The sequence below is a fragment of the Accipiter gentilis genome, chromosome 8, assembly GCF_929443795.1.
Source record: "Accipiter gentilis chromosome 8, bAccGen1.1, whole genome shotgun sequence".
NCBI lineage: Eukaryota > Metazoa > Chordata > Aves > Accipitriformes > Accipitridae > Astur > Astur gentilis.
Window position 1 is genome coordinate 38,963,263 of NC_064887.1, and position 251,416 is coordinate 39,214,678.

General features: G+C 53.8%; 5 protein-coding genes across 31 annotated transcripts; all 5 read right to left on the bottom strand.

Annotated features, from left to right (window-relative positions):
• Positions 1-31,307: 31,307 nt before the first annotated feature.
• Positions 31,308-47,598, bottom strand: LOC126041940 (unconventional myosin-Vb-like). The gene is made up of 37 exons (XM_049808373.1): positions 47,572-47,598; positions 44,842-44,952; positions 44,229-44,391; positions 43,959-44,103; positions 43,690-43,846; positions 43,348-43,488; positions 43,030-43,111; positions 42,738-42,845; positions 42,383-42,495; positions 42,004-42,269; positions 41,736-41,817; positions 41,295-41,435; positions 41,090-41,212; positions 40,605-40,688; positions 39,870-40,019; positions 39,624-39,721; positions 39,398-39,484; positions 39,206-39,317; positions 38,781-38,992; positions 38,449-38,605; positions 38,104-38,343; positions 37,029-37,322; positions 36,895-36,988; positions 36,608-36,753; positions 36,011-36,364; positions 35,832-35,939; positions 35,652-35,662; positions 34,826-35,012; positions 34,530-34,623; positions 34,188-34,343; positions 33,850-34,016; positions 33,460-33,549; positions 33,099-33,249; positions 32,385-32,655; positions 32,127-32,301; positions 31,887-31,967; positions 31,308-31,786 (listed from the first exon to the last, which is right to left on the bottom strand). The coding sequence occupies exons 1-37, from the start codon at positions 47,596-47,598 to the stop codon at positions 31,628-31,630; spliced, it is 5,337 nt and encodes a 1,778-aa protein (XP_049664330.1). The 3' UTR covers positions 31,308-31,627.
• A 2,735-nt stretch (positions 47,599-50,333) lies between these two features.
• MEX3D (mex-3 RNA binding family member D) lies at positions 50,334-61,791 on the bottom strand. The gene is given in 4 exon segments (XM_049808493.1): positions 50,334-51,823; positions 61,204-61,363; positions 61,366-61,446; positions 61,448-61,791. Coding segments are annotated over 4 exon segments (1,842 nt in total). The 5' UTR covers positions 61,784-61,791; the 3' UTR covers positions 50,334-50,558.
• An 8,703-nt stretch (positions 61,792-70,494) lies between these two features.
• MBD3 (methyl-CpG binding domain protein 3) lies at positions 70,495-89,863 on the bottom strand. Of its 4 annotated transcripts, none has more exons than XM_049808498.1 (8): positions 88,037-88,161; positions 83,581-83,637; positions 80,727-80,886; positions 78,826-78,963; positions 76,038-76,128; positions 75,371-75,548; positions 74,023-74,220; positions 70,495-72,403 (listed from the first exon to the last, which is right to left on the bottom strand). In XM_049808498.1, exons 1-7 carry the CDS (start codon positions 88,048-88,050, stop codon positions 74,028-74,030), a joined length of 831 nt encoding a protein of 276 aa, XP_049664455.1. In that variant the 5' UTR covers positions 88,051-88,161; the 3' UTR covers positions 70,495-72,403; positions 74,023-74,027. The 4 variants fall into 4 exon arrangements, with proteins under 4 accessions (XP_049664455.1, XP_049664457.1, XP_049664458.1 ...); XM_049808500.1 differs by lacking the exon at positions 88,037-88,161 and adding an exon at positions 83,311-83,375; XM_049808501.1 differs by lacking the exons at positions 83,581-83,637; positions 88,037-88,161 and adding an exon at positions 89,693-89,863.
• A 4,492-nt stretch (positions 89,864-94,355) lies between these two features.
• On the bottom strand, positions 94,356-96,742 carry LOC126041999 (cytochrome b-c1 complex subunit 10). Its single transcript, XM_049808505.1, has 3 exons — positions 96,629-96,742; positions 95,704-95,838; positions 94,356-94,624 (listed from the first exon to the last, which is right to left on the bottom strand). The coding sequence occupies exons 1-2, from the start codon at positions 96,676-96,678 to the stop codon at positions 95,718-95,720; spliced, it is 171 nt and encodes a 56-aa protein (XP_049664462.1). The 5' UTR covers positions 96,679-96,742; the 3' UTR covers positions 94,356-94,624; positions 95,704-95,717.
• Positions 96,743-100,868: 4,126 nt separating this feature from the next.
• Positions 100,869-183,000, bottom strand: TCF3 (transcription factor 3). 24 transcript variants are annotated; one of them, XM_049808471.1, is made up of 20 exons: positions 182,978-183,000; positions 179,597-179,698; positions 172,284-172,356; positions 140,574-140,647; positions 139,377-139,473; positions 130,778-130,845; positions 127,503-127,632; positions 125,817-125,866; positions 121,030-121,132; positions 120,661-120,800; positions 120,340-120,466; positions 119,375-119,436; positions 118,487-118,565; positions 117,485-117,558; positions 116,784-116,987; positions 115,313-115,436; positions 114,659-114,824; positions 113,378-113,616; positions 109,345-109,489; positions 100,869-108,462 (listed from the first exon to the last, which is right to left on the bottom strand). In XM_049808471.1, the coding sequence occupies exons 2-19, from the start codon at positions 179,669-179,671 to the stop codon at positions 109,347-109,349; spliced, it is 2,028 nt and encodes a 675-aa protein (XP_049664428.1). In that variant the 5' UTR covers positions 179,672-179,698; positions 182,978-183,000; the 3' UTR covers positions 100,869-108,462; positions 109,345-109,346. The 24 variants fall into 24 exon arrangements, with proteins under 24 accessions (XP_049664428.1, XP_049664447.1, XP_049664449.1 ...); XM_049808490.1 differs by lacking the exon at positions 182,978-183,000 and adding an exon at positions 182,604-182,738 and having other exon boundaries at positions 114,659-114,821; positions 119,375-119,433; positions 139,377-139,470; XM_049808492.1 differs by lacking the exons at positions 113,378-113,616; positions 182,978-183,000 and adding exons at positions 110,059-110,285; positions 182,604-182,738 and having other exon boundaries at positions 114,674-114,824; positions 119,375-119,433; positions 139,377-139,470.
• Positions 183,001-251,416: the final 68,416 nt, after the last annotated feature.

The following is a 251,416-nucleotide window of genomic DNA, read 5'->3' on the forward strand; positions in this document are numbered from 1 at the left end:
CGCGGGAGCACCCTTGCCCTCGCCTGGGTGACGCGTGCCCACTCCAGCCAATCTGCGGAGAACTTCCCAAATATCTGGGGCCACCTCTCCCATTTCACCTCCTAGAAGGGAGTCCCCTCCCCGACGTGCAACCGCGTCCCACCGGCGCAGCAGCTGCCCACGCGCCTGGCGCAGAGCTGGGGCATGTCGGCCGTGGGGGATGGCTTGGTGGGTGCCCCCAGAGAGTCCCCCCGGCCCAGCACGGCTCCCTCTCACCCTCACAGGTCTGCAGATGGCTCCGTGGGGCTGCCCCTTCGACCCCCGCCTCTACCACATCCAGTGGACAGCCACCAACCTGCCTCCACCGGCCAGCGCCACGCTCGGCCAAGGCGCTGCTTCTCTGCCAGGGGCTGCCCTGGGGGGGCCCTGGGGCTGCAGGGCCCCCCTGGCCTGGGCAGCCCCGGGGACCCCCCAGGGCCAGACACAGTACCTTGCCCCCTACCAATATCAGGCAAGAGTGGTGGCCCCAGCCACTACGGCGCTGCCCATGTCCATCCCCAACTACCAGCACATCCAGGGGCAGTTGCTGAACTTCGACACCTCCGGCACGGCCACCCCTGCAGGGGCACCCCCAGGCAGTGACATCCCCCCGGGCAGCGATGTCCCCCCCAGCCCATCCGCTGACCACCAGAGTCAAGCCCTGGGGGACACTGCAGGTGATCTTGCCGCGTACGAGGACATGCTTCTTGAAGAGGCCCTCAGATTATTTGAGTGCTCCACGGATGCGGCGGGGGACAGCCAGGGCTGTCCTAGCAGCAGCCCCGTGCCTGGCCACCCTGGGGGCACCAGCGGAGAGGGGACAGGGGTGGCTCCAGCCTGCCCAGTGATGCCGATATCCATCCCCGGCTACCAGTACATCGACGGGCAGCTGGTAGAGATTGACACCTCCGGCACGGCCACCCCTGCGGGGGCACCCCCGGGCAGCGACATCTCACCAGGCAGCAACGTCCCCCCCAGCCCCTGCGCTGCCCCTCACACACAAGCCCCGGGGGACATCGCAGAGCTCCTTGCAGTGCCTGACCAGGAGCTTCTTGAAGAGGCCCTCAGGCTCCTTGGGTGCTCCCTGGACACGGTGGGGGCCAGCCAGGATGGTCCCAGCAGCAGCCCCGTGCCTGGGGACACCGAGGGCACCGGCGCAGCCACCCCCGACTGGGACTTCAGCCCCTTGTCGCTGCCGGACGAGCTGCTCACCCTCGACTCCTCCATCCCCGAGCTCAGCGACACCACGCTGAGCCTCGACATATTTAACATCGTCGGGATGGAGCCCCAGGAGCCGTGGAAAGATGCGGGGATGGACCTGCCACCATCCCCGTCTGCCACGGCAGAGCAGCCGAGGAAGAGGCAGGCGCAGAGCTCCTTGCCAATGCCACCCAGCAAGCGCAGGGCTCTGGCAGACGACATGGGGGTGTGAGGGGGGATCAGACGGGGCTGAGATGGAGATGGGGGGAGTGGGGGGTGGGAGGGGGATCAGACGGGGGTGAGATGGAGATGGGGGAGTGGGGGGTGGGAGGGGGATCACACAGGGGTGAGATGGAGATGGGGGGAGTGGGAGGTGGGAGGGGGGGATCAGGCAGGGGTGATATGGAGATGGGGGGGGGGAGTGGGGTGGATTGGTTGGGGGGGGTGAGGGGGTGGGTGGGAGGCGGGTGGGGGGTAGGGTGGGTTTAGAGCAGCTTTGGTGGGACCTTTTCTTTTGTCTTTCCCATTAAAAGCTCTTTCTCCAGAACCGCTCCGTGCCTGTGTGGGACGGGGAGGGAGCGCGGGGGGCACTGGGAAACAGCCCCCAAGAGGTGCAAAAGCCCCGCTGAGCCCCAGATCCGAGCCAGCAAGCCCCGAGGTGTACCCAGCCACCCCCAGGCCTGAGTCACCACCAGCGGGGCAGGCGATGGTGGGGGGGGGACGGGAATGGGAACAACTCCCCTGTCCCCTTCCCCAGGGGAAGCAGCCCTTTGGTGGGGAAGCCAGGACAGACAGATCCCTGCAGGACTCACAGACACGGCCCCACGCAGAAAGCAGCACGCAGCCCCTGGGACAAGGACAGACCTTGGGGGCCGGGTTGGGGGAACAGAAGAAAAAAAATGAATGTATAAAATCTCAGCACCAGCCAGCAAGTGCCTGGAAAGCTCACCTCTCCTTATTGCCCATTTCCCATCCCAGCTCCACAACCCAGGAGCAAGGCAGCCCACGGCACCTTCGAGAAGCAGCCTCACCTGCAGGGTGAGGTCCCCCAGCACCAGGGGGTTGGGGGGGCTGAGCCCCTTCCTTCGGGCAGTCCCAGGGGTGCTGCTGGGGCAGCAGGAGCCGCTCCGGACCCCGGGCAGGCGCAGTCCCGTCGGCGTCAGTACGGCGCAGCTCCCGGTGCCGCTGCTGCTCAGCGTGTCGCCCCACACGCCGACTCGCCCCAAGCACTGGCCCTGCCCCAAAACTGGCCCCTGGAGCCGCTGCAACACCACCGCCCACAGCTCTCGCGGGCAACCGAGAGTCCTTCTGCTCGAGAGGAGGAGGAAAAAGGAGAGAAAACAAAAGGAAAAGCCCCAAACCCAAACATCAAGGAGACTCAGCGCCGGAGGACGAGCTCTCCTCTCCCAAAGCAGCCTGGGGAACCGTGGGCAGAAGAGCTGAAGCCAGCCCTGGGCTGGCTGTGAGGCAACCAACTGTTCACCGCTTCCCCAGCCACCCTCCCTGGTTGGAGAACTGCCGCAGCCCATGGAAGGCAGAGAGCAGGGCCCAGCTCTGCACCACCAGCGAGTGCTTTGCTTTGCAGGGACACACACAGCCTGAGCAGAGCCTGGACCTCCCCGTCCACCTCACCGCAGACAGCCAGAGCACACCCAGACACCGGTCACCACCCAGACTGGACAGACCAGGGAGTCGTGTTTAAGGTGAAATTCCCTCGGGCTAAATTCGGGTTAACCGACACCAAAGGACCGACCGGTTAAAGATTGTAGTTAGGACAGAAGCGAACAGAACTGGGGAGGCGTGGAAGTAGGCGGCAGGGTTCCTCCCCACAGGAATTGGCATAAGACTACTTCTGTAAACGCTGTAACCACAGACATCAATTCAGCGAATCAGTGATAGCATATTCCCATACGTTCTGTACGGCATGTCTAAATATTTTGATGGTTTTACTGTGTTGGACCAGCCGTGGAAACTGGTTTGCTGCTAGGTGACTGTAAAAGTGAGATTTGGTAAAGAATTGTTAGATTTCTTATCCTAAGGCTATGATTGAAGACAAAAGTATAGCCAAGCCATTAACTAGTAGAGGTAGTTACTCAGAAGTTTTGCAGTTCTTTGCTCTTAGGACTAGATGTTCCGGTACGCTCGATGAGAACAATGTTGAAAGTGGCCACGTGTGATTGAAGCTGCTGCGTTAAGCTTCAAGAGCAAAGGGCAAGAATCAAGACCTCAAGGACAGCCAGCAAGAACTTCAAATGGGTCGGTGGTCGCAAAAGCAGCCCTTCGACTCACATGGATCCTTCCTTGTGCGTGATCAGGTGTAGGCAGTACTAAGATAATCAGTTACAATCATTTTTATGTATGTGTATACCAATCTGATTCATATGCAATTTGTTATTCTAACTAACCTGTTAGTGCTGAAGCTGTGGCATGCACGCGAGGTGGAACTATCCCCCGTGCATCCAGCGCTGCAATAAAGAATGCCTGCTTTCTAAAACTCCAAAAGGAGTCTTAGAGAGTTTCTTCGACCGGCTTTTCGGTATCATAAGGAGATCCCTCCCGCTGAGGGAGGGAGCAGGTTCCGAGCAGACCCCCTGGCTTTCTAGACTCCTCCTCAGAGAAGGGCCCAGGGGCGGCTGGATCCACTCTTAAGTCTCAGACTTGGTCAACCGTTTACATCTTGAAACGGAGGAGGTCTAGGGACTGTGGAAAAGGAAAGAGAGAAGAAGACAGAGAGAGAGAAAGGAAAAGAGAAGGATTTCACCAGTCCTGGTCCAGCGTTGGTTCAGTCAGCCAAGGTGTCCAGTCAGCCCAGGGGTCCAGTCCCGGTGTTCTCGCACGCCCGGGGCTTCAGTTTGTGTCCTTTTATCATCCTTGCCCCTCCTTCGGGCGGGCACCCAAACTCCTCAGGTTAATGAGCAGCTTGTGAGCCTTTGGGCTTGGGGGTCATTAGGGGAGTAACTTCTCCTTGCCTGCAGACATGGCCATTGTTTATCTTTGTACCAGAACAGCTGATCAGAACAGGGAGCTGGGCAGCCTCCAGCACGCCCTCCCCCTCCTGTTGCTGATGTCTGAGCTGATGGGCTTTTCCCCTTGGTTCCTTGCTGTGCAGGCTTTGTCTTCGAGCAGAACTTGCCCCACCACAACGTTTGAGACAGTAACTCTTTCAGTCTCTCACAACACCCAGGCATCCTCCACGTGAAGGCCACTTCCCACCCCGGCTGGCCGACGCAACGCGCTGCCTACCTTCTTGAAGGACGGCAGCAGTTTGATGCTGACGAAGCCCATCTTGTTCTTCGGGATGTGTTTCAGGAGGAAAGCATCCTTGGCCAGGTTCTCGTCAGAATTCCACCTGGGACACAATCCTCCTGACCAGCTGCGGGTCGGAGACGCATTTCTCGCAGTCCAACACATCAGCCCCCAAAACATCGCTCGCAGCGCAGAAGCTCCTGGCAAAGCAGCAGGGACACGGGTGTGAGCTGCTGGCCTTTGGGATGAGCAGCACTGCCCAGTCCCAGCCACAGCGGTCGGTGCAGATGGCGGAGTGTTGAGGAGCGGGGTTGCTCAGCTGCGCTCTGAAATGAAATCCAGTTTTATGTTCTCACGAGCGCGGTTGCCTTCACGCCCCCGGCATCGGTCCCTGCCACGAGTTACAAACTGGAAGCCAGAGGTGCCTCGCCAACAGAGAGCAATCTCTTTCATTAACAGGATCCAGGCCGAGAGAGATCTTGGGCCTCCGGTTCACGGCGCTTCTCCCGACTCCCCCAGGCCACACGCCGTTCCCACAGCGGGAGCGAGAGGCCTGCGTTCCTACCGAGGGTGTCCTTGGGAGCGCCAAATCCTCCAAGGACCAGGAGGGGATGCACTAACCCCATCCCTGCGGAGCACAAACAGCCCCAGCCTCTCCTCATCGGACGTTGTGCAGAACCCAGGCCTTTTCTGGGAGCACGCGGCGGCGGGTGCTGTCTCCTCCTGGGTGTCACGCACCCAGGGCAAGCGCGGCCCCCTCCGAGGGGGATCCAGAGCTGCTGCTTTTCCGACCGGGCGACTAAAAGCCCTGACAGCACTCCTCGAGCCAGGGCTGGGGGAAAGCACGCCACCGAGTGACACCGCGGGACATTCCTTCGCACCCTCGAAGCCCTCTCTCCTATTTCTGCGTCACTCCAGCCAAGGCAGCGAACAGAAGCACGGCCAAGAGTCACAAATGCGTTGGCCACCTGCCACAAGGAGGCTGTGGCCTCAGCTCGGTCCCCTCTCGGCTCGGCCGAATCAACTTGTTCTTTTTCCCCCACCGGAAAAACACTGTTGAAAGCCAAGAGTATTGGCACCCACAGCCCCTGAGAGCCGCCTCTAGGCCCCAGGAGCCCCCCAGCCTCCCTTAACCCTTTCCCTCCCCAGGAGGAGCTGGGGACGCTCTTGGGGGGAGGGGGGGGGAGGGGGGCGGAACACAGGGAGCCCCCGCGTTCCTTCCTGGGAGACGCCAAAGAGTCCTTAGTAGCCAACAGCCAGAAGGGACCATGGCTTGCCCACCATGGCAGCTCCCACCGCGTGGGCCTGGGGGCCCCCCGGCGTCCCAGCGTTTTCAGACTTTTGTGCTCCCCGAAACCTTCTACCCTGGAGGTAGGGACCGGTCTCAAGCCCCACAGCCCAGGGACGCTCGTGGGGGCAAGAGCGGAGCTCACCGCCGGCCACGGCTCCTCTCTCTCTCTCGTAGGCTCAGCCAACCTGTACCATCTGCCCGGGCAGGAGCAGCCCTTCCCTGCAGCCTGGGCACCCCTGCCAGGGGTGGCACCCCAGGCCCCCCAGGCACCACCAGCAGGTAGGGCACCCCAGTCTGTTCTGGCACCTTTGGCATCCCCGTCACACCCGTCCCCCCGGCAGCTTTCGCACGGGCGTTCAGCAAGCCCGCGGGAGCACCCTTGCCCTCGCCTGGGTGACGCGTGCCCACTCCAGCCAATCTGCGGAGAACTTCCCAAATATCTGGGGCCACCTCTCCCATTTCACCTCCTAGAAGGGAGTCCCCTCCCCGACGTGCAACCGCGTCCCACCGGCGCAGCAGCTGCCCACGCGCCTGGCGCAGAGCTGGGGCATGTCGGCCGTGGGGGATGGCTTGGTGGGTGCCCCCAGAGAGTCCCCCCGGCCCAGCACGGCTCCCTCTCACCCACACAGGTCTGCAGATGGCTCCGTGGGGCTGCCCCTTCGACCCCCGCCTCTACCACATCCAGTGGACAGCCACCAACCTGCCTCCACCGGCCAGCGCCACGCTCGGCCAAGGCGCTGCTTCTCTGCCAGGGGCTGCCCTGGGGGGGCCCTGGGGCTGCAGGGCCCCCCTAGCCTGGGCAGCCCCGGGGACCCCCCAGGGCCAGACACAGTACCTTGCCCCCTACCAATATCAGGCAAGAGTGGTGGCCCCAGCCACTACGGCGCTGCCCATGTCCATCCCCAACTACCAGCACATCCAGGGGCAGTTGCTGAACTTCGACACCTCCGGCACGGCCACCCCTGCAGGGGCACCCCCAGGCAGTGACATCCCCCCGGGCAGCGATGTCCCCCCCAGCCCATCCACTGACCACCAGAGTCAAGCCCTGGGGGACACTGCAGGTGATCTTGCCGTGTACGAGGACATGCTTCTTGAAGAGGCCCTCAGATTATTTGAGTGCTCCACGGATGCGGCGGGGGACAGCCAGGGCTGTCCTAGCAGCAGCCCCGTGCCTGGCCACCCTGGGGGCACCAGCGGAGAGGGGACAGGGGTGGCTCCAGCCTGCCCAGTGATGCCGATATCCATCCCCGGCTACCAGTACATCGACGGGCAGCTGGTAGAGATTGACACCTCCGGCACGGCCACCCCTGCGGGGGCACCCCCGGGCAGCGACATCTCACCGGGCAGCAACGTCCCCCCCAGCCCCTGCGCTGCCCCTCACACACAAGCCCCGGGGGACATCGCAGAGCTCCTTGCAGTGCCTGACCAGGAGCTTCTTGAAGAGGCCCTCAGGCTCCTTGGGTGCTCCCTGGACACGGTGGGGGCCAGCCAGGATGGTCCCAGCAGCAGCCCCGTGCCTGGGGACACCGAGGGCACCGGCGCAGCCACCCCCGACTGGGACTTCAGCCCCTTGTCGCTGCCGGACGAGCTGCTCACCCTCGACTCCTCCATCCCCGAGCTCAGCGACACCACGCTGAGCCTCGACATATTTAACATCGTCGGGATGGAGCCCCAGGAGCCGTGGAAAGATGCGGGGATGGACCTGCCACCATCCCCGTCTGCCACGGCAGAGCAGCCGAGGAAGAGGCAGGCGCAGAGCTCCTTGCCAATGCCACCCAGCAAGCGCAGGGCTCTGGCAGACGACATGGGGGTGTGAGGGGGGATCAGACGGGGCTGAGATGGAGATGGGGGGAGTGGGGGGTGGGAGGGGGATCAGACGGGGGTGAGATGGAGATGGGGGAGTGGGGGGTGGGAGGGGGATCACACAGGGGTGAGATGGAGATGGGGGGAGTGGGAGGTGGGAGGGGGGGGATCAGGCAGGGGTGAGATGGAGATGGGGGGGGGGGGGAGTGGGGTGGATTGGTTGGGGGGGGTGAGGGGGTGGGTGGGAGGCGGGTGGGGGGTAGGGTGGGTTTAGAGCAGCTTTGGTGGGACCTTTTCTTTTGTCTTTCCCATTAAAAGCTCTTTCTCCAGAACCGCTCCGTGCCTGTGTGGGACGGGGAGGGAGCGCGGGGGGCACTGGGAAACAGCCCCCAAGAGGTGCAAAAGCCCCGCTGAGCCCCAGATCCGAGCCAGCAAGCCCCGAGGTGTACCCAGCCACCCCCAGGCCTGAGTCACCACCAGCGGGGCAGGCGATGGTGGGGGGGGGACGGGAATGGGAACAACTCCCCTGTCCCCTTCCCCAGGGGAAGCAGCCCTTTGGTGGGGAAGCCAGGACAGACAGATCCCTGCAGGACTCACAGACACGGCCCCACGCAGAAAGCAGCACGCAGCCCCTGGGACAAGGACAGACCTTGGGGGCCGGGTTGGGGGAACAGAAGAAAAAAAATGAATGTATAAAATCTCAGCACCAGCCAGCAAGTGCCTGGAAAGCTCACCTCTCCTTATTGCCCATTTCCCATCCCAGCTCCACAACCCAGGAGCAAGGCAGCCCACGGCTCCTTCGAGAAGCAGCCTCAGCCTGCTGTAGCTGACCCTGATTGTGCTGCCAAGGTGGGCTGCATTATCTCCAGAGGTCCCTTTCAGCATCGATTCTGTCCCTTTACCCCACTTCCTCCCTTTACCCCACCTTCCTCCTCCCACACATCTCCCAGTCGATCAAAATATCTTTCCTATCAGCATTAAATTGCTGATGGCCAGTTAAGAAGAGGAAGAGAAATAAATGAAGAGGAGCAGGAACTTGAGGAACTAGAGAGGAACAGAAAAAGGAGGAGGAGGAAGAACAGGAGCAACGGGAGGAATTTTAAGAAGAGTAATGCGTGGAGAAGGACAAAGAAATTTAACATGAGGAGGAACAAGAGGAAAAGGTGGGGGAAGAGCAGGGAGTATAGGAGGAACAGGAAGAATAGGCAGAACATCACGAAAAGGAGGAGGAGGAAGAACAAGAAAACAGGAGGAGGATGAGGAGAAGGGAATGAGGAGGAGGAAGAAGAGGAAGAAAAAGCAAACAAGGTTGAGAAAAAAAGAGGGGGAAGAAATGGACGAGGAAGAGTAGGAAAATGAGGAGGAAAAGCAATGGGATGAGGAAGACCAGCAGGAGGAAGATAAATAGAAAGAACAGGAAGAGGAAGAAGAGTATCAGGAGGATAAGAACGAGAAGAGGAACATGAACCAAAGGAGGAAGACTAACAGGATGAAGAAAAAGAGGAGGTAGAGGTGGAGGAAGAGTGGGAAGAAGGGAGGAAGAAGACACTAGAAGAGGAGGAGGAGGAAGAGGAGCAGAAGAAGGATGCAAAGGAGGAACAGCAGGAAGAGAAGGAGAAAACAGGAGGAAGAGGAAGAAAAGGAGGAGGAAAAAAGAGGAAGAAGAGTAACATGAGGAGGAGGAACAGGAGGACAAGAAGAACAGAAAGAGTAGAAGTTGGAGGAAAGGAAGGAGGAGGAAAAACAATCATAGAACCATTTAGGTTGGTAAAGACCTTCAAGATCATTGAGTCCAACCATCATCCATGCCCACTAAACCATGCTATGTAGTACCCCATCTACGTGCTTTTTGAATACCTCAAAGGATGGTGACTCAACCACTTCCCTGGGCAGTCTATTCCAATGTCTGAAGAAGAGGAGGAGAAGTAGAAGGAAAATCAGGAGGAATAGGAGGTGGAGAAGGAGGAAGAACAGGAGGAGGAAGAGAAGGAAGAGGAGAAAGAAGAACAGGAGGAACACTAGTTGGAGGAGAAGGAGGAAAAAAAAGAAGAGGAACAATGAAAAGGAAGAGGAGGAAGAGGAGAAAGAACAAGAACAGAAGGAGGAAACAAAAAAAAACAGGAGTAGGAGGAGGCAGAACAGGAAGAATGAGGAGGAACAGGAAGAAGAGGAGACAAGTAATAACATGAGAAAGAACAGGAGGAGGAGGATAGGAAAGAGGAGAGGGAGGAGGAGGAGCAGCAGGGGGAATATTAGTGGGAGGAAGAATAGGAAGAACAGGAGGAGGACAGGAATATATAGCACTGAGAAGAACTAGGAGGAAGAACAGGAAGAACAACAGGAAGAGAAACAGTAGGAGCAGGAAGAAACAGGAGGAGGAACTAGATGAACATGAGGAGGAGGAGAAGGAGGGAAATGAACAAAAGGAAAAAGAGGAAGATGAGGAGGAAAAGAAAAAAGAAGTGGAGGAGGAGTAATAACAGGAGGAGGAAGAGGAGGAACAGAAAGAACAGAGGAGGAGGAGTAAGAAGAGGAGAAGAAGGAGGGGAGGAAAAGGTTGAGGAGGAGCAGAAATGAAGAAGAAGAGGAAAAAGATGAAGAACTTGGAACAGGAGGAATAAGAACAGGAAGAGGAGCAGGAGTAAGAACAGGAGGAGGAAAAAGAGGAGGAGAAAGAAAAGGAAGTAAAAAAAAAGGAGAAGGGAGAGAAGAAGGAAGAGGGTGAAGAGGACAAAGATAAGGGGGAAGAAGAACAGGAGGAGAAATAACAGAAGAAGGAGGAAGAACTAGAGGATGATGATAGGAAATAGAACAAGGAGGACTAACAAGAAAAGGAAGAGGACAAACATAATGAGGAAAATAATAAAAGGAAGAAACGTAGGCAAAGGGGGAAGAAGAGGAGGAAGAGTAGAAAAAGGAGGATCAAGAGGAACAGGAGGATTAGGAAAAGGCAGAACAAGAAAAGGATGAATAAATGAAAAGCAGCAGGAACTTGAGGAACTGGAGGAGAAAGGAAAAAGGAGGAGAAGGAACAAGAGGAAGGTGAACATGAGGCATGAGAGGAACAGGAGGAGGAAGAAAGCAAGGAGAAACAGGAGGAGCAGGCAGAACAGGAGGAAGAGGAGGATGGTTGTCCCTTCTTTCCTCTCTCTCTTACTCAGTATTTTTTCTTTCTCCATCTCTCCATCCTGCTGCCCATCACAGTTGGTTTTTTCCTCCAGTGCTGTCCTGCTCCCTGTCCCTTTTTCTCTCTCTGTCACTCTGTTCTGATCCCTGTGTCTATTCTTTAACTCCTCCCTCTTGGTCCTCCATCTCCGTCGTGGTTTCAGCCCAGCCGGTAACAAAGCACCCACGCAGCCGCTGGCTCAGCACCCCCCCACCCCCGGCCACGGTGGGGTGAGGAGAAAATACAAAGGCAGGCTCGTGGGTCGAGATAAGGACTGGGAGGGATCACTCCACGGTCACGGGCACAAGACAGGCGCAACACGGGGAAGAAACAAAACCAGCTTAATTGGCTACCAATTGAATCAAAACAAGGATAATGGGAAGTAAACCCACACCTGAGAACACCCTCCCCACAGCCCTCCCTCCTCCCCGCCTCAACTCCGCCCCCGGTTCTCTCCCCCTCCTCCCCCCGGCGGCGCAGGGGAACAGGGGCCGGGCCGGGGTCGGTTCCTCATACCTTGTCTCTCCCGCTCATTCCTCTCAGGAGGAGGACTCCTCCCTCCTCCGCTGCTCCGCCGTGGGGTCCCTCCCACGGGGGACAGTCCTTCACGAACGTCTCCAACGCCAGTCCTTTCGGCGGGCTGCCGTTCCTCACAAAGTTCCCTGGCCTGCGTCCCTCCCGCAGGCCGATCTTCAGTCACACACTGCTCCAGCGCGGGCTTCCTCATGGGGTGGCGGCCATCTTGGGGGGCCTCTGCTCCCCTCCACGGGCTGGGGGGGCACCGCCTGCCGCCTCACGGCGGGCTGCGGGGGCATCCCCTCCTCCCTGCCTTCCTCACTGACCTCGGTATCCGCAGGTGCTCCTTTCACATTCCAATCCCCCGACTCACTGGGGGTTCCCCTTCTTAGCTGGGGGAGCTTCAAGCAGCTTCTCACCGGAGCACGCCCCCTCTCCCACTACCACCCCCCCCCGCCCCCAAACCCAAAGCACCCCTGTGGCCGGCTGGTGTCAGGTGGCCCGTGCTGTAGTGGTTCCTGTTGCTTTGTTGAGCTTCCAAATATGAGTGACGTTACCAAACTCCAGGATTCCAAGTGTGATTTTATTTGGCCAAAACCACAAGGGATAAATCTAGAGGAAAGCAAAGGAAGAAAGGACTCGCCTCTTCAGGGTTCCAGCATGGGGCTGGGCAGAGCTTTTGGTCTCTGCTTCTCTCACACTGTTTTCTACTGAGGGCCAGGGCTATGGCTCTGCACGAGGAAAGATCATGGTTCAGCCAAAAACAGAACAGTGTTTTCTGATACTGCAGCACTGTTAAAATACGATGTAGCACATAATGGCTGCCTCCCACATTTTGAAACTAAGCACAAGTCTCATGTCAAGCAGATAAAGAAACTGAGAAGAAAAGACCCCAAACGTTGAGCAGAAACAGTGGGACTTGTATTCTACTGTCCTGAGCTCTGTGCTGTAATATCCAAAATTACATGATGCTGAGAAATGCTATATCCTGCTTTGTCAACTTCTGAATCCACTGTGCTTGGGTGTCCGGGATTGTGGCACAAAGCCCAGGCTTGCAGCCAGCCATGATACCTGTCATTGTCTCTGGCTTGCTTGCAGCTTGTGCAGAGCACCACATTGATGGTAAGGCCAAAATGTTGTTCACTGCTCCATCTAGAACACTGAACATATGCGGCATCCACTTGAACTAAGATTTGGCTCAGGATCAAGAGGGAGGCTCTATCAGGTGTGTGATATTAATGCAGAAGTGTCCTGCTAAAACAGGAGGCCACTTAGTCTTTACTGGAGTAACTTAACTCTGTTTTTCCAAATGCGAGTCAAACATTGGTTGTAAAATAAGGACACAGCAACTACACACCTAGTCACAAGGAATGGATGCTTATACTAGCTGTGCATCTTCAGTCTTTCACAGTGAAACAACGCAAAGAAAAAAATCTGCATAAACAGAAAAATGTTATCAAGGGGTAACAAAACTGGGCATAGAATTGCTGTGCTCAATAATTCAACTCCTCCTCTACAAACACTCTTCTCTCCCTCAGCAGTAGGAAACAGACTCATCAACGGTGTGAAGTGAGGTCCTGCATAGACACTGCACAAACACAAAACCTAGCAAATCAATGCTTTTAAAAATGGCTCAAATTAACTGCATTATCCTTGAATTTCTGGAGATTTATTTGTTCCTTATTAATCACTACCTTTTACACACTGCCACTGGCATGCAATTAGTCTCATTAGAAAAAAGAGCAGGCTGGCTGCCTAGAAGCACTTTTCAGCACTGTTGCTGAACACTGCACATGCAAAATCTCTGGAAAACCTTGTCTCCGCATTTTGGAGTAAAAGTTGTTTGCTTAAGGTGCTAACAGCTTCCCTGAACAGTTATTAGATTACCAGCTGTAAATCGGCGTTGAGGGTTCATACAAGCTGATGAATACCATGCAGAGGAAGCAGGCGCTGAGACCCAAGCCTGCTCTGCCTGGTCAGTCTTCATGCTGTTCAGGCAGGTCCTCTGATCAGTTATCCCAAATGATTCAGGCATGGAACAGGATTTCTTTTTTCTTTTTTTTTTTTTTCCTTTTTTTTTTTTTTACTTTGCAGAAAAAAAAGCTGTGGAAACTACTTCATTATGTAGGTGTTAAAAGATGTTTTACTTAAAAACAGTGTGGGATATATTTATGACTGTGATTATTTGGTGTCACTGCCTGTGGTCTCTTCTAACCATACAGCCTATACTCCATATGTGCATGTGCTTAGGGACTATTCTAGACCAATCATCCTTCCAGAAGGGTCTTTTGGAAGTTTTCTTTTCAAGAACCCGTTTCTTAATTTAATTAACAGGTATCAAAAGCAATTTTATAAACAGACCACCTACCTAAGGAATGTTGTAACTTCTATTACATAGAGGCATAAAACACAGAATGGTTGCACATTTTGCTCTCTCGTGTAACAGCTGATTTCTACCGTTCTTTTGCACAGCCACCACACCAGCCTGTATGTCAGTTGTTCTTTTTCATCATCTCTGGGAAATTCCTTTGGCATCACTGGCTACAGGAACATTCAAAGATGTACTAAGACAAATGAAAAAGGTATGTTTCCACCATAAGACAAGGGCCAGGGGTAAGTGTGCTTGCTACCTATTTTCCAACAAGACACACAGTTACCACAAAAGCTACCTGTAAGCTTTGATTAGTTTCAGTGAAATTTAGCAGCACCTTGGCAATGCTGCAACCAGCAGACTGCTGGATGGCAGAGGAATATAGCCATCACTGGGAATTTGGGGTTTTAGCTCTGATTGCTCTTAAGAAATATTTCAATTATATCTTATGATTTGTTTAATGTCAAAGGGGTTAACAGTGACATTGGACCAGCAGGTCCTGTTCTAAGAACAATGACACAGTATTTCAATGATATCTGTAACTATACTGAAATTGAGAAAACATTTACCCTAAGCTCTGCACTAGGTTTTGGTTCTTACATTAAGCAGTTCCTTGAAGTGGGCCTGATCTTTCTTTTTCAAAGGTAAGTCATTCGATACAAGCTCCTCTGAAGAGGAAGATGTAATCAAGTTCTGTTGTTGAAGAAGAACCTTATTGCAGCTTCTTATCAATCCACATCAGGAACTGAAAGGTCTGAAATTTTCCAGACACATTAAAAGGAAAGATAATGTTTCTGCCAGCTATCAGGGCAGCTTGCCAACAAGTTTTTTATTGAAAAACTATTGCAAGTATCCTGACTGATTTCTTAATTTTGTTTGATCCCTGTTTTCTCTCTTTTTCCTGCTGGTTTGTCATGATTATGGCATAAAATCTCACTATAACAGAAACAAGCCAGTTGCAGTTAATGAAGATGGTGTAATTAGCCAAAGTTACAATTACTTTGTTGTTGAGGTTTTGAGTTTAGCCATGAATTATGGGACCAATCCTACTTTTATGAACATCATTGGGAAATCAAGGCCTGAAATTCTTCCTAAGGGATGTTTATACATGTTGGATGTACGCTCTGACTCAGTTTTCAGTTAAATCTTGTTCCAAGCATAACCCTAAGAGGATGATGCTTGTACTGATTTCAACATCACAGATTCATCATCTCAGTTGCTGGGATGGTCTCATCACAACAGTTTATCAACTCTCTGGAAGACAGACAGAGAAAATCTGAGGACTAAACTGTACCACTCGCCACGCTAGGTAAGGCAAGATGCAGTCAGTGAGATGATGCTCATCTCAAGCCCACTTCTTCATCAGTGAGTTCTCTCACTTCACAGCTTACATGGGAAAGTTGACACTAGGGCATTTTATTCAGTAATCACCAAAGAACTGTCATGTGCAAAATCTGCTGAAGTCGAAACTAAATGGATTAATTGTGAAGGGGCATAAATTGATACACCACTACCTGGCAAGACTGGGCTAAACTCCTTCTGTAGAGGCTTTCAGAGTCAGTGTGAGATGCAAGAAATAATTTAACTTTGGGGGGGTTGGTGTGTGGGGGGTTTTCCATGAATGTTTTTGAATTTCTGAGGGTGCCACTCTGCAAATATCTCCTAGTACTAACAAATGCAGAACGACTGACAGCAGCAACCAGAACTTCTATTCTTTGCACCACACAATCTCTTTTAGCCTCATGCTTTCCTTTGGCAGAAGGTTATCCCTGTGCTCCTGGAATAGTCTCTACCTTCTTTTGCTTACAGGAGAATGCTTCACATCAGTTAAACTGACTATTCCGTTTGATACAAGATCTCAGGTTACTACAGTGCTACTGTCCAAACTGAGTCAAGTCAGTTCCCAGTTTTTAATTAAATACTACAACCTGCCTATAGGACCTAACAGAAAGCTGTTTTCAGATACTTGTGATTATTGACCAACAACAAAGTCTCTGTGCAAAATGAATTTCAGAAAGATACATTTCAAAATAAAGTATTTGAAAAGGGTGTCCTCTTCTGTCTTTCCTCTGGTTCTGAGTTCAAGTATTTGTTCCCTGCAGATCAAAAGTTTTCCTTTCTTTTAATGCACAATGCATGGCTCACATACTGTTGCAACTTTCTTAAGAAAAGACCTAATCTTTCTGACTAAACCAGGAGTCTATTAAAAATAGCTCCAATTTAAGACATTAGATATATTCCTTTATCCCCTATCAAAACTTCCTGTCATGACTTCTCCACATCTTCCGCACTGCTATCACCGTGGAAATTTCTGCATTACCTACATTTGGGGGGAAAAAAAAACCAACCCAAACCAAACAATGTGAAATAAAACTATATTATTTTTCTTGTTAATAATTCTGATTATTATCCTGTTAATAATCCTGCAGCCCAGAAAGCCAATTGTATTCTGGGCTGCATCAAAAGAAGCATGGCCAGCAGGTCAAGGGAGGTGATTCCCCCATCTACTTTGCTCTGGTGAGAACCCACCAGGAGCACTGCATCCAGCTCTGGGGCCCCCAGTACAAGAAAGACATGGACCTGTAGAGTGGGTCCAGAGGAGGCCACGGAAATTATTCAAGGACTGGAACATGTCTCCTATGGAGAAAGACTGAGAGGGTTGGGGTTGTTCAGCCTGGAGAAGAGAAGGCACCAGGGAGACCTTATTGCAGCCTTTCAATATATAAAGGGGGCCTACAAGGAAGACTGAGAGAAACTTTTTATCAGGGCCTGCAGTGACAGGATAAGGGGCAATGGTTTTGCACTGAAAGAAGGTAGGTTTAGACTGGACACAAGGAAGAACTTTTTTACGGTACGGGTGGTGAGGCACTGGAACAGGTTGCCCAGAGAAGCTGTAGATACCCCATCCCTGGAGGTGTTCAAGGTCAGGTTGGATGGGGCTTTGAGCAACCTGGTCTAGTGGAAGGTGTTTGTGCTCACAGCAGAGGGGTTGGAACTAGATGGTCCCTTCCAACTCAAACCATTCTGTGATACTATAAGTTTCTTGCTTGTGACATTTTTTTAATAGGTGTACACAGACACAGCCCAAAGACAGAGTAAGAGGCACACAACAGAAAGCAATTCCCTGCTTTCCTGCTCTAGGGAGACAAACGATGGTATTCCTCCAGCACTATATGAGAGCACTGGCCTTGGGTAAATCAAACTGCTACAGCTTAGTAGAAATGTTCTGCAAACAGACTTTAGGGGTAATAACCCCTAAACTTGCTGTCTTTCCTCCTCCTAATGTAGCCCAGGATGCAGTTTGTCTTACTTGGAATGAGAGTGTCTCCTGGTTGACACAAAACCCAGTGCCCTGAAAACCTTCATCTATATGCAGTCTTCTCACAGATCAAATCCTCTTCTAGTGCAATTTGGGAACTATTTGGATTCAAATTCACTGACATTGGTTTTCAATTCCCAAATATCTAAAAATCACAGTCAAGTCCAAAATCAGACAATTATTGTACGTAAATTCTGTTTTTCAACTTTCTGCTTTACTATCCCTCAAAGCAGTTCAAGTTTCCACATTTTCCTAACTATACAGGCAAGAAACACTTTGCAATAGCAGCTGTGAGTCCTTCAGAATCATAAAACTCCACGAATCTGATTTTTATGGAAAAGGGTCTCAAACATTATAGAACTAAAAGAGAAACCGACATCCCTGCTTGCAGGCATGTCCAGGGAAAAGTTCTGCTAAGGTACAGAGGTCCTTAAAATCAGGCTCCAAGTTATGGGTGCAAGACGTATCTCCTACTCACAAGCGCAATTTGGAAACATCAAAGGAAGGGGAGAGGTTCCCAGCTTCTGGGTCCTCTCTTTTGTCAGGACATCACTACCTACCTCCCCCAGCACCTGCTTCAGTATTGTGGCAAAGACTAGGAGCACTGCAGCGATAACAAGCTTTCTGCTCTCCAGCACTGAACGCCCCATTTTCCCACCTTCCCCAGAGCAAACTGCCTCACTGCAGAGTTGCTTCACCGAAGTGTGAGCTGTTTCTTCTCCCCCAGGGCTGCACCCACAACCTCCTCAGCTCTCCCAGGCCCCACCCAGCTACTGCATGTCCTCTTCCCACAGCCACCACCTAATCCACAGAATAACTGGTTGTTAAAAGGATGTCGCTGTCTCAGTTTTGCCCAGTTCAGCCAGCAGCTTCCAAGGAGAGGAAAATCTGTGCTCGAGGAAGCGGGGTCTTTCCCAGGTTTAATCTCCAAACCAAGAAGACGGAACCATTGGCCAAGCACGGTGGCTGACGTAGTTGCTGAACGAGGGATTGCAGAAAATCCTCTGGGCTTCTCCTGCCACTTAGTATTTTCCTGGAGTTCTGACACAGATAAATGACACAAAGATATTACAGCATTTCTGAAATCCCAGAGCAGGCACCACCAGGAGCACAGAGCGTATCTAGAGGAAAAAATGCTTTGCGCCTGACGCACAGTTGCAAGTAATAGGTGAGGGTAGAATAAATTGCCAGAGGCCAAGCTAAACCCACCAAAACCAAACTTGTACACTAGTTACACACACTCATTTTGACCCACAGACCAGATGTACAATGCTACAAAGTCAAGGTCATCTACACGGAGAATGGCAAATAACACACGTATCCTTCCAGTCTGCGATTCTCAAACTTTGTGCAAATTATTTTCAACAGGGCTAGTGCCACTGTACACAGAGGGTAATGGAGAAACAGAGGACTTGATTCATACCTCCCATTCACTAGGGGAAGCTTTCTTCTCCAGGATGAACCAAGTGTGAAAGAGTAATGATTGAGAACAAGAAAATGTCATGCAGAAATAAATGACTGCAGCGAGTTAGGACAAACAATAACACAGCTCAGGACACTGCCTTGTAATTGGCACAGGTAAGATAGAGGTATGATTATAGGTTTCCTGGACCTGTAAAATGGGCTTGTGATATTATCTTTTTTAAGGCTGTGACAAGAAGCTTTTATTTAATGAAGTTTTTGAATCAAAACAGCTTTAAAATTAATGAGTAGGACCAGGCCTGTGGAGACTCTCCCAGCTGAGGCAGTGTTTGGATGGGAAAGCAAAAAGTCTTTTTACCTGGCCATCCGCATCTTAAAGCGGATGGAAAAGATACTTAAATTGACTAGGAGCTGCGTGGCAGGAGGAATGGAGATAAAGGGACAGAGTCACAGCAGCACAGAATCAATCCTGAAAGGGACCTCTGGAGATCATCCAGCCCACCTCAGCTGCTGAAGCAGGGTTAGCTACAGCAGGCTGTGGAAGGCTGTGTCCAGCTGGGTTTCGAGTATCTCCACAGATGGAGACTCCATTCCCCCTTGGGGGAACCTGTTTGACCACCCTCACAGTAAAAAAAAATTTTCTTACATTCAGATGGAGTATCATGTGTTTCCCTTTGTGCCCATTGCCTCTTGTCCTGTCACTGGGCACCACTGAGAAGAGTTCGGCTCCTTCTTCTTCCTGTTCATGTCTTGTACTGGGGAGCCTAGAATTGGACAGTTCTAGTCAATGCAGGACACAGGGGCTAATCTCCACCTTCACCTTGCAAATGTGTCCAAGTCACTGACTGACAGTGCCTGCCCGAAGGAGTACTGTATCCAGCCATGTCTTGCAGATCAGCAAGGAAGAAATGCGACTCACTTGTGTTTTAATAGTTACCTACCGCACACTAACTATTGACTAAACTGCATAAAGCAACAGCAGCAGCTCAGGGCGTTTATGAAACTCAGAGTCAATGAACCCTGCAGGATTTCTAGCTATGCTCTTGTCATAACCTCCAAATTTTCTGTGCTGAAGCATAATGTGGAAAACACTCAAATGGCTCTGATCAGAAAGATCTGAGAGCCAGAGTAACTTCTTGTGCCGACCCTGGAAGACGATATTGCAGAGTCTGCAAAAAGCAGCAACAAAAGCAGGTTTGGTAGCAGGAGGAGAAGAGGAGGAGAAATTCTGGCGGCCCAGCACTGGAAGGGTCTATAGCAGGCTTCAACCCAGAGGAAGCAGCTACAAATGTCTCTACATGGCGCTCCCAAGGAAATGACACTCCTGAACCCTGAGCAGTGGTCAGTGACATGCACATGTTCGTGTGGCTACGTGGTGCTGAGTCTGAGGTCAGATGACTCAGCCCCATCTAATGCATCTTATTCAGGCTTATCTGTCAGGTGCGATACCCCAGATGCCCATTACCCAAGATAAAGGAGACGTAACTGTATTTGCGTAGTCTAAACATGATTTCTGCTGCACTTGACCCAGAAACAGCAAGTAATGTGCAACAGAACACAAAACTGCACGTCTGCCTTCTAAAACACAATTATAAACCTCATCTAGGGCCTACCTGTATTAAGTGTAGGAAGCCACATTGCTTACAATTAGACCTTAAGGGTAGGGTTTATGTCCTATAGTCAACACACTTCTTTAGCCAGTCCACAGGGCTGGAAAGAAAGAGCTGGAAAATGTACCTCAGCAGACTTTTTATGACCTGGAGTATCTGTGGACCTCTGCAGTTATACATGAGCACAGACAATAAAGCCAGCTTTTGGACCCAAACTGCCAGCATTATCCCTAAAAAACCCCAAACACTACTAAATAACTTACCTTTCAAAGGCACATCGAATGACAACCAAGAGTAAAGCAAAAGGGATACTGAGCAGGAGATCACGAGGCTGAGGGTAATGGACATCTTCAGACTCTTGCATGTCCTGCCAGGTGATTCCTGGGGGCAGCCAGAACTCATGCTGCCACAGCCACTCATTCAGAGAGCGCGCCATTCTGGAAGGAAGAGAGACAAGAAAAACTGAGGACAGCCTCGTACACGGCAAACCTGTCAGCACAAGCCAGTGAAGCAGAGGAAGGATTACACCCTCACCAGGGTTGCATCTGGCTGTGAAAGCAGAAGAGGTGGGGAACGCATCAGTGCCCAAGGAACTGGTAATCTGCTGGCAGATTTTTATCAGGTACTAGGTGACTGCTGCCTCCTGGCACAGAACCAAAAAAGGGCTAAAATGGAGATAAGTGCCTCAGAATTCAACAGAACATTAGTGTCATTCTCAGCAAGATGTATCGGAAAGTTTCAAGTTTAATACTGCAGCTTCTCAGGTTCATAGGTTCCTTTCTACACGACTGACAGCTTGGTATCACAAGGATGCAGCAAGTCTGCTCCAGGGCTGGCTGCCAGCTGTTCTTTTATATGTGCATATCCTTATTTTTTAGTCTTTGATCTTTTGTATTTATTTGTTTCTATTTACACATTGCAATTCCACTGTATGCATGTGTGCATATGCATGCATTATAATGAATATTATTCTGAGACTTTGCCTTTAAAAAAGAAAAATCTCTGCTTTAAATGATTAAGAAAAGTACTTCCAGGTAAGAATTTTTGTGCTAAGTGGTAAGCTGGATTCTTAATGTAATTTTAAAGACCATGCCTGAGGGTGGGATTTACATACATGATCAGAGAATTTAGCAGCATAAAAAACAGTGGAATGGGTGTACGGGTAGCATTGGAATGGGTAATGAAGCATTCAACACAAAAATACTGTTGCTGGATAATTCTACCTTACACACAAATATGTGGAGGAAAGAAAATGGACAGAGAACTGTATTACAATATGTAGGTGACATCTTAATTGCAGCAGAAACACGAGAACAATGTTTTTCTTTGACCATAAGCCTCTTGAATTTTGGGGGACTTAGTGGATACCGAGTATCAAAGGAAAAGGCACAAATCGTCCAGCAAACCGTCATTTATCTGGGCTTCGAAATTCTAAAAGGGCAGAGACGAATGGGAACTGAATGGAAAGAAGCTATTTGCTGCCTCCCAGAGCCGGGAACTACGAGCATCTCTAGGCATGACCGGGTGGTGTCGCCTGTGGATTGTAAATTATGGACTGTTGGTAAAACCTCTATAAGAATTACTAAAAGACTGCCAAAAAGGGACTCTTGAATGGACAAATGACAGCAGACCTGCGTTTAAACAACTGTAACAAACTCTGATGAAAGCCCCTGCCCTGGATTGCCAGACCTGACAAAATTTTTTGAACTTTTCCCTTGTGAGCAACGAGGAGCAGCACTGGGGCTCCTGGCACAGTTTTTAGGAGGGGAACGGAAAGCCATAGCATATTTTTCCAAACAATTGAACAATGTGAGCCAGGGATGGCCCATCTGCCTCAAAGCAGTAGCAGCCACAGTGTTATTAATTCAAGAGGCTCGTAAACTTACTTTAGGGCAAAAGATCACTGTGTATGTACCACATATGGTAGCCACAGTTTTAGAACAAAAAGGGGGGCATTGGTTGTCCCCCAGCCGTATGCTGAAATACCAAGTAGTACTACTGGAACTGATGACATAGATCTCAAGACTACTTCAATTGTCAATCCTGCAGTGTTTCTCTCCACTGATTGAGTGGAGAGTCTACCAGAACATGATTGCTTACCAACAGTGGAAGAAACATATGCTAGACTTCCAGATCTTAAAGATGTTCTGTTGGAAAATCCAGACTGGGAGTTATATACTGATGGCAGTAGTTTTGTTCGTGATGGGAAGAGATTGTCAGGATACGCTGTGACAACCTTAGATGGTATAGTAGAGGCACAAGACTTATCTCCCAAAACATCAGCCCAAAAGGCAGAACTAACAGTCTTAACTCAAGCGTTAGAACTGAGTGAAGGGAGAAAGGTTAACATCTGGACAGACTTTAAGTACACTTTTGGAGTTGTACATGCCCACGGAGCCATCTGGAAAGAGAGAGGACTACTATCAGCACAAGGAACTGAAATCAAGCATGCTGCACAAATACAAGAACTATTAGAGAGCATCCAAAAACCAACAGCGGTTGCAATCATGCATTACAAAGCCCATCAAACAGGAAAGACCCCACCAGAAATAGGTAATCAATTGGCAGACAAACTACCAAAGAGGCTGCAGAAACAGGCATCATGGCATTAGTACCAGAAAAAGAAATAACTTTACCAGAAACACCACCTAAATAGGATAATAAAGATGCCAAATTAATAAAGGCCTTACAGGCACAAGAACAAACAGAAGGGTGGGCTGTTACGCCCACAGAGCAAGTAGTAATCCCACCCTCATTAACGAGAGAAATTGCTAAGCGAGAACATAACAAAGTACATTGGGGAACTGAAAATTTAGTAAAACATCTTTGAAAAATAGTTATAAGCTGGGCAATGACAGAAATTATCCAATCCATTATGGGAAGATGTGAAATTTGTTGTAAAAATAACCCAAATACCAGCAATAAGTTAATTTTGTGGGTTACAAAAGGAGGCAATTCCCCAGAAGACTATTGGCAAATTGATTTTATGGAACTACCTAGAAAAGAGGGGATATAGATACATACTTGTTCTAGTTGACACTTTTACTAGATGGCCAGAGGCTTTTCCCTATCTCACCAACAGAGCTAGGGAAGTGGTTAAAATCTTGTTAAAAGAAATTATCCTGAGATTCGGTGTTCCTTTAGGAATGTCCTCAGACAGAGGACCACATTTTGTTGCTGAAATTATAAAAAAATTGAGCAAAAACTTAGCCATAGCATGGGATGTCCGTACCCCTTATAGGCCACAATCAAGTGGAAAAGTAGAAGGAATGAACTATACACTTAAATTGCAAATTGAAAAAATATGTCAGGAAACATCAGTGACTTGGATGCAAGCACTACCTTTAGCGCTGTTAAGAATTAGAATAAAATCTCATGGTAAAAACAGCTTGAGCCCTTATAAGTTACTTTATGGAAGGCCTTACCAGGCCCCACATATGCATTTAAATAATTACTTAATGTCTTTGGGAAAGACTTTACAGGAATTGCAAAAGTAGGTGACAACAAGCAGGCCCTTGGAACTGGATCCACTGGCCCATTCATTTCAACCTGGAGACTGGGTCTACATCAAGTCGTGGAATTCAGAGCTGCTAACTGAAAAGTGTAAAAGACCATTCCAAGTACTCTTGACAACTTACGCGGCCGTCAAGGTTCGAAGGAACGGGCCATGGATCCATTACGCCAGAATTAAAAAGTCTCCCCTCACGCTGAAATTGAGAAAGTCATGATTGAATTTTATGTTTTGTTTGTAGCAATTATGGTAGCGATGAGCCAAGTTTGGCAAATACCATATTGGAACCAAAACCTGCACCTAATTCTAGCACAAAATATCTCTTGGATACTGCATAAGAATGATTGCGGGGTTTGTACTCAAATGCCAGGACATTCAGAAAGTGGCATACCTTTAGTTGGCATTCCCCTTCCTTCCTGGATGAATTGGACCAAACCTGGGTAAATTTCCAGAGTTAAATGTAACCACATTAATAATAGCCAATAAGTCCTTCCTATGAGTACAAGATGAAAATAGAGGTTCTTTCATGGGAATATACCCAAAATGTAATGAAACCACTAGTCTTAATCTTACTTCAATAGTAAAAACCTTTACAGAAATTAATTACACTGGTTTACCAGTCCTAATGGGACAGGATGGTACTTGTTGTGCGGGAACTGAGCCTGGAAAGTGTTACCATTAGCTTGGAAAGGAGCATGTAGCTTGGGAGATCTTGTCCCTAATATGACAGTAATTGACAAACTACATAAACAAAGCGGATGGGTGAGGACCTTTCTCAAACAAACCAGGAGGGATCCCATTGCAGATCACCCTTCAGAATTCCATAGTTTTGTCAGATGGTTTCTCCCTTGGATTGGAGTTAGTGAATTGGAGAAAGCAACTGCAAATTTATCAGGTGCAATGGAAGACATTGAAAACAGAACCATTGATGCTATACAGGCACTACAAATTCAAGACTCTAGTTTATCCCAGGTAGTGTCGCAAAATCAAATAGCTCTTGACTTACTATTGGCTTCACATCCCTGTGGTTGCACAATTATTCATACAGACAGCTGTATGTATGTGGATAAAAGCGGCAGAATTTCTACCACTTTAGCAGAAATTTGGGAACAAACAAGAGCCCTGCATCAAGTTACAAAGGACGATATGTCCCAGGGATTCAAGAAGTTATGGCATAAACTTACCTCATGGCTACCAAGTTGACTTGGTTGAAAAATCTGTTCATTATTATAATAATTGTAATTTGTGTTTGTATCCTAGCCTGTATAATGATTCAATGCTGTAGTTGTTGTAGTCAATTGTACATGAAAGTTAAGTTTAAATATTGAGGCTTTGGATTTGTAGGTCCAGAGTCTCAATAAAAGGGGGGAGTTGATGCCTTGAATAAAGACTAAAGATGGAAGACTCCACTGTATCTCTGTAGTGCTTCATTTATGCTTGCTTGAGTAACTTCGAAACTTTGGTGTGTACTAATAAGATAAGGAAACCTTGAGCTTTGTTAATAGTATGCACAAATAGATAAGAAGCCTTAGGCCCTGCTGAGCTTTGTGATTAAAACCAGGAAGTACCAGTTTAGGACCAGCTAATTGGGAAGAAGAGATGAACTGTCTGGGATGACTGGCACTGCGCATGCCTTAAGGGAAAGTTCAATTAGCAGACACCAAGAAAACGACCACCAGGGGGTCTTGAAGACCTCAAAAGACGACCCACCCATTTAATAATGCAGGCCCAAAACAGCAGACACTATGTAAATAATTTCTGGGAAATAATATGAATATGTACAACAGTTCTGGGAAATGTAATGAATATGTATATATTAGAACAATATAAGCTTTGCTTGCTTTAGGTAGTGGTATGCATGCTAGGAGGAACTATACCCCGTGCATCCAGTGCTGCAATAAAGAACGCCTGCTTTCTAAAGCTCCAAACTGAGTCTCAAGAGAGTTTCTTTGACCAGCTTTTTCTCGGTAACAGGCGAGTCCTTTGCACAAGCTGACATCCTTCACGAACTTCTCCAGCATGGGTCCTTTCCACAGGCTGCAGTCCTTCAGGCCCAGCCTGCTCCAGCGCGGGCTTTCCCATGGAGCCACGGCCATTTTGGGGCGCATCCCCCTGCTCCGGCGTGGGCTTCTCCACAGCCTGCAAGTGGGCATCTGCTTCCCTGCTCCCCTCCTTGGGCTGGGAGGGACAGCCTGCCGTCTCACCAGGGGCTGCAGGGGCATCAACCTCCTCCAGTGTACCTCCTCCCCTCCTTCTTCACTGACCTTGGTATCCACAGAGGTGTTCCTCTCGCATTCCACTCCCCTCTCCACTGCAGGTTTCCCCTCTTAAATCTGTTCTCCCAGAGTCACTACTGCCGTTGCTGATGGGCTCAGCCTTGGCGAGCGGCAGGTCTGACTTGGAGCTGGGAAAGCTTCTGGCAGCTTCTCCCAGGAGCCGGCCCTGCAGCCCCTCGCCCGCTACCAGAAACCTCACCATACAAACCCAAACCAGTGCTGAACACTGCCCCTCACTCCCACTGTAGAGAGCGCTCTCTTGAAGCCGTAAAAGGTACCGGTCTTTTGGGGATGCGTACCTCGAGACATCTAAAGGGGTCTGAAACACAAAGATGGCCACACAGTCTCTAAATATCAGGCTTCTTCAAGTTGTTTCATGGAATAATTAGGATCTGAGGTACTTAACAATCACTTATCATTTTAGAACGTAGGCTGCTGAACCCCTGATGGGTTAGTATTTATATTACAATATATTTATGAATAAGAAAAACAGGTTTTTAGAAATGTAATCGTTTATCCACCGGCTGCCCACCGTGAGCGGGACGATACTGTGTTGACATCTGAACAAGGCCTCCGGTTACAGTCTGTGGAAGAGTCACCCTCTGAAATCCTGTTCAGCAAGTCCAAAGACAGCTCTGGCCGGGCCCGCTGCTCCGTTTGCCTGGGCTGTCTCTGGTGCAGCGCCGAGTTACGATGTGCTCTCCCGAGAACCTGCAGTGTGGCCTTTGCCCATGTGGACAGCACCCTCGTGTGGAAAGCCAGGGTCCCTGCGCGCCCAGCCGGGCTTCGTGTACCCGGACTCGAAGGAGCAAGGCCCGCTGGTGAGGGGCAGCTGCGGGCTGTGCGCCGGGGGTGGCAGCCGGGTGGGTGCTCCTGCGTGAAGCGGCACACGGTGCTGGGCAGAGCTGTTGGGGACTGCGGTTCACTAGTCCGTCCTCCCACCGACACATCTCGCCTCGGCGACGGCGTGGAAAAGAGGTGGGTTCTGACGAGTCGTGACACCGCGTCCTACCATCTTCCCCATGCACCTCTCAGTCCTACGGATCCCAAAGCCATTATAATTCAAGACGAGGATACAGCACATCCGTGGGATTAGTTCGTCCGCTCCTGAAATGTAGCCTGTTTGTGAAGAAAGGAGGAGGCTGCCTTCAGCAGGTATTGCGGTTCCTCAGATCTTAAGAGAGGATGCTGTGAGGAGGCAGTGTCTGGCTGGAACTGCATGCATAGTTCAGGGAAGAGCACGCCATTATTTACACCTGCAATCTGACGAGGTGCTGTTGCTAACATGACTGTCCTTTTGAACCGGCCTTTCTGATTATCACTCTGTGTCTCTTTGTCAAAGCAGGGTGGAATTTGGAAGGAGTCATCCGTAGCAGACAAACTCAAAAATCTACATTCCTGTAGATTACGTTTAGGCATGTGGTTATGGTCAGGTAATGAGGGTGACAGTGGACAGATACTATGGCTAGCACTTCATTTTTGCTTCTCAAGAGGAGGCCCAGCCGTTATTAACTGCACCAAACCTCCCTTTCTTCTAGAAATGCTCTTTTTCTAAATTGGTGACATTACTCATGCCAACACTCCTAACCCTAACAGGCTAAGGAGTCTTAAATTCTTTATGTCATCAGCTAAGCTAGGTCATTCAAAACAAATCCTCACACGTCTTCACAGAAAGCAGGTAACTCTGTTCCAAGTCTGCTGGCCACCCCTTCTTTAGAGACTATGAATTCTAGCTCCACTTGGGCACCTCCACATCTGCCTGCTTGCTCCACCTGACTTGGCACAGTTTCAGCATTGGCCAGGGTCAATAGGGTAATGGGCATTTACATGATTAAGTCGTACCAGGAGTCCAGCTCCAGTTGCAGTTCGACAAAATATAATGCAATAATATAATGCACTGCACATGTGAATGTCTCCTGTCCTGTTCTTCTGAAGGCCGTCAGAGCCTGCACATTACAACAGCAAGAGCCTCGTTTTACTGACAGCAGCTTTACAAATGACAACACACAGGTTGTTCTGACAGTGCAGTTGGTTTCACCAGCTACTGGATGTTCACCATACTGTCTTACACTGGAAGCACTAACTTATATATAGCACGTGTTGTGGTTACATTGAAAAATCTTTGATTCAGCAACTTATACCTTGACTTATTTTTATATTCTCACAAAGTGTAATAAGCAACATGAATGCACCAAGAAAAACACTTTCATATACCCTCCTAGGCGTAATGCACTCAGAGTGCTTTGAGCAGGTCTCTGCCATCTTACTTACCCTGAAATGCAGAATAGCTAGTGGGATGTGAAGAATGTCTTGATTAGGAAGAGATTATATACGTTTGCAAACCTTCTAGGTCCCTGTCTCTCTCCATCCACCAATGGCTATCCTTGTAAAAGCAGTGTCTTCTATGAATTTCCTGGAATAACATCTCCCTTTCGAGGGTCAACACCATCCCAAAAGACTCCGATACTATTGATCACACTATTCCCTAGGAAGATAATGTGCAGCTCCCTGTTACCACCATTGCAGGGATATTTTTGTTAAGCTGTTTTCCTTTTTCCCACTTAGGTCATCCTCAACTCTTGGTGCTGTTCAGTTTCTTCACTTGTTTCAAGAATTTTTTATTCAGGGACACTGGGTCCCTCCCCCTTATCTGTCTCTCAGCAGCTATCTGCTGCCTGGACTCTGCCCAAAATCCTGCAGGTGACAGATGATGGCCCATTGATACAGCTCCGCTTCCTCTCTTTCCCACTGCCATCCCCACTCCAACCCTCTGACATAGGTGTCTGCCCTTATAGTCCCACTTGGTTTCTCAACTCTAATGAGGGGCCTCAGACACACCGTGCAGAGACAGCGTGTCCCAGTGCTTACTGCAGTCCACTTACCCACTTCTGCTGCCAGCAGCCACTGCACTGCCTCATTCACACATTTATCTTGCCGTCTATCAGCCCAACTTGGTTGTCCTTGGGTATCCTTCTAACCTCGAGTATCCAGAGAAGGTGGCTTATTGCCTGGTGCCAAAGTTCAGTAGCTTGAGCCAAAGTTACGGCTTTGTGAGTGTAATAGAAAAAAAGAGAGATGCAGATACCATGAGCACTCTTGGATGCCATGCATCCCCCCTCCCCCCAATCCCAGGCTCTGTGGGGAGGCACATGGGAGCAGCTTTGTTCCTATTTTAAGTACAGACCAAAGTAGCCAAGAGCCATTTTGTCTCCCCTGTGCAGCCTGGCAGGATTTGTGTTACAGACCTCAAAGGACTGCTACTGAGTGTGCTGCTCCAGGGGATTACAGACAGGAAAGGTGTCCCTGGATCTCTGTCCTTCTTGAAAGGACTCTGAAGTATACGACCTGTGGCTAATATTAGACACTGCAACTTCAGCAAGCAATCCAATGCCCTTTCTGTACTTCTTGGCTATGCCCACTCCTGCTGCACCATTTTTAGGGTGAACGTCAGGACCCCAGGACTCATGTCACTGGGCACTTGGTCCCTTGTTGAGGTCCCTGCTCCTTCAGCTTCCTGCTCCGCACACCTTCAAGAGAGGGAATTGTCCTGAGAAAGCCCAGAAGAGTGTCAGAGCACCGCCCCATCCCCTAGCACAGCCTGTGCAGCAAACCTCAGGGTAATATACCAAATAGATTATTTTATTTTAAACAAAACTGATTTCATTCACTGGTTCTTTGATACTCACATACAAGTACTGCGATGGATGCGTGCAAGTGGTTCGGCCAGGGTCACTTGCAATAACACCGAGTATAGGCAACACATGTCCCAGTTTTTTTATGGCCATGTGCTGTATTTTGCATACACTGTTCACACCCTTGACAAGGGTCTTCCTCCAGAGAGCACTAGAGCTTTCAGAGGGCTTTGCCATGGTCCAGGTGGGACCCTGCTGTCCTCCAGAGAGCCCCTGGGTTTTTGCTGGGCTTTGCCAAGGCCTGGAGCATGCCCTGCTACCTCCCAGAGACCCTTTGGACTTCTACCAGGCTTTGCCAAAGCCCTGGCAGGGCCGTTGCTGGGGATTGCCAGGGCTGTCAAAGGACCATGCTGCCCTCCAGAGTGTCCCAGGCAACATTATAGAAAGATAGCTAACTGGTTAAACAGGACTTGCCCTTTGTGAACCCAAGTTGACTGTGCCTGATGATTGCATTGTTCTTTAAGTGCCTTTCAGTAGCACTCAGTATGATCTTCTTCCAGGAACTGAGGTTAGACTAACAGAGCTGTAGTCACCTGGGTCCTCCCTCATGCCCTTCTTGTAAATTAGAATAACATGGGATAGCTTCTGCTGGCCTAGCCCTCCAGCCCATTTTTTACCCAGGGAAGAATATGCCTGTCCAAGCCATGAGCAGCCAGTGGGAAACTGTGTCAAAGGCTTCTGAGCATTCAGCTGATACAGCTGGTCCGTGACAACTTCAGTGTCCGTAAATGGAAAGTCACTGTTCTGCACTCATGGTCCTCCCACTCAGGGGACCAGGCAGCCTACTGGTCTATCAGTATTATTAAAGACCAAGGCAAAAAAAAGTATTGAACACCTCCACTTTTTCTCCATCCCTATCAGTCAGGTGACCATCTTCAATAAGTAACCCTCCAGTATTTTCCCTTAGACCTCTTGCTACGAACATACTTTAAAAAGCCCTAGCTGGTATCTGACACAACAACTAGCCCATTTCAACTCTAATTGAGCTTTGGCTTTTCATATCTTCTCCCTGCACATTCAAACCACAGCTTTGTTATCTAGCCTAACCTCACTTCCAGAGATCATGCTTTTTCTTCTTGAGCTCTGCAAGGAGTTCCCTGTTCAGCCAAGCTGGTCTTCTGCCCCACTTGCTTGGCTTCTGACACAGGAGAGTTGCCCGCTCCTGTGCTTTTTAAAGACTGACCAGTACTCATGGACTCTTTAGCCCTCAAAAGCAGATTCCCAGGGGACTCCGAGTACCTCCCTGAATAGCATAAAATTTGTTCTCTTGAAGTCCAGGGCAGCACAACTCTGCTCTCCTTTTTTTCTCCTTACACTGACAGTTTTAAACTCAACCATTTTGTGATCACTGTGACAAGTACAGCCACCTACCATCACACATCCCACAAGTCCTTCTCCATTCACAACTAGCAAGTCTAGGAGGGCATCTTTCCTAGTTGGCTCATAGCAGCTGATGTCTGGGAAGTTGAAGTCTCCAATAAGGACAAGAGTTACTGATCCAGAGATTTTTCCTAACTGCCTGTAGAATAACTCATCAGTGCTTTGCCAGAGCCCATGCAGGACCCTGCTACCCTCCAAAAGAGCCCCAGGGCCCTCTATGAGCCCAGCTGCCCTTCTGGGACAAACAGAGAGAGTAGATTTAGGTTGGACTTAAGGAAGAAATGTCATTCAATGAAGGCATTGAGACTCTGGAACAGGTTGCCCAGAGAATTTGTGGAACCCTGTCAATAGAAGCATTCAAAGTCAGATGGGTGAGGCTTTGAACAGTATCTAGTGAAAAATGTCCCTTCCCATTGCAGGGGGTTGGAACTAAATGATCTTTAAAGGTTCTCTCCAATGCAAACCATTCCATAATTCATTAAAAGCCCCAGTGATGGTCCTCAAGCTCCCTCCCACCACCTGCCAAAGAGCACACCCACCGCAGACAGCCTCAGACTCCAAAGTTATCTGCAAAGACTTTTATTAACTCCAAAGGATTAAAAAGTGACCAAAAGCCCCAGCACAGGACTGCTGTGGGCCCTGGCTGTGCCGCAAACGAGGCACCTGAGTTTCAATAAATAAACAACTTCCCAGAAGAACAGTACACAAAGTGCTGTCCCCCCCAGCCTTCATGGCCTTCCCACACCTCAGGGGCTTCAGACACCCCTCAACAGGGCGCTGGCAGTGACCCAGGGCCAGAGCTGGGCTCAGAGACGGACAAGGAAGGCCAGGTTGAGGGCATCAGGGATGCGGAGCTCATCCAGGTGCAGGGGGGAGGTGGTGAAGGGCAGATGCACAGGGAAGAGGTGGCTGGTATCCACCAGGAGCTGGCTAGGTCCCCCTCCATGCTGGTCCTGCAGCTTTTTCTGTGGGGACACAGTGCTCACATCCAGGGCTGGCCCAGTGAGGGGGGCTATGTGCAACAGCCTCCCCCCACCCCATCTCTGGAGCCCAGGTCCCACTTACCTCCACGCTGCTGATGAAGCTGGGGCTGATGCGCTCCTCCAGCCCAGCAGCTGGGGTGTAAGCCCGGAGGATCTTCACAACCTGGAGACAACGGCAGAGACCATGAACAGGGGAGGGCTGGGCACATCCAGACACTCCTGGGTATGGCATGGTCCCCACCCCAGTGCATCCCTGGCGCACCCAGGGAGGCCAAGGAGTCCCAGGATGAGTGCCCAGCAAGCAGCGAGCCCCAACCAGCACCTGCTGGGTCGACAGCACCGTGCACAGACTGCAGAGAGCTCCAGCATCCTCCTCCGTCACCTTCTTCACCTGCAGCAGCTGGGCAGCTTGGACCAGGGGCTCCAACACCTCACAGGCCCTGCTCTGCTGCAGCCCCTCTGCCCGCAGCCACTGCTCCAACTGGCTGATGTTGTACCTGCCGGGGAGACCGGGTCAGGGTGAGGCACAGGCCATGTGTCCCAGATCTCCCAGCTACACCTCTCCCGGACAGCGACTGACCTGAGCTGGATGCCACAGCTCCAGGAGCACGTGTCCTTTCTCAGCAGCAAGTAGTTGAGGGTGGTGCCGCTGATGAGGAAGAAGAGCTGGCGCAGAACCTGGTGCCCCACACTGGGGGCCAGCCCATGGTGGTCCAGCGCTGCACGGAAGGAGCCCAGCTGCTGCAGCAGCTCAGGCAGGGTGTGGGCAGGGGCTGCCGAGGACCGGCGGTGGCCAGGAGGGCAGGAGGAAGACAAGCCCTGAATGGGCTCACTCTCCAGCATGGCAGCAACTAAAGGGTAGAAAAGGCTTATCGTAATGAGGCAGAGACCCTGCGTCGTGCCTCAAGCGGCCAGTACACTGCTCCTTGGCTCTGTGTCCCGGTTGGGGATGCAGGGGACGATGACACCTCCAGGATAGCTGGCCTAGGCTAGCCCAGGTGCTGGTCCTGCTCCACAAGACTGCGAAGTAGGGCATGGGGGAAATAGAGCTCCCCGGGGATGCAGCCCAAGGTCCCTGGGGTGCTGAACCCACTTGAGCTCCCCAGCCACCTCCTCCAAGCCAGCATGCTTAAGGAGCAACTGGTGCCTCATAAAAGGGGGCCCCCAATTCAGAGCCTACCTTCCCCCTCTGGGTACAACCTCTGTAACAGAGCAAGCCGTTCACACAGCTGACCACAGCACTCCCTCCCGGAACCAGTATCCCATGAGCGAGCCCCCCAAGCCCAGGCCATACCGATCATGGGTTTGAGGCGCTTCTCAGCAGCGCGGATGAGCTGCTGATAGAGCTGGACAGCCAGGGCACCCAGACTGCAGCAGGATCTCTGAGGGTCCACGTTCTGCAGGCGATGCTCATTCTGCCGCACCGTATTCCCCTGCCAGTAGGTCTGCAGGCACAGGCTGGGTCAGAGCCAGTGGTACCAGGGGACACAGTTACAGGGTCCCCAACCAAGCATGAAGCAGTGTCAGCCCAGCACATCCCTGCCTACCTGAGTTGGGGGCAAAGAGGATGCAGCCCCAGGTGGGGACAAACCCTGTCCCCGCTAAGCTCCCACCCTTCCCCAGGAGGTGGCAGAGCCCCTCCAGCCCAGCCCTACCTCATCCTGGCTATACTGGCGTAGGCAGTTCAGGAGGCGGCAGGTATTGGCAAGCCAGAGTGCCACCACGTCAAAGTCATCACTGTGCTTCTGCAGGAGGGAAACGGAGAGCACTGGGGTCAGCAGGGCTCTAGCAGTGACAGCAGCAAGCCCTCATGCCCCACAGTACATCCGTAAGCCAAGCTGCAGCCTGGGAGGGCTTGTAGGGGTACAGAGCCATCAGACCCACTCACAGGAGCCATGCAGCACCCAGGGGCATCCCTCACCCCTAGAGATGCTCCGGCTGGACGCCGCAGTCAGGCACACACTGGGCCCTGGGGGTCAGGCTGCTGCCCCAGGGCCACCCCCACCTTGGCCACTGAAGCTCTTGCTCCTCAGCCCAACCCACACCTCCAAGTCCAGCACCTTCATGACCCTTTTGATGGCATTGATGGCCGCATCCAGGAGCGAGCGGGCCCGTGGCTCGTCACAGCAGTGGTCCGCGTGTCGGAAGCACAGGAAGAGGATATAGGCTGGCAGGTCTGGGAGCGCTCCGGGGCTGCTCTGCGGTTTGTAGTCTGCAGGGGAAAGCAGGACAGTTGAGATCTAGGCAGCTATAGAAAGCTGGTCCTGAGCCAGGCAGGATGCTGCTCCAGCAACAGTGAAAGGATGAGCTCACACAGAGGTTGGCAAGAAATCCTAGCAGGGACCAAGCTGAGGTAAGGAGTCCCCATCTCTCCAAATCCTACCTGTAATGACAGCCTTGATAATGCGCCCTTCATCCTCCATCCTCCACGCTAGCATAGCCTGGGACAGCCCAGCCAGGGATGGGATCACTGGGGACTGGGACACGACCACAGCAGGCACTGCCAACTTCTGCACTGGCCCAGTAGCCTCTCTCTTCACTGGGGGAGAGGAACGCAGGTCACATCCTGCTGTGTCCTGGGCTGTGGGACCCACATCAGGTGCCCCCAGCTCAGGCCAAGCAGATGGTCTCCAGCATCTCTGTTTCAGGGGGGACTCCGCTCCCCATGTTGAGACTAGTGACCCTCCAGCTAGCCCCACACCTCCCTCCTGTGCGGGCAACTTGCCTGTGAACTCCTGGATCTGCTTTGTGTAGGCTCTCAGCTGCTTCTGGAGCTTCAGTGTAGTCCTCTCCTGCTTTTCCAGCTTCTGGGCCAGCTCCTGGGCAGGGACAGCCCCAGTAGGGCTCAGGCAGCCTCTCTCAGCTGGACACCCCCACCAGCACCCAACGAGTGGAGCAGAGCTGGGGGGGATGCAGCAGGGGCCCCCGCATTGCTCCCAAAGCAGCTGCTGCAGCTCACCACAGGGCAAGGGGATGGAAGCCAGCCCCAAGCCCAGTCCTGCCCACCCACTCCCACCTTACCCAGTTTTCTTCCTTGAGCTGCAGGACATGGTGCTGCAGCCCCTCCTGCCCCTGGTGCCGCTGCAGGTCCTGGATGAGGGCTGCCTGCTGCTGGCTGAGCTGCTTGAGCGAGCAGATATCGAGGTGCAGCCCTTCTACCTCCTCCTCGTGCTGCTGCTTCTCCTCCCGCAACTGACTCGCCAGCAGCCTGCACACATGCATTCAGGGAAACTGAGGCACCAACCTCCTTCAGCTCCCACACACCATCTCTTGATGAGGCTGCCGAGGAGGTATTTCTCCCCTGAAGCCCAAGAGCTGGTCCAGGGCACCCTGGGGGCAGCATGGACCCAGCTGTGCTAACAGAGCATCTCCCCTCCAGCTGCACTGAGCCTTGAGCACACATGGCACAGCCCAGGAACAGGCTGCACCAGCCCTGCCCTCTTAGGAGGCTCCTGTTGAGCCCAGGGCATCCAGTCTGCTCATGCAGTGGGCTTGCTTGTGCTCAGGTCAAGGTGGGGATGGTCCAGCCCCCCAGGAAAACACAGCTGGGTCCACTGGAGAGAAGGGAAAGAGAGCCAGGGCTACCCCAGACCCAGTTGGGCAGTAAGAGGCAGGCTGCCCTTGCTTTCCCTGTCCAGCTAGAGCTACAGTGCCTATAACATGTGAGGGGACAGCTGGTTCAATAAAAGGATTTGCAGCTGCCCAGCACCACAGAGGCCAGGCAGCTGCAACCCAAGCCACAGCTAGCTAAAATACCAGGGAAAGCCTCAGCAGCAGCATGGATCCAACAGTCCATTATGGGGAAACCAGCCTCAGCTGGGGACCGTCTCTCTGGGACCACACTCACCTGTTGGCAACCTGCACCGCATCATATGCATGCTTTAGGTCATCATCCACTACCACCTTCCCTGGGCTCCTGCCCAGCCCCAGCATCTCAGCTATGTTCTGCAGGCAGAGGAGAGCAGGGTGAGGCCAGCCCTGCCAGCCTGCATCTGGCCCTGCTTACAGCAGCAGAGCAAGGGCTCACCCTGCGCTTGAAGAAATCCAAGGGTTTCCTCTCCTCCAGCTCCACAGGGGCCTTGGACCTCCGCAGCTCCTCCCGGGTCCGCGCCAGCTCCTCATTAACAGCATTGAACTGCCCCAGGAGGAGCAGATACGCCTTCTCGAAGGGATCCTGGCCCACACTGCTCTTCAGCGGTGCCTCACCACCAGGCTGTGGCTGCAGCCCCTCTGGCACCGGCTGCCAGCCCTCCTCCAGCCCCTGGGTGTAGAGACAGGGTTTGGCACAGAAGACAGTGCTGGGCACCAGAACACCCGCAGACACCCCTTCCCGATGGGACCAGGTCCCAGCCAGGAGCCCCAGGGCACAGCTGTCCCCATAGCCAGGGGAAGGGACAGTCCACTTGACACCCCCACCACACTGTCCCCACCAGTGTCACCACTAGCCTCAGCTTGCTTGTCGGAGCCGTCTCGTGAGGGAGCTGTAGACACAGAGGACAAGTAGCTGCTCTCGGAGCCCAAGAAGCTCTCTGACGAAAGGGACCGTCTCAAGGTGCTTTGCTGAGAGGTGAGAGAAGGACAAGGTTGTTCCCCCGCACCCCAAGCACCTGCTGGTTCATCAGCTAGGGCAGAACAGCGGTAGCCTCAGGAGGATACCTTGGCTTGGAGATCCCCCAGCACATGAGCTGGGGAGCCCACTTCTCCCAGAGAGGATGTCCTGGACCACCCAGCACTGTCTACTCCCCATAAGGAGCTGACAGAGGGGTTGCCCTGAGCCTCCCTACGTCCCTGCCAGCCCCTCACCCTGTGGAGGGCCACTTCATCCCGCAGGTTCTCGTAGCCCTGCTCCAGGCGGGCGTACTCCTGCACCAGGCTCTGGTAGCGCGCCCGCTCCTCCTCCAGCTCCTGCAGCAGCCCCTGGCTCTCCCGCGCCGCACGCTGGTGCTGCTCTGTGGGGATGGACACAGCAGGGAGTGGGGACAGGGAAATTCAGGACCCCTCTGTGAGGGGACATTCAGGAACACACTGAGCCTAGAGGACCAATCCATATCCAGGGGAATGGGATGAGGGGATCAGAAGACCCCTTTTACCTTCCAGATCCTGCGACTGCTCCAACATGCGCTGGATCAGGGCATCCCTCTCTTCCCCCAGCTGCAGCTTCACGGCTTCCACCTCTGCCAAGCGCTGTGGGAAAGCAGAGGGGCAGGTACAGCCAGAGCCTTGCCTGGGGCCAGTTCTGGCTGCCAGGGACCACCCGGAGAGACCCCTGGAGCCCCAGCAGAGCAAGAGCATCCCCAGACAGACAGACCTGCCTGAGCTCCTCAACCTCCTGGCCCAGGCAGCTCTTCACGCTGTTCTTCTCCAGCTCAGCCAGCCGTTCCTGCAGCTGCTGGACCTGGGCATCACGGGCTGCATCCTCTCTCAGCTGCTGCATCTCGGCCCGCAGGCGCTGCACCTCCTCGGCATGGGCAGCGTTCAGCCCCGAGAGCTGTTCCGCCAGCCGCTGCTTCTCTTGGGCCTTGGGTCGATGGGCAGAGCACATCAGGCAGGTGGCCAGAAACAAGGGCATATCCCCACGTCTCCCATCAGCGAGAGCCTATGCATACTCAGGCTGCACTTCTGCAACGAACCTCGATATCCCATTTCCCACCCATCTGCTTGGAGCCCTCAGCCTCTGGTATCACCTCAAAGAGAGCTCAGGCCTAGGAGAGCAGCTCTCCATGACATGCCATCCCACATGGAGCCATGCATAAGCTTTGCCATGGCTTTATAGCCCACCCACCTCCTGGCCAGCCCCGGCAGCAGTATTCTCCAGCCCTGCTTCCCCCAACCACCAAAACCAGGATGACACCCCAGGAGCCCTCCCTCCCGCTCCACAGACACCCCAGAAACAGAGCAGTGACAGCTGAAGCAAAGACACTCGCCCAGATGGCAACAGCAGATGCTGCCGGCAGGAATGTGATGGGAGAACACGGTATGCCGGAACAGTTCCCAGCACATGACGCTGTGCTGCAAGGCTGCACCCAACCAAGCACCCAGGAGGGTGCACAGCCCATCCCCAGGGCCACCAGCCCCACGTCTATCGGGAGCATTGAAAACCCAGGACTGAAACCCAGATGCACAACTCCTGCCTGGGGATACGTGTCAGGCAGGGTCAGCTCCCAACCCCAGGGCCAGGAGAGGACTGAAGACAAGGGCAGGCATGGTTTCAGCTGCACAGGGACTGATAAGAAGTGGTCAGCAAAAAGCAGTTGCCCCCGCACCCTGGGACCCACAAAGGGCTGAAAACCAGCACCCACCTGCTCATCCAGCCTGCACTGCAGCTGTATCACCTTGATCTCCATACCCTTATGCAGCTGCTTGTAGTGCTCGACCGAGCGTGCCTCGATACGCAGCAACCGCAGCTCCCGGCGTGCCTGCACCCGGCGGTAGCAGCACTGCAGGTAGATGACAGTCCTACGCAGGCGGGTGTAGTGGGTCCGGGCCAGCCAGCCCCTGACAGCGGCCTGTATCACCACAGCTTTCTGGTGCCACACCATCTGTGAAGGGAGAGATGGGGCAGTGGCACCACCAGCAGCACAGGCACACACACACACACCCCCCGAGGTGGGATCAGGGCACCCATTGCCCTGCCAGGCTCCTACCTGTTGGTAAAGACGCCGGGCAAACATGCCCCGGGCAAAGGCTTGGATGGTGATGACAGCCCGGTGCATGCGTAGGTAGGAATGCCGGGCCAGAACCATCCTCAGGGTCTTCTGCAGCGTCACGGCAGCCCTGGTCCTTCGCAGCATCCTGGTGAACCTGCAGAGAGGGCATAGAGCTGGGCAGGCGGTGGCAAAGCCTGCAGCCCAGTCCATACCACAGGGCCACCCGGGTCAAAGCCCAGCCCAGAGCCAGTACAACTGCCAGGTCACACCAAGGCCGAGGTCTGTCTCAGCCCATCGCAGTTCCCCCCCCAGCCCCAGACTCCACTCACCTCCGGGCCAACATGCCCCGCGCATGGCGCTGCAGGCAGACTGCCGCGACACGTGCCCGTCGAAAGCGCGTCCGTGCCAGCCAGCCCCGCAGGTGCCTCTGCAGCAGGACGCAGGCTGACCTCAGCCGGCGGTACCGCAGCTCTTCCAGGTAAGCCACTTGGCCAGCCCGGAAAAACACCTTGCTCTTCCCACACTGGTACTTGCTGGGGTCCTACATGCAAGGCTGGAGTCAGTCCCAGGGACAACGCATACCCCAGCCAGGCTCCCCAAGCTCCTCCTTCCACTGATCTCTCCACCCAACCTCCCTGGCTCCCAGCTTACCCATTTCTGTACCCCACTGGGCACCCACCCATGGGGAGAAGCACCTGCAAGGAATATGCTGGTACCACAGCTGCACCCCCCGCCCCCCAAGCAGGACCCTTACTTGAAGCAGTCTCTCAAGGGCAAGGCTGCAGATCTGCTTCTCATCAGTGCCCATCAGTTCCTCTCTGCTCACCAGAGCCCTGTACCTCTCTAAGAACTCCTGATATGTCCACCTGTGGAGGACAGAGGGGTCAGAGGTGCTGTGGCTGGAGATGGGGGGAGCATCCAGGGGACTGCTGAAGCAGGGGGGTACCTGGAGGGGTAGCCTGAGGCACTGATCCGGATGGTCTCCAGGACCCCACAGGCTCGTAACTGCTCCACTGCTCGCCTAGAGTCAAACCTGGGGCAAAGAGGGGCTGGTCTAGGATGTGTCCCAGCCAGCTTGGCACATTCCAAGCTACACAAGGCCAGAGCAACAGGGACACAGATTGGAGGGACAGCAGTGCCCCACAGCGGCGCCAGCCCCTCCAGGCACTCACACAAAGGGCTGCTTGCCATCGTTGGGTTTGATGCAGCGGATGTAGTGCGATGTGGTGCTGCCCAGCATCTCCATCAGCCGTTTCAGGGAGGCTTTGAACTGCCGAGGACACAGCAAGCATGGTCAGGGCAAGCAGGAACATCCTGGGGCTTGTGGGGTTCCCCAGGCCAGGACACACACAGGTCCTCCTTGGGGCTGTCCTAGCCCCGGTTGTCCGGGGCCAGCATGCATTTCCCCCCCCCCATACCTGGCTGGATATGGACTTCTTGCTCTTTTGGCTGTTGGGCAGCGATCTGCGGCTAGGGTGACCAGCCATCCTGGGCCCACCGGACCTGCGGGACTGCAGGGACATGGGGCCATCCCCTTCCTCCAGGAAGAGCTCAGCAAGCAGGGCAGACTGCACAGAGCAGAGCTGTGAGAGCCAGGCAGACCTCACGGCGAGCATCACCCCATACCCAGAGAGCCATCATCACCAGGAGACAGAGCCCCAGCAGACCACAGAGGCCATCCCAGTGCACGGTCCTCTGCCCTGCTACAGCTCAGATGTGCCAGATCCAGCTGTGCCCCTGCCCACTGCTCCCCCAGGAAAAACTAAGTGCAAGCCACAGGCACCTTCCTAGGTGTGTTCAAGAGCCCTCCAAGATGTCCCTTACCTTCTGCAGGGGCCAAGCAGGGTAGAAAGGAGAAGGGACAGTGTTACAGACCTGGAAGCAGCAGGACCCTCCAGCCCTCTCAGCAGGGACATGGCCAAGGTGTCCCCCAAGATGGGGAGTCCCAAGGCAGGGGAACAGGGTGGGCAGCACCCACATCTCAGGGCACCCTGACCATAACCAGCATGACCAGCTGTGCCAGCAGACAGACAGGGATTTGTTCTGCACCACTTATGCCTCCTATACCATCAGTCCTTCCCAGCCCCAGGCTCCCAAGGCCACAAGCCAGCCAGGCTCTGCCCTAAATAGCCCCTGCTCAGGGTGGCTCTCACCTTGCTGGCTCGCAGCAACCCCACCAGCTCCTCGGGCACAGCATCCCTGTTCTTCTCCACAAACCCATCACACTGGTATTCCACCTGGCAGACAAGGCAAGCACAAGCATTAGCCTGCAGCTCCCAGACCAGTGCAGGGCCCTGCTTGGACACACTCCAAGGCTTTTGGAAGAGGTCCTTGCAGGAGTCAGAGCTGGTGGTGGCCACACTGCCTAGCTCCTGCCCTGCTGCAAGGTTACTGATAAGAACCATCACAGCCAGAGTTTCCATATTTTTTCCCTCAGTTAAAGAGTTGCAGCCCAGCGCTTAGCAGCAGCAGAGCCAGCAGAATCCATTTCCCAACCTGGGAGGGAGCAGACAGCTGCCACAGCACTCAGGACCACTAGCCACCACCAGCTCTAGACAGGGCAGACTGGGCGCCCATTAGTGCAGAGCCACTGCCAAGCCCTCCCCAACCAGGGCTGCACTGCCACAGCTTTCCCTACCTTGCCAGCAAAGTGGCAGACAACAAAAGCATCCGTGGGCCTCTTGGGCTTCTGGAAGTGGGAGCTGCTGAGGTGGGTCTGATAAAGCTTCTGGGCCCAGCTCCCATCACTGCCTTGGGGCATCTGAAAGGCAAAGGGGTCAGAAGGGGCAGCAGGGGGGGCTCTGGGTAGCCACGGCAGCCTGCTCCTGGCATCCCTCACCCACCTTGCATTCCTCATTCAGCAGGTCCAGGATGCCAAGCCGGCCTTCGATGAGCTCAATGCATGGCTGGTTGTCACAGAAGTCAACAAAGACCCAAGGGATCTCCTCAGTCACATACTCCTCCTGCTCCAGCTTGAAGACGTGCTGGAGGGCAGGGAGAACAGAGCAGGACTGAGCCAGGAGTGGACAAAGGTGACCAGCCACCAGGCAGTGGCTTGGTTTCCATAAGACAGCTGAGCAGCCCTTCTCCTGGAGCAGAAGCACTTTGGGAGAAAGGAAGGGACCATGCCCAGCTCCAGCAGCCTCCCAGAGGTCCACGTTTGCAGAGACTGAGGCACCAGCCACATTCAAGGCAGAGAGCACCAAAAGCAACAGCGCAGCAGGGCTGTGCAGGGCCCACCCTCGCTGACTCCCAGTAAGGACACACATCTGGGCGATACCCACCAGGTTGAAGAGCTGCTGCAGCTTCTCATTGGCATAGTTGATGCAGAACTGCTCAAAGCTGTTGAGCTCAAACATCTCAAACCTGCAGGAAGCAAAGACTTGCTTGAGGCAGCTGCCAGGCAGAGCCAACCCAGCCAGGCACAGGCACCCAGCTGGCCCCAGTGCAGGCACAGGTACTGCCCCGTGTCCCAGCTGGAGGCAGCCACAGCTAATGCCGGAGCAGGACCGTGGTCTTCCAGGCAGCCCAGGAGTGGGGAGCTCCTCTTACCCATAGATGTCCAGGATGCCAATGGAGGTATGGTGGCCCTCTGGTGACCGCAGGGCACGGTTGACCCTGCTCACCATCCACCTGAAGACCTGCCCATACATATGCTTGGCCAGGGCATCTCGGGAATCGAGCGCCTGCTGCCTGGAGAGGGGCTTCAGGTAGGTCTCACCAGCAGTGACCAGCTTGCGGTGGCAGAGCCAGCGCATCACCTGCGATGCCTCCACGCCCAGCAGTGTGCAGAACAGCCCTAGGGCCTTATCAGCAGGCTGCAAAGGGACAGACCCTGTCACCTCACTGTTGCCAAGATGTGGCTCCTGCAGCCAGCACAGCTCAGGGACCAGTTTGGGATGCAGGGTACAGGCAGCAAGCTCTCACCCACCTCCACAAAGCAGCCATCCCCACGGCGGTCCCTCCCTCTGAACACGATGTTGCCTAGGTGCAGGATGGCAGCCAGGATGCTGAATAGCTCCAGCTGGTTGGCCTCAGGGACACCTGCAGGCACAGCACTGGCATGAGGGACTCCCCAGGCTCCCCCCACCCCATGCTGGTCTGACCTCCCCCCCTGCATCACACAAACCGGAGGGATGGGAATGGCCAGTAGATAAGCCGGGCTCCCCAGCAATGGGAGGTCTGGCACCAGCACTCCTACACCAGAACTGGTGTGAGGGCAGTGGGACAACCAGCCCTGGGGACCAGCTCTGCCTGCCCCCTCCCCACTCATGCCCGACCAGTACCCAGGAGCGAGAAGGCATGCCGTGTGCTGTCCAAGTCAGCCACGTCGTTGGTGTTCTGGGCAGCAGTGCACTGGCCCTGGCAAGTGTAGTGGAAGGACTCTGCCCCACCTGTGGATGAGATGCGTCAGGCTGTGAACCAGCACAACCTGCCCTGCAGGGCTCCCAGCCACCCTTATCCCACCCCGGCGGGTCTTCTCCAGCATCCAGCCGGGGAGGGCAGGAAGGCCTGGCACTGCCCAGTACGGGACAGGCTGGCAACAAGCTGTGTCACAGGGCTCGTGGGGGCACTCACGGAGACCCAGGCCCTGGAGCTCAGGCAGGGTGGCCGAGGCACAGAGCTGGTAGAAGATGTGGTAGTTCCTCTCTGCTTTTGCCTGTAGATGAGCAAGAAAAAAAAATCACTGAGAAGCCAGGTCATCTTGGGCCACCCTGCTCCCCTGCAGCAGTGCTGCAGCCCCAGATTTGGGGACAAGGGACATCTTCCCCTCTCCCAGCTCAACTCAGCAGCACTGGGGTTGCTTCCCTGGGGGATACCCAAGAGGAGCACCCTCCCGCTCTGAGGATTGGGGGTCCCACTCAGCCCTGTCCCCATGCCACCCTAGAGACCCACATGGAAGGTGACACGGGACTTCTCCAGCAGGTAGGTTTTGATGGTGGCCCCTGTGACACGTGCTTGGCTGAAGCAGATTTCGATATACTTCCCAAAGCGACTACTGTTGTCGTTCCTGCTTGTCCTTGCATTCCCAAAGGCCTGGAGGAGAAGGAAGGCAGGAGGTTTAACTGGCCCCAGATCTCCAGGCGCTCTGGAGAAGCTCAGTCTCTGCCACCAATTTTACAGGGGTGGACAGACACAGCAACACATCAGGTATACAGGCCATGGGGAGCACAGGCAGAACCTGCAGGGACACCCCAGCTCTCCCCATGCAGAGCCTGGGCACCCAGGGGGACCCACCTCCATGACGGGACTGGAGGCCAGCACCTTCTCCTCCATGCTGGAGTCGCACAGGCAGCCCCCAACAGTGGTGAAGTATCTCATGGCATACTTGGCCGATGCAGTTTTCCCTGCACCTGACTCACCGCTGATGATGAGGGACTGGTTCTTCCCAAACCTGCCAGACAGGGACGTGAGCTGGGGACATGCCAACAGGACCAGTCTCCACAGACAGACCAGAGTCCTGTCCCCACTGCCACCCCAGGGACGCTCCCACGTGACACTCTCACCTCACCATCTGCTTGTATGCCTCCTCTGCCAAAGCAAAGATGTGGGGATCCATGTCCCCAATTTCGTGGCCGCTGTAGGCGTAAATCACCTCCTCCTCATAGATAGGCAATGGCTTGTAGGGGTTGATAGCGACGAGGATGACACCTGGAGGAAGAGTGCTGTGCAAAGGGCAGGAGCGGGGGGGGGGGGGGGGGGGGGGGGGCACCTGTCCCAGGGTGCTGCAGGGAAGGGACATAGGATGGGGAGCAGAGGGGGTGCACGGGGCTCACCACAGTAGGTGTAGATGGCATTAGCCTCCAAAAAGCGCCGGCGGAGCGAGTGCAGCACAGCTGGCTCATGCAGGTAGCTCAGGGCCACCAGGTCATCGGCACCTGAGAGGCAGTCTGGGTTGCAGAGAGGCGGCAGCTGGGACTCGATGGGGTAGGCCAGTGCCTGCAGGGATGGAGACAGAGCAGGAGAAGTGCTGAGTGGGGTCAGCCAGCCCCGCAAAGCCAGGGTGGGTCTGTGGGAAGTGGCACAGCAGGAGGGATGCTGTCTGCAGGCTGTGCTTGGGCTGTTAGTCACCAGGAATTGCAGACCAGCCAGGGCGGTGAGCTGAGCTGGAGGCCATTTGGGAAGTCAGGCAGGAGCAGGCAGTGAGGACCAGCTCACCGGGCAGTCAGGGGACACAGGGCATGGTGTGCCAGACACAGCCAAAGACATCCGGGCTCCTGCTCAGACACCAGATGGGACACATCCAGGCAATGTTTGAGCCTCTCTGCACCCTGCTGAGGAGCCCAGGCTGGTTTGGGGGTGCAGAGGTGAACTGTCTCCCATCTGAGGATGCCCAGCCACGTGGCAAGCACAGGAGGGACCTGCTGGGCTGCACAGCTCCAGCCTTACCGAGCCATCTTCCAGGCGGAGATGGAGAATGGCATCTCCTTCCTTGTAGCCTCTGGTTACTTCTGCCACCCTCCAGACTTCGACACAGTCAGGGATCCACACCCGGGCACCCTGCAGGGACACAGGAGGGAGGGGATCCCTGCAGAAAGCCACGGCCAAGAGACAGGGAAAGCGTCTGGCCACCAGCCTCCCCATGGTTCTCACTTAGGACAGTCAACCCAACGCTCAGCATCACCGTAGTGGGGTGAACCATAGGACCCAGCACCCTGCTAGGTGCCCCACAGCCCCTTGGCTCCTTCAGGCAGGGGTCCTACCCAGCTGCTCTCCAGATGTGCAGGAAGGTGCCTTTGCTGGAACCCCACTTCTCTCCAGCTCTGCTGCCCACCCCAGGAAGGTCAGCACCTCTCCTGCCCTTGGTACGGGGGCTGCCTCTGCCCCACCCCAAGGATGTGATCACTCCCGCTGCTGCAGGAAAGGTTTCTGGAAACACAGATGATGCCGAGCATGGGCATTTCTGAACACCCAGTGTGCTGGAGATGCAGCCGCATGGTTTGGCTGGGCAGAGATAGCAAGCTTGAAAGCAGATATTTGCAGTACAGATCCCTTGCTAACTACTGAGTGGATCCAGACACTGTCACCAGCTCTGCAGACCCAGCTACAAGCCAGAGCATAAGGACAGCAGTAAGGAGGAGAAAAAAAAAAATTAAAAAAAAATCAACCCATACTCTTTTCACCCCCAAAATTTGCAGCCCCCTGGGGCCAGCCACAGTGGGCAGCCTTGTGTGAGGGACCAGCTGGCACCCATGGGACCAGTGCTCCCTGCCTGCTACAGGCAGCAGCCTCAGTTTCCCCTCTGCAGACAGCAGGTGCTGATGAAGTGGGAGTTCTGCAGCATGGCGAGCCCCAACTTCCCTCTGCACCCAGACCCGAGCATTAACACCTCCCTCACACCTGGAAAAAGCCTCTTTGGAGCCACCCCTCAGGGAACAGGGGATCCCACCCTCAGCATGAGCAAAGCGGCGCAACACCACAGGGGTAGAGAGGTAAAAACTAAGCCAAAAAAAACCTCAAAACCCTGCTACGGGCAACCCATCAAGTGGCAAGAGGTTGAATACCCAACCCCAAACTGGCACAGGGTGACCTGTGCTCCCAGGGGAGGGAACCACAGCTCCTGCTGGCCCTGCAGCCCTGCTCTGAGCTGTCGGGCACCTTCCCAGCACCTTCTGCTGGACTGGGAAACAAGGACTGCTTCCAGGGGGTCAGTACCTCCTGCTGCTCTGAGCAGGCAGAGATGAGGCCATGCTGCAAGCATAAAAAGGTGGGGAAGGGGAAGGAATCTCACGGTTGCAGCTTTGCTCTCAGGCTGAGATGGGAGCACGCATCCCTTTCCACAAACTCCGGGAGCTACTGAGCACTAGACAGGGCTCTAACATATCACACTCCTACCCCAGTGGGCTGGGGCCAGCCTCTTGCTAGAAACCAGGGCCTGAAAAACCATCCTGGTTTCGCTGATTTTGCGATCCAGGGAACTTGGCTCGCAGCAAACATTTCCAGGTCTGCGGCGTGCAAAGCACATGTGTTAATGCATCATTAAAGTTGATCAAACACGCACTGAACAGGCTGGAAGTCTGGGAAGGGGGAAGGAAGGGGCTGAACTTTGGGTTCACATCCAAGGAGTCATCAGAATTTGCAGCTGACAAAGAGGCTCAGCAGAGGAGCGGTAACAAGAAGCCATTATCATTTATGAGCAATAGCCACTGGGGGGAGCGAAAATCGCACTATGTACAGCTTCCCGGCAAGGCACTAACGGATTTTAGTCTGAAATCAGAGCTGGACAAAAGAGCATCCCTTGCCAGCACTCCCAGCTCGTCCCTCGGCCGCTCCCCAAGGGAACACCAGGGAGCTGGCAAAAGGTGCGAGAGCTGGCAGTTAACCTCAGGGCTCCACAGACACTTGGCTAAGTCAGTCATGCAGCCACTTCGGTCCCAGCCTGGCCGGTGATTTGGGACAAGGCAACCCACAATGCCTTAAGCATAGAAACCCTCCTTGCTTTGCCCAGGTTGGCACCTCAACCACACCACAACGATGGATGCTGCGCTCTGACCTCTGCAGAAATACCAGTACCCTCCAGCACCACAGGCTAACCCACGTCCAGGGAGAAAGGACCATGTTTAGGGTCTGCCCTACAGCTGTAGTAATCATTTTTGATACGCAGCAGCAAAAGTGAGAAGCGAGAGCCCACCCTGCTGCCTGCTCGCAGCAGAAACATCCTCGACAGGCAGAGCTGCTCCAAGGCAGAAGGAGGAGGATGTGGGCCAGGATCCAGGGCGTGAAAGCAGCCAGGCCAGTTGGGCAAGAAGCAGGACAGATGGGTGCCCAGACAGCACCAAACCCTTCTCACCTGTGGTGAGTACCACTGCGAGGTGCTGCGCTTGCCAGGCCGCGGGTCCCGGCGTGTCAGGGAGCCTTACGAACAGCCTAACTAGGGTGCAGCGGCCACTGCAGCACCCACACAGGGTGGGCACCCCACGGCTGGACCCACAGCTGATACACGCCCCCCAAGGTGCCACCGAGCCAGGCACCAGTGGGGAGGTCACCTAGGGGGACACCCAAGCCACAGCACCTGTAGTCAGCCGGGGTGCTGAGCCCCCAGATCTGCAACAACCAGCCCAGACCCACAGGCACCAGCACCCCAGGGTGGGACAAACCCCCCCCCCCGGACCCTCTCACCTGCACATACAAGTCCCCCGCAGCCATAGCAGCCCCCCCACCGCAGCCAGCACTCCCACCCCCTCACCCGCAGCCTCTTTATGGCCACTAATTGCTGCTAATTGGAGCGGGGTGGGGGTGGGGGTGGGTGTTATACGTACCCGCCCCAGTCCACCTCCCATTCTGCCCCACAGCCCCTCTCCAGGCCAGAGGAACGCCTGGAGGGTGCTGGGACTAGTCCCAGCCCCCCCGCCCCCCCCGTGACACCCCAAGATCCCTCCCAGCTCGGGCACCCCAAGTGCCCCCTGTGCAGGGCACCTCAAGACCCCTCCCATTCAGGACAACCTGAGAATCCCCATAAAGGGCACCCCAAGACCCCACTTGGGACATCCTGAGAAGCCTTATGTGGGACCCCCCTGCCCACCCAGGACACCCCAAGCTCCCCTCCCTACCTGGGACACCCCAGGAGCCCATCGAGGGCACCCAAAGACCCCTCCTATCTAGGACGCCCCAAAACTGCCCTCATTCAGGGCACCCTGGGCTCTGATCTTGTGCACCCCAAGTCACCCATCCAGGGCACTCCACGCACCCACACGCCACCACAGCCCCACGGCACGGGCCCCTGCTGCCCTCGTTACAGAGAAACTCCAGTAACGATGAAAACCTGTGGCCACAGCACTGGCAGAGTACTGACAGCTGCCTGTGGGTCCCCATAGCCCACGGGTGCCACTGTCTGTGGGTGCCACCGCTCCCGGGTCCCGCTGCCTGTGGGTCCCCGCTGCCTGTGGGTGCTGCTGCCTGCAGGTCCCTGCTGTCCCCGCACCCCTGCGGTGGCCCAGCCAGCCCCACAGAGCCAGGACGAAGCCTGGGCGACTGGCTACCACGCGGAGGTGGCTGATGGTGGGGACAGAGAGACAAGGGGATGCCCAAGCAGGGCGAGAGGTGGGCGACGGTGACCAGCACCGCCTTGCCGGGAGCAGGAGCACCCGTGGGGACAAGGCGGCCAGACCCACCGCAGGGTCACGCAGCACGGACAGGGACAAATCCACCTGTCGGGAGGAGGCAGATGTCCCCGTCGGTTCCCGCTCCCTCCCTGAGCACCCAAGCTGGCACCCGCTTTTTTCCCGGCTGGCTTCACCAAGCTAGCACAGCTCCAGGGATGCTACAGCCATCCCAGAGGGTGCCAGCTCCGGTAACCCAGCGCTCTCTAGTAGATTAGCCCAACATGGCAAGTGGGGCAATGAAAACGTTGCCCGCCCCCCCCCCCCCCCCCCCAAAAAAAGTGACCACATTCTGCAACAGGGAACACACAAAGATATTTTCTGATGAAAAAAAGTAATGAATCCCTTATTGCCCGAGGGCTGTCAGCGGCATGTGGCTCATTAACAAATCACGTAGGCGGGTTCGCGCCATGTGCAGCCTGTAGACACAGACTGGAACTCCATTAATAGCCGAGCTTTCAGCCAGGGAGAAAACAGACGCCCCGGCAGCCTTTCGGTAGTTACCGCTCCCCAAAGGGGTCGATGGCACTTTCCGACAGCTGCCTCGAAAACCCCAGCGCGGCCGGGGAGAGCTGCGGCAGCGGGGCGTGCAGCAGCCCCGGCACAGCCAGACACGGCGGCAAACCGTGCCGCGGCGACCAGATGCCGGACGACGGCACCCAGGGAAGCGGCGAGACCAGCGGGTGCTCGAGGGGTGCGTTTCCCCCATCGCCCCGTCCCACGTTGCGCCCCGGCTGCCCCAGGGAGTCACGGCTCAGCCGCAGGGTTTGCAGGAGGGTCCGTGCCCCCGGCACGCAGGAACCGGAGGGTAAATCCTGCCGAAAAGCAAACCGCCGACAGACGTACGGACCGGCAGACGTACAACTCGAAACCAGAGCAGGGTGGCCAGTCCCGAGGACGCTGGAACGGGCACCGAGAGGCTGCAGGCAGTGAGACACCGTAGGTAGCACATGAATTCATATATAGTAAAAAGTCTTTATTAAGAAGGCTTTGAAGTCAAAAAATAAAACTCTTGATACAATTTTCATAACCGTCAAGTCAGCTCAGCAAATATATAATCAGTACTTTAGCCATGTAAGGTTAAAGGTCCGTTATTTTCTTTTTAAAATAAAATATATTTTAGTTTTTAAAATTTATTCAATAAAGTACATATTTTCCTATAAATTCCCTACATATACATAAAGAGGTAAAAAATAAAAAAATAAAACTAAAAAAAAAAAAAAAAAATAAAACAAAACCAACCACAAAATAAAAAGGTGATAGAAATCTGTCTGGGTTTTGCAACATGGTGTGTTAACTGTGCCCCCTCCATCCCGTGAGCTCCCCTGCCCGTCCCGGCCCCTCCAGCCAGGACCCCCAACCTCTCGTCACACGTTTTTGGGCAGTTTTCACATTGGCAAAATAGAAGATAGACCTGCGTTACAAAAAAAAAAATATATATATATTTATAGAACCGTCAAGAATCATCCAAAAAAATAACTACATACAAAAAGAACGACAACAAAAAAATTATAATAATAATAATAGAATGATTTTAAAAAAATAAAAGACAACCCTTGTGTGTCCTAAAATAAAAAGTGCAACCGGACCTTTTCTTTCTGTTTATTTAACTTTGCAAACTGAATACTGTTATTTGGGAAGGACTGTTGAAGAACAGCTGGGCTTCCTCCTCCCAGCCGCCACAGCTGGGTGAAGAGTTAAAGCTATTCTGTAAACATTGGAGTTTCTTCCTCTCTGCAGTCTCACACCCCTCTTCCTCGTTGTCTTCGTCAGCCCCTTCTTCCCCACCCCTCCCGACCCCCTGTATTTCGGCCACCCTCCCGCCCCGCCGTCCTGCCCCTCTCCGCCTCTCCAGCCAGCAAGCAGCAGCCTCTCCTTCCCCCCCCCACCCCGTGCGCCCATCGGATCCGTTATTAAATAAAAAGGTCGATTTAAACAGTTTCAAGTCCTTAAAAAGTTGTGTCGGGGTGGAGAGGAGGGCTGGCCGCCCCGGCGAGCTGGACCCGGCTAGGAGAAGATGTGGATGGCTTGCGTGGCGGGAGTGTGGCAAGCGGGACACTCGGGCTCGGCTTTGCCGCAGATGCGCATGGCACACTCCATGCAGAAGAGGTTGTGGCCGCAGGGCACCAAGGCGGCGATCACCTCGCTCTCGAAACACACCATGCACTCGCGGGAGCTCTTGCGGTGCCCGTCGGAGCTGCTGGAGTCGGTGGGCGAGCCCGAGGCGGCGGAGATGCTGCCGGGCAGGGAGGAGGAGGAGGAGTAGCCGGTGCTGTTGGAGAAGGAGGACAGCGAGCCTTGGGTGGGCAGCCAGGACAAGGTGCTGACGGGGTCGCTCTGGATGCGGCGCGCTAAGGGGTGGTCCAGGGCCACGCCGCCGCTCTCGGGGAGGGTGGGCGAGTGGCGCGGCGTGGCCGTGCCGCTGTTGCGTCTCTGCGAGCTGTTGATGGAGGAGCAGCTGCTGAAGGCTTGCAAGGGGTTGCCCGAGCGCTCGAAGGGCGACCAGATGGTGGTGGGTGTGGTGAGGTCGAGGGCCAAGAAGTCGAAGCCGAAGTCGCACTCCTCCGAGCCCAGCGGGGCCGGCGGCTCGCCGAAGGTGAAGCCGCTGCTGGTGCTGTAGGGGCTGGTGGGGCTGGCGTCCGCCACCCGCCCGCTGTAGTAGGACTCGGTGGAGGTGCTGCCCAGGGAGCTGAGGCTGTCGTTGCGGAGGGCGGCCGAGGGGCGGCGGGCAGGGTGGGGGGCCTTGGCCCACAGGCTGGCCGTGCTGCCCTGCAGGTCAAGGCAGACGTCGGTGCCGTTGGAGTGGAAGTCGTTGTCGGCATTGACGTCGATGAAGGAGCCTGTCCGCATGGTGATGTGCGCCTCGATCTCCTCCCTAGCCCGGTCCACGTTCTCGGGCATGCCCGTCACCTCGAAGACAGGCTCCTTGTCCCGGCTGGGTGTCACGATGTAGGTGTGCGTCTGCTGCTGGATCCGCTTGATGGTGGCTCCCTTGGGCCCCACCACCAGCCCCACCACACGGTACGGGACCCTCACCTGGATGGTGGTCTGTCCCGGCAGGTTGGGGGGCCCCTGCATCGCTCCCGTCAGCCCGTTCACTTTGTTGCGCGTTGCCCGGATCATGGAGAAGTGCTCGGCGGCCGAGAGGATCTCCCTTTTCGCCATCTCCACGTCCTCCTTCCTCCCAGTCACGATGAAAACGGGCTCTTCGCCCCTGACCGGCGTCTTGATGTACGTGTTGGTCTTGGCGCGTAGGGCTTTGATTTTGCAGCCTGCAAAGCGAGAAGGGGGAAAAAAAACCAAAATGACACGTCAAAGCTGAGACCTCGTGGAGAGCCCTTGCCCACCCAGGATGGGGAGATGCAGGACCAGCAGGTCCCTTTGGTTCTGCACCTGCAGCACAGACACCCTCGGAGAGAGGGGTCCCTCTCGCCTCAAAGGCAGCCAAGGGCTCGCAGCTTGGTGCTGGGGGGCCGCACCGGCTCGTCCGAGACACGCCAGGCCCCTGGCACTGGCCTGACCCTCTGCCATCACCTCCTCCGCGCCACAGCGGGGATCGGGGACCCGTGGGACGCAGCCTACCGGCTGCCCGGCTCCCGAAGGCTGGGACAACACGTGGACTGATTGGGGCTGGGGCAGGCAGCCGTGGGGGCAATTTCTGGGCTGTTGAGGGGATGGGAAGCCGGTTTTACACGAAAGGTCTTTAAGGAGGTGCAAGGAAAAGGCTTGTTTGGATCCTGCAGGTTTGTCGACACCTCTCAGCCAGCAGCTAAGCCCAAGAAACAGCCCCGGCCGCACCCCAGCGGCAGCAGCGATGGCCACGGAGGGATGGGGGAGCTGGGGCTCCCCACGGCTGGGCGGCACAGGCACCCCCGCCTCCCTCTCCCTGCCCTCAGGGAAGAAAAACCAGGGCAGAGAGGCTGCGCTCTCGCCGGCTGGGGCAAGGGTGCTCACGGGGCACCGGCTCTCCCTGTTCTGGAAAGACCTGCTTCCCCTGCACGAGGAACATGATTCAGCAGGCAAAGCCCAAGCTGGGACGAAGGAGATCGGGGCTTTGCTGCTGGCTCTGCCTTCGCCTCGCACAGCTCCGGGCAAGTCCCTGCCCCTTTACTCCCATGGGCGAGCTGGGATGCGGCTGCGAGTCCCTGCCAGTGCCCGTCCAGCGAAAGGCTCCCGGCTCTCCTCCGGGACCGGTCATTGCTGCTCTCGCCGAGAAGCCGCCTCCGGCTGCAAACGCAGCACCGCTCCCTGCAACCCCAGCCCTGCTAATTGCATCCGCTCTGCCTGCGCTCCAGTGCACGCACTTAATTAAATTCACATGAGCCAGGCACACCGCACCGGGAGCTCAGCCTGGCTGGCCGCCCTCTGCTCCCGGCACACGAGGGCGAGTGACCCCGTCTCCCACCTCCCACGCACTCCCTGAGCTTTGCAGGGCACCCAAAGCAAAGCCAGGAGCCCGCAGGGATGGAAGCTGCCCGATCAGAGCCCAAAGACCGTCCCCGTCCCCTGCAAACGCTGCTGCTGCAGATCCACATCGATAAATAGCCGCACACCGGCGGGGACGGCTCGACTCCTCGCAGACACAGCCAAGGCAGCCGCAAGCGCCCAGCTGGCTCCTCCGCAAACGGCTCGCTCGGAGCACTCCTCCTCCTCTTCCCAGAAGCTCCCTGAGGAAGGGCAGGGCTGCTCTTCCAGCTGCCAGGCTGGAGAAGGGAGAGCCCTGGAAGGTTGGACTCAGCCAGGGTTGGGGCGGCGCACGATGTTCGCACAGGTCTGTCCCAAGCAGGCAAATCAACCCGCGCTCGTTAGCAGCTGGAGAGCAGAGCCCTAACAGGAGCCATGCTATTCCCGGAGACCCGAGCACGGTGCATTTATCAGGGCATTAAGCATCATGAATAACAAGTAGTAAAAAAACTGTCAAAATAAGTGAGCAGCAGCTGTCCTGGGTGTCACAGCCCGGCATTTTGGCAGCACTAACCCCTCCGACAGCCACATTCAGGGAGGTGACGGGTGATGACACTGACCTCTCCAGACACTTCCTCCAAAAAAAAACCTCGAAAGCAGCTTGCACCAGCCAGCACGGCCCCTGCCCAGCCCCAGGCTGCCCTGGGGTGCTGGCAGCTCTATGTGTGCCCTACCTGGGACTTGGGTCCCAGCACGGCGACAGGCAGGTTGGAGGGGAATCTGGGAGGGGAGCAGGCAGATAAGCAGCCAGATAGAACTGGGGAGGCAGGAGACCTGCTGAGATCTCCCTCCTAAAGGGGGGAAAACCCTCTGGATTTCATACAAGCCAGGCTGAAAGCATTTGAAGGCCACCTCCAAGCACTTGCTGCAATCAAACAAATGTTCCTCCCACCTTGCATTGCCCCAGGGATTCACTCCCAGCTGGGGGGGGGAGCAGGACAAGCCCAAATTCAACCCTTCCTACCACCGGCCGGGCTCAGCCAGGCAGAGGCAGCGCTGGGAATGGCACAGAGCTGCCCCGTTCTCCGGAGCCGGGGAAGGAATTGAGCGGCTGCGAGGACACGCAGAGGGGGAATGTGGGTGGAGAAGGGTTTGACCGGGCTTTTCCTAATTTAGGATAACAACTGGAAGGTGTATTTCTGGCTGGGGGCATATGGTGGGGAAAGCAACGGCTCAGTCATTGGGGCAGGGCAGAACCAGCAACCATCAAAGGTGAAATTTTTTTAAGTACGTGCCAGCTTCTGCGAGGCCGTCCAGAATGAGACAGTGTCCTGCAACTCCCACGTTTCCCTCCCTGATTTATTCCGGTACTATAGCTCTCCCCCTGCTCCACTGCTTGGCAAAACCGGGACGAGCACAGTGGCAGCGGGCAAGGGCAGCCGGGCTGGGAGCCACCACGGGGCTCTGCCGGCACCTCCCGGGGACACCAACCTCACACCCAAGATCCAAAATTCGTCTTTCAGAGCAGGAAGCAGCAATTTCAAGATCCAAAGGTATCGGCAGCTGCCAGGAGCTGTGAACGGGAACTGCTTGAGAGCCATGTCCCACAGGGGGAACGGCACAGCGAGGCTCCTCCTCGCCCTGCTCCACCACGCCGGCTGCACCGGTGGGACCGAACTGATGCTACGGCAGCACAAGATGGAGGAAGAGTTTATCCGGCTGCTCCTTGCGAGCCCTTCCTAGGGGCAAAACCAAGAACCTGGATTAAAAATTAAAGGGGTGTCTGGCTTGGCCAGCTCCACCCTCCTCAAACAAGCAGGGCAGGAAAAACGCACGGGACCCGTGGCTGCCGGACGCTGCCGGGGCCACCGTGCCCACGCCGTGCTGGGGCTGCCCGCGGCACAGCAAAACGCACCACGGGTCAGAGCAGGTTTTTCCGATCCTGGCGTAAAACGAGGACGGCGGCAGGTCTGGGGCAGCGGGGGTGCTGGCTTGCCTCCCTGCCGGCCCGCAGAGCCGCGTGGGAAAACATTGCAGAAAAGGAGGTATCGGCCAAGGAACCGCTTGTCTGAGGCCACGTGCTGGCATCTGCACCGGGAACCGGAGCCTCTGTTGTATGACGCACCGGTGAGTGCTCCCAGATGGGCACACTGGGGACGTGGTGGGAGCAAAGCTGGGACGGCACCGCGGCCCCATCCAGGGCCCAACGTGTCCTGCCGCTGCCCCCAATCCCAAATTCCACCTTTGTCCCCCCCCCTCAGCTATGGGGAATCCCAGGGAGCAGGTCCTAAAAGTCCCAATGGGGAAGGATGGGCAGCCTCCCCGAGCTGGGATTCAGTAAAGCGTTTAAACCCACACGGCGGAGCGAGCTGTGGGTCTGCAACACCAGGGACTGGTGAAGAGACACAACCTCACAGCAGTACAACCCGTCCTCCATCACATCTGCGCCCCGGAGAGGCGGCTGAGCCGAGGCTGCTCCTGCCCACGCTCAGGGAGATGCTGACACCCTACGGCCAAGCCCCCCCAAAAGCCAGACATACTCAAACCGCACAACACAGGTGGTTTAACCAGCAACCTGCAACTGGGGCAATGAGTCACACCAGTATGAGATATTTCAGATGAGCCTCCGCAAGCCCCCACCCCAGCACATTATGAAAACACCATCCCGGAGTGCTGCATCCCTCTGAAGTCGGTGCAGCACAACCCTACCGTGCCAGATGGGGCTCTGGAGAGGACCAGGGGCCACCCGGCATTGCCGGCGAGCCCCACCGCAGGCACCCCCTCGCCCTGGCATTGCCAGATCAAGCGCCTTACCTCAACCAAGTGGCAGCAGTTGGCATTCCCATGTTTTACCTTGAGAAGGGCCGCTGAGCAGCGTTAGTGACGAGAGAGGAGGAAAACAAGGTGCCAGACTTTGCTACCAGTCTATAAATAAGGTGGCTTTAAAAGCAGCTTTCAGACCCAAAAGGAAACACCACCAAAACCTGGGAAGGGGAGCAAACCCAGGGGTGCTACAGCCCCAACAGATCCCTTCTCAAGACCAGAGCCTGGGAGTGGCTCGGTCACCACGTTACAGCTCTTGTTACAGAGCTCCGAGTCCCCATGGGCCCCAACTCATCACGTCAACCCGTGGCCATGCTCAACTGCAAGCAAACACCCTCGTTCCGGGGGTCTCAAGCACGTGCAACCCCCAGCGAGTCACAGCCCTCGCACCACCGCCCAGCTCTGCCTGCAAAGACGGCACCAACGGAGGGGTGCGAGCTGGACGCTCCTCTCAAACCCTCCCATCTCCAGACTCCGCACCGCTTCTCTTCCTCCCACTGTCACCAGCTCCGAGACGCTCTCTGCCCACCCGGCACGGCTCCTGGCACACTCCACTCTGCAAAGCTGCCCCGCGGCGCCCTGGCTGGACCCGTCCCACGTGCCCTCGGGCTGAGAAATCACTGGTTTTGGAAAAGAAACAGAATCTCAGGGAATTCTTCCCAGGATGATGCGGTGATGGAGGCAGCACCCCAGGCAAGGCTGATGCTCTCCCTAAACGTCCTCTCTTGGCACCACCAAAGAGGACTTTGCCCTCTGCCAGGAGCTCCAGTCGGATCAGGGCTGCGACTATCACAAGACCCCGTGAAAACCAGTAGCGCGCAGGCTGGGAAGTGCCTCTCCATCCTCTGCGCTCCCACCGTTGCCCAGACAAGAGGCAAGAGACCCGACGCAGCTCATCCGCTCGCTGATCCCCAGCATGGCCCGGCCAGCACCTGCTTTGACACAGGGTGGCCTCCTCCACATGAGGGGGACAAAGCCAGCCGTGATCCCCTTGGCCAAACCACACCTGCCTTGACCCAAGGAGCTTTGCACTTGCAGTGCCCAGCTCCAAGCTATGAAAACCCAAGAAAGAGCCAACAGCACTTTTCTGGAGGAGCCTTTGATGGCATCGACCAGGAGGACCGTGTTCATCGCAGCCTCGGAGCCAGCTGATGCTGCCTTACACTCAGCCAGCCCTCTGGAACACGCTACCCGCTGCAGAAAGAAGTTGCCCTTCCTCTTCCCCAGCTCTGCAGCATCTTCTGGCCTCAGATCCGGCGTTACGGCACTCCCGGTCCCCTTTTTCCCCCGTTACAGGCAAATAGCACAGGATGTGCCAGGACTGGGGCCAGACGTGGAAGAGAACAGGTTGCACCTCCATCGCATCTCATCTTCCCTCTTGCTGAGTGTTTCCTCCCATTTCTCTGGAAACAGTAATTAATTCATCCTTGCAACCACGCTGCAGGAGGCAGGCACATCACACCTTTGTTTCTTCTCCAGACACCGGGAAAAGCGAGGCAGGGAGGCTGGGCTCCTCGCCTCGGGCCGGAGAGGAGGAAACCAGTGCCAAAGCCAAGACGCGCAGGCAGATACTTAAGCGATCAGATCAATCTGTGCGACCGACTTCAGGAGCGTCTGGCTCTGCTACGACCCAGAGAGCTGGGAGGAGGCAGCCAGGCCAGCCTCAAAGGACATGGCATGATGGGCAAAGGACAGCAGAGAGCAGCAGCTCAGGGCTCAGAAATATGAGAGGATTCAGCGCAGCCCCAGCAATCCACCGCAAGTTTACAGATGCTCGGGCTGGGCCAGAAACCAAGGCCTGTGGTCTCCCTGCACATCCTCCAAGCACCAAAACGCCCGCTGCGCTCTGGCAGGGAGGAGAGGTGCCGTATTTCATCCTTCCCTGGATCTCACCTTCGAACATCCCAGCGTCTTCTATAAACGGCAACTTTCCCAAATCCTTCGCAAAGCTGCGAACGCTCCCTGCATGTTGCAGATGGGGAAGCGGAGCCCAGGAAAGGAGCCATGACTGGCTCCGTCCCACGAGAGGCACGTGGCGTAGAAGGGGAGATTAGAGCCCGGGGCTCGTTGGGGCAGAAGCTGCTGGAAACACACGTCCAAAGCCGGGACGCCAGGGAGCAACGCTGCCATGGTGCCGGCATGCAAGAACCAGGGCGGCTCTAACACCCGGCCCGCCCCATGCTCCCCAATTCCCTTTTCCCCAGTGATTTCTGTTATCACCACCGCTCTTTTTGCTGGTGAGCGAGGTCAGCTCATACCGCTGCAGTCAATGCCCACAGCACTTTTTGGAGACAGTCCCTCCCACGGTAGGAGTCATGAACGGGCTTGCACGCAAAGGCACGGCCACGTAATCCCGCTAGGCCAATGCTGCTTTTTGGTAGCTGTGTGGGCAGGGAGGAGAAAACAGCAGATTCCGGCTGGCAGACACCACTCCGCACCATCACCGATGCCGATCCGGGCGAGGGGTCGTGGCAACCACCTCTCCAGCTCAGTCAAGAAAATACAGATGATTTGCTCTACACAATGAAGATTTACCTGCTGCTGCTCCCTTCCGGAAAGGGTTAAATTAGTGGATCTGGAGGAGAGAAAATTAAAGAAAAAGAAGTAGGAGAAATCAAGTCCGACAGCCTCTGGCCCACCTCAGCCCGCATAGGACAGCCGTGCATTGGTCTGATGGGCAAAGCCATGTCCCTACTCACCCTAATGGCAGCAAGGGGCTGCCGGGCTCTGGGGACAGCAGGACCGGTCCCAAAGCGCCCCGAGAGCTGCTCCTCAGCACAGGGTGTATGGGGAGAGAAACCCAGTCTTGCCCCAACTCAAGACTCTTCCAGGGCACCCAACATCCATGCCTTCATCCCTTCCTACGTTCCAAGCGCGGCGGCAGCACCACAAGCGCCCGCTCCCCCGGGTCATGGCCGGGCTGGGCAGCGCAGGAAAGACAAGAGCGATGGGGACACCGTCTGAGGGAGTCCGACCAAGCGCCGCAGTGTCACCAGTGGCACATCTTGCCACCGGAACGATGCCAGGCCCCACAAAGCACCCCAAGGTTCGGTTCCAGGCCGCTGCATAGCCAGAGCCCCGCTGCCGCAGGAGGTGGCCAAGGGAGACCGGCACGCAGGGACCTGGGGACCAGAAGGACCCAGGAGCCAGCACAGGTGCAGGAGGATGAGGCGAGCAAGAAGGGCTCTGCTCATTTTCAAGCTTGATGTGAGACCTGGAGAGGCAGGCAGCTGCGAACGACCTCGGTATCGCCCCTCCTCAGGCTGTACCGGCCTCACGCATCCCCAATTTAAAAGAGCTGCTGGTGGTACCGAAGAGAAGCCAGAGCACAAAGACACTCCGCTGACAGCCCTGTCCCCTCAGATGCCGCCCAACCGCACCCCCCACCAGCGAGAACCAGGGCTGCCAAGTGCCGAGCCCCCTTCACGCCAAAAAGCCAGCACAACAGGGCCACGGCATGGCGTCCGAACAGGCCGGGAGCTGTAGAAAAGCTGAGACCAGGAGAAGGGCAGGAAACACACGGGGAAAAACCCCTGGGAAGAGCTGTTCCTGCCCGCGGGCTAGGGTGGCAGCGGGTAGCTCTACACCATTGCCGGCCCCAGGTCCCCTCCGAGCCCACCGGTGGGACATGGTGTCCCCCCAGCACCCCTCCTCAAGCTGGTATAATTTTTTTTTTTTTTTTTTTTTTTTAAAGCTCTTTTCCAGGAGCCCCACGAGCCTGTGCAGCTTAGCGAGCATCCAAGCTCCGCACAAGGTGTTTGGGGCAGATAGCCGGGCGCACGTTTAACTCATCGGGGTGCCGGCGGCGCAGCACCGGGGTCTCACCACAGCTGGAACGCCCGACCCCAGCTGCTGCGAGAAAGGGTGCCAACCCGACAGCTCGCCGGGCCGAAAGCAGCCGTTCCTCCAACCTCCTTGAACTCACAGAGCCGTCGCGTTTCCCCAACGGAGGCCGGACCCCATTACAGGTTTGCTTTCGAGTTGCCGGACCCCGGGGTTCTGCAGAGCCCATCAGCGAGGCCACCAAATCCAGGTCCTCCATCCAGCCCGGGGAGAAGCAGGATCCTCCCGAGCAGGGCGCGGCACCGCGCTTCCTCTCTTCTGGCAACGGAGCAGGCTTTGCCATGCCGCTCGGCTGCTCCGGCTGGGTTCGGCAGTCCGGTGGGGACCCCACGGCCGGGGCGGTGGGACCAGAGAGGGGTGCACGGAAAGTTGGGAGGCCGGGAAGCGGGGCCGGCTGGGAGGCAGCGCAGGCCAATGGGAAGCGCAGAGCATGATGTCACCGCGCTCATCACAGCATGGCTCTGGCTAACAAAGAGAACAATGAGGCTGCCCAGCTCCCCGCTTCCCCCCAGGAAAAAAATGCTCCCCCGGCCCCGCAGCCCCCTTGGCCAGGGAGGGATGGGAGCCGTGGGAGCGAGGGCAAGGCCGGGATGCCAGAGCCCTGCGTGGCAAAAACCTCCCGGAGGTCAGGCTCCCTGCGAACCGAACTGCCCGTCGCCGCCGGGATTCCTGCGGGCGGCAGCTCCCTTCTTTATTTCTTCTTTTTTTTTTCTTCTTAAATTCTCCTCCTTAGAGGTCTTGTCTTTTTTTTTTTTTTTGTCTTTTTTTTTTTTTTTTAAAAAAAAAAAAAGGTGAAACTTTGGTTAAGGGCTGTTTCAGATTTCCTCAAGACAAAGCCCACACCAGGCACACCCACCCAAGGAGAGGGCTGGGGCTGAGGCGTGCCCGGGTGTCCTTTTGTGACAGCTGAGCGGGAGCGGGGGGCTTCGCGCCCCTCCGCTTGCCTGCAGAGCTTCGTTCACCGAATAAACCAGCGGATTCATTATCATTTATATACGAGGTCTGAGATATCGAGCATCGCTTACACGCCGAGTCCGAGATACCGAGCTGGAGCTGGGGGGGTGGGGTGGGGGGGGGGCTGTAGAGGCGCTCAACTACAATAAAACCAAAGCTTTCGCCTGCACTTCGTGTCCTGGCAGCTCCCACGGACTCGCGTGGCGCCCGGGAACTTTCCGTGTGCCCAAGGTGTTTATCATCATCCCCCCCCCCCCCCCCCCCGTGCCGTTTTTGCTGGCCTATATAGTTTTAATTAATATTTACAGACGGCGCGCTGGGGGAAGGCACAAAGAAGAGCAGCTCGCTCCCAAAACCCAGGGCGAAGGCGCGTCCGCGGGAGGAGCTCCAGGGCCGCGGGATTTGTCGCCGTTAAGTTTCCGCCTCCGCGTTACCGGGCACGGAGACAAAAGCCCCCAAACTGACCCAAATAAAGCGGGGCCGGGTCGGGCCCGCTGCATCCCGCGGGAGGCGGCGCCGCAACCCCGGGGCGATCCGGGAACGGGGTGTAAGGACCGGGGCTGGGGGGGGGGGGGGCGGACAAAGAAGGGGGGGGGGGGGTCCTCCCCACGCGGGGCGGGGGTGTTACCTTGCCGGCCCACGATCTCGGCGACGTGCTCGGAGCTGGGCACGGGCACGCACTCGGTCATGTTCACGCTCTTCTTCCTGCTCCCCAGCGCGCCCAGCGGCTCGGCCAGCAGCGCGGCGGGCGGCGCCAGGTGCGGGGCGAAGTTACCGAAGGCGGCCGGGGAGGAGGAGGAGGAGGAGGAGGAGGCGGCGGCGGCGGTAGCGGCCGGGGGGGAACCTCCGCCGCCGCCGCCGCCGCGCTCCCGCGCCTGCAGGCCGCCCGGCCCCGCGCCTCCCGCCGCCGCCGCCGCCGCCGCCTCCGGCTCCTCGCCGCCCGCCTCCGCCGCCCGCAGCCCGCGCTCGCCCGCCTCCTCCAGCCCCAGCAGCGAGAGCTGGTCCAGGGCGAACCTCAGGGCGGCGGCTTCGTCCTGCGCTGCCGCCGGCGGCGGCGGTGGCGGCCCCTCCCGCTCCCGCCCGGGCTCGGGCTCCGGTGGCGGCTCCTGCCCGGCGGGCGGCGGCGGCGGCGGGCTGAGCAACGCCAGGCAGCGCGGCGGGCCTCGGGCGGGCTGTCCGCCTTCGGGCTGGTAGATAGAGCCGGGCATGGCGGCGGAGCGGCGGCTTGGCCGGGAGGGGAGCGGAGCGGGCCGGGGCGGTGGCGGTGCCCGCCGCACGCCGCCTCTCTGCGCGCGACCCCCCCCCCCTCCCCTCCCCTCCCGCCGCGCCGCCTCCGGCCCCGCCCCGACGTCAGCCCGCCCCGACAATGGGCCGCGCCCCGGCCGCGCGCATGCGCCCGCCCCGCCGGGAACCCGGCCCCGCCCCGCCGCAGGAAGGGGGCGGGGCCGGCCCCGCCCCTCCCGCCCCGCCCGGCAGCCGGGCCCCAGCTCGGTGCTCCGGGAGCTGCCGGTGCCCGTCCCGCTCCCACCGGGCCCCAACCTGGGCGGGAAGGCACCGGGGGGGGTCGTACGGGAGACCCGGCGGAGCCACAGCAACGCGCTGCCCTCCCTCTACGGCGCCAGCACCGCGTGTTCTCCGCCGCGAAGCCCCGGTCCGGCCCCTCCTTTGCGGAGATGCCTTAAAACCGATGTCCAAGCCGGGAGAGGCGGCAGGCTCGGGGCCGCCGGTCGCCGTTGCCCCGGTAATTTGCAACCGCAGCGTTCTCGAGTCAGCGGTCCCACCTCCCCGAACCCCAGTAACGGACCAGGCGAGTCGGGGACGGCTTCGCACAAACCCTTTTATTGACGGGGGGGGGGGGGGGGTCGTGGTTCCCGGTAAAGAGCAAAACCGGGAGCGGCGAAGCAAAGCAGCAGCTCCTCACGGCACCCGGGCGGGCTATTCCCATCCACCCGTTTCACGCACACCGGGACCACGCACGGTTTATCAAAGCACTCGAGGGGATGGAGCTACGGCAACAGCTACTCCTTGGGTGCTGAACGACATTTCCTTCTTGCCGAGTTGCAAAAGTTAAGAAAACACAAAGCCTTTGTCCTTTCACCTTTTTCCCTCGTTAGTTCCCATTTTGCAAGGGTTAGTTGCCATTTATCACGCTCAGCAGCGAAGCAGTCATCTGGGTTTTGCTTCCAAAAGAGCCTCAACAATTTCAGCGGCTCGGATGCCCCCAGACCGTGAGGATCTCGACCACCTTCCCCAAGCCTCCCCCACCAGAAAGCCACCACAGCAGGTCCCTGGTGGGACGGTTTCTCCCCCCACAAAGGCAGCTGGCTCACTGCAAAACAACTACCTCCAAATCATTTGTTCCACCCGGAGCCATCCCTTTACAGGGACCTTCCACAGACGGAGCTTTAAGACACCCTTCCCGGCAGTGATGGCACAACCACACTAATTCACCCTAACAAGAGCCAGACCAATTAGCTGCTCACCCACTACCTCAAATGCCCAGGTGCTCAAATTCCACAGGTCCTATTCTCAAGCTTCATTTTCACATAACAGTCTTGCCCAACCGCTGTCTTTGGGACTAATTCAACTACTTGGTTTGGGATTGTTTTCAATTACAAGAACCATCAGCGTCTGGTCTAGAAACCCCCACTTCAAAATGCCCACTCCGTTGACATTGCACAGATCCTGGGAAACATTAACTCCTGCTGGTCAGTGGCCCAAACACACAACCCACGCTGTCTGTCCTTGTGCTTCTAAATTTTGCCCTTCAGCTGGTGACTCTCCTATGGATAAGGACTTTCACCTTCCGACACTCCGCACGGGTCACCTTCAACTTCTATGGAATCTTTCCAGCAACATAACAGTCACCAGAAACTGCCTCCTTCCTTCTTTCCATTTCTCCTACCTGCCAACTAAACCTAATATCTCCCAGCTGCTAAACAGTTTCACAACAACAGGCAACAAGCTTCCTCAACTCCTCTTTTACCTTCAGAGGTCTTGGCAGTGAGGTCCCACCGGCTCTTTCTTTCTGGACGGCTGCTGCAGAAGAAGACTGGAGCAACTTCTGCCTTCCCCCCCCGAAGCGTTCACGGCTCAATTTCACGGAGATCCATGCGTATCCATCCAGACTCCTCGGTGCTTACACAGATGCATTGGCATGAGCGCAGCTCTGGGAATCCTCCCACTTCAGACTCATCTTCCCCATGCCACAAGCTGTTCAGAGCTGGCAGGCTCCAGGCGTATTACAGAGAGCTCGCACCTACCGCAGACTGAAGCTTCTCCTCCAGGGACAGATGCGGCAAAACCAGCAGATTTGAGCCACGCAAACTGGCTGTGAGACATCTCCCCCTCTCACTTCCCAAAATATTTAACTTAATAAGTTGAAACACCCCACTAAACTACTAAAGATAGTGGGTTTTCCATTACTTGAGACAGAGCAGTGCAACCCCTCCCTTCTGAGCTTCTCCCATTTCCAGTCAACACGGAAAACTCATTAATGACCAACATTACGTCTCTGCTAACTTCTGTGGGCACCCTGCACCACCACATCAGCCTACACCTGCATCAGAACACGTCTGCATGGCTCCTTGTGTCCTTGCTGCAACTCCGATACTGACTACTAACACACTCCTTGCCACCGCAGGCCACCACATCACCATCTCTCAAGCCCCATGAGAAGTGTTGTACGTGGCCTTTCAAAGTCACCTCAGGAACTGCGATGCTGTCTCCAAACACTGCCATTTTTGCCTGCTCTGTACTCTCCCTGTCCTTCTGGGAAACTACTACGTCAAGTCCAACAACACCTAGAGAAACTGCCAGTTGTTATTTTAAGTGCTTTTGGCAAACCTGGTTTGTAGATGTCATGCCTATGATCTGTTCCATTTTCAGCAGAACTAGCTCACGCTTTCTTCTTCGATTCTTAATTTCACTCATGACACCAAGTTGCCTTTGGTTTTTTTTAACGTGAGTAATTAGCAGGTCTTTAAGAGACCTGTGTCTTCCACTAACGGAGAAAATGGATTATACAAATTAGAGAAGTTCCTTAGCACAACTCCATTCCTTTACCAAAACAGCCATACAGAAGATCCAACTTCCCTGAACACAAGAGAAGAGAGAAGACCCTTCCTTGCTGCTTCCAAGCCCATCCCTCCAGGTGGTTTCCCCATTTCCTATCAGGGCTCACTCACAATGGCTTCTGCTGCCTCTTTGTGCTGCCTGTAATCATTTGGTCTCCGACTATCCACAGAACAAAGTCGTCCCCCAAAATGACCAATACAGGGAATTAAAGAACACTGTACTCAAGCAAGCAGAGGTGTTAACAGCCCGTTAAGCTGTTTTCTGTATGGGGAAACTGATATAACTACAGCAGAGTAATTAGTAGCACCACAACTATGCAAGCCTAACTCCCCCTAGTACAATTCTGCAACAGCCATTCTTATGTGGTCAAGTGTGCAAAGGCAGAAGTTACAACACCCTAGCTAGAATATTTATTCTGCTTTAAAGACCATCCTTTTGCAGACCAACTCCTAAAGAGTGGATTACTGAACACGTAAGGGGATATGCCCCTCCCCCAACAAACCAGAAAAACCCACAGTTATCCATTTGCCTAAGTCACAGCACATTAGCCAAATGCTATAAAGGGGATCCAAAGTTTAGGGGAAAAAAAATACTTTTACAGAACTATTGTTGTTGCTCCTCTCACTCTTTAGGAGATCAAAGTCTGCTTTCTGCACTGTTCTTCAAGCACATGCAAACATCATGCAAAAAATACAGGCTTTGAGCACAGCACAGAAGAGGTGGTACAGCTTAGAGAAGAATTATAAAAAAGTCCTTGCTTGTGTGTGGGAAGGCTTAAGGGAATATTTCAGCACATCAGGAGCTGAATCACTGCATGTAGGTGGAGCCAGACAGATTGACAAGATCTGTAACTTGAAAAATGACCTAAGTCTGAGATCAATCATCTCACAGAGTAGCTGACTGAGGGGAACAACATACGGAGACAGCTCAAGGTGATGAGGCTCAATGTCAACATGACATGCAAAAACTGTATTAGAGGCACATGCTACAATTTACCAACTATTCTATAACTCAAAACACGGACAACTGTGATCCTCTCAGCACCAGCAGGCCGAGCAGCCTTTTTTCTGTTACCTCTCAGTATCACCACCACAACTTTATCTTAACAGATTTCCCTACAAGAGCAGCACATTAAAAAAGCACTTTGGGGGAAGCCATTAGCAAACATCTCTTTCTCATGTATTAGATTAATGAAGAATCTAGCTTTCAGGTAGATTTTCTGAGAAGCTGTGGAGCAGCCACTTGATGGAAAACTAAGAATTACAGATCAGGCAAAAGCATGAAAAATAAAGGATGGTACACCAAGATTTCAAGTTTTACAGTCCTTCAGATCACTAAACCCCATAAAATGTGCTTGATAGGCTAATTCAGGACAGAGAACAGGACTCAAATTACAAACAAAACCAAGTAATAACTTTCTAGCATTCATCTTCTGAAAGCTCAGACTTGGGGGTCTATTTATCAGAAGACCTGTAATTTGTATATGCAAATGAAACCAGATTCCTACAGCTAAGCAGTTCCTGAACCTTGCCACTAGACACAAACCAGTTAAAAGGTCATTCATTGCTTTACTATTCCAATTCTGCATGGTCTCGAACTATTTCCATTTGTGACTCTCTTAAGGTAAAACACTAAACTTTAAGAGATTTATTTAATGAATTAAATAAATATTAATTTACCATTCTCGGTAGATCTTCTATATTACCAGCAGTTAGTGTTATATCAGTACTCATTAACACTAGATTAGATTGCTAACCAATAACCCTGACAATTTCAAGTGCAATTTGGTGGGTCATTCTAAAGTTCAAAATGTTTTTTCTCCTCGTTCTCATAAATGCTCTATCACTGTAAATATCATTTAGCAAATGCTGTTCTCTCATATACTCCAGCTAGTCATGTGGTCAAACTGAAGGGTAATGGTTTTCCCTCATTAGTTCAGGGGAACAGAGTTAATCCCTGCTAATCTGAGAACAAATCCAAGTTTTTAGCTCACTACGTCCCATGCAGGACATTCTTTTCTGTGCTGCAAAATTAGTACACCATCTTCTCATGGCTATCTGTACACTTACTTAAAACAGGGAGCCAAAATATGCAACACTGGGAACCTCAACCAACCACAAAGGAAAAGTCTCTTATTAAGCAGTTCCAGTGTAGGCAGAAATTTCTGTTCAGAGTGACAACAGCTAAGAATATGCATTTTATTTGATAGGGAATAGTATCATCCAAAGACTTACGCGGGCATCTGGACTCTTAAGAGATTGTTCTTATGAACATAATCCCAAATAAACAGGATTGTCTGACTGGAGTGTTAATTCTGAAAAACTTACTTTTTCTTCGTTAAACACTCTTCTACCCCCTCCCCCTTTAAACATGTTATTCTACCTTCTTTTTGAGGACCAGGAGAATCAGTCTAGACAGAATGGGCTCTCTTTAAAGCAAGACAAAAAGGGACATGACTCAGAAGTGCTGAAAGACTAGTTATGCTTTCAGATGTTCTGCTTTATCTACCTCCTGCAAAGTAGTAAAGAGTAGGAGTGGGGAAAAAAAAAAAAAAAAAACCCCAAACCAAACCACCCAAGCAACCAGGTGTAGAGTCAGAAGGAAGAGCTGAGTGTGTAGGCAGGTTATCAGACCCCAGGAACAGATCCAAACAGAAGATAGTGAGAAATCTGGGTGCAGACGGACAGAGCCACGCTTCCTTTAAGTGCAAGCCTTTGCATTTGAGGTCCCAGGGCCTCCTGCCATTTGCAGTGGCTGCTCTGAACCCGTAAATGCTGCTGGTGAACCTGGAAGGAGCCACCAGGTTGGGCACACTGTTCTCTTTCATCAGAAAGACCTACCAGGGGGAAAGTTGCTAAAATAATTCCCACATACAGAAGTGTTACAGTTGCCACAGAGGTAAAATTCAATAGCAAATGGGAGGGAAGGCAGGCAAGAATATATTTCATAATTATCTTAAAAAGAACAACTGGAAGTTGATAAGCAGGAGCCAAGACAAAGTTAGACAGGGGTGAATAAGTATTAGGTCAGGAAATTTAAGGACAGAAGATTAGAAGTAATATCCAACATCAGAAATAAGCCTGGCAAGAAAGCTTCAGGTGAACAGCTTGTGTGTTCTGAAGGATAAAGTCTTAAACCAGGGAGACTGCTATTGTATGGCTACACAACATATACTACAGAGACAGAATGACCCTGCCGCTCTACAGAAGGTACAGCAGCATCAGTGGATTTAAAGTCTTTTAAAAATTTGTGGATGCGGCCTTGAGCTGTGCAACTGGGTGCCTTTCACATGACTAGCACAAATACTAATTTGACACAATGAAACTTTTAACTAACAGGATAGCTTGCGGCCACTTCCCTCTATTCCTCAAATTACCACAGCCAGCTTGTACAAGGTTAGTTTTCAGCAAGACAGCTGCAAAATGTAATTTATTATTTTTTTTTTTAAACCCTCACTTATACTCGCATTCAACATTTTCTTTCTTTATCGAAAAGAGCATTAGGGCAATCTCTTAGGGCTATAAAGAAGCAAAATTACCTCTACCAGTGGCTGATAAACTAGCACTGATCTAAAGCTTCCATTCAGCAGAGTCTGCCTGGTACACAGTGCATGCTTTCAGTGCTCACAGTAACGAAGATTTGTTTTACTGATGAAAACATGTTTCTGATTTGGAAAATTCATTTCAGCTAGCCTCCTTTCACATGGGAAGTAGAACAAGAGTGTAAACTTATCCATGAATTCTAACTTCAAAAATATTTTTGATGCAATATTATCACTAGAAAACAACTCACAGCCACGACACCAAAGCCTCCACAGGCAGGGTTTAACATGCCCACATTCCCGGAGTCCAGCCATGTCATTCATTACTGTTTTCCTTTCCTGATGTGCTCAGTTTACAAGAAAGAAAACTCCTCCCTTTTCTTGCTCAAAAGCCAGTTCAGCAAGCTCAATTTCAGACGTGAATGAAACTAACTTTTCCTGGTCAGAACCACCTAGAACAGTTCTGCAGGCCAAATCCAGACCGTACCAATATCCATGCAAGTTTGTTATTTTTACTGATTGCACAAAATTTCATCCAACTAGAATTCGGTAAAAATAACACTGGTAATACAAATAGGGAGATAACTACATTCCCTTTGTTAGTTTTGCAAAACAAAGCAGAGGAAAAAAAATTGAGCCATCTTAATGGAACAGCTCCAGCATACTTTGCACAAGATAAAATCAGAAGTTCTAAATAACAAGGAGCCTCTTTTTACAAAGTTACCTTTGCAGAGTAAAACGGCATTTTGAGGATTTTCATCCTATCTACCAACATCTATGAAACCACTCCATCCCCCAATCCCCTCCAACCAGTGCCCTCTAGAATTAGGCTGGCTGCTGTTTCCAGATAAAACAAGAAAAACCTGACTGAGCATGACACAGCATAAGAAATACAGCTTATGTGAACTCAGGTGGTATGCACCCAAAATTACACTGTCTAGAGAAAAAGATGCAAAACCATAGCTGTACTGGACAAGATCCTACCTCTTAGTGAAGCTGCATAAGGACCATTAAAATATGCTTATATATCATCTCCAAAGAGGATTAAACTGTATCAATATAACTATCCCTCCACAGAGCTTGGTACTATTGCTTTAGTAGAAAATAATCAAAATAGCTTACCTGTGCAAACAGTGTACAGGACAAACCTAAGGCTACTTCACATCGCAGCTCCGTATTACATATATACATAATATTTGAGGGCGACAGGAAGGTGCCGTTACCACTGACAGAAATAATTACTAGTTTCGAAAGCATCCCCTCACTAGTACTTCTCCAAGCAGATGAATGATCTCAGACGGAACAAGAGACAACACCACTGTTAATATGTTCTCATGTAACAACCGCTGTATATATAATAACAGGTAAGTTTTGCCCCCAATTCCACTCTATTTTTCTTAAGTATGTTCTTTACTAATCATCTGCTTAACAAGATATGCCTCAAGTAACAACTGCTTTCTCCATCTTGGGGATATATTAAATGATGGCAGACCACTATACGCCCATCAGTCACATCCATGGCAGTAGGCTGTGAAAAAACAAACTAATCCAGTTATTATTGCAGCAACATGAGAAAGACATCAGGCTCATTTAAAAGGAATATTTTATTTACTTACCTGTCTCGATAAGCAGGTAAAGTTATTTTAGTTTCTTTGGATGCGACAGGAGTCCTGGGCCCATTTTTGGTACTTTGAACAGTCAACTCCTCCATATGAATGAAAACATTAATGAACTTTTTAAAGGACTGAAGGAAAGAAAGAGAGCTGGACAGGGAAAGTAGAGTGGTGAAAACAAAAGAGTTGGCACACAAGCTGGCAGCAATTTAAACTTGATATTCAACGTATCAAAATATTAGTATCAACATCTCAATCATCTAAGTTCTGGTGCTACATGTGTTTATAATATATTTAGATTCAACTAAAAGTAAATAAAGACATCGCTAGATACTAAACAAGATTTAAAAAAGAAATCGTGTCAGAACAAGATTGCCATGGTCAAAGAACACCTCTAATATGGGTTATAAACTGCTAGAGCTGAGATTCAAAGGACCATATCAGCAATTTGCCCCTTAGACAGGACACTCTGGCAGCCTCTTACATGGTGAGGACACAGCAGGACTCTGCAGCAAGAACTGGCTTTCGACAAGTTTCACTCTGTAATCCCCTCTGCTGGGTCCCAAATACCAAGATCCAAATCTCAGAATGGAGCCCAACAAAAAAGCAAGAGTGTCTCCACAGAAATGACTGGAAGGGGCATAGTACAAAAACTCCAGGTGGGGGCTTGACGCAGACTAGAAGAATCTCTACTTTGTGAGAAACATTTAATTCAACACAATGAATTACAAGAGGACAGATTTACAGAATAATAACCATAACAGACTGTTCAAAAAGGAAAATAATTTTCACTGGCTGCAGTACCAGGTAAGGTTCCCCAAAGCAATACCCGGTAGAGCAGCAGCAAAGTACAATTCAGTCTTCTTGCAGTACTCCAAATGAGCAATACCAAAGAATTTTGTATTTTCAAATCTTTCAAGAAAAGAGTTAATACAGTATCAATCACTTTGGCATGGGATATTTTTCAAGGAGCTTAAACCTATTCAGATCACTAAGCTGCACTACTTACTCCCAAAGGCTATTACTTTCCAGGCAATTCCCCTGGTCCCTTGCTGTCACTGCTAATCATTCTTACATGATAAAGGCTCTGGGAGCTACTTTCTTCCCCAAGTTTTGGGGTACCAACAACTTGTACAATTGGTTAGTGGCACAATATTCAATCCACCACTTTATACTGTACTCTCAGCCGAGACATCCACGCATGAATTATGCAATGGATACCCTAAGACTAAAATGATTTCGCAACCTAGTCAACACATTCTCCAAGCTATAAACTCTCATCTTCCTCCCCTCTCCCTATCCTCCCTCCCCAGATAAATCCATTTTTAGCCACAAGTTACCCCAATATGCTCACAGACGTACTAGAAGAGACTGAGGAATCAATCAAGGTACCCATGGTGAAGCCAAATACTTATAAACACATTAAGGCAGGTTTCACATCATTTCATTTTTGGACACAAAATGCTGGTCACTTCACTGCACATGCAAATAAGAAAGATTTAATACTTAATAAAAAGCTTTAGATTCATTTTTAGATATCAATTATAGAAAAATCAACCTTTTTCCTTTCTTGTTTTAAAAGAGGTCAGAACATTACTGCACACAAAAGCAGATGTGTAGACACACCTATTGGAATGGATCCCCTTCCCTCCGCACACACAGAAACAGAGGTCAGGGTTCTTGGCACCAGAAGAGAAAGGAGGAAGGTTTCCTCATTGTCAGTCAGAAATGAGTCATCCTTCCATTACGAGTTGAGAAGGTCCTTCTGACCTGACTTAAACCAAAGCAAAATATACCACAGAGGGGGTATATTTATCTTCAAAACTCTGTTCGACTATGCTCATACACACAACTCCGTATCAAAAATGTACACGGCAGTGCATTCAGTGTGGTGCTGGAACTAACTAAAAAAACCAATTGCCATTGATGTAAGACCAATTCCTCAAGTGTAACTTCCCCTACTAATCAAAACCTCAGGTGGAAGAGGCACTGGCAGTTCATCTCTGAGACTACACTTCCAAGACCAATGTGGTCTTTCGAGGAAAAGGAAATTCAGCGACCCGAACTGACATATGGAATGACAATCCACAGCATAAAATGACCTCCCGACAGTCTGGTACAAACAGGTAGCCTACAGCAGAGTAGCCAAGGAGTGAAACAGCATCTCTCTCACTTGTGTTAGAGAGAAAATTGTTTCTATGGGTCGTTGTTAAAGGTAATTTAATAGAAAAGCTTAAAAATGTATCACCTATCAGTGACCCACAACGAAAAAAAAAAAAAAGACAGGAAATTTGGTTCCTAGTATTTTCCCTCCCACCATTTTATATTCCTTTATTCCCTCCCACTTTTGCATTCCCGATTACCCTACCCCTTTAGAAAAAGGAAGGGGAGTAGAGTTTAGTCAAGTTCCATCTTCAAAACTACCCAGCAATTAATGAACCATCAGCTTCTCAACATTTCCTGAAGTGTACATCAAAATGCTCATAGGTACAGTTGGATTGTTGGTGCAATTTACTTGGCAGACACTCTTGGCTTTGTAAATAGTTGTGCTGACCCTGCTGATAGGGTTTATACTGGGAATTCTTAGATGGAACTCCCTAGAAGAAAGAGAAAAAAAGACCTTGTAAGTCAGTAAGAACTTTTTATATCTTTATAGCAAGTAAGCCCTTAAAAGAATAAAGCACCATTGCCATAACATATCCATTTCTTTATCTCCTGTTTTTCACCTTCAGCAGACAGTTTATTCTGGTTCTTTGCTGTTGCCAGACCTTTGTAGTAGAAAGGAATGCAAGATATTCACTGTCCAAATAAAGCTACTGTTAGTGATGTGGCAAAACAGGAAAATAGAGAGAGCCCAGATATAAGACGGTGTCTCCCAAAGGCCAAATAGATTTCACATTATAATCAACCTTCCAGCCTGACGGATTGCTTAACATACATCACTCTTCCTTCTACCTGAAATACAGCTGCCACTCCCTCCAAAGGGGCTTTTCTTTTCTTCTGCTTTTCATCCTAAAAATTCCCTTTTCCCCCCTCCACGTTCTTGATTCTTGCCTCACAGGCTCTGGAGTGTACATAATGAAGCACCCAGGTTATTGGCTATCCTATTTCAGCGGCAGAACACTAATTGCTTTTCTTAGGCTAAAACTTAAAATGACCAAAAATTAAAATCAGTGAGTTCTGTTTTCATCTCACTGCATGAGCTCCAGTGACCATACATACAGTGCTCCTGGCTAGGGTCACATCAAGGAACACAGCAAGGAAAAACTCTGCTTTGTAGCACAGTGCACTATCACTACCTAGTGCAACATACAACATTTAAGGGAATTCCTGTCGGTGTATCTTGACTTGGCCTTATGTATATGCTTTTTTCTGCACTGATACACAGTAATGATTCATTATTCACAGCTATTTTGGTTTACAAGACAATGAAAAAAAATTCTGAGTGCACCTTTAAAAAGTTCCACCGCACAAGTGAACGTCAGAGGTATACTTGAAAACAAGAACCAAGCCCTTTGTGATACTCTTAAGGGATGCACAATGTAAACGCACATTTCTGTGAATCCAGTAGTTACTACTGTTACACTATCTTAAATTTTTCAAATGTTTCCAGATTTTGAACATATAAGTTCTTCTGTAACTTTCAGTTTATAAATTCCCACCACATATTAAGTTTTTTAGCAACTTCCCTCTTTTGATGGACAGGTTGCCTTCTTCTAACAGTCTGCAAATATTATTTTAAAAATTCCACAAACGTGCCCTCCTCTAATGTAAACTGCAAGAAAACGTGTACTAAAAATGCAAAAGCGAGAGAGGCAGGGGGAGAAGCTGAGTCCATAAGGTGGCAGCTGTCCTTCCTGCCCACAGTATCCTCTTGCCTATTATAGGAAGTAATAAATAAATAAATAGGGGGGGAAAAATTGACATCGCAAGACAAATACATTTTTAAGAACTGATCCACTTTCAAGACAGAATCCTTCAAGCACTTACATATACATTCTGGTTACACATTTAGACCACCTGACACAGGCATAAGGCCCAGAGCACTCCATGACAATGCAAGCACTCACCAGACATCACAAACATCAAAATATTTGATTTTTTTTTCCCCAAAAGCATGGCTACTACAGCTTTGAAAGTACATGTTAAAAAGCAAAGATTTGTCAATATATACTAAGATTCCTTCTGAAACATTTCTGGGATGCTATCACATTACCTGGACTATACATTCTCCATCTCCTGGTCATGGTCCTGCTCCTCCTCCTCCTCTTCCTCTTCTCCTTCTTCCTCACCTCCTTCTTTCTCTGAAGGTGCTTCCCCATCTCTTGCTATTTCTTCCACATGGGCAAGCATGTCAGCCATCAGAGCTTCCTCCAGCCTCTTTCGCACCTGCTGCACCAGTTCCTCTTGCTTCCTGCCCCAAATCAACGAACACCGACATCAATCCTCAAAGCTGCCTCTTTCAAGAGAAAGGAATCTTAAATCCCTCATACACGAGGCTGGGCATACAAGCATGGCTTTGAAAGAGCTCTCTAAGAACTGCATTGTAAAAAAATTGCCTGGCATTATACTGTAAGTGAAGATGAAAGAAACACTTTAAAAAGTTGTCCAGTATTTCCTATTACAAGTCCTTAGCATTGATTGCACCATTTTTAATTCTGCCTGAAATTTGCCTAATCTAGCAGCTGACTCAAGACCTTTTTTTTTTTAAAAAAAAAAAAAAATAATTCCTAGCACTAATATTAATTCAAACAAGAAAAAGTCAGGCTACCCTGCTCAGATTTCCAGAAATGAGACTGGAGAAAATTAAGTTTCTGACCATTTCAATCTTTTTGCTCATTCTCCTTTTGAGTCACAACCTTAAATTCTACAGCTCCTTTTCTGTCAGTCATAGTAAAGAAGTGATCAACAATCAACAGCTCATGGGACTCCTATTTCATCTCAGCCACAGGAAATCGCAAAGTTATAAACAGACCATTTTTCCTGGTCATTCATATATAAATCAAGCACAAAAAAAAGTTATCCTGTAATTCAAAAAGATTTATCAGTCAAACAGTCAAAACAAGTACTACCTTTAAACGCTGTTAATGAATGCAAAGTAGCATGCTTTCAGATTAGTGTCTTTAGTATATTCAGTTCTCTATCAAGTGCTTAAAGCTGAATTTGACCAGTCTTGATTTAGCAATGTAATTAATTACTGAAAGCAAGCTATACCTAAATAAATTGCATCCTTGTTCACTGCCACCACAGCAGTTAGTGCATTTCGATTCTCTTCACCTTACTGTGTGTCAGCACAGGACCAAATAAAATCACTGTTCAGGATTTCTCCAATCCCTTCTTTGCTTAGAGGCGCCTTAATCGAGGTTACTCAAATTCAGACACCTTTTTCAATAAGAGCAGACATACTCTGACATGAAAAACAAATATGAACCTGAAACCTCAGAGTAACCATGGTCAAAATAAAAAATAATGGGCGTTAAGGACATGCCTGTATGAGAACAGCTTTGTGTAACAATTTTTTTCTACCTTGTTCCAAGACAGTAAGTGATATTTCTAGTTAATACCTAATATCTTCATCTGTCACCATAAATGCTTTGCAAAGTGGCTGTGAGGTGTTTAGCCAAACTCCAGGATTCTTCTCTACGGCTGCGGACAGCTGTCCGGTGATGGGCATAGTGCTAGTGTGCAGAGCACTAGCTATAGCAGAGAGAAGGGTTTCATCAGTGCAACCAGGTCCAACCCCTGCAAGTGGGAGGAAAAGCGATAATCAACATTGCACAAGACAAAGAACAGCAAATCAGGATAACAGGCATTATTTAAATTTTAATTGCAAAGCACATACTGTCATTTAGAAAGGTAACACAACATAAATCTCAGTCATAAACACTTCTAACAGCACCTGTACAAGTCTCTCCAGGGTTATTTACACCTAGATCAATTCCTCGTTCTGTTACACAAGAAAAACCTAATTGGGAATGGAAGCTGTTTCCATTCTGCTTCTGGAAAATGAACGCACACACAGAAAAAAGTCAAGAAGCTTTGCTTCAGTATCTCCTCAGGACAAAGGGCACCGAGACTTCCAGTCACAGTACTAACAGTTCCTGCTGAGGCAGGAATGGTCCACAGCACTGACGAGCACTGGAGAACAAGGAGGTCAAACACAATACCTTCAGATCACCGCTGATTGGTATCAAAATGCCACCCCTGGAGTTAAGGGCAGACTCTGATTACCTTGTAAACCTTTTGGAAGGTCCATTGTTTTCACCAGCTCCTCTGCAATGTCAAAAGCATTCAGTCCACTTAATTTCTTCTCCCAGAAGAGCTGACATCAAAGAAAGTGTTTATTGGCACAAAACAGAAATGGAATTGACAACTACACAAAGCACCTGCTTACTATCTAAAGGGGGAAGAACACAGCTGCAGACAATTTTATATTGGATTTACTACAGAAGGGGTCTGCCACGTCTGTCAGTAAGGAACAATCCTCATTACCAATCAGTCCCGCAACAACTCTGTCCCGATTTGCTGCCTTGACAGAGACCTTTTCTTCCAGGGACTGGTACTTTCACTGCTTCTGAACTGGAACAGCAAGGCGAGGCTTGCTGGCTTTCATTTAAGTGCACAGAGTGCGAGACAACCTTTTTTACACTCCTATTACTCTCCCGCTGTGTCACACATACCACAGAAGTTAAGGAATGTAAGAATTGTATCCAAGTTCTTCCCAAGGTAAAGCATTATTTTATTCCTCTCTAGCAGTTTCTCATGAGAACAACTATATCTATCTAGTCCTTTACTGTATTTTGAATCAGGTTCTCCTCAAGCTTAAGCACACGTGAATGCACGGTTTGGTGGGAAGTCAGATACTTTACCTAGATACACCTTCAACTCTCAATCTACATATACAAGGATGATCAATGAATAGCCGGAGTACCAGTTGTCTGGCAAGAAAGCAATTTTATCTAGGTTTTGAGAAACTAAGAATTTACCCCAAACAGTCGACACATGTCCCCTTTTCATGCCTGTCAAAATCTGAGTGCAACTGAACCCACATTACTTTTCCAATTACCAGCTCGCAACGTGGGGAATAAGCACAGTCACAGCCAAAACACACAAGCTGGATATTCTCTAGCCTATGACTTTCAAATAGGTGAATTTTAAGCCAGTGCATGATAGGACTTAGCACTGCTTTCAAATTTTGAAGAAACATCTGGAGTCTGCTGACCAGAGGTTAATATAAACTGCAGTCTGGTAAAATACTTTGAAGCTGTAATTTAACAGACTCTTAGATGTATATTGCAGAGAAAGACACAAGAAAGAGCAAGTTTGCCCTATTCTATGATACACAACAGAAAATGAAATATATAAACCAATACGTGTATATATATTATATATACAGCATATTTATTTTTTTATATATACACACCTATATACATAAAAACCTCTAAAGGACCTTCTCAGAAAACAGACTCCAATGTTGTCATAAAAAAGAAAAAGGATTACATGAGGAAAGCACAAGCAGAGTCTAGGAAGCTGCATTACAACAAGTAGTAACATGAGCAGCAAAACTACACAGGTCACATTACAACATCTTTGTGCACTGGGGCTGATCTCTGCTGTCTAATAGGTTGCATTCACACATCAATCTGCACTCACATATCAATCTCTTCCACAAGAGGGATACAAATCTTTATCCAGCTCAGAGTTTTGCGTATCAGTGTCATATCTTTAGTGTCCTCTTTTATTGTCTTAATTAGCCAAGGGGTTCAGAAGAACTGCAACAACACTATGAACACACATGCTCTACTTCCTTAGAAAACCATGCTAAAACCCTAGCAACCTGTTTAAAAAAAACAACAACCCCCCCAAAAAACCACAACAAAGCAACCACCAAAACAAACTACCCAACTCCATGTCAAATAGAACCTCTCTCACACTTCAGAAAGGTAGTTTTTAAGTTTGCAGAAAAGGTTTTCATTGTAAGAGATGGATAGTTTATAGGGTATTTTTAAATTTTATTGAAATCACTTTGCCTCTTGGAATGATGTATTTTAATTCCACCAGACTTGCAAGAGCTTAAAATGTACTGATAATTGATACTGATGACAGCATCTGAACAGACTAATGAAGCTGAACATCTAGTTTCCAAAAGTTATAAAGATGGACTCACTACAGGAAAGGATTCACAGAATCCCTGGTGTGAGCTCTGCAGAGGAAACAGGCTGTCAGCTCTAGGTAATATTAATGAAATGAGAATGCCTTCCAAAGGCTGCTTTGAACAGGTACATCTTATTCTACCAGTGCCCAACTTCAAAGCCACGCTTGTCCTAAGCATACTTTTTGCATCCTTTCACTAGATGAAATTAAACTGAAAGATTTCCTTTAATTTTGGTGTATTCTCTTTTGCAAATACACAGTATGATAAGAAAAACAGTTTGATTTTGTAGTAATAATGACATTCCATGTGAATTTATGACCTTATTCATACAGGTAGTTAACTACTACTGACACACGCATCTGAAAAAAAGGCCCATGCAGGGGGTACAATCCTTCACACTACATCACAACCACCACATTGTATGTGGTCTGTACAGGAACAGGGATTTCTTGAAACACATAATTCTGATACAACTGGAACATTTGACAGTGATTCTAATCACAATGCAAATGTCCCCTGAACTGGTTACCACGTCTGCCTAAATTTGTAGATAATACTTAATTTCAGCATTAAGGAAATGAAGGCTTAACTACAGCAGAATTGTAATCTAAACAAAGTTTGGAGTTTAGTTATAAAACACAGTGCAGACAGCATATTAACTGTATATTGGAAATGGGTTTTGTTCTGATTTTAAAAGCTGGCAGCACTGTAAGTTATTGTTTCTGAAATATCAGAGACTTCAAATTGCCATGGACTATTTGTTCAGCATAACAAAGTTAAAGTGGTTTATTTTGGGACACTCCCAGCAGCAAAACCAGGATTTTCTTAGTTCTGGAGAAGCAGCTACTAAGCTGCAAGCCTTACCTGCCGGGGCTGGTCCACAGCTTTCTGAGGATCACTCTTCACCTTATTGCTGGGATGGTTTGTGATTTTTGTGACAGGTTGTTTGAATATGGAGGCTGTCTGTCTGACAGGCAGTGCTGTGTTCAAATCAGGCTTGCCCTAAAAATTTCAAACAAAAGGAGGGGAAAAGCCCATAAAAATATTTTCAATTTGCTAAAATGCTACTACAGCCATGAAGATGTACAGTGGGCAAAAGAAGAGTTCATGGACTTGAAAACTTGTCTGATCTCAAGCTATGAGTTAGACTGCTAAAAATGCATAACTACCTTCAAATCTTGCCTTAGACCTATCAAAATTAAACAAAGTTTTCCACTCTTTCACATCCTACTTAACATACTAGCCTCCTCTCATTCTAGTTTATACACATTGGTTTTATCCCAATTTTGACAGAATTTAGGAGTCGGAATACTGAGTTTGCACTTTGAAAAGTCATTTGTAGATCACTAAAACAGAAGACTGACACAACATTTGTAATAATTAGAAAAATTATGAAGTGGGATTTAGAGACCATTTTGTGAATCCAGAAACCATTTCTAAACCTTTCTGTTTCAATTCAGTTGTGGACACCAATAAACAAATCAATACAGTTGGAACCGTGATCACTTTTTTTACCTTCAGTTCTTAACAAAACTTAAGTTTTTAAACAGAGCTCATAACAAACAAGTTTTCACTAAATGACTGCATTTTATGTTAGTGGAAACACAGGAAGACCATTCCTCATTCCCGAGATCCAACATGCAAGTCTTGAAATGGCTGTAGGACATACTTTGTTCTTGAGGATGCAGACACTCCGTCTGCTTAACATATTTATTCATGAGATGTAGAAAAGATGTATTCAGGACAAATATCATTCTGAACCATCTGTATGCTAATCCATTTATAAGCCAATGATAACTACATGTACATTTATTGAAAGGTTTGGGCAGAATTTTTAGCCTATGAGATGTGTGTTAGCTGCTGATCTCTGCAGCAAGGCAAGTTTCTTTTAAAATATCACCATAGCACCTAGTGCTCTAAGTAAATGTTCCAATCACTCTGATGATGGTGATTCTTGAGTGGCTGACATATTTAGAAAACAAGCATTATGCCATTTTCCACATTTAATGTTTAGGTGCATAGACATAAGCTTCTGGGTTCTGCAAAAGGTTTTAGCATCTGATAAAGATACTTAGAATGACATGAGCCAATCTATCCAGACAGGCAGTATACCAACGTCACTGTAATCTTGACTAAACCTTAACAATCAAAATTACCAGGTGCCAAACACAGACTCTTTTATTTTGTTCTACAAATAGGCCTTGCCATCCTCTTGCCTCTTCAGCTTTTTGCCTGAAATGCATCCCCTCCTTAGATCAAATCCAAAGCCGAGATACCAGCACGGCCTATGGATAGCTCCATGGAGCCGCTCACTTGCAGGAGGCTGCGTTACCTCGTCCCTGCTGCCCCAGGCCACTCTTCCCTCCTCTCCCAAACCAAATGCCAGAGCAGAGCAGAGCTGCTGCACAGTCACAGGAGTCAGCTGGAGAATCAGGGGTCTGGAGGAGATCGCACTGGAGAAGGCAATCTCACACTCCAGGGAGGGGAAGAGAAAAAGATGCCAGCCCTCCCTCCAACCATTCTGTTCAGAAGATTTAGCAGTACCGCAATATTCTTCCATGGTATCAGCACCCTGGAAGAATCGGTGAATTGCAGTATTTGTCCAACACCCCATAACAGAGATGTTATCATCTACAACTCCAGTTTCACACATTAATTACAGAATGCTTAATTTTCACGCTACCACAGATACTGTTCTGAGAGGCAGTCTGGCCAGTACAATAGCAGATAGAAAGGGGAAAGCTGCCACTCCATCTTAGTCTTACTTTGGCTTGGTTGGAACAGTCATAGCGCATCCTCTGTCTGTTCTTGTTCATTTTATTCATCAACATTTTTCCTGTGCGGAAGTCAAAAGTGCTCAGGTCCATTGAGCTCCCCAGGTAGCGTGCCAGCTGGGGCTTGCTTCGGAACTTTTTACCACTTGGGCTGAAAAAACACAGAAAAGAAACAAGGAGGGAAATTAAAACCCTCTGGACTTCAATAACAGTGCTCGCTGCAGCTCAGGAGAGGCTATTTTTATTTCCTTCATGAAAAACAATGTGTGCTGAATTTCCAAGAATGAAGCTCACATTAAACTCTAAATGGATATTATTGCTTTCATATTAACTCCTTCTTATGATTATTGTGGAAGAGACATGAAATGCAAACCATGTTTTTACGTTTTTATACGTAAAAAGGAACATCCAGACCAGGTATAAATGAACATAGCATAATTCACCCAATAACCAACATGGAAGATATCAGCACAGATGTACTTATCACTCAGTGGTCTCAAATAACAAATGCCCATTTTCAAGCATAATTTCTTCTCCCAGGAGTGTTACATTTGACTAGCACCACAAACATCTCCTCCAATTCTCCCCCCCCCACCCCCAGCACATTCTGGTTTGATTACAAGTCTTTGATAGCATTCCGAACACTTAACTTCAGGATTACATAGTAGCAAGGAGAAAGAACAGAAGTTAAGGGCTGGCAAGCTGCAAAGCAAAGGTTTACAAAGCTTTAATGATGCAAAGATAAAGGTCAAAACCTTGGAAAACTTTCCATTAATGGCAAAACTGAAAAGAGATTCTTTTTAAACACCTGGTTTCACATGAAAAACTACAACCTGGCAAGCAGGCACAACTTACTCCAACTCCTTGTTGGTTTTTTTGGTTTTTTTAATACTATAGTATAACCTTTTGCACTACTACAAAAAGCAATGCTAGGCAAGCTCTTTTATTTTTTATGCATAAAGCAAAAATAAGTCAATGTGTTATGACTGCAGTGCAGAACTATACAGACAATAATCACAGTATTCTTCACATTCTCATTTAGCATAATAACACCTCTATTCCCTTAATTTCTCTTATTTCTGGTTTTCTGCATCTTGCAACTTGCATATTCAATCTTAGTACCCATCTAGTAGAAGCTCACTCCACATACATCTATCATACTAAACACACGTTAGTTGGGTGAAAGGCATCAAGACCAAAAATGCCAGTTACCACCCCAACCCTATTCATCTATTTTCTTCTTTTAAAGAGCAGTTAGTAGTGTTAGAACATTTTTTTCAGCCATAGTGCATGGAAGCAGGGTGATCTCCTCCCTAGCCTACAAATACCCTCTGCTCTCGATGTACCAAGGATCTCATTTAGCAGATGTACGGTCACATCCCAGTGAGACCTCACTAATGGGTTGCCCATTGTACATGGCGGTGGCACCCTTGAGTTCCACAACTCAGTCCAGAGCAACCTCACAATATCGAAGGGTTGAACTTCAGATGACTAGAAGCAGTACCTACATATTAGAGTCCCCGTTTTCTCTACTGAGGAGAGAAATGGTATCAATGCAACTTATATCTGCTGGAGACAAATCAACACCAATGATGTTCAAATGCTTTCTGAGGACAGTTGGAGCTCTGTCATTAAGGTTTTCTTCTGTTATTTCTTAAGCCAGAAAGGCAGGCTACTTGTTGCAAAGTTTCTACTTGAAGGCCAAGAATAACTTGAAATAATAAAGTTGTCACAGGATGAGAGGAAAGAAATACTACTATTTCAGCAGCATAGACCCCACTACCACAGTGGTGGTGGTCGCAGTGGTAAGGTACTAACAACCTCTCTAGAGTCTTCTCAAAAGGAAAAAAATCAAAGGAAAAAGCCTCTTTTCAACACATTATCTGCTTCCCTGAAGCCTTTATTAGGGGAAGGGTCTGAAAAAAACAGCATTAAGGGTAGAATTTCTAGTATGGGACAGTGGCAAACCAATTAGTCCAAGTCAGACTCTGTATAAAAAAAAAAAAAAGATTAAAAAAACAGAAAGAGCCAAAGTATTAAAAGCTCTCCAAAAAACTGAGAGACAAGGTTAATATGAATTATACTAAACTGAAATCTAAAAAAGTCTCTCAAAGGACTTATGACCAAAAGGTTGTGGTCATCCCCCACACAGCATCTGCTTAGCAAGCTCCTGGCCCCGATTGCTCCCAAGCTGCTTATCTTGACCCGTATCTACTCCCTGCCACCACCACTGCTCAAGCATGAAAGCGTTCATGCAAATGCACAGTTAACCAGATGGGAAAAATAATCCATCTTTAGAGGGCAGGGAGAAGAGGAGGAAACACTTTATCGCTGATTATTCCTCAGCTGGAGCAGTTCAATACTGAGCTGCACAAACACTCGGGCCAGAAGATGACACAGAGAGTAGGAACAAGCAGATAGGAACAGAGGCTGGGTCCAGACTCAAATTTGAAACCACTTTTTAAAAATATAAAAGGGAGTTATATGCCTCAATCCAGAAAGAATAACCAACTCCAGCAGCTTTCAGGCCAGAGCCATCGCTGCCATCAGCAAAGCCAAGGAGAGAAACTCTTACTATATGAAGAATACGACACTGCTTCCTCTTCCAAGATCCGTAGCTCCAATTTACAGTTTGGTGTCCTAGTAATTTCAAAAATAATACATTACAGTGAATTGTGCACTTAGAAGTGCAGCATAACTTCCAGAACAACAGAGCCCAATATACTCAGAGACAGTATTTTAAATGAACATAGCCCTTCAGCTTTTTTGTTTAGTATGTGTTCTAGTAATATTGCAATGGGTCTGAAAAGCTGCTCAAAGTCCACATATGTCTAAAAAAACCCACCTGAAATGACTCAGAGTCCTGTCTCTTCCTGGGGAAGCTTGGCCCAAAGGAAAAGCACTGAAATGTTCAGAAGAAAAACTTTTATTCTGATTATGTCTTGAAAAAGGCAATACCATACCAAGCTTCTCCGAACAACGGCAGACCGGGAAACAAAGCTACAACTCAAAGCTGACAGTAAACTTGCTCAGTAAACACAAACAGAAAGGAGGTGGCTGGTGTGTTCTGGAGTCCCTCTGGCAGGAGCAGGCTTGGCAGGACGCAGCCATTGAGGGCACCTACAGACACCTGAGGGGATCAAAGGAGGGGGTGGGGGGGAGGCAGCCAAAAAAAACCCACAAAACTTGAGCAGCAGGATTGCTTGCTGCACATCACAAGGCACAGAAACAGTAAACCAGCATTTACGAATTCTGAACATCGCTAAAATGCTTGGGTGCCCTTTAAATGTCACAACATACGAAATTTACCTCCTTCCACTCCAGAGCAAAAGCTTTGCTCTGCACTCCTGTTTTTGATAGACAAAGATTCTGAAGAGACCCAGAAGAGAGACATCTTGGTACAAAGCTGCAAAACCCAACCTCTTCTAAACACTGCAGACACCAATACTGTGAGGGCGCCGTACTTGGTTCCTGAATTAAGGTCTTTCACACTTCACCATGTTACGAAAAGCAAGGCAACTGCAAAGTTGCAAACGATTTTACATGCTCGTCCATCAAAAGCTCCAACACATTATCTGCTTGCGCAGCCTGCCTCGGCACTAACAAAACGGACCCGAAGAGGACCGAGGGGTGGTATGCCCAAACCCAAGCCACCCTCATTTGTTATTCACAGACTTTTTGGGTGCGGATTAAGCTCAATGCGTGGCAGGCTATTGAAGGGCCAGGCGCTGCCAGGTGCCCGCTGGTCTCCATGTGCAGCTCACCCTTTGTTTCCTGTCTTATATTCTTAAGGAGAGACCGACTGCAAGCCCAGGCCCTCTCCCCTCCTCCTTCATTACACAAGTCTCCTCCCCTCCGCTCTCCCCATTTAGCCTACGCAGGATCTGCACAACTTGGAAAGCAAGGGACAAAAGACAAAAAAACCCTGAACAAACCCAGACGTCGCCTGCCTCTTAAAGAAATGGAGACAGGAATAACCTACGTAAAAAATAGTGATCAATAGCATATGCCCAAAGCCTCATTTCCTCGGTGGAGGGGTGACGGGTATAACGTAAAATGTTTTTCCTTCTCTGTTTCAATCATGCTCCCTCCTGCACGGAGCTGGGGAGTCACAGCCCACCCCAGCCTCCTTCTGCTGCACTTCTCTCCCCAGCTCTGCTCCAGACAAAGCCCGGTGCTGGGGCCCTTTTTTGGGTGCCGTATGCCCCCCAACACTGCTTCCTAGGGAGAGATGCATACCTGGGGACACCTCACACACACTGCCACCGTTCGTCCCCCTCTCTCGCAGCATCTTCACGTTATCGCTGGCTGCAGCATCTGCATCAACTCCTGCCTCGGTGGTCCCACACTCCAACAACTTGGTTATCCCAGGACGGGCTGGCATAGACATACCCGCAGCTTTCACCAGCGCACATAAAATAGCACTGGCGCGAACAAGCAAGACCGGGTGACTCCTCCAGCTGCCATAACCCACCCCACGTCTTCACACATCCACGCAGCGGCATCTCCCTATCCCTCCGTAAATGGGTGCCCTCAGCTCTGCATGGAGCAGCCCTGGGGACTCAAGCTGTCCCCTGCAGTATTTGTGGGCACATGGAGACTCCGCACTGCTGCCAGCAGCAGCGTGTAAGGGATGCTGTCTGCCCCGCAGGGCAACGGGGTTGTCTTTCTTCAGTAACTTGGGCTCTGACCACACAAAAAAACCCCAACCCCAAAACAAAGAACTTCGATACACGCAAAATCTTTCTTAATTTCCAGAAGCACCCCACACCTAAACAAGAACACAAGTGGCAGTCCCATAACACAGGAATGAGTCCAAATATAACCAGCCATTTTTATAAGGCTTATCTCAAACATCATGAGAGCTTCCCCGGGGGAACTGTGGGTAAAAATGAACAACTGAGAAAGAGCAAAGTACAGTCTCAGTAAAAGCATTGTCCTCCACAACCCTTTTTTTGGGGGGAAAAAACCCAAATAGTATGCAGACCAAAATATACTTGGGTGGGTGTTAAAAATCTTTTCTTCAGCTTTTTACACAGGTAAGAAATTCACAACAAAATAAGCTTCACCCAAGAGTTCTGTTAAGTTTTCCAGGGCAACAATGTCAACAACTCCTCGAAGCAGAGACGAGCAGTGATCCCAAACTTCTCAGACACCTGGTCATCAAACCTTCAGCAGAAAATTACTATGAAGAAAAGCCACATAAAGCAGCACTAAATTCTCCTTCCCCTGGGTGAGAACACTGTTTGAAGAGAACCTTTGTAGCCAAAACTCTCTCAAAGACAACCCACCACTTTCACAAAATCCCTGACACGCTTCCCTTCCTGAAATCCTGCACCTTTCCTGCTCGCTCCAAATTTGGCCCACAAGCCCCACTACATCAGCTAGACACCCTCTTGGATTTCCCAACTCTTAAGCCACAGGCAGATGAGAGAACACGCTCCAGCTAAAAAAGTTCTGCACAATCAACAGCTGGTAAGCAACTGAGGTTACAGGACTGTTTCTAAAAATCTGCCCAGGGACTTACACCTCAGGGACGGTTTAATTTCCAGCCAGCAACTGGCTCGCGCAGACTCACATCTCACGGGCTGAACATAACTCTGCACAACCCATTTGTCTTGTTGCCCAAAGCAGAACTCGTATTCAACAGAAACCTCAATGCAGAAAGCTGGTGCTGCCAGTGCTTAGGGTTACAAAAGGAAACCTCCCATAGAAAGCACAGTAGCCCTAAACAACGGTTCGCAAAAGCGGTAACTGCCACCCCACCAATGATCACCTCGGCTCAGCATTAATTCTCAAGGCTGGTTATTGCACATGAGAGTGCTCGTTTCCAAACCACACATGCAATTTTCCGCAAACACTTACTGCACCTGTACGTTCAGGGTAGCTGGACAAAAAAATCATCCAGGTAAACAACAGGCAGAAATAGCAGAGGTATTAATAAATTGCCACACACGTATTTTCCACTCTGAGGTAATGCAAAATGCAACAGCAACCAAAAATTAGTGCAGCAGGGCCCTATTATACCTTTGATCTCTGTCCAAATTGATATAAAGGGAAAATCCATTATAACTTGGGAATAAAAATAGGATACTTATCCTCTCTCCCCCTCTACTTTAAGTTCAGCTCTGAGACCGCAACTTTACAAATAAAATAAGTTCTTGGAAAAAGAAGGATCTTTTAAGCTTTCAGCTGCACCTCCTCTAGCTGCTGCCCGAGGTCTTTTCTTCTCCCCACAGACTCCAAGCTGCAGCAGTGGAGCTGGCACTTCCAGCTTCATGCTCTCAAGGACGGTATTTGCTGGTTCACCTAAAACCTAGCACAGCACGCTTTTTTTCCCAGCCATAATCTGATTTAAAAAACGAAACCTAACACATGCAGAAATTGATCGCATACATTTTGCGGACTAGAAAGGCCAGATAAGGACACCTGGATAACTTCTGCTACGCTCTTCCAGCTCCCGATGGACCTAAGTTTCACACATCAGCTTGCCGGTGCACTCAGGCTGCCTCTTATGGGTGCAGGAAGGATCCATATGGCCCACCTACAGCCATATGAGACATACATTGATATTAATAGAAATCCTCCAGGCAGAGCAAGCATCTCCCCGGCCATATGCTTCCCCCAGCAGCAATACTCACAGGTAACGCATCCTGAGCCCTGCCCCTGGACTCCCATCTATCGCAGCAGCCGTCACCGCAGGCTGGCTAAAGCTTCTTTCTTCACCCTACCCCAAATTCCTTAATATACAGAAAAAGCAGCAGATGCGAGCCCTAAGGCGGCAGGCAACCGGTCCCACCGATACACCCTGGCTACTTCGCGAACACCTTATTTATTTGACATTAAAAAAAAATAACCGTATTTCCTCAGCATCAGCCACTCCGAACAGACGAGGGGGGGGGGGGGGGGTCCCGAAAGGCCACTGCCCCCTTCCACGGCGCTCATCACCCCACGGCAGGTCTCTGACAGCAAGGCGGGGTGCTGGCAGACACCCCCCCCCCCCCCCAGACCCAACGCACGCCCCTACGGTGCCTCTGGGTACAGGTGCCCGGACCACCCGCTACCTACAGCCCTGCCGCCCCCCACGGCACGTCCACCCGTAGCGACTAGACGGAGCTGGCGCCTTCCCCGGTGTCCCGGCCTCCCACCGGGCGGCCGGCCGTCTCTCCTCCCGGCACCCCGCCGCAAGCAAGCGCGGCCCAAGTTCCCCCAACCGGGCCCGAGACCACCCCCCCCCCCCCAACCCAACCCAACCCCACACCCCGGGCCCGAGCCGCCGCGGCCCGGCCGAGCTCTCCCACCTCTTCCGCTCCATGGCGGCCCGGCCCGGCCCGCGGCCGCTCCCTCCTGCCTCCGGCCGCCGCCGCCGCCTCCCGCCGGCTCTTCCCGGCCGCCGCGCTCTCCTCCCGCCGGCGGCTGCTCCGGACGCTCCCGCCGCTGCCGCCGCCGCCGCCCCCCCCCCCCAACCCACCCCCCCCCCCCCGCCCGCCCCGGGAGGCGGCGACTGCGGCCGCGGCTCGTCCCCGCTTTCCCGCCCGCCGCCCCTTCCCCGAGCGCGGCCTCCGCCGCCGCGGGCGCCCGCCGGGCCCTGGCGCCGTTCCGCGCTCCGCCGGGCCCTCCCGCCTCCTCCACGCCGAAGGCGGCCGCTCCGTTCCGCTCCGCCCGCCCCCGCGGTTCCGCTCCCGCCCCTTCCACCGCTCCCGCCTCCCGGCCGCGGACTGGATCCCTCCGCCCGCGCACGCCGCGGTGGATATAGTCCCTCCCCGCCGCCTATGCTCGGCGGGAACCCGGCTCCGCCGTACCTCCTCCCGGCCCCCAACCCCCCCCCCCACCCCCCATCCCTCCTCCCGGCCCGGCCTTACCCCAGCGCCGGCCGCCGCGGCCCCCCCCGGTGTCCCGGCAGCGCCGCTTTGGGCATCTTCCCCCCGCGCCCGCCCCGGCCGGACTGGCGGCTCGGTCCCGCTCCCCCCCCCCCCCCCCCCACCCCTCGACCCCCGCCCCGTCCGCCCACTCGCGCCCCCTGCAGCCCCGGACCCGCGCGGCAGCACCCAGCGCCGCCCGCCGGCGCCCCCTGCCCTGCCCCGGCCCCCGCACCCGGGAGAGTGGGGGGACACGTGGGACCCCCTCCCCCATCCCGACCGCCCACCCGGGACGCGGGGCTGGAGGCGGACCCGCCGGGACGTGGGGGTCGGACCGGGCACACAGCCCCACCAGAGGCGGTCCGCGTCCCGGCGTTACCACCCGAGACCCCGCGTGGAAGAAGAGTTGGCCTGCTCTGCCAGACCACCCCTCTCAGAGGGGCTTTTTTGCTGAGATGGCTTCTCTGGGTTCACCATGCACGATCAGGACCAGCGCCCCGTGTAGCGCCCGTACCCCTTCTCCTGGGGCAAGGTCCAAAAAGAGATCCGTACAAAAAAAAAAAAAAACCCAAAGAGATCCGTACAAAAAAAAAAACCAAAGAGATCCGTACAAAAAAAACCCCAAAGAGATCCGTACAAAAAAAAACCCCAAAGAGATCTATACAAAAAAATTCCCCAAAGAGATCCGTACAAAAAAAAACCCCAAAGAGATCTGTACAAAAAAATTCCCCAAAGAGATCCGTACAAAAAAAAAAACCCCACCCAACCCAACGAGAAGGAGGAACGTCTGCTCTGGAGGAGACGGTGTGAAGACAAAGCAATGAAAAGTTTTTCAGGAAAAAGCGTAAACCACAACCTATTATGGGTGGCCAGGTCGCCTACTGCGGTACCCCCGGGAGAGGGGTGCCTGCCTCCCGCTGCCGGTTAGCATCTACCTGGAAAACCCCAACATGCCACCGAGCACCTGCGTTCCGGCAGCGGCGCGTTCCTCGCCATTACAGCATCCACGTGCTGAAAAACACCGAGGGCCACAAGGCAGCCTTGCCTTCCAAAGCGAGTCAGAGCAATTAGTTTTCCTTTAACGAACGAGTGACATACTAGGGTTTTGTTCAGAATCCTGCACGGACCAGCAGTCCTGAAGCGATCCCCATTGGACTTCAGAACAGCAGTGTCCGTGGGAAAGCGCCCAGACCCCGCGGCGGTCGGCAGGGCTTGCCGCTCTCCTGGCCACGTACGCGAGCGCAGCTCCAGCCACCGCTCGGTTCTTCTGACGCCGAACTTAGGCTATTTGAGCTTCCAGTGCTTCCTCCAGCCCACATCTGTGCAACAAGCTGTTGGTAGTTTTACTTTTTTTTTTTTAAACAGGGCTCCCTCATTTGTTTCAAACTCCCTTATTTGGAAAGCAGCAGGGAGCGCGAGGAAGGATGCGAGACGCACGTCGCGGGCGAGAGGAAACCCAGAGTCCCCCACGCACGGGATGCGAGTTGTCCAGACTCAGGGTAGGAATTGAAAACGACTTCAAAGAGCCGGGTGCGCCTGTAGGTGCTGGGTTGCTTTTGCTTTGTACAGGAAGATTTTTATATTTAAGATACGTGACAGTGGGGATTTCGTCTTTAATTTAATCAATACGGAGCTTTCTGTTGCCCTGAAGGCACTCCATCTCTCTAGGGATTGGGTTTGGTTTTGTTGGTTTGTGTTTAACATTGTCTCCTTCTGGGCTTGCACTTATGAAATATGTTGCCCTGCTATCGCTGTTATTTCCTGCAATGTTGAACACACAGAAAAGTTCTAATCGCCAGTACTGATCAAAACCACATTATTTTTCATAAAAGCATGTATTTTTCATAAACTTCCCCCTTTTTTTTGTAAAAGAAAAAAAAACCCCAACCTCACAACCCAGCCAAACTCATACTATTCTAACCAAAAACTTGTACTGAAATACAGCTTCTTGATTAAAAATGAAGTAAGTGTATAAAGGGAAACTGAGGCACAGAGCGATGCGGTTTGCTCTCGTTTAGCACAGCAAAAGGGGAAAGTGGGAGCAGAAAGAACTCAGTAAGGGTAAGACTGCAGTGCTGCGCACCTGAAAGTGGAGCCCTAACCCCCCCGCAATGCCACGAGGTAACCTACTCCATCCCGCTGCTGACTACACCTCGGAGCAAAACCAGGTGTAGAGTCCTGCCCACATCTCCTCCCTCTGCTCCAAACGACCAGTCTGGAGCGACCCTCAGCACCAGGGGTGGCAACCTGGTAGCTCTCTCTTTCACGCTAACCACTTGATTGTTTCCTCTCTCACTGATTAAAATCAAAGCCACAAAACAGAGTGAACCTTTCACTGAGAAATGAGATCGTGCAAGACACGCCGTCCATATTTGGGTGCTGCGTTTTGACAATGACATGGAGTGACTGGAAGCAAGCCAAGAGGAGAGCAATGAAAATCATCAGCTGTCTACAAAATGACCTGTGAGGGAAGAGGAAAGAACCAGGGTTGTTTAGTCTCGAGAAAACAGCTGAGATCTCATAATAGCCTTCAAATATGTAAAAGGGAAAGAATTACCGGGCTTGTATTGCAGGAGGGGAGAGAATTTCTTTTTGCCAAACATGTAAACTGAGAAGTTAAGCACAGACACAGACCACGCAGAGGACTGTGAAATCTCCCTCAATGGCATTTTTTAAGAATAAACTGCAAAAGCTGGGGAGTGGATCCTTTTGCAGGGTGGGGATGGACAAGGTGACCTCTTAAACATCCACTCAACCTCAAGCTCAGGATAACAGTAGTTAGAAAATCAGTTTTCACTGACAGCTGGTGCAGCAACAGCTTGCAAAAGGGAAGACATTTACTCTCCCAGGACTGCATGAAATGTTTGGGTAGAGACTATCTCTTGAGCCCAAGGGAAAATATTCCAGTGTTCCTTTGAGAATGCTGCCAAGGTACAGAGGATAAGGTCTTTGCAGATATTGCCACCAGCTGAAAGCGTATTCAGTTGCCAGAGAGTCCATGTTGTTCCAGGTCTAGCAGATAATCCAAAAATCACCAAAATCAGTTCTTGTCAGCCATGGAAGCAAGCAACAGGATATCCTGACAGAAAAAACCTCTTCCATTTAGCCCTGCAGATAACTCTAGTTGAAAGCTTCGTGCTCTGCAGCCAAATATTCCAGACCCAACAGAGGAGCTTATTTCAGAGCAGAATTTGCCAGGGAGCACCCAATCTACCAGCCCCTGCAGAGGGGCAGAATCTGAGGCTGCTCCACGAGACGACGGCAAGAGAAGAGACCAACAAGGGCTGAATGTAGCAGACTGACAGTGCTGGGGTGGTTGCAGTAATGACTCCCTGTCCCATCTCCACTTACACCTTTCATGATGAAAGTGAAGTGGAGGTGCCAGCACGGACACTCAGAAGAGGCAGGCAGGAGTGCAAGCTTTCCTCTTCTGAGAGGCGGTTTTGAAGTTGCATCATTAACCCAGAGCTGAAGCTGCTTTTTGATTTCTGTAGAGCCAAAGCGCCGTGAGCTTGGCCGCCGCTGTGCCCTCTGGTGGAACCCTCCAGGTTCTGACGGGGAAGCTTTTCCTCCTCTGTCAGGTCGTTGCCTTTTAACTAATTTGTTCACATAGTTAGTGTATGTGACATTTGGTTAGTTCATTCTGAAAAATAATTAACTGTTAGAAAAAAGGCAATGCTAGGATATTAAAAATTAGAAAGATCACTTGTGACACTTGAACAGTAATTATTTGAATTTTAACAGAAATTTGCCCAAGAATGCAGAAGATATTTCTAATAGAATATTTCTGAGGAGTGCTTGCTCATGTGGAAGGAGGACTACTACAAGTTAAATCAGTTATACGCTAATCCTAGGGTTAATTAGAGACAAAGCCATCATTCGGAATGCTGCAGAAAACAAGCAACTAAACAATCGCCAAAGGGCAAACAAATCCAAAGTCCGTACATTTCTTGCAGGGCCTGCCTGTGCAGGCAGTTGGTATTTTGAATATGTTTTTCTCCTTTAAATATCTTCCAGTTTCATCTGCTGTGGACAATGCTGTCACTGGGGCTTTGCTAAAGGTAACTGACTAATAAGAACTGCAGACTGACAAGCTGGGGAGACCAGGGTCCTTAGACAAATGGGCAACACAGACCCTCAGTTCAAGACCTTCTGAAGAACAGCCCCAGCCGTGGGAGCAGAGGCTCGCCCGCCCACGGGAACAAGACAAAACTAGGTCATTTCTGAAGTCAGCAGTAGCATATTATGCCCGTCCTGTCTAGACGTGTTAAACAGGTAAGAGCACAGAATCTTAACTGTTCAAGTCTGAACTTACAATCCTGATGACGTGCAAGTACGGGCTAATATAGTGTCCACTTTCAAGGCATACTTTGGATGAAAATGGATCAATATCAATATCCCTGTATATAGCATAGGGTTGTTGTGGTCAAACCTATTCTCAGCATTTCACGGCACAGTGGCTTTGGTCTTTTGGGAGTCAGCCAGGAGTTCAGGAGCACTGCTGGAGCGGAAGACTGGGACAGACTGAGGAAATACCACAGTTATCCCATTACACCATAAGCTTCTGTACCATCCTATTGGATGTAGCAGGGCAGCAAAGGGAGTTTTGCATGCAAAAATTATATTCCCCACCCCACCACTTAATTATCAATGATGCTGCTGAAGCAATGCTAAAGCAATTATTCTGTTAAATAAGCAGTTCAAGCATCCTGCACAGTACCACCGTTAAGGCAGGTTTTCAACAGTTTACCACAGAAACATCACTCAGAAGCCTTCGGCCCTGAAGGTGATACCCAAGCAGCACAGCTACTACAACTGAGATTTTTCCCTGAAGAGATTAGAACCTTTCATTACAGCCAAAAATCATAATGAGGTGAAATTTGGCACTAAACAGAGAGAAAACAGTGATCCTGTTCTTACACAGAGATACATTTGTTTGCAAATTCTGGTCTTTGTGGAAAGAGATGAACTTTGCCCCCTAAGTCTGAATCGTCTGCTGTGGCTTAGTGGCAGAGACCAGATCAAGAATAATCCTTGTACCTCCCTCTTCTAACAGCTAAAAACTTTTTCATCTAAAGGGCTCTGGTAGTGGGTTGTTTCATCACCAATTTATGTTGACAAATATACCTATGAAGTCTAGATACATATTATTTTCCTACTCAAAACCCACATAAGAAAGTAACTGAGCAGTTCTCTAAACCTCTGGTTTTCACCCTGGTACACTGAAAGCTTCCCAGGGTTTGTGGACTGCCTTCCTTGAGCCCCAAGATTAAGCCAGGAAAGCCAGCCTGTTTTCAGACAGCACACACAGCTTTAAAATGGTGTGTGCCCAATCAAACAGTTTAAGGGGTCCACAAATTGATGTCAAAAAGAAAACCTTGCTTTAAACTAAATGCCAGGAATCTGTGTTACCATGAAACTCTGCAATATTGGCTATGAAAAATTAATTGCATGCAAGAATCCACAGTCGCTACTGATCTAGGAACGATTAGCTTAAAATCAACACATCACTAAGAATAGTTCAAGAACTACAGCAGTATTAGGAGTGATGAGCAACAACTGCCTGGGGACAAACAAAAGGCTCATCAAACATAGCATTCCAGCAGCCACTGGCTGATGCCCAAGGAACCAGCATGAGAAGAGGCAAACACGTGGCAGGCCTTCCTTAGAACACACACTCAAACAAGCTGAAGACATAACCCAAGCCAGGAGTCTAGTCTAAAAAATGTAGACTAAGAACGTAACACAAAAAACCCAAAAATATCATTCACTTGGTTTATTTTGTACATCAGGTTTATAAATTACTCCCATTAGGACAAGATCTGCTGTGAAAGTGATCAGAGGAAGATTACTAGGCAGGCTGGTCAGTGAAGTCAAATTTGTTCACAACCCAGCGGTCACAACTGTTCATGGGAGAGAGAGGGACACCACGACCTGTTGCAGAATCTGTACTGGGCATTTCAAGTTCACCTCAAAGCAGGGTCTCAGCGGACGGATGGCTCCAAAACACTCTATCCAGCAATAAATTTCCTACAATAAACACAAAGCAATCATTAAGCAGTGCTTCCTGCAAAGTGCTACAGCAGCCAACACTACAGACAGATTTCAAAAGCCTCCAGGATCCAGGCCAGAAGTTTCTGTTACAGAAGCCGATACAGGCACCCCAGAACGCAGGCACGCAGGTCTACAGTCTCTTTGGAATGAATGACAGGCCACCATAGAAACATCCTCTTTCTCTATTCCTGTAGAGGAATATGGTCCTTCCAGATGATTTATGAACAATGACGCATCAAAGCTCTTGTTTCAAAACAGAGAACATACACTGGGTCTCAGGAATGTATCCATGTTCCTACTACTTGGCTAAGACAATTTTTAAGTAAAGAAAGCCCTTCCTAAGTATTTAATTGTCTCTCTGTAACTTGAGAGCTTTTCCACTGACTTGTCTGTAAACATCTACGGTCACCCAAGATGCTACAAGTGCAGCTGACTTTCATGAGAAGTTTCTCTCATCCTTTGGTTACACAAAGGATTCATATGATACGTATTTTGAAAATGGGGAAAACGTGGTAAATTGTTTAAACTGCAACAAGTATCTCTGGAAAAAAGAGACTTACCAAAGTACTAATGATTTTCTCTGTGACTTCCAGACTCACTGATTTCCCTATAAAATACCCTGTAGCTTGAAGGCAAGTATCTTACTTTCATTTATAAAGATTTAAATGTAACTGTTACTCTGACCAGAAAAAAACAAGTATTGAGATGTCTATAGTTTGGTCTGGACCTTTTCCTGTCAGCAAGGCAAAAATCTTCCTAACTCCCTTAAAGAACCACATTACATTGTGAAACATCCACTGCGAAACATCCACTGCGAAACATATAATCCACTGCTTGCAAAATAATCACTTGAAAAACATATTCTTATTAATATTCTTTCTGGGACTCTGTGAAGCCCCATTTATTTAAAAAAAAAAAAAAGTCCTGAACAATCAAATTAAGCAGCTCTGTTTTGGACCAACAATACAATTGTGCCCTGGACAAAGAGGACACATCAACTGTCGCATCAACACAGTGCTACTACTTAAGCTAAGAGATGCACAAACAAAACTTACCATTAGAGGGAAGCTTAGTCTTCAGTTTTAAACTTGCCACTGATGTAGGGAACATACTGAAGGACCAGCTTCCAGTCTGTGAACCATATTAAACCAGTACCAGCTACACCACCCCATGTAACGAGGGTGGGAGTCCTAAAGAAGAGACACACACATGTGCAGGTAAACAACATTAATTCTCCACCGTGAAAGGTCTGGCAAATGCTCATTGCCAAGGTACTTGAGAAAGTCATGTCAATCAAGAAAAAAGCTTGGCAGAAACCTTGAAAGAATCTCCCATCCAAGATCCCGTAAAAGTAATAGTCCCCAGGGCAGTCAAGATATTTTACAGGAAAGGTTTGATGTGCTTTTATTTAAAAAGGGCATTAGCAAATTAAGAAAAGACATACTTATTTGTTTAACTATTCTACTCCTATGGCTCGCGTCTCCTTTATTCTGGCCCGCAGGCTGCTTCATTCTCCCTTGCCAACCCTGCAAAGCGGCACCCACTGGCACTGCGACAAACATTTATAGCTCTGAGACACTTTGAAGACAGCCAGAGCAATCCGGAGGCCAAATCCACCTCTGCCAAACCACCGCCAGGCAGACCCTCCGCTCCCCCCAGCCCCAGTCCGCCCCTCTCAGCCTTTCAAACCCAGCCCTGGCGCTGCTCCGCACCCGCGGGGCCGACCCCAGCGGACCTCGTACGGAACAGAGAGCGGCGGAACAAAGCGCAGGGAACGGAGAGGGCTCGGGAAGCCCCTCAGGCTCCTTAGGTGCGCGGTGGGTGCCGCCGGCCGGTCCCGGCGTCCACGGTGAGGGACGCGCGGCCTGCTCCGCACCTCTCACCGTGGACCCCGGGACCGGCCGCGGCACGCCCCACGCCCCCAAGACCCACCGTGAAGGAACCCCGGGGTCGAGCAAGCAACCCCGGGCCAGGCCTCACCAGTTCTGAAGGAGCTGGGCGTAGCGCGGCCCCAACAATTTGCTCAACATCCCGCCGCCTTCCACCGCCTTCAAAGTCACCCCCACCGCGCATGCGCGGCCGCGCCGCCGCACCACAAAGGTCCCCGCGTCTTGCGCATGCGCGTTGAACGGGAGTGCCCGCGGCGCTGCCTGAGTCAAGCGGCGTTGTCTTGGCAACGCCCGCCTTCCCCCCCCCCCCCCCGGTCGCCCTCATGGCGCCGAGCCCGCCACACAGCCGCGTCCCCCGTCACGGAGAGGCGATACTAGCCCTGAGGGGATGGGCTGTCCCCACACTGAGCTGGGACTGCTTCTCGTCCCCCGTGGTGGAGGAAAGTGGCCCCTTTCCAGGGCAGTTTCCCCAGTGCCCATCAGCGCCTCTGCAAAGTCCCCTTGTCGCTGCCGCTCAGCCTCTCCCAACAGGAGAGGGAGTTTTAAGCCAGATTTTTCTCAGCAGTGGGTCCTAAATCCACCATCGATTCCATAACATTCCCCAGGCTCTGCTCCAAGCCAGCTCAGCTGCTTGTGTACCTGCAGAAAGTCCTGGGGGACGTTGGAGCCCCAAGCACTCAACCACCGGAGACCTGCGGCCGGCCTGCCGAAGCGTCAGGGCTGCAAACGCTTTCCACGCTCCCCTGCGCAAACCTGTAGTAATGGTGTCGGGCAGCGACGCCAGCAGCCGTCGTCCGCCCTCACACCCTGCGCTGGCTGCCAAGAGCCGAGATTCACAGAGCGGAACCTGTTGCAAAAAATCCAGCCCCTGTCTTTTGTCACCAGGACACAGAACAACTGTTTTATCAGCCCTTTGCGTGCCGGACTCGACATCACATTTCATACCGATGGTTCAAGTGTTTCTCTGCCTTGGTGCCAGCAGGGCGACGCGGGTTGCTGAACCATGCAGACTTTTGGGTTCATTTCTGCGAGCTGTTTCCCCGCTGCCCACGCACCAGCTGGTGCGTGAGGAAGTCAGGCGGCAGCTCCGTGGCGTGTGTTCCTGCAGGAAACCGGTGCCTCTGCCACAGCCACCGCGTTACCACGGGTACGGTGGGGGGGAGCGAGCCTGGTGAACAGGCTCCGCACAGGTTTTGCTTTTTTTAATGTCTTAATGTTTAGCTCTGTGGAGTCATGCACACACAGGAGAGTCTCAGCTTTCACTTTGCATCGAAAGTTTCCTAGATGCCAAAAAAACCCACGTTAATAACAAAGGCAGAATAACTCAAAAGGCAATGAAAAGCAGCTCAACGCTTATCTTCAGAAAAGCGTTGGGGTTTTGAAGGCAGTTGCAGGGGGCAGGTAGTGTATCCTACTGCTTTATTCCAGTCAAGGCAGACAGGAAAAGATCCAGTAATACTACCAATTTCCTGGTTAAAAGAAAACAATAGCAATATTAGCAACTCATCCTTCCAGCATATTTTGCTGTCATCCACAGTTGAAGCAGTGTGCAAAGGCATTTGCAGTCTGCTCTGGACACCATGCTGCAACACCATGCTTGCTCCTTCCCTGCAGAAACTCCTTTTAGCTGTTGGGAGCATGTTCACACCGCAGCAGGGACAGCTACACCTCCAAAGCCTGACTCCTGAAGGTGAGCTGCTAACGAAAGTGAGGGCCACTTTCTTCTCTTGGTGACTTCTGTGGCACAGGTGTCATTTTAGATTTGGAAGCAGAAAAGAAAGGGCAGTGACCCTGGCTGTCCAGAGCTGCCTTGGGGACACCACAGTAAAGCACAAAGCTGTGTTCAACCATTAGAACAAGCAATCTGCATCTCTCAGGCCACCAGACCAAGTGAGGATGTCTCTGATGATGCCTTGCATCAACAAAAATCACTCCCTGTTTAAAGCAATGAGGTGGAGTTTTCTGCTCCAAAAGAGGAGACGGCTCTGCGATAGCTTGTCCTTGCTTTAAGGACAGTTCATGGCCATGTATGGCAGTGCCACCATGACATGACATTTGCCCACAGAATCTGATAGTCTCATCCCATCTCTTGACTCATCTCCAGGGAGAAAATTCTTCTGAGCATTCACCCAGGAACCTCCAGCTCCATATCAGTTGGCGGCCCCTGCTTGGATCTTGGACAAACTATTTGTTCTCAGCCACTCAGCAGCAACTCCTGTGTATTGCTCCTTGGTCCTGCCCTCACCTGATCTTCCAGCCCAAGCCTGCTCTTGCCACCGGGGCTTGCCAGCTTTACCTTCAGCCTTGTGCATCTCTGGGCATCCACCTTCCAAGCTACAGCCTTGCTCCCAAGCACACATTTCTTCTTTGTCTGGATCTGGTACAACCTTGGTTTCTTGGTCCTCCACCTTTCCTTGTCCAGATAGGGGTGGGTGGCTCCCCTCCTCACCCTGAGGATGTGCATCACCCCCTGGCCTGGCAGCTCACATCTCAAATTTCTCAATAACCAAGGTGTTTGGTGTCTTTGAACAGTTTGGCTTATCTGCGCCTGCCCAGGCTTTTAGCCAGTTCAACGGAGAAGAGCAAACAGGCCCAGCACAGGCCCTGGCCACATGGCAATGCAACCCCCAAGGCTGAACTAGTTCTTCTGTGTGATAGCACACGGGAAACAACCCCTCTGAGGAGGAAGCTAAGGCAGAGAGGATGAGGTGAGGCACATCAGCCCAGACAAGGAGACACAGTATTGAAAGGACTATCATTTGATGCACTCGGTGCAGCTCAGGAATGACAGCGCACTACTTCAGAGCTTGCTTGCTGCCGAAAGACAGCCAGGGCTCAAATGAAATTTAACGAAATTTACTGCAATAGCCACTCCCACCATTCAGTTAATTTGGACTGGTTTTCCTGCTTGGCCCTATGTAGACAAGACCCACGCTGGAGCAGCAAACCTGAGAAAGGAGGGCTGCTTTCAGGCAGCATCTCCTCTTTGGAACCAGGGTCTCAGAGAGGGTCTGCAGGGCTCAGTGCTCCTGGACGTAGCTGCTGCAACTCCGTTTTCCCCAAAAGGTAGTCACTAACGTGCCGAGCGAGCTGGTGGTGGAGGGCTAACCCAACCATTGAAACCACAACAGTTGAGGCTATGACGATTTGGGGAAATACCTGCTGATTGGAGGGGCAACACATCAGGGACCTGCCTGGAGGACGAGGGCAGGGAGAGCCCGGCTGGGCAGCACAGTGCAGCAGTGAGTTTGAAAATGCTGGGGCTGGGCCCTTGGCAGAGGGTGACGGAGAGAGAGACCATATGATTCTGCCCAGCCAGGGCATAGCCTCACCCCACGCACGAGGCTGGGAGGGTGAGAACCTACAAGGCTGGGCTGTCTCCCAGTGCTGGACCCAGCCCATTCTTACAGGGTTTAAGCCCTCTTAAACACTCTGCCATGTTGTCTCCCTCATTACCCCTCTATGCTGGGCTCCTGGTATGGGCTGGGTGCGTTTGACCTCATTTCCAACTTGCATCCTGCAGGTACCGCCCTCACTGTGTGCTCCCCAGGGCAGGGCAGAGGCAAAGAAGCAACAGCCATGCCCTGACATCCCCTCCTTCTAGCCAGGCAGGGGCTGCATTCCCAACACAAATCTTTCCAGCAATAGAAATGAAGATGAGATCCCTGCCACATGTAACCTGGGATAAAACACACGCTGCCCCAGAAGAACAGCACCCTGGAAAGGTGGCAGGGGACCCCACCGACCACAGCAGAGCCACAGGAGAAGCTGTGCTGCAACAGGGAGACCCCAGCACCCACGTCTGCGCAGGCATTTCCCATGGCTGCTGGGGAATGTGCCCAGATCCCATGGTGATGGGCAGCGCTGGAAACCTTCATTGGAGGCTGCATACAGGCTGCACCACAGTGCTGATTTGGGTGGGTAGGACCTGTGCCCAGAGCACAGAACAGAGAGTAAGTGGACAGTGTCTGAAAACCTATCTTGTCTTTTCTTTCTTTCTTTTTTTTTTTTTTTTTTTTTTTTTAGTACAAGGTAAAACCTTTATTACAACTTTTTGTTCATAGGTATACAACATCTGAAAGACAGATATGGGGAAAAAAGGTAATATTGTTATAAAATGTCACATTTATTGCTACATTACTGTTATATACAGGACAGTTCTCAAAATCTACTTTAAAAAAGTTAGGATTATTTAAAAATTCCAAATAATCCAGCCAGCTGTTTTGACACTTGTATAAAATTATTTAAAAAAATGAAAACAATTCATATCTTGAGGCACTCAGAAACACAATTTTATCCCCCAATTGTGATTCATTTCAAAGAACAATGCATTTCCCCACCCCCAAATACTTTATTTTTTTTTTTTTTTTGCTGGGTTAGGCATATATATATATATATTTACTATATATATAGTTCAAAACTATAATGTGTATCTGATTTAAGAACAAGGATTTCAGCCACTTAAGTACATCTGGATTTACAGGTAGGCAGCATAAACATCAAAAGCAAGGACCATTTTTTTTAAAGGCCAAAAACCAAAACCAAAAACCCAAAACTTTCTACGGGGTTAAAAATAAACAACTTCCGCAGGCATCTCCCATCTGCTCTCCCACCCCCCCTCCTACAAAAATATATAGAAAAGAGCAACCCAGTAACGCTTCGTTTCCCCAACGAGCTGGAGCCCTCCATAGAAAAGGTCCAAGCGTGTGGTTGGGGTCACCCCTGCTCCGCTTCACCAGGCGCGTCTTTCTCATCTCCCGGCAAATTAACCACCGCTGGCAGGAGGGCGCACAGCTTCCTACCGCTCCTTCCCTCCCCGAGAGGCCCCATGTTACAAGGTTTGCTCAAAAGCTGGTGGGTTTCAAGTGATTTGGGAAGACGTAGCACCGGCAAGGGGGAATCGCGGTGTCCCCAACTCGCTGCTGCAGGAGCTGCTGCGGGGAGCTCCACGGCTCCCCAGGCACAGCCCAGGGATGCAGGGCACAGGGATGCTCTTCGGCCAAAGGCCTCTGTACCCGGGACACCCCATTTTGAAGCAAAAAACCCCTTTGCTCTCCTGTACTGGTGCCCATAGCTGCACTGTGCCAAGACGTAACACGGCGTGAGTTTTATTCCCTCTCCTTCCAACGCGGTGGGTGCTTGGCTGGACCAGGGTGGGTATTGCAAGACCTGAGGAGCAAGAGGCGTACAAAAGCAGAGGAACAGAAATACCGCCATGGAGACCCATGGTAGGGCTGCCTCTTGCCCCCGAGGACAGGATGCAAGATGGACACATAAGTTTTGGCAGAAAGGACACCTGCAGCTTGCACCGCCCCCCTAACCAAAGACCACCTCCATGCTCGTCTCACGTGGGAGTCCCACAGGCAAAGGCACTGCAGCTGCCAGCTCTCCAGAAGGGGTGAATTGCCCTAAAGATCAAACCCTCTGCACAGAGCACCAGGTCCCCCCACCCCTGCCTCAAGGGCAGCGGGGCAGGGAGAGGCAGCCATGCCGCAGGACTGACCTGCAGCATCCACCTCCCAGATCCTCCTGCCTCCGCCCCAGCGGACGGGCAGCTAGTGACATGGCTCTGCCCCACTGCAAAGAAATCCACGGTGGCCGTGCATGAAGGGAAATAGCTCGGAGGTGCTGGCTAGAGAGATTGGGGAGTGCAGGAGGGAGGAAAACACAACTTCAGGCTTGAGGCAGTTGAAGATCAGCCAAGCCAAGCTAGGCATTAATAGAGCAGTCCGTAGAGCCAGGCAGCAGCAAGGTGGGACGCAGCTTCTCCGTTCAGCGGTACTGGGGGATATGGTGCAAGATGAAGGACACTGGTAGTGAGCCACCAAGCATTGAGCAGAAGGCACAGGAGGGTGAAGGGTGCACAGAGGAGCCCTGGGACCAGGCCTCGCCCCCTCCAATTCAGTGCTCGGCTCCTGCAGTGTTGAGTTAGAAGGGGTGTTCCTGCAGTCTCACCCCTCATTTACACCTCCCACCCCCCCCAGCTTCAGGGCACAGGTCTCAAAATGCTTTTGGAGCTGCTAGAAATGAAGCCTGACCTTGAGAGCAGGAGGGAGCAGGAACTTGGCAGTAATGGACCAGAGCAGAAAGAATGGGCTGGGATGGGACCTGGAGAGCCCTGGGGGAGAGGAGAGGGGGTTGCATAGGATTTAACAGGGCAAAGACCTTGTGCAAGCTTGTGGTATGGAAAACAGGTCTTGCTATTGCTGGTGTCGAGCAGGAACAGGGGAATCTAGTGGCCACGACTTGCTCCAGGTTAGCCAGCACTGCACCTCTGGGGCTGATGGCTTGTCCTGGCCAGTACTAGCTTTGCTTCACCTCCCCATTCTCAGCTCCTTTCTAAAACCCCAGGCCAGGGGCTTGCTGAAAGTGGAGCTAGCCCAGAGTCACAAGCACAGCACACAGCCGGGCCTGCAAGAGGACCATGGGCTCCACTGGCACTGAAGATGGCAGCCTCCTCATGGGAGCAAAGCTCAGGGATGCAGGGGATTAGGGGGTTTCAAAAGCCTCCTGTTTCTCAAGGCCACCCTCACCTGCTGAAGGGGAGGATGCGCTGAATCGCCCAGCAAGGGCCCAGGGCCCAAAGGCTCTGCTGGCTTTAGCAGGTACACACGTGAGACGCAAAGGACCTTTGAGAGTGGTTTCTGCACTGAACCTGAAATTGCAGACTCCTGGGGAAATCCCAGCCTGATTCTGTCCTTCCTGTTCAATTGCTACTGGGCAGCAAGTGCAAAACCTCTAGGAAACCGGCTCATCACCGACACATGGGCTAGGGGAAAAAGCCATTCACTGAAGTCACAGCTGGGGAGGTTTCACATCACACTTCTGCATTTCTCTGCTGGAGAGGGCAAAAACCCCAATTGCAAAGCAGCCAGACCCTTAGCCCTGGAGTGATGGCACACAGGGAAGGGGCAGCAAGTTGACCCCACCACGTGGGGCTGGCATGGACCTGCTCCCAACAGCCAGATGCGGGATCTTGGGGTGCCCAGCTAACTCGACTGCCCTGATACCTGCAAACCATCTGCCCAGGCACTGCTGATCCCCTTGCTCCCCGGCTGGAGCTCAGTGTAGACAGGAGGGGCACAGACTGGGATTCAGATGTCCCAGGTCCCATCCCTCCTGCCAACAAACCTCTGTAGGATACCAGTGCAAGCTTTAAAAGCAGGGGAGCAGAGAGCCCGAGGAAATGTTGGCAAAGAGCTGGAGCTGAACTCAAGCCAGGCGGTTGCTTGGCTGTGAGTAGGTCTGACTGGCAGGTCACAGGCAGGGGAGTGACTGCCAAACCAGGGGTTAGCTGGAATTTTGCTCCCCGGGGTGTGCTGGCAGCGGCTGCGGGGTTGCGAGCAGGAGCAGGCAGACTGCCACTGCCTCCCGTTGATGCCGAGTGCCGTCGGTACAAGACCATAAAGGTGTAGTCTCTGGGAGGCTGCAGCTGTTTTGCTCTGGGGCGAAAGCAGGTGAAGAGGGAGAAAGAACAAAAATCTGCAATTTTTACTGTTAATAAACTGGATTCCAGACACTCCCCAGCACCTGGTGGCATGCACAGCTCTCAGGCAGGATGTGCAGGTAGGCAGGGGGCTGCCTGAGGAGGAGGAAAGCGGACATCCCTTGGGCTAGAGACCCACGGACTGCACCCCAGTGGCTGGCCCTGCCACACAAGAAGTGTCCCATTGCAGCTGTATGCCTGAGACCCCAGTTCTCCCATTTGACTGCGATACAGCTCAGCTACTGCAGCCTGGGAAAAGAGAAACTAGAAAATGCGCACAGGGGAAGGCAGCCTCTCCCAATTCCCTATCTGACAAAGGAAGCTTTATGGGGGCTGTGTGGCCCCCAACGATGAGGTGCATGCAGCCCAGGAGAACCCATGCATGCAAGGCTGAGAGAGGAAGCAGAAAACTGAATGCCACCCTGCAGCATGTCACCCATCTGTGACACCTCTTTGCAGGACCACTGGCACGAGGGACGTGCAGACAGGCAGAGAAGCAAGTTTGGGGAGAAAAGTGATCTGTAAGATCGCACAGTTGAATGCCAGCAGAGCTGTGGGCTGGGGAGGGTGCAGACCCTGGCCCTCTTTGACCATGACACCTAAAGACGAGACTTCATTGCAACAGGCCGCTATTTCAGGGCTAGCCTGGTGGTATTCTGGGCACAGCACTTGACAGTGCTCATTTTTAGAAAAGCCACTTTCCCTGGCAGGTTACAGGCACCACGTTCGCACTGAGCCAAACACACTGTAATCTAAAATTACACAAAGTAATTTTTCCTTGCTGCACTCCACAATTGCTCCCCATGCACCTGGAAAGCAGAGATGCCACTGAGGCTGCACTGGGCTGATGCAGGCAGCAAGCACGACGGCACACAAAGCACCCTGTGCCATCCAGGCAGCTCCCAGGCACAGCACTACCAGACCCTGACACTGCGCTTTCCTGCTGGAGGAACCAAGATCTCCTCCAAACCCTGGCACCAGGAGTTTATGCTCGACGACCTTCATCCAAGCCTTGCCAAGGAAGTTAGCTGGTTTTGCTGTCAAGAAAACAGCATCTAAACCTCCTCAATGCAGGTGAAAAGCTCCACCTCTGTTGCAATGCCTGGTAGTTTGGGGATGATGGGAAAGGCTCTGTCTCATCAGGAGTCCCCACTGGCCTGCAGAGCATCAGTCAGGACTTGGAGGGGATGAAGGAGTTCAGCAAAATTTTGAACAAATCACAAATCTTCTCAAATTTCCAATTTTGTTGAGTTTCTGGATTTTCTTGACTACAGTCTCTTTTCTTTAAATCCAGTTGTACATGACTGCCACCTCAAATTCTTGTTGCAAAATCGAAGTGTTGGGGAAGCACTTTTTAATTTTTTTGTACGGTTTCAAGCTTGCCAGGGCTGGGACATTGCTCCATCCCTCCCTGGTCCTGGGGCAGTGGCACTGAGCCAGCAAAAAACCCCGAGCAGCGAGTGCCCTGCCAGACCCAGCACTGTCCTGCTGATGAGGCAGAAACGCTTGTGGGATGAAGCAGCCTCTTACAGGCTACAGAAAGCAGCTGATGAGTCCCCAATTCCTACCCCAGAGCACGAATCGAGGATGTCTGAGCATTTGGACCCAGCTGGGGGGTTACGGAAGGGCACTGCCCCCTCCCTGCATATTTTACCATCTCCAAACTGAACTCACTCCAGCATCTGAAGCACAACCCAACTTGGCAGGATGCTACAGGAAGACACGGCTTTTGCTGCAAGGGAGCTGCTCCACAGGGGCAAGGCTGTCACACATGGAGGAAAACCTCATCTGTCTCATGCTGCCCAGTGCTTAAGCAGGCAGAAGAACCCAAGGGAGGGAAGACTGTCATAACCTGACAAGCTAATTAGGCTGAAACACATCTGTTGACAGAGGCCAGAAGAACGTGTATTCATGGGCTGCAGGGACCACAGCCGCTGGCCTTTCCTGGCCTTCCTGGGGAGAGTGCTGGAGGCTGCTGTAGTCTCAGGTCTCACCATACAGAAGCAATGGTGAAAGCAGCGGGCTGTGGGCAGGGAAAGCCAGAAGCATCCAAAAGCCTCAGAGCTATGGTTAGACCTTGCAGAGTCCCAGGGCAGTACCAGTGGCAGCAGGGGAAGATGGTTCCATACTGCTCTGGCACTTTTAAGTGGCTCCTCTCTGAGATGCTACAGGGGCTGAGCCCATGGTACGTGGGTGTAGGTGAGAGAGAAGCAATGTCCTGAGCATTTCCAGCAGGCTTTGCTGGAGCACAAAGCATAGCTATGAGCACAGAGGAGCACCAGGAGGTTATGCCAAAGCCTGGGTTTGCTAGGAAGTACCACAGGACCTAATCCTGTTCGCCAGTCCTTCCCCTTCCCTGTCCCAAAGCAATACATCTTCCCCAGGAGCACAGGCCAGAGAAACAGAGGGGACACATGGACCGTGCTGCCAGGGGTCCTACTGTACTCGCTGTCCCCATGTCCCCTCCAGGCCAGCACCCATGCCCTGTGAACTAACCTGCTTGACTGGGCTCTGCCAGGCAGATCTGGGCAGCAGCTGGCCCCAGTCCGAGAGCATTACAGACACTTGCTGAGATGGGATTTAACATCGCGCTGGAGAACTGACCCCGTCTGCCTGCAGAGCTGGGAAGAACCGGGCACAAAATGTTTCAGAAGGGGAAGGAGAGGGAAGAAACAAGAATAAATTCCCAGTGGACGCTTTTCCATTGCCAGCTCCAGCACAGCTGCTGCAGCTCAGCACTGCCGAGCAGCTCTTCATTTGCTCCCGCACCTCCGGGGCACCCTGCCACACGGTGGGGCTGCTGCGGGTCTTCCTCCTCCTGAGCACACCGGAGTGGTCTGGAGTGACACTGGGGAGCCCTCGGAGCGAAGGAATCGTTGGCCCAGCTTGGCTGCTGAAGCATCTCACGCAGAATGGGTGCTTGCTGCTCCCTTTCTTTCCAGCACAGAGAGAGGAGCCCACATGCAAGTGACAGAAGCTACTTTGCATCCCCATGGCAAGCTGGGCAGCATGCCGAGCTGAGTTTGCCTCCAAGGATGCTTTGGAGATATGACAGTGGGTGAAGGCAGGGTGTGAAACCACCCCTCTCCCCAAAGCCTGCAGCGTTTTGCACTTCCAATGCTGGTGGCTCCAGTGCGGAGAGAAGCTGCGTGTAGACAGGGATCTTGCTGCCGGTCGCAGCTTGCTGAGGGCTGGAGTGAGCACACGTGCCAGGTTGCTGCCTCACTCCCTGCCACCTCGGGCTCCGCTGCCTGCCACCAGTGTCTGCAGGTCCATCTGCTGCAAGGTCACTGGGCACGGAGTCCCGGTGCTGCCTTTGCTCTGTCCACCTCTTCCCAGTCCTCCAGCTTTGTTCAGTTCGCCTTTGTTCAGCACTGCCCCTGGAAGCGCCTCTGACAGTGGGCGTTTGCTCGGATGTGTGGGCAAGAGGTGCTTTTGTCCACCCCGGGGTTTCCTCTTGCATCCGCGTTGCTTCTTTGCTTACCTTGAAAGCACCCTAGTCCCTTGGTTCTCTTCCACCCCCCAAAACCTGCTCTCTCCTGGCAGCTTGTCCTCCCCATCACGACGCTCCGGGACAGCTGTGGGGCACCTCCTCTCCCAGACAGGACTGCGGCCTCTGGGATCCTCCAGGAGCAAAAGCAAATCTTGCAGAGACCCTCGATGGACCTCGGTCAGCTCCCGGGAGGAGCGGGAGCACCGCTGAGGGATACTGCTGCAACTTGCTTTGCTGTTTAACTTCCTTTTCCCAAATCAGAAGTGGCCAAAGCAAAGAGATGGTCAATTCAGCACATGAGTGAGTTTGTTTTTTTATAATGGAAGGTACAAGCCAGGCAAGGAAGAACATCCCCTCGCTGTGGCTACATTCGCTTTTAGTGGCTTTCAGAGCCGAATCTGAGAATTCCTCTCTTTATATCCAGTCTCTCTTAATACAATTTTAATATTCTGGTTGATCCTAAAGATGCAACGTTAACTATAGAAACAGCAGCAGAAAAGCGTGGGGTACAAGACATTTTTTTTTTATACAAAAAAAAATTCTTTTCGTTGCTTACAAAACATATGCAAAAGAAGCTAAAAAAACCAAAAGGCATTGCTATTTGTTCTACATAAAAAATCTCATAACTAATGTTCTTTTTTTTTAAAAAAGAAATATCAAGCTTAGGCACAATTTTGCTGCTGGCTGCTTGTGAACAAGCCAAGAGAACACGCCACCCCCTCCTAACTGAGTGATATGTATTGACTGTTCTGCACTTTATACTTAAGGCAATTTTTTTGTTTTCGTTTTGTTTTTGACAAAGTGTTTTTTCCACCCCTTACGTCATGCTAGGATCCGTCCACGTGTGTCAGTATTAGCAGTACTAAAGTTTATGGTTCGAGAAGGTTGCAGGTCACACCAAGGGTTTTCTTCCTACAGATCTCTGTATCCAGAGGAACAAAAAGATCTACAAATAAAAAAACCAAAAGCCTGAAGTGAGAGAAACCCAAATGAGAATAAAACGCTGCTCCTTGCGTGGGGGGGCTGCAAGCCCCCCTACCGCAGCCTTGTCTCCGCAGGAGAAGTCAGCCCCAAGGGCTCGATGTGGCTGCAGCAGAGCTGAGACATGAGCTCGTTATTCTGCCGAGACACTGGCTTTGCCTTTTTTATTCAGGGCGGCCCCAGGCACCCACCAGCGCAGGGGATGTCGGGGGACCACAGCCCCTCCATGCGCTCTGGGGCACATGGGGGCTACGGGCTGAGGCATTGCAGCCCTGCACAGGGGAGCCTCGCTGACGGGGTCAGCCTCCGACCCACCGCTCCTGGATCTGCTCAATCCCCCACCGACAACCCTGCACCATTTGGCCAAACAGGCTCAGCTACTCCCGGCCAAGCACAGAGTTCCCTTAAAAATGGGGACTGCCCAGCAGAGCCTGTGCCTGCCACGGTTTTGCTGGGGAAATTTCACCTTCTGTGTCTTTCTTGGCATTTCTGGGACCTGCTCATTCCCTCCCACGGGGCCACCAGGCAAAGGAGTTGCTGGTTTCCAGTAGCCAACCAGGGCAGGGCTGGGAGGCGCAGAGCAGAGGTGAACTTGCTTGGGGTGGCGAGAGCACCAAAATCCTCTGTCCCAGCTATGGGGCTGCACCTCTCCTGCAGGGCAGAGGCTTTGGGTGTCCACGGAGGATCAAACAACATGCATGTGCAAGTCATTTACTTAAGGTAAAATTAAGGAGGACATTGGCTGGTGCTGAACGCGTGGGGCTGAGCAGCCAAAGCAGAGCAGTGCGCGTCGGCCACGGATTGGACCCGCAGCAGGGTGCTGGGATCACGGGGCGGGGGACGATACCTTTACATGTGTCCAACAGGGTTGTGACCATCTCCTAGACCAGGATGTGAAGCTGAAAGTGTCATCTGGGGATCTCCTACTACTCCGGACACTTTCTCCTCTTCCCGACGCTTCAAGCAGGCTGCTTTAGGGTTCAGATTGCGCTCTATGCCAAAAACAGCAAGGGAAGGAGGGAAGCAACCTCAGTTTGGGCAAACAGCATCACGCACGGCAGCAGCATCCGAAAGAGAGAGCGAGGACAGAGTCCCAGGACAGACACGCGGGACCATGCGAGGAAACAACCTCAGTGCAAGCTGCTCTTTGCCTGCCGCTCCTTGCAGTGGCTGCAGTAACTTGGCCGGACCCCTGCTAGAGCAAAACCCCATGCCCAGCTGAAACACCATGCCAATTTAAACATGTGCTTGCTTACAGAAAACCCCAAGTGCTTCAGCCAGCTCTGAGAGTTGAGGACTGAGTTTTCCAAAGCTGCTTAATGGGATCCAGGTGCCAAATTCCCATTAAGCACGAGGGGAGATGGACAGAGTGGCCTCGAATCCACCCCGGGCCGGGGCTTTGGAAATCTCAGCCTGCCGCGTGGTGCACCCGAGAGTGCTGCTGGCGATGCAAACACACAACCTCGCACCGAAAGCAGGAGTCACAACGGAGATGCACGCGCACGCAGAGACGTGGGGGGAGAGAAAAGCCCCGAAAGGCACCTGCCAGCTGTTACCATACCTCGTACTTGCTGCTCCAGGCCCAGAATGACCTGCACCGCTTGCTGTAGGATGATCAGTTTGGTCTGTGCTTTGTCCGTTTTTAAGTGCATCTGACACATGCGTCCCAGTTCTTTAAAGGCCTCGTTAATGTCCCGTACACGCACCCTTTCCCTGGCGTTATTGGCCATTCTCCTCTCCCGGTCCCTCAGATCTTTGTCCTCCAGTGACAAGGCCTCGTCTGTACTGCTGGGTTCATAGCACCACAGGGATTAGTCAGGGGGGTGGTACCAAGGGGGGGGGGGCTATACGTTGCCGTGCTGGTAGTGCTTCTGGTGTCCACTGGAAACGGCTCAAACAGCCTCACTTTGCAAAGCCAATTCATCTCAGGCGCTTCCTGGAGCGGCCCGGGCTATTCGGGCTGCACGTTGCCTCTGCGAGCCACGGGAAGGTGCTGCCAGCACGGGGCTGGGCTCCCATGGGGCTGGAGGGTGCTGCCAGGGGCGAGGGTGGGCAGTGGATGCAGTATCGACAGCGACACCTTCTCCCCTCTGCAAAATTTTGCCCTCCTGTTCGTTTTCGGCTGAAAACTAGAAGTTCAAGGTGGGGGTCTCAGCCAAAAGCATCAGGTTCATCCCTCAAGGCAGGACTTTTTGGCAGAAAGCAAATCCCTCTTTGTAAGATTTCCTTCCAAAATTCCATCTGCAGCAAAATCCTACCAGTCAAGGCGTTTCGGGCAGCCGTGCCGCAGCAGCGCGATGCAGCCTGGGCCGGCACCCTCTTACGGGTGGGGGATAGCACCAGGGGCAGGAGCCGAGTGCTCCCGGCTGCTGCTGAGGGTCGGTCTTGGATGCAGACACTGAATCCAGGTCTTTCAACACAGCCAAAATCACTCTGGAAGGGGGTGATTTTCTTTCCCAGGCACGGTCAGGAGCTTTGGGAGAGCCTCCACCGCTGGCAGCACCCCAGGGGTGCCCAAAACAGGCAGGGACAGGGGGGAAGGCAGAGTCGTGCTGGCAGCATCTTAAACTGTGGCCTCGCCTGCAGCCCGTCCCCTCCAAACCCCCAATTTACTGTACAGACGACCTTCTCCCCCAGAGCAAAAATTCTTGCAGGAAAGACACCTATCTGAAGAGGGTCCTTGGGTGAGACCTGGCACTGGAAGGACTGTGGCCTTCGGCTCCAGGGGAGCCACGTGGGGATAAGCCATCACCAAAGAGGGGCTGCAGAGTCAGAGCCTTCCTGGGTGCACTGCGGGGTCTGGAGAGCCTCCAGACGTGCCCGACTGTGTGGAGGGGGAGGAACAGCTCTGCATGCAAGCGTTTGCCTGTGTGGGACAGAGGGTTGCTCACCGTCCCTGCCTGCATCCTCTCCTTGCTGCCTTGTCCCTGCTCATGTCCCCTCCTCACTGCCTCAGTGCCCCAGCTGACGCTGCCACCTTCTCTCCAGCATGCCCAGGATGGCCGGGGGGAGTGGAGCCACCAGCTACCCCAGCACCCAAGCCCACCCATGGCAGGAACCCAGCTTGCTCCTCCAAGCACACACCGGCAGCCGCAGTTCCTGGCTGTTGGCTCTCCCCAGCAGGGAAACAGCTCCAGCAGCACCTTGCACGCCACAGCCAGGCAGGACGGAGCCATCTCCCCGCCACCGGTGAGTGCTGCTTGGCAGTTTGCACCACTCTGCGGGGTCCTCCGGGTTATAAGGACGTGCGGTGCCTTGGCTGCCTTGTGCTCCGCTCAAAAGGGGCACTGACCTCCCTGCCTGGCCCCCCGCAATGCCCCCCAATCTTCTCCTTTCCTTTCCTGCCTCGTTAGCTGCTGATGGCAGCAGGAGGATTGTGGCAGCCCTGGCTGGGCATGCGGGGACCTGACGGCCCCGCTCCCACAGCAGCCCTGCGGGAGGGGATGTGGAGGTCGGCTTCTTTTCTGCAACGCAGCCCGAAGGCCAAACCCACCAGAGAAGGGACATCCTAGCTGCCTGCGCTAACGCCTGCTGACAGCAGCACACAGGGCTCGGCTCGCTTCCCTGGCTGCGTCCAAGAAGGGTTTAAAAAGGGACAAGCGTGGGAGACCAAAGTGAACACGGTGCCAACTCTGTCTAGCCCCTGCCCCCCACCGCCCCTCGGCTCCTGCCTCGATCCGCAAGCAGCAAGTACAAGGTAGAGAGTGGGACCACCGAGAGGTCACGGCTGGGGACTGTCTGTAGGAGATCAGAAAGAACAGAACCAAAAAATAGGAACTCGAAATAAAAAAAAAATAAAAAGGAAGGGGAAATTAAAAAAGAGACAGGAAAAAATAAACATGTTATGAAAGGCAAAAAATTACAAACTGAAGAGAGGCACAAAGGACTCCAACATCAATGCAACAGCAGAGGCCAGCAGAGAGGAGCACAGCCAGGCACAAACCACCGATGCGTGTTACAACAGCCTCTGCAGAGAGAAAGGGGGTTAACCTGCCACAGCACCCTGCGCATCGGGGCTGGGGACCGGGAGCATGCACTGCGGGATGCAGGAACAAAGCAGCAAAATCCTCCGGAGCGGGAAGCCAAGCCCTCCGCTTCCCCTCCCACCGGGACACGGCACCCGGGGCAAGCATGGGTGGCCGAGATGCGCGCACACGCACGTGGGAAGGGAGAGAAGGGAGCGAATGGAGTGAGTGTGCCCTGACAAGGGCAAGAGCCTGCAGCTCCAGACTCTGCTAGGGATGTGCAGTGCTCCCAGCTTGTGTCAGAGACCAGTTTGTACAGGCAACAAGGGCTGCTCAACCCTGGGCTCAGCATTTCCATCCCACTGCCCCTCGCACGGCTCCAGCGATCTCCAGGGGTTTGCTGGGTGCCCGCAATCCCAGGGGTGCAGTGGTGGGGACAGGAGCACAGAGCCCCATGCCAGGCAGGCAGGGAGGACAGGGCATCGCTCATTGCTGCTGCGGCTGCAGGCAGAGATGGGCTCTGTGCTTGGAGCAGCCCTTGGAGAGATGTCAGATTGGGCCACCTCTGGGAGATTTGCTGGTTTTGGGTTTTTTTTTTTCATTTTGCTGGCCAAGCAGCTGAGCAAAACACCTGGCTGCGGGAAAGCAAGGACGGCGCAGGTGTCCCCTCAGGGACCAGCATGCAGCACACGCAGTGGCAGTGGGGAACAAAAGAGAGAACAGCAGGGATGCAAAAAAAAGGGGGGGGAAAAAAAGAAAAAAAAAAAAAAGGACATCAACAGCCTTGGGAACACAAGGCCACAAGGGAGAGAGACAGTGCGAGGCACCACAGCACATGTCACAGGAGACAGACAGACAGACAGCCCCGTGCCGATCAGATACGTAAAATATCACCACTCCGGGACCCTCACTGACCTCTAACTTGTTGCTCCAGGTTCAGTATGACTGATACGGCCTGGTGTAGGATTAGCAGTTTGGTCTGCGGTTTTTCGCTGTTTAGGTGGAGTTGGCACATGCGTCCGAGCTCTTTAAAGGCCTCGTTGATGTCACGGACCCGCAGGCGCTCACGGGCATTATTGGCGACCCTCCTTTCTCTCTCTCTCTCGGCTTTTTGCTCTGGGGGAAGAAGATCGTCCTCCTCATCCTCATCTTGACTAATGGTTTAAAATAAGAACGAGACAGGGACATTCCTCGTGTGCACTCTCAGCACTGGTCAACTCACAGAAAAGAAACACACGTCGAGGCACCGAGACGCCAAGCCCCGCGCGTGGCCCAGTGAGCTGGAGCGCTGTGCCCCGTGTGCCCCCACCAAGACGTGCCGGCCCGGTGCCCTGCGCTCAGACACAGGGACACAAAGTGACTTTGGAGAGAAGCAATTAGAGGTCTTCTTCTGCCTCTTTTGTTTGTTTGTTTTGTTTTTAAACAACAATGAAAGAAACCACAACAATGCGATTAAGGCCTGAGCTTGTTGCCAGGAGGTGCAGGGTGGCCCGGAGAAGGTGTGGGGGTCAACACTGGTGTCCCAAGCTGGCTTTTTGGGAAGACACAGCCCTCTGCCTCCAGGGCAGGAGGTGGCTGCAGTCTGGCAGGAGCGGGGCTGGCACTGCCCTCCAGGCAGCATCACCCTGGCGAGGTCTCCAAGCCGATGGTGAGGTTGCAGCACGTTGGAAGGACTCTACCTGATCCACTGCCACATATCTGGCTGGGTGTGACAGAGGATACAGGAGCCCAAAGCAGACAGTGGAGACAACCCAAAGCAGGGAGGAGGTCAAAACCTTCCCCACCCCTGGCTGAGGGGAGCCAAGCGCTCAGTCCTTTCTGTGCACGGCCACAAACAACACCCCGAGCGACCACGTAGGCGGATGCAGCTCGTGTGGATAAGGCGCAAGCCCTCTGCTTTATGAGCATGAGGAAGCCCTGTGGCCGCAGGGACGGGAGCCTGCAGGAGAGGGTGGCAGGGATCCTTCCCTGGCATGGCCCAAAGCGGCCAGCCACGGGGAAGCAGTGGGAGCCCAGGCTGTGCCCGCTTCTGTGTGAAGACACACAGGGCTCCTGCGGTGGACAGGGGTTGGCGGGTCTGCACCGCAGGACGACCCCCGGCCTCACCAGGCTGAGCCCAGTGGCCGGTGGGTCACTGCGGCCGTACCCCAGCCCAAATGCCCCCAGCCTGGTTACAGAGTAAGTGAAGGGAGAGACCTGTTCAAAGAGCACCTTGTTCTGTTCCGGGAGGGTTTCAGCTCCTTCTTCTCCTCTTCTGAGTTATCTGCCACCGACGTGTTCTCTTCATCCTCCTTCTCTTCCCTCTTTATTTCGCTGGTTCCCGAGGAGACGCTGCTTCGCCCCAGCCCCCCTGACAAGCCTGCTGAGGAAGCAGAGCCACACATGGAGGTTGGAGGGGCCTGACCCACAACAGAGGGCTGGGGGGGTCCCCAGGCCCTGCTCCTGCTGCGCTGCATCGCCAGCATGCGGCATCCCGGACTCATCCTGCATTGCTGGTCTGCAGCAAGAGGAGCTGGAGCGGTGCTGACTCTGCCCTGCCACCGTTCCCCCGGTTCTTCTCTCCCCACCTCCCAGCCCCTCCAGAATCAGAGCCCAACCCCCCCCAGCAGAGCAGGGCCCAGGGGCTCTTATGCACCCACAGCTAGCAAGAGGGACAGGAACATGTAGGTCAAACCTCTGGAAAAGGCTCAAGTAGAAACTGCCTTGCGGCTGCTGCAAGGAAGCACTGGCCTCGCAAGAGCACCCATCTTCCCCAAGGCTGCTGCTGCACAGGGCTGGACCTAATGGGTGACCCCAATCACCCCCACGGCAGGCGAGCCTCAAGCGTGCACGGGTGCAGAGCTGCCTTACCGCTGTATGTGTCTTGCTGCCTGTTGAGGTCGGGGAGTGAGCTGGGCTGTGACGGAAGTGTGACATGGTTGTGGAGCATGCTGGGGTTGCTGGACAACCCATCTTCGGGGTGACCTCCTCCCACCTACAGCAGAATAAGCAGAGCAAGCCTTTGAGGGGGGGGAAGTGTCACGGCCAGCAGGCGTGGGCATAGTCACCCCAAGCACAGCCGTGGGGCTCCGCAGACCAGGCTGAGGCGCAACCGCGTGCCCTCCTCGCACACTCCCACCACCCAGAGCGCTGGCATGCAGGAGGGAAGAGCCAACCTGCTCCAGCACCAGCTCTCCTCCAGGGACCGTGGCGGGGGCACTGCAGAAAGCAGCTCCGTGCCCTGCACATCAGCTGGACCAAGCAGAAAGCCCCCCTCAGTGCTGTCTCCCCCCACTGTGGAAAAGCCTCTCTCTGCCTGGATACGAGGCTGGCACACTGGAGAGGACACCCTGGCTGGGCTGCACGTGTCCTGTCTCCATCAAGCACCAACATCTCTGCCACCTCCTCAGTGCCACCAGAGCAAGGGACATCCCAGCAGCACGAACTTCGCTCTGAAGGGCCTGGACGCAAAGGGTGAGAGTCAGGCAGCCTTTCTGAGCCTGCACTATGCCGGCCAGGGACCGACAGGACAGAGCCAGCCCTGCTGCAAACACTCTTGTTTCTGCAGCTGGCAGCAGTTTGCAACAGAGGACACACATGTGATTCATCGCTTAGTAGTAGAGTCTGGGGACCTTGGAAGGGAAGCCCATCTAGTTCTCTAGAGAGACTGGAGACACGTTACTGTTTGCTGCAGCAGGCAACCAGCTCTGCCAAAAATGTGCTCCCGTGGTCACCAGCCTCTGGACAAGGGGGGACTCTGGTGACCCAGCAGGGGACCCAAGCATCCACATGCTCAGGGCGCCCAGGATCTGTTGTGCTCCCTGGAGCCTGAATGAGCCATCACACATCAGCACTGCCCACGTGCACAGAAGGACGCGGTACCTGCCTGAACAATTTGGAGCAGAGAAGTCCTGGTGATATATATACTTGCGCTCTATACCCGCAGTCCTGCCCTGCACCAGATCCCTCTTGTCCTTCTCCCTGCATCCCCCAGGGATAGCTTGAAGCTGTTTTGAAGGATTTCCATCCATGTTGCAGGGGAAGAACTTTCACCACCTCTGCCTGCCTTGAGAAGGGGCATGAGCGAACTGCACGTGGGGCTTGTGCCCAAGAGCCACCACTGTGCTGAGCATGGATCCAACACCCCCTGCACGAACAGGGCAAGCCACTGCCCTTCTGTGCACGTCACCCGTTCAAAGCTGTCAACAGCTGACCCAAGCTGGACCACACTGAGCTATTCTCACACCAAAGGCAATGTCAATGTCCCTCCGGATGGCAGGCGACCCCATGATGTGGGTCCCTGGCATGTCCCCACCAGCTGCCACGATGCTTCCACACTTACCAGACTTGGGTGCCTGTTTCCCAGGGACATGACCGAGGCAGGGAAGGCCTGGCCCAGGCTGCCCACGGTGGCACTGTGGGCCGGCGCCGAGCCCAGGAGCCCATGCATGTCCCCATGGTTGCTCGGCATGGCAGCTGTCTGGCCCACGGCGTGATTCCTCAGCACGTGGATGGCTTCATCCAACCTGTCTTCCATTTTGTTTTGCTTGAAGAACAGGACAGAGAAATATGTCTGTGTTAATGTGTGTGAAGCCAGCAACCCACTGCAGCTCTCTACGCTAAAGAACGACTGGTGGCAATCGTGCACTCAGCTACTGCAAGGCAAGTATGGGGAGAAATAACCCTCTGATCCAGTCAGTGCCATCTCCTAAAAGCACAAGGGGTCACACAAGCGGAACTGCTCAGGAAAGGGAGGCAGAAACCAGCCAGAAATCTGTTTGGCTGGGCCAGACCCACAGGGATGTACACGGGCCAAAACAGGGAGAGGGTGCAAAGCTGCACCTCTGCCCGCAAGGCTCTGGGCTCAGGGAAGCAGTGCCCAACTCTGCTCAGCTGCTTCCAACCAAAATGTCCATCTACTGACTAACCATCTTCCTTCAGGCCCCAGATGTTTAGGGGACAGGACTTGACCCAAAAGTCCTTTACCGTTAGGCGCACAAGGGATGGAAGAGAAAAGAAGGCAGATCTTTCGGCGACACTTACTAAAGTGTGGAGGCTCCCTTCGTAGCTGGGAGATAAGGCACCCTGTCCGCTCGCTCGAGACCACTGGGATGTGCCTGCAAACAAACGAGGAGAGCTTGGGACCGGGCATGGCTGCCACTAGATGGGGCTGGAAGCTGGGCCACCATGCTGTGCAAGGGCCACCATGGCACCGCACGGCACTGTGGGCTCGCCTCTGCTCTGCCTCAGCAGGAAACTGAGCTCAGGCCTTCAGACCTCGAGAGGTTTTTAAATTTATATCGTCTCAGTGAGCTGGCAGCCAGCACACACGCTGTGCTCGCTCCAAGCCCACAGCAGCAGCGGGCTGGTGGGTGTACGTTGCTCTGCACCCCGGGCACTGAGGAGCCTCGGCGCCAGCTTTGCTGGGCAGAAACGAGACCTCTCTTGCCGGATGCAAGCAAAAGCAAAGACGGGCTTTCATCGGGCGTTGAAAAGGGTTTTTAACTAGTTGGCTGCTTCCCAGTTCCCACTGTGTTCCTCCCACGGGAGACAAAACCAGGGACACAAACTCTCCCAGCCTCTCCAAGATGGGAGGCTCAGACGCAGGGTCTGTCTGAAGGGCAGGACTGACACTTTAACTCAAGCACGTGGCGGTGCTACCATGTGGGCCAGGCTCAGACCTCCAGCAAAGCCGCCTGCTAAAACTCCTATGCAGAGGCAAAGCCAGGCACAGGCAAAGCCATCATCCTCACACATGTGGCGTTCGCCGCACCCAGGCGCTGCTCGGCTCCAAATGGGGGAAAAGCTACAACCAATTAAAGCAGACAGACATGCAACTTCACAGGAGACATTTAGAAAGTATCTTCAAGTTTGCTTGTCCTTCCTCTTCACTCTCCTGTTTTTAAAAATAAATGGGATTTGACGAGATTGCCAGAAGTGTCTTTAATGAGGGTTTGGGGCTGATCTGGGAAGTACACTGCCTTGGACCTCCTGAAAGCAAACCTGACATTCCCTTTTACACAGAGAGCAACATTTTTTACCTACCTGCAAGCCCCTGAGGGGAGCCGACCGGTGTAGAGGGGTTTGATGAGAAGTTATTGCTAGAGTGATCGGGGGAATAAATCTGGAGCGAGACAAGCAGAGCACGGTCAGCAGCACCCACCCCTGCGACGGCTCTCCCCCTCCCCAGCAGAGCCACCAATCCCAGTTGCAGGGAGGACCTCCCAATGGAATCACGTGATGGCATCTCCCTTCCCATACCCATACCAGCTCCCAGCCTGCTAGTCCCCCCACCGTTCCCCCATTAACGCCGGGGTCTCTCTCTGTCCCCACTGCCACCACCCCTGCAGCTACAGCCTCCGTTCTTCAGGTCCCACCTCGGAAGGAAGCGAGAGCCCCAAGGAATTATTGCAGGGTGCAGTGCTGGCACCCCTCTGCCACCATGCAGAAACAAAGGTCCTTGCACTGAACGGGACAGAGGCAACCCTGAGCTCTGATAGCCCAGTAGGCCAGTGCCCTCCAGTTGGAACCAGCACACATAGGGCCAGGACTACTGGGACCTGCAATTCCTGCTACGAGGGCTGCATAGGGTCATCTTGCCAGACCAGTACCAGGCTGTGCAATGTACCATGTGCCAGACCAGCTGGCTGCAGAGCCAGCTCGTGGGCACGGGTCTCCAGGACCACCATAACGTCCAGTGCCTCAGCTTCCCCATCTGCCAAAACGTGCTTTTGCACAGTGCCAGGACTCAGGATGGCACACACAGAGGGCGGAAAACCCTCCCCTCAGAAGCTGCCATGTTTTTGGGGTGCATTCACCCAAACTTCTCAACATGTGCATCTTCCCTGCCGCCCAGAGGGTCCCTGCTATAGAGGGGAGGTCCAACGCTGCAACAGGATAGGGACTGGGTCAAGGATCTGCAGAAATTCTTACTGAAGCTAGTGCCTTCCCGAGCGCGTCTCCTGAGCTCCCAGCTGTGGTTCCTCTGTTACCTGCTGAGAGAGGACACAGACATCACTGCCAGGGCACTAGAAATACAGCAGGACAAGGCATCCGTACAAGACCTTCTCTGGGGTCACCTGCTCTGAGATTGAAACTTCTTGCTCTTACTGCTTTGCTTGAAAATTAAATGGATGCTGAGCTCAGAGCAGCCTGGACAAGGGCACACACACCCCGGCAGCTTTCATGGGGCTGCAGGAACATCTTTATAAGATGCTGGGTCGAAGGTGTCATGCCATCGCGATCAAATGTCTCTGCTGCAGCACGGCCTATTTTTGCAGGGCATCTTAAGCCCCTACAATCCCAAACTTGCTTCCCTTCCTCTAAACAAGGTTTTTTCTACAAATCAAGGTCAGGCTCTTCATTTCCTGGGGAACATGAGTTCATTTCAGTAACAGGTTTTGTAACAGGTTCAACAGGGTTAGAGATTAAAGCACTCGGAGGTTTAACGTGGTATCCAAATGCAGCACAAACATTCCTATTCTGGATTTAGATGAACAGCTTCACACATACCCCCGCCTTCCCGCAACGCAGGTGCAAATCCTTCCCGCAACTCATTTAAGCCATGGCACCTCCAAGAGATAACGTCACAGATCCTGGTCTCCTCCCAGATCCACCAAGCGAGGTGTAAACCCCCAAGCCAGCACCCTGTTTCCCTGCTACAGCCTGCCCAGGTATCCAGCACCAATAACCTCACTGCGCCTCTTCCTCACGCAGTTAACTCCATGCCCAGGTGGCACACAAGGGATAAAAAGCATCTGGGTACACTGACACATATATCACAGCCTCGAGGGCCAGAGGTTTGCACAAGACTTTGATTTTCCAGTTAAGCCTCTGCATGGCAGTGGAGCAAGAGGGGTCATGCTGGAGATCACCACGTGCTCGAGGACAGTACGTACCCATCATGCTGTCTGTCCCGCTGATCGGGGGGGTGTGACTGGAGACACCGTACGGCGTGGAGGCAGAGGAAAAGCCAGACACAGAGGGGAGTCCGCCGTTAACCTCTCCTGAATGAAGCTGGTAGTTCTGGCAGAGAGGGGGAAGAGGGGTGAGAGGTGCCCTTGAAAGGCTGCCAGGCTTCGGGGTCCAGGCCAGGACGCAGGTCCTGCCTGTCGGCAGCCGCCCCAAGCCGACAACTACGGGATGAGGTGACACGCTGCCACTGGCCGGCCGAGCGGAGCCCCCCAGCCCACCCGTGGGGCAGCGCGGGGACGCGTTACCATGCGTTCGTGCTGATGTAAACTGTTGAAGCCACTGGACTGCGGGAGTGGGGAGGAGGAGCTGCCCAGCATGGCACCGTAACTCGACTGGCTCATGGCACCCGGTGAACTCCACAGGTCTGGCGAGTTATGGAGCCCGTCTGGAAGGAAAACCAGGGCTGAGCGGGGCAGAGACGCTGCCCACATGGCGGCAAGTCAGCCCGGGCTGAGGGGCTGCGTCCGTCCCCATTGCGTCCTGCCTACGCTGAGCATCACCTGCTGAGCAAATCGGAGCCATTTCAGGGCTGCTTCGTGTCTCGTGCACTCCTGCCCCGAGCTCCCTCCATCTCACATGCTGTGCAATTCCTGCCGGGGTTGTTAATAACTCACCTGCCATATAAAAGGCTCCGGGATACACAGTGCTGGGAGGTTTTGAGGGAGTATATCCAGCTGGATCCCTGCTGTAGTCATCACCTGAGTTGGATGGATACACCTGCGGGGCAGAAAAGGGGTTAAAGAGAAGTGCTTGGCCACTCCATGGCCCTGCATCCTCCCCACGGGTCACTCCACCCCATGCAGCTTCACTTTTATTCATCGAAGCAGACGACAGTCAGTCCCGCAGCAAAGCCAGGGGGAACCAAAGCAGCTCAGCCGAAATCACGGCTCTGCCAAGGAGCAGCACCGGGGACGGAGCCGTCACACAGACACGTCCTATCTGCCTTCCCATAACATCGCAGACCCCCGCAGCCCCCTTCTACAGAAGATGCCGGCGCCAGCAGAAGTTTCAACTCTGCTCTAGTTCCTTTTTCTGCGGTTATAACTTTTTACGGGTAACCACAAAAGCTGTCATTTCTGTGTGCTAACCCCGCACCCAAGGGCGCGAGCTGGGAGGTGACAAGAGGAATGGACGAGGCTTCGGGACCTGCTCACCGCTGCGCCGACCCTGCCGTGTGCTGGGCTGCGGCACCGTGACGGCAGCAGCCGCTCCCGAGCACGGCCTCTGCTCAAACCCTTCACAGAAATCAGCCCATCCTGCTCGAGGGGAAACTGAGGCATGGGGGAAGCTGAGGGCTGAGCAGTCCCTCAAAAGGGATATCACACGGGAGGGGATATCTCTCGGACAGCTTTTGGCCAGATTTCTGCAGCACCGTTCAGCTACGTTATTTAACAGCCTATTAAGCAAAAGAAAAGGCTTTTTTTTTTCTAAATTAACCAAACCCATCCTAGAAAGCCCTTACCGAAAATCATCTTGTGCCCATGCAAAAACATCCTTTTTTTTTTTTTCAAAGCAGAAATTCAACACGCAAAGAAACTGAAATGCCACTTAAAATTACGTGAGAACTTTTGTTACAACTTATTTTCATCCTCATTGATTCATTCTGAAACCACTAATAATTTTTTTTTTAAATACACACGAAAGCAGAGGCGGGTGCAGGAGGCTGGCTGGGTATGCTCAGCCAGCTCTGCCTGGAAGACACAGCTCTCTTTGGAAAGGAAACCTGCCCTGAGTTTCTCTTTCCCCACACCCAGCCAACTCCCTCTGACCCCTTGTCTCACCCAGCAAGAAGGGGCAAAATCATTCTCTATTTCTGTAAGTGCCCAGAACACCAAGAATTTCTTCTTTTATTGTAGGGGGCGTTAATAGAAAATAGGGATCTTTTTGTTAAAAAAAAAAAAAAAAAAAAAAAAAAAGACCTCTGAAAAGCATCAGTGATTGCACTTAAATATATCGCTTCATTTTCCCCTAGCAGCCGCGGTTCCTGCTTCTCAGAGTAGCTTTCCTCAAAGCTGGGGAGGAGGGGGTTTCAGAGCCCCAGGGGCATCCCCAGCCCCTTGCCACCCATCGGCTCTTGGGCAGCGGGTAGTGGGACACTGCAGGGCAATGGGGAGCTGAAAGCAACTTGCGGGCATTGGTGCTACAGATCGAGACTGGGGAACTTGTAAAATAAAGAAAAAAAAAAAAAAGAAATAAAAATAAAGAGAGGGGGAAGGGAAAAACCTGACAGACGCTGGCAGCTGCCCTTCGTCCCTCGTTCAAAAAAGAAAATTCACGGCACTTCGCCTTTGCGTGGTATCGCAGGACAGCGTCGGGGTGAAGCGGGCGCACGGAGCCGCGCGTGGGCAGCGCGTGCGGCCGGGGAGAGCAGGGGAATGGAGGAGGCTGCAGAGAACAAGAATCCAGTAAATTGACTTTTCCTATAATTTGATTAAATAGCGGGAGCTGGGACAGGGAATCGAATGAAGCACGTCTAATAGCCCCGCGCCATCTGCCAGGGGCTGGCACCTGGCCAGCGCGCGAGGCAGCTGTGCGGCAGCGGAGCGAGCGCGGGGGGGCCACGGCGAGCTGCAACATCCATTTAATAAATCCAGAGCGAAAATAAGAAGAATGAAATAGCAGGGATGAGCGCACCAGGGTTGCAAAGCAGGGGGGAGTTCGCCTTGCGGCATATCCGCCCCGCTCCGCCATTCCTGACCTTCCCCCCCCCGCCCCCATCTCCTGTTGGATCCCGAGGAGACCAGGTTTCACCCCAGGAATGACCCTGGCCCCTCCAAATCCTTCGTTTCCCTGCTCAACGCACGGGAGGCTGTGAAAAGCCAACTCTGCTCTTCCCCGCACCGGCCGAACGAAGAGCATCCCAGCCCCGCTGCGTGCGGGGGAGACGGCCGAGCCGGCGGCCACCGGCCAAGCGCCGCAGGAAACAGTAAATCAGCGCCAGGTCCCCACTCCCCACCCCACGGCCCCAGCCCTCGAGCCGGCGGCGGCCTCGGGGACCTCCAGGTGAGGTCATTTCCTCTGGCTAAAATTGCCAGCGCGGCGAGAGAGCCGCTTGAAGAGCCCCAATGCTGGGATTCGCAGGGCTTTGTGGTGTTGGGGGTTTTTTTTGTTGGTTTTTTTCCCCCCCCTCCATCCCTGTTTTTCTTGCTTAAATGCATGAACTGGGGTGGGACTTCAGGCAGACTAAAGCTAAACAGAGCAGTGACCAGACTGTGAATTCGCAGGCTGAAACGGCTCCCAGCCACCGCACTCGCTGCGGCAACAAAATCCCGCAGGAACCGTCTTGCACAAAATCCCTCCTTGGCTTCCTCCGGCAAAGCCAGCCGATGTGCAGCCGAGGCTCGGGAGCCTCATCCAGCCCTGGGGTCCTGTGCCCGGACACACCAGCCTGCGGAGGAGCACGACCGCGAGCACTAACCCTGCTTTCCAGCTCCACGTCGCAGGAATGCTCGAAGGGTCTCCGTGCCCCGGGGGCAGCCCTGGCACATGCCACTGCCCCAGCCCAGCACCTATTTCACAAGAACTAACCCCAAAGGGCCATGGGTTACAAGCGCAGGTCCCTCCGCGCCCCTCCGCAGGCAGAGCCGCTCGGACCCGGCATCCCGTTTCACATCCCTCTTCAACCATCTCACGCCACCAATGTCTCTTGGTGCCTTCGGCAGAATCACTCCCCTTTCAGCCACCCTCAACTATTCCAGCCGCTGACCTCTCTGATTTTTCAAAGCAGCTAGGGAATTACAGATTAAAGCACTTTATTTTAATAAGATGCTGATTAACCTATTTATTTTGCACGGGGTCCAGCGATAACACGGGGCGGGCTCCTGCGCAGAGGAGTCAGACAAGAAAGAGCCTTTGATCCGCTGCCTTTGACGCTGGCAACTCCTTCTGCTCCACACCTCTCTCACCACCTCGGTGCCCATTTCTGTCCCCGGGTGTAGGAAGTCCAAAAACAAACGAAGAAGCCGGAGGTCACAGCAATGAGAGGGCAGCGGGAAGAGGCAGCATCAGCCCGTACACCAAAAACTGGAGCTTTGCGGTCAAGGGGCAGCCAAAGCGAGAGCCAGTGCTTTCTGGGCTGCAAAAGCCGGTGTGCAGGAGTCGGCTCAGACATAGGGAAGGGGCTGAGTTTTGGCAAGCGCCGAGCAGCTTTTCCTCTGGGAATCAGGGCCCTTTAGGGCACTGCCAGCACGATGGGCAGCAAGCCCCATCACCTTTGAAATCTGAGGCCAATAAAGGGCCATTTGTTGGGAGCGATGTTTTCCCCACATGTCGACCGGAGTTTAGGAGCTCCGAATTTCACACAGAAACTCAACGCAGCGATACGGATTCTGCTTCGAGCACATTTTCCCTGTTAAAACATAGACTCTTGGAGCAACTCAGCATTGCTGACTGGAGCTGGTTTCTGCATGATGTCGGTCCACATGGCACCTCCAATATCCTCCAGTCTGCGAGCCCAATCCGGCAAGCCCTCGGTGCCTTCCTCTCCCTCCGTCCTCCCAACATCAGCATCCCAGGGTCCATTTCCAAAGGCAGACCCCACGGTGGAGGTTACAGACCAAGCAAGGGAACGCCGCAGCACGAGATTTCCCCCACGGGTGGACACACAAGGGTGTTCCCCGGGGAGCGGGCGCCTGCTTCCCATCACATCAGCATCAGATTTGGGAGCGAGCGGCACGACACGCTCGGGCAAGGGCACGTCTCCAGCGCAGCCCCAGCCTGGGCTCCAGCTCGCCCGCAGAACAGAGCCCGCCCGTCCCCCTGCAAGCACGCAAACGCTCCAGCGAGGAATGCAGCCTCGGCTGCCGCACAGCCAGACAGCTCCCATATTCCTGCAGGAACCCTCCAGCCTGCTCCAATTAGCTTTCCTGGAGATCCCATTACTTCTAGCCACAAAGACATTGTTCAGTTTATTCCCCTGTAACAGCCGCGGGAGCATGGCTAACATATTCCTACAGGCTGCTCAGCTTTCTTATAAAACAGCCCAGGCAGCGCACACACCTGGAGCAGCCCCAGCTGCCTGCCCGCATTACAACTGGTTTGGTTTCCCTTCTGGAGTGAAATCCGATCGCACCAAATATTACATTTCACTCGGGCACTCGCGACATAACGTCAAACAGACGAGAGCCAGCAAGGGCAGGAGGCGGTGGGTCCCGGAGCATTGTGGCTCCTTCTCTCCCGTCAGTGCCCCAGCACCACAGTCTCACAGCGCTTCCTCATTTCTCCTACGTAGGAAGCTGTAGCTGAGAAAACCCTTCCCCATCCTGCTAAAATCCAAGCCCTCGATGTTTGGGGTGGCTGGACCCACAGGGCCGGCAGCTCTTGTGGCAAAGGCAGCAGGGATGCCCAGGGGATGGAGGAACGGGGAGGGGATACCTGCAGGGAAAACGCTCCTGCCACTTACCGAGGAGGGGAGTCCAGGAGGCACCTTCCGAACCTTTTTGGGCTGTCCATCTGGTTTAAAGAAAAGAAGAGAGGATCTAATTTTTGAAGGGGATTAGCAGGAGGGAAAACAACAAGCTACAGCTAAAAGTCTCCAAGGGTGGGAAGATGCAGGTACAAATAGGGCTCAGATCCCAAATGCCCCATAGCCAAGGAAGCATCAATAGTGAAAAAGTCTGAGGATGAACCTCTCCTCCTCGTCTCGTCTGCACCCTTTGAGGGCAGGTTTCACCCACAAACAGAGTTCACAGAGCAGTCTCTCCCAAAACACCGCAATAAGAAGTGCTCACCATGCAGAGAAGGGCTGCACTTGCTCTTTGGAAGAGACCGAGCCCATAAATAACCTCTTGTTGGGGTTTTTTTTGGAAACAATTTAACTTGAAATGGGTTTGTGGAGAGAAGATGCAGAAAGAGAACAAATGCAGGGATGGGGTGGTGTTTTCATTTGCTCCTTATACAGTAATATACTTGGGAAAGCTTCACTGCTGCAGGAAGGCAGGTCTAGCTCCAAGCAGGGAGGACACAGTGTCCTGGGGGAAGGGAGACAAATGGCTCAGGGAGGTGGTGGGGGAAACATCCCAAGGAGTGGCACAAGGGGAAGCACTGGTTAAAAATTTGGGGTTTTTTTTAGTTCATAATTAAGGAAAGCCCCAGCTGGGGGGGTGCAGGATGCTAATGCAGCAAGTCTGCCAAGCCAGGGACTCTGCCGGGTTGTAGGTCAGGAGGAGAAATTCATCACACAGAATGACCTGATGCAAAAGAATCATTTTCCAGACTGACAACATAAACCAGCAACGTTTTGAAGTGGTAATATCAAAGTGGATGCCTTTTTTTGAAAAGCACTGGAAAAAATACATGTAACACTGGGTCGCTTCTAGTTTCGTTTGCTGGGGAAAGCCCAAAATAGCAGCAAGAAAGTGACTTTGGAGGGTGCGGGGAGGAACTATGACAAGAAACACAAGTTCTGGAGAACTAGGGCTTGTCTTCACTCAAAAGTTAAATTCACACCCAACCTTAGCCTTTTTTAAAAGCAAAGAAAAATGGCTTATTCCCAGGGAGATCCAGATGTGGGCAACTCCTGCTCTGGAACATCGAAGCAGGCAGTTAGGCAGGGAGAGGTCCTGGAGCAAACACTGCCTGTGTCCCAGGGCACAGCTCCCATACCCCGGCAGAGCGCCTGGACCTCACGCTGCTTCTTCACAACTTGTTCCTGGCAGTCCCGTTTGCTTGCAGCAGGACAGGGACTCCAAGGACGGCCATCAGCCATAAAAACAACCTCGAAGGCAGCCCAGGGTTTTCCAGGAACGACTACTGATGTGCAGTCTGGCTGGAGGCATTTTTAGAAGAACCTCAAGCCACGAGCTGCTTTCACCGAACTGGTATTTTCAAGAAAGAAGGAAATTCTACATGATTCTGAGCCCACCCCACCCCTTTTTTTTTTTTAAATATATATATACACTCCCCCCCTTCAAAAAAAAATCAAATACCAAATTCACACCTATGTGCCCACATGGCAACATCAGTGCCTTCATTCCTGAAGGCAGACCCGACAGGGGTGCCCACCCAGTCAACAGCCCCTGCGGTTGCCTGACCAAGCTGCAGGACAAACCAGAGCAACAGCACCCAAGGGTGACACGAAGCGACTTACCTATGTTGCTCTCAGCACCTCTCCTGCGAGGATTGTTGGGGTAAGAAAAATACTGAGACCCCCCTTTCACTCCAGTGGGGGAAAGCGTGCTCGGACTCGCAATTCCCATTTCGCTGGGCAGGAAACCAGTCTGCAAACAAGGAGACAGAAAAGCCCTTCCATGTAATTACACTGGAAAACCACTGTGCTTGCTGGGAGAGAACAGAGCTGCCTTGAGCCACCTTCACACAAATTCAGCCGAGGGGGGGGGGGGGGTGAAGACAAGCCAAAGGGCCAGAAGGAAAAACAAATACGTAAATATGGGGATAGTGGTGGGGGAACATATGTGCAATTAGAAAAGGGTCTTTCAAGCTGTGTTTCCTTGCTGGACCCAGAACCTGTCTACAAACCAAGGATGCAAACTAGCAGGTGCCATTGTGGGGAGCACTGCAGTCTCACGCTCACCTCGCTGCCCACCCTGCCGAGCGTGTTATCAGCCCAGCCCGCTGAAGGCAAAGAGGAGGTGACCGTCAGGCTGAGGGGCTCCTTATGCAGCGCTCCCCACCTGCCTCACGGACTTACTTGGGACAAAACTCTTCCCTCGCCACCTCCGAGGTTTTACAGCAAAGGATCACAGTTTCTGATGTGACCGGCGCAGGTCAGACCTGATGGGCACAACGCGTCCACCCATCCTTGAAAGGCACATCCCACCGAATGGCCCCGTGCTGCCCCTCGCCCCCGCGATGCCATCGGGGACCCGGCCACGGCAGAGGACAGATACAGCGCTCACCCACCGGCAAACCTCGGAGCCCCCAGCCTGTCACATCTCTCAAGTGTCACATCTCAGCAGCCGACCTGACTGTGCCTCTCCCAGTTCCCCCAGCCCAAGGTGCCAGCACTGATGGTTTCTCTCCCATCCCCAGTGCCGCGCAGCCGGACCCATCGCGGACGACGCAACGGAGCTGCAATGCTTCTGCTGGGGGTGGTTCTCTCTTGCATTTTATCAGGGAAAAGTCAAATCCCTCTTTCTAAAAAGAGGAAACTCCTCCCTCGTGTTTATGCCAGCTGACCTTGGGCACTCTGGGAAGCAGCGCGGAGTCAGCAGAAGCCGGAGCCCGGGATGCTCGCTGGCTCCCGGGATGAAGCAAGCGTGCCTTTGCTTTGGGAGCACACCCACCGGCATTGCCCCTTTCACCTCAGGAGAAAGTTAAATGTATTTACGTGGAATTTAAGAGGGCTGGCAAAGGGCCTTTAAGTAACAAAAGCTTAGCTTTGACCCATCTTCTGAGGGCAACACATTGAAATAAAGGAGGATTTCAGGCTTTTGAGAAACTGGAAAGAAAAACCCACTACTTTAAAACTCCATCTCCTCCAGAAAGGGGTCGGGGAGGGAAAGAGGAGCTCGTGTATTCACAGCTGGTGAAATTCCTGCAATCTGTTCCACCGGTCATATTACCTTTGCACTAAAACCGCTACGCGCCACGGAGCAGCGCGGCCAAAAAAAGCAAGTGGCACAGCACCCTGGAAGGAGAATCTGGAGGGCTGGGTCGCTGCTGCCCACCTCCTCCGGTGGGTAGCTCCAGAAAGGCACTGAGATTTTAAGGCCATTTCCCAGAGAAAGGGATTTTCTTCCCCTTTTCTCTCCCTGGGGATGCCTCTGGACATGGTTAAGGGTTAAACGAGGGGGGAGCCACAGTTCTGTCCTGGAGGAGGGTGTTTTGGGGCGGAACGTGCTCCCCGTTCAGGGCATCTGTTACCGTACAATTTTCCAGCGCTTCTCAAAAAGAAAAAAAAACCAAACAGGTCAACCCCCCCAAAACTGGAGCCAGAAGCAACAACTGTTCTGGGGGCCACAGTGAGCGTGCAGACGGCCCCGCTCGCCTCCCACCGCCCTGCACAAGAGGGGTTTTGTCTCCCCTCCACATCAAACGGCCTCCGTCTCCCGCTCTGCCACCCGATCCGGACCCGTGCGCCCGCGCCAGGGCCTCTCCCGGCCCGCGGCACCATTTGCCTAGCCCATTTCTGTTACCTTATATCTCCCCCTCCTCCATGAAACCCCAGCAAAACCGTAACATTAAAAAGCAAGGCTTGGCATCTGTCCCATTTTTATTTTAGCAGCTTCAGTGGTAAATTAAATCCACTCTGGCACAGACAGCCAGCACAGCTGTTTCAGCAAAGGAAACATCCTCAGTTCAGAGAAGAGGAAATTATGACAAATTTGTGTAAAATTAAAACATGTAATATGTGTGTGTGTACATGTATAAAATAAAAAGCTGTCCAGCCAAAAGCTGCTCCCTTGAATAAAATGGTGGGACTGTTTCCCCGGGGCCACGCTCAGGCACTGACAGGGCAGTTGCAGCAACACATCAAAGCAGAGGTACTCGCTCCTTCCCGAAAAACTATTTCTGGATGCTGGTGGTAGCAGGCTAGATTATCTCAGGGCTGGTCGACTGCGTTCCCGAGCTCTGATTTACGCCTGTGGTATTCCCCACAGGAAGCAAGTTTTTCCCCATGGCACAGCCCTGGTCCTTCCGCCGGGGTTCACACGGGGTGACCCAACAGGACAGGGTTACTGCTGCGAGAAGCAGCTCTCCCATGCCGTGTCCCTCCCTGACTGTGGAGAGGAGCATCTGCTGCAGGTCCTGCTTCAACAGCACCACCGTAAAACCAAAACACTGCCCGATATCCACCAAAATGATGCTACAACAGCACAGAAACCATCTTGCGGACTCCCCCTCAACTGGCGAGTGGGGGGACATGGGGATGCTGGCCGGGGTACAGAGGGATGCTAGTGGGGGAGGGAGAGCATGCGGCACCAGGCATGGTGCTCGGAGGCAAAGCAAGAACCCCGAGGCAGTCAGCTAGAGGGAGAAGGTGGCTCCCGGGGCACACGTCTGCCAACAGCCACCCTGACACAAGGAAAGGTGTTGCTTGGATCTGACTTACTGAAACTCCCTCCGAGGGCAGTGTTGGCTAGGTCATATCTGATTAAATACAAATCAGCTAGAAACAGGATTAACAATAATAAAATAAGTGAGTCTGAAGAGGTTTTGAAAAGAACTGAGAAGCTGCTACAGCCCCATTTCTAAACTCTGACAACTCTTCTGAGCCAGCAACACAGACCCGTATAAGCCCCCGACACTCAACAGATGTCTCTGAGCAGAGCAGAGGCTTTCCAGGACCTTGTGCAGAGAGACGAGATGCAAACCACCAGGTTCCTTTTCATTCCCAGGCTCTCACTCCTAGCAGCTTAGCCAGTAAATGAAGCAAAAAATCTCAATGCATTTTATCGTTACCTGGTTTAGTCCTGGCATCCCTGTGTCTCTTCCGAACGTGGAGTACGAGGCTCTTTCACTGCTCTTCCCTACAGTGGAGGAAAGAAAAGACAAGGTTTTGTGCAAGAGGGAAGGGGAGGTTTTGCGTGCACCCCCCCACACCCGTCCTCCCAAGGTGCGAAGCCCACTCTCGTAACACAGCTTCCTCCTGCCTGTCTGCAGAGGTGACTGCCTCCCATAATAGCTTGTTGCTAAAACAGGAGCTCTTTTAAGTTCAGGGACAGCAGGGCTTGGCTGGTCCGTAAACAGCAAAACCCCAAAACTGCAGCAATGCAGGGAAGTGCTTGTGGCCATGCAAACTGGCAGTGTCAGACCAGAGCAAAAAAAAATCCCTCCAGACATATTAAAAAAAGCCAGCCAAATTTGGCAGAGGCAGTGACAGAGCAAACTGAAAGCCAGGCATGAGTGACCAGACTCTGCGGGTGCTTTCCATACAATAGGAAATACAATTTCAGCACACGCTGAGCAGCGGTGTGTGGAGCTGAGCTCCTGCTCCTTATAGCACAGGAATTACCTTCTTCCCCTTTCCTGGTGGAGATTCAACTTTCCAAAAACCAGATCTAAAGAGCAGGCCATTCAATAGAAAAGCCTTTCCTTCCTTTCCAAGCGCCCTCCGTTAGGTCCCACCAGCCAGGCTTCTCCCGGACCACAGGGCTCGTCGGAGCCAGAGCATCCCTGCCGACTGGGATGCCGTGCAGGAACAGCCCCGTGCGAGCTGAACCCACGTGCCCCAGCACTGCCGAGTGAACTTTAGCACCCAGCAACGGCTTTTATCAAACATGCTCAACCTCACCCTGCCCACATGCTGCTGAAAATAGTGTTTTCAAGGGGGGGGGGGGGGGGCGCGAAAAAAAAAAAAAAGAAGAAAGAAACCCAACACACATGGTGAAGTGTTTCCATTCTGAAATGTCCTTGCAGTCTCTTCCCTGGTGGTCAGCGCCCCAGAGCACACCGCAGTCTGTGCAAGCACCACCCGTGGGTGCCAGGGCAGTGGGACAGCCCCAGGGAAGGACCCCAGGCCAGGGAGAAAGGGAATAATTCTACACGGTGCCCGGGGCAGCCAGAAGCACAACAGTCTGTTTTGGGGTTCCCCCCCGCCTCCCCAACGCAAAATTAGACACTTTTCTAGAGGGGAACAGGCACTTTTTCATTTAAAAAAAAAAAAAGCAGAATTTTTCCCTGCTGTTAATTACAGCTTATTACAGTACCACCAGGGAAAAGAAAGAGGGAAATGGGAGATGATGATCAAAAAGGCTTTGAACCCAGGGCAGGACGGTCCTGCCGGCAGCTGCCCCGTGCCAGCGCAGGGGACTCTGTCCATGATGTGGCTGGGAGGTGCTGGGCTCTGCCAGCCGCTGCCACCACCACCCCCCCCCCCGGGCAAAAGTCCTTCCCCGAAAAGGGGCAATCGCATCCTGCCTCTGGTCTGGCTTAGTAAGCAAAATTGGGAGGGGGAGGATTTTGCCAATCTGCTTAACCTAAAGCCATCACCAAAGCCTGCTACGATGCAGGTTAATGCACTGGAGCGACGTTTGGGCTGGCAGGCAGCTCCACACCCAGTTAAGAAATTTTGGGGAGGAGATGAAGGGGGGCAGGGGAGCAAAATTTCCCCAAACCAGCCCCCCTGAAGCACAGGGGCAGATTGATGGGAAGAGAGAGGAGACTGCTCAGTTTAGCATGGGGGCCTTGAACTCAACCCAAAATTTCAGAGCGGGTTCCCCCACTACAACCCCCAAACCCGAGACACCCCCCCAGCTTCCCAACGGTGCCGGGGGTCGCAGCACGGCACGCCAGCATCCCACCACCCCTCGCTTCCAGTGACAGCTGGACACACCGCGCGCCGCTGCCGTTTCGTTTCAGAGGCTTAAACGTTAAGTAAACAAAGGTCAAAATGTCAGAGGACGGATCTCCTAAATGACCTAATTTTTAAAAGAGCTTAGCAGCTCTATTTGCTGCAGCGCTGGCAACGTTACACAAATAACTCAACAGGTTGTGGCATCGGGCGGATTGCGATTACTCCTAAACCAGAGGAAAACAGGGTAATGCCACACTAGTTTATCTGGTCAGCAACAGCCAAGCCTCCCATCTGATAATATATTGCTGCTTCCACACTCGGCTCAAGCGGCAAAGCACCAAGCCCAACGCCTCTGTTGTCACCAGATAACCTCGGAGGCTGAACCACAGGGCTCTTGGCACGTGCGGAGGAAGATGAAGGGCTGCAACCCAGTGCCAGCTCTGCACCGTATTGCTCTGAAACCCGCTACCTTCACCTGAGGGTCTTTCATGCCTCGCTCAGTTCACGTGGGACAGCAAGCGTGCTTGGCACCGACAATCTGCTGCACGCTTGGATCGGTGGGTGTCTTGCTGGATAGGGGAAATTGGGAAAAGGAGGGCAGCCCCCTGGCCAGCCCCAGCCCCTTCGTCATCACATAAAAAGGGAAAAAAACAGCAAAAAAACTCAGCGGTAGAAATTTTGCATTTAGTTGTCTAGGAAAACAAGGCAGAAGGAAGAAAGGCAAACTCTTCTGGATTGGAATGTATCTAGCTTATTGAAATAAAAAAAGTCCACAAGTTGGACAGGCAAAAGCTGAACTTGCCAGCAGAAGGTGCTGTTTCTGCTGCCAGGGAGATGCCAGCTGGCACAGGCGGCAAACCAGACTTGCCCAAGTCGCTCCTTCACAGGCCCAGCCCAGGAGCACCGACCAGAAAAGGTGGCGTAACCCCAGGACCACAGCAAGGACCAGGAGAGAGGCAGCTCTCAGCAGAAAATGCCAGAAATCCCTCCAAATGCCATCTCGCTCCCGACAGAATTACTGAAATGCTGCAGATGGGTGTTAAGGGATCTCGGAGGGGGGGCGGGAAATAATCACAAGATACTGGGAATTAAATCCCTCGAATGGGAAAGGGGTTTCCTTTGGAAATCCTATCTGTTGGATTTACTTCTGCAAATTTTAGCACGCAAAGGTGAAGCACGGCAGAGGGCACCTTGAACAAGGCATATCCAGAAACTGGCTGGCAGCATTTAGTATTTCCAGCTCTTTATGGCATTGCTTCGCTGCGAGTCCTGGCATCCCCCTCCTGCCTTTTCCACCCCCACCAGCTCCTTCCCCTGCCTGCGCTGCCTTCAACCCTGCTTAATAAGCAATTTCCCAACCTCTCTCCTCTCACTAGCATGTTCTCTCTTGCAGGATCCATCTGTGCCAGGCTCAGACGAAGCCTCCCCCAGGCCTGTCTTCACCCAGGGCTTTTGCAGAGAAACCCCTGCGCACCATTTGCGCTCTCTCCTCCCAAAGGCAGATTTGCTCCTGGGCTTGGTTGGAGACAAGGTGGCAGAATAAAAACTCCTCTTTTCCTGGGGTTGCCGCCAGCTCCGGCAGCGGCAGGGTTTGGCCTCAGTGCCTGGGACCATGGCAGCATCTCACCTCCAACAAAGCAAACCACGCTTTTAAGTAAACTTGTGGTTTTGCCATTTCTCTCCCCAAGACAATCCCCATTCACACATGTGTACAAATAAGCCAAGAAAAGGCGATTCAACGCTGCCTACTGGTTTTGCCAGAGCCTGCCAGGAGGAAGGCAGGTGCTTTGCCAAGGAGCAGTGCCCCACACTCCTTGCCAGCCCGTGGGGACTTCACACCAGTGTCCCCACATCACCTCGTCCGCACACTCCGAAACGGAGCCCCGGTGCAGCCCCTGGCACCCGCCACCCCGGCCATGGCACAGCCACCCACCACGAGCCACCCCCCAGCCCCATGCTGGTAATTCCATTAGAGTTATGGCCTGGGGAAAAAGGGGAGGAAAAACACAGCCAGGGATTAAAAGGGGTGAGAAAAAAAAAAAATGTTAAAAAACCAGGAGCAGTGACAAACCCCATCCGTGGGCAGATTAAAACCATTGTCCAGGAAGAACCCAATCCACAACAGCTCACAATACACACAAGATTAGAAACACTCCTCTGAAAAGAAGCTAATTACTAGAAATAATTACTAGAAAGAAATCTGTTATGGCTTATCAGTTGTCCCGCTGTTTAAGCAATCCCCACCCCCCACCCCCCCCCCCCCCGCCCCGCCGCCTACCCGGCTGAAGATGAATGGTGAAAGAGTGGCAGATTTTGAAGATTGGCGATTTAAAACAAAAAGAAAAGCCCTCCTCACCCTCTGGGACGAGCTGGTTCATCACTGCACTGTGTCCTGGCACTATCCCAGGCAGCCAGGTATGGCCCCAATCATCTCTCCCATCCTGAGGTTGGGATGCTCAGACCTCACCAGGACATCACTCGTCCTCCGGGGAGCAGCACCAAGGGCTCAAAGCTTGAAAACTTGGAGGAGGGAGTGATGCATTGCTACTGCGCCCTGCTCATCGGGTTCAGCGATCCCCGTCTGGCAGCCTGGGGTGATTTTTATTCAGAGCACTGACAGGACTTCCATTCAGGGACTGACTGATTTTTTTTTTTTTTTAAATTTAGGTTATCCCATCCGGTGCATCACGAGCCAGAGCTCCCCACCCGGTCAGTCTTGCAGACAGCTGTGGTTTTCCCCATCGCTTTGCGGAGCTGAAGCTGTGGCAGAGAGGGAACCTGGGCTTTGGAAAGCATCCAATTGCAGACTGCCCTCGCACTGTCCCCTTCAAAAAGCGTATGAGCGGCATCACCCACAGCTCTCGGGGAGCTCTGAGGGCAGGGGAAGGCCAGCGCTGGGAGCAGTACCCGCAGGTCCCGCCGTCGGCGCGACCCCTCTCCTGCTGAAGGTGCCTCCCAAAGCCAAGCTCCCATCGTGCCAGATGCTGTACGTTCATCTAAAGAACGTCCATAAGCCCCGAATACCACATCTGTGTGGCCCAGCTGAATAGAAATCAGTACTTTTCCTTTCAAAGCGTGCTACGTGAATTCAAACCGGTTTTGGACTAGGCGTGCACCCTGTGATAACCCCGAGTGGGTTGGACTGGGGCTGCCCGCGGATGAGCAGGCAGGCAACTGTGCCACCGGCGCTGGTGCTTCCCTCTGCCAGGACTGCTGCCTGCTTGCAGGCACGCTGTCCTTCTGGGATTAAATCTGTCCGGCGCTTTGCACCAGAGCTTTGTGCTCCCCCAGCTCCTCCCCAGGAGCTGAGCAGCCCCCTCCACACCGCACTTGGGAGGGGGACCCTGGGCAGGGGACGAAGGCACAGGCTGGGGTGATGGCACAAGGGACCTGCCTGGACAGGCAAGCAGGAATAAGAGGCAGGGATGCAGTCTCACAGGGGTTTTGGGGATGTGCTGGCAGTGCCCTGCTCCCCCCAAACTCAGACCCACTTTCCTTCTCTCCTGGGCTGTGCAAATCCCTCCAGGCCTGCCCTCCTCATGGATTTTGCTGCCCTGGCACTGCTTGCAATTTTCCGCGCCCCTAGCTAAATACACCTAAAACCAATGCTCTGAGCTGCTGCCGTGCATGATCACCGCTGCTCACAAGCCAGACCCACCTCCAGCCAGAGCTTCCCTGGCCGGCCCTGCAAATCCAGCTCCCGGCACAGGGACATGCCAGGAAGAAATTTGGATGAACAAGCCTGCACATTCCACTGCTTCCTTATCCAAACAGCCACTACAACCTGCAGTTCCCAAATCTCTCTCCTCGCACCCCTGCTCATGTCAGATCAGTTTGTGAGTAGCAAAATGGCTCACGTGGGTAGGCGAGCACCCAGCTGCACCCCTGCTCCTCCTCGTGCATACCACGGCCCCAAAACACCATCAGCCTTCAGGGGCCGGTGAAATCTCCACCCTCAAAAGGATGCGACCGCTTGGGCTGGCAGGAGTTCCCCAGCCCACCAGAGACTGGTGAGAGCGGAGCCTCCTTTCCATTTGCCAGATGCATGTGGAAAATAGAGCCAAAAAAAAAAAAAAAATCACAGTTTGGCTCCATTTCTCCAAGTGCTGCCTGGCCAGCAGTGTCCCTTTGCTGCAGGAAGGGTGCTCGTTGTCCCTAATGCACATCGTTAGAGGATGGCTGGCTGCAGCCTGCCTCTGGGACAGTGCACTGACTCATGAAACACAAAAGCCGGAGGGCATGGGTTCCCGGAGGGAGCCAGCACCCCAACCAAGCGGCAGCTGGCAGAGACCAGCGCTCAGAGTCCACCCCAACAGGGGAAACCAATGTGCACGTTTTCTTTATGAAAGCTCAGTCTCCCTTTCTAGCTGGCCATGCCCATCACTTCCAACACAGATCATTTTCCCCCTGAAATGTTTCTTCCAGCAGTTTCTGATCTTCCTTGAAGAAACAGAGGTCAAGTGGGAAAGAGATAAAAATTCTGATTTTGGAGAAGGGCTTAGATGATAGTCTCATGCACCTTTTGTCCACCCAGTACCACCAGACATATCCATCCTAACCTGCTCCTTACATCTCCTCACATTTCAAATGACACTGGTTCCACTCAGTTGCCCCATTAGCATGAGCTTGCCTGGCTGGCTGCCCCCCAGGGGGGACCTTGCTGGAAACCAGAGACTGGGAACTGAAGTGACACATTTCCAAAACTCACCTTTCCCTCCCACTTTGCCACTGCTTTTACATTATCGTATGCAAAACCTTTTTTTTTTTTCTTTTCTCCGTTCTCTCCCCTTCCAATTATCATTTTGCCACTTGAAACATTTTCAGAAGCAGCTCGGTAAAGAGGAAGAGAAAATCCCACTTGTGGTCTTCCTCCGGGTCCATCCCTCTCAGCACACGAGCACAGAAGCAAAATAAAACTTATTTATATATTTTGGAACCTGCTCCAGGAATTGATGTTTTCTACTTTAACCACATTCAATTTTAGGAACAAAAGCAACTTTGAAATGTGAGGAGTGCCCTGCCCCTCCTGGCTGCTCTCTCCCAGCCTCCCCAGCTCCTGTTTCGGTGGTGGAGCTCCTGGTGCTGCCCTCGACCGCCCAGGCCAGCGGCTGAGACCTCGAGCCAGCACGGGAAGATGCAGCCCCGGCAGGTACCCGAGCCTCGGGCACGGTGTGCGGCCGCCGTCCTGCGGGCCACGAGGCTGCAGCTCGCCCTCCGCTGCGGAGACAAGCCAGTGGAAATCACCCGCCGGGGCAGCAGAAGCTCCGGCTCCACGTGCTGGGGACCGGTTGGGCTCGCAGCCTTGCTGGGGAGTGCCGCGGCGCTTGCCAAAGACTGGGAGCCCTGTCTTTGAGAGGAAGCCAAACGCGTCTTCCCTGCACACATCAAAGGGGAAACCTCTGTGTTCCTCCCCGGGCAGCTCCTTCTTGGCTGGAAACTCTCAAGGCTGCCTTGGCCCCAGGTGTGGGACGGGTTGGGATGGGTCCCCCCCACGCACACCCCCAAGAAACCCTGCTGAACTGCATCAAGGCTGCCCCGTCTTATTAAGAAACATCTCTTCTGCTTTGCTTACATCCTCCTGGGGCAGAAAATGAGAAGGAATAACCGCCCTTGCAGAGGGACAGGAGGGAGCTGCTCAGAAATGCTCTTCCACGCCTGCGCAGGACCCCCAAGGGGCAATTAAACATCGCCCCCCCAGCAGCAAGAGGCGTGAAAGGGGGGAGCAGAGCTGAGAGCGAGCCCCCCCCACCCCAGACACGAGCCAGGAGGAGCAAACGTGTGGTTGCTCACTTCCCAGCATGACCTCGCTCCTCTCTTCCCCTTTCCGACCAGCTCCGCAGGAGGAACCTCCTATCATGGTGGGGATTTTCTGTTTCAAACACAAATTCCCTCTTCTAACCTCACCCTTCAAACCACGAGCAAACACAGCTAGCTGCAGGGCCCTGCCCCGACACCGCTCCTTCCACATTCGCTGCAGGGTTTTAACCACCACCGCGTGGGCAAAGGTGGGGAGGACTAACCCCAATTCCTGACCTAATGTCATTAGAGCTCTCTAAGCCCTTCAGGATGGATATTTTCTGCTCTTAATCTCTCCTCCCACCCCTGAGCTGGGAGAGGTAACTAGGTAAATTGTCACAAGCATCCGGTCACGCAAGATCACTGTCTCTGGCACAGCAGGTCCCCGTAAGCTCCTCATGCTGCCCAGTTGCAGCAGGGAACGACGGAGGAGCCGGACAGGGCTGCTGGAGCCTCGCAGGACACAAAAGGAGACCCTCCAAACCCCACTGCAGCGAGGGGGAGCACCTCCAGCTCTCTGCAGAGATTGTACCGCCCTGGGGCTGCGAGGCTGGAAAACAAAGCAGCCACAAGCCTGTTGCGAGACCTTAACGATGAGCTGCGTCTTTTCTCCCCCTCTCTCCTGGTGCTTTTCCACCCTTGATTACCAGCTCCCAAGAGCAAACTCAGCCCATCCTGTGCCAGCATGGCAGGCATCAATCTCTGCTTTTGCCTCTAGGTGCTACTGTAAAGCAGGGAGAAATAACCATGTGCATAAAATACGCCGGCTGTCACGCATGTCAGGCACTGATGAGACCCTCTGGACGGCAGCTCCTTTAACCACTTCTTTGAGAACGCCTTCTGGAGCGGGTCCAACATGGGGAACAGCAACACCGGCCAGTGCAAACGCTCCCACCACCACACGCCATTCCGCGTTAAGATTTCCCCTGCTTTGACCACACACCCGCCAGGCAGCTGAAAGGCACCTACCCACTAGTCCAGCTCCCAGGAATGGTGATGAAGATATGCTGTTGTGGGATGGCAGGTCCCTGTGCTCGCCGTAGTGGGGGCCTTCGCCATAGCTCTGCTGAAGCAACACAGGAGAGTTACCGTCGGGCGCGTGGGGACGATGAGCCAAATGCCAAAACACAAGGCTGTCGGAGCTCAGTCTCTCCCATAGCAGAAAGGGTCAAAGTCAAAGGCTTGTTGTAAAAAGGGCGCAGAAATGATCTTATCCTCACAGCAAGGGAGAGGAAGGCAGTGCAGCCACAAGGCTGTGGCATTGGGAGGGGATATGGCACCAGGCAGGGACATATGGGGGGGTTTGCCTCATGCTGGCAGCTCTCAGGCAGTTTCTGCCTTTGCTCAGCAGCTCAGCACCCACCAGGTGAGAGCCAGGCAGCCCCCTCCCCGAGCCGGGCGAGGAGAAAGCCTATAAAAATGAGAAATGATACCACAGCGCCTGCTCCGCCACTGACCTAAGGGAAGGGAAAGGTGCCATTGCAAAAATGAATCACACAAACCCATTAAAACATGAGCATCTGTCAAAATAACACCATTTCAATTAAGTTAATGTCTTTTCTCTCTTCCCCTCCTCAGGCCCGAGTTACACGCTGTTGCAGCCTCTACTCCTTCCCTGCGAAACTCTTCCCATGCTCTCCATCACCACCAAGGGTGCCTCAGTCGGCCAACGTGGTAAATTCCCCCCAAAGTGAGCCCCAGCCGGCCCCTCGGGCTCCCAAAGCTGTGCGTGGCGGGCACCCATCAAGCTTTGCCGAAGGCACAGCCCATCAGGTGAGATCCCTCCACCTGCTTGGCTGCGACCCCATTTGGGGACCTCTCCCACCCTGCGGCCAGAAGTCCCCCTTGTCCCCCCGTCAAAGCCGAGTGCAGGGAGGGGAGAGGTGTGAGCAGCCGTGGGGAGCCCACATGGGGTGCAGGAGTTTTTTGGAGGAGAATCCCTTCTCCAGAGGGACCTCAGGGCAGCAAAGCCTGGGGAGATGGGGACAGGGAGGCCCCTCTCCCTGCTGCTGCCCCCGCAGGGTTAACAGAACCAATGCCCTAAACGGGGTAAGAAAAGCTGTTCCAGAGTTAGACCCAACCTGGGCACAAATGCAGGCGCTGCAAAGCCATGGTAAAACCCCCGTTTATTTTGGTTGGAGTTCAGTGTTTGTGCTTCATCCTTACCCTTCCTTGGTCAAATGTGGAGCTGTTTTGATCTCCCGTTCCCCAGGAACCTGATCCCGGTCTTTCATCCAAACCTACCGAAAAACAGGAAGAACAAAGGTTACTCTTGCTTTATCAGCAAAGCCTCAAAGGTGTTCTCGCAAAATTAACTCTTCCTTCTACAAACAAAACAATATTTTCATTAATAAACCACTTCCACTTGGCGTGACTGATCCTCCCCTCTCCCTCTTCACCTTCCCACTCCAGCTGGGAGTTTATTCCACAAACTTCAAAGCAAGTCCCACCACAGCCTGGAAACGCTTCAAAACACGGGACAGTGGGAAGAGGAGAAACAAGTATTTTAACCCACTTTATTCCAGAGAGCAATCGTGAACCTCTTCTCCCCAGAGATCAATGGTAAAGAGGACTATGAATTAAAAACTCATGGCACCCATCCCGATGCTCCAGTGGGACCTGATTTTTGCCCATGGTGCTGCCAGATCACGGACCAAACTCTGTTCTTCATTGCACCCGAGCAGATTAAAAGACCGCCCAGACCTGAAAGAGCCTCGGATGGGAATTGCTGGGGGTACATTACCTGGGGCTTGGTTACACTTGTTCAAGGGCATTTGTTATTTAAGCCCGTTCATGCTCCCGCAGAGGAAGGTGCACTGTCAACACAGGGCCGATCACAGCACGCTCCCATCCATCTCATTTGTAGCCCTCACAAGTGTATCCTTGGCAAAGGGGATCTGACCCAAAACGGCAAGGGACCAAACAGGAGGGTTTTGCAACGTGCCCGCACACAGACTGTGGTAGGAAATCGTCTCCTTTCATCGTCTGCCAGGTCCACCCAGGCTGCGCCTCTTGGGCTACCAGCACGCGAGGCACCTAGGGAAGATGGCAAACGCGCACCAGGACAAAAAAAAGCCGCGGCAGTCACATCAGCAAAGCTCTCGCAGTTCAAACTGGCACCAGACCGCACGGCAGAAACCTCTTCTGGCAGCCGAGCCTTGACTCGACTCGGCAGCAGGATTTCTAACTGTGCTGGTCCATCTCCTCTGCTCCGGTGGGTGACCGCGGGTCGGCGAGTGGCAGTCGGCTTCTCCCCGATCAAAGGCTCATGGGGGTAAAGCCGAGGATTTGAGAGGGGGCCAGGTAGGGCGAGGGCACCGTCCTGCCCTGCGGCCAGGCTTTGGAGATGCTATGCAGATACTGTGAGCTCAGCCAGGGCGGACAGGCAGAAATCCCAGATCTGCGGGAGGCTGAGCAGCGCGGATGGCGCTGGCCGGAGCCATCTTTCTGCCTCGTCCCATGGAAACCCCAACCCCGCTGCAGGGGGCCGTATGGCCACACTTGCCACAGGGAGGCACGAGAAACCTCTCGCAGCGGCTCCTGGCAGCATCCAGCATCACCCTGTGCCACCCCCAGAGCCAGGGGCCCTGGGGGCTCTCTGGGGACCCCCTTCACGCTGGCTCTTCCAACGATAGCGAAACGCCAACAGCCGAGGTGCTGGGAGGGCCTTACGGGAGATTTTCTTTGACGAGCAGAGACCCGCTCACAGCAGTGGTAACAGCGGCGGCACAGGACGGTGGCAGGGACAGGGGTGCGTGCGGGAGCAAGGACACGGAGGGGGGGCAGGGTTGCAGGGCACACTCCAATTTCGTTTTAGCAAAGCTGATTATTATGGCAAACACGCCGTGTATTTGTCTCCTCCGCTCCCCTTACTGTTCATTTAACCAGAAACTTCTTTCAAATTACATCCTTCTATTTCTGTGCCTTTGTGTTAATCATTTCCCCAGAGAATTGGTGTTTAATTGCTGTCTAATTTGCATAATTATGCATATTAATCTCTACACCTAATGAATATTCATAATTCTCATTTAGATTTTGTTTTCTAATCAAAAATTTCCAATGTGATTACTGTGCAGAGCAGGGATAAGCCTCTAATAATACCTTGGATACTAGGGAGAATTACTGCCAATTCTCCCACCTCCTACTTCCTAGAATAAACTTTTGCTTTGCTAATGTGTTTTTCTAAAGCAATTCATCTGCATACCCTGCAAACACCAACGGAGATCAGGAGGCAGAAATGCTCCTTCTATTCATTTTGCTTTCATGGGTATTTTTAAAGCTCCCCAACGGTCAGGGCAAAGACATGAGCAGGAACCGCAGCCTCAGACATCCTTGGCAAACTTGGCCCTTTGCGCTGGAAGGACGAGGACTGCGGCACCGACCACGCTTTAGCTGCAGCCGGCGTCCCCACAAGGTGCCTCAGGAGCCCCGGAGCCTGAGGGGAACCCGAGGCACGGGGGTCCTGATCCCCACGCCCACCCCTGCACTGCACAGGGCGAGCGTTTGCAGGTCCTGGATCATCCTGCCCTCCTGCAGGGCCACCCGGTCCTGTCTCTATCCCACCCGATGGCAGAGGAGCATCCCCAGGTCAGGATGCGCTGGGAGAGGATGCTCAGTGGGGCACGCTGCAGGGAGGGGGGTCTGGAAAGAGTTTGGGTGCTTGGAAGCCCAGGATGAATTTTTTGCCAAAATTTCTGAAAAAAAAAAAAATATCAAAGAATCACTGCCAACCCTTCCCAAGGAAGGAGAGAAGAGGAGACGGTGGGTGGTACAGGTGACAAAAGCTGAGGCCAAGAGGCTCACACGTTCCCTAGACACGGAGCTCTGCACAAGCTACTTCCACGCTGCCGTGCCACTGGCATGCCCCAAAGAGGGGTCAAAACCACACCGGCGTGCCCCGAAGAAGGGTCAAAACTGCACCGGGTGCTCCGATGGTACTCACGCACCGCGGCGGGTTGCGGAGGATAAGCCGCTCTCCCAGAAAGCGTGTAAGTCCTGGGCACCCCTCTTTCCCCCTCGCTGTTCTCGGGGAGATGTGGAGCTGGGGGCAAGCAGCCCCCCACCACCCTGCCTTGCACCAGCTGAGTGGGAACCAGGAGGGAAACCCTGACCTCCTCCCATCAGCTCTGCAACACGCAACCAAGCTGCAGGCACAGCAGCGGCCAGATCCTGCAACAGCAAATCAACCTCCGGGGAAACCCAAAAGGCCTTTTTTTCCCTTCAGGCGCTGGCGTTCACATGGTTGTGCGGCTGCCAAGGTGAAGCGAGGTTATCGCTCTCCCACCCGCGTGGCAAAAAGAGCGGTCCACGGCTCTGGAAGCGGCCCCAAAGGCTCAGCCGCCTCCGAACGTGCCCGTGCCAGCATACTGCTGCGGGGCCAGCCTGCTGTCCAATGCCTGCTGGAAAAAAAGGTCTCACGCCTTCCCCGAGCTGCAGCCACAGGCATGAAAGGTGCCGGCAAAAATCTCCCATTTTCAACCCGCAGGTGTTTTAAGAATTCAGGGATTTCTGGGACGAAGCCAGGAAAAAACAGACTGCCCGCTCTGGACTTCTGGCATCTGTCCTACACTCAATGCCAACCTGCTCTTCCCTCCCTTCGTATCCAAGTAAGGATCTAAAATTTGGCAGCAAATGCCCTCTGCCAACCCTGCAAAAACCCAAAGTTTGGCCGAAGGCAGGCGCTTCTGGAAATGCCCCCATCAGCAGGGTTTTGCTCCAGTCACACCGTAAAATCCCCAAAGACGGTGCCGCCACCAAACGCGGTCCCGCTTTCCCCAGCCTGCGGCACTCACCGGCGGTGCCCTCAAGCCCAACCTGCCCACAGGCACTGCCTGGCACTGAGCAGCCGGACTCGACCCAAATGGAGGGAGAGGAAGGAGCAGAAGACGGGGAAGCCCGGGGTGAAAAGGACACGGCTCAGGCAGCCCCACATCGGCATCCGCAGGGCTCCCCCCAAATGCTCACCCAAGGGCACCCAAGCATCCCACCTGGACCCTTTTGTCCCAGCAGCTCACGTGCTGCCGGGCTCCCCCGGGTGGGACAGAGATCCCGCAGGCATCTCCCTCGCCCCCCAACTCTGCCTCACCCCCGGGAACAGATTTCCAGCATTAAAGCACGCACAGTCCTGGGCAAAAAAAATAAAATCATAAATCCAAGTCACCGACAGAGATCGTGTCAAAATTCATGTGGCACGGAGCTGAATTACATTTGCACAAGCGAGCTTAATTCTGGCATATCCCAGCTTTTGAGTGCTTGGCTTTGCAACATTTACAACGCTCCTCCAGCGCAGGGCGTGTGTGCAGTTTTAGAGACGCCCACGTGTGCACACAGCTGCCGGGAGCCAACTTTACTTTAAAATAAACCCATTTTCCAACTAACCAAGTTAAGGCACACTTTCCAATTCAGAAAAGACAAAAATAGGAACTACCTCCTCTCTCCATTAATACAGTTATTAAAAAGCATACAGATTAATTGTGCATTTTAATAACCCTGATCATGAATATTCATAACACATTTCTTGCTCATGTTCTAATTAAAACATACTAATAGAATAAGATGTAGCTGTCAGACAGTAATTTTTTTTTTCCCCTTACGATTTTTGTGCTGCAGCTAAGAAGAGCTGATAGACAAGAACCATCCTAAGCTCTCAGCATGGATAAAAATAATTTGTCCGCACTTAGTCTCAGCAAAAAAAGCCCTTCGCCAAGTAACGAGCCATACTAAAAGGCTACGCACAAGTGACCGGTGACACAGGGCAGCAGGAGCTGTTCCCCACCCAGGAGGAATGAAACCACTTTAAACACACAACTCTTAAACAAGCGAAGGTGCTAAGGAGGGTGTAGGGTTTTCTGCCCCATCCCCACATCGCAGCAGCCACTTACGGTCCCTTCTGCTCAGTTCCCGGTCTGTGGCTTCCAGTCCCCATCCACAGGGTCCCCGGAGCCAAAAATGCCGCACCGAGAGATGCTGCTCTGGTTTCAATAACCTGAGCCCCGAAAGCTACCTGGGCGTACGTGCTGGCCCTCAAGCCAGCCGTGAGCCCCGAGGTGTTTTGTAGCTCCAAAAGCCCCGATCGGAGCACAGCGCTGGGACACGGCTTGGGAAGGGAGCGTGGCTTCGGTGCCAGCCCCTGCTCTGCCCACCGGGAGACAGCCAAGAAGGACTCCCCGACATATGGCCTTCGCACTCAGGCCAAGGTCTTTCAAAACAACCTCAATCCCTAATGATTCCTTTGCGAGCAAAGCTCAAGGGGCGGGCAGCCATCCCTCGGGACCCGAAGGACACGCAACGAAGGACATTTCGCTCCCAAGACATTTTGCTCCGACACCGTTTGTGCAGCAAGATCCAGAGTTTTTTTGCTCTTAAACCCTGCACCAAGGGATACCTGGAGGAGAACACGCACTGCTGCAAAGCTACGGTCCGGCAGGCTCAAATGACTTGAAGGCACCTAGTTTTTCAGCGTCAGGAGGAGGGTGCAGCAAGGGGACTGTCACAACAGCCCCACCGGTGACACTGGGGGACACTGCTGGGAACGCTGCACTGCTCAAGCTGTGGCTGAATGCTTCCCTCCCCCAGGCCACCCCTGCCTCCGCAATCTGCCAGCATCAAAGCACCCTCCCTAATCTGATTCCCATCAAAATGACTAGGCTAGGCTTTTTTTTTTTTTTTTTTTTTAAATCTATTAAAAATATTTAGGCCAAGCCCTTCATGTGGCTGGACAAGGTTCAGGAGCAGCCGCAGCTGCCGTGAAGACGGCGGCTTCCATCTTCAAGGGTCTACTGACCACAAGATGCCCGCAGCAAGGCTTTGAAAGCCGGGCAGCAAATTCAGCTCTGCAGCCACAGCACTGCCCACGGGCCAGAGCAGAATAGGGACGTGGTGGCAGCTGGGAAAAAAAAAACAAAACCCCGTAGCCAGCAGCCCACCATGCTTATGTTATGAATACACTTAACCTCTGCTAGCCCCAAGCCACCCCGGGAGAAGTGCAAGGGACACCCGCTCCCCGCCTGCCTCCGTCAGAGGTGGGACGGCGTGAGCCACCACGGATAGAGACACCGGTGCCACCGTAATTTGATTTGAAACAGAGGTGACAGAAGGCTGCTTGATAAACACTTCCAAATTAAGCGGCTTTGTGTCCTAATCGCTCTGGCGATCAGCCTCACAGCAAAATCTCTGCTAAAAGGGATTTGAAATCAATAAAATTAGTCGACTAGTAATTAGCTGTAGTCCCAGTCAAACTAGCAAAGTTGTTTTTCCCGGCGAGAGTTGGCTCTCTGGAGCCGCACACCACCGGCATCTCAGCACCCAGGCATCCCCCTGGAAAGGCTCCTGGGTGCAGGCAGAGCCCCTGCAAGGGGAAAACCAGGCACTGGGAGCGGCCGCTGGCTTTGCCTGTTTATTTACCAGCTCTGTCCACCCCCGGAATAGGAAAAAACAGCTGTGAATGGAAGGCAGCCGGTAGCTGTTTACAGGACGTCGATTGTGGATGGGACTATACAATTTGTTCACTTCCTTTTCCCGGCGCACGACAAAACAATTTTTTTTTTTAAAAAAAAAAAAAAGGCAAAAAAATCCCCCAAAAGCAAGCAGTGCCGAACACCTGGAGGGCAGCACAGGGTCCCCAGCAATGCACCCTGGAGGCTCCTGCTCATGGGGCGTATCAGGAGTTCTTGTCCCAGGTACAGGAGCTCCATTTCATCCCCTCCACTGCCTCGAAATTTGAGGTTGGACCAGAGCTGGCTGGCCAAGACATCTGCTGCCTGGGGAGAAAGAAAGTATTTTGGTGGATATTGCTTGAGAGTGGGCGGTTTCGTGCCTTGACCTCACAGCCTGTGCTGCACTGCTGGTAGCCGTAGCCCGGCCGGTCCTGGTGGAGGGATGCAGCGTGGCGGGATGCAGGATGGGACAGCTCGAGCGAAGACAGCCGCTTGCCGGGATGTGCTCCCCCAAGCCCACAATTTGAGGAGCATGGGGGTGACCCCTGAGGATCAGCACCACTGGGTAACTGCCCCGCAGACGCCGAGATGCCAGCCCTGACCCGAGGGACCCAAAGCTACCACGTCGTGCCCCAAGAAGGGGATGAAGCCATGCTGCCCAAGAAGCTCACAGCTCCCCAGGACCCAGCTCGGTCGTGTCCCCTGCCCCTCTGTGCTGCCGCTTCCCAACCCATCCAGGAGGAGCAAGTGGGCCAGGCGGCACAAGCGGATGCTCTGGACCATGACAGCCTGGTGAAGCGGAGGAGAGCGATGCTGAAAGGGAGACGCATACAACCGCACCGACACGTTAAACAAACAGGTCACCTCGGAGCCCGCTAGCACAGATCCCGACAAGATTTATGGGGCAGACTCTGCCCATTTATCTTTGTGATGATGAATGTACCGAGAATTCAAAGCCAAGACACGCACATCCACCCCGCATGGGCTCCTGCGCCCCTGTCCCCAGGGAAGCGCCCGCTGCTGCCTCCCCCCCTCCCCAAATGCACACTCAGGGATAATTTTTGACTTTAAAAAAGCTGATGCCACCACTTCGGTGATCATTAATTCCTCTGCTTAGCATCTGCTCTGGCATCTCCTGCACCATATTCTGGTTCAGCAGTTTCTGCACAGTCCACAGTTGGAGCTGGGTTTTAGGAAATGTTTGGGGCTGGGGAAAGATGGGAGTGGTACCAGGCAGAGTGGGGAAAAATGATCCATTCTCCATTGGCTTTGGATGAGGGATGAGTACGGAGTGAAATTAAATCTACAGCCAACACCAAAAAAAAGCCAAAAAGAGAGGAAAAAGAGCCAAGTAAATACTTTAGTTACTCTCGGTCTTTTGGAAGATGATCCACATGGCATTTCAAAACGAAGCTGCATTCACAGCTTCTGCTGTGGGTCAGGACACTGCTTCACTCGAATGTCACAGCCCACAGGCGGGCGGCTGCAACTGCTCTGCAAGGACGGGACAGGCTCCAAGGCAGCCCCCCCCGGGCTGGTTTCGGGGGTGCTGGGGTGACATCCCACAAATGCCCCAGAAAAGAAAAGTAAGCGTACAGAACAGTGCCCAGTACAGGGGTGAGGAAGGTTTGCGAGGAAAAAAACAAAGCAAAACAAACCCAACAAGCAAACCTAACAAGCAAATTCAAACACCTTTCACTTTAGAAACCAGTGTTATTTGCAGACCCTACAGGAAGGTCTCCACTGCATTTCAGGAGGAGGCTTTTTGGTAACCAAAATGAGAGTTTGCCTGCTTAAAGTCATAATTAAGGAAATAAATTACCTGGACCAGCCCAAACCTCATCAAGGCCTTGCAAAACAACTGCACACAGTGCCGGTGGTGGCACAACGCTGCACCGTGGCACAGCCACCACCACTGGTGTCCGCAGCACGGCCGAGGACCGGATCAGAGTGCCATGGTTCATGCCAGTGGCAAATTGCTGGGCTACCCTCTTCCTGGAGAATTGGCCAAACTGGACAGGATTTATTAAACTAACAAAAAGACAGTGAGACCAAGCGAAGTCAACAAGGCCATCGGGCCTCCCAAGCGCCGGGAAAAAGCCTGCTCCCTCCAGCAGAAAGGCACGGAGAACAGAGACTGTCCTACCTCCCAGCCCCTAGGAAAGCCAGCAAGATGCCACAGGGAGAAAGAAAACAAATCTGTGACGACAACCAGAGGGAAGAAAATAAACTTTAAAGCTCAAAACACTTCCCCCAGCTGTAAAAACAAAGACACAGCAATGACCAAACAAGAGCACAAAGGAGCAGCATGAAAAGAGGACCGAGGATAACACAGGGCTCGACCAGTCAGTGCTTTCAAAAGGTCAGCAGCCTGCGGGGCGAACCCACCGTGTCCCTTGTCCCCAGCCTCTCCAGGACGAACCTACCCATGTCCCTCGTCCCCAGCCTCCATCCAAGCCCAAGAGCCCATCCACGCTCTGCAAGAAGCAGGATGTCAAGGAGAGTCTAAGGGACAAAGGTGCAGGGAAACGGACCAAGAATAACATTGGTTTGAGTCAGACCGACAACAGGTGTCAGAGAATTCGCTTTTTCTTTGCTAGCACCTCGGATCAACGCGTATTTCAGAAGAGCAGCTCTGCTACCCTCCTTGCAGATGGAAAAGAGACCCGGTGTGAGGCAACAGCGGGAACCCCATTGCCACCGGCCAGATAGCCCCGTGGTCCCACTGCACGGTGACATGGCAAAGCAGGGCTGCAGGGACCACGGAGGGTGGGAGAAACATGAGGGGCTGCCCCGAGCCCTGGGGATGAGCCCACACCTGAAGATAAGCCACCCGCAGCAGCTGGTAGCAGCCTGTAATAAAACCAACCCTGCAGAAGGGCAAGGAGCTATCTCAGACCTATCCCCACAGGACACCCCATCCCAGGAGTGTGCCACGAAGCACCTCAGCCCTCTCCAAACTGCTTTTCACCAGGAGGCTGGGGAACACGCTCATGCATCGCAAGCGGGCACCGACTCACGGCTGCTAAATCTCAGCGCAGAGAAACGCAGCGCTGGACACCAGCGGTGCCACTCCATCGCCTCTCCAGCAGTCCTTCAACCCAAGCTTACCGCACGCTCCCAACACGCTGCTCCTCGCTATTTCCAGGCATGCGATTTGAAAATGTTTAATTCTATTAACTAAATATTAAAACCCTCGGAGCTACGAGGAGTTACATCCTTGACCCCAATACCAGACTCATGGCACTCAGGAGCCCCTGGCTTGAAGCCCATACGTGTGTCTATAGGACCTCTGAGGGCTCCTGGGAACTGCAATCCTGCAAACAAACTGAAAAACGAAGACAGTCCTGTAGAGAACTTTTACTCATGTTCTGCAACACATGCATTCAACAACATCAACTTGTTTGCTACCACAAAACAATTTAAATTCAGTAGATACAGGCTTATTCACAAAGCAAGGGGTTATATTCCATTAAACAGAAAGCTTTGGGGAGAAGAGCGAGAGTAAATCCACATCCTGTTTTTTCCAGCTCATTTATTTTACCACAAAGTTGCACACTCATGAAAGATGCAGACACTCGACACTAACGCACGTATTGTTGTCGAAAGAAAGAATTCATTTTGCTGAGCGTGCACAGCAGCCCAATGCCAGCGCGGAATGAAATACGACGGCTGCGGGTCCCCCGAGATGCTACGTATTGACCTTTCGTATTTCGCAGGCAATTGTGTATTTTGCACATACACACAGATGCACAGAATAGGCACATACACCCCCACTACTTTACTTAGAAGCATACACCTCTTGTTTCCGCTCTGATTTGCATCTTTCCAAGTATTGTTTAATTTGCAATGTAAAATATAATTACAGTATCAGAGATGCAACCAGAATACTGTCCTGTTGCTGGGGAATAGAAATCTTTTCCCCCTTGGTTTCCATTACTCACCAAGCAAGAAAACAGGGGACAAAAGCCTGTTTGCTTATACCTGACCAAAAAAACCCCCGAAAGTTTGCAAGAGAGACATTTCAGATCAAACAAAAAGGCTTTCCTTGGCAGTTTCCCTGGGCCACATCCAGCCGTGCGTACGTGAGCCCTCCCAGCCCACCACCGCTGCCACGCTCCAAAGCCAGCAGGTAAGGAGGCCAAAGGCAGTTAAAAATTAGACAAATTAAAGACCGTTTCCAAATAATGTGGAAATTACTGGGGGGAAATGGCCAAATACATGCACACACAATCGCAGTGGCCTTGGTAGTTTATTTGTAAGTCTTCTCTTACAGGGAAAAGGATGGTGGTTAATGACTTGTATGCTCTATTGCTAATGACCCAGCACTTACCCTGCAAACTTCCTTGGAGCAAGAGGAAAAAACAGATCCCAAAGGGGAGAGGAAGGCTAAAGCAAACGCACATCCAGGAGTGTTTATTCTAACCCAAAACGCAGGGGCTGCAATCCTGCCGGGTGCTGGCCAGCCCAGCGACCTCCGGCTCTGCCAGTAGAGAAGGATGCCCCGGACCGCACAGGATGCGGCCACGGGGCTGGCTAAGATAGCTAACGTGTTCGCCGAGACGATGATTCAGCCCACAGGAAGGATCATCTAAGAAGAATTGTTCGACACAATGAGAAAAACTTTCCCAAACAAAGTGTTCTCAACACCACCTGCCTGCCTCCCTCCGCGGGGCTGGGGCAAGCCCTCAGCTCCAGCTTTTGTTTGCAAATAACTTCGAGACTATGGTCACCACAACAAAGGTTCATCTTTTTGCCTTCTCCTTTCCCGAGGCGAGCATCGCCGATCGTGCGGCAGGCTCACGGCCACCATCCTGTCCCCCGAGAGGAAGCTGGTGGGCAACACAGAAGCCACCAACACCTGTCTGATGCCAAAACCCCCAGCAAGGCCCAGTTACAGCACTGCAACTGGAGGACTGCAAACTTCAGTAGCTGAATATGCCCCCGAATATACAAGCCAGGCTTACTAAGGCATCCCTTAAGCAAAACCAGTAGTATACAAGGTGCAGAGTTTTGGGGATAGCTGCATGTACAGCCAAGGAGTTTTCCCACCCAGGCACCAGTTCTTACAGAATTTGATCAACATGACACAGCATGGTGAGATATTTACCTTAAGAACAGTTTAAGGACAGATGTGACCCATTTAGAGCTCTGCCAAATATTTCTGTAATTGAATATACCATCGATTATTTAAATTGCATTAAAAAGGGCTGTATTCGATCTACTTGCTACTAAGAAACACCATTTCCAAGAACCACGACTCTTTTTTTTCCCTCTTTAAATATAAACACTTCAAGATGTTCACTTGTCCCTTCCCCTGCGAAGAATGCACATCTTTGCACAACCATACTCCATGCCCCAAATTTCCCTTGTATCCCTAAAGCCAAAAGGACAAGTCACAGGAAGAGCTTACCTGAAAAAAAAAAAAAAAAAAAAAAATCAGTTTTGTTTTAAGGTCTACAGAGGCTTATGGTGTAGATGGTATAGAGTCCATCAGGCAAGCTCTCAACCAGCCTCTTGACCTCAGTAGAAATCAATGATGCATTGCACCGTTGAGTTTAGGCTGTCGGTCAGCCTCTGAGGCTGTTTCTAATCATACATCAGCGAGGGGGCACCAAAAAGTTGCTCCAGCCCCTTGTGTCCAGGTTCCCTTTGTCCATAAAACCATATCCCAACACTTATCTCCAAGCAGCGCATTAGCCCAAACGCTGGCAAAGAGATTAAGGGACCGAGCTGGTGGTGGTGGGTTGGTTTTTAAAAAAAAATCTAGATCTGTCACCTGGTCTGGTTCAGTATGTAGACAAGTACCTGAGGCCAGCTCAAGGGTGAGGACAGGAACAGAGGGTGGCACGGCTTCTGCCAACAGCAGCATGGATGCATCCCATATTAAATCAGTCATGGAGGTACAGTATGAAGCATCCAGCTCAAGCTGGGATGTCAACCTCAGCAGATACCTACTTCTGGGCTCCTCCTGCACTGGGTGGGACTACAACTTGCTTGGACAATGAGGACATCACTGAACGAGCGGAGGGGAAGCCCACCCGTACCATCCCTTCGTCAACAGGCTGGGCACACCAAGCCCTCCCTCCGTAAGCCCCACAGCGGGTCCTGTGCTGCCGACCCTCCACGACAGCTCTCCTTCTCCCCAGGCAAACGTGTCAATACCGTGGATGAGGTGCCAGTAGATGGCACTCAACATGTAGCACGGCTCCTCTGTTTTCTAGGACTAACCAACACTTCTTCCTGCGTGCACGTTTCAAACCATTTCCTGGGTGCAACTTTAGCATCACTTCACGATGGCCGGCAGGAGCTGGTCCTCCTTGGTCTGATCTCTCATGCTGCACAATAAAAAAAGCCCTGAGGAAAACCCACTGCACGGTTCCTAGGAAGCCCCACGAAGATCTCATGAAAGCAGGTTTTATTCTTCTGACTATTACAACACTAAGGAGCAACATTTCACCTAATTTACATCTTTCACATTACCCTGGGCATGCACCAACCCATCGTTCAGGTTGCAGATCGGTGATGCAGTGCTGCCGGGAAGGGTGGGAGTCGGTTTTCTCCCCCTGCTCTGCAGCCGACAGGGCAAACCTATGCAAACATCCAGTCTGGCTTCACGCACCACGTCCGAGCCCTTTAAACGCTGTGTGCTATTCAGAGGAGCAAGTTGGAGACAAAAAGAGAGCTATTAGATTATCTTGTCTGTGTCTCCTCTACATGATGTTTCATTCTCTAGTGCTTTTGTCTAGACAAGCAGTAACACTTCTTATCAGGAATGTCAATATAACTGTCTAGTAAAATTGACCATTAAGAATTTTCTCTGATATTTTGCTTAAAGTTTGCTTTCTCTTAACTACAAGACGCTCAAAGGAATTTTTCCCTCTGTGAACAAAAAGAGGTGCATCAGTGCCCTACCAGTAAGCTCGAAAGCTCTGGTTGTCTGAAGGGGGTTAAAAACCTGGAGCTCTGCAGTTTGTTGGGATGGAGCTGGGCCAAGTGGCTCCCAGCAGGGCTGGGTGAAGCGCTGCGTGTGCGCAGGATGAGAAGCTGCTGCCCTGCAGAAAAGTGGCTGCATTTTCAAATGCAACTTTGGAGAGAATATATAGGTATAAAAAGGGAGGGGGGGGGGGGGGGGGAGCAGAGGCAAAGCCACTCCTAACCTCACTGCTGCAAGGAAAAAGTAAAGGACCAAAGTCATCGCTGAACAACCGGACTGCCTCCAGCACGTGAGCTCTGCCGGCAGCTCCCACCTCTGCTCCTGGGGCCACCCTGGGCCACCCTGGAGCAGACCAAGCTCCCTCCGGTTCCTCGCTGCACTGGGTTCCTGAGGTGGTTCAAAGCATTGCAGTACTCACTGCTCTGGAAGGAAGGGGCCCTTCTCGCCTCACATTTATCCTCAGCAAGTTCTGGGGCTCACCGGACTTTCCAGGGGCTGCTGAACATATAAGACAGCAGGAAACCCAATGAGAAATCAGTTCCCCATTTGGAGCACGACGTGTCCCAGAAGCCCCCAAGATGGGGTAGGCCAGAAGACATGGGAAGAGGAAGACCTCAGCCAGCAGCGAGCGACCGTCAGCTCAGCTGTTTGCAAAACCACAGCTCCACACCTCTTGCCTTTCAGGCAATGCAAGAGCCCCGTTTGCTTCTGCCACCGCAGCAGAGGGAGCAGGTCAGAGGCTGGAGGGGACAACCACCACCGTGCAAGCTGCCTCAGCTGCTCCACTGGGCCCCCTCAACCCCCCGCAGAATTGAGGGGAAAACAAGGCAGTTGTAAACCTCTCTGGTGCCCAGGATCCATTGCACTCGAGGGTTTGGCTGTCCAGCTCCTGCCCACGCTGCTCTGATGAGGACAAGGAGCACACATCTACCTCCGGTGACCTCAGGCACAGAGATTTAACTCTCTCATAGGAAGCTAATTCTGGACTTGCACAGTTTTGTCCATCCTGCACACTCCCCCTTATCTCAGCAGCATCCTAAAGCCTCAGTTGCTCCCTGGCATCCCAGGGGGAACAGTGTCCACTACAAAGCACGCAGCATACTGCCTCGCTTAAACACAAACCCGCGTTTGTTTAAAACTAAGATGTTTAAGTTTCCCAGCCAGAGCAAGAGCCCCTGTAGCCCACCTCATTTCAAAGCAGGCACCATTTGTAGCAATTCAGATCAACTGGTTTCTCTCAAGTTACAACTGGATATGCACAAGCCACTAGTATTAAAGCAAGACCACCTCCACAGAGCTGGGCATCAGTTTGATTCATTTCCAAAACCAGTCGAAATGAAAACCATCCCACAAGCCCCTTGTAGGGCAAGGAAACCCCACATCCAGGTCACGTTACCCACCCAGCTACAGCAGTTAACCATGACAGCTACCGGCTCGCAGCACGGGGACCACACGTCACCACCTCACCCAAGAAAGCCTTGGCTAGCAATTAACTTCATTGTGTGCTGGAGCCAGCCTCCAGCTACGTACCCTTCTCCTCTTCTTGCCGTGCCGCTCGCCACAGCTTGCTTTAATAGGTTTTGAGGGACTTACGTATATGTTATAGGGGAAGGCAGGGAAGCAGCAGAAAAAGTTGAGCTATTCTTGCAGAGCCACACGTCTTGCTCCCAAAACAGGATCATGTGTCCTTAAGCAGCACTAACGCTCTCTGCTCCTGCCCAAAAGCGGAACAGGAGTGAAAGGCAGGTACTGAGAGCATGGGGAGGAGGAGAGAAGGATCCCTAAAGACTTCCAGCCTGACACTCCAGTCCACCTGCCTCCAAATCCCTTGAGAGCAGAATTCCCATCTGATCCGCTAAAAATTATTCCTTTGCACTCCATCCTCCCACCCTCTGCCAAAAAAATCCCAGCGTCGCCAGATGTCTGGCAGGAAGACCTACCCCACAACAGCTTGTTCTGGGATGCCATGTCCATCGAGTAGCTGGCAGCCAAGGAGCCCAGCACCCCTGTGCCGAGCGGTCCCAGCCCCAGCACGCTCCTCCCAGCCGCCCAGCAGCGCCGGGGAGGAGCGCAGCTCCCGGTTCCTCCGTCCCTGCCCACTCCTGCCTGCCTTTGTTTGGGAGGCTATAAAGGAGTTCACTCTAAGGACAGGCAAAGGCAGTTAAAAGAAAGTTAACGAGGTTTATGGAGTGGATTAAGTTTACCGGGGGATTTTATGATGCACTGCCCGGAGAGCAAAGAACAACTTGGCAGCATCTCTTCCAGACCAGGTTCGCTCCCAAGGAATCCTGGGACAGCTGGAGAGCACCCCAGGCAATGTGAAGCGCAGGGAAAAACTCACCTAGTGCCTCAGTCGTGCTCTTATCCACAGGCGATACCTCCTTAACACAAGTCATTTTAAAGGCCAGGGTCGGGGCTTAGCTGCACCCCTCCTGCTAGCAGGGCTCCCAACCAAGTCTGCAGCAGTGGCTTCTGGAGCAGTTTGCCCTCTAACAAAAGCCATCTCCACCCAATCCTGCGTGGCTCTGTTGTGGTGATACAGGGTATTTCTTTGGCACAGCCCTGGTCACTGTTTATTGTCTTGCTCTCCTTTATCTGCAGATCTCAAAGCATTTTATAAATGTTAAACCTCAAAGCCTCTCTAGGGAACAAAACTGTTTCTAGCTATTGTACATATGGAGAGACTTGCCCAAAAATTAGGGCAGAGCTGGAAATGCAGCAGCAGAGACCAGAGCTGAGACAGCCTCTCTTGGCACAATATAAAGCGACACAGATTATCCCTTAAATACCTGCATGGACAAACACATCTCCAGCTATTAACCCACGTGTTGTCAAGCCACCTCTTAGAGCAAGCACTTGCGCTCACCAGGTCTGAAAGCCTTGCATGTTGAAGCGCGCAAAAATCTTTACAACTGGCAATCCAAACCACAAGGTCTCATTAATCTTTCAGTTTTATTCTTTGGGTAAAAAAGCACCAGTCCTACAGTTTCAACTTTTTAGAAAATTATTTAAAGAAAACAGAACAAAAACCCACAGTGCTTTTAAAAATACAAAGCAAGCTGGGGGAGAAGTGCTGTTCTCTATTTTTGAGCTGACCCAGAAGGGCTGGAAGAGGCAGCTTGCTGTAGGAGATGCTCATGCCTGGCTCTCCTTGCCATGCGGTGCATGTCCTGCTGTCAGAGGTCCTAAACTGCAGTGGCTTCACAGTGGGGAGCATAAGTCACAGCTCCCCATCTTTTTACTCTGCTTTATTTTCCATGCACTTCAGTTGAAAGGAACCTGAGGAGCGGCAGGAAGCAGGGAATTCAGTGCCATCCAGGCTTGGCTTTTCCCACCACTCCAGGGAAATGCTGCGGTGAGCCGGACAGTACGGGAATCGTACCAGCACTTTACTCAGGCGATCACTGCCTGTAGGCTCCAGCTACGGGAGAAAACCAAAATAACTGAGCGTCTGGGATGGGAAGGAGCCAGCACAAGGGTGCCCTACTTGGGGGAACAGCAGCTTGAAAACCTCACAGGAACGAGAACAAGCAGCAGCAGGAGGCAGCCTAGAAGCCAGCACAAGCATCCTCTTGGATGCAGGAGCTCCTGTGTGACCTGAAACTGCTCCACTTGGGCTATATAAAGCCTTTGGGACCAGCTCTTATAAGAAGCCAGTTAAGTGCCTGGCCCAAAAGACCTCCAATTTTGACTGCAACAAGCAACATAGAGAGCACACCAGAAGTTTGCTGTGAGCTCATGCCTCTGGACATCGGTTCCCTGAGATGCCCCAATTCCCAGGCCCTTCCCAGAGTATCATCTCTCCCCCAAGCTCAGGATCTCATGCAACACTCCGCCAGTTTCTGACCCATACCTAGTGCTCTGCGCCACAAGAAACCTGGAAAAGCAAAACCGGCTAGGCAGAGTATGTGAAAACCCCACAGGACAGAATTCAGGATTTGTTTTCCACTCTGAGCTGCTCACATCCAAGTGGCACTTCCAGCGCGGCAGAGCTCCATTTGGATCAACTTCATGCTTCCCTGCGGAGCCGGGCAGCTCCTGGAAAGTCAGCGCAGGGAGAGCAACACCTCTGTGCCGCTAGCCCTGAAAAGGGAGAGAACCGGAGACGGGCCAGGCAACCGCCAGCCCCTTCCACTGCTTCCCTGCAGCCCTGCTCGGGAAGGGTCCAGAGCCAGAGGGACTACGAGGCAGCTTTTGCCGACGGGGAGAGGACAAGCAAGGGCTCGCAGGCACCTCGGCTAGAAACTGCAGCTTAAAAATAAACGAGCGCTAGGTTTTGAGTTCTGAACTAATAGAAACCGAGAGGACTTCTGCAGGATCTCTGCTGACCACAAGACAGCAAAGACTTCTTCCTCTTCAGCTGTTTTGCCCTCGGGACACTTTTGCAGGTCGTGGCTGCAGCCGCCCTAACCTCAGAGGCTGCTCGTTACATCACGGGCGAGAAGCAGCTAATGAAGGAAACGCAGCCGGGTTGGGCACCATCTCAGAGCATCTCACTCGGCCAGAAGAATTTGACCAAGCCAAGCCCAACGCAGGAGTCTTATGCCCCAATTTCAAGCAAGAAAATCCAAAGTAGACCTGTGCTGTCTGGGCAAGGAGGAGCTGTGGACAGCAGCCGTCGGGGCCCTGGGTGGTGCTCCCCAAGGAATCTCAACCTGCAGGTCCTTCCCAAAGGTTTAGATCGGCCGAGTTCACCAAACCACCCACCCTTTCCCTTCTCTCCATTTTGCACACCTTTACTACCCACTGATTTCCAGGAAAAGGCTTAATTAAAACCATCTGGACTGCTGGGTCTTGCAATATCAACAATGAATTAACTGCAGGCAGATGGACAAAGAGGAGGACAAGAACCAGGAGAGCTCCAGGATTTAGGGTGAACACTGCCCAGACGGGACCACTGCCACCGGGCGAGAGGCCGCACGTGCCAGGACAGCAGCTCAGGACCCGCTTCTTCCATGCCCACCACTGCCACATCCCCAGGGCTGGATACGCTGCTTCCACCAGCATGGAAATGGGTTTCGCCCTGTGCAGCCCCAGGCTCAGGTGAGACCTTTGAATTGCCCCAATTAACACCCTCAGAGGGGCAACGACAAAAAGGCTGAACCGGAGCGCAAATGTGCAATCCTGTGATGGTGGCCTGGACCAGACTAACCCTGCCCCTGGGCTGCACAGCATCCTAAGGCGTCCACGGCACAAGGTAACTCCTGCAAGTGCACAGGCACTCGCCCTCCCATTTATGGCACTGCCAGAGCCTCATGCCTTGGTCCTCAGCACCTGCAAGGCTGGTTCCATGCCTGGTGAGAGCAGCTCATGCCATTCAAAGGTGACCCGGACCTCCCGGGGCACAGACCCTGGCTTTTCCTGGGAGAGTTTTTAAGAGTTAAAGCAACACCGGTAGTGGGATTGTCAGCAGCACAAATGCACAATCAGGAGGGGAAGATGTGGGGGGAAAGCATCCAACTGGCGAATATAATACTTGGAAGGAAAAGCAGATTTTAAAAAAAATAAAAAATGAGGGGGTGGTAAAAAAAAAATCTCAGGAAGTCATCTAGTCATTCCTGCTCTTTGCTGAAACAATAGACTCGGGATGCTGGCTAAGTTATAAATAATCTTGCTGGCTACACAACACAAATACAAGACAGGAGCAGGGTAACTATCGGCTCGATGGAAAGTGACTCACTACCTTCTTACAGCATACCCAAAGAAGGGCAACGCCGCAGCCCCGCTCCCACTCGGCGGGGCTGTGCCGGTGCGGGGGCTCCGCTGGCTGGTACCTCTGTCCCGGCTGGGGAGGAGCAGCTCGGTGCTTCGGGAAGCTAAAGCCCGCACAGCTCCGAGACATGGGCGCCCTGCGCCACGGTGTGCTTTTGCAGCGGCGAGGCTGTCTCCAAACCAAAGCAGACCGCACAGCCTGACGCTAGGGGACCGATGGCAAGAAAGCGCTCAAATTGGGGAAAATAATGGGAAGCCACTAACTCCGCAACATCCTTCTCTTTTTAGAAAGGAAGTTACCATTGCGAGACGGTTTGGCTGAGCTGTTTTCCAGATTGCTCCTCTGAAATCTGAGAGTGAGCACAGAGATGAGCAAAGCCAACGCACCTCGAGATGCTCGTGAAATTGCCCCAGGGAAGGGCATGCATGCAAGGGTCTCTCCCCTGAACACAGCACTGAGGGATGTACGTGGCTGCCTTGGCCTGGCTGCTTTCATGAAGAAGACCCATCTTTTTGGGGACCCAGGACAACCTCCTGGTTGCTCTGGGTCCGTGGCCAACCACAGCATGGAGCACAAAGTGCAGCAGTCCTTACACCAAGAGTAAGATGCCACACGCATGGCCATGGTAGCAAGGAGCCCTTGTGCCAAGAGTAACTGAGAAAGGGAAAGATCTTCCTAACTGGAGACTTGGATAATTTGGAAGTGACATAAATTCTCCCTTTTTTTTAAAAAAAAAAAAAAAAAAAAGGAAAAAAAAGAGCTTCCTGACTTGTTATTCCATTACCCAAATCTGGAAATGTAATCATATTAGTTCAGCTGCATTAACACAACAAAAAAAACAACAAAAACTGTCTTAAAGATTGAACTGATCTCCAAGGGGCCGAGAGAAAAAGAGAACAAAAGTCAGAAACCTGTGGCAACCAGCTCCCACTACGAGCACCACAACCAGCCTGGCACCCAAGCGATCCTCTGCAGACAGATTCACAGAGGCAGAGGATGTGAAATAATCAGGATATGAAGTGATTTTTAAGGGCTTTTTTTGCCAGGTAGGTGAGGTAAAAGGTCACTAAGAGCTGCGTGAGCACACCCAGCTCGGCAACATAATGCTGAGCTTGTTACCGAGCTTAACTAAGTTTAAACATACCTCAGGTGAGGAGAAAAATCCAGCCTCCAGCCAAGCGGAAAATCTCGGCAGCTCTAAGAGACTGTGGGGATGCGCTGCCATGGACCCAGCCACCACACGGCTCCTAAACCAGCTCTTCTTCCAGCAGTCCGAGCAGCAGTGAGATGCCAACACTCCTGTTTTATGGTGGCCGGGGAACGCTGCCGGAGAAGCAACGGCCACAGAGAAACCATGGCCCTGTCTGGGAAGGGGCTTGGAGCTGCCACCACTCCAACAAACTAAAAATAAAAAGCCAAAAAGCTTCAGCCCCCAGCTAGGAAGCTGTGGCTGGTGCACTTTTGGCAAAGTCCTGCGTGCCAGGAGACAAGCTGAGGCATATATGGATGAACCCCATCTGACGGCAGGCTGGGAAAAAGAGAGTGAATAACCCTCACCACGCTCCTGCCACGGAGGCAAAGGCGACTCGAAGCCTGCACAGCCGGGACGTTGACTTGCCTTTTGAAAAAAAAAGGCGCCTGTTGATACCGATGTCTTTTTTAAGTCAGCAAAGGAGATTACAATCCTACAAGGACAGAGCAGCCGCAGCTGGAACCCAGAAGCGTGGAGGGGCTCGGCAGCAGGCTCATCTCCTCGGCCATGAGCGGAGCTGCCACTGAAAACGTGTTGCTTAAGAGTAAATCTAATCCTTCTCCTTCAGGGGACTGGAGCCTCTGTACTTTGGAGGACATAGGAATGACCACCCAACCAGACAAGTTCACTTAAGGTTTTAGAGGAAAGGTGTGAACAGTCTGAACCATGGTACAAGAAATAAAGGAACCTTGCTTTCAATTTTTTTCTTTAAATATGAAAAGAAAAAAAAAAACCAACCACATGCGAGAGGGAGGCACATCCACCTTCCCACAGCCTCTCAGGCCATTCATCATTTGGATAAAATCCAGTTTCACATTGAAATTCAGCTGGACTTTCAAATGCAAATACGAGGAGAAGAGCAACATATGGTAGAGGTTAGTACGTATTTTTCCTAATTAAATGGCATACTGCTGTTTTGTATAACAATGTTAACGGGGCATTAAGAAGCCTTTGGAAAAGAGACCACCTCACTTTAAAGGAGGAAAAAAAAAAAAGTTCCCAGAAAGCAGAAGGGGCCCAGGACCTCCCCGCTCTCCAAGCAGTGGTCACACACTCACCACCACAAGGACAGGATTCGTCACTTGTCCCAGCCAAGCCACCTGTCCCCCCTGGTTGTGCAGGACAAGGCAGAAAGGTAAGAGAGGTGACGGGCAACACCAGTGTCCTTCAAGGCTTGTCCTGCAGGAGTTTGGCTGGGTCTTCTTCCAGGTCAGGACCACGACGGGTTGTCCCCTGGGGCACTCCTGGATGCCACCACATCTGCGACCAAAGAGCACCATGACGGAGACCCAGGAGGGCTTTTGGAGGGGGAAGAACCTCACCAATTCCTCATCCCCAGGGGCCAGGGATGAAAGATGGGCAGAAGCAGCTTCAAAACTCTTTGAGAAAGAGAGAAACAGCTCTGCCTCGAGTGGTGGCCAGTGAACTCCAAGCAGCCATCACCAAACCTGCTGCCCACCAGTTCCCAGGAGAGGCGAGTGCTGCTGCCAAAGGAGACCCCATGGCTTGCTGGCAGTCCCCAGCACTCTGCAGACAGGACACGAGGAGTGTAACCCACTTTCCTGGAAGGTTCTTCCCATTTAGGATGGGCCAAGGTTTTGTAGATGACTCTCCTTTGCCCTGCTTGGTATGAAAAAACCCACCCCCACACACATACCAGGGGTGCTGGAGGCTGCCCTTCCTCCCAGCCTCATCCCCACATGCTCTGAAACGAAGCCCATTTATTTATTTTTGGTCCCTGTCTAACCACGAAGACTCCCCTGCTAGAAAAAGCTTATGTCACATTACTTCACCTCCCTCTTGCTGATGACGCAATCTCCAGCTAAATTTAGAGGGAGACAGTGCCTTAGGTCACTTTGGAGGTAGGGATGTGCTTCTCAGGGTTAACAGGCAGATGGACAGTATTTTTTAAATTTTTTCTCCCTGCTGGCTTTGGAGCTGGGCTACCTGGAGAGTTAACTGAAATATTCAAGATTAAAAAAAAAAGGGGGCAGATGTCCTGGACTGCCTCTTTCTCTCCTTTAGTGGGGGAGTAAGGCGCTGTGAAGACATCCTCCCTCCAGAAACATTAATCACGGCAGCAAGAAGAGCATCAAAACATCCACCACAAAAATTCTCAAAAGCTGAATCAAGAATCTTCACTCACAGTTCAGCTTTTTCCTCTTCTGATGTTTCTTCATATGTATTTCCACCCTGCAAGGCCACCCGGGACACACAAACACAGAATCTCTGTAATCAGACAGCAAAACTCCCCATCCTACCCGAAACCCAGGTCAAACTCATTTCAAGATGGCAAAGACACAAAGGCCACAGCGGCTGCTCCTGCCGCATCCAGGAGAGGACAGCCCCTGGGAAGCCGCAAGCGCGAGTCTTGTCTGTCTGTCTGGCTCCAGGGTTTGGATCCTCTGGCAAAAACCAGTGACGACCCTTGGGCACGACAGCGTCTTCGGACACTGCTTCCACTTTGGGTGGGGAGGTTGACCCGGTCCTAACTGCCCCGGGGAGCCTGGGGCACGTGTCCCCCCGAATCGGCTCGCTGCTGCCGGCTGAAAGGCTGGCTGCTCCGCCGCTGCCAGATGCGCACGTTTCGATGCCACGAGAGCTCTGTGCCCCGGCTTGCCTCAGGTGATCTCCTATCCTCAGTGCTCGCTGTGCTCCCGGTCCCCTGTACAATTACAGATTCAGCACCACAATATATTTCACACTGTATTTCATGCCTCATTTGACAAGAAAATTAATTAAACTTTAAGTCAACACTGAAGGAGCGCAGTACCTTCCTTCCCTCCGTGGCACATATAACTCAATTTGTTTAAGCTAATGCACTAATCAAGACTTGCAAAGTATTTGGGAACCTTTTGGCAGAAGGGCCTCTAAAGCGTGCAGCGAGACGCTCTCTGCGCCGGCTTGATTCCACCCAGAGGTCCAGCAGAGGCACAGGCATCAACTGACTGACGACAGGCTGTCTGCAACCACCCTCTGGAAAAGCCCCAGTTTCTTAAAATGCAATCCCTTCCCCAACAGCACCAGTCACCCAACAGGTGCCTGCATTCAGGCCAGCACATCCTCATAGAGTTTTCTGCACCCTCCAAACTGACCGCCAGCTGGAAAGCATGACACCAAGCGGGTCACTGCCCATCCTCACCTCCCAAGATGATCAGGTTCAGGGAACTGCATGTATCCAGCTGGGCTGGTGGCCTGGGGATGTGCCAGGTAAACCCCGGCACCCAGTCCCGATGCTGCCCAGGTCCCTCGTCCTTGCCACGCAGGGACAGGCGGGCGAGCCGGTGCTCCTCCTTGGAGCCCGCGGGCTGCCACCCCCTCGCCGTGCTCCCGGGATTTCTCAGCTATTTGGAGGCGCTGGGAGAGGGCAGGATAATCCCAACCCACGCGGCTGGGAATTCGAGAGGCAGATGTGGGCAAACTTTTTGGCATAACTGAGACAGCTGCATTGGCCACACATCCACCACTGGCCCACCACTCGGCAGCCCTCCACGCGACGGAGCGGGCGCTGGGCAGCCGCCAGCACGTGGGCAGGCGAACCCCTCCGCTCCTGCGCCCGGAGCAGGTAAAACAGGCTGAGCAGAAGCAGCAGGGAGCTTTGCCGAGGATCGAACACCAAGACAAAAGAGAAACAACAGCCAGTAATCAGCGACCTGGGGTTTACCTGCACTGCGATCCCTGCACTGCGGGGAAGAGGTACCAAACCCGCTCCCAGTGTGTTTTTCAGGCACAGTCTGGCTCACGCTGCTCCCGGGGCAGGTTTCCAGCTGACGCAGGCAAATCACCTCCACTCCCGCAGCTAGCTAATCGTGCCGTGTCGCTGCCAAGAGGCACATCAGCCCAGTTGAGAAAATCATCTCACATCAGCCTCGTCTATGAGGGGACGTGGTGGTTCCGGAGGGCTTCACCTGCCCCTAGTCGATGGTCATGGACTCCACGCTCTTGGGTCCGTGGGTTAAAGCGTTCAAGAAACAGAGATACTCACGACTTCACTCTGGTGAGCACAGGGAGGCTTGTGTTAACATTTCCTTCTTCCAGCTAAAGTGATAGATCACCATCATCATTCTACTTGTAAAAATGTCACTTGTGAATAACATCATTACCCGGTTGGGTTTAGAGTCCGCTCTTGTGTTAGAAAAGCATCGAAATATCACCTTTACCAGAGATTTTGGGCACTAGTGAGCAAAGAAGATGCGTTTATAGCATCCTTCAGCCATGCTAACACTGGAGAATGTAGTGCCAGATTAGAGATGAGGCCATCCAGAGTAACAAAATAGCACTATGCATTAAATCCAGCCCCTTAAAGACACCCACTTGCTGTCTCAAACTAAAAAAAAAAAAAAATAAATCCCAATTTGAGTTTCATTGCACATAAACATTAACAATGGAGATGCAATAGGCAGAGTAACTGGTCACACGTGGGACACGTGCTGGAGTAGGGCACCCTACAGAGCATGCAGAATTTGAAATTAGCGGCAGCGAGGTCCAGCAGAAACGCTTGCCAGACCTGCTGGGTCCCTTCCAAAGCCATCTCTCCCCTTTGGAAAGGGCACAAGAAGCATGCAAGGCCTCGAGCTGGGATGCTGAGCCAAAGGCTCAGCCCCGCACCAACACGTGCCGCTCGGGCAGCCCTGTGTGAGCAGGATTTGAGGTGGGCTGAGGCAGAGCTGCTGCATCCCAGCGCCAAACCCCAAGCATGCTGCCCTCCAGAAGATCATTTGTAATGAGACCCTGGCCCTTGCGATTAAGAAGAAAGCAGTACGAACAAGGCAATGACATTAGGCATGCAATTAATACGCAACCAGCTCCTCTTATTAAAAGAAAAGCAGGTGCTTGAGCTTGTACATGTTCTTTTGAAACACAGAAGGTTCACTCACAGCCCAGCTTCACATCAGCCTTAATCCAGGCAAGGCACGTGATTTTTACATAAGGTACACTCATCTCGTCATAACCCCTCGAGCAGGCACAGTTACACTAGTACTGAATTGCCTCATCCAGGGAAGAAAAAAGCTCTGCCGGCAGGAGATAGCTGCACTGCTTTAGCTCTTCTGGCAAAGTTAAAACTGTGTGCTTAAACAAGGTCTGTGTCAAATTTGCAGTTTCTAAACAAAAGCTGTCACTTATCTCAGTGCAGCTTCAGCTCTCTGGCACCCCCGACATTCTCTGTGTTCTTTCCTAGTTCAAAATCTCAAATCTAGCTAGGAGGACTCTTCCCTGGGGTGGGAGAAGAAAAAAAAAATAACAAAAAATACCTTCCCCTGAAAGTGTGCGCCATTTCACCCCCTGAAGGTAAACACACACCAATACAGGCACTGGGTTATATTTGCCTCTCCCCAACTGCTGAAGAAGCACCGAGCTGCTGTCAGAGCATCCCCACTGCCCCAACAGCACGGTCACCCTTTTCCTGCTCTTCCCAGGCTCGCTCCTTGAGTGTCTGTTAGAAACCGGCTGTGCCTTTGGCAGGACACCCTTGCTCTCAGCCTTGCCTGAAAATTTGAGGAAAAAAAAATAATTTGAAGGGGCAGGAGGGGGCAGAGAAAGAGAGGGGAAGGCCTTCCTGTTTCAACCTCACCGCAAAGAAAGATGCAGAAGAAACGGCTGCCCAGGTGGGGAAGCCCTGGGAGCAGGAACACACACCCCAGGACAGGAGGATCAGAGTTGCAACTGGGGTGTGACGCTGGATTAAGGGATACAGGCGTGAAGATCTTCCCCTGCCATTTGTTCCCCCACGCCTGCTATTTCCTGGTGATCCTCGCTCCCTGCCCCCAGCCCTCAGGCCCTCCAAGCCTTTTCTTCCAAATCCTGCTTTCTGTATCCTGGTTAACGGGACCCACCCCACAGGAAAAACAGGGAGCAGAAAGGGGAGAGGGAGGAGAACTGGAGCTTCCCAAAGGCAGAGACAAAAACAAAGCAGAAAGCTGTTTAACGCACCTGACTAGCACGTGGGAGACGAACTTCACTGAAAAGTCCTCCAGGCTTTGTTACTGGAAAGGTTGGGATTGCAGTACCCTGGGTGTTTCCCTGCAATACCCTCAGCACGCCGGCAGCATCCTCCTACACCCCGGGACCAGGCTCTGCCGGCAGCGGGAATGGAAATACTCCAGGGGTGTGGAGAGCAGCGGAGAGCTGCAGGGATTGTCTCTTTCCAGGCTAACAAGACTTCACAGCTTCACAAGCTTGACTTGTCCATGGCAAGGTTTTTTTCTCCCCTTTGATAACGGCTAAAAAGTAATTTTTACTTTGAAAGAAACAGTCACGCCAATAGGCAGGCAAGTAAATTTTCCTGCTTTGACTTTTTTGTTGTGGTGGCTTTGTGTTTAGTGACAGTTTTGCAAGCCTGCTGTATGGGCACGCACACAACCGCAACATAAACAAGCAGCCTGAAGTACGTACTTTAATGGAAAGTGCCAGTTTTAAATATCAAGTCACATATTGCGCACCTCATGTCTGCCTTTCATCATCTATCAAAATAGCAAGCAAAGCCCATCACTCCCACTTCAGCATAAGCAAAACATGTGGGAACTAGAGGCAGTTAGTAGGAAAACGTGATACATCCTTACTAATAAAAGCTCCTGCTTTCCTCACTACGGTAAATAGTTGCAAATGCGTTTCTGCAGCCTGAAACTCAATTGCTGACAGCACGGCAACAGAAACGCCGCGCTTAGCTCTTCGCAACTCTCTAACTTAGGTGCTTTTACTGCACGCTACCCAGCCGGCCGCTCCACAAGCGAAGCAGAGCCCAGCACCGCTCCTGTGCTCGCGGAGCTGCCGGGGCAGGCACCGCGCTCCCAGCCGGTACACCAGACCCTCCCCTCCCCACCTCGGAGCTTCCTAATACAGGGCTGTGTGCACACACAAAATAATTAAATCTTCAAACAGCTCACCCATAGCACCAATTAAAGAGACAACCTCATCTTTCATAGAATTTATTACTTTCAGTGCTGTTGCCACAGGTATCCAAGTTTGAACGTTGTTTAAAGCAGGCTTTCAAAGGGGATACAGACTCACCTACCTCCAGGGAGAATGCATTTACTTTGTTCAGTAGACTATAACTTAAAATTTGTTGCATGCACCAGCTTGTAACTCTTTGAAAAACTCGCCGGTTAGCCAGCTTCAAATGTATTTTATGAACTTGCCCCGATCAAAGCAATTCCCTCAACAATGAGCCTCATCTCACCATCTCACTAGCAAAAAAGCACAGAACAAATTTTGGGGGTGGAAATCACAGCACAGACCAGGAGGGGACTCTCCCTTCCAAACCCACCTAAGAGATCCCAAGCAAGGGAGCTCCCTTCAGCAAAAAGCAAGAAGGAAAAGACATTTAATGGTGAATTCACTTACTCAAAAGGGACAGGGAAAAAAAAAAAAAAAAAAAAAAAGATGTTTTTTTAGCAGAGCTTTTATTTGTTGTGAGCAGAATCATCTGTCAGCAGGAGACCGCCTGGGCTCCTGTTTCAATAGGACACAAACCTGGCATCGTGCACCATTTCCGACATGAAGGGGAGATGGCTGCACACTCTCCGTATTAACCACGGATGCAAAGCGCTGCTCCGGGAGATGCCTTACCTCGCACAACCATTTGCCTCGGTTTTATTTCCCTGCTCCGCAGAGCCTCAACTCATTTGCTGAAGCAAAGGCGCAGCTGGCACGCACTGACCCTGCCGAAAACCCAGTAGCCACGAGGCAACAGCCCCGGCGCGGCCCCATGCTGCGGCGGCAACACCACAGCCCGGGCTGGGAAGAGACAATGAAACTTCTTTGCCTCCCGCCACTCCTGTCTTAATGTCAATTAAAAATGGTTATTTCCATGTGAAATTTAGCACGAGTGGTTTCCTGCTAGAGGCACAGTTTAATTAAGCGCACTGGGAGGGAGCTCGTTTCTGATCAGATTAGTCATTTATGAACTATGACATGGGGGGGGGGACAGAGGACACGGTTTTAAATGTTTTGCTACTGCAAAGAATAAACAAACAGTTTGGCGAGAGGACGATGAAACCGCAGCCTTCTAGGGCCAGGACAATAGGCATACACTGAGTGTCCCGGCTAAAATAAAATACCAGCAGCAAATGACACGGCTTACGCTGGAAAACACTAGTTGCAGCTCAAAGCCCCAGGAAGACCAACTTCCCCGCGGTGACCTATATGTGCTATAAATGCTGCAGACACAGTCTGCATGACGTAAGCTCCATCCTAGTGGCAATTGTTGGGTTTCGCCTTGCCAAGAAAATGCAAAGCGGAGGTGCTGAATTGTCCATGCGGCAGGGTAGCTAAACCAGTTCCTCCCTAGTGCATTTAAGGACAGAAACGAGGGAAACAGTGGCAGAGCTTAAAATAAAACCAGGAGACAAATATAAAAAAAAAAAGGGACCTCAAAGCTGGAGGGCTTGCAATAACACTTTGAATTTTCCTGGCCTGAGAGAGGGAAATGGGTTTGCCCTCAAGAAGGGGCCACCTGCACGAGCGCCAGCAGCTTGGCTGGGGCAATTATTAATTGGGATTTGAAAAGGATTTGAATGTGGGGCAATGTTATCACTGTGATTTTCTAGTAGCACTGTTTCAAATGAATGCACTACCGCATTTACCAGCTGGACTTTGGAAGCAAGTGGGGCATTTCGGCCGGGCGTCATCAGTCACTGCCTTGCTCCCCTCACTCCTAAGTTCCTCTGGGGAGGAAAGAGCCTTGAGTTAATAGCTCCTCCAAGGGGAAAAAAATAAAAGCTACATATTGCCCCAGGATTTCCCCAAGGAGGAGAGAGATGAAAAGTGGAAGGCCATAAATTCACTTGTCCAAGGGTGGGCAGAAGCATGAAACACCAATTTTTCTGGCACATAAGACAGCATCAGTTTATTATCTTGCGGTTACTACAATAACCCCAAATAATGAGATACTGGCACTATGGTGCACACTGGCAAGCTAAGACTTAAGTGAATCAGTGTTTGCTTCTCCTTTCCAGGCAGAGAGACAGCAGCGGAGGGGAAACGCTGCGCTATCTTTATCAAGGGTACGGGATACTGATTAAACGGGAGTGTTTGAAAAACACGAGGCACATTAAAGATGAAGCCTAGGCCTTCCTGCAAGGCAAGAAGATTTAGGGAGCTAATCTCCAGGTCCAGATTACGGCGTGGCTGCAAGGCGCTCTGCTCCCTCAGCAAGTCCAGGTCCCTAAATCCAAGGACCATCTGCTCTTCACCTTCTGACCACATCAGGTTTGGTGATGATTCGACTTCAAATCAAATTTTGAGCCGGATGGCTGGCTATGCCTTTGGGGATGAACTAGTATCTGATTGTACCTTGCCGTCAATTAGTGAATTAAGCTAAACCAACATCAACAAACTACGAAAACAACCACTCGCCACTATCTAGAACCTAGTTGAGACACCTTCGATTCTTCCAACAGACGCAGTGCACCCCTCTGCACGGCACATCTCATTAATGTCTTACTGCGGTTATTCACCCCACCAGCAAAAATCGATCATCAAACATTCAGGACCACACCAAAGTCACAAAGCCAGCACGCAAATGAAACGTGTCCCCTGCTCTCCAAAGGTGACGCCAAGGATGACTGGCCAAGGGATAACTCTGCTGCCGGAGCAAAAGGCTTCCCCTAAACCAAGCCCCGAGCTGCATTTCAAACCCAGGATGCCCAGGGCAGGACAAAAGAGCTGCCACAGAGCCCTGAGACAGGGACAGCAGCAATTGTGCAACTGCCTTCAGTGCAGTTGTATAACACCAGTCCTCTGTTTTTATGAACTGCTCACAGCCAGACACAAAAAGCAGCAGCCCAGAGGAAGGGTGGTGTCACCATTACCTTTCACTCACCCGAAAGAAAAGAAGGTGGGGGGGGGTGGGAATAAAAGATTTTGTGTCGTTTCGGCTGCTGCACAGCCAAGCGGAGGGGGGTCCAGTCGCTGCGCCGGCTGTACCGCAGAGCCCTGCTCACAGCCTCTCCTCGCTGGCCAGCACTATAAACCCGGCAGCCAAGCCAGCCTCCGAGCAGGAAACGAATTAATGCGAGCTGCTCCATTACTATTCTCTCGCTAGCATGTAGCGCGTCTTTTGTGGATTATTTTAACAGCAGAAGTCACACACACGAACACTCACTGGAGAGATCAGCTTCCATCTGGGTTAACCCGAGAGTTTTCTCCCCTCGAATTTCCTCCAGCACCCACTCAACAGCTTCCCTCCCTGTAAAAATGTTTGCTCAAAACCATCTTGACATGCACCTAAACAGCCCCATCTGAAAGCATCAAATTTCCCTGGCCAAGCAGGGCAGGGCAGAGTACACCCCTCTCGTCCTGCTTCTGCAGGTTTCCCCAAGAGCTGCCCCACAGCATGCTGTGGCATCAAAGCTGCTATCCAGAAATCCCACCCCATTCTCCAGGATGCCTCCTGGTGTCAGGGTACAGCCATTCCACGTGGCCAGGAGTTTCCCTGGACAGCTCGAGTCGGCCCAGGGTACAGAAGGTCAAATTTTAACCATCCACAAAGCATCAGCGTGTTTCAGCAAGAAGGGCAAATTAACCGAACTTCCTGCATGCCAGGGACCGCAGCGAGCCCTGCACAGAGCGGCTTCCCCAGGCACCAAAAGCCTGGCACGGCACCGCACCGTCCGCCCGGACGAGAAATTCTCCACTTCAGCCTCAAATTAACCAGCGCTATGTTTCCCAATCAGACATCTAAAGCTACGCACCCTTCAGAGAGTCTCCTATCGCAGACGGATCGCCAGCCCGCTCCTCCCTGCAGACGCCCTGCTCCCAAAGCCCTTTGATGTTGGCACCCCTGGCCTCTCCTTGGCATCCCGGCCGGCAGAGATGCAGCCGCTCAGCACTTCTGGGGAGCGGGGCCAGCTGCTGGCTTCGGGGGCACCGCGGCAAGGCAGGACAGGCGAGGGTCTGCTTGACAGGACCCCAGAACTGCAGCGGGGTCCAGCTCGGAGGGAGGCTGGTGAAACGGCTCCAGCCACCCTTGCTGCCCACCTGCCCGGGGCGGCCGTGCTGCCTGGAGGCATCAGGCCAGGAGGGCTTTGCAAAGGTCCCTTTGGGAATGCTGAGATCCCACCCAACAGCAGGGAGCTGCTGGAGAGGCTGAATGGAGCAGACGCCCACGCTGCACCAGAGTCTCCCTCTGGGCAGCTGAGCCCCAGGAATTAACCACCATCACCGTGTCTTCTCGGTGACGTACAGCAAAAGTCTTCCAAGGTGTACGTTTGCAGACACGCGTTTGTCTAAGCAGCTTAAGCGAAGAGCATTGACTGTCTGCTCTCGGGCTGCTTCAATAGGAGTGGCGAGACAGCAACCTTCAGCTCAGGTAGTGACTTCTTAATTGGACACAGATCGGCAAGAGCAGCTTTGCCTACCCGGAGACACGTGGAGCAACAAGAAAACCATCCGGAGAAACAGTAGCAGACCACCACCAGAAAAATATATAACACAAAACTACAGAAACCCCTCCTTTTGGGTCTCTGGAAGCAAACACAAATTTATTGCAAGAAACATTATGAAGAATGTTAAGAAAAAAAAAAATTTAAGATGACAGTACCTGATCCTCCAAACTGAGTGCTCGCTAGGGTCGTGGGTCTGTTTTTTCCATTAGCCACTGGCAGGGGAAACATCTAGAAAAACAAGAAGATGAGAGAGGAGGGAAGAGAAAAGAGATTTCAGTATGTTAGTTTTACTGTGCTGCTGCAAAGGGGGTCAGATTGGGCAGGCGGGGGGGAGCAGAGGGGGAAGAGAAGCACTTTATTGATGTAAAAAACTTTCCTCTCCTTGTGTCCCTGCTACATAGATCAGCTGCACGAGGGACAGGAGAGCAGCACAGCTGTGTGCTAATATACACACACATTCCTACGTGCATAAACTTCTCCTGTGTACACAGCGTGTCTGGTTCCTTAGGTGCAACTGAAAACCATCCAAGAAGCATCACTGCTGTGGTCAAAACCAACTGGTTCTTCCCTAACTTATTCACCAAGGCCCAGGCTAGAGGGTGCCCATGGGGCCATGGGAGAAAGGCCGACTCCATTCATAAAAAGCTAGCAGGAAAACAACAGCACCCGGCAAACCTCATTTTATCCCTCAACACCCCAGCACCCACAGTGGTCCAGGTCTCATCCAGCATCTCCCGCGCTCCCAGGCCTGTCTCCGGCAACGTGCAGTGCCTGGGGAGGACACGGGCTGCCCGCGGGCTCCAGCTGGCAGGGGCAGAGATGACTAAGCCACACGCTCCGGCGATGCTCGACCTCGACGCAGGAAGCCTCACGCCAGTTCTCAGAGGGAAGAACCCTCCAGCCTCGAGGAGCAGCTCCCACCCCTCGTGCTTCGGGGGCTCCAGCGGCACCATGACCTAACAAGGCCCTGGGGTCCGGTGGGAGAAGCTGCGCCAAGGGCAAAGGTATTTAACTTACAATTAGGAAGATTAACGTATTTTACAGTATCAGTCCTTCTGGCTACTCGTTTGCTATGCTGCTGCAGCTTCAGTGTCACAACTAATCTCCTGCCAGGGAGCTCCCTCAAAAATACTGCATACCTCGTCAGCTAACCTGTATAAATATTTTTAATATAAGTTGGGAGGGTTTCAGAAGCTGTTATTTAAAAATTTATATGCACCTGCGTGCAGCAGAAAAGAAAACTAATTCTTCTCCACACAAATGGAGCTCCAGCCAATAAAACAACTGGTGGGAAAACGCTTAGTGAATTAACATTTTAATATCCTTTTACTACTCAAGATACTTTCACCACCAAGTCATTTGAATTTTTATTATTTTTAGCCTTGCAATGTCTGAGTAACTCAAAAGTTTAATGCTTTGAAGATTAAACAATGTAATGGCACAAGAGCCTCCAGAAATGCAGCATTTCATGCCCTGACATAGCTGATGTCTGGCTGTGGTCAGAAACATTCCTTTGTACAAAACCGTCTGCCCAGCTTTGTTTTCACAAATGCTGGGGAGGAAAAAAAAAAAAAAAAACACAACAGTTAAATGTGGTAGAGATGCAAAGAGAGCAGTTAAGAAACCAACTGCCATTCAAAAAAGAGAACACAAATTTGGGATCATATATATGCATGCACACACACACATCATGTATATGTTATATATATGTATTTAAATAAAGGTGTAAACAGCGTTTAAATACGCAGCCCGCGTGTGGACAACCACTCCCGCCAGCAGCCAGCCTGCAGACACCTGCCTTCCTACAGCTTTGCCCCCGGCCGTAAGCCCACTCTCCCTTCACCCTCCTACATGCAGCCTTGCAGTGAGAGCCGCTGGACGTGCAGCCCTGGGGGGGCTCCTGCTGCAGACCCCCAGGATGCTGCTGCCCACCCCGAGTGGGCTCCAGAGTCACTTGGGGTGGGCCGGCAGCCCGGCCATCAAATACGCCTTGTTTCCTCAGGAAGTCGGGCTAGAAAATAAAAACAAACCCTGATGACACCACAGACTTGCAACCTACCTTCCTCTGCAAGGCTACAGGTTTTTCCTGTGCCCCCCCCCCCCTTTGCAGGGCAGTGTTGTTGTCTCCAAAATTACTAAAAATGCAATTTATATGGCTGATCCCACCCAGCTTGTGCTCACTCCCTCCTCTTAAGGTAGGGAAGAAGATTAAGTGAAGTGGTTAGAAACCCCCTTTCCAAGTGGCAAGAGGCAGTTCTGCATGTGCGAGCAGGGGGGGATGGGAAGCATGAACATAATGGTACCCAGCAGCAAAAAGCAACAAACAAACACCCCCCACCCCCCACCCCCCAAAAAAAAGCACTGCTGGCTCTTTTTCACAAGCATTTCTGCCTAATACTTGCTGATGCTGAAAAACCCAAGGTCTGAGCAGCAAATACAAGCGGAGAAAATGAACAGCTTTGTTCCATTGTGCAACGAGCGCTTTCTATTTCTGCAAAAGAGGTGGTCCCCCCCCCCTCACCGCCACGCTTGGCAATCCCCAGCACACCCCCGCACCTGGCCCCACCGGGGGATGCCCTCCCCACCTCTCCCCTTCGCCCGCCTCTGCCTGCTTCGAGAGAGATATCTCCAGACTGATGCAACACCTTCCTGCTCGCCCTCCCCAAGGGATGAAGGACTCGCAGACCCCTTTGCACACCAAGGCGAGCGGAGATGCTAAAGCAGGGCGATGCCGGAGAAAGGGGAACCCCGGGTTACCCCTCATCCCAATACAGGCTCCAAACACACTTATCGCTTGCCAACTCCAGGAAGCATTTTGGTTTTTGGGTTTTTTTTCTTGCTGCCAGCTTGTTTTTCCACTGTGGTGTGGGCTGAAGCCGACCCGGTACGCTGCCTCAAGGAGCCTGGCGCAAGTCATACGTGAAGTGCCGGCTGCCTTCGCTGGCGTATGTCACTCACAGGCAAAGTTCACCCACCCACTTCGAATTTCCTTTCTGCTTTTAAACGCTGCTTTAAAAATAAACGAGGGGGAGGGAGGAGACGAACCGGAGCTGGCACGTACCAGAGGGACCCAGGCATCGAGAAGGGACCCAGGCATGAGCGTCTGAGGAACTGTAATTGGGTCATTACTTGGCCTTTGTTGGATTTGAATAATGTAGATTTAAACGGTTATGTAAAATCCCCCATCTTAAGTCGCTGTATTTGGTTTCTCATGCCCGATTCCAGCCTCCCTGACAGCTGACACCAACTTCTGCGTACCCTCGCAGCTCAATTTCCACCCCTCCCAAAGAATTTATCCTCCCTCCAGTTCTCCCAGGTTAAAAGATGCAAATCCAGCACATGGGAAGATCCAAACACCCGCACCTGCCACCAGGCAGGTTATAGCTAAGAGACCCCACACTTGCAACAGTGAACTTCGTAAGCAAGAAAGGGAATTTGCCAGACACAAGTACCAATATCAAGCAGCATTTCATTTATTGTGTACTTCTACCAGTGCATCAGTGTTTTCAAATTAAATAGCTGTTTTCACTTCCTCCACTCTTCCACCTTATGAACTCCAGGCTGAACCAACCTCAGGCCTGAACTCAAAACCTGAAATCTATTTTGCAGCGTGGAAAGTATCCAGCTGTTAATTTGGGGAGAAAAGGGAATTTGACTCAATAAACATTGCCAGCAGGATATTTTATACGTGTTCATTTAAGACAGACCTTCCTGACTACAGCCCCAAACGTCCACTGTGGCGTAAAGTCAAACTTTACAACTGCTTCACTCTAAACAAAAGCGAGAGTTTTATCATGGAAACACAGGCGCTGCGCCTTGGCCGGAGCAGGCCGCAGGGCACGGCTTCAGCATCCTCCAGCACATCAAGAAGCAGCAGCGGCGAGGGCAGAAGGAGCTTGCGTGAGCCCTGCTTGCCGGTAACAGTTTGGCTTTCACCCCCAGTTCGACGGCTGGGGCCACGAGGGTTGGCACACCACGAGAGCAGTTGCTCGCGGAGAAATCAGACGGCAGGTCCTATGTGACTGCTCAAGCCCCTGCCCACCCTGCAACGTCTCATCGAGCTAGAAACCCACCCTGACAACTAGCATCCCCGCAGCATATGGTTAATACTCTGCTAATAATCATGGCTGTTAACAGCATTTCACTTCTGCCAGAGACCTAGGCTGGCACGCAGCCGCCTGCCTCTATCTAGCTTGGCAGGCACGCTCTGCGGTACGGACAGGCCCCCAACCCCGTCTGCGTGCCTCCCCGGGGCTGTTCCATCCCAGCTTTCCCCGTGCCATGGGGTGTCCCTGCCCTCCAAGCACCCCAGCCAAGCCAGGATACCTGCCCGCACCCTCCCACAACAACGCACCAACACCGGCAGCGTGACACAGCTGAGATGCCGCCCGGGATAACGACAGCGAGTCCTCGTGGGCGAGCATCTCCCGATGGCGCAGACCCAGGGCAGCTCCTGCCGTACGCAGCCTGTGCCCGTCAGGCCAAGCTGTAAAGCCTGGCAACCACAGGCCAAAGGATAACGCACCAAAACCCAAGCCTAATAAATAGGTTAAGCCGGCAACTCGAATCTATAGGCAGGATGCTTTCTCAAAAGCTCTCCTCCAGATTTGCAAGCCCGTCCTGGACTACTGCCAGGCAGCGGTGGTGAAAGAAAGCTTACAAATTACCTGTACTTTGGGGCAATTATAAAAGGCAATTTGTTCAGAGGTAGAGGTAAGCACGCTGCCGTGCACACCCCAAAGCAGCGATCAGACTACACAGCTGGGTGTTTGGCTCTGGCTCACTTATATGCAGGTTACAGATTCCTTTGATTTTCACCCTTATTGGCAAATTACATTGGCACAAAGCTTTGGGCAAGCACTTTGCAGCTCAATAACTACCCAATGTACTTATTTATTCAAGAAGACACGAGTCTGTCTTTTCAGAACTGTAAGCCCAATTTATAGCATCTCACACAACCCTGCCACTTACTGACCCCACGAACTCACATCTGACTATGCAACACCGTTAGGGCCAGACCTCAAAATCCACTCACTGCGCAGCAAAACATGGCGCAGAGCTGGACCACAGACTACTGGGGTTGAAGAGATTTTCCCTAGGAAAAAGGAACCGACATACTGATGTGAAGCAAATGCTTCCAGCTGCCCTGAATCTCTTTCTCTAGTCTTCCCTCCCATCTACTCTCCTGGAGAGGATTAGCAAACCAATGCTCTACTCCTGCTTATTCAAAGAAAAATACAAATATACTTGAATGAGCAAGCTTTGTGGTCAAAAAGCCCGCATCCCAACACAGGGAGAGCAACCCATGGAGCAGTGTCTTCGACAGACCCACACTGCGCACAACAAGCTTGCGATGCCAGGTTGAAGACCGTCTACTAGCTAGGAAGCTTTCCATTTTAGCTACTCATCCTTCAGGAGAGATGTTAATATTCCCTTTATGCAAACTCAGGAGAAGGGTGTGCGTGTGCAGAGATGAGGGTTTGTGAAACAGATCTGGCTCAAATCCAGACTGCATCGGAGCCCATCGGCCAACTTATCCTGGAGGGAACGTCTTCGAATCATTTGCTGGCAAATGACATTTGCAGGCCCTGATCCTGCAAGCAGCCACCCCCGGTTCCACTGCTGAACACATGAGCCTTACGTGAACACAGAACAAGTTCTGGTCGTTCCCAGGTTTATGCCAGCATAAGAGCATTGGAATTGAACCCAAATTCAGCCGTTAGGTGTAGAATAATCTCCAAGGACAGAAACATTCATGTACAGAGGGAACAGGTCAGGACCCCTCCAGGGAATACAGCTCTGAGCATGCAAATGAGGATGGTTCGTTAAATTTGAAAATAAGGTCTTAGGGTTTTTTAAAGCTCTAAATGGTGAGTGGGATTTGATTTTTTTCGAAGGGGGAGAAAAAGCAAAGCGGGAGCCACTGCAGCCCTGGCCAGGGAGCAGTTCAAAACCTGGCACTCTCCAGTGCAGGAGATGGAAAGCTCCAGGGCTCCTGCCAACCCGCAGGACCTCTGAGATGAGAGAGGGACAAATAACCACGCACCGCTCCCCAGCAAGCCCTGAGCATATTCCTGTTTTTAAACGCATACCATCGCTGCAGTCCCCCTACCAACTGGAAAACATACTACTGTAAAAATACATCGCTGGTAATTTAACGGAACCAGCCTCCCAAGACAAGCATGAAACTGGGAGAACTGAACCCCTCCTTCTGCAGCAGGACTGCTCATCGGGGGACCGAGAGACCCCACCACTGACAACCCCCCCAAGCGCGGAGCCCTGCCGGGACATGTAATAGTCCCAGCTGTACAAAAAGGTTTATTTCCCATTGCTAAACCCTCGGTGCTCAGGTGCAGAAAAGCAGCCCAGTCTCAGCACTTCTCACAGGCGTTAAGAGGTACCAGGACAGCAGGTACCCCTAGTTCTGCCGCCACTTTCCCCCCCCGCTTTACTCCCTTGTTCTCCAAGGGGCAGAAAAAATCAGCGGGGCCGTGGGCTGGGTGACCCAGGACAGCCCAGAGCCACAGCAGCAACACTCATGGTTATTCCTCCTCGTGGGGCTGTTTTTTCTATCTTCACAGCACGTTTGCTTATCTAAAAAGCAAGACGCAGGCTCCAAATGCCATGAGGGTGCAGCACACAACAGAGGAACCCAACAGAAAGTTATTTTCTTTTGAACACAAGCTCTCCCCTCCACAAGTCACCTGCCAGTGACAGCCAGCACCGGTGCGGCAAGCGCACAGCGTACGCTGTGTGGCAGATTGCCGACCCTGGACGGCAGCACAGACGGACGTGCCGGGGACTAACCCTCACTGTGCTACGACTAGAAGGGACTTCTCCTCCCTCCGAGCTGTGCACACCCTTCTGGGGGAACTCTTAGGTCCTGTTTCTTTGAAAATAAACAGCTCCTAAATGCAGCTAAAGGTTTCCAGGATACAGAAGAGCAGAGTGTGGGGAACACAAGTGTCCAACTCCTGCAAAAATAATGCACTGGAGAACTTGGACACATTTCAAACTGTGACAAAATAACCTGTGGGAGCAAAAGTTTAATAGTCTGGATCTGGGGAGAGGAAAAAAGCCTGATTATTCAGCTACTGAAGTTACATCTTTGCATGGCTTCAGAAACAGTCACCCAGCCCATTTCGCGGTGAGCATTTAAACAGAGAACACACAACTCCCTTACGTTTCCCCAGAATTTCCCATCCAAAAAAACCCCAACCCACCTCTCTGTGCTCCCTGCAAGGAAACAATATACGTTTGAGGGGAAGAGGGGAGAGGAGGGGCAGAGGCTTTGCTTTAACTTGAAAATAAACAAGTTGCAGCACATGTGCATGCACACAAACACGGCACATCTGAAACCCATCATGTCCAATTTACAGGCTCACATTTCCTCCCTTCTGCAGCTCCAAAACACTGCACACAAGCAAAGCCCCGGGGCCTTTAAAGCCCCCCGGCCGCGCTCGCTTACCATACTGAAGTCCAGCAGGTCACTGAGCTCTTTGTCTGTCCCAACTGCAGCCATTCTCTGCTGCTGCTGATTCATACTCCCACAGACTCAACAGTGGCAGTCCTAGAGAAAGCGAGGGGGAGGGGAAAGAGATATTTTAATGACTAGAGCAAACTACCCACCCCATTGATGAATATTTTAAAAAGACAGACCGAGAGAGAAAGGGGTGAGAAAAGAAAAATCCTTTGCGTGTCTCCAGCATCCAAGTCCTCCGCTGAGAGCACAGTCGGAGTCCTCACATAGCACCCAGAGGCAGGAACAAGCGCTCTATTGACCAGACACACTTGTATGTTAGTTTTTTGCTGCCAATTCCACTAGTTCAGGCCAATTCTGTTCCTGGCGTGTGGCGAATGAAGGGGGGGGGGGGGGGGGGGGGGAGAAAAAAAAAAAAGAGTCAACTCATTTATCAAAGGGTTCAGGCAAGTTATCACTCAGGCGCTTGTCTGGCTCGGCTCGCCCCCTCTCCTTCCCCCACACTCGCTCCCCGCAGGAGGCTCTCTTGTCCTTGCCTAGTTTTGTTTAAAAAAAAAAAAAGAAAAAAAAAAAGGTCTGATCTTATGCCCCTTTCCTTCGGGTTGCCGAGCACCTGCAGCTGCTTTTTCAGGGGCTGAATTTGGGGATGCCCAGCCAGGCCATACCCAGTGAGAACTGAACCTCTCCGCTCCCAAAAGGGACTGGAAAAAGAATTTTTGTTTTCGGAGGGTTTTGCAAAAATAAAGCCCTCCAGGCAACCTTGCAAGATAGGTAAATATTATTCTTCCTAATTTTACAGATTATTTGTTTAAAGGGAGATTGATCTTTTTGGCTAGCTCACTATGATAGAAAAATATTTCTTTGGGAGGGAGGCAGAGAGGCCTGGGATGAGATAAAAGATTCCTTTTTTGGGGGCTTTTTTTTTTTTAGGAACTCATTCATGGTTACAAGGGGCAGCTGGCCAATAAATTTAACTCATTAATCATAAGGTTAAAAAAAAAAAAAAAAAGAAGAAAACTCCATGCGATCCAAGGCGTTTGTAGGCTGTGCCGGCACAGCCACCACATTTCAATGAAGTTTTACAAAAAAACGCTGAAATCAGCCCAGCACGTAAAAACCCTTCGCCACTATAAAAAAAAAAAACAGCCGGGGGATATTTTTTTTTTTTTTTTTTGCCTTTTTCTTGTCTTTAAAAAGCCTTTTCTTTAAGTGTCATCAATGCATCTGGTCAGTATTTTTAAAGCAACTTTACCAACCTACTACCCCACTACCTTGCCCACCCTGGTGGGCTCAGGGAGATGAGACCTCGTCCCCATTAGACCCTGGAGAAACCCCCACGACCCCGGTTCGCTGCTGGGGAAAGGTGGTGGTGGGGGAGCTGCATCCCTTCAGCAGCCCCCCCCCCCCCCCCCCAAAACCCCACATCCCCCAAGGCGACCTGCAACCTTCACCAAGATCACGGACAACTTGAACAATACGCTCTCACCACCCCAAATTCATTCCGGGCTAATATTTTTATTCTCCCCACCACCACCACCACCACTACCACCACCACCACCTTCCTATTTTTAACTCCAACCCCCGGGAAGCCAGCGCCCTGCCCCGGCCCGGGAAGGCCTTTATCCGCCCCGGCAGCACAAAGGCCGAGTAAAAACTTGACCCGGCAGGAACAAGGGCCGGACGGGGGGCGCGGGGGCCCCGCCGATGCCGGGCTAACGCTCAGCAGATGTCCGCCTCTCTCCCACCACCACCACCGCCGCCGTCCCCCCCCCCCCGCTTCTCCCCGTCCCGCTCGGGTTTCCTCCGGTGGTACCGGCACCTTTCTCCCCTCGGACAAAAGGCTCCGGGCTCCCTCAAACCCCGGCGCGGCCTGTACAAACCCGGCTGCTCCGGGACAGGCGGCGGCGGGCCGGGCCTCGCTCAGCCCCCGCCAGGCCCGGGCTCCCGCTGGGAGGAGGAGGTGGGGGGGGCGGGAAGCGGGACACCCCCCCCCCCCTCCTCGCCCCAACAAATACACTGCAGGGAGGGGGGTGAAGTGGGTCCACTGCCCCCCGTGCTGTGGGGAAGGGAGCGGGGGGGTGGTCACTGCCGGCCGCCCCCGCCCGGAGCGAAGGGAGGAGGCCGGAGCGGGCCCCCACGGGTTCCCCTCCCTGCCGCGGGTGGAAGCGGGCTGTGTCCGTCCGTTCCCCCCCCAAGCCCCACGCCACGGGGGTGGGAAGCCGAAGCGACTTCCCCCCCCCTACTTCAGGTCCCCCAACTTTTGCTGGGCCCCGAGCCGGAGCCGTGCGCCCCCACCGGGGAAGGGGGACAGGGAACCCCCCCCCCCCCCCCGGGTGGGGGGGGTCGTGCCTGGCTGAAGTTCGCAGCAGGATCAGGGAGCACCCCCCCACACCCCGCCGCCTATCCCTCGGCCCCGGCAAACTTTGCCGGCAGCACCGGGGACAATAGAGCCGAGCCCCGGCCCGTCCCGCCGCTACCGGCCCGGGGCAGCCCCCGGTGGAGGGGAAGGGAAAAGGAGGGGGGGGGGGGGGGGGGGGGGGTCCGGCGCTCCGAGTCCCGCAGCAGCTCCGCTCACGGGGACCTCCAGCAACCGGGTGAGCGCGTCTGATATTTTATCATATTTCGGTTTATTAAAATAATTAAATTTTTTATTATTTTTTTAATTTTTTTTACCTGTTCCGGGGCAGGCGCGCACCCCCCGTGCGTGCGCGGGGGAGAAGGGGGGAAGCGCATGAAGGGGTCCCGCGGGTGCGGAGAAGCGGCGGGGCGAGGCGAAGCGGCGGCGGCCGCGGCGCCCAGGGGCCGGCGGGCGGGCGGGCGGCGGCGGCGCCTATTGTTCTCGCGCCGCCGGCGGATACAATGTAGCGAAGCGGCGCGATCGCCCCGCACCGGGCGGCGCGTGCGCCCCGGCCCGCCCCGCGCCCCCGCCCCCCCCCTCCCTTACACACCCCCCCACCCAAACCCCCCCCCCCCCAAACTACCACCCGCCCCACACCTTTAGGAGCCCCCTAACGTTGTTGTTGCTGCTGCTCCTGCCGCCGCCGCGGCCGCTCCGCCTCCCGCTGCTGTTGCTGCGCCCGCCGGCCCCGCTGTCTCCGCATGGTCCCCCCGCGGCGGCGGCGGCGGCGGCGGCGGGGCGAGACGCGGCGGCCCCCACCGCCCCCCCCTCCCCCCCAGTACACACCCCCCGCACACACCCCCCGCCCCCCCCGTCCTCAAGCTCCGCCCACCCGCCCAGCGCGGCGGGACGCCACCGGCCCCCCCCCCCTCCGCCTCCTCCCCTCTCTGGGTATCCTTCCGCCGCCGGCACAGGCAGCAGGTGATGAGGAAAAGTGCTGCTACCGGGGGGGGGGGGAAATGGGGCGGCACCTGTTACGGCGGGACGGGTCCCGATGGCGGCGCGGGGTGGGGGGCCTCCGCCCCGCCCTCTCCTCTACCGAATGGGGAACTATGTTTCCTGGCGGAGGGGGACGGGAGGACGCAGCGCCGAGGGGCGGGGCGGGAGGGCCGTGACGACGCGGGAGCTCCGGGAGATGGACTGATAAGGCCGCGGGGCGCCGTCCAACGGGAGGGCCCCGTCGCTCCGACTGGCAGGCGGCGCGGCCAACCAGGGTGCGCCTGGTCCCCGTCCCCGCCCACCGAGCTCAAGGGGCGGGGCGCGGCGGAGGCCGGGGGCGGCCGCTGGTTCACGTCGCCGCCCGCAGCCCTTCCCCCTTCCCTTTACGCCGACGGGGCCCCCGGTAGGGTCGGGCGGGCAGGGCCGTGGGCCTACCCCGGCGTGGGGGTCCCGCCGCGGGGCCGGCGACACCCCGGCAGCCCCCGCCCGGCAGTAGCCGCCGCCTAGGTGCCCCACCGTGGGGTAGCTTCGCCCGGGGCAGCCTCACGCTGTGGGGCTGGAGGGGGCCGCAGCACCCCAGCACGGGGGACGTCCGGTCCCCCACCACAGGGCAGGCCCGAGCTGGGGGGGGGCCGGGGCAGCCCCACCACCCCCAGGCCGGGCCCAGCAGCATGGGGTGACCGGGGGAGCACCGCGAGGCCCACGGCCGGTGACGCCTGCCCACGCTGCCCACACTCCGGCCCACCAGCAGCCTCGGCCGGTCCCCGGCAGCGCAGCGGGCGTTGTGATGTAAAGTCCATATTTTATATCCAGGTCTTTACATCTTTTCCGACCGTTTACCCGCCCGGTTTAACTTTGCAGCTGGGTGACGGCACTTAGAAGCCGGTCGGCGGGCGCTTTGTATCAAAGGTGCCGACCGGCCAGGCCCCGGCACCTTGTGTAACGTGTCTGTGTGTCTGTCCGCCTGGTTCACCGGGGGCGAGGGAGGCTGCCGGTCGGCGGGATCTTTCCCTGGTGTCCCGGGGAGCTGCTTGCCCCACGAGGGCCGCTCGTTTGTTTGGTGGCTTTTGAAAAATGCCAGCTGGGGAGAAAGGAGCTGGGTTTGGGGGAGCCGGGGTTCTCCACAACCCGACGCCGCTTCCCTGTTCCGGGTCACGCTGCGGTGGAGAGCGGGCGCTTTTCCCCCGGTTCAACTGATTCAGGCAGGTGCAGAAGTAGAGGCAGAAGCATGCGGCTGCTGCGGGTGCAGGCAGGGGCTGATTTCATCTCATCGAGTCCCCACCGGCATCCGACGGATGGATCGAGGAGGAGCTGGGCTGCTGCCTGCCCTGGAGCGGGCGCTCTCCCTGGCAAAGGCCTGCTGCTCTTGCACTGCCTGGTCGGCTTTAAAACTGTTGGTCAGGCAGGCTGCTTTCGTTTTCACTTTGCCTGACCCCCTCCTGCAGCCGGGGTCCTGGGCCAGCTGTCACCTGGACCTTCGGGCCATTTGCCTTTTATTATTTCTTTTTTAAAGCAGAAAGAATTGCCTGCATTTAAACGGGGTCAGTGACCAAAGTCGTCATCTGTCATCAGGGATGGATCTTCCAGGGGTGAGAACGTCGCCACCCCGATTCGGCAAGGATGGGGGGCTGGCAGCGCGGTGCCAGTTGTGGTGGTGGTCCGAGGCATGCCAAGGGGGAACCGCCAGCCGCCACGCTCGCAGGCAGCCATCTGTGCCCCTCTGAGAGGAGCCTACTCCACTGGGAGGTGGGATTCGGCTGCCCTGGGCACATCCTGCCCCGATCCTGCGATCCTGTGTGTGGCGTGGGGGGCTGAGCATCGCCCCTGGCCCTTGCCGCTTCCCCGCAGGCAGCCAGCCCTGGGCAAAGAGCCCGGCCGGGGGAAATGCTGCTTGGGCTCTGGGTGGAAAGGGGTGCAGGGCACAGGTGGGGCTGGCCATCGCATGCAGCTGCTTTTGGGAATCGGTGCGGGGTCGAGCGCTGGGCTAATGGGACAGCAGAGATGCAACTCCCCCTGCCCATGCTACGCGCTCTCCCTGCTCCCGAAGGACGGGGAGCGGTGCCTCGTGCGCTCCCACTCTGTAAAAGGAGGCCATTCGCCTTTTTCTCCTGCATTTTCTCCGTGCCCGATGGCCCCTCGGGCTGCTATCGCCCTACAGCACCCTGCGCCTGGCTACTCTCCCCCACTGCGAGGCACAGGGCCAGCGCTTCCCGCCAGCATCACCCCTCTTCCTCCGCTCCCCCTCTGCCTTCTGCTCTTGGGGATGACAAGGAGAAGATGAAACATTTCCCTAACACAATTATATTCTAATTTTGCGTGTGTGGCCATAATTTCCCTGTCAACAATTGTAATTAAACGTCAGAGCCTAGCTATCCTGCCGCTGGTGGCTGTGCAAAGCCAAGCGACGGAGAGCCGTGGCGGGCAGGAGTCAGCGTGAGCCTCACCGGCTTTCCCCAGGCATCCGTGCCGGGACGGTGTGGGGTGAAAGCAGTGGGGAGATTTTCCTGCTCCGAGCTGTTTCGATCACCGCGTGTCTTTGCATACGTTGAAAATAGAATTTGCCTTTGAAGGCTTCTCCTTCCTGGTGGCAGCATCGTGGCAAGAAGCGTGTCCCCAGGCCTGCCTGTGAGGAACTGGGGAGGCTTAAAACTCCTCCGGCATCATGTTTTTTTCTTGAAGCTGAGAAGTTCCCCCTTCCACTTTATGGCACGGCCCCCTCAGTTTCCTACTTCGGGCTATTTTGGTGTAAGGCAGGAAGAAGCAGAAGGGATGGGGGGGGTACGCAAAGGGGTACTGGGGGGATGCCGTCCACCCAGGACGCTGGAGGGGCTCTGGTGACATTCCAGCCTGGAGATGCGCTGGAGCCTGCAGGCTCAGGATCAACCTCAACGTTCCCTGAGCCCCTTGTGATGTGAAGTACAGGCCAACCCCAGCCCCTTGGCCCTGCGTAATGGCATAAAACACAGCAGCGTTGCGTGGGCAACATCTCGAGTTCTCTTTGTTTCCATCCTCTGAACCTTTGGGAAGGGGATAGCAGTTTTCATCGGCTTCACAACTGTTAGTGCTAATAACGTACAGCTAATAAATAAGTCAACAGAGCTGAGATTGTATCGTAGTCCTACGACACCCAAGATCTGTGGCTTAAATAAAACAGTTTCACAATGACTCTTGCAGTACTCGGAGTTGGTGATGCCAGGGGAAAAAAAAATCACTGTATAGCGGAGGCTCCAGGCCAGGCACCGGCTGAAGAAGGGCACGGAGACCTTCCCCCATGGGCAGGTTATCTCCCGGAGCTCAGCTCCTGAGCCCTGCTGGAAGGGGAAGAGCCCATCCATCCAATGCTCCCTCTTTGGAGGAACAGCGGCCATGTTGCAAAAGCACTGCTAGCTTTGAGAAGGGCTTTGCAGCCCTGGAAGCCGGTGGTGAACCTGGTGGTGCTGGCAGGGCCAGAGCAGCCCAGCTGCTCTCCAGACACCCAGTGTGGACCCCCAGCAAAGAGCCTCCAGCTCTACCCGCGCTGGGTTTGCCGTTGTCCCACCGACTCCTGTGTGCCTTGGTTGCTGCATATAACGCAGCCGACATCCCTCAGCTTTGCTTCCAGAGCTGCTCGCTGTCCCCTTCCCAGGGTCCCTTCCCATCCCCTGGCCCCGAGCTCCAGCAGCTCCAGCCCTGGGTCCCTGCAGCACGGTACCCGCTGGCTGTTACACGAGGCAGAGCGCCAACAGCCCTGGAAGGTGCGGGTGACTTAATAGTTCTGCAGGAATCAAACAAATCCCACTGGAGCCAAACCCGGGTTCATCGATTGCCTCCCCCCAACACAATGCCGTGTTTGCAGCACCACATCGGAAGAAACAAAAAGCGGTAAAATATCAATAAGCAACAGTGCTGCCTGCAGCCGGAGGCGCTGGCGGAGTAGTGATGCCCTACACAGTGCCAGCTTTTCTGCTTCCCGCTCCGGGGATTCCCCTGCATTAAAAGTTTTGCAGAGAAGCACCATCCCTTTACAGCCCTTGACTGAGGTCCAGGGGCTCTGGCCAGCTCTAAGCTCCGGCCGCAATGAGCTCCCTGCCCTGGGTGTTGCTCCCCGCTTGCAAAGCGGAGCCGTTGCGGCAGCCAGCCGCAGGCATGCAGCTCCTGGCGCAGCCGCCTCCTCCTCGCCGCTGAGGCCTGGGCAGGTTGTTACATGCAATAATGCAGAAGACAGCAGAGAGGGGCCACAAGCTCCGACAGCTGGCAGAGCCACCCATCACCTCCACAGGAAGATGAGCAGTTTCGCTGGTCGGGTCTTTCTGTTTACCTCTGGCCCCGGGCTCTGTGCCTCAGTTTCCCCTCTGTTTGATGCCAGCAGGGCCAAACTCTGTTCGTGTGAAAACGTTGGAGACCTTTGTAGGTGCTGTTGGGGATATGGCAGTGGTGTGCCAGCCCACGCCAGCATCCATGGACAGGGGAGCCCTGAACAAGCCCTGTGTTGGAAACCTCGCGGCAGAAACCTGCCTGAGCTGGGGGGGCTGCTTTGTGTCCCGGCCTCGTTCCCAGGGCCAAAAACCAGCCGAGCCATTTAATTTCTCACCGAGGAGGTGCAGGACCCATCGCTGTCTGCAGAGAAAGGGCTGCTGCCGCAGAAGAAGCAGCTGAAACCTGAAGCAGGATGGATGGAGACTTGCCCAAAGGTGGCTTTTGGGGCAGGTTGTTCTGCCTCTGAGCCCCCACCCTGGCCAGTCACTGTCCCCATGTCACCTCCCAGGGGTTCAGGAGGGTCCAGGAAAGGCTCGCTGCGGTCCTTGGCCAGGAGAGCTTGGGAGTGCTGAGCTGGTCTAGTGTTAAGTACTGCCGCAAAGTCTGGGGGAGGCTCCGGCCCCTGCAAGGGCTGTGGGACACCGGCCACTGCTGCTTCCCTCGGAGCCTCGCAGCCCCCTCTTACAAAACTGAAAATGAATGAAAGGTCAGGTCAGTGCTGGGCAACAAAACAGGCTTAAAAAAAAAAAAAAAGGTACAAAAAAAAGGAGCAAAATCCCCGTTTCCCTGGAATTTTCTTTGAGCAGGGCTGTTTTTCCAAGACGTGATGTGATTCCCTGTGTGCAGTGCTGCTTGCTGAGACCTGCCCCTCATTTGGGACCCAGACTCTTCCCCCATCTCTTAATGTCCCGGGACACCGTGTGACAGCCACCCGTACCACGAGGGACCTGACGTCTGGTGCAGAGGAGACCGATGGGCCGGGACCACCCAGCGAGGCCAGTGGCTGCACAAAGTCCTCTGTGTAAAGCCCCCCTGCCCCTAAAAATCAGGGCAGCCCAAGGATGTCCCCTCGGCGTGGGGACAGCGAGGAACAGGACCACGCGAGTATCTCCTGCCCAAAGCCACGGTCTGGGGGTGCCGTCCTGCCCCCAGGCTCCCACCTCGGTCCAGTTTCAGGGAGGTAAAACAAACGGGGAAGGTGTGGAACATCGCACGTCGCTGTCATCGTGGAGGATGCTCCCACGGAAGCCCGTCCCTGGAGCCACTGAGATGTGGGCCACCGTGCAGCAGGGCTCGGGCCACCTCACTGGGAGACCCAGGGCGAGGGGGCCGGTGGGAGCTCGGGGCTTCGCGCTGGATCCCAGCAACTTTAAGGAGCAAGTTTGAGTTCATATTTGCATTTAGTCACAGTGTGAGTCAGACATTCCAGCCCCGGCTGCCGAAATGCCTCAGCTCTGACTTCTGATTTCCCACTGCAACCTCGGGGGGGGGGGGGGGGGGGGGGTGTGTTTCTTTTTTTTTTTTTTTTCCCCTTCTCTTTCCCTTTCTCCTCTTTTTCTTTCCTTTCTTGCCTGTCCTTTCTGGCGAGCCCTGTTTCAAAGGCAGGTCAGGCTCCCGTGGCGGCTGAGTGGGCACTGGGCACGGGGCAGCCATGATGCTGCAGGAGGGGACGGGACAGAGGGACAGTCGTGGGCATCACAGAGAGTTTATTTTTCCCTGTAGCAGTGGGGAGCTGAGGCAGGGTTAAATCCTGCCAGACAGTCCAGCCACAGAGGGGATTGAGCCAGTGAGCCCCCCATATCCCTCCAGCAACAGTGGCGGGGGACAGACATGGGGGTGGCAGGAGACCTGCTGAAGCCAGATTTTGGCTACTCCAGCCATGGCAGGGCTGGGCAAAACTGGGGGGGGAAGAGGGGGACGAAATGGGGGAACCTCTCAGGAAAAGCCCCCCAGACCCTCCACTCCATTGCAGGGTATGCGCCAGGCTTGTGCAGGTTTCTATGTCCTCAGCATAAGCGGCGGTTCTTGATTTGTAACATTTTTAATGAAAAAAGACGTGGAGCTCAGCCGGCACGGACCAGGGAGCTGCCCTTCCCCCCCCCCCCCACCCCCCCCCAGCCACCCCTTGCTCTCCTCCTGCAGGCACCGGGCACCCAGAGCCGGGAACGTGGGGGATGCCCAGCCCAGACCTGGGGGCTGCTGGACCCCCGAGCCAGTGGCTGGGGGAAGGAGATATGCTGAGTATTTGGACAGAAAGGCAGTTTTGTGTTTGGTTTCCTGAATGATGCATTCCACATGGCGTTGCATCACGCACAGCTGTTACATCACTTTAGCCAGGAAATTTAAAACAAGTGGCCTCGGCTGGAAATGGTGGTTTAATTATTATTTATGGACAACAACAACAACAGGGAGAGAGAAAAAAGGCCTCCAAACTCTTATTTTTCTTTTTTTTTAAAACCCACCCATCTCTCACATTACAGCTACTTTGTCCCCAGCTCCTTCCCAGCCTGCGTGACGGTGCAGCAGCCGAGCTGCCATGGGGATGGGCTCCCAGCAAGGGCAGCCGTTGGGCTCGGCTCACGCTCTCCAGGCAGCTCGGGCAGCCGTTCTGGACCTTTTGGCCACGCTGTCCCCCTTTCTTCCGAGGGTGTCCCCTCCTTCCCGGCCGCCCCTGCAGCACCCACAGCAGAGCGGGACACTCTCCGGCTCCTGGCTGCCGCTGCTCATCCCTGTGCATGGATTTTCCCTCCGCCAAAGAGTGAGCGCGTGCCACCGGCAGCTCCCTGAAAGCATCGTTAGCTTCGCTCGCCGTCCTCCCTTTGGGTGCCATTTGTTATTAGCGACGGCCCCCGGCAGCCCCCGCAACGCACGCCACTGTTATAATTCCATCAGCTGAGTTATGATAGTCAATACCTCCCGTGGGACAGTCTGGAGTCGCACGATAGATCCGAATTCATCCCTGCCTGCCGTGGCTGCCTGTCAGCGTGGCCTCCCTGCCTGCCCCACGGTGACCGGCCTTTGGCACAGCCATGGAGGACATCGGTGGCAGTGACAGGTCTCCTTCTCCGACCTATTTTGCTCCTTTTCTTCCAGATGTGGGGACAGAAGTGATGCGGAAAGCGTGATCATCCTCCCTGCCTTTGCGTGGGGGCATCGGGGACCCTCTTCTTCCTCTCCTCCTTAACCCTCTCTTTTGGGCACAGCATGGGGTAGGGACATCCGTGGCCAGGTGTCCCTGTCACCGGCACCGGGGGGAGGACACCCCCCTCCACCAGGCTTGGGTCCTGGCTGAGTATGAGTGATGGTTGCCGTGGCCGGCCGGGGCAGGAGCTGCCCGGCTGCTCCTCCAGATCCCCGCTCGGGGGTTTCGTGCAGCCCCCAACCCTGTTTGCAGGTGGGCAAACTGAGGCAAAGGATTGGGGTGGCCATCGAGCATCTCCACAGGCACCTGCCGGGCAGGGCCACATCCCCACCGGAGCAGCAGCAGGATGGGGAAGGCAGCGATGCTGGAGGAAAGGCACCAGGGGGAACGGGACATGATCCAGCCCTCGCTCGGGACCCGTTGGAGAGCTGGGCGCTGGTGGAGCCAGCCGGATCCAGCCCTGCAGAGGAGCACGGCCGTGGCATCCGCCTCCGCTCACCTCCCAGCCTGGGCAGAGCTAGGATGGAAACTTCTCAACAGCGTGTTGAAAAGCTTCGGGGCAGCTCATTGGAAAATTCAGCGGGGAATTCTTCTGCGTGCAAAACCCCTCGCTTTGTGCAAATGTTGAAAAATGCAAAAACGCTCCATCAAAACGCTGCCCCGGTGCAACGACGATGTCAAACGCTCCGGCTGCCTCCCACCACCACCGTGCCACTTCTCTCCCTAATTACACCCGGAATCATGTTTTTCAGCCCGTCGTCCGCAGACTACTGGGTGCTGATGGGACCCCTGGGAAACGCGAGGTCGTGCCATGGTGCAGCGCACCCCAGCCCCGTGGGCTCTCTTGGGGCTGGGGGGGGAAGTGGTCCCCAAATTGTAATGTTAGGTGACTCAACTGTAAAGAAATCCCATCCTGGGTGCCCCAGGTCAAGGGTGCTCTTTATCCCCCTGGCAGCAGGCCATGGTCCCCACAGCACAGCAAAGCCTGGGGATGCTTGTGTCTGCCCTGGGGGCTGTGATCCTGCCTGGGGGGGCTTGGAAAAACTACCTTAAAATCAACCAAAACCGAACCGGCATCATGAGAGAGCCCTCGGCACGGTGTGCCGGAGGAGACAACACGGTGTCCCCAGCCCCAGGTGGAGTCCCCCGTCGTCCCCCCCCCCCGGCACCGCTGCAACCCGCGGCCCAGGATAGCATCCGCCTACGAACAGGAAACCCTCTGTACGGGTTTGCCGGGGCGGGGGGCCCGGGGAATCTCCTCGGAATGGAAAGAAAAGACACCCCCGCACCCAGAGACCATCTTAGCATCTCCTCTGAGGCGGGGGGGGGGATCTCTGGGGGTGCCCTTGCTGGGGTGCTCCGGGGAGGCCGGTGGGGACCGTCTTTCCCCACCAGGATGTGGGGATGGAGGTTGCTGCTGGCTGAGAGAGTTCGTGGGTGGGAGAAGGTTAATTGGGGTGGTGGTGGGGGGTGCAGATTCTGCTGGGAAAAGGCTGAGGGGAGCCTGGTCCCTGGCTGTGCAGGCAGCTCCGGCCTGGGCAGAGGGACAGGCAGGAGGCTCCGGGGAAGGGGAATGGGGACAGGGGGAAGGAGAGGAGGGAAGGAGTGGGATAGAGAGGAGGAGAGAGAGGGATGGAAGGAAATAGCTATCACGGGAGTTGGGTGCGGAGCAGGGAACAGGGACAGGAGCCTTGCCCATAGGTGCTGTCCGGCATTCCCAAACAGGGCATCCAGCACCTCATCACAGGTGAAGACAGCAGGGTGTGAGGGCAGTTGTCGAACCTGAGGGTAAATATTCCCCATGGACAAGGAAGGTGGCAGCACCCATCTAAAGGACTGCCAATATAACCCCTGCCAGCCAGAAAAGTCCCCTCCACCCACCCCAAAAGTGCCGCTGAGGAAGGAACAGGAGGAGATGGCAGGTTTTGGCATGGCCGAGCTGGGGGTTTGAATGCCGCTGGGATGTAAACGTGTTGTTAACAGGGCACCTTTCCAGCTTCTTCAAGCTAAACAGCTAAATAAATATGTCCTCACGGTGAGTGAGGCTCAGAAAGTTTCGATTTGCAAACGTGCCCCGAAGTGGAGGTGCTCCAAGCGCCAGGACACTGGGAACGGCGGTGGCCTCTCTGCCTTTGCTGCAGGGGAAGGAGAGGACACGGGCGGTGCCTGTTTGGGACCGACCAGGGGATTTCCCTTCCCTACACAGATTTCTTCCCTTAGCGGGTTTCGTGATATAATGTCAAGTTTCAGCATCATTTGAGGAGTAATAGAAACCTCCCCGGTGAGATGAGTCCCTGCTCCAGGCTCCTTCCCCTGCCGTGGGGCACGGCCATGGGGGAGGATGGCCAGATCCTGGCTCACCGCAGCTGGAGCTGCCTCAAGCCTCCTCTGCAGCAAAGTGAGGGTTTGCAGTGGGTCCCGTCTCAGCCCTGTTTTCCACCCTCCCTCCTTGCAGTCTCAGCCCAGGGAGGGGTTTGGGCACCGCCTGCCCCCCAGCTGCCTCCCCGCTGCCAGATCCAGCCCCACAGACATGGGGAAGATCCAGTTTGGCTCCATCCTTTTCTATACTGTTCTAGTTCTTGCCATCTGTGTCTGCACCGTGACCTCGTCCCACTGCGCGTGGCTCCGGCACGGGTGGAAAATGCTGAAAACTCCCCCAAAACTTGAGCTTGGGCACAGGAGCAAAGACCAACCTGGCCGTGAGCAGGCACCTAAAAACCGACTCGGTGCCTTGGAGAAACTTGGCCCTGAGTGACCTAAGTTTATAGATCAGCTCCCCAGCAAGGTGCTGAGATCTGGATGTGCTTCTCCTGGAAGAACACACAAACCCAGATCACCTTGTTCCAGAGGGTGCTGGGGGCCAGAGCCAAATAACACCCCCCAAATCCACCCTTCTCTCCCGGCAAGGGCCAGGCAGGGGGATGCCATCTCTCTGCCGGCTCTTGCCCATCCTCTGCCACGGCTGCAGGTGCATCTCCACCGTGTCCTCCCACCCGGCCTGGCCCGTGGCAGGGCTTCTCTTTCGCTTCCCTGGGCCGACGCGGCGCGTGGGTGGGGGAGCCAACCGCACCGACACGGTGGTATAATTAGATGCCGGCAACCCCAGGAGCTCACGTCACTTCTGCTGAGAGGAAGGAGAAGCAGAAACTCCTGGGACGGCTGCGCTGCCAGTGTGTGTGGGGGGACACACGGACTGGGGGGGGGGGGGGGGGGGGGGATGCATTTCAGTGGCCTGGGGACACGGCAAAGGGCAGCTGCAGGGAGCAGAGCATCCGTCCCCACGCTGTGCCTTGTCCCCACCTGTATGGCAGGGACAGAGGCTGCTGCTGGGGGCAGGGGGGATTGTCACAGGGCAATGTCCCTGGGCAGGGAGCAGCCAAAAATCCTGCAGCCCGGCTGTGGGTACCCGTTCTGCAGCTGAAGATGTCGGTTCCCTCCCTGATGTTTTGCAGGGTGCTCCCTCTCCCCTACATCTGCAGGTTTGCAGGGTCTTTGGGGAACAGGGGGGTGCAGAGGGGAGATGGGATGAAATCCAAAGGCGGGTTAAGGGAGACCGGGGGAGGAAGAGGAGGAGGCTGAAGAGATACTCAGCCCTGGGCATGTGAAAGGACACTGCAGCAAAACCCATCTTCCCCCAGGGCTGCGGCCAGCAGGCTGCAGAGGGGTTTGCTCATGGGGGGGGACGGGGACAAGAGGGTACATGGGCACCCCAGAGCTGGGTTTTGGGCTGTGCCCGAGTGGCAGGGGACATTTAGGATGGAGCAGGGTGCTGTGACTCTGGCTGTGGGCCGGTGGGTTCCCAGCAGCCCTGCCAAAGGCTGGGGACACCTGGTGACCCCAGTTGCGCCATGGCCCCCTCCCTGTGTCCCCGCAGGGCCCTGTCACCCCCCGCCTTGGCAATGGGGAGCTTGGGTGCAGCCTTGAGCTGGGGGGAGGTGGGCTGGGGGGGGGGGGGGGGGAGGGCGCAGGAAGCCAGATTAACGGCAGCCAGTCGTGAAATCTAGGGCAGACCCATCTGTCAGGCGTCTCCCATTTGAATCCGGCTGCGATGCCTCCCCCCGCATTGCCCCCACCTCCTGCATCCCCTCCCCACCCCGCTCCCTCCAAACCCGCATCCGGGGGGGCTGCGGGGAGCATCCTCGGTGGGGGAGAGGAAGCCTTGGGGTGGCGAAGGGGCTTTTTACCCTTATTAAACCCTGGATGTGTCTTCTGTTCCCCCCAGGCAGCCCCTGGCCTGGGCTCCCGGACCTCCTCCAACTCAGTTTTTGGACACCCAGGGACTTTCTCCTCTTTTGAGGAAAGCTCCAGGTCAGGGAGTCTGGAGGTTTCATGATAGTGGTTTTTTTAAAATCAGGAGCTTAAGGGAGAAAAAAACCCCCACATTTGGAGAGGGGAGAGGAAAGGGCAGAAAGGTGACCCCGGCTCTGAACCGCCCACGCGTGCGGCCAAGTCCTGGCTCTGTGGTTCCTGGACAGCCCAAATTTTGAAGCTGCTTTCAAAGCTTTTGGTGACTGGTGGTGTTGGAGCCTCCCCAGGAGCTGCCGAGGACGGGGTGCAGGGTTCCGGCTCTGCCAGCCCCAGGAGGTGCCAGGGGTGCTGCCGGCAGGACCACGGGGCTGGAGCATGGAGGAACCTGGGCAGTGAGAGGAGGCTGGGAGTTGGCAGGATCGTGCCCTGACAGCCGAGCCCCACGCTGGCCCCACGCGTTCACACCGGGAGGGGAAGCCCCCGACACCTTGCTCAAACTGTGAAATAGAAAAAAAAAATGGTTTTCCAAGAAGCTGCCCCTCTCCCACAGAGCATCTTGCTCAGATTTTGAGCAAAACTAGGCAAAAAGTGGCTTGGAAACTCCCTGCCATCAGCTCTGCTCGACGCTTGGTGCTGTGGGAAAAGGTGCTTTTTTTATCAAACCTGGCAGGAGAGCCAGGTAGAAGGACACAGACCTGCCTGAAATGAAAATATACATCTGGATGTGTGTGTATGTAACCTGGGGCTGCGGGGGCACGTTCACCCGCCTGGGTTTGCAGTGACCTCAGTTTAACTTGGCAGCCGTCAGACGCCTTATCTTATCTCTGCATCGAGCTGTGCTCACAGCTAAACAAGTGCCAAGCGCCTTGGCTTCCCCTGCTCCTGCCTGCTAGGGCACCCACATCATGCAGGCACAGCACCCGTGTGCCCATCGTCGTGGGGAGGGGGCGGGCAGCTGCTCCGTGCACGGTGCTCAGAGCTGGCACTACAGCTTCCCCCCAGATTAATTCAGGGGAACAGGGAGTGCTCCCATCCCTGCATCCCTCCTCCATCCCCCAGCATCCCGGGAAGGGGAGGTTGAGCTGCCAGGTATCATCCTTGTCTCTATTTTTGTGAGTGGTGAAGCTAAAACCAGCTGCGCTTGAGGTGCCCAGGGCACGCGGGTGCTGTGGTGTGGGCAGCCAGGATACTCAGGGTTGGGTGATGGGCTGCAGGGCAGAGCCTGGCGTTTATCTCTATTCCTGCCTCCGCATGCATGCTCCCAAAATAAAGCACCAAAGCAAAAAGCTTCACCTGCTCCAACCTGCTGCTCAGCAGGGAGGATGTCACCCTGATTTATAGCTTGCTGTTTTCCTTTCCTGGTAGCTTATAAACCCAAATATTGGCAGTTTTTTCACCCAGAATAGGGGACGGAGACAGGGATGGGGAGCTCAGGAAAGGAACCTGTGAGCCCCTTGCCCTGCGATGTGCCCCCCACAAGCTGTGCAAGGAGGTTGGGGGGGGGGGTGTGTCATTGGACTTGACTCCTCTTTGGTGTAGCTAGTTGCCATTTTTTGGGTGCAGCCAGAGCTGGACAGGGGGATGTGCCTCCCCCCACCAGCCTTGCCTCTGCTGCCTCTGCGGTTTCCCTACCTGCTCCAGGGGCCCCCCAGGCCGGGGTGACAGCGAGACGCAGAAAGCAGGATGTCACCTCAAACCTCAAGAGGAGCTGCCACCGAGGGGGAGGGTGGCCGGGATGCCGAGGCAGGGGTGAGGGGGGGGGAGGATTTGCAAGTCACCGTATGTAAACATGGGTGCTCCTCTCCCAACCGTCCTCCTCCGCAGCCCCAGTCGCGCAGCTCTCGTGTCCCCACGGGAGCAAGGAATGGCCTCGGTACACCGTGAGCTCCCGGGGGAGTGGGGACACGATCTTTTGCTGGGGTGTATTGGGACTCTTCCGTGACGATGACTGAAGAAAATGCCCTGATGCCCTCAGGGGTCCTTCTTGGGGTGGTGGCACAAGGGTGTCCCCTTCTCCCGGGGTCAGCATAGCACCCCGACCCCTCGTCCCCCTGCCATCCGCCGTGAGATGGGTATGGTAGCTTTGGGGCAATGGCTGGGGACTCTGTGATCCCCTAAGCTCATTGCGGGGTGGGGGGGGGGGTGTGTGTGAGTCTGTCCTCAGGTCTGGGGGGGTAATTTTGGGACTCTGCCCTCAGCCTGCTCTGTTTCTGGGCTCCTCAAGAGCCAGTTTGATTTCAGTTTGTCAGCCATCACCACCGCAAATCCCTTTTGCTCACCCATCATCCACACAACCCCCCCGCAGACCCCCTAGGGCACGAGCCCCCTGAATGCTGGGAAACCTGGGACCCCCGACCACATTGGGCTCTGCATCCCCGGACGTGGGGCTGGAACACAACAAGGAGGTAGCCCCACGCCATTCCTAAAACACTCCGTGCTCCACAGAGCCCTGCCAGCACCCGCTGGCTTTAACGGGGCTCAGGAGGGCATCGGGGAGGGGGACACCCGAGTGTGACAGTGCCCGTTGCAGCTCCATAACTCCGATGCTGCTTGGTGGAGGGCTCACGGGGAGAGCACCCACCCGCGCACCCACCCACAGCACTTGCGTGTGCAAGCACCCACGAGGTACCCCACCTCCCCAGGGATGGGGCATCGGGGCTATCAGCCTCCCCGGGGAAAAGGCAGCGATTTCCCCACTGCCCGACAGCGAGAGGGTGAACACGGAGAGGGGGAAATGGAGGCAACCCTCTGCCTATACCCCCTCCTCGGTCCGTCCCCCCCCCCCCCCCCCGTGCCCCAGCTCTGGGCTTTACCGGGGAGTTGAAGGTTTCCGGCTTCGCAGGTGCACGGTGGGGCTGAGCGCGGTGGCGGGGGGGGGGGGCCCACGGCAGGTGGGGGCCACGGGGGACCGCTGGGTTGTGTCTGTCAGCTCAGCCTGGCTGCGAGGCACCCGCAGTGCCACCCCGGGGCATGGGTAGGGGCACCCAGCCCTCAGCCGTGCTGAGGATGAGGATGGTCCCGTTGGGGATGGTGGGTCCATTTTCACCGGCCCCGTGTGCCCTGCCAGCCCCCAGCCCCACCGTGCCCTGGGCAGGGAGGACCCGGGCAAGCTGAGGGGGTGCCGTGGGATGGGGACGAGCTCAGCTCCAGCTCCCCGGGCCCTTGGATGGCAAGCACGGCTTCGGCCTCTGGCCACCAACTGTCCGGCCACCCTCACCACAGCGGCGTGAGGCAGGAGGGGCCATGGGAGGGGGCTCCCGAGCCTGTGAGCAACAACTTTTGTGGCTTTGAAAGAAAGAAGAAAGCCCTGCATCTCCGTCGAGCAGCTGCTCCTGTTTGCCCGTCTCCTTTCCTGCATTTTTTTCTTTTTTTTTCTTGCCTTTTTTTTTTTTTTTTTTTTTTTAAAAAACCTTCTTCTTCTCTCGCCTCGACCACAGCAACGCTAAGATGGAGCTGGTTCCCTCCCATCTAACCAGTATGGGCTCCCTCCGCCTCCCCCAACCTACCACCTCCACCTCGACGATGACAATGACAGCTGCAGGGGTTGCGGGTGTCCCTTCCCCCTCTTCTGCACCCCTTCCCGTCCCCCTCCCTGTCCCCAGCCCCCCCACCCCGTCCACCCCCCAGCCCCAGCAGCGAGCCCCCCAAGCCGGGCTGCCTGGCGGCCCTGCAGCCTTTCGCCTTGACATTTGAAAAATGCCAGGCTGAGCCGGGAGACGGCAGCTGCAGGGTGGCACTCGGCCAACTATTTCGTTTTGGGTGGGTTTCGGTTTGTTTTCTGTGGCGGACACCGCTGACGGGAATGAAAGGGGAAGGCTGCGTCCCGGTTTTCGCCCTCCGGGTTTGGGGGCCGTGGCGGGGGCTGCTGCGGGGGGGGACACACATGGCACCCGCGGGCAGCTCGGTGGGACCTGGCAGACAGGGACCGAGCCCGTGCCCAAGGACTGGTGGTCCTTTGGCTGGTGCATCACTTGAATAGCTCAGCGGTCCGGCTGCCCCCACCACCCCAAACCCTCGGGGTACCCGTGTGTCATCCCCTCAGTTTGGGGTCCCCACCATCGTGGTGTCCAAGGGTCCCAGTGCCCACCTCGGTTGGGTCCTGGCTCCCGGCACACACATGGGTTGGGAAGAGATGGATGGACAAAGTGTTATTCAGCGTCCAGCTCTCCCGGGAGTTTGGCCGGGATTGGGACAGGGGAATCCTGACAGGTTCAGGCACTGGGTCCCTGTGGAGACACAGCCCTAGCCAGGCCAGGGTGCTGCTGGGGGACCCCCACCACACGGGACCACTCGGGAAAGAGTCACCCCCTGGCTGGGGTGTCCCCAGTCCCTCTTTGGCCCCTGGGGAGATGGAGAGCCAGCACGGCCCCGGCATGGGTCTCGGTGCCGGTGGGTACCGCAGGGGACGGCACTGACGCGCTGCCGGTTGGTTGGGGGTTTGCTGGGGGATGTGGCACAGAGGGAGGGGGAAGGGAGAGGCTATTTTTCCCCCCCCATTGCAGGTACCCAAGTCCCCCGGCTGCTGCCTTGCCTTGGAGATGGGCAATGCCAGCCGGGTGGGCATAAGGGATGGGGACGTTGTGCCCTGTGCCCTCCTCTGTCCGGGGCAGGGGACTGCAGCAGGCAGCAAGGACAACGCTTTGATACTCATATTTTATATTCATGTAAGCAACATAAATCCGCCTGGCTGCTCTTTCCCTGACAATAGAATTCATTATGATGGAAATATCCTCCGGAGGACTGCAGCTTAATTACCTCCTGATTTGCATTTTTGCATATTAATGACTGCAGAGCTGCTAATTTTGCTGCATTATTTTAAAGGCAAAGCAACCCCGCTCCTCTGTTGTCTCGCCTGCCATTTTCTTTTCCCCTCACTTTCTTCCCGTTAGGGCCGGAGGCAGCACAGCCTCGGGCTCAGCAAGTGCCTCTTCGGTCGTGACCCCAGCGCCACGGCCCAGCTCCGTCCCAGTGCCACCGTTGGAAATGTCAGGCCTTCCTCATTAACAGGGTGCCCTTGTCAATTGCTCGGGCCACCCAGCACCACCGCGGGATGTCCCTTATGTGGGATGCCCCAGGCCGGGTGCCCTTGCGGGGTGTCCCGGGGATGCGCCTGGATCCTTGGCGAGCGTTGAGGGCAGCGTGGCCGCCTGCGTCCTCCGCGCTCCCGACTATTGTTCTGGTGGCGGCTTTTTGGGCAGCGGTGTCACCGCGTGTTACTTCCACTCCACAGCTCCAACCGCAACAGGCTGGGGAGGAGTAGGGGGGGGGTTTGCCTTCCCTCGCTGCCCTCTGGCCTCGGTCGCTCGCCAGCCCTGCGCATCCCTGCTCCCGCTGACGCCCCGGGACAGGGCAGGGTGCCGAGCTGGGCATGGAGGTGCCACCTACTGAAATAACTCATGGGAAGAGGAAGGATCCAGGAGAGGGATGGCTGAGCCCTCTCTTGCCTCTCTACAGGCCCTGCGGGCAGCGAGGCGCCGTGCGGCCCTGGGGTAACGGGCAGGATGGGCACTGGCCGATGGCTGCCCAGGTTGGAGGTGCTTTGCCCCTGGTCCAACTTCCCTGGTGGCAGTGAACCCCACCCTGTGGGTCACTGTCCCAGGTTGGTGTTTAGGGCTTCCCATCCTGGCTGCCAGGATCTAGCTGAACCCCCCAGGCATGACCCACCGCCCCGTCCCCAAATGTGCCCTCACCCCAGGCCTTGGGGCCGGCGTTGAGTTTCGCTCCTTTTCCACATCTCACCCCACGTCAGAGGGGCAGAAGCAGAACTGAGGGCTTCCCGTCCCAGCTGAAGCCCATGGTGTGGCTACACGTCCCCGATGGCAGTCTGACCCAGGTGCCACCAACCCGGGGCTGCCCAGGGTGACTCAGCCTGGCAGATGCCACCAAGGGCCCGGTGCAGGGAGAGCCTGGGGGTGTCACACGCCTATGGGACGCTGAGCATCAGCCCAGCATTAGGCAGTGGGGTGGGCAGGGCAGGGAGAGTGGGGGGGGGATGGGGCAGGGTCAGGGCTAGGGCTGGGGACAGGGCTGGGGACAGGAACGGGGCTGGAAACAGGGACGGGGCTGGAGGCAGGGACAGGGCTGGGTACAGGGACAGGGTTGGGGCTGGGACGGGGAGAGGATCAGGGCTGGGGCCAGAGAGGGTTGGGGACAGGGAGAGGGTTGGAGACAGGGCTGGAGGCAGGGACAGAGAGAGGATCAGGCCTGGGGACAGAGCTGGGGCTGGGGGCACGGACAGGGACAGGGTCGGGGCTGGGGACAGGGACAGGGTTGGGGACAGGGACAGGGCTGGTGCCAGAGCTGGAGGCAGGGAAAGGGAGAGGACTGGGGCTGGGGACAGGGAGAGGGTTGGGGACAGGGCTGGGGACAGGGACAGGGCTGGAGGCAGGGACAGGGAGAAGATCGGGGCTGGGGACAGGGACAGGGCTGGGGACAGGGAAAGGGAGAGGATCGGGGCTGGGGACAGGGAGAGGATCGGGGCTGGGACAGGGAGAGGATCAGGGCTGGGGACAGGGACAGGGTCAGGGCTGTGGATAGGGAGAGGGTTGGGGACAGGGAGAGGGTTGGGGACAGGGCTGGAGGCAGGGACAGAGAGAGGATCAGGGCTGGGGACAGAGCTGGGGCTGGGGGCACGGACAGGGACATGGTTGGGGACGGACAGGGCTGGGGCCAGAGCTGGAGGCAGGGAAAGGGAGAGGATCAGGGATGGGGACAGGGACAGGGACAGGGAGAGGGTCGGGGCTGGGTCCGCACCGGTTCGAGCCGCGGCCCGGCCCGGGAGGGCTCGTGGCGCCACCTGGCGGCCGACGGGCGCGCTGCGGGGGCGCGGGGTCGGGGGGGGCAGTGGGAGCCCGTGGGTGCCGGGGAGGGGACTCGGGGGGGGGGGGGGAAACGACAGTGGGAGCCCCTGGGTGCTGGGGAGAGGACTCAGGGAGGCGGGACAGTGGGACCCGCTGGGTGCAGGGAAGGGGACCCCGGGGGAGGGGGGGGGGGGGGCAGTGGGAACCGCGGTAGTGACCCGTGGGTGCGTGGGGCAGGACCCGAGTGGGTGCCCCCTGCGCACCCTGGCGCGGCTCTAGCGGGAGCGGGGCCGCCCGGGGGCTTCCCCCGAAGGCGGTTCGGATGACTTTAACTCCGGGCCCCTCCCGCAGCTCCCGCCCCCCCGCCCCGTCCCCTTCACTCCGGGGACGTGTCCCCCCCGGGGGGGGGGTGTGTGTGACAGCGGCTCCACGCAGGACCCAGCCCACCCGGGCGCTGTACCGGGATGCCTGGGCCGCCCCCCCCAGCTCCTCCCCTCGGGTGGCTGCGCCACGACACGCGGGCCCCCGTGTCCTGCTCCCAGCCCAAGCGCCTCCCGGATTGCTCCCCCCCCGCCACGGGTGGACGGGGGGGCACGGGGACAGCGCGGTGCCCTCGGCGGGGCCGGGCCGGACCTGCCCACTAGAGGGCAGCGGGAGCCCAGGAATTGGGGTCGCCGGGCGACACCCGCCCCCTGCACCCCTCCGTCCACCACCCTGCACCCCCTCTTCATCCCGCACCCCTCCACCCACTCCCCTGCGCCTGCCCTGCGTGTCCCCCCCCTACACCCTGCACCCCTCCCTCCTGTCCTGCACCCCCCACTCTCCACCCAAACCTCCACCCTCCACCTCTTCCCCCTTCCCTTTCCACCCCACTCCACAACCCCACTGCCCCCCCCCCCCCACCCCCCCGGCCTTTCTTCCCTCCCACCCGAGGCCAACACCCGTGGGTTCCTTCTGCACAGCACGGGCATCCCTCTGTGCCTCAGTTTCCCCAGCGAGCACACCACACCAACCCTCACCGGTGACTTAGGGACTTGCCCCTCACGGTGCCACCCGGGGCTGGGAATTTAACCCTTGCCCTCCCCATACCAGTAGCATCCCACTAACGCACCAGCCTTGACACGCTGACCTGTCCCGGCACCCCCCCTCCTGCATCCCGGAGCCCCCCCAGTCATCCCTAGGGACCGCTGGTGTCACCGTGGCAACCAGTGATGGTCAGCAGCCGGTGACCCAGGCGCCCTGGAGTAAGCCCTGGCCCTGGCCAGGGTCACCGGGGTCAATCAATCTCATTGCTATGCACAGAGCCCTTCGTTACCGCCAGCGCTGGTAACGAGTGCCAGGGCTGGCAAAGCACAGGAAAGGGAGAGAAAAAAGGAAAAAACCGGGGGGGGGAAAAAATATATATACAAGGGACTCAAAGAATTTTGTTTCAAAAGCTTGTCCCAGTCCTCACCCCATTAGGGGACCCCCAAGATGGGTCCCTCCAGAGCTCTGCAGGGCCCCTGGGGCTGTGGGGGTCTTGGGCCCGGGCAGGGATGTGCCTGGGTGGGTGTCCCTGGGCAGGGTGGGGGGGTCTGGGTGCCCAGGGTCGGGTCGAGGCTATGGGGAGGCCGTGCTGCCCGGTACACCGGCGTCTGAGGGCTGTCGGTTCCCGAAACCCCCTGCCCATGCGGGTGAGCCCGCTCCCACCGGCGTTACTGCATCCTGCCGGAGAGCGTCAGCAGGCGGCTGCGGGAAGGGGCAGGGGAGAGGGGGGGCTTTGCTGCACCTCACCAACCTCCTCCTGCCCCATCCCGCAGGAGATGGGGGGCAGGCAGCCAGGTGCCCCCCCAGCAATGGGGACATCACCCTGGGGAGGGCTTCAGGGGGTCTCCGCTCGCTGAATAGGCAAGCTGATGGCAGCCTTCCTCCGCCCCCGTTGCTCTGAGTCTTCCGTCCTGCCGTCCGCATCCAGTCCTGGGCTGGGAGCCGCGGCTGTGGGGTCTCCTGGCCTGGCTGAGACCCAGCAGACTCATCTCCCCAGTGGGATCCCTGCCCACACCTCCTGCTTGCCCTGCCCCGGCACTCGGCTGGGTTCGATCAGCCGCTGCCGGGCTGCGCTGGGATGACTCTGGACAGCAGACCACCCCCAGCACCAAAATCTTCCCCAAAATGGGGTCCTGCTCCTCAGGAGCACCCCAGCCTGGCAGGGCAGATGGGGGCATCCCTGGAGGCTGTTCGAGAGGCCAACTGGGTGGGACCCCCAACTTCTTGTGCAACCTCCCATCGTGAGATGCTCCGCGGTGCAGGGGGGCAGCCGCCCCAGGACAAGGTCTCAGCCAAAAAAGCCACCAGGTCCCAGCAGAGGCGTCTCAGGGCAGCCCGGCCCTGAATTGCCATTTTGGGGAGGGGGCAGCAGCCATCCCTGGAGCTCTGCCACTGCCCACTGTGCCCCCCCCCCCCCCTCCCCAGCTCGCCCGCTGCTCCGGTCTATGGCTGGAGCCTGCGGAGGACAGACACGGCGTCTCCAGCGCGCAACCACACTCACCTCGGAGAGGGGGGCTGCTGGGAAAAGGCTCCCCCCGCCTCTGCCAGGTCACCCGCAGGCAGGGGCATTGCCAGGATTTACCGGTACTGGGTTGACAGCACCGTCTCGGGGCCTTCCCAGTTCCTCCAGGGCCTCCCCAGGGAGGCGGGGGGTCCGAGCCCATTGGGGGTCCCATGTCCTAGCTGCGGTGACATCCCAGCCACTCGATGCTCCTGGGAACCCCTCCATCCCTCTGCCGAGGTATGACGGAGCAGCAGGGTGGGAGCTGGGTGCCAGCAGTTGCTTTTTCCCCCCTGTAACATTGCCCCAAGTTCCCATTTTGGCTCCAGCCCCAACAGGGACACTGGGGATCCCCCCTGGGACCAGCAGTGCCAGGATGCTCCTGCGCCTGCTCCCCCCCCACCCCCAGCATCCCGCCTGGAGCTGCACATGAATGGCAACGAAGGCAGATTGTAGCTGACGGCTGGAAGATGGATTTATTGCAATGATGCAAAAATTAGTTTATAGAATATATATAAATAAAGATTTCCTTCCTTGATGGGCGAACTCAGCACAGCAGCAGCTCTTCTGGCAGGATTTATTAATCACCCCAGCGTGCTGCTTGTGCAGTGGCAAGTATTTCCCTAGGCAAATAGGGCCGGCGATGCCCCAGAGGGGGCAAACAATCCTCGATTTTAGCTCTCTCCTCAGCCCAGGACCACTTATTGCTGCTGTGAACAGGCCTGGCAACAAACCAGGGCAGCCTGGCAGAGCTCAGCCCGAAACCAGCTGGAAGGGAGGCATCCTGCTAGTGAAACGTGGGGAAACTGAGGCATGGATGCAGCGTGACTTGTCTGAAGCCAAAGAGAACCAGAGGAAGGATACGGGAGCCTGTGCTGGCTGGAATGTAAAAGGGGAATGTGCTTTCTCTTGGATTTGGGAGGAGAAGGCAGTTGTCCTGGTGGGGACCATCCCCTGCCAGACCCCCAGCACCTTGCCCTAGATGCCACCTCCCAGTCCCCCCGCTTTGTCGGAAAAGCAGGAAGCCCCCCCAGGCCGCCTGCACCCCCGTTACCACCCATCTCCCAACCAGCATCGCCCCATCCCGCGGGGGAACCGAGGCACGAGCGGGACAGCGGCGGGGGTGACAGCGAGGGCCACCGGGTCCCTCGGTTGCCCCGTGGGGCGCCGGGCTCAGGCGGGGTGCTGGCTGCTGCTCTCTGTGTCTCCTTGTTGTGCGGTCGATCCCCAGACAGACTCCTCGCCTTGCTGCGTGTGCTCTTTCGAGCCCATTGATTTCCCTGAGTAAGTGAGTTTGTATGGATCATGCAGCATGCAGCCCGGGCTGCCCAGCGGTGCAGCAGCCGGCGGGGGGGAGGGCGTGCGAGGGAGGGGGAACCGGGGAGAGAGCAGAGCCGATCAATATGGACAGTGTGAAGTGAATTAATGGAAGACGTAGAGGCTGGCTGACAGTGCTGCCGAGGCCGGGCTGCCCTTCGGGGGCTGCTTGAAGGCAGCTGGCGATGCCGCGAGGGGTCCCCGGGGACCCTGGCTTCAATCCTGCCCGGGGGCCGAGGGACGCCAGTGGGGCAGGGGACTGCCACGGGGAGCTTGTGTCTTTAGAGCTTCTCCCCGACAAGAAATTTGGGATCCTCTGGTTCCTGAGACAGCCCCATGTGCCTGAGCCCCAGCTCTGCCAGGGCAGCACCGTGCCCGGGACACCGTAGGGTGCCCAGCTCTGCAAGAGCATCTGTAGCCATTTCCCCACAGCCAGGTATCTTGGCTTTAAAAAAAAATGATATTTTCTTGTGGCAAAGAAAAAGCTCTCAGGGAGGCTGTTTGGTCAGGATTTTCATGAAAACATTTGGTGGGGTGTGTTGAAAATAAAAGGACAGAAAAAAACCCAGCTTCCAATTAAAATCTGTTATCTTTTCTTTCAAGAGGGCTCCCCACACGCAGAGAAGCCGAGTGGAACCGGGACCCTGCTTACAACCAGCCTGGAGCAAGCACGAAGGTTTCCAACGTCTCCTTTGCCTTTGCAGAGCATTTGGCATGAGCTTGAAAAAAGGCGAAGGCTCAAAAATCCCCCCAAAAAGCGCTTCCCACAGTGCCGAGGGGCCAGGAGCAGCACGGGGCAGCCGCTAGCAGCAGCATTTCTCTTTTGCAGGTCATGGCCGTTTGCTGCTCTGCCCTGGGTGCAGGTTCCTAGTACTGGTAATGCAAGTTACACTGAACCACCTGCCACACACCGATCAGTGTAGAAATCTCCCAAACTCCACCCAAGATGAGCCAATTTGCAGTCCCTGCCACTTGCTGAGGTGCATCAGGGTCTTAGGGCATAATTTCTCTTCCCCTTTCTGGTATGTTTTTGCTGGGATTGAGATATAGGGGAAACAAGCTTGGCTGGCATCGTTAGGTTTCAGTGTTAATACACTTAGGGAATGGAGGGGTTCCTACCAAAACAGACTCATGTGGAGATTTTCTGACTTCTTTTGCTCGGGCTGGGCAACGAGGGACTTGGGGAGGCACCGTGGCCACCTGAGAAAGCATCTCCAGGTCCTGCTGCTTCTTTTTTGCTTTTATAATGGGAGCAAAGCAGGTGAGTCGGGCTCAGGGGAGCATCAGCAGAGCCTGTCTGTAAACCTACTCCAGCCAGGACCACAGGTGCTTGAGGAAGGGAATGGTGCCTTGAGGGCACAGCGTTGGGTCTGGAAATTCACGATGCAGAATGGGATTTGTTACAGTGATGCCCGTGTGTGCAGTCCTGTGCAAAGTTGCTCTCAGGAGGTTTTTCTGTGGTGGGGGGATTAAAGCCAGCGAGGGCTGTGGGGTGGCGATTGCCGTTTCTGGGGCTTTTGGAGCTTTTTCCCTCTTGGTGTTTTAGGAAGAGGAAAAGCTATTACTAAGTGATCTTTCTGGAGCGGAGCTGGAAACACGCCCTGGGGCTTTCTGTGGCACCTGGGGGGTCCCAGGTGCTTTGGCAGAGGAGGGGCAGCTCCCCACGGGTTTGCCTAAGGGCATGGGCTGGCAGGGTGCTGAGGTCCCCCATGCCATCCATGCCCGTCCCCAAGCCCACGGTGACGGGAGCTGGGAGCTGCTGGGCAGGGGCTGGAGTGGCTTCAGGTGCTGCCTGATCCCGTGCACCAGTTGCAGCCCGGACACCATCATCTCCCGGGAACTGGAGCGATGGCAAATCCTTTTGAGCAGGTGGGTTGACAGACCACGACCTACTTTTTGCACGCTTTGCCCGCTGCTAGCGTGAACGTGTGTGTGCGTGGGGGGGAGGCTGCCCTTGGGGATGCTGTGGTGGTTGAGGAGGGGAAAGCCGTGTCAATGGTGGAGCAGCAGAGCAGGGAAGAAAAGATGCCGCCGAGCCGCGACGGCAGAGCCGTGCCCTGGAGATGGGCGCCCACGTGTCCGTCCCAAGCTACGCAACAGGGACGTGGCACAAAGGGGATGCGATGGGTGCAGAAGGGTGTCACCACCAGCCCGGTGTCGTGTCCTGCCCGGCAATGCCTGGCGCGGGAGACCTGAGGGCGAGTGGCTCCTCTGGACCCAGCGCTGGGTACCACGAGGCAGACGGACCCGGGGAGGGGGAGGAAGAGGTGTGCTGGCCCTTTAAGAGAATAATTTCGGAGCTGGCCTACTGAGTTATTGATTGGCGCTATGGTAACGTATATTAGATTATGTATGGCTGGAAATGTGTTGTGGACTGGGAGGCTTGTTTGGGAAGCCAGCACTCTTCTTCTTGTAAACCGGCTCCCGCAGAGGGGTTTGGGTTGTGAAGGGTCTGCGGCGTGTCAGCTCAACCGGAGCTGAGGACGGGCAGTGCTCGATGCACATGTGATACCATGGGATCCGGTGCTCTGGGGTATGGCTGGGGGCATCTTTGGGTCAGATGGATGGATGCTGAAGGGTTTGTGTTCAAAAGGGCATTATCAGATGGATGGGAATACCTGTGGAATTGGTCAAAAGTGGGGAAACCCCACAGCTGGCCCCTTTTCTTCCAAACCAGCCACTGGTAACTCCCACTCCCATCTTCCTTGGAAAAGATGGAAGACCTAGGGAAGGACCCAGCCCTGCTGAAACAGTCCAGGTGAAATGTCTGGGTTCACCCCAGCCTCTCTAGCCAATCTGCTAGGGCTTTGGCTTTGGTTTATTTGCGTGAGCTGGCAAAACACCATTTTTTTTCTATTGCTACGGCACAGAGGGGGCAGGTGGGCTTCAAGGGAGGCGGATTTCCCCAAAAAACTCCTTTGCCAGCCAACTGCTGCCTGCAATCCGGATCACTCGGCGAGTCCGAGCCCTGCAGCTCTGTGTCTTGGATGCATTCATGGGCTTCCAGGCCCACCCCATGAATTTGCGCAGACCCACGGGAACAAGATGAGGGGCTGAGGGTCAACCCACGCCTCTCCCCTGGGAATGCCGAGAGGGAGCAGCTCCTATTTGGGCAGATAAAGCTCCCAAATCCCAGCAAAAGCTCTCTGTGCTCATTCCCTCGTCGGCAAGTTGGTAGGATGGGCCACGGCTCATCCTGCTCCTGCTGCATGGTCCTCTCCAGAAGAAGAGCCCGGAGGTGCGCAGCCCCCGATGCAGAGCGCGGCCGGGAGATGAAGGCACCGTATTGATCCCGGCCTCTCGCCGTCACCTTTCGGCGCTGACCGCGGCCAGCCGCGGGGCAGCTTGGGGAGGCAACGGACCATGCTGCCGTGCTTAGAGCGCGGTTGGGGGTATTGTGCCGGAGTAATTGGGCTTAGAAAATGAGAGGCTTTGCAATCGTTTAAAAGCGGGGAGGGGAAGGCGATGGGGAGAGGCAGCTGCTGGAGGAGCAGAGGGAAGGAGGGGTCAGCCCAGGGGAGGGTCAGGGGGCTATGGGGGGTGTGGGGGATGTACTTTGGGGTGCCCCCAATAACAGCCTTGGTGCTTGGGTGGCAACTGTGCCTGCTCGCCTCTTTTTCTACTCCCAACTGCCCTGAAGACACCCCTTTGCCCCGGGGTCACCCCGGCTCCCAGTGCTGCCGGACCCAGGGGAGCAGCTGCCCCACGAGGGGCCCCGGCAGTGTGGGGGTCCCCAACCACCCCCACTGCGGTTCTGCGACCAACAGCCGCCGTGTCCGGGGTCAGACCAGCAAATCCAGGCAAGGGCAGGGATGCCCTGGGGACAGTGAGGAAAGGGAAGGGGACAGGACCCTTGGGGCAGGAGGTGGTGTCCGTGCGTGGCGCTGGGGCAGCGGGAGACTGGCTGGAGATGGGACAAGGGAATTTGGGGGGAGAAAACAAGGTTATTTCTTGCATCTTGCAGGGCTGCCTTTTGCGTCTGGCACCAGCGCTTGCAGCTGGCAATTCAGCAGCGAGATGGGGATCTCTGGGTCCAGCAGCCACCAGGCATTGAGGTGTTTCACTCCAGACAATTATCAGCAGCTGCTCCAGTGCTAAACACGCAGTCTTCTCCTCCCTCACCTTTCTTTTTTTTTTTTTTTCTTTTTTTTTTTTTTTCTTTTTTTTTTTCCCTTCTTCCTCCCAATGTAACATCAAAACCTATCGATTACTCAGCTGGGTGCTCCGAGCATACATGCAATGGGAGGGGGACAGATCCAGGGGGGCTGCCTGAAATGCCAGCGGCTGAAGCACATGCCCTTCCCTCCATCCCAGATGCCCAACGGCATCTCCCAGCTCTCTGCGGGACGGGCAGGGATGGGATTACCAACTTGGGCTTGAGTCAGACCCATCGAGCCCGGAGTGTTGGCCCTGCAACTGCGGGGCTGGCCTGGGAGCCGCTTGTTTTCGGTGCACGGGCTGGAGCTCCAGGCTGGTGCTGGGGAATCTGAGCTGCTTTGGGAGCTGAAGTTGCTTGGAAAGGCAAGGTTGGGGTTTGGTTTTTAAAGCCTCAGGGCCTGAATTTTGGGAGGTTTTCAAGTGCATCTCTGGCTTTTCCATGCACAGGGAATTGCCCAAGTAATTGCTTGAAGGGCTGGAAATCCTCGGCAAGCCCCTGCAGGGGTTTTGTGAGCTCAGGGCTGGGATGGGTCCTGGGTACCACAAACACAGCAGTGCTGGGGTGTGTGAAACCCCCAGTTCCCAGCTCCTGCTCCTGACCGGGCTGGTGGCTCCAGAGGCCCTGGGTGAGTCTCTCTGAACTCCCAATCCTTGTGCAAAGTGGTGATCCCTACTTGTCCACCCCCTTTTTTATTTCTTTTCTTTTTTTTTCTTCTTGTGTTAATTCCTGTTCCTGCATCCTGGCTGGCTCCAAAGGCTGGAAGAGAATTAAAATAAAATAGAAAGTAACACAATGAGGAAAAAACCCCATCCCTATTCCCCTTGGATAAGCATATGCAAACATCGGTGGGTGCACACAGATGCTCTGCCCCAAATCCTCGCAGGTCCTGGGAAATGGTGTGTGGTTTGGGGTTTTTTGGTTTTATTGGATTTTTTTTTTTCCTTCCAGCTGGCTTAAGCAGCTGCAGGGAAGGGCTCCTGGTGCCAGAGCCAAGAGCGGGCCTGGCAATGTCAGATGCCCTCTGTGGGCAGCAGGTATTGCTTGGGCTGGGGGAGAGGAGAGGACCGCGCCGGGGTGATGGATGGAGGAAGGCAATAGTGCTTGGCTCGCCAGCACATCTCCGATATGCAGCTTGAAGCACTTGCCAATCAATTAAGCCAACGCGCCCGGACTCCTTCAGATCTATTTAAAGAGTCTGGCTGCCTGGCCCTGAAAGGGAGAAGCTGCTAATAACCCCCCTCCCCTCTTCTCCTCCCCTGCCCCTCGCTCCCTCTCTCCCAGGAGGTACCAGCCAAGGAGGAAGGGAAGGATGCCCACCCCGGCTCAGGGTCCCTTCCCTCTGCCAGGGGGACGTGCCAGCCTTTCCCTGATGTCCCCAAGGGTGCAGCCCTGCTCAGTCCCTCCTGGGCCGGTAACAACTGCCATGTCGTCCTTTAGTTCCAGTCCCTGAACTGGGACAGGAGAGCATCCCTGCTTGGGTGCCTCGTGGATCTGGAGGAGCTGCTGAAGGCTGGTCCAGCCCAAATACCACACATTTGCCGTGGTTGCAGTTCTGGGAGAGGGGAGGACCCGCTCCAGCTGATGGGACCCACTAGCAGGGACAAAAGGGGTCCTTCTAGTGACCCTCTCCATAGGAGAGGTGGCCAAGACCTGAGACCCCCTGGGGTTAATCCTACCTGAGGGTCTTCTGGAAAGGAGAGGAGCCTGGGGGCAGCCAGCTCTGACTGCCAGGGACATGGAGACACAGCCCCACCTGGCCATCGGTGCAATGAATGTACCAGGTCTCAGGGACGGTGGCGGCATGGAGCAGCTCTGGATCCAGCCCCGGCTGGGCAGTGGGTGCAGGCAAAAGAAACCACCCGGCTTCAGGGATTTCTGGAGAAGATGCCGCTTTTTTTTTTTTTTTTTTTTTTTTCCTTGTTGAGATGAGCTGGCAGCTCCAGACCCAGTGGGGCATTAGGGAAAACAAATGGGCCAGAGTGAAGAGGCAGAAGCCCTGCTCAGGCTGCGTTTGTCAAGATCCATATTGGCAGGTGGCCCATCCCTCAGCAGCCCATTAGACCTGGCAATAGAAACAGGTCAACACTGGGGGGGGGAGGAAGAGGAGGGGGAAGAAGAGGTAAGGGGTGCTCAGAGGCATCCGCTGTGGCATCAGTATGGGGCTGAGCTGCCTGCAGGGAGGGCAGGATCCGTCCCCCGTGGGAGGAGAGGCACGTGCCGAGGGGTTGCAAGGACACCCCCTCCCTCGCTAAATGTAGCTGTGCCTCCATCCATCCCACATCAGAAAGGGCCACTGAGACACGAGGACCAACACGAGCCCTGGCCAGGGACCTTCTGGGCTGATGTGGTTTGAAGTGAGACCATTTCTACAGTGATGGTGTGCAGGATGCGGCCCCAGTCTGGGAAGGCAGCGCTCCCCCTCCGCTCCAGCACCCGGAGCTGGTGGCACTGGGACTGGGGATGCCCATGCCGGGAGGCAGCTGGGGAACCCGCAGCGGGTGCCAGCTGGGCTGTTCCCCTGGTGCCAAGACAGGAGGGAGGTGACGGTGCTCCCAGCTCCCCGCGGCAGCGCGTGGAGCGGTGCCAGGGCTGCCATCGAGCTGACCTTGGTGGCATAAATGGGAAGGGAACGGCAGGAGGGAGGTGAAGCGAGGCGGGGGGTGCAGGGGTGTCCTGGTAGTGTTTATATAGATTTTCAGCCTGGGAGCAGTTGGTGAGGAGGAGGAGGGTGGGAGAGGAGGCAGGGTGATGCCTATTGACTGCGCTGAGCGTCCGACCTTCCCCGGGAGCAGGATGCTCTGTCCTGGGGATCCTTTCTCACTTGCCCACCCTGGGGAGAGGGATACAAACCTTCCTGTGGGAGTGTTAAGTTCATCTTTGGCTTTAAATGCTCCATTTTGGCTACAGGGCAGAGGCACCCTGGGGGGTCACCCATGGCCCCGTGGGTTTGCTGTCCCCAGGGAGGGCAGGGACCTGCACCCATCAGCCTTCGGGGAGCCCCGTCCTCCCATCACGCTCCTTGGCACCGCGCTCCAGCTCTCTTCTCCTGATCCCCTCATTAGCTGCAACATGGAAACTGTTTTGAAACCTTTGCAGAGGGGTCTCTCTCTCCCCCCCCCATACCCCCCCGGCCTTGGCCACTTTTCCCGTCACGCTCATTAGAGCCCTGAGTATCAATCAGGCGGAGATGAAAGCCAGCTGGGGATACATTACAACACCTTGGAAAGGGATGAAAGGGCCTCTTTAGTCCTAACAAACCTCTCGAAGCCGAAATGCATATGGATGCGAGCCTCGCGCACGCTGCCTTTCATCTCAATTTTTGCCTTTTGGGCTGTTTGGCTTTTGCCCCTGCAGCAGCAGGACGCGGTCATCCCAGTGACACTGCGCGCGTGACCGGCACGGTGGCCTCGGGTCCCCAGGGATGGGTGGCACAGGGTGCTGGACACGCTGGAAAGATATTAGGAGATTTTATGGGGTTTACTTTGCCCATCTGTCCCCTCTGATATCTGAGGACAGAGAGGATGACCCAAAACATCACTGGCCACAAGGAACCTCCACGGACACCTCTGGATGCAGCATCGGCCCAGTCCCGGCTTCCCGGGATGGCTCCCACTGAGGGAGGGTGGCAGGATCAGGCCTTCACTGTGTTGCGCTGTGCAATGGATTTTAAATTTAGAAATTGTTCAGATTTGTACTTTGAAAAAAATCCATGGGGCATTAAATATTTACAGAAAATCAGCAGCTGTGTAAATAATAGAAAAATCCAATATTCTGCGAGTGGACCGGTTTTCAATAAATTTGAAAATTTTATGATATTGTTATTATTATTTATTGCCTATTTTATTTGTCAGTGTCTCTTTTCACAGGCCGCATGGATCTGGGTGTTTGACCACCTCGTGCCAACCCAGAGTCCAAACTTCCCCGGCCGAGAGCCGCCGGCTCTGCCCCAGGGGCGTCGCTGCCTGCTGAGACCTGGCCTGCTCGCTGCACTGATGGGCCGTGCCCAGGAGCGGGTCCCAGGGCGAAGTTTCCTTTGCGGTGCCCTGGCCCGCCAGCGGTGCCCATCCTGGCACGGCCCTGCAGCGGCGGGACGCTGTGGCTCGGGTGGTCCCGGCGGGACCGAGGGTGCAGCGGGAGCCCCGCAGGGGTGGAGGGCTGCGGAGGGTGATGGCGACGTAGCACCTACTCTAATGGGATCCTCTCCACAAGTAATTAAGCCTCGGCTAATGCTAACCGTAATGTGATGTATGTATGCCTTTAACTAATCATTTATTAGCCTCGTTGATGGTTTGTCAATATTAATTCATTTATTTAAACAACTCCGAGCTGTAATGAAGATGTTTGCTTTAAGGGGGGAAAAAAGAGATGGAGCTGCCAGGAGATTTTTTTGTTGACTCGATGGATGTCGCCCTGCCCTGGGTGATGGGACTGAGGTGGGATGAGAAGCTGCTGCCGCCGCTCGTCCCCAGGCCGGTGGCCTCTCCCACAGCCCCGGATTCTGTGTGGAGCTGCCACGGTGAATGCGGGTGTAACCAGCAACCACGGGTACCAGAGGGAGCTCCGGGCTTCCCACACCACCCAGGGAAGCAGGATCAGGCCCTGCTCCCTGCCCCTGGAGCGATGGGAGCACCCCAGGGGGGATGCCGGCAGCAACTTTGTTTGGAAGAATTTCCTTCAGTTTGACCTTAAAATGTTTGAGCTGTGCCTCAAAGCCTGAAATCAAACTCAAACGTACTGCCTGACCCAGAACAATTGGTTTTTGCTTGACTTTCGATTTGCTAACGATTTCAAACCAGTTTTCATTTCGAATCAAATTACTTCTATTTAATTTTTTTGAGGCAGGGAATGGGAAATTTCCAATAAAATGAAAAAAACACAAAGAAGTATTTTTGGTCCTGTTTGATAAGCCCAGGTTGGATTAGATTTGGTCCTTCTTCTGTACCTTTTGGGGGTTAAAGCAGGTGGGATGCACGAGAGGGGAATGGTCTCTGCCCGGGAGCAGCCCTGGGGCAGCTGGGTCCTGCCCCGAGGCCGAGCTGAGCAGATCCTGAAACGGGGCCTTTGAGCAGACATTAGATCAGCTGCTTCCAGCGCTCCTTGGCAGCTTCTTAATATCAACTAGATCACAGTATTAAAGTTAACTTTTTCTTAAACAGGCTTAATTAGCCTCCTTCAGACAAACATAAATTAATCCTGGGTCGCTCTGGAGGATGTGGGGTTTCCTCTTGATTGATTGCCAGCCCTGGCTCCAGATAAACTCCTCGGAAAGCCAGGTTTCGCTTTTGGTCATCCGTAACGTTGTACCCAGGAGCTGGTGAGCCGGTGGCATCCTCATGTCCTTGGCGGTCAGCCCTGCTCCAGGTTGTGGACACAGAGATGTGGCTCTGGATGTCACCACAGCCGTGTATGACCGTGTGTGACCATTCGCCACCATGCAGGGCAATGTATGACCACGCGCGACCACTCACCGTCATCCATGACCGCACACAACCACACATGACCATGTAAAACCATATATTACTGTGCACAACTGTAACACAACACATGACCACTCACCACCATGCATGACCATGCGCAACCATGGATGACCATGCATGACTTTATATGACCACGTATGACTACGCACGGCTGTGAAATGACCACACACCACCACCACACATGCCGCCACCCTGTCCCAGCTATTTCCTCGGCCTCCCAGTTGTAGGGATTCCCTTGCTGGGTTGGTGTCTTGGCCATGCACAGTTGTGGATGGTTTGTCTCCCATGAATGTGCTTCTTGGATCTGACCACCCTTGCAGTGCCTACAGCATCTTGCCATTGCAGGGTGACATATCAGCGGAGAAAGACCTTCTCGTGCATGGTTTGATTCTGTTACCTGCTCTTTTCCTTTGATGCCCTTCATTCTATACGAGAAGGGCCAGAAAGCGGTCTTTTCCTCGTCTCTTTCTCCAGGGGAAAACAGGGAAAAAAAGGATGAAGATTTGGTAGGAGGTCAAAGGAACCTGAGGGTGAAAATCACTATCAGGAAGCTGCTGAAGGGCTTCCAGCACAGCAGGAACCTGCATGAATCCCCCATGAAATGGTGATGGAAGAAACTAGGTTAATTCACCTAGAATTGGTGGTGGCATTTGCCCATTTTGGTAAAAGCAACACCCAGAACTGCTTGAGCCTTAGTCTTCAGTTGCCCCAGTGCAGAAACCTGTGGGAAAAGGAGGAGGAAGATGCTCACTTTGCAGGCAGGGAAACTGAGGCACGGAGGATTTGATGGCCTTTTTGGGGTGCAGCACCCATCCTAGCCCCAAGGTCCTTGAGAAGGGGCTGAGAGTTTTGAAAGTCACCCAGACTGAAGCACAATTTCCCTTTGGGATTCACCCAGCACCGCGCACAGAGCAGCTCCGAGGCCGTATCTCGCTCGGCATCACCCGATGAAGCAGCAGCTGGGAGGTGACGGGGGGGGGACTAAAGGGCCCATGGCCATGGCAGGACAAGGTGCCCGGGTGCCCGTAGGGTGTCAGGCAGGCAGGGAGCGAGGGATCCCATCCCAGCTGCAGACAGAGGGATGAACCAGAGAGCAGGCAGGAGGAAACACGGGGCGGCCAGAGGCGGGGGGGGGGGCTGCCCAGCCTGACACCGGGTCACGGAGCCAGGAGCGTTGCGAGGTGCCGAAGGGATCAATAGCAATTCTAATATCATACGAGTCAATTTTGACCTGTCATGGGCAGCTCGGCAGGCTGACTCCAGAGCTGCAGGACCTGATAAATGGGCTCTCAAAACCATATTTATAGCAAGAAAAAGCTCATAAAATTGAAACAAGGGCAGAGCGCGGGGAGGAGGCTGCAGCCCGGCCGCAGTCCAGCCATTACGCTGACCACGAGAAAGGGAAAGGCAGGATGCAAAGTGCAAAGGGGGGGTGGGAAGCTGCCCACCCTGGGGGGTTGTTTAAGGGTTGGGATTCGGTGCCGGAGGGGTTGCGGGGTGGAGAGCCAGCCCACGGGGCAAGGGAGCACCAAATGATGTCCTGGGGTGGGGGGGCCAAGGGCAAGCATGGCAGGGACATGACTGTCTGTGGGGGGGCTTTGGGGGTGATAACCCTAGCAAAATTCTGCCCCCTCCCAGCCCTTTGCAAGACCCCATCAGCCACATGCAGGGATGCAGGGACAGAGAGTTCTGGGTCCAGCCCAAGCCCTGCTGTGGGTTCTTCACCTATTTCTGGGGGAGACACATGGAGAAGGCCCCTCTCCCCCCTTATTGACCCCAGGGCAAGCGGGACCTGCAGCCGCTCGTCCCTGGTTCCCTCTTGGGGCGGCTGCCAGGAAGGAATCTCCCCATCCTGTCCATCCTGCCTCCCCGTCCCCCAAGAGCAAACCCTGCCCAGCATTTCCAGGAGCTGCAGTTTTTCTCCAGGCCTTGATGTGAAGAGAAATTTATGAGAAGAATTGGGGGAAAAAAAGAGGGGGGGAGATGGGTTTGTGCAGGGGCAAGGAGCAGAGGAAGCTCCTGCCCAGACCACCAGTGCCCAGCTGGGTAAAGTGACATTGGCTCCTACGTGCCCCAAAAACCACCTTGGGGTGGCCTCTTTTGCGGGGACATGGCCAGGAGAGGCATGAAGGGCCATTGTCCCCCTGCACTGATTTACTTCTTCATCCCTCTCCCCCTTCCTCATCCTCCTTCCCCCTGTTTCAAACCCCACATAGTGCCAGGCCACGTTTCCTTTCTCAACCTCTTTTGGCACTTTCCCTGCTGTAATTCCTCCCCCAAATATCGCTCCCAATTAGCCGGGGAGATTTATCGCTCCCATATAACCCTCCCAGGAGGCCTGAGTCCCACTCAGCACCCCTGGGGGTGGGCAGGGTGAAGCGGGGGGGTGGAATAAGTACCCCTCCATCCTCACTGTGGCTACCCGGTCCCTGCGGATGCCCGCTGGCACTCAAGGAAAACCAAACGGCCCTGGACATGGGGCATTCCAGTGATTTATTCCTGCTGCTCATGTGGCATTAACTGGGCTGCTGGCCAAGCCTGATGGCTTCACTTGGTGTGGAGCCCACGATGCCCACATGAGTTACAGGTGTGATGAGTTGGCTGGTCTCAGCTTGAGTCCTCTGGGGGAGTTGTGGGGGTTTGAGAGGAGGAGGAAGAGGTGCTGAGGGAGGGTGTAAACATGAACAGGGCTTCAATTTGGGGCCCTAGTTCCCCCAGTAGCTGGGGCTGATGCCTCTCAGCTGTGCTCTTTTGCTCTACGTCCTCCATGTGCCTTGCGGTTGGCATTTTTGGGATGCTCCAGGCTGGCACTGAGGTGAGTCTGCCGGGAAAGAGGGGAGGTCTGGTTTTTTGCCTCCCTCTAGAGCAGTAGAAGGGACAGGAAAACACCCACCTCCAGATTTCTCCCTCTTCTTGCTATTTTCTTCCCCCCTGCCCCGAGCTTTTCTCCCCCTTCCCTGTGCATACAATGTCCCGATACCAGCAGGATCCACGCAACCTGAGTCAATCACCCCAAGAGGGACCCTACTGGAAACCCGTGCCCTGTCCCCCGCTGGTCGTCCCTCCTCTCCCTCCTCATCCTCCTCCCAGTGGCCTCACACTCCCCTCCTGATCCCTCCTGGGGGGGTTGGCAGCACCTGGGGGGGGGGCTTTATGCCCCCTCACCAGCTCCAGTTCTGCAACAGAGCAGTGGACTCCCTGTGCTGCTGTTGCATGAACCGAGTCTGCCGGGTCTCAGCTCCAGCTGCTGTGTGCAGGGGGGGGCCGTGGAGCGGGGAGGGTTTGCAGCAGCGGAGCTGCTTTCCTACTCCGTGCCTCAGTTTCCCTTATGGCCCAGGAGGAGAAAGCACTTTTCTTCTTTATAGCCTGCACCGGGGGCAGGGTGGGACTCTGCTATGCAGAGATAAAATCCTCCCAGGAGTATTCCTATGGGATTCCTGGGTCAGCGGCAACACAGGAATGGCTGTAAGCTAAGCGCAGTTCACCCGGGGCTGGCTGGGATGGCTGCAGTGAGGTCTGGGCAGGTTTTACACATACCAGCAGCTGACACCAAGCAGGTCAAGTCCAGAATGAATAAAATAACACAAAAATCAGAGGGATTTATGGGCGAGACAGTGGTTGCCTTGCTGCTGCTGCCTCGCTGGCCTGCTCCTGTCCAGGAGGAGGGCTGAGAGCTCACGTGGGCAGCGGCGATCATGAAGAAAGAATCAACTGTTTGCTTAGGTTTTGCTTCAGGTTTGCTTCCAAAATGGGAAATTTTCCGCTTCAAATAGGAGAGAAGAAAGAAAAGATCTGTATGTTGGAACAGACAATTTCAGTTTGCCTTCCTCCCTCTCTTCCTAGCAAATCCACTTTTTCTTTAAGAATTAGGCTCCCAAAGACCTTTGTGCATCTGGGTTTTTTTAAGTTAAAAAATGCAACATTCCTCCCCAAAGGCTTTGTATATGGATTTTATTTTTTTTTTTTAATAATTCTCTACGGAAAAAATTGGCTTTGACACCTCATTTCTCACCATGTGAGTGACATTATCAAGCAGGTCATTTGGCAGGGATCTTGGTGGGGGTTTTTGCAACCCCCTTGCCCTGGCGCCAGTGCTGCCCAGGAAATGTGTGTGAGTCTGAGCACAGCCCAGGTCTGCAGGAACAGGTTTCAAACTGTGCACCAGGGAGGAGCTCACTCTACTGCCCACCTCCCTCGGAGAGGAACGGATGGCGGAGGGCTTTGGAGGTGGCTTGGATGCTGCTCTGATTGACCGGGGAAGGCTACAAAGAAGAAACAAGGCGAGGAGAGATGCTTTTCCTAAGCTCCCTGCTTGTAATTGCCAGGGAAAGGGGTTTCCAAAAGGCAGATGTGAGCTGGGCAGCCTTTTGGGATGAAACAGTGTAGGGACCAGGCTGTAGGACCGGATGGGAGTGTTTGGTCTTGCTCAGGGTGTTTATTGCATTGCAAAAGCCCTCTCTGGTCCTGGCTGGGTGAGACCTGGATGCACAAGACAAAATGTCCCATGGGACTCAAACGCCACACTCCCTTTAGCAACGCAAGCCCTGGAGCTCTGGCTTTCCCCTCTGGTGAGGATTTCAGGATAGCATCTGAGCAAGGGTTGGGTCATCAGGACCTGCTTTCTGCCCCCCCCCCCTTCTCCCCCCCCCTTTGTGGGTCCCTTGAGGGCCTGAGAGAGGCTTCGTGGCTGGGTGGGCTATGTAAGATGGCCACCTCTTTGCCATCGGGCATCAAGAGCCTCACACAGAAACCTGAGTCCCCCAAGAGCTGCCAAGGTGCAGGTACCAGCACCCTGCCTTGTCCTGCTGTCCTCCTCTCCATATTGCTACTGCAGACACAACCCAAAGGCTCTCAAACATCCCCAGTCCCGTCTTCATCATGCCCCATTATGCTTTCCTGATGTAAAGGAGGTTCTTTCTAGGTGGGACAGAAAGAAGGCAGGAAATATCAGTTTGGAGATGGTGTCCAGAGAGCCACCACTATGGTGGGAGATGAACCAATGACCATTATCTCCTGATCCTGAATGGAGCAGAGCAGCTTCTGGGTGTCCCTTTTTGCTGTGCTCATGGGGACTTTTGAGCATTCGCATGGTGGTGGTGGGCAGCTCCCTGTCACTGGTGACACTGTGTCCACCACCAGCTGCACCACCTCTTGCTTAAAGGGTCTTCACCCACATCAGTCTGGTACCAACACCCCAAGGACACAGCAGCAGCTCCTGTCCCCACGGATGGACACGAAAAGCCCAAGGCAAACAAAGGCCAGGAAGAAATAGTTTCCTGCAGTGGTGAGAAGTTGAGTCCAAGCTCCTGAGATGTGGTGCTCCCACCACTAGGCCATGGCACATTCCCTTGCGGATGGAGACAGATATGTCCCAGAAGTTCTGCTCCATCCCTTCTGCTCCTTGGCCACCTGGGAGAGCATCTCCTTTGGTACAAACAAGAGCTCAGGCCTGGCCTGTTGGATACAACCCAACCGCTGACATCCCAGGCCTACATCCTCCATGTAGGCCCATTCTCCCGCTCTCCATTGCCTCCATCGTTCGTTACCCTTGGGACCCACTACGTCAACGTGCCTCTGGAGAAACGGGGGCAGTTGCATGGAGAACCCATGCATGGCAAACAACGATGAGCATTGGGAGAGGACAGGTCCGCATCTAGCCGCACTGCCAGCCCTTATCTGGGGGAGGCGCATCCGGAGGAAACAAGGAAGAGCTAAAGGGGACATCTGGCTGCTCGAACCCTTGGCCCCCATCTCCACGTACCAGGTGAAGATCCTGGCGTCCTCTTGACTGAAGCTAGGCAGAACGGCTGCATCTCCGGCCTTCCTATCTCCTTGCAAAGCGTGGCAGTTCCTGAATTGCCCGGCCGCAGCGGGCCCTAATGGCCCAGAGCTGATGTTTTATTGTCGGGTTTAAAAGTGTAATTAGTTCAAGTGTAAACAAAAAAACCTTGCTTAATTAAGAATTTTTAAACAGGGCAGAGAGAGATTCCGGAAACATTAATGAACCCCAGGCAAGCACCATAAAATTGATCGAGGGAAGAGAGACGGCGGGGGACGGGGGAGGGCTGGGATGGGGATGCGTGATGAGAGGGTATTACCGCAGAAATCACCTTCAGTTTACTTTGGCCACTTAATGCCGGAGTGCATTTGGAAGCCTGTGTTTATGGCGATGGGTCTCCATAGAAATACCTAATGATTTTTTATGCATTAATGGGAACGATGGACAGCGGTAATATATAGTTTAAGGAGATGGAGAGGATCCTTTTAAGGCTGACATGTTATAGATCAAGAGTGACAGGACCAGCCCTTGGTTGAGGTTCCCCACGCCATGGCCTGTTGGGCCCCATGCCTTAACAAGGATCAAATGCCAGCCTGTACCTTTAAGAGTCCATAAAAAGAACAAATAAAATCAAAGTGCTGTTTTCCCACCACCCCATCCCTCCCTTCAATGCTCTTTTTGGCTGGTGCCAAGAGAAGCTAAATATATCTGCCTTTCCCGTCTGCAGGTGATCGGCTGTGTGGATGGGAACAGGGTCTGAGTGTTTCCCATCCAGACAGCTCCCAGGACCGAGCAGCAGATGTGTGTCTCCAGGTTGGTACATTCTCTGTATGTTGAACCCTCTGGAGCAGGGCAAGGTGTCTGGAAGGTCCTTCTTCTTCCCATTGACTACGAAGCATTCAAAGGCTCCATTGGGCTCTGCTCCAGGCCAGCTGGCCTCTCTCTGGCTGGGTTGTTTGGCATGAGGTGCTGGTGCAGGTCGGCAGAAGGAAGACCCTTGAAGACTTCTGCACGCGCATGTCCTCTTGAAGGTGATGGGCAAGAAAGCTCGAAGGGTTCAGAGTAAAATGATAGAAAGAAAAGTCAAATTCTGGCTTGGGAAAGGTCATCCCTCTTATTCTACACACAGGGGCAAAGAGCGCTCTGCTCAAGTCAGGAGTCCTGCTGTCTCTCTCTCTTGGGCTGAGATCCCAGCTCAGCTCAGAGTGAAAGGCAGCCCTTGCTGTTGGCAGCTGAAGGACTTTGAAGATCAAGGCATGTTTTGGCTTTTGCCTTTCTGGCCCAGCAAAAGGCCCCAAACGTGTCTTGCCCAGTCCTTTGGAGCAGCCAAGTCCTGGAGAAGTTCAGCAATTTTTTGTCCTTCTGGTCAAAGCTCCCTTTGCCAGACCTCCATACCACAGGCAGTGCCTCTTGGAGCTCTGCAGGAATATCCACCTTGACCTCTAGGTCAATCTCCCAATCCTCTGTAACAATCATGTGTGGTGCCACCACTGGCCACCAAAATCCTCGGAGAGAAATTGGCTCCTGCCTGGGAACCCACCTTCAACTTTGCATGGTTTCTCCTGTCCTCCCCTTAACAGAAATAAAGAAACCAGCCAGTGTTCCGTCCTTACTAAGCTTGCTGCTAATATCTTCTCCCTTCTGGAGTACATGAACTCACTGTCTTCTACTCTTCCTCAAAGGCCACGTCTTCCAAACATCTTATTCTTGTTCCTTCCCTCCATGGCTCTTGAGGTTGTCTACATTTTCCTTGTAAATCTGGTGCCCAGCCCAGGTGAGCTGCTCCAGCGGGGACCTCACTAAAGCTGAGTCAAACAAGAGGGTGACTGCCAGGTCTGGCACCTCACCTGGCCCCTCTGCATTCCCCAACCTGCTTGGGCCTTTTCCCCGAAAAGCAGGGCATTGCAGGCTCCCCTGAGCACTCAGGACCAGCTTCTCACCTTGAGGGATGGGAATGCAAAGGGCCACCAAGGTGACACATCTGTCCTTAGTGAGACCCCACTCTGTGAGCTGTCAGCTCCACAGCAGGGCTTTGCTGGGCAAGGAGAGGACCCGGATGACCGATGCGAGAGAAAACAAGTCCTCATTAGATGAGCCTGGCTCAAACTTACTCATTCTCCCAACAGTTCTGGGAGGCATTATCTAGAGGTAGGAAAACAGAGGACTTCAGACTATATCTACTACTTAGGTAGATACACCACCAGCCGTGTGGGACAGGCTGTGCTGCTAAGGGAGGGGATGGCTCCTGCCAGCAGAAAGAGGTGGAGTTACACCACAAGGTGGTGGAAGAGAAGATCCAAGGTCAGCAGATTATTTCCTGCATGTTGTTTGGATCTTGCTGGGGTATTTTTGACAGCAGAGCTCTTGGCCACAGTGGACAAGGAGGGACAATCTAGCAGTGCTGGTCCAGGGCGCTTTGCTGTTGCTGGAATGCCGAGGGTGCCCACACACCTGCAGCAGTGACGGAACCCACACCTTGCATTCAAAAGAGGATTTAGATACTCGCGTAGGCACCAGGAGGTCCCTGCCACGCCGTCGCCTCGCCTGTCCCGTCAGACCTTGCGGCACGCGAGGCGTCCGGGGCTGCATGCCGGCACAGCATCTACCCACAGAGCTCCCACGGGGCAAGCTGGGCTCTGCGGGGCTTTGTCCTCCTGCCTCCTCTTCCGTCCTCTCCTCTCTGCCTCTTCCTTCATTATTTCTCCGCTCCTCCCACCCTCTCCCTGCCTCTCCTCCCTTCCCCTGGCTTTTGTTCCTTCTCTCCTCTTCCCCTCCCTCCTCCCAGAAGCCTTCCCCCATCTCCAATCCCTGCTCCGGCTGCCCAGCCTGTGTCAATTAAGTATCGATCCCCTGTTCTCTATCAGTGGTCAGCTGAGCTAACCAGTCCTGCTAGGTGCTTTTCACAGTGATGAATAATAACAATAATAATAAAGGGGTAGGGGGGGAGGCAGCTGCACTTCGTGCCTACAGCCCTTCACCTCTCCCTACCCCGCACCCGCCCGCCCTCGCCCCCTCCACAGCTACAGGCAAAATCGATAGCGCGCGGAGTCAGGAATAGAATATTTTTATCCTCTAATTGGGAAATGTGCTTTGACAAAGCCCAAGGAGCAGGGAGGGGGCCGGGAGATACTGTACGGAGAGCCAGGGAAGGCATCGGAGCCCAGCCAAAGCGGGGACGCCGGGGATTTTCTGCTGCAGCTGGCGACAGCTGGGAGGAGGTGACGGCGGTGGGGACTTTGTCTGGGTCCAGAGCACAGCTCTGGAGGACTGGGACAGCGTTGGTCCTGTCGAGGAGCCAGTCTTGACCCAGGGGATGTCAATGCAAGGATAAAAAGAGGACAAAAAAGCCCATACCCCCGCCTCAACTCCCCGCCACTGCTTTGCTATCACAGTTGCAAGGAAGAAAGTGTGTGCGTTACTCCTTGCTGGCATCCACGGGCTCCACATCCCCTGGCACGATGTGCCACAAGTGCTTGCTCAGACCTGGCGGTGCTGAGCAACGTGGGACAGTTGTGCATGGAATGCCATCGCGAGGTGTCCCAGGAAGCCACCAGCCCTCCCTAGGTTATCCTTGGGGAGATCCTTACCGTGCAATGCTCAAGGCAGCTGGTACTGATGCGCCTGCAGAGATGCCGGTTGGACTCGATGATCTTAAAGGTCTTTTCCAATCTAAATGATTCTATGACTCTAAATGAGTCTATGATTCTAAACGATTCTATGCCACATAGGTGGCAAATCCTGCAATGAGCCTCATGCTGCAGCTCCAAGTTTATCACGGCTAGAAACATCTTCCTGTCTCCAACCGCGTTGGCCAGGTGAGTTGCACCGTCTTTAAAACATCCCCTTCCTCCAGTCAAACCAGCTACCGGTGGGTTCTCCGGCACCATTGGGTCTCCAGGCACCACCAGGTTTTCAGGCCCCCCTGAGCCGCATCCTGGTCCAAGACACGAGGGTGCAAATCACCCGAGCTCAGCGTAAGGGATGCCAGGGAAGGGCTACAGCCCCGTATAGAGGCAGGCAGCCGGGATCTACAGTTGAGCCCTGGGGAGATGGTTGGAGACCCTGAGGACCCTCAGCATGGCTAAGGAGACCAGACAAGACCATGGAGGGACACCAGGACACAACTCCCCATCCCAGGCCAGCCTCCCCCACCAATCCCGTGCTGCTGCTTGGCTCCGGCCCAATCCCGGTCCTGCTTCTTGACCTGCCGGGCTCGCCTTCCCCACCAATCCTGTCCCACCACCCACCTCAGCCCTGACCAATCCAGGCCCACCTTAGTGGGTACAGAAATCCATCCCTGCCTCACCCCCGTTCTAGGGATGCTGTGGCTCCGGGGAGGGGGGAAGGAGGATGAACGCTTTCAGGGCTCTGCTGAGCCTATTTTGGGGCAAGTAAAAAAACGATTCTTCCCTAGGAGCTGTGAAGTACCGGTGTCTCTTTAGGGCCGTAAAAAAAAGATTAATTCTGGTTCTAGGGCTGTAAAAAAAGATAAATTCTGGTTCTAATGCTTCTCCTTCCTTTTGAGACCCCTGCAGCCTGCTCCAGCCAGCCCAGGAGGTCTGCAGCCATCAGTGAAACCCAGTGCAGTGCCGAGCCCTTAAAATTCTCCTCCCGCAAGAGGAAGGGCTCCCGGAGCCTCTGCCAGCCAGAATATTGGGGCTGCACTGGGCAAATTCTGGAGATGAAGGAGATTCGAGTCCTGGCTCTGCAATACAACCCCACTCCCTTCCTCAGGCTGCAGAGTTTGGGGTGAATTAGCGTGTTGCCTCTGAATTAGGCTGTTGCCTCTGAATTAGTCTCCAGTCCTCAAATTGGGAGCATGTGGCGTTCTGCTTGGCTCTTAATTAGAGCCTCAGTGCTTAGGCAATAGCAGTGCCCAGTGTGACGGGCTGGGGAGAAATCCAGCTGGGGAAGTGTGCCAGGCACTCAGGACCTTGTGCTTTAAATAGCTGGTGAGGCAGGAGCCTGGCTGCTCGGTTTGAGGAAAGCTGATGTGAAAATCAAAGAAAAAAATGAGCAGAAATGGCTCAGGAACCTGTGCAGCGACAACTCCTTCATCAGACAAATACCAGGAATGGTGTTGACTTCAGCTGAATGAAGTGTACGAGGGAAAGCTCCGGAAGGAAATGACATTTAAAAGCTGAAATTAAATACTTTGACCTGCCAACACAGGATGTTTCAAGTGATGCTTAATTTCCACGTTTAAGGTGCATATAATGTTTCTGAGTAAATCAAGAAGTTACTAGATTTTAGTCTAATTGTATCTTCCCCAGTTTTATTTCATAGATGTTGACAAGTTGTAGTTTCGAGGAAAAAACTAAAGGACGAAGATTATATTTCTCATTGCTCTGCGCCAGACCTGTGGAGGTTCGCTGCTCCCACCCAGCCCTGTTGTGTTGGGCTGGTGACCCTGGTCCTCAGCAGAAGGGTTGAACCTGGCTTGTCTGCTTCAAAGGGTCCTAATGGAAGCAGAGTGTAACCCCAAAATATGGCCTTTCTGCAGACCTTGGGACAGATGTTAAAACCTATTGAAATTCTGTCTTTGGCAATAAGTGGCAGGTTGGAAAAAGCCAGCGGAATCCTTGAGTGCAGGTGCTACTTTGCAGAGGCATTTCAGATGACCTCAAAAAGGAGTTTGGGCAAAAGTCTGGGATGATCCTAGTGAGGCACCCACAGCGTGAAACCCACAAACAGCACCAACAAAATCTCCTTATCCAGTTCTGGGAAGGAGCTTGTGAGCGAGGTCTGGGCTCCCCCAGGGTCTCAAGGAGATGGGGCTGGGCTGGCCAAGGACCCAAAGGGATGATGACTGCCCATGTGCAAGGCAGGGTGGCTGGGCAGACCAAATCTCACCCATCTCATTTACTTTAGTCTCAACCAACCATCTACTTGAGGAGTCTGAAGTGATCTGGAGAAGCCTGGGATGTTTTTATACCATTGCAGTGGCTGTCTTTTTGATCTGGTTTTAGGTTTGCTTTCAAACCTTTTAAACATCTCATCTTCCTGCATCCAGCCCATGCCTTTGCCATAAGAGCACTCTTTGTCTGCCTTTTTGGCTGGTTTATTTTTAGGCATCTCTGTCTTGTTGTGACTGTGTACACAAAGCCTTTGCAGGGGTGGAGGGGGAGACCTAGCACTGAAACCGCAACTCTGCTCCTTTCCACCCAGCTCCAAAAGCTTGCAATCCCTAGATTTTACTCGATTCTGGCTGCCCCTTGCCCTGCCAGTGGTGCCCAGGACTTGCTGTGCTGCCTACGGGTGAGATGCCAGTTTGCCCACCCAAGGAGAGACTGGCTCAATGCATGCCTTGGGCTGGGGCTGAGCCAATCTTCTCGGAAATAAAGACAAATCAGCAGCTCTGCCTCCCACAGCAGGGCAGAGAGTGATTGCAGTTGCCATAGTAGTGGGCACAGTCCTCTCCCTCCAGCCTTCTGTGGCAGCCTGGTTTATTTTTGGCTATTATTTTCCAAGCTGTTTTGAGTGAAACCAAGAATGAGTTGGAGGGAGAAACAAAGCAAAACTGGATTCCCCTGCTTCTCCCCATGTCAAGGAGCACAAAAAGAGGTCTATGGCAAAGGTTACTGGGCAAATTGGTATGGTTGTGGGGTCTGCTGCATCCTTCAGGACACAGCGTGGCTGAAAGCCAAGGGGAGGTGGTGCAGCATCTCCGTGACTTGGTCGGGAGTGGAGATGAAATGGGGTGCCTTCATTCATGGGATGGGTAGGGGTACAAATACCTGTGAGAGCAATCAGGTCCCCCTTTGGGGAGAAGATGCCTGGATTAGGAAGGTATTTGCTTTCATCCACAAAGCACAGGCTGACTGTCAGCCTGGCTGCTCCATCCTGCTGTTACAAATTTCCGAGTAGCAAGGAAGGGACAAAGACTTGTGCTGGGGAAGATAGGGTGGGTCACGGGCAAAAGGGCAGCTCTGAATCCCCTGCCCAAGGACAACCTGTCCCTGAGCACCTTTCCTGGGCTCGGTGCCCTATGCTGTTCCCCAGCTGACTCAATCCCAGGGATTGGGGCTGCATTGCCTCCACATGCTCCTGGAGATCACCAGGGTCAAGGGCCCTGCAGACATCCCAGGAGAAAATCCTGCTCCACAGGTTCCCAGGCCAGACATGCTCAGGTGTGATCCCAGCCCAGGGGATAGATGAACTGGACAGACATACTTCGGGATGGACATGCCCATGAAGGAGAGCAACAATGGCTTGAAGACAACATCTACATGGGCAGAAGCCTTGTGCCTGGGTGAAGGACCTTCCTCAACATTCCTGATTATCTTATGGGATCTGTTGCTGCTCACTTCCATGTTCTCCAAAATAACCCCACCTCTTATGCAGTGTCCTGGGCCTGAAATAGCTTTGCTTTTCCTGGAGAACCTGAGACCAGGAACATGGTCAGGCGGTGCCTGGATACTGTTCCTTCAGCCTGAGGAGGACTTCCATGTGGGGTTCACAGGGATCAGTGCTGGGACCCACTTTGATCCACACGGTCTTAAATAATCTGGGAAAAAAGCAGAGAATAAAGTGATACAGCTTGGTGGGGAGGCAGAAATTTTCAGGGTAGTTGACACAAAGAATGACTGAGAAAGTTTGCGTAAGAATCTAAGGACACGAGGAGACTGGGCAATAAAAGGGCAGATAAAATACAATGTTGATAAATGCAAAGTCATGCACATGAGGAAAACAACCTTAACTACCTATATACCACAATGGGCTCCAAATTAGCTATTACTGCTCAGGGAAGAGCTCTTGGAGTTAATGTGGGTAGTTCTCTGAAAATGTCAGCTCAATGTTCAGTTGCAGTCAAAAAGGCAAATCGGATGTTAGCAATGATTAAGAGAGGAACAGAGGAGAAATCAGAACACATCATTATAGTCCTGTGTCAATCCATATTCGATACTCTCGTCCCCTCTTGCTCTGGGAGCTGAGCAAGGAGAGACATTAAGGGTGGAATTGGCTGGTACCCACATTAAGGAGCATATGAGGAGCCCTAAGGATTGTGAGCAGCCTGGAGAAGAAGGCAAATGGTTATTTTCTTGTTTTCCTAACAGAAGAATGAGGCAAACCCCCAAATCTCTCTGATAAGCAGGCTCAGAGCAAACCAAAGGGAATCCTCTTCCCTCTGTGTTTCCTTGTATTTAGGAACTTCCTCCCGTTGGGCTGCCGAGACCCAAAGCATAAATGTGTTTAGAGGGGCTGGAACAACCCTTGAGGCTGGTTACATGGGATGGCCAGTGCAGCCTCAGCTAAATAAGTCATTAAGATGAAGATAAGGAGAAGTGGCTCAGCATGCGAGTGTCACTTTATTTCTTACCAGCTTTCCCCTGGCATCTGTCCCTGGGGCTAGGGATGTGCTGAGGGTCCCAAAGGTCTCCTGGGGTTCAAGGGAGGGAAGAGCAAATCTGCAGGGCAGGAGGAGGGTGGCAGGAGGAAAAAATCTCTCTCCATGAGACAGACTCATGGAAGCCCATCGCTGCTCTGGGCTGATCTCGGTGCTGGGCTGGGAACCAGGGCTGGGTTTGGTCTGTGCTGCCCCAAGTGAGCTCTGAACCCAGGAGATCTGGTCCTCCATTTCCCAGTACAATTGCTCCCTTCCTGATGCTGAGCACACATTGCACTTGAAAACTAGGAAATCAGCTGTGAAACCCCCACATTTCTCTCCCATGCCTCCCTCCTCACCATGCAGGAGCAACAAGGTCCCACTTGCAGCCCAAACTGGAAAGCTTTAAAGCCCAAGGAACATCTGAGCAGGGGCCTGAGGGGCATCCCTCCTTTCCCAGCCATTTGGAGCATCGTTTAGCTTCTGTCTTCACCTCAGTTTAGCCATTTGCGTGGCAAGGGAGACCACAAGATGCAGGGTAAAAGCCAGAGGAGAGACACTGCAGGCTCTTCGGGAGAAGTGGGCTTTAGGAAGGGGGTGTTTGTGGTACTGCTCCTGCTCTTAGCACTTCGGTTAATGCCTCCACACTACCTTGTCTTTCAGTGGCAAACAATAAAGCTCAAGGTGAGCATCACCTCTGCCCTATCTCTTAGATTCGCCTCTCTCCTGTCCATCCATCACACGCTTGCTCTCCTGCAGCCGATTGCAGCCGACCTGCATCAGCTATTGATTTATTGACAGAGGCCGGGTCTGGAAGATTCAGGGAAGCAGCTCCCCACAGAAATGCTTTTCAGAAGTAGAGATTTGATTTTTTATTTATTCTTCTCTTCAATGTATGGATTTAACAAGCTCTAGGCAACAAAGAACTTACTCCTCCAGCACGCAGGCTCTCACACTCCCTCCATCTCCTCCCCTTCTCCGGCAGTAAAGTCATCTTTAAGGGATTACTGTTTAAGGGCAAAACACAGCCCTGTGGATAGAAGCAGCCCACAGCATCCCCAGGGCTCGGATGCTACATAACCTCTGTGCTGACCTCTTTCAAAGGGGTAAATGTCTCCCTTGGCCTCCGTGTTTGTTATGTGCACATGGTGGTGTCAGCGTGAGACCAAAATTCCCTTTTTTTTCCTCTATCGCAATGATGAACTTCCAGCCCAAACAGGTACTATGGACCAGAGGCACCCATGGGTGCAGAGGTTTCCCAGGGCCACTGGCAAGGCAGGGCACAGCTGGCAACATCTGCATCTTCCCCTTTCCCATGACTGCAGGGTGGTTTGCTGCTTGGTTTGGTTTTTCTTTCCCCACTCCTTCCCAGAAGCTTGCTGGCCAGGAGTTTGGAGAGACCGAAACCAGGAGAAAAGGCCCTTTTCCCCGCTGTGCTTGCTTTTCCCAGCTCCAAAATGCCACCCTGTCACCCAGGCTTGAAGCCCACGCGATTCTCCTGCTGCACAAGCCGGAATGCCACTACACTTTTGCTTCTCCCAAAACATCACCAGTGTGTCCCCAGTCCCACGTGTCCCTTCCTCCACCTGGGCCTATGGGTGCAGTGGGGCTGCCCTGGAGCTCCGGGACAGGGTGGTAGGTGGGCAGGGGGTTGTGACGAGGAGGAGGTGATGCTGCCTCGGTCGCGCGGTGCTCGTAGCCAGCCCTGAGGTGAGGGGGTGGCAGAATTTATGGGGCAGAAGAAATGCTGCTTTAACAAATTCTGAAAGGCAATTCACCAGGGACCCAGGAGGGCCAGACGCCTCTTGCAGGGTCTGGGACTCGGCCTTGCTGACACCTCATCCTTCCCAAACCGGTATTTTTTTGACCAGTATCTCTGGGTTTGCGCCAAATATACCAGCTGGGCTTTGGTTTGTCAAAGCCATCCCCCTCCACGTGCTTTTCAGGCTGGTGAAACCCTCATGCTCAGAGCACGGCTCTTGGTGCTCCCAGGTGGCCCCGTCCCCCTGTCCCCATCACCAGCTCATGGCCCTGAAGAGGTGACTCCAGCCCCTCTCCAGCTCCCCCTGCCCTCACTCCAGGGGGGATTTATTGGGACGATCCTTTACAGACCTCTTGGTTTGAATAGTTAATGATGGGTGATTTCATTTGCAGCTGCATTAACCATCTGATTACTCTCCTGTGGAAGACTAATTTGCAGACGATGGAGACAGATGCTTCCCAAACTATCAGCCAAAAGGCCTAATTCCTGCACAGCCAACTTTTTTAATTTACTTCCTGGCTGATTAAAAAAAAAAAAAAAAGTTTTAAGCAATAGCAGGGGCCAAGCTGGTGCTAAGGCAAACCCTGCCAGAGACACTTCAAAGCCAGATCTGCGTGCAAGCTGCCAGCACCCGGGGCAGCTGCTTTGGCACGCAGCTCCGGTGGCTCCAAGGGTGGGATTTGCCCTTGTGGAGGACAACTGCCCACCTTCAGGGATAGGTAGGTGATGCTCAGGAGCTGCTCTCGAAGCTCTCGCCCTGTGCGCTTCCAGCCTGCCCCTCTTCAAACCAGTTCCTCCCTGCCCTTCTCCCACCACCCTGTGCCCCTTCCTTGCTGCAGGAGGGACATGACTGCTTTAAGCACGGCTTGGCCACAGTTGCCACCACGAGCCCTTTGACTCCTCGCGAGGAAACCTGTCTTGCAGCGATCGCCCATCCCCAAATTCGGAGGAGGTCCAGAGCCAGTCGCGTGGTTCATGCCTCGCCAAGGTCAGCCGCTTTCTGCAAGGACATTTGCAGCAGTATCTCACTCGCTGTCTCCCCCAGCTCCACGCAAGCTGCATTGCTCGTAAGGGCTTAATGATTACCCTTAGATAACTTTATTGGCTGAGAAGTATTGGCTGGCTTTGCTGCAAAGACAGCCTCCTGCCTCTCTGTGCAGCCAGCCACAGGTGAAGCCCAGCGTGAACGGTGGGCGAGAAAATCCCAGGAGCCCATGGCCTGGGCAAGCCCCAAAGGGGTGGTCTGGGGGCTTTGGTAGGATAGGTGGCTGAGGGTGTCTTTCCTTGCATGGAAACAAAGCAGAGGATGTCCATCCTTGGCTGGGCAACCTCTGGCTCCGTTAAGGTTTCTGACCACTTTTTTTCAAGTGCTTTTCCTTCCCTGAGCACTTTAAAGACATGATCTAATTAATTCCTCCGAGCCCCCGGGGAAGGAGGCAGGTAGGGAGGTGGAGCTGGGGATCCTGCACGGGCACATGGGTAGTTGGGAGCTGTGATTTCAGCTGTGGCCTGTCGGAAGGAGAATAAACAGGATGAGGCTTTTCTGCACTGCTGGCCGTACCGTGGTGACACCCTGTGTCACATCATGTGAGGGGCCTCATCCAGCCCGCGGGCAGAGCCAACCAGGGGGGTTGACCCCCGTTGCTGTGGCCATGAGGGTAGCTGGACCCCCATCATCCCTTGGTGGAGGGCCTGGTGGGATGGTTGCCTTGCCTTGGGGTGCTGAGCAGGGTCCTCAGCATCACTGCGGAGGACAGGGTGGCAGGAGAGCAGCCCATCACCATGGAAACGGTACATCCTGTGGTGATGCGCATCGTGGCAGGGGTTTTTTTATTTTTTTTCCCCTCCCTTCCTCTCCTTCTGCAAGACCTCGGCATTGATCCGGGAACGTGCTCTTCGCATGTATGATCCATGCAAACACCGTGTTCCTATTGATCAGGCTCCTTTGCTGCTTGGGGTCCGCGCTGGCAGCAGAAACAAAGGCTGGAGGAAGGAGGGGAGAAAATTACCCGGCACTGCACCGAGCAAATAGCATTGCCAGCGTCTACGGGGTCTCTCCGGAGCTGCCTCCTCGTCCCTTCCTATTCCTGCCATTTGCCCTCAGTTTTCCCCTTGTTCATCCCTTCTCCATGTTCCCTTCCGCCATCCTTCTCTCACTCCTGCCCACCGAAAATGGCCAAAATCTAACCCCTTTGCTCCAATGGTGATTTATTGGGGGCTATTTCCAAAAACCAAGGAGCTAACTTGTCCCTGTGTGGCAGGGGGACCGGTGTCACTGCCATCACCCTCCCAGCCCTGTCCGGCACGGGGGGAACATGCTGGGTGGGTGGGGGGGTCCCAAACCCGCCTTCTTTGCCAGCCGAGCTCTGTGTGAGCCTTAATAATTACAGTGACGAGTCAATAACAATTAGGCCTAACAGCCACTCAGCAGAATTGACGCAAATTATTTTAATTTTATGTTTCTATCGATGAACTTTTCTAGGTTGGCACCTTCTCCCCCATTCTCGTGCCTCCAGGCCCCCTGCTCCCTGGGGACACCCCTCTGCCTGCACCCTGGCTCGGGCGATCGCTGCTGGGCGACAAGGTGGAGCTCTGCCAGCTTCTTCTCACATCCTTGCTCTAAAAAGCCGTATCCAAAGCCGGAGCTGCCTGCAGGAGAAGGTGTTTGTGCATGGGCAAGTTTCTCCACTTGGGAAGAAAAGTTCTGCTTTTCCCAAGAAGGTGGTTCCCAGTTGAAATTGTTCGTCAGACACAGCTGGAGGGGAGAGGCTGGTTTCAGGTTTGGTTTGCTGGGGAACGGGTACCAGGCTTTGTTTCAGAGCCGAGTGCAACCTCCTATAACATGATTTTTGCAATGTTTTACGTGCATATCTTCTTGTTCGTGATGGAGGCACATCGCATCAGGTTTTGCTGGTATTGGGTTGTGTTTATTTTTCATGCTATTCTATACAATTGACCCACTGAATATGTCTATATTACATAGAAATTATAATGAATCTAATCAAAACGATGCCTCAAATGCAATCGTTTTCATGATCCCACATCTAAAGCTGTCTTAAATGGCCTCAGATGGAAAATACAGCCACGCTTCCACTACCCAGAGGTTGCAGCTCATCCCACAGGTTCAGGCTCTGCGTGTGGGGTTTTCAACACCTTCCAGTAGCCTAAGAAACCCCCCAGCATGGGATGTATACCCCCATGGGCAGCCATTCATGGAAAGCAGTAAAAAACCCCATAGATAAATATTTTTTTTTTATGCTGGCTGACGATCAGTGAATGATTCTTCAGATTTTTTCCTTTCCTATTTATTACAGGACTAAGCAGCTAATGGCATGACCTGCTCCACACCCCCTGAGATGGTGGGAGCTGCAGAGCTCCGCAGACCAAGGGGTGACCCTCAAGCTGTGGTCATTTGAGTTTCCCACCCATCCCATGAGGGAACCCTGGGGAGACTTCTCAAGGTTCCTTTCTTCCTTCTGCCTTTTTGGGTGTTTTTTTTCCACTGTTCTCAGAGCTGGGAGCTGGCACTGCAAAGCTGTAAATTGCCAGCATCCCATCACTGCTGACCTGCATCTTTTCTCCTCTCCTGTCATTAGGGTGATGCAGCCCATTCAGTGGGTGACAGGTGCTCAATTGCTCTTAAGTGTCTCCCAGATAATTGGGGAGGTCTTTAGCTACTTGTAACTTCCAATAATAAACAATAGAGAGGGGGAAAAATATCCACGCAGAGCACTTAACCGATGGTGTCCTTGTCAAAACTGCATTAGGGCTCTTCTTCCTGTGGGCCAGCCCCAGGCCATCAGTTGTATGACACTGTGCCTCCTTGACAAGCAAGAGCAACCTCCTTGCCATCGCTTGGAGGTGGTGGAGGATGAAGGATGAGACCCTGGATTCGGCCCCACCATTGCTGGGTGTCGGGAGGCTGTGCAGGGTCTTGGGGGATGGAGGTTTGTGAAGCCCTCCTCGATTTTTTGGGGGTGGAGGGGATGGAGGTTCAAATCTCAGATCCAGAAGCCAAGTTTTACATCTCAGGAAACATTGCTGAAGGAAAAGCTGATCTGAAATCCCCCATGTTCTTTGCAGTTTGCAGGTGGCGGAGCTCACTTTCAGATCTTTTATTTAAATCTAAAACCTGGGTGTTGCTTCTGCCAGCTCTGAGCCATCCACTGTGGATCACCCTGTGAGGTCTCTCTGCTCTGAGGAAGGGTCTTCCCATCCCAAAAGGGGTGAGAAAAGGCCTTTTCCCAAAGCTCCTCCATGGCTCTGCAAGGAGACCTGCCCATGAAGACTTCACCCAGCTGCTCTGGTGTTAGCCCAGAGAGCTGCTGGTGGGGGCCACGTCCTTGGCAAGGGGAAAAGCAGAAAGGAAGGGTGAAACCCTTCAAAATTACTCAGCTCAGTGGGCAGCTGTGTTAAAACTGCAGTTCCCTCAAAAAGAAGCTCTCAGAAACATATCTCCAGCTCATCAGCTGGTGTAAGTTGGCCCTAGGAGTCAACAGAGGGCTGTGTATTTCCACTCCATCAGGATTTCTCTGTGGTTACCCAGGCCAGGCAAAGAGGAGGCGTGGACCCACACGATGTGAACCCCACTCGGCAAAACCATCCCCTGCCCTTTGGAAAAACCCCTTTGCGAGAGCAGCAGGCCCTCAGAGCTGCAGGGTTGGGATTTATCAGACACAGCAGATGCCAGAGCTGGAAAACACACTCTGCTTTCCCACACCTCCCCCTGCCCCCTTAGTGAGCCGAGATTGTGTCTGCGTTTGTGTCACAGCTTCATTTTCTAATTAAGATCCGACTCTTGGGAATCACAGAAAGAAATAACTTCATTCACTCTGGCTTGGGCTGGGAAGGGAAGGCCCCCCCCCCCACCTCATCTTCTCCTCCTCCAGTGGCCAGACCTGGGGATACCTGGGATGGGATGGGATGGGATGGGATGCAGGACTCATCACAGCATTAAGTCCCCACATGGAGGCAGGAATGAGATTTCCCCTTGCCCCGCTCCAGGCTGAAGGAAGCACAAACTGAGACCTCGGTGCCGGTGGCAGAGCTGGGAAGAAGGTCCACATCTTCTCCTAGGAGTTTCCTTGGACTGCTCAGCAGTGACCTAAAGCACTGGAGTAGCTGCACCGTGTACGGAGCTTTCCCGGGAGCATTGCTCTGCTTTAAATTCCTCTAGAAGAGCTTCCTCACAAAATTAAGCCCCTGCTTCAGGTTCACAACCCCAACTTCCTAACTAAGACCCTGAGGATGTGAAGGGATAGCTTGGATAACATTGGGCTCTGCCAGGCGACCTCTGAGCACGTGTGTCCGTAAATGACCCCCTGCATGGGGTGCTCCCTCCAGCTGTTCAGTGGTTGCTGGGGGGGTCTGAAGTCATCCCTCCCCCTATGGAGCATCCTCCCCTTCTGCTTCTGTGCCATCTCCGGGCAAAGCCAGGCTTGACTTTGGCCAACAACGAGTGAAATCCTTGCGGCTGTGCCTGGGGTGAGGATCTCTGTGCCCTGAGGCCCAGGGAGAGGGTTGCAAATATTCCAGTTTTTGCAAATGCTGCTGTCCACACAGCAAATGGTCCCCCAATAATGGGGACCCTCTACCATAAATCGCCATTGATTCACCACGAGAAGAAAAGGGCAACAAATATTATTCCCGATGAATAATTCAAGCAGCTCTAAGCCATGCGTTGCGCGTTCATTACCCTCCACGAGGACCTGGGGGATACAGCTTGAAAGGCCCTATAAAAGGAAACAGGGGAAGATTTATTTTTAAGGTTGGGCAAATCCCGATAACCCACTGCGGGAGGGGTCGCGCCTTGCACCGTGCGGGGTTTGCTCGGAGGCCATCATGCTGCTTAGCCCGCACTCCCGTCCTCCCGCCTTGCTGATGCTTTGTTAAAAAAAGAAAGCACTTACGGTGCTGTTGGGGAATCAGTCCATTCGCCTTTCTTCCCCGCCAAAGCTTTCAGGGATGAAAGCACTCTAAAGTGCTGGCTTCAGTGTTTGGAGCTGAGTAGTGAATAATACCCCTCCTTCATCCCTCTGCCTGCTTGGGAGGCAGCGGCAGGGTCACCGCGCTCGCACCAGCCTTCGCAGCGTAAGCCAGGAGTGAATCTTCACTCCTCGGCACGCTGGAGCCAGTGTGGGGTGTGGGTTGGTGTCTTAGGGAGTTATTGAGCCCACTGGGGTGGTGTGACTTACCCGGTGCCACCAGGAATTGAGTACCAAGATGGGGAACATGGTAAGAAATGAGCATCCTTCTGCCTACTCCATCTTGGGGCAGTGATTTCCATCACATCCCACCAGGGTGGGGGGACCAGGTGTGCTGCTGTGGGACACAGCTTCACGGTGCTGCCTTCTCTGCACAACCCCTTTAATCAACCTTAACCCCCTCCCTGGGGAAGCCAGGACAGCTGCAAGTTTGATTTTTGGAGGGCGCTTCCTGAAGCCACATGGAAAGGGAGGCACTTTTCCTGGAAAAGTAGCCTTTTCCCTTGCAGGAAAGCTACAGGGTTTTGCTTTTTTGTATTAAGAAAAGTGGATAAAAAGGCAGGATCATACAGTTTTGATGCAAGTCTGAAGCTGCTGAGATTTGGAGTCAGGTGTCAGCTCTGCCACAGAGTCACTAACTGGCCACCGGCTCCGCAGCTCACCGGCAGTGGCCGTCTGTCCATACTGCTGAGCTCCTCGGAGCAAGTACTGACTATCCCTGGGTATAACTCCCTGCCTCAGGATGCTCCTGTAACAGAACTAACAGCTGCTGGTGACTCCATTTACCTGCTCGTTCATATAAGCAGCACCATTTCACTAGAGCTGGTCTTGCCGTGCCCAGATGGACTGGCTGGGCTGGGATGCTTTTGCTTCCCTGACTTGTACTTCTTGCTCTCCTCTCTGTTTTCTCTGCCAATAAAACCTGCTTCTGAGATTGAGCCCTTGATCAATGATGACAGGCTCCATCTCCCAACACCTGAGTGGGATGAGAGCGAGGTGGCAGGGGCAGCTGGATGGGGAAGACACGGCCTCCTCGAGAGGACAATTCATCCTGGCTATTGGACATCAGCCGTCAGAAGGGACAAATGGCTCTCTGAAGGTGGCGATCCTTCTCTGCCAGCATCAATGTGGGTAACCAGCCTGGATTTAACACCTTACTTTTGGGCAGCCAAAGCCCAAGACTCAGCTGGGGAAAGCCACTGCTGACCTGACCTCATGGAGGTCCCCTCCGCCACCGCTCCCATGATTCAAGGGGACAAGTGCCACCCAAGGGCTCAACTCATTGGGTTTTCCGTCCTGACAGTCCTTGACAAGGAGGAGGACTTTGCCACCTTCCTCCATGTCTAACTGATGCCTTTTGTGTGTTTCACTAAGGCAGCAGATATCTTTGATTACTCACGTGTGGATTGACCCACCATTTGTTGAAGCCAAGAGGAGATCCCCCATCGCTCCCCAGGCTCAGTGGTGTGAAGGCCACCAGGACCATCACAAGGGACGCTGCATGTTCATCTCCCTCTCAAGCCATAATTTCTGTCTGAGCCAAGGCACGCTCAGCAGGAAGGTGCCCAGTGGCGACTTAAGAGTCCAAGTGATGGAGAACCTATCTCTAGCACTAGATAACCACTGATGATTAATTACCCTGGCTATTAAGAGCATCCACCCCGTTTCCAGCCTGGATGCCAGCAGCACAAGTGTCTCATTAGGTCTTTGTCACAGAGACCCTGTGTCAGGATTTGCAGAACAAACCCATCTTTTAACCCTTCTCATGGCATGGACACCAGCCTTTGCCGAAAGATGGTCCCATGTTGTCAAACCCCGATCCCAGGCACAAGCGAGCGGGTGCGGCATTGCAGGGACCGTGGATCAGCAGGGAAGGGCACGGCAGGAGAGCGGCCACATGCCATACATGTGCACGAGGGGGACTTCACTATGGCACAGAGCTGGAGGCTCAGCAGGGGGACAGGAACACCCATCCCTCCCCTAATCAGGCTGCTGGTGCAAAAGCTGACACCCACATTGTAAACCCAGGCTCCCGCTCCCTCCTGAATCCAGGCACCGCGCTCCGTGGGATGCTCCTCAGGCCTGGCCTCCATCACCGCTCGCCCCCAAACAGCACAGCATGGACAGACCCATCAAGTGAAAGGTGGAAAAAGGTAATTAATCTACAGAGAAAAAAGTGTTAATACCTCTAAGACACCAGGGACACTGGCTGTCAGCTTCCACCAATTAGTCACCTAAAACCCTGCCTGTATGATCTCTGTGGTACAGCTGAGTTGATTACTCTAATTAATTTTGCATTGATCTGCATGGATCTGCAGCACCAGGGCCTATCACGGGCGAAGGAGGAGATGGATGCGTGAGCCCTGCTGAAGTGTGGAGGAGGGAGTGCATCCTGGGCATGCCGCTCCCGCTTCCGCAGCCTGGCTTTGACGGCTCATCCCGGTCCCCTCTGTCCCAGGGCTCCTACAGCCGGAGGTGACAAATCTGTCCTCAAAGGAGGACCAGGGCAGAAGGAGCAGAGACTCATTTTGGGAGCACCCTGCCAGGGTGGGACATCGTGGCGGGTCTTGTCCCATCCTCTTGCATCCCCTGTGGCTGTCCCGACAGACATCCCCACACCCTTTGCTATTGTCCCCATTTCCTAAGTGGTACCTTGGCAGTTTTTTTGGAGCAAGGGTACCCTTTGCCATCTCACATGCAGCAAACACTGTGGGGCACAGATGCCCACCCATAACAGCCCCGGTGCTGGGGGCTGCTCCTTTCCCCTGCCTTGCTGGGGTGAATCCCAGCCCTCCCACCAACGGAGTCCAGCCGGTTCCCTTTTTGCATCGTGCCTAAATTCCAAGGTTTATTCCACCTTCAGGCAAGCTCAGCCTCCCCTTTTTAGGGACCTTTCTCCTTGTGTTTATTTTGGGGGATGTTTTGTGACAGTGGAAAGCTGAACATTTGTCATTTTCTATTTTATTTTTTTCTCTCACACATTTCTCCCTCCCTCCCTGGCTGAAATTTGACCCAAATTCACAAACCTGCTCTGAAAATCCCACAAACCCCAAACTCCTCTGCACCCTCCCTGCCAGGCGGCACTGGCAGGACCCACACAGGGCAGGATCCGGCACCACCCTACTCAGCAGAGGCTCTTCTCCTATTTTGAGATTATCTTCTCCCCTTCCCAATCCTTTCTTAAAGCTTTGCAGTAGGAGGGATTGCTGACTGCAGTGCTGGAGGCTTCACAGTTTATTTTCCTATCTCTCGGGGCTCTGCGCATCCCATGCTCCGACTGGCCCTGGGGACCAGTGCTCACCCTCCGACCCTGCCCCGACGGCACGGCCGATGGGCTGCACGAACCCGGCATGGTTTGCTGGAGGAGCACATCCTGGAAGCCAGGACAAGCAGGTCCGTAGCTGTCTTGTCCCCGAGCGGCTCGCCACGTCCCAGGGACCTCTTGCTGCCTTTGATGTGGGTTTTTTTTGCCAGGGAGGCAGCAGCGGGTTTGCAGGAATGCCGCTGCTCTCAGCAGCTCTTTGATCTCCTCTTAACACTTCAGGTGCACCAAAGGCTGCGGCCATCTCCCCACCGCATGTAGTTTGGCACAGAGACACACAAATCCCTGCTCTGCAGCATCCCGGAGCCACAAACCAACAGCCGGCATGAAACCCCTCCTGGAGCAAACTCACCCTTGGGGCAAGGTCTTGCAAGACCCCCCAGCAGCCCCCTGAGCCCACTGCTCCCACCGCTCAGCCCCAACCCTCTCCTTGGCAGTTCATTAAAGGTTCGGTCCTAACGAAAGCTCCTCGCTCAATGCTTTAACCAGTGCCACTTTCAACCTTGGATTTATTCATCTTGAAGAAGGAAAACTGAGGCACAGAGAGATTTAAACCACCCAAGGATAGGATGAGGCAGGCGAGTGGAGCATCCTCCTCGCGTAGCCCTAGCATGCAAAGGGTTAGCCGCTGCCTTCATGAACATAATTTCCTGGGATTAATATTAAAAATGTTTCTAATGGCTCCCACTTGTTTACTAAATAGCCAGCGCGGAGATAAGTTATCAACTGCGGCTATAATTCGCTATTAATCAAATATTCAAATCAGTACTGCAGTTGGCCGCAACGGGACACACACATAATTCTCCAGCTCTGGTAATAATTAATCTTTTTCCCCCCTTTTCTTCCCTTCACTTTGGACTCTTGCAAATATCTTTTGGTGTTAAGAGGTCCCTAGAGAGACCTGCCTCTAAATGAGGTGTAAAAATCTAAGCCGCACAAAAAATAGCATGCGGCTGGGATCGATATTCTCTTCACAGCTACATCGATTAACAACAATATTCTTCATTTATTAATTATGAAGGGGAATTTTCCATCCTTGCATCTCTTTCTCTGCTTGTTGCTTGGGTGGGTTAGCGGGACCTCGGCGTGCCCTCCCGTCCCTCCCCGCGCATCCTCTGGGTACTGGCCAGGGGAAAGGGGAGATGGCAGCTGTCAGGGAGGTTGGGGATGGACAGGGCTTGATGGGTGCAGGGGAGAGGGAGGAGAGTTCGTTTGCCTGGGAGGTCCGACCAGCAAGAGGCAGGCCTGCTCGGTGGGCTGAGACCTTGCGTCACGAATTGATGCGCGGGAGACGGGCTGGAGAGCGGCTCCGCGGATGCAGAAGGAGGAGGGGAGGATGAGGGAAGGGGCAGGCTCCAGGGCAACTCCTGTGCTTGGGGAACGGGGGTTACGGTCCGGCCAAAAGCCCACTTGATGTCTCGGCTCCGTGCAGTCCCGATCGGTGTTGCAGGGTGGGCATCCGACAAGTGCCCTCTCCCTGGGTGCTTCGCTTCTGTGGAAGCCACCTCCAGCAAAGCTTCCAGTTCCTGCAAGGGTTTTTGCTGGGCTGCGGCAAAAATGTGCAGAGCCCCCAGTAGACCTCGGCCATTGCTGTGTGTTTTATTTGAGGACTGCAAGCTCCCTGGCCAGACGGGGAGATCCTGGTTGGGTAGACGATGCTCTGAGCGAGACGGTCGTCCCAGCCGATCCACTGGACAATTCCCCCATGGAGCTCCCTGACAGCTCCCGTGGGAAAACCCACTCTTCAGCAGAGGGCTTTGCCAGGGACGTGACGCTGCGGAGCCAGCCCAGCTTCTCCAGGGTGCACAACGGTGACTCCTGGGTCACCGTTCGGGGTCAGGGAGATGGGAAATGGCAGGGACAGAGAGCAGGAGAGGGCAGGGGAGATGAGAGGAGGTGGGCAGCAGGGTCAAAACCCTCCGGGGCTGAGCCCCTTTCATCCTGCATCATTTTTTCTCAGGGTGCTCTCCGGAGCCCTTCGGCTCTGCCTGGGAGGTGTCACATCGCACTCTGGGTTTCACAGATTCTCCTTTAGCAAAGCCCCTCTGCAAGCAGTGATGGAGCTCGTGTCACCATCTCTGCCTAAGAGCTTCATCAGGCATGGCGTCAGCACTTACAAATAAAAAGTTTGCTCCAAACCCCTCCTTCTAAATATAAAAAGGACTGACACAATGGGTGCAAACAGGAATTACGCTGGTGGAGCACCGAGCACTGTCACTTGGGTCCTGCCCTGAGTGAAGAGAGCAGCCAGGGACTGTTCCTCGCTACTGGTGGGGGTACTCGTCCGGAGCCCAGGCACACCTCGTACTGCGAAGCGTGTAATCGTTATTTAAAGTGAAAATTACCACCAAGCTCTATTAGACTTTAAAATAAAAATTAGAGATTTTTAAAATAGATTTTCCCTAACGAGGAGCGTGACGGATGGGCATATTGGAGACCGCGCGAGCGGAGTGCTGCTAAGTGAAATGAAATGGCATTAAGGTAGCATCCCTCGCCCTCCCCACTGCTCACCTCCCTCGAAAATCCATACCGGCACTGTCCTCCCGGAGTGGCATTGGGATGGGGGCCAGGACACATCCTTCCCTGCAGGTTAATGTGAGCAAAGACATTTCCTTCCTCTCCAGACACAGACATTTCCCTTCTTCTAAATCAAAGGCAGCATTAGAGAGGCAAACGGTCCATCCCTTCCCCTCTAAATGCATTTGCACCTCCCGGAGCAGCACATGTCTCCAGGCATGGAGAAACAGCCCCAGATGGTCTCCCATCCCCTCCACCGTTCATTCCCAAACGCCCTCAATTTTGGAGGAGAATTCTGTTTAGGCGGCAAATTTCTATTAAAAATTCAGCAGGGTTAAAATACAGTTTGTTTGTTTTTTTCTAGGTGACCAAAATCTGAAAACTTGAGCTGTGTGAAAGCGATAAAGGTCAAACCTGGGGGTGCGGAATAACATTCATTTTTTGTTCGGTTTCTGCTGGTTTTCTTACTTAAAGCACATTTTGCAAATCAACGTGTGGGGCTTTCATATCCGTTCCAACGCTGAAGCATTTTCATGGGGAACGTGGAAATGAGGTCTCTGCAATGCCAACAAAATACAATTGACGTTTTTCCCAGCTTCATTAAATGTGCTATTTTTACCTTGCAAGGTGTAATATCTATCCATGCCTCGGTAGCGAAGGGGTTGGGACATGTTTAAAGCAGCAGTTCTTAACATGAAGTTCTGTTTAATTTCTGTGTTATCTTTCCAAGCACCTTATCAGCCACTCTGGGCTATCTGCCTTCCCAATCCCTCCCCTCGTGGACTGTCAGGGAGCTGGAGGATGCTAAACGCAAAGATCCTTTTCCATCAAAACCTCAGCGCAGGCAATGTCGAGCCAGCCTTTGGCCAGCCCTGCTGAGCCAGGAGAATATCCTATGGGTTTCTCCTGGGAGCTGCAGCCCAGGAACACTCAGCCAGGGCTGAGGACCTCCAGAGGTCCTTTCCAGCCGGATCTCCTGCAATGCCACTGAGCACGGGGTAGGTCCTTGCTCATCTTGCCCTTTCCACCCAAGCACTGCCGGGAAGGATGGGCTGCTGGAGGGTTCCCCGCTCCCACCTTTGCCTTCGGTTCAGCCCCATGAGCTGCAAACACTTGTCCTCAGCCATCACCTTCCCACCATCACGATGACCTCAGCTCATCCATCCCCATCCCTGGGAATCTCACAGCTCAGATGTACCTCTCTAGGAGTCTCTGAATCCCATGAGTTGTCCCAGAGCAAGGTGGTCCCTCGACTGCGGTATGAACCCACTGTGATGAAATGCCCCTGGGAGCTGCTAACTCTCCCCTCTCCCTCCAGCTGAAAGTGCCACCAGTGACTCGAGTCTGCAAGGTCTCTGCTTCCTCCTGGGAGCAGGCTGGGTGCCCCTGCCAGCCCAGAGGGGGTGACCAGATCGTGTGCGGGGAGGGGGCAGCGCAGCTGGTGTTGGGGGTGATGGTGCTGGGGGAGAGGGGGATAGCTCGGGGCTCCGGCGTGAGGTTAGCACTGAATCCGCAAAAATCACCGTACCTTGAAAAGTGCTCAATACGCCTATTGATCAGTCCTTTCGCCTTGATCAGTTTGCTGGTGTGTGCTGCCGCAGTGCTGCTTTCGGGAAGGGAGGGAGAGGCAGAGGAGGGGGCAGGGAGATGAGAACACGCCTGCGCCGGAGATGCTCCAACTTCCCAAGGCCAACTTTGTGTTCTCCTGCTCAGCCCTTCTGCGGGAGGCAGGCTGAGCTTCAGCCTCGCACATTGGCTCAGGGGGTGTTTTTGAGGCAGGAGGGTGGAAGAGCAGTCCAAAAAGCCTCCGCTCTCCTGTCCAGCAGCCTTCTTGCCAAAGCCTCCTTAGATGCCTAAAACTGGGCGTCCATCCAATGCCGAGAGCAGAAGCCAAGAGCCAAAGAAGGGAGAGGTAGGGGTGGTTTCCATCCTGGGTTGGAGCCCACTGTGGGCACCCAAGTGAGTGTGGGGAGCTGTGGGGCATCTATTCCTGCTCCCCAGAGGACCCATGTCTCTCTATAGGACAGTCGGTGTGTAGGAGCAGATATGGGGTTAGGGTGTCCTATCCTGCCCAAGGACCTGTGCATGGCAGGATCAAGGGGCAGTCAGATACCAAGAGGCATCCAGAAAGGTGTGGTGGGATGGAGCAGAGCAGGGAAGGTGGGTTGGCTTCAGAGAGAACCTTTGGGCTTGGGTGTAGGGGTGTGTGAACGCACACCCACGGGGCCAGGACAGCTTTGGATGTCCAAATAACCTGGGCTGAGGTGCCTGCATCGTACACCATCCCCGTCATCCAAACACCCCCAGCAGCCTTACGGATGTCTGCTGGGAGTTTGTTCACAGGAGCAGCCCCATTTCTGCTGAGAGGTCTGGTAAAACACGTTGAGCTTGAAAGTGGAGGGAGGCAGGGAAGTAAAAACCCACCCCCAAAGGTCACGGAGTTAATTTCCAGCTCGTGTCCCCCTCTCACACCTCGCTGATTAATAATTGAAGAAAATGTATTTCTTTTTCGGCTTGGCATAAATCAAAAATAAACACAGCATCCATATTCTACCCCAGGGAGAGAGCAGGAGCGTGGGCTGGAAGATGCTGAGCCGGCTCTGCAGCGAGGTCCCCCCAGCCTCTCCAAGCTGCCTTGGAACAGGGGGAGGATGGGATGGCAGCGGCGGCTCTTTGGAAGATGTTGGCGTTGGCTTCAAGCTTCTCCCATTGAAATTGGCATTAAAATTGGCTTCTTGAGATGAGACCTAAAAGAAGCCAGTGGAGCTGGGCTGTGAGTCCGTTGCTGCAGGGAAAGCCTGAGGTGTTCTTGGGCAATTCCCAGTGCCCAGGTCCTCCATCCCTCCTGCTCCCAGGTCCTCCTTTCTGCCCCCAGCCATGGCTTACCTGAGCTACTGGCACCCTCGGGGAGACATTTTTGGGTTGCTGGAATAGTTCTGGGGGAAGTCACCAGCTGGAGCCGGTGTGTCAGTGCCTGCCACCTGTGCAGTCCAGGAAAACCTGAAAATGAAGGAGCAGAAAGCGTAAGGACACTGCCCTGCCTCTACCAGGGCCACCTGCCTGAGCAGGTCTTGAGCACCATCTCTGTGGCCGCTGGTTCCTTCTCCCACCTCTTAAGATTGTTGTCCAAGAGGGTTTTTGGGCTGGAGCATGCCCATACTGAAGCATCTGCCCTCTCCATCCATGCTCCCAGGGGTGACCCCATCCCCAGCTGCTTCTCTCTGTATTTCTGTCCTCTGCCTGCACTGGCTCCCTGCTGCCCATCCCCTGCGCTTCCCACAGGAGCTGGCTCCCAACATTTTGGATTCCCATAACATTGATTTGCTATGAACCAATTGAAGGACTCCCCCCGCCACGCACAGGCAGCCCGGCGGCCTCAGCCGTGCGCGCAGGGGCAGTGCTTTAAACATAAAAGCATGATTGAATCTTCTTTCATCTGAGCAACAGGGCTGCGGTCTAGGGAGGATTAAAAACACGATTGGGAGGGAGGGGTGCGAAGGATAAATCAGGATCGGTTATGGCCCAGCTGGACGGGGCCGCGCAGGTGCCAGGGCTGCCTGCTGCCATGATGGATGCTTGAGGAACGCCCAAGGAAGATGCAGGCGTCCTCAGCTGGATCCAGCTCCTCAATATTCATCTTCCAGTTGTCGTGGGTGTGTACGTGTTGTCTGTAACCTCACATCTGGGGGTGGGTGGTGGGTGGGTGTGCAGCGCTTCCACACGCACACATAATTATGCAGATCCCCATTAAGGTGGAGCTTAATTTTGCCCTTCCGGCAGCAGTTGAAGCCCTTTGTTCGGAAAATGGAGTTGTGCATGTATAGCAAGGATGGGGTGGAGAGAGACCTCGAGGTGGAAGAGCTGCCGGAGAGCTGGGTGCTATCACCGACACCCGCAGCACCCTCCCATCGGGGCTGGGACCTGCAGAGCTGCGGGTGTATGGGAGCATCTGCATCCCCCAAAATACCCCTGGGACCCTGTCCACTGCTCCCTGCAGCTGGGAGGGATCTGGAGGATACAACAGTGCCCGGGCAGACCCTGGGGGCCAGGTTGCTCTGATTTCTGGCAGCCGCCTGCCGGCTCCCTCCCCTTTTGGTTAAATAAAGCTTTGGGCTGTGATGAAGCCCATTAAAGTCAGAGGCAAAGGTGTGGGATTGAAATGTAGGACAGCAGCCGCTGCAGAATGTGGTTGCATGGGATCGATGGGAAATCAATACCCGGCTCTGCTTCGTGGGTTCCCGCCAGGCCCTGCTGCCGCTGTGCTCCCTGGGTGCTCCCCAACTTCCCGCACCCTGCGGAACAGTCCCTGGTGAGACCCCCTGGCTGGGCAACCCCCTCGCTGCCCCTCAGAAGGGAGAAAGGAGGAGAAATTTTGGCATCATGGTGAGCAGCTCTGCCGAGCTGCTAGTGTGAGGCTAAGGACAAAGGTCTGTGTGGCAGCGGAGGGGCTTTGTGCTTTCGGGGGGGCTCAGATGGGGCTGAGCCGTAGCCTGACTCCGCGTCGGGACCAGAGGGACCGGACTCACACCGAAGCTGAGCCCCAGCCACCTGATTCGGAAGGGTGCTGAGGAAGCAGTCCTGACCTGCAAAGGGGGTCAGGGTTTGGAGTCGGTGCCAGCTCCGGCATGGGGTCCCTGCTCCCGTTTGCACCTCGGGATGAAACTACAGGTGGTCCCCGGGGCTCGTCCTCTCCGGGGCTCCTGAGCATGGCAGCCAGTCCACAAAGCACGGGCCGTGAAGGAACATCCGCGTCCCTCCGATGCACCGTTCTCCAGGCCAGCGTTGATCTGGCTGTGGCAGGAGAAGGGAGCACCCTCCGAGCCATCGCCCTCGGCCAGAACGGCCCGGCGGGGAGACGGAGACACAAAGGGATCTATCAGAAATGATAGTTTAATTGGAGGGAGGTGAGCACAGCACTATTTAACCACCGCTGCGCATTGATGGATTGGATCCAAGTCTAGTTACACTGTGTTTGTGACATTCAGAGGGCTCCCAGCCAGCGTCTGCCGGCTCCGGTGATTTCGGCTGGACGGAGACCTGCACGGCTGGGGGCCACTCCTGGGAGCGACAAGTTGGGCAAGAGGCTGCTGACTCCCCCCCAGTGCCACCTGTGCCACCCAGTGGTGACGCCCACCCGGTGGTGTCATCCTGATGCCCTCCGTCATGGCAAGGGTGCCCACCCAGAGCGCTGCTGTCACCCACCCTGTGCACAAACACCCTGCAACTGCCTGCTCCCAGCAGAGCTGCCCCCCCCCCCCCAAGGTCCCACTGTGCTGTCCCCCTCCCAAAATGGCTCCTTGGATCTCCTGAGGGGTCACTTTTGTCCCTCCTGCAGGAGAGGGGACAGCCCTGGGGAGGGCTGGGAGTGGGAAGGGATCTGCCAAGGCACCATTAAACAGTCAGTTTTATCATCCCAACTCATGTGAACACGGCAAAACCATGACATGATCAATCAGGGCTGAACATTAATTATGATTACACCCTGGGATCTTGATTGCGATTGATTAATTGATTCCTGGGCCCCTTGCAGCAGCAGCCACTCCATAGGAATTGCACGGTGGTGAGATGGCTGGGCTGACCGCAGGTGAGATTTGGGGACGGGGGCTCAGAGCAAGCTTGAGAAGAGAGAGAGGACATTGCTTTAGAGGAAAGGAAAGAGGCAAAAAGCCAACGTCCCCTCTCCTGCCGTGCCCAAGTGCTAACACAGCAGCACCGGCTGCATAACGTCACCTCCTCCGTGCAGCCGCTCGCCGCAGAGAGGGCACGCAGCCGCTGGGGACCCCGGCCACCGCACAGCAGCTGCGGACACTGATGAGATCCTGAGAGCAGATCCCGGGATGGGATCCCACCGAGCCGCAGGCTGACGAAACCTCTTTGTTGCAGGGTCTGCGCACCCCACCCGTGCCTCCCCGCTGCTGATTTCCATTGACCTGCTATCGAAATCAATGCTGGCCGTACCAAGCCCTGCTCCAGTGGGGAGGAGGGATGGGTTTGCAGCACCTAATAGGTATTTTTCCATCATTAGGCTCCTGAAGGAGATGCCTCCGGGCTGCACACGCTTGGTACATCCAGCAGTGCTTCCCAGCCCGGCTTGATTAGCAAGGCCAGGAGAACAAAGCCAGTGCCGGTGCCCCGATGGAGTCTGCGCTGGGGATGCCGGGATGCGGGACGCTGCTCCAGGCATCGAGGGGACATGCCTTTGGGGCTGCAGTCCAGCATAATCCTCCTCGCCTCAGCTTTAGGGCCATCCTTCCAGCTTGGCATCTCATCAAACCACCCAAACCAGCAGTTTGTCAGCTCCAAGCTGCTCGCGGCTGGCACTTAGCAGGGCTCCAACCTGCTCCCGAAGTAGTATCGGCCCTGGATAAAGCATGGACATGGGCAGAAAAGAGCAAAGCCATGAGCAAATGCTTGCTGAGCTCCCATGTGTGCTCCTTGACCCAGTCTATAGGCTGTTCCAGGCCCTGATCGTGGTCTCGAGTACCGGGTGCCAGCTCACCCATCCATTCCAAGAAACTGCTGCCAAATGATGCCCAGAGAGCTGCCAGCCACGCGGCTATGGTGTCGAGCTAAGCCGAACTGATCACTTCTGGGGGGCAGCCAGGCTGCCTGAGCAGTGGGAAAATAAATGATTTCAAATAAACTGGTATTAATAGGATATTGATAAACAGACCAGGGCAGCACTGAGGGGAAACAAGCGGGGAAAAAGCTTCCTAGTGAATCTCCAGGGGAAATTTTTGCAAAGGTTAAAAAAAAAAAGGGAAAAAAACCCAAACCAAAAACTGCTGGACAATTAATTTATTTTAATGGTAATTTTTCTGGCTGCCATTTAAGGCAGACACTCGGGAAGTGCTGGGGTTATCGACATACAGACTGAGGAGATGGCAGGACCCCCATCCCCCTGCCCCTCTGCAGCAGGCTGTAAGTGGAGGGCCTGTGATTTATTTAGTATCCATGAATACTGAGTGAAATCAGAATAATGGGGCACTTAGCCGTGTTACTGAGAAATCACTATTGTGATGCAATTTACTTCAATTAATTAAGCCTTTTTTGTTACCATTATTCCTTGTTTTACATTTTGTTTTAAATTTCAAACGATTGGGCGCATTGTGGTAGGAAGCTGATAGCTCTGCTTAGAGCCTTGCAGCAAGAGGCCATAAATACCCCCACACTGTTTGCCCGATGTCCCAGTCCCACAGCCCCTGGCCCTGCTGCCCTCTCCAAAACTCAGCAAACGCAACTGAGACCCAACCTGCAGCTTCCCCAGCATTGGTGCTGGGGATTGGTGCTCCGGTGGATTTAACATGATGGCGATGCAACCCCTGAGGCTTCTCTGCATTTGGCTTGCAAAGAAAAAGCCTGAGCTTTGGGTGGAACAAGTGAAAAGGAGGGTTTTTTTTCTCCCAGTATGAACAGATAGATACTGGCTTGGCTCTGGCAGCGTGGAAGGAAGGATATCCCTCTCCTGTGGCTGCAGAAGTAGCTTTTGCCAGGGTGGGAAGGCAAGATTCACCATATGTCCTTGGTGTTTCCACGCTGCTCCTCCCCAGGAGACCTTGGCCAAAGCCAAACCTCAGGAAGGAGAAGCCCACAGCAGAGCAGCCACCAACAGGGACCGTGGAGTTGGGCTGGCCCTGGAAGGTCAACATCTCCCCATGCCATTGCTGAAGGGCAAAAACCTGCGGCAGAGGAGCAAGATGAGAGCTGGGACCACGCTGGTCTCCTCCTCCACCACCAGCCATGCACAGAGCCCATCTTGGCTCGTGCTGGGAGAGGAGACCCATGTCCTGTGGGACACCAGGGGCTTCCCACTCCTGCCGGCGGGCGATGAAGCAAAGCTGCAGCTGCTTTTGGTGTGCAGATGAATTCCTATGTTGCTGTTTTCCTCTCCTGGTATGTGTGGGGCTGGGCCACAAGCCTGAGGACATGGCTCTGGCGGGCAGGGCATGAGCACCGGGCATTTGGGGACTCCCCTGCTTGGCCATGCTGAGCCCTGGGTGCTGGTGGGGGCCCCTGTGGGTTCCTCCCCAGGGTGAGCTCCTCAGGGTGAAGGGTATAATGTTAAACTTGACGAGGAACTCCCCAGAACCCTGCATCCCACTGCCTGCAGCCGGGGTCTCTGGTCAGGATGAGTCCCTTCTGCAGTTATCGATCCCCCGCAAAGGGAGTTGAGGTTCAGCTATGGGGCACCCAGCTCAGGTGAATCCCAGCACCACGGGGCCAGCAGATGTTTCAGTTCTCCCAGTTCTCCAGCTCAGCAGCCCTGGGACCTGCTCAACATCCCAGCGCCTCTTCCCTGCGTCATCCCTGCTCCTCTCCCTGCATCCCTGGCCACCAGCATCACGCAGAGCCAAGTGATGCAGGAAGCCACAGGCAAATAAAAGAAGTCATTTGCTACAGTCGGGAGTTTTCCTTCCAGCCCTCCGGGTGATACCATTTAACTTCCCGTGATTTTTATCCTCCGTGTCATCATACCCACTGCTGCGGTGTAACTCCTGTGATGAACACGTGGGGGGCCTCTGCATCGGGCTAGTGCTATCTCTTTAACAGAGGGGAGAGAAAATATTGGTGCCTCGGACCCCCCTGGGAATAAATTCATACTGCCATATCGATTCAATTTTTTTTCTCCTTTTGCCTGATTCCTACAGCCTCCTGGGTAACGAAGATTAAGCTTCAAGCCCTTCTGATATTACTTTGAAATGCAGAAACCTTCAGAAAAAGAGACTACATCTTCTCTCTTCTTGGAAAAAGGCAAATATCTTTGGGGACGGGCCAGTGCTTGTCTGTTTTCGCCTTCTCCCGCCTCCAGAGTAATCGAAACACACATGCGCACGCTCACACACACACACACGCATGTTGCACCCACGCGCTCGTG

Bases quoted from the DNA above. Each gene is read 5' to 3' on its own strand.
- LOC126041940 (XM_049808373.1), bottom strand. From the start codon at position 47,598: ATGGCTGCGGGGGACTTGTATGTGCAG. The intron at 43,489-43,689 runs GTGGGTCCCCCT...CTTCTCCTCCAG, and splicing joins CCTCCAGTCCCGTCATGGAG to GCCTTTGGGAATGCAAGGAC. The intron at 33,250-33,459 runs GTAGGGCTGGGC...CTGTGCCTGCAG, and splicing joins GCCAGTATAGCCAGGATGAG to ACCTACTGGCAGGGGAATAC.
- MBD3 (XM_049808498.1), bottom strand. The intron at 80,887-83,580 runs GTGGGTTTTTTT...GTGTTTTTTCAG, and splicing joins AGGACTCTGAGTCATTTCAG to CCCAAGTGGTAAAAAGTTCC. The intron at 78,964-80,726 runs GTAAGACTAAGA...TGAAATTTTTAG, and splicing joins ACTGTTCCAACCAAGCCAAA to GGCAAGCCTGATTTGAACAC.
- LOC126041999 (XM_049808505.1), bottom strand. From the start codon at position 96,678: ATGTTGAGCAAATTGTTGGGGCCGCGCTACGCCCAGCTCCTTCAGAAC. The intron at 95,839-96,628 runs GTGAGGCCTGGC...TCTCTTCTTTAG, and splicing joins GCCCAGCTCCTTCAGAACTG to GACTCCCACCCTCGTTACAT.
- TCF3 (XM_049808471.1), bottom strand. From the start codon at position 179,671: ATGAATCAGCAGCAGCAGAGAATGGCTGCAGTTGGGACAGACAAAGAG. The intron at 172,357-179,596 runs GTAAGCGAGCGC...TTGTTTTTCTAG, and splicing joins ACCTGCTGGACTTCAGTATG to ATGTTTCCCCTGCCAGTGGC. The intron at 119,437-120,339 runs GTACGTACTGTC...GTCCTCTCTCAG, and splicing joins CGGGACAGACAGCATGATGG to CAGGTAACAGAGGAACCACA.